This window comes from Crotalus tigris, unplaced genomic scaffold (assembly GCF_016545835.1).
Source record: "Crotalus tigris isolate CLP2741 ecotype Arizona unplaced genomic scaffold, ASM1654583v1 scf7180000024506.7606697, whole genome shotgun sequence".
Taxonomy (NCBI): domain Eukaryota; kingdom Metazoa; phylum Chordata; class Lepidosauria; order Squamata; family Viperidae; genus Crotalus; species Crotalus tigris.
The window spans coordinates 59,207-339,708 of record NW_024100678.1 but is presented as its reverse complement, the minus strand read 5'-3'; the positions used below and the strand labels follow the sequence as shown (position 1 = coordinate 339,708).

The 280,502-nt window shown below is 36.4% G+C and overlaps 8 protein-coding genes across 11 annotated transcripts; 7 read left to right on the top strand and 1 right to left on the bottom strand.

The window, feature by feature from the left end:
* Nucleotides 1-47,965: 47,965 nt before the first annotated feature.
* Nucleotides 47,966-68,648, top strand: SLC30A5 (solute carrier family 30 member 5). Its single transcript, XM_039333535.1, has 16 exons — nucleotides 47,966-48,229; nucleotides 49,792-49,914; nucleotides 50,548-50,614; nucleotides 52,174-52,259; nucleotides 53,389-53,476; nucleotides 53,591-53,678; nucleotides 55,484-55,560; nucleotides 56,400-56,570; nucleotides 57,961-58,249; nucleotides 59,088-59,296; nucleotides 60,706-60,863; nucleotides 62,807-62,936; nucleotides 64,680-64,899; nucleotides 65,603-65,829; nucleotides 65,944-66,072; nucleotides 67,781-68,648. The coding sequence occupies exons 1-16, from the start codon at nucleotides 48,147-48,149 to the stop codon at nucleotides 67,949-67,951; spliced, it is 2,316 nt and encodes a 771-aa protein (XP_039189469.1). The 5' UTR covers nucleotides 47,966-48,146; the 3' UTR covers nucleotides 67,952-68,648.
* Nucleotides 68,649-70,997: 2,349 nt separating this feature from the next.
* On the top strand, nucleotides 70,998-77,954 carry CCNB1 (cyclin B1). The gene is made up of 9 exons (XM_039333711.1): nucleotides 70,998-71,152; nucleotides 71,628-71,783; nucleotides 71,885-71,998; nucleotides 73,074-73,256; nucleotides 73,711-73,869; nucleotides 74,941-75,177; nucleotides 75,442-75,582; nucleotides 76,067-76,177; nucleotides 77,744-77,954. The coding sequence occupies exons 1-9, from the start codon at nucleotides 71,132-71,134 to the stop codon at nucleotides 77,846-77,848; spliced, it is 1,227 nt and encodes a 408-aa protein (XP_039189645.1). The 5' UTR covers nucleotides 70,998-71,131; the 3' UTR covers nucleotides 77,849-77,954.
* Nucleotides 77,955-81,603: 3,649 nt separating this feature from the next.
* Nucleotides 81,604-90,169, top strand: CENPH (centromere protein H). Its single transcript, XM_039333718.1, has 9 exons — nucleotides 81,604-81,901; nucleotides 82,770-82,825; nucleotides 83,032-83,083; nucleotides 83,798-83,872; nucleotides 86,368-86,424; nucleotides 87,672-87,735; nucleotides 87,904-87,955; nucleotides 88,154-88,317; nucleotides 89,450-90,169. Exons 1-9 carry the CDS (start codon nucleotides 81,753-81,755, stop codon nucleotides 89,540-89,542), a joined length of 762 nt encoding a protein of 253 aa, XP_039189652.1. The 5' UTR covers nucleotides 81,604-81,752; the 3' UTR covers nucleotides 89,543-90,169.
* A 1,774-nt stretch (nucleotides 90,170-91,943) lies between these two features.
* On the top strand, nucleotides 91,944-103,226 carry MRPS36 (mitochondrial ribosomal protein S36). Its single transcript, XM_039333719.1, has 4 exons — nucleotides 91,944-92,092; nucleotides 95,809-95,872; nucleotides 96,842-97,044; nucleotides 101,667-103,226. Exons 1-4 carry the CDS (start codon nucleotides 92,054-92,056, stop codon nucleotides 101,682-101,684), a joined length of 324 nt encoding a protein of 107 aa, XP_039189653.1. The 5' UTR covers nucleotides 91,944-92,053; the 3' UTR covers nucleotides 101,685-103,226.
* A 975-nt stretch (nucleotides 103,227-104,201) lies between these two features.
* Nucleotides 104,202-133,880, top strand: CDK7 (cyclin dependent kinase 7). 3 transcript variants are annotated; one of them, XM_039333715.1, is made up of 12 exons: nucleotides 104,202-106,119; nucleotides 107,770-107,829; nucleotides 109,681-109,714; nucleotides 111,802-111,869; nucleotides 113,825-113,893; nucleotides 115,492-115,602; nucleotides 116,273-116,391; nucleotides 121,443-121,542; nucleotides 122,449-122,535; nucleotides 122,642-122,791; nucleotides 131,643-131,790; nucleotides 133,308-133,880. In XM_039333715.1, the coding sequence occupies exons 1-12, from the start codon at nucleotides 106,060-106,062 to the stop codon at nucleotides 133,331-133,333; spliced, it is 1,032 nt and encodes a 343-aa protein (XP_039189649.1). In that variant the 5' UTR covers nucleotides 104,202-106,059; the 3' UTR covers nucleotides 133,334-133,880. The 3 variants fall into 3 exon arrangements, with proteins under 3 accessions (XP_039189649.1, XP_039189650.1, XP_039189651.1); XM_039333716.1 differs by lacking the exon at nucleotides 104,202-106,119 and having other exon boundaries at nucleotides 107,790-107,829; nucleotides 113,721-113,893; XM_039333717.1 differs by lacking the exons at nucleotides 104,202-106,119; nucleotides 107,770-107,829 and having other exon boundaries at nucleotides 113,718-113,893.
* Nucleotides 133,881-135,273: 1,393 nt separating this feature from the next.
* On the top strand, nucleotides 135,274-178,111 carry SERINC5 (serine incorporator 5). Its single transcript, XM_039333714.1, has 12 exons — nucleotides 135,274-136,910; nucleotides 151,470-151,637; nucleotides 154,937-155,115; nucleotides 155,308-155,390; nucleotides 164,076-164,169; nucleotides 165,208-165,419; nucleotides 167,780-167,875; nucleotides 168,447-168,573; nucleotides 169,755-169,821; nucleotides 173,034-173,073; nucleotides 175,135-175,282; nucleotides 176,373-178,111. Exons 1-12 carry the CDS (start codon nucleotides 136,884-136,886, stop codon nucleotides 176,518-176,520), a joined length of 1,389 nt encoding a protein of 462 aa, XP_039189648.1. The 5' UTR covers nucleotides 135,274-136,883; the 3' UTR covers nucleotides 176,521-178,111.
* Nucleotides 178,112-184,883: 6,772 nt separating this feature from the next.
* Nucleotides 184,884-225,268, bottom strand: THBS4 (thrombospondin 4). The gene is made up of 22 exons (XM_039333546.1): nucleotides 225,000-225,268; nucleotides 222,700-222,903; nucleotides 212,904-213,151; nucleotides 212,511-212,616; nucleotides 210,669-210,751; nucleotides 209,702-209,753; nucleotides 209,155-209,327; nucleotides 208,093-208,230; nucleotides 206,655-206,732; nucleotides 204,689-204,841; nucleotides 203,955-204,059; nucleotides 203,616-203,723; nucleotides 199,737-199,896; nucleotides 197,793-197,911; nucleotides 196,088-196,140; nucleotides 192,738-192,931; nucleotides 191,996-192,174; nucleotides 188,864-188,912; nucleotides 188,008-188,204; nucleotides 187,637-187,809; nucleotides 186,200-186,339; nucleotides 184,884-185,060 (listed from the first exon to the last, which is right to left on the bottom strand). The coding sequence occupies exons 1-22, from the start codon at nucleotides 225,088-225,090 to the stop codon at nucleotides 184,999-185,001; spliced, it is 2,865 nt and encodes a 954-aa protein (XP_039189480.1). The 5' UTR covers nucleotides 225,091-225,268; the 3' UTR covers nucleotides 184,884-184,998.
* An 11,128-nt stretch (nucleotides 225,269-236,396) lies between these two features.
* Nucleotides 236,397-263,888, top strand: MTX3 (metaxin 3). 2 transcript variants are annotated; one of them, XR_005555536.1, is made up of 10 exons: nucleotides 236,397-236,531; nucleotides 238,748-238,817; nucleotides 240,258-240,334; nucleotides 245,181-245,273; nucleotides 251,285-251,467; nucleotides 253,642-253,718; nucleotides 255,923-256,080; nucleotides 256,341-256,429; nucleotides 260,008-260,166; nucleotides 261,784-263,888. XR_005555536.1 is itself a non-coding variant. In XM_039333579.1 (9 exons), the coding sequence occupies exons 1-9, from the start codon at nucleotides 236,451-236,453 to the stop codon at nucleotides 261,895-261,897; spliced, it is 942 nt and encodes a 313-aa protein (XP_039189513.1). In that variant the 5' UTR covers nucleotides 236,397-236,450; the 3' UTR covers nucleotides 261,898-263,888. The 2 variants fall into 2 exon arrangements, 1 of the variants encoding a protein (XP_039189513.1); XM_039333579.1 differs by lacking the exon at nucleotides 260,008-260,166.
* The last annotated feature ends 16,614 nt before the right edge of the window (nucleotides 263,889-280,502 follow it).

Genomic DNA, 280,502 nt, shown 5'->3' with positions numbered 1-280,502 from the left:
CACCTTATTTCTTATGAAAGGACATTTTATCAAGGCACCCAAAGTCATTTACTTTCTACTTGTGTATAATCATTTATAATCATTCATTCCATTTCCACATCAAAGGTCTTTCTTACCTTCATAATTTTCAGAACCATTCTCTGTGCTGCATCTGACAATCTATTTTAATATTAATTTTTATTGAAATTTAAACATCCACATTTAAAAAACCAATCTGGTTAAAGAAATTTGCAGACAGGATGAAAGGCAATGACATTTTTAAAATTCCAGAATTGGGAGAAGTGTAACATAGAAATCTCTCTCCTTACTTTGCTGCATCTACAGTATTTTGATACAAATTTTATACATTTCTTGTACATTGGTAAAGTTTAAATCAATAGAGCAATATAAATAAAGCAGGAATCCCCAAGCCCAGAGCCACATCCTGGTCCTGGGCCGTGGCGTGTTGGGAACCAGGCCATGCAGGTAGTGGGCAAGTACATGAGCGTACAAAGCTCCATTTGCACAAGCGGCAGGCACACACACAAACCATCCCCTCTCCGCTTACATTAACAGAGGGATAAAATCAAGATCACATGAAGTATTAATACCACTTTACAATGCCTTGGTAAGGCCACACTTGGAATACTGCATCCAGTTTTGGTCACCACAATGTAAAAAAGATGTTGAGATTCTAGAAAAAGTACAGAGAAGAGCAACCAAGATGATTAGGGGACTGGACGCTAAAACTTACAAGGAATAGTTGCTGGAATTGGGTATGTCTAGTTTAATGAAGAGAAGGACGAGGGGGGACATGATAGCAGTGTTCTAATATCTCAGGGATTGCCACAAAGAAGAGGGAGTCAAGCTATTCTCCAAAGCGCCTGAAGGCAGGACAAGAAGCAAGGGATGGAAACTAACTAAAGAGAGAAGCAACCTAGAACTAAGGAGAAACTTCCTGACAGTTAGAACAATTAATCAGTGGAACAACCTGTCTCCAGAAGCTGTGAATGCTCCAACACTGGAAGTTTTTAAGAAGAAATTGGACAGCCATTTGTCGGAAATGGTATAGGGTTTCCTGCCTGAGCAGGGGGTTGGACTAGATGACCTCCAAGGTCCCTTCCAACTTTATTATTATTATTACTACTACTACTACTACAACTACTACTACTACTATTATTATTATTATTATTATTATTATTATTATTATTATTATTATTATTATTATTATTATTATTACCACTGCTACTACCCCCACCGCTGCTATTGCCAATCACAGAACCAGAAAGATTGGGAACTGCTGAAATAAAGAAAGGATATCACAGAAAAAGTGAAGGAAGGAACCTTTTGGTGGGTTTTGGCAGTCTAGAGCTTGAGCTATTAATAACAATCAGGGACAGGGTGAGATACAGGTAGTCCTCAACTTACCACCGGTCAGTTAGCGACCAATTGAAATTAGGACAGATTTCCCCTGGACTACTTACAACCTAGATTCAAAGTTCCAACAGCTTGAGGCCCCCACAGTCATGTGATCATATTTTGGGTGCTTGGCAACCAGCCTGCATTTACAGCAGTTTGCAGCATTCCATAGTCACAGGGCCATGAATGATGATTTTTTTTCCAGAAGCCAGTGTTTACTTCCAGTCTTCCACAAAAAATTCCTATTGTGGATGATGGATTTACTTAACAACCATTTTGTCAAGGTAATAATTTAATAGCTAAACAGCTTATGTAATTATGTAATGTAACTTAAGGTGGATGATGCAATGATAGGAACGACTCAGCAGGAGTCTGTGTCCCTTTAAGAGTATAAAAGGGAAGGCTTTTGCTGGAGTATTTCTCTCTCATCCGTTTTCCTGCTGTAACTGCTGTGTGTTGGAGTTTGCTGTATTACCACATGTATGTATATTGTTCCTGGTGTATATTGTAGACAGTGTAATATAAACCACCATTTAATATAGAGCACTGTTTACTGTGTTTACTCCTGGATTATCTCAGCACAATAAGACTGTGCATGCTCTGACACATTCATTTAATAACTATCATGTTCACTTAACTGCAAAAAGGTTATACAATTAGGCATGGTCACATGGTAACCTACTTAACTGGCACAACTTATGACCATCATTCCAGACTTGATTATTGTCACAAGTTAAGGTATTAGTGTACCTTGTACAATATTTGCAGTTCTTATTGAGAGATTGGCACTTAACAAAAGTCTTCAAACAATGTATGCTTGTTATCAGTTCAGATTCGGTTGCAGTTCTGCAAGAAGTTGCTAGGGCTTCAGTTAGAGATTATGGCAGAAAATACTAATGCTCACATGGTGGGAATTTTTATAGGTCACATACTCAACTTCCAGCTTACCACTTTGCTGTTATAAAATATGAATTGTGTAGCATAGAAATCAATTGTACCGTATATGCCGGCGTACAAGGCGACTCAGTGTATAAGACGACCCCCGTCTTTGTCACCGAGTCGCATTCCTAAAACGTCATCTTATACGCTGGAAACTACCAGTATTTCCGGAGTATAAGACGACTCGGCGTATAAGACGACCCCCGTCTTTGGCGCTGACTTTAACGCTTGCGGAAGTCGCCTTATACGCTGGCATATACGGTAATTTATTGTAGTTCTTGTATTTTTATGCAAAGAGTCCCTGAGACTTGAAAAATATTTTAAGGGTTCCTCCAGCATAAAAAGACTTAGAAAGGCTGTTCTAGATATTTTAAAGCATGGGTCCCTAAATCATATATTTTTCACTGATGCCATTTTTTTAGCACATCAGCAAATTTCAGTCTTCTTCTGTCATGGATGGTGAAAACTGGAACACAAGTCACACACTTTATCAGGACAATGATCATTGGGTTCCAACAGTGGTGGGATTCAAATATGTGAACAACCAGTTCTCTGTGTGGATGCTGCTTCCAAAAGTCCATTCTGGGCCTGGACAACAAAAAATTAGCTACCGGTTCTGCTGAAGTGGTGCGAACCAGATGAATCCCACCACTGGATTCCAATTTACAGAAGAAGAGGAACAGATAAGAATAGAAAGATAAGATTTTACCAGAACTTTGATTTATAGAACAGGAAATTCTAGAGCTGTGATTAGTTCTGATTTTAGGATCGTGAAGTAAAATCAGTAAGTTTATTATGTAAGCAGAACTGTTTTATTGTTAAGGAAAACTGCACTTTTTAGAAGTGACAACTGGAATAGCCACGGTCTCTTCTTAAGGAGTGGAGGAATGTTGAAGGGGTTAGGCGAGTACCCTTGATTGACTGTGAAATCTCTGCCATTTTGCTCAATTACGTGGCTGGCTCTTCTTTATCAGGTTTTGTTTACCATACGAAGAGCTGTGATGGCGCAGTTCAGCAGTTCGATTCTCACCAGCTCAAGGTTGACTTAGCCTTCCATCCTTCCGAGGTCAGTAAAATTGTTGGGGGCAATATGCTGACTGTAAACCGCTTAGAGAGGGCTGTAATGCACTGTGAAGAGGCATATAAGTCTAAGTGCTATCGCTATTGCTTATACCAGGGTTTCTTAAACATTTTCTTCTCAGGATCCTTTTCCACATTTAAAAATTAAGGAGAACTACAAAGAATTTTTGTTTGTATGTGTTATATTTATTGATATTTACCATTTTAAAAATTAAAATTCACATTCCTATCACTACTGCTTTTCACAACTATTTGGTGAGATTTTAATATTGAATTATTTTTCAGCATAGGCTTACAAATAATTTTCATTTCACACACACCTAAGAAGGTCTTGGAGAACCCCAGCTATCCTTGGACTAAACGTTGACAAAAAATGTCTTAAACAATTCAATGAAGCTGAATCTCCACTGCTTCTAGTCCATTTCATTCTACCCCTGCCAAGCTAAGCAACTTTATTTCTTTTCAGCAAAGAAAGAATGGTAGGGAGAAGGGAATAGTTTTCTTAAATAGATGGGATTATAGAAATGGGGAAAATGAACCTGTCATAGAAGGAGTAATCCCAAAATAATTTCTCTTTTTATTTCAACCATAACACATCTTTCCCTTCATGATCCTCTTCCATGACTAAAAAGTACTTCCATGGATGAAAGTATTATCTGAGTCCACAGAATCTTGAGCTTCCTTCTGAGATTTTGAGGTTTGTGGTGAATCTGTTTTTCACAGTGGTAAGTACTGTTAATTTCTTTTTAAAGTTTGATGATTCTATGCACACTTCTACAATTGGGCAGGAATATCATCTTTATTTTGAAATAAACATTATACACAACAGTCATAAGTCATAAAATAATATTTCTGCTGTAAGAGAGAATCACACCACAATTTCTTTTTTCTTTTTCCAGTCTAGTAATTTCAAGCAAATCAGTACAATTCATTAGGAAAGTAGGTTTTAAAATAAGGATTGCATGGTTTTTATAGTTATGCACTGGAAAATATCGCCCAGAGCAAAAAAGGAAATAAACATGGTCAGCTGGCTTTCTTCCCTCCTCTCATACAAATTAAATCTGCCATTTGCCAGGTGTCTATACCAAGCAAGGCCCCGTAAATACATGGTTTTACAAGTAAGTGCTTCATACTGCCACATGGCTAAGGAACTCAAATAGAATTTATAGTCCTCAATTTACAACCATTTAGCAACCAGTCAAAGTTGCAATGAACACCCCCTCCCAAGCTACTAATGACTCAGTTTGAAGTTCCAATACCCCCATTGTGGTCACATTTTAAGCGCTTAGCAACTGCCATGCATTTATGGCCATTTGTATCATTCTGTGGTCACATGATCTCAATTTACATTTTTTTTACCAGAAACAGATGTTTACATCCAGTTATTCAGTAAAAAATAGTCATTGGGTACAATAGGTCACATTCCTTTAATACCCACAGTATGTATGTATGTATGTATGTATGTATGTATGTATGTATGTATGTAAAAATGTACTGGCTCCCCATCTTACCACAAGGTAATTCTAGGAGGCTTAATGTTGAATTAGAAGAAATTGAAATTGCTGGAAAAAATGTCAGCAACCTTAGATATGCTGATGCTATATCTTGGATGGTTAGCAGTGAGGAATGCTGTAGAAATTTCTTGTTGAGATTAAGGAATCTGTTCCAGTCAATGTAACTGAAAATATGACACTGTGAACAAACAGAGAAATTCCACCCACACCTCATATACATAACGCTGTATCTTTGCTCTGAGAGCTGAAGGGAAAATGGTCTATCTATCTATCTATCTATCTATCTATCTATCTATCTATCTATCTATCTATCTATCTATCATTCTGGTAGCTTATACTGTATATACTGTATCTCCAACTGACACCACTGAGCTTCTAATGATACTGCACTGCATACAGTCATCTAAAGCGCAAAGGTCTGTGAATACAATTCCAGGTAGATCGTTTGAAGTACACGGAATAAAATCTGGCTGCCCATCCCCCTCCCTTTCTGATGAGTTCCAAAATAATGAAACTGATCACATCATACCTCCTGGTGGTCAAGTTTACCTTCACCTCTCTAGTGAAGATAAAAAAGTATAAAAACAAAACTGTTGCTAAAGTTATGTCAATAGCTAATGCAGATTTAGATATTTGACATATGGTTTCTAGGACTTAAAAGAAACTAACAACAATCATTAATAGTCAGTAAAGCATAAACATTTAAATTGAAAGTATTGGTTCAGGAGACAAATGGAAGTAACAGGAGAATGTGTTACTAGTATATTCTCTCATGCTTTTTTAAAATATACATAGTAGTTATTCCTTTGTCTATATTATTTTTTCATACTTTTCTTTGTATACTATTATTTAACATTTTTTAAAAATAAATATATTAGAAAAAAGTGCAATACCAGGCCAGAACAAATTGGCAGAAAACAACAGTTTGCCTTCTTAAGCTTTATATATTATATTATATTACACTACACTACATTACATTATATTTATTATACTATACTGTACTGTACTGTACTGTACTATACTATACTATTGTAATAAATCAAACCAGCATATAATAAATCAAGAAACAGATATTAAAGCAAAATAAACAAGTGACTGTAGCCATGAATTACAGTCATCTGCTATTTTGGGAAAAAATTATGTCAGAAATGAAACATCACACTGACCAAAAAAAAATGTATTACAGGGCCAAGGTGTTCCCAGTTGTAGCTTATCACTGTGAAAGCTGGACCATCAGAAAGCCTGAAATAAATGCCTCTGCTGAAGAAAACTGTTCATAACTTAAACCACAAGAACAAGAAAAAAATGATATTAGGGTAAGTAAAACTAAATGGGCAAATCAGAAACTTGCCTGAACAAGGCCCAATCACAACTCAGCTTCTCAGACCAACCAATCAGAACCTAGCACAAACCAAAAACCATTCTGGAATCTAACACTCCAAAAATGACTAATCAGAAGCAAGCATGAACAAAGGATCAATCAGGAATCAATGCCACCAAAATGACCAATCAGTGTTAGGCACAAAGAACTAGTCAGAGATGAGTACTCATAAACTTGGACCAATACAGAGGAAGAAGTTACTCGAGAAAACTCCAATGCTAGGGAAAATGAGAGACAATAAAAAAGCCAATTTACTGTAAGTCAGGTTGGCAAGAGATTATCACTGATGACATAATTGGCTCAAAAGAACTCAAAAGAAGGAGGTTTGGCAGACAAACCTGGCAAAATGATGTCCACTGAGTACTAAAGAATTAAGCAACTAACCCACAATATATATATATATATATATATATATATATATATATATATATATATATATATATATATATATATATATATATATATATATATATATTTGTTTTCTGAGGTTTTCGCGGGTGTTTGTATGTAGGTCTTTGGTTGTTCGGGTTTTCTCCCGCGTAAAATTGGAAGTGTCTTGGCGACGTTTCGACGAAGTCCCATTCGTCATCTTCAGGCTGGTGTTTTCAGCTTCGTGCTTCGAGCAGCAATGTGTGGTCTTAGCTGTTTCTTCCTTTTAACTGCCAGTGGGGGTATGAACTGATTGGGTGGGAGCTTGGCTGTGTTCTGATTGGGTGGAGGTGTGTTCTGATTGGTGGGGGGTTGGCTGTGCTCTGATTGGCTGGGGGGTTGGCTGTGCTCTGATTGGCTGGGGGAGTGTTCTGTTTGGTTGTGCTCAGGTTAGTCTGAGTTGCAGAGGGGTTTAAGATTTTGGGCTGCCTTGCTATTTTTTGGCTTCGCGTTTGTGGTCGTGCCTCATTTTCATGGAGGGTGTCAGTTTGCTTCATGTATGGATTGGAGGGCTTTAAAGTGGCTAATGATGCAGCTCTGGTCTGGCTTCTGGTTTGTGGTCGTGCCTCATCATCGGTGTGGCTTTGGGTTTGCTTTTTGCGTGGATGTGTGGTGGTGACATCCTGTGTGGTTTTTGTGAGTGTGGGTCTGGTATCATTTTTTGTGTTAGGGAGTCGTTTGTCAATAAGGGCGGGTTTCCAAATGGCTGGTAGGCGGGAGGTATCATCTCGCTTGTTCATGCTGTGTGGGCGTTTTTCTATCTCGATGGCTTCTCTGATTATTCTGTTATTAAAATGTTCACTTTTGGCAATGGTTCTGGTATTTTTAAAGTCAATTTCATGTCCTGTGGCTTTAAGGTGTTGGACCAGGGAAGATGTTGGTTCCTCTTTTTTGACTGAGTTCTTATGTTCTTCAATGCGTGCACTTATTCTTCTGTTGGTTTGTCCGATGTATGTGGTGGGACAAGTGGTGCATGGGATTTCGTATACTCCTTGATTTTCTAATTCAATTTTATCTTTGGGGTTTCTAAGGATGGTGGATATTTTTCTGTTTGTGCAGAATGCTGTTTTGATGTTGTGTTTATGGAGGATCTTACTGATTCTGTCTGTGGTGCCTTTTATGTATGGGAGGAGGGCTTTGCCGTTTTCTTGTTCTTTGTCTTGGATTTTAGTGGGGGTTTCTTTTTGGATTAGGTTTGTAATCTTATTTCTTGGAATCCATTGGATGTTAGTACATTGGTGAGAGTGTGTAGTTCGGTTTTTAGGTGTTGTTCGTCAGCTAAGCGTTTTGTTCTGGAGATGAGTGTCTTGGCTACAGAGTTGATCTGTGCTGGGTGGTGGTGTGAGAGAGCGTGCAGATATATATATGTAGGTCTTTGGTTGTTCGGGTTTTCTCCCGCGTAAAATTGGAAGTGTCTTGGCGACGTTTCGACGAAGTCCCATTCGTCATCTTCAGGCTGGTGTTTTCAGCTTCGTGCTTCGAGCAGCAATGTGTGGTCTTAGCTGTTTCTTCCTTTTAACTGCCAGTGGGGGTATGAACTGATTGGGTGGGAGCTTGGCTGTGTTCTGATTGGGTGGAGGTGTGTTCTGATTGGTTAGGGGCTTGGCTGTGCTCTGATTGGCTGGGGGGTTGGCTGTGCTCTGATTGGCTGGGGGAGTGTTCTGTTTGGTTGTGCTCAGGTTAGTCTGAGTTGCAGAGGGGTTTAAGATTTTGGGCTGCCTTGCTATTTTTTGGCTTCGCGTTCGTGGTCGTGCCTCCTCTTCATGGAGGGTGTCAGTTTGTTTCATGTATGGATTGGAGGGGTTTAAAGTGGCTAATGAAGCACGAAGCACGAAGCTGAAAACACCAGCCTGAAGATGACGAATGGGACTTTGTCGAAACGTCGCCAAGACACTTCCAATTTTACGCGGGAGAAAACCCGAACAACCAAAGACCTACATACAAACACCCGCGAAAATATATATATATATATATATATATATATATATATATATATATATATATATATATATACTACTCATACTACTCATACATCTCATACTACTATAATAAAGATCTGGGACATTAAAAATGGACATCATAGCATGCCATGATCCACTATGATTATTTTGTTATATTTTGGTCAGGAATGAGAAATGTACAGTCCTCCAAGGCTACTATGTTATATTTCCCAACATCCATTATTTTATATGTTGACTAGAGTTATTAGGAATTTATAATAGCTTTTCCCCAAAGAAAGCCCTCTTGAAGTGCTGGGCTGCAATTTTTGAGTTCAAGATGGAAAAAGCCAGTTCAGGACTAAAATGTGCACTGTATCCCTAGATATCAGAAAAGTATCTTTAGAGGTCACTGTGTTCTCCTACAAACCATCAAGCTCTATAAGCCCTCTTGGGCTAATTACTATTTTCAGGCTTACCTATCTCACAGTTGCTCTGCAGATAAGAAGGATGGACTATAAGCTCCTACAGCAGCCTCTTCTAACCTATCCAATATGTAGATGATTGAAGCTAAAACCTTCAGATTCCCAATGGCTACGAATACTTAGAGTTGCTGCTCTGAGTGAAGGGCACCAGGTTGAGGAAGCCAAGAAACTAGGAAATCAGAATCTAACAAATATTTGAAAATTTTTAAATTATTTTCCAGAGCACTCCCATTTGATTCATTGCCAATAATGCAATCGTCAATTATTTTAAATTCTAGCCTTTGAATTAATTTGAACCTTTTCTGTTTTAAATAAAACCATAAATTTCTTGTCCAAGGCTTTTTCTTTCTTCCTTTGTTTCCTGATTCTTTCCAATCTCCTCCTTCATATGGATCAAACTGTTGTGTTAAGCAGCTACTTAAAGTTCACAATAACAAATCATAGAGGCAATGCAATAATCTTATTAATTGGGTTACGATTTTCCCATTCCATATTAACAATAATTTATCTTCACCTGGACACTACTCTGCAATACATTTGAAGTTTTTCATTTTAAAAAGTGACTGTTTTCTTACATATAGAAACTTCTTCTGAAATAGTAAAAAAACAGATATCCAAGCACACTAGAGACAGAATAAAGACTGTGAATATAATTGTAAATACATATACAATTTGTGAAATCGTTTCAAGAACAGCATCATCAATTTGGTATAAAATGATTGCATTCTGTCAAGAGCTAGTAAATGGAATAAGAAGGGGAAAACCTTGTTTCTTAGGTTCTGATTCTTTCCAACAAATGCAGATAGGAAAAAAACATACAGAAAATATTATTTATTGCCCAATCTGAAACTTTTCTTTCCCTTCTGATTTTTTTGCTATTCTCTCTCTGTGTCTCTATCATCTATCATCTATCTCTCTATCTCTATTTTTCTTTATCTCTGTCTCTCTGAAGAAGTCCTCATATTACTAAGTTGTTTTTAAGAGATAAAAACCTTCTATTTAAAGACTTTTTTAATGAAAATATTCATATAGAGGATGAAAAGACTGTAATGACATTAAAATCACTTTATTATGACAATATGCATTTCAGTCTAATCTATCATTTCCTATAATTCAAAAGCAAATCATTTGATTGGTGGGGTGGAGGAGAGATATATCAGGGTACAGCCTACAATCAAGGCATGAAACTTTAAGAGAGAGCTTTCCTTCTAATAGAAGGAAATCAATAAAATAAACAAGATCACAGCAATTCTAACAAAAACAGCAACCATTATTGCTCCATTCAGCTTTTCAAGTGATCCATGTACATCACAATTTCATTCATCACCAGGTCAGTGAGAAAGTATTTAAGCCAACAGTAACTAGGATAGACAAGGGTTTCTAAATCAGTAATCAGTACAGGTAGTCCTCAACATATGTACGACCACAATTGAGCCTAAAATTTATTTTGTTAAGTAAGACATTTGTTAAGTGAATTTTGCCCCATATCACAACCTTTCTTGCCACAGTTGTTAAGTGAATCACTGCAGTTGTTAAGTTTGTAACCTGGTAGTTAAGTGAATCTGGCTTGCCCATTGACTTTGCTTGTGAAAAGTTTGCAAAAAATGATCACATGACTTTGGGACACAGCAAATATGAACCAGTTGCTAAGCATCTGAACATATGATCATGGGGATGCTGCAAAGGTTGCACCTGTGAAAAATGGTCATAAGTCACATTTTTCCAATGCCATTGTAACTTTGAATGGTCACTAAATGAACTGTTGTAAGTCGAGGACTACCTATAGTATATACACTGCTGTTAGGACGTAAAAATAATTGGGGGTAGGGGTGGACTCTGGGATGGCAAGCTGACACAGTAAAAATGGAAAAGAATATCTGGCAAACAGGAGGACCTTTCTTCTTCCAGCCTACTGATTGCTTTGTTTCTTTCTGTCTGCAAAACTTTGAGTCTCATTTTTTTCCCAAGCAGCTGTTATAACAAGGTAAGCCCCTGTGAAAAATTTGTTTACACTAATGCACTAAAGGAATCTTCCCCAACTTGGCACTTCCAGGTGTGTTGTGCTTTAATACTATACACATTTTGATAATACCAAGGCAATTAAATCTGAATTAACATAAACATATCCTTCAAAAAAAAAGAACAATATTCAGACAAGCTTACTGCAACCATGATAATAGCCTGTTTGTGAATCTAACAAAAGTCAGCATCCAATATTATCAACAGATAATTTAAGTGAGGGCATTTCCATGCCACCAGCATTTCCAGTGCTCCAAACTTCCTAAAACACAGTTTGTGATTGTTCTCACTTTTGCTGACCTTGAAAAGTAGAACATGTGCAAAGAACACAAACTATCCATTTTTCTTTTGATAACCAACAGAGTAAAGCTAAGACCACCATTTATTTAGTATCCTGTTTCCTAAATGGAAATGGGGTGACAAAAATTGCCTCATCCTTCTATAGGGTTACCAGAAATATGAAGTGACAAAGAACATAGTCAACTGGAAAAGAAAATAAACCTTCTTGGTATCTGCGACAAAAATTACAGCAAAAAAGCTTTAAAAAATCTTAAGCCTATATTTATAGCAAATTACGTTTTACAGCATCAGAAAGACTGGTATTTAAATTGCAATATTTTTCTTACAAATTTTTATTTTCAAAAATATATGCTAGCAATCGTCTAAAATTGACGAAGATGCACTTTACAAATTTCACCATAGAATGTATGACAAGTCATGTGATCTACAGACTGTAGTGATCATAGATTTGAAGGACATGGACTGAAGCCAATTGCTGAACTCATCCAGTTGTAAATCGAGGCTGTCAGGTCATTTTCACAGTAACTCTATACTGTAGTTGTGTATTGTTATAGTAGTTGAACTGGGGAGAGGAAAATCAGTTTTTATCCTGTATACAGGAAGATATAATGTCCATGAACCTAAAATTGAATTTCTGGGATAGATAAAAGCACTGGCCCAGAGTCACGAGATGTGGATGAGATACAAACCTTGTAAATAAAATAAAATGTATTTGAAATAGTGGCTGGATTGAGCCCAGGAAGCAGGGCATGGCAAAATTTCCCACCAAAATGAAATTTAACATTGTAAGTTCTGCAGAGCTGTAATAATTCAAAGAAAAATACCAGCTTTGTTTCTGTTTCCAGTAAACTGGAGCATTCAGAAATAAACTGATTCAGATAGCAAAAACAGATGTCATGAGATCAATCTGTCATTACTCAATCCCAAAGTAGTACAAGGCATTGATATGGAGATGCCTTAAGCCTATATAATATACATACATACATTCTTAGAGCATTCAATTGGAATATATTCATAAAACACATTCATCCAAATGAGCTCAAGACATTTTTAAAGTATAGTGACAATTTTTTCCAAGCCCTGACCAGTGGCATTGTTGACATGGCAATAGATACTAATGCAAGAATGTAAATGTAGCATTTGCACAATCACATCATCCGGCGTGTTATAATTTGCCCCCATGCATTCTCCTGCAGGTGCACATAGCCCTTTGTTGTTCATCCATCGATTTCGATGAGGACCTTGACATCTTGTAGATTATGGGCCATCAATGATGTGTCCGTAGGTGGCTGATAAGACAGATGTTAGCACGGAATGTTCTACCACATACTGAACAAAGAAATGTAGACACTGTTACTTCAGCATTTACAGCTCTAGCTTTGCGGAGTGCTCGCTTCTCTTGTGCCAAGATTGTCCTTCTGTGTTCATATGTCTAGCAACCCTGGTACACCAAGGTGCGCCATGTCGGTCGATCATGCGCCAGAAGTTCCCAAGAGATGATGTTAATATCCAGGGACTTGATATTTGGAGCCCTACCTCCAAATGAAGGTACAGAACATGCATGGTCAAACTATTTTGGCATCTGAAGAATATATTTCCTTGGGAGGGGGGAACCTTCCTTTTCCTACTGGTAGTACTATACTCTAATATCTGATGCTGTCCATATTTCATATTTTTTTTTCTTCTCCCTTCCTCCAGTTATAGGCAGACTCTGAATTTTCAAAATACTCCTTCCTTCCCTTTTCCTTCTCATCCTACAGGGCCAATCCTGGGAGGATGGGGAGACAGGCATTTGAAGATTTTTTTTTCACATTTTCAGCACTTACCATTAAAAAAAATCCATTTTAATCGATTAGAATTTTCACAAAATTTAGGGGTCTATTTTATTTGCTTTTCACAAATAAAATAGACTCCAAACAATTTGAGTGGTAAAACAACAGCAGTTGTGAGATCTATAGCTGGATCTTGGGTAAGAATGAATTCTTGGCCTACTACCCATAAACTGAAAAATGAATAAAAAGCTCAATTGACATTGAGATATACTTTGCAACAAAATAAGTTGCATGGGCCTCCCTAGCATGCCAAAAAGGAAAAGCTTCTCTTTAGTAATTAATTACTTTGTTCCTAATGTTGACTTTAAAGCAGCTCTGTCAGAATGACTGATGCGCTGCTTTCTATTGATTTCTGCGGAATAAATCCCCATCGTGATCAAAATTAACAGCAGGGATGTTGAGGTCACCATTAAGTCCCACTATTCCCAGTGCCTCCAAGATTTCTTCTTTGAAAATAAAGCAAAGTGTAAGCTTAGACTGTAAAAGAATGAGCACAGTTGCCCCCCCCCCCAAACTGCCACTCCCCAGCTTTAACAGGCAACAATCCACATTTATTATTTGCCCCATGAATCCTTCTCCCCAATCCATCGTATTTGTTCTCCTTCCTTTCCATCCTCCTCAGATTTACACACAAATGTGAGTATTGAAAACGGTTTTGAAAGCTTGTCATCAGATGCCCCCTATTATCCATTTACTACAACACAACAATAAACCTTTTTGTCAATGCCACTGCCCTGCTTCGTCTTACACAATTAGCCTGGTGACCCTACCAAGTTCACAGGTTAACCAAGGAAGAATAAGTAAGACAGTGTGTTCTATATAATACTTAACACAGTGCTGCAGCTGCAGGGTGACTGTTCAGGTCAGGCTCCATTGAAAGTTGTGGAGGGCTTTATGAATACACCTACATTCTTAATACTGGGTAGTGTCTTTGACTCTGCACCTGTCTTCTATTAATGGGAAAAAGCTGTAAACTTAGTATTTAATTTTGCATTCTGCTGATAGGCTCATTTCTCAATTCTATCCCACCAGAACTAAGTGGAGAAAATATAATTGCTAACATTTTTCAGTGTTTCAATTACAGTAATTAAATTATTTTAATTTAATTTATTTTAAATCATTTTAATTTAATTTGCGAAGAATAATTTCCAGGCATTCAAGTACACAACCCTCTAGTATATTTCTAATGAAAGCTTGTTGGTGGTTTGATTTTCTTGGCTAGCAAATATTGAGTTCTCCCACAAAAGAGTCCATTCTTTCTCTCAGCCAGAACTTGTTACAGACAGTCCTCTACTTACAACTTTTGAGTTACACACTTTTGCTGATATAAAAACAAACCTGTCCACAACTCCAACCTAGAAGGTCCTGGAAAGGTGGGAAAGGGTTAGTTTATGGCATGCTGCACACATATGCTTGTCAGCAGCATCACATGTTGAGAGGCTGAGCATATACCATTTTGGATGCTATCTCTTCTTATCTGTAGCTAGTCCCATGATGTTTAGTTTGTGGTGTTCTTCCTTTATGTAAAGAATCCCTGCGAATTTTACTCCACTAATTGTTGCCAACTATAGGGGGCGGTGTTCACCTCCGTTTCAAGACCATTGAGCCAGCACTGTCTGAAGACATTTCTCTGGCCATGTGGCAGCATGACATCACAGACCACTTTATTTTCCCATCAAAATGATACCTATTTATCTACTTGCATTTGCATGCCTTCAAACTATTAGGTTGGCAGGAACTGGGGCAAAGATGGTCTTGAACCTGGGTTACTGATTTTCCAGCTTTCCCACAAGACCAGCATATTAACCACTGACCCAGCACACTATGACTATGAATTATAGTATGTCTGGAATTAAATAAGTTAAGAACAGTACTGTACCTGTTTTTAAATACTTGGTTGGACATATGAACAAAACTGACTTATGAACAGACTTTTGGAGAGTAACCTGTCTATAAGTAGAAGATTGTTTGTATGAGTCTGAACTACATTTTTTTTAATTGTGTATCTGATTGTCTAAAAAAACTAAACAAGCAAACAAAATACCCTGGAGGCCATACTGTATGTCAGCCATCAAAACAGAGGAGGTTTATTGGGAGCATGTGCATGCATTAAAAAAAACATACATGTTTATTTCCCAGGATTTTACACTATTATGTTAATTTTTAAAATCAATTATTAGAAAAATAAAATCATTTTTCCACTTCCTTCACTTTAAAAAGCTCCCACATTAACTCATGCACATATAAACAATACCTGCCTTATTGTTAGAAGAACCCCTCCATTTCTCTATACATACAAACTTATATATCTGTGAATCTGCATGCCTATAAATGCATCACCAGGAGAAAATATAAAATATATTTTAAGTGAAGTGAACAGAAGTATTTTATCATTTAATTTTCCACACAAAAGTGGTTAAGAATTACATTTTCCATAAGAGTTGTTCAGTCGCTAAGTCGTGTCTGACTCTTTGTGACGCCATGGACCAGAGCAAATCAGGCCCTGCCTGGCCTCCACTGTTTCCCAGAGTTTGCCCAAATTCACATGCATTGCGTTAATGATGCTATATAACTATCTCATCCTCTGCCATCCCTTTCTCCTTTTGCCTTCAATCCTTTCCAACATCAGGGTCTATTCCAATGAGTCCTCTCTTCTCATTTGGTGGTAAAAATATTTAAGCTTTAGTTTCAGTATCTGTCCTTCCAAAGAACAGTCAGGATTAATTCCCTTTAGGATTGATTGACTTTATATCCTTGAAGTCCAAGGGACTCTCAAGAGTCTTCTCCAACACCACAGTTTGAAAACATCGATTTGTTGGCACTCAGCCTTCCTCATGGTGCAATCCTCATAGACATACGTTACTACTGGGAAAATGTGATGCAAAGAACATTGCTTCCTGATTAATGACAGTTGAAACAGTAGTTGCCCGCTCAGTTTTGGAGTTGACATTTTGTCAAGCATACAATCTGAAGTCTCCCTTGAGTATAACACAACATAGAATGGACCAATAAGGCTTCCCATAATGGTCATAGGGAGACAGGATAAGCTCCAAATAATGTAGTTTTAAAAAGAAAAGAGAACACAATAAATAAATAGTTGTAATGATCTCAAGATCCTGGGTAGAGGTATTCCATAAATTTTGGTTTCTTCCAAATCATCAAATAAAATTAATTTTTTCAAGATAAATTAATAAATGGAGAATTTAAGCAAGGGAAACTGTATCCATCAGACTACATTAACCCCACATGGTGAAAGCAAACATATTGCTCTAGAAGGCAACCCAGTGTTTACACTGCTTCAAAATAGCTAAAGCAATGATTCTCAACCTCTTGTATCTGAAGTCCCATTAATCCCTTTATCAAAAACCTGAATTATATCAAGAAAAAACAAAAAGCCTTTTTATGAGCAGATGTATTTATAGACATTCACTTATTATATTTAGAACATTATATTTAAGTTTTAGGGACATAAGTATAAGAAATTATTGAAAATACTGCTATAACTGTAAAAAAATAGTAAAAATTACATAGAGACAAAGTAGTGTTTGCCCTGAGTGGTATAGAGGAATATGGAGATCACTTTGATCAACAGGCATGTGGGAGCTATTAAAAGAGGAAAAAAAGCAATGCAGTCTTGGAGAAGGAATGAAACTAAACTCAAAAAAAACTACCTTGATTCTGTTTGGTATACTTGGGACAAGTGAAATTCTGGCAGTTCTTCAAAATTCTGTTACTATATTCTACAGTATAGTAGCATTTCTGTAACCTTTGCATATTTGTTTTCTGCCCTGGCCTACCCTGAAGATCTGATGGGCAAGAGCAGCTTTCCCTTAAGTTCAAACCTAAAATTATACAAAGAACAAAAGCCAAATCTCCAAACCCAGATCTCTCAGAGACTGTTCCAGCTAGGAATCCCAAAAAACATAAGTTCCAAGCCAAGTCCTTTAAATGTTCCATTGTGATGTATCCGAACTGCAGAATATCCAATGTATCTAATTTATTCCAGCTAGGGTTTGAACATTTCCAGTTATTCCAGTTAGAACAGGAAATGACAATAAGGATCAAGGCAGAGATATCAGTTACATCAATAACTAAAAGTCACACAGTTCAAGGCACAAAATGTAGGAGGAAAAAAAACCATCAGAAGTACATATATATGTGGGGGCAGTCCTGCCTCAAAGATATATGGAGCCTCTAAGTCAGAGAAGCAGGACAAGAAAAGTACTGACACTTCTAAACTTTGGTGTTGGAGAAGGTTCCTGAGAATACTGTGGAAAGCCAAGAAATCAAACCAATGGATCATTGAATAAATCAACTCAGAGTTCTCACCACAGGCACAGATGATTAGATTCAAATGATCCTACCTTGGACAATTATGCAAAGACCTAACTCTCTTAAAAATATTCTAATGCTGGGAAAGTTAGAAAGAAAGAGAAGAAGAGGGTGCCCAGCAGGGAGGTGGATGGACTACACCATTAGAAAACGTGAAAGAATAGTATGAGGACAGATTGTCATGGAAAAAATCTATGTGGTTGCTAAGGAATCAAAAATGACTAGATGACACATAATCAAGTCACAGTGACTGATGGTGCCACCTTCTCCAAACAGACGTTTGCATTTCTAGAATTATTCAAAAGAAGATCAGCACCACCTAAACTTTTGCACTCTTGGTCAGTGCCTACTCAGCCAAAAGCTGGCTCTGTGTATGGGGACAGTATGTTTAAAAAAGAATTGCATCTTCCTGGTGACAAAGGACAATCCACTGTTATAATAATTTCCTTTTAGTATGCGATCAGGATTCTTATCTAGCTGCACCAAATCGTGCATCAGACAGCCTAGAGCCGTACTAAACAAAGTGCCCAGGCAATGTTGCTCAGGTCTTGCCAGTGAATCTGACAGTTATGCCACAGAGTTACCACAGATATTAGTCCCATTTGTAATTAACTGTGAAGTCATTTCCACACAATGTTGTCTTTTTTTCAGCAGACTTTGTATCACAGCATTATTTAAATAATCATTTCAGCAATGCTGTTTTGGCAGTCTTAAAAGTCAAAATGGTTGCCAAACGAATTTTGGCATACAGGCAAGTTGAGGTTATTGTGCAGTTTATCACTTCAGCATTTGTTATTGATTACATCAATTATAGTCCACATTTGTTTAATGGCACTTTGTGGCATATCTGAAATATACAATCCATTTTCTCCAACTTATATAACATTTGCTGGACTAGAGTAACCTACAGTATATTTTAAAATCACTTGCAAGTGGTGAATGGCAAATAACCTATATCCCCCAAACCTGTGGAAATATAACTTATAGGACATATTAATTTGCTGTAGTATATGGAAGGCTAGGAAGAAAAAGATCAAATAATAGAGAATCATTTATTGAAAATGTATGATCCTATACAACAAGATGTCCTGCCAATAAAATACATAGATTGTGATGAAATACAATAGAAGACAGCAGACAGCAAATGTAAAGAAGCAAAGTTTTAAAACTAGAGATGCATCAACTCTTCTGGTTCTGGAATAAAAATCCAATTTAAAACAGGATTTGTAAAGGTTGGATATTGGAAAACAAGGCATAAAGAACATGGAATTTTCAGAAATATGAAGTGGGACTAAGAAATGTATGCATCTCAGTTACAAATAATAAATTTCAAACATTTCTATAGCTTGATAGCACCTGCTCCTTTTTTGGTAGTTGTAGAGGGAAAAGTGAATGGCCTTGAGGAACAGGAATGACCTTGCTACCACCAAAGCAATGATAAAAGAGATTAGAATGTGGAGCAAGAATGTATCATGAATAAACTATTTAGACAGGTCCTAAGTTCATAAGTTCTTTTGAAATTAAAGGAAGGAAAGAAGCACGTTCAAATTTGCAAGATTCTATTGTTATAGGTTACATGACTGAAATCTACATGGCTTTAATCTCTTAGCCTAGTCTACATTGAAAAACTGACATTAATGTGAGATAACTATATGTTGTAGCTTAATATAAAAGAGACCTCCAAAATCCTCCAAAACTGAATAATAAATATTTTAAATGTAAAAAATGATACAGATATGGAGAAAGGGAAGAACTGCACTTTATCTCTTTAAATAATGTGACAGACATTGTCAAGTAGGGACCTATTTCTTTAATCACATTTCCACATTAATCATGGTAGTAGTAAATATTTTTTGTAACATAAAAAACACATTTTACAATAAGAAAATATTTTTGCCAGTCAGAGTTTGAGGAGAATGCAACATCTATAAAACATATGGGCAGACAATGGGCAAACATATAGATTATATACAAGAAGCATTCAATAATTATATGGGGAAACTCCCAAAGTTCATATACCTGTTATAGATATGTAAGTATGTATTCATTCTCTTTCTTCCAAATTTTGAAATGAAAGTGAAGCAGAAGTACAGATTTGTATATGAATTGGTAAATTAATATATAAGATGGAATAAAATTTGATAAAGCTTCAGTGACTTTACAAGTTCCCTGGTAGTTTCCATCATCTCCTTTCAACAACCTAAGTGGGTTGCCTTGCCATTCTTGCCTTGAGAACCAAACAAGAAAAAATTTAACATTCTGTACCAGCTGGTGGAAGCTGGTAAAACATTTACAATAGCCTGTAATAAGCAAAGGTTGATTATGTCCCATCAAAATTCATATTACTGTGCAAACATAGGAAATTTCTGGTAGAAACCTTATCTGTGTGATATTTGCTTAACAAAAGAGAAGTCAAACAATCTGTGATTTCACTTTGGAAACCAAGGCTGCTCCCTGAGTAGAAGGGAGTACTTTTTAAAAGGACCTATTTTTAGGCACAGAAATTATATTTTTATCTATTATATACTCTTGCCTCATTATTGACTATCACTGTCATAAATCCCTCAGGATGAATGATCTGCATACATCAGAACATTAACATCAGTAATCCCTCTGTGGAAGCCTAAGACCTCAGAAATCCTTGGTAAATAAATGCTATATGTGAGTATCCAAGAAGCCTCTTATCAGATAATTTATGTGCAGCAAAGAAAGACTTGATAGTTTACATAAACTCTGTAAGGTGAAGAATAGGGACTTTAACTACAATCCAGACATAATTAAATGCTGTTAATTTCAAGGACAGTTACACATAAGCTTAACTCTACTCTTGGTATCAGTGAGATTTCAGAATGCTTAACCCAGCTGGATTTTATTATTTTATATATTTATTACATGTAATAGAACATTCCTGTCATTATTTACCTTTTTAAATAGAAATTAACCTTACCTTTAAGGAACTCATAACTTGTCCACCTTTATAACTTTACTCGGAACATCCCTTACAAGTAGGTCAATAGGTTGGGGGGAAAAAGGTTTTCTATTATTAAATTATTTATTAGACGTTAAAACTGCTCAGCTTCAAAAATATTCTTGGCATCTTACAAAATATCACATGTACAAGTAAAACACAGTTTAAAACGTAGTTGCCCAGAAAAGACAATAGTCAAAAAAATATGACAGGGCTCCAGAAGCATTCTAAATCCAGGATTTAAACTCTAAACCCTGGAGCAAAGCCAAGCTAAGACTAAGTGGGGATTTGAACCAAGGGAATCTCCATTCCTAATCTAGCTCTAATCTGGATTCCACATTGGTTTAGTGCAGGGTTTTCAACCTCAGGAACTTTAAGGACTGTGAACATCAACTCCCAAAATTCCCAGCCAGCATGGGAAATTCTGGAAGTTGAAGTTTACATATTAGATGGCTAAGCCCATCTATACACAGGCCTTCTCTCTTTCCTCCCCCTCCCACTTTCAAGAGCCCTGGGCCTTCTCCCTGCCCCACCAGACTTGGGTCCCCTTACCTTTCCCTTTCCCTGCAGTTGGTGACAGGCATTCCCAGACAATGCAAGGCCCAGCTAGAAAGCTAGCAAAGGCAATTTTCCTCAAGCCTAGGCAGGCAATCTTTCTCAAGGCTGGCCAGAAACAGGAACTTTGCTATTGCATATGCACACTCACACTCACACACAGAAACACAAATCCCCCCCCCCCGCCCCAATGGTGGTACAACTTCAACACCATAATTTCAAATTTGAAATGCCAGGAGTCTACAGAGGGTTAGGTTAGGTTAACTTGTATATAGGCATGATGCTCTGACATATCCAATATGTCAGCTTGAGTTAAAATCATGATCTTACTATTAGTAAACAAATTCATGATATAAGATATGAAAACTCTCTAATCAGAAACATACAGCAGAAACATACAGAAGTATTTCTGTCTGATTCTGTAATAGCTTTGTTCCCTATGCAATCTGTCTGGTAAACTCGCAAGATTCGTTTTTCTCACCATGTAAATGTATACATAATCCAAACTAGACTGTCTTGTTTCTCTGTGTCATATAGTATATGTGGATATATGCATAATTCTGTATTTATTTATTTTTGTCATATTTATGTAGCGTATATTGGAGGTAGTGACCTTTTGAGAACTGTACGCAATGAAATTTCATTTTAATGTATGTGATTAGTGTACATTCAAAGTGACAATAAAGTTATTATTCTATTCTATTCTATTCTATTCTATTCTATTCTATTCTATTCTATTCTATTCTAATGGAGTTGGTTTAAGTCCTGCCTAATGCTTATAAAATACCATATAACCCGTAACTATTGTATCATTGTTTCAGAGATATTTATCTAAACAGAAAAACAGAATGACCACAGGCAGGCAAAAAGCAATAGGAGCGGGAGAAACTTTTGACTTCCTGCCAGTTTTCTCATTGACTTTCCTTGCAGAAAGCTGGCAGAGCACATTGGAAATGACAATCAAAAGATCATGACTGATAGTGGCAATGCAGTGAACACAGATTTGCCAACTTTCAGTCTCACGGGTCCTGGATTTTAGACAATTCTGTAAGCTAGTCCATTTAAGGTATTTTAATTCAAAAATAGTTGCCTTATTATATATTGTTTTGCCCAATTGAAGGTTACAAACAATCACATAGATATGAGAATATGTAGATGGGTGTAAAATGTGGCAGGTCATCAGATCGCAGTTTCCCCATTTGTAAAATCATGATCTTGCTTTTGCACCATGAGGGGTACCTTTTAATTGCCCGTTCATGTTCATGGACCCTAGTCCTGAGCCTTTTGTCTGTTTCCCCTTTTGGCAATTAAAAGGCAGGAGCAGCGCTCACAAGTGTGGACCCACATGGCCAACCTGGACCATACATTCGATCTGGAAAATGCACAGGCCATATCTCGTGAGACCATCAAGGGTGGCCGCCTTTTTAAAGAAGCCTGGCTTTTGGATGAAAACTCCATCAACCGGCACATAGACCTCCTACCGGCATACCAGACCCTTAGAAAGTGGGAGAGTCAACATTGCAATCCACAGAATAGATGGCCACCTCTCACGGTGCAAAAACAAGATCATGATTTTACAAATGGGGAAACTGTGATCCTTAGGGAAGACAACGAACCGGAAAAAGGAGAGGGGGGCCAGGGAATATTACAACGAGATAACAACAGGCAAGACTGGAGTGACAGGGCTATGGGTGAGGTAGTAACAGCTGCTATGGGAGGGGACGAGGAACTATGATGTGTCAAGATCAGGTGTGGAAAACAGATGCATGGAAGATGCTCGGAAGGAGAGACAAAAGGGAGGGAGAATAGTGAGCAGGAAGATCTTAACAGCTGCTCCTTGCAGGATTGGGGAGAAAGAGCTACGGGTAAGACAACGGCGGCCGGAGGGGAAGATGACAGCCCTACAGGGCATTTGAAATGCAGATTGAGAGATCGCTCCAAAATGAGAGATGGGGGGGCAGAGACAGCTTGACAGCCATCCCCCAAGCGCTTGCACACGCGCTAGAAAAATAATGGAGGATCTGGACATAACCACCAGGTCCACCAACAGGCTGCCGGATGTGAATCAACTTAGCACGTTGCAGATTAATACAACTAATCGGCCGATTACGCGCTCGAGAAGCCAGGTGCAGAGACAGGTAGCTATATAGGCAAGCTTCCTAATCACCTAGCATTCCAACCCTGATGACGTCAGCAGTCGGGCCGATGAAAGCTTGGTAACTCTTTTACTTACAAACTTGTTTGTGTTAAACTGGTTGTTTTATTTTTATCCTGGTGTTCGTTTTTTCTATATTTTATATTTTATATATTTTATTGATATATATATATATATATATATATATATATATATATATATATATATCAATAGGATCCTATACGTTTGTGTTCCCTTTATTTTTTTGAGCAGTGTATATATATATATATATATATATATATATATATATATATATATATATATATATATATAATAAAATATAGAAAAAACGAACACCAGGATAAAAATAAAACAAACCTGTTTAATACAAACAAGTTTGTAAGTAAAATCTTAAATGAATGTATTATTGTACATCTGCAGTTTTTGTTTTATCTACTAATTTTGACAACTCCAGTAGTTCTCAGTAACCTTTAAGAAACTCTAACCTGAAAACATAACCAGCATTTGCACTAAAATACAGGACATTGGAAGATATGACAGAAATGATGTAATGTTAGCATTTTAATACACATGCACTCCAGTTCTTCTTCACAGAAATGATTTATTATATTTTGTCAATCTGGTTCTTATGAGCCCATATCATTTTTAACATCATTTTTCTTCTGGACATCTTTACATTTTTACAAAAGCACATGAAGATAGCATCATAATAAGAGGCCAGGCAGTGAAGTTGGCAGTTTACAAATAATGTTGCCAATATATAAATATAACATAGAAAGGAAACAAATGTTGGATATGTGAAAGAATAGCTATATGGTTAGAGGCCCCATGGCTTTCCTCCTACCCAGCTGACTCATACAATACATGTGGCGAGTTAGAATTATCTTACTTTCAAGGGAGGCTGAACATCTGATAATGCCCATGGTTAAGGAAGAAAAGGCTGCTAGAACTTATGCTGGTAAGTGCTGGGTAGCAGAAGAAGAGACTGAAGAGGGCCCAGACATCTTGAAGTACTCCATATTACAGTTGACAAGTTAACCCGTGGCAATGCAGAGGCAGTAGACGAGGTCAATACAGGATCAAGCAACCCAGCAATTCTGGTTGCAGCCACCATCTTGAATTTTTTTCATTCCCTCCCTGCAGACACAAAGTTGGCTGAGGAATCAGTTAGCAGCAAGAGGAACCAGAGCAGAGGCATTCAGAAATTAACCAGATACTTGCTGGAAGTGGTTGAACCCATCTGGAAGGAGCAAAACTCCAACTAGAAAAGGGCAAAAGCCCAGGAAAACTCCAGCTGAAGCAGGAAAAAACTCCATCTACAAACTGAAGCAGTACTGAGGGCAGCAAATCACACAGATCAGGAGCAACAAAGTCTTTCCATTCAGAAACTATCCTAGCCAAGGGTAGTTAATCTCCCCAGCATTAATTCCATTTTGAGAACTCCAGTAGTTCTCAATAACCTTTAAGAAACTCTAACCCGATAGCATAACCAGAAAGGAAACCAGAGAAAATGGAGAAAGTGATTAATAAACATGGGATTTATGGGTTCTTCTGGATGGACAGCTCTGATGCCATCCAATAAAAGAGAAAATTGAATGGCAGAGAAAGACAGGCAGCACCCCAAAAATTCCTTCAATAAGACAAGATGTTTGTGCAGTGAAGAGCTCATCTAGAACTACCCAAACTTTCAGAATCAGCATAAATAGGTGCACACAACTGCCTACATTAGATGGATGGCTAGAGCTTTATCAAATGGACCAATCGAAAGGAAGGAAAAAAATAGTACTAATAAAAAACAGTAAGATAGCTGTGGTAACTATCAGACCCAACATCATCTAATGCAAGTAAGTGTGAAACTACAAGAAGACATAGATCTAATAGTCACAAATATTAATATATAATTATTTATAAATAAGATTACAGCTGTAACACTTTACTCAATATTTCACCCACTTGTTCTCCGTTTTAAAATGTTTTATTGTTGTACTGCTTGATCTGTTACTGTGTTGTTATTTAATTCTATTATGATGACAGTTCTGATTTATCCATCTTTGGCTCTACATTGTAAACCTGTTAAAATAGAGAGCTTTTTTTATTAGATGACCTAAAGTTGACCAAAGAAAAACTAAGCAACTTTTCTCCAGCATGTTATTATCTACTGATCTATTTTATTTATACTGGCATAAATGGGAGTTTCATTATCTTTTCAGATTAAAATCAGGATGCAAATTAGAATTTTATTTTGCATGGAGGAACAACGGTATATAGGTCTGAATCTTTCTTGATTACAATCTTCCATCATTTTGATTTTATAATTACTGAATGACATTCTGAAAGGAATCAATCAGCTTTCAATTGTTACCTTGGTGAAAGATTAAAACATCGTTACTTGTCATACATATTTCACACTTTAGCATATTTTAATAAAGTGAATGCATGAGGAATGGTTGTGGGATGCTAATGACATTTCTATTGATTTTAATTCATATTTGTTGGTCAGAGTTACTCAGATCCAAGCAAGGCATGGTGTCCTATAATTATTGCTAACAAATGAAGACCACAGAACACTGAAGCAGCTAAAATGAAATCATTAATCAAAAATAATATAAAATAATTGCCTACAAGCTAGGGAAATATCATCTTCCTAATGATCATCTTTTATGGCATATTGATCAGTTCTTAATGTGTACATCTTAGTGATTTCTCTACTAGAATATTAAATAGATTATTATTTTTTAAAATGGGCACCTTGGGTACAGAAAGGAGAGATACCACTATCAATCTAGTAGGTATGTATGATTTCATACACAGAGAGAGGGGGGGCGTATATACCTGTATACATATAAATTTCTCCTTTGAATTTTAAATTCAAATACTATTGAAGTTACTGAACACTAAATTTATGGATTTCCAAGTTAATATATCTAAAGCAGCGGTTCTCAACCTATGGGTCGCGACCCCATTTGGGGTCGATCGACCATTTCACAGGGGTCGCCAAGCAAGGCTGTCCATCATTTTTTCCCCTTTTCCGGTGGGTGCCTTACCTCCCTTGGGCTGGGCCAGCTGGTGGCCCAGCCGGTGGTCAGCCTGTTCCATTTCTGCCGCTTGCCAGCTACGCCTCGACCGGCGCAGGGGGCAGCACCACGCATGCGCAGCACTCCTGGGCAGGGAAAATCCTCGACTTACGACCGGTTGGGTAGTCATCGACTTACAACTGGTTTAGTCTTCAACTTACGACTGGTTTAGTCCTCGACTTACAACCGGTTGGGGGTCACGGCATTAAAAAGGTTGAGAACCACTGATCTAAAGATTCAAATCTTTGAAATCCCAGGTACTATGCAGAAGTCAATTTTGATATACAAATTTACAAAATTCTCTAGGCAAAAAATAAAAATATGTGAACTTCAGATTATAGGAGGGAACATTCTGATCTCAATTTCTGAAATCAATTTATCTACTATTTGGACTAATTTGTAAACATAATATCTGAGGCATGTCATTTTCATGGGAAAATAATGTTCACAGCCAACGAATACATAATAAAATTAAAAATAATTAAAAATGAACAAATCTTATACGATGTTGTATAATTTACTTACTGATGTTTCATTAGATTTCAATGTTCCTACATGAGATCACATTAGATCTTGGGGTGAGATTGCTGAAATATTGTGAAACTTTACTATTTTCAGCCATTTCAAAAAAAAAAAAATGAGCAGGGGAGGAGCTTTCAATCGTGGCATGAGATCATGCAACAGAGCCCAAGGACTGAAAAAAAATATCTTAACTTTGTATAGCTCAACCAATGTTTTATAGCATTTAATGGCAATATACATTCATATCTGGAGCTGTTCCTGGCTTCATTAATTATACAGTACTGTGCCTTGTATTTCAGTGGCTATATAAACTGAAATAATATATTTTATTCTGCTTAATCTTGATGGTTACTGCTCTTTTGCATTCTTTTTTCAGAGCATATCATTCTGGATGTATTTCTGAAGCAGTGCAACTATATTTTTTACGCTAAAATTGCAGCATCTATGATTCTGAAGATGACAGTTATATCTTTGGCTTATTTAAAAATGAAAACTGGAAATGCCAGGTGAAATGGACCAATAACTTATGGTGAGATAGGGCTGCTTTCCATGTCCCTAATAATCTGAATACATGTGGTTTCAGTATCTTTCTCCTGGATTCCACACTCCTTTTTTTTGAAGATGAAATTCTGCCTTATGTTAATTTAGACAAACAATTTATTTTTTTCAGAGAAGGAGTTATTTGGCAAAAGAATTCAGTAAATTCTGTCATTCATGTTTCTTTTAATGTGCCTTCTTTTAATAAACAGCTTGTGCATTTAATTAAGCCACGATAACCTGAACATTTACTCTTTTCATTTTGATTTTTTTTTCAGAATTATGATAATCTTTGTCTCTTTATCTATTAATTTACTTATTGATTTTGTATGTAGCTATAATCACCAGGCTACCAGAAATGAACACCAAGAAAACATACAACCATAATCCTTGATAGCACCATTCTCATCCTGAAACCCCTGCAAGAGCATCTTTTTTACAGAAAGTAAAATCCTTAAATTGGGCACCAAATTGGCCTCAAGGTAGAGTTTATTCCATTAAACAGGGGCCATCCGTGAATTAACATGTTGGGCCCTCTAACCTAAAATGGGTTTATTCTGTTTGGAGAAGGTGGTTCTATAAATTCCTAGGAGCCAATCCATATCAACCTCTCTAGTTAAAACTATCGTGGATCACACCTGGAAACCTACTATCAACTTAACAGCCCATAATAGGAAACCCTCTAGAGTATAAACAATGTAATACTCAATGGGCAAAAGTGATTAACTATGTACAATTTGCCTTAAATAGCTTTCTTGCTCTCTGCTGTGCACTGAACCAAAAGGGTTGGAATGCATTGTGTTGCATAGCCAGAGAAGCCAGGACTACAGTCTCACTTACTGTAGGTAAGAAAAAAAAAGAATTACTGTAGTGTTAGTTTATCAATATTCAGCCTGCAAGGAAAGATCAAGGTAACCTTGTGAAGGGAGTTCTTCAAACCAAATATACCACTCTGGAGCCCACAGATGAATTCCAATGCCCCATATATTTGGGTAACATTTTATAGATTGATCATACTAAGATTAAATAACCCAAAACCATGCTTCTTATTTTCAATCACTTGAAAACTAATCATTTATTCTTCCTAATGATGAGATTTAAATTTACTTGCAAGTGAAATAATACAATCATGTTAATCATGGGATAATATCTTCCATAAAATTTCTTCTTACTACAGAAATTAGTGCAGCATCCAAAATATCAGTGTTATATGACTATGGCAATCCTAAATTGTCAATAAGAAGCCACTGTATACTGCACCAAGTGCAGTTTTTGAGTAGTTTTCAGTGGAAGCTCTATGTAAGTGCATTGCAATTGTCCAATTACTAAATAAATTGGCCTCTTTTTTTATCAGTGCCAAGTTCAAGCACTAATGTGGGCTATGCACACATGAAGTATTTTTATTTAAAATGCATTTAAACAAAACTTTTATTTTACTTCCAGATAATTTTGGAAAAGTAATGTCTCCAGAGCAGTGAAATATTATACTATGTGTATAAATATACTATCAAATTAAAAAATAAATATTCCAAAAGTAGTATCAGAGTCTGCAACTCTTTTATGTGAACAAGAGATCATTATTATTCTTTATTCATGCATGTTAAATGTCAGAGTGGACTATAGTTACAAAATGAAGTATGAGAGCTTGTCCTCAAAACTCTGAAATAAGGAATGGATTAAAAGATTAGTGCAGCTTGTCTGGTTTGTTATGCTTTACGGTATTTATTTTTTTGTTAAAAATACATTTCGCCAGGTACAGTGTATATATCTTATGATTCATTCTAGCCAGCACAATGGAGCTTAAAATGCATAATAAACTTGTCAACTCTAATTCAAATCTGCTGCATTAACACAACAAAATATATTTCTATTTAAACTCTATTAACAAGAAGTCAGGAATCTATATTATCAAAATAAAAGTTTTTACCTTATAAAGAAAGCTAAGAATATTTAAAAAACTATAAGATACTTAAATATAGAATGCCTCTAGAACTGCTTGCAAACTGTGTTCCAAAGATGTGTCCTACAATTACTAGTAATTAAAGTGCAGAGCTCATAGAAAGGAAAGACCCTGATTCAAAAGATTGCCAGATATACAGGAACATTATATCTGTTCTGCTGTGCTCAGAGTTCTTTTATATCAGACAATCAGAAGATGATATTCTGGATGCAAAACTGAAAAAGAGGACTGAGTCTATCAAAGTGCAGATCCAACAAATCATGTGTTACACACAATGTCTTACCTAGCTTTGTACTTGCACAAAGATTTTATCCATCCAGAATTATCTCAATATTTCAACAGTGGGGGTATTCCAGATAGTCCTCAACTTATGACCAATCACTTAACCATTTGAAATGACAATGGACACCACCAAAAAGTACACACACACACACACACACACACACCTGTGGTCATTTAATTGGGTCACTTGGCAACCAGCTCACCTTTACAGCCATGTACAATCATATGACTGCAATATGCTATATTATTTGCTAGTTTCTGGCTTTTAGTTCTGGTTTCATGCAAAATGGTTTCTCCACCATTTTTGCTATTATTACATGTTCTTTCATTTCAACTTCTTTTTTATTCTTATCCCCTTCCTTTAACCAAGCTGCTGCATTCTTATTAGATTTCTTAGAGTTATCTGTATCTGTACTCAGACCTGCACTTTCTTCCTTGGCAGGTATTGACTCATTCACTGTAGTGTCTCCATTGATGGATTGGTAGAAATGCTTCTGATTGGACTGAAATTGAAGATTCTGCCTATAATTTGCAATTCAGCCTTCATATCTTTTACTCTTTTTGGCTGTAGCTGTTATTTATTTATTATTTCCTTGATCTTCCTTGCTTCTAGATGATATTTCTTGATCAGATATTCTTGGGTCTACTTGTTCTTCAGCTTTTCTTTCATCTGTTCTAGTTGGCTTGCATTTAATCTCAGCTTGCTGATCTTATTTTCCAACCTGATCTTCCATTTTGGTGATGCACTGTTTGGTTATTTTTTCTTTGTTGATTTTGCATCCCAAGTATTCAATCATAACTGCAGCTATGCTGTATATTAGTTAGTTTGTTTCTTGCAGTGACAGGTGGTTATATTTGATATTGCAGTACTGGCATATTTTCATGTTTGTGCTAGCTGTTTCTTTGGAACAAGCTTCAACACAGGCAACCTTATTCTGTTATTTTTGTGCAGTTTTACACTCTCAGTAACTCTTTGGTCCAATTCTTCTACTTTTTAGTTAGAGGGCTTTGTTCTTTCTGAGGCAGAAGAGAGGGTACCTGGTTTTGGAATGAAAACAATTCAATAGTTATCCTGGCTTCCCTACTGCCAACTCCTCCTGGTTTGCCTCCACAATCTGAGTTACTTCTGACAAGGCTTTGATTTCTTTGCCCTAGATCAGACATGTCAAACACAAGGCCCGGGGGCCGGATGCGGCCCGTGAAGTGGTTTCATGTGGCCCATGAAGCCATCCTGGAAACAGTGAGGGAACGGCCCCCACTGCCATGGCCCTGGCCCAGGCCAGCTGGGAGCCAATGTACACTTTTGTGGTGGCTATCTATGCTGAAACACATTCAGTCTTAGCTCCATAAGCTCCCCCCCCCACATGGCCTGAGAGGAACAGTGAGGCTCCTCCAGTGGACCATGCCTTGGCACTTGCCCTGATCCCACCCCCTTCTGCCAGAGACCCACAGATCTATCCCACTCCTGCCCAGGCCCCCACAGGCACCCTTGACGCAAACAATGTAGAGCTGGCCACACCCACCCAGTAAGCCACACCCACTCCATCCACGCCACCCAGTAAGCCGCACACACCCTGGCCACACCCACTCAGCCCCCTGTGGGCAACCACAATGCTGATGTGGCACTCAATGAAATTGAGTTTGACACCCCTGCCCTAGATAGACCTTTGCAATTCTTCCAATTCTGCTTCTGTGAATATTTTATTTTGCATTATAGGGACTGGTGTTCTCTGCATTATAGACTCTGTTCTATTTTTTCTGAATCTGAGTGCATTCTTTTCAAATATCCTCTTCTTGCTAGACTCAATCTGTAATAAATCATTGTTGCTTTGTTTTCTATCTTTGTATATTTGCCACAGGTAACCTTTCCTTCCAGTAGTTCTGCAGCTGCTAGCCCTGGTTACTCAGCCAACAGTCCTGAATCCTATAACCCATTTTTCACCAAATGTCCAGGAAATTCAACCCCTAGCACAGTCCTTATAGACCCAGGAGACAACTGACCTGGAATGAGTTTCTATAATTTATGTCTCACCATATTTTTTTATGGGAGATATACTCTTTGTCTGCACACTGGCAGACCATGGCATAGTTCTCATCATCTTCAAAACACACAAGCCCCATGACCATGACATCAAGGTAGTGCCTCACTGGAAGTTTATTATTATTATTGCTTTCAAGTGAGTGCTGATTCCTGGTGACTGCTTGGACAAGTCCCTGCAGTTTTCTTGGCAAGGTTTTTCAGAAGTGGTTTGCTATTGCCTGCTTTCTAGAGTTCAGATAAAGCAGCGGTTCTCAACCTATGGGTCGCGACCCCATTTGGGGTCGATCGACCATTTTATGGGGGTCGCCAAACAATGCGATCCACCATTTTCCCCCCTTAGGGGGCGGCGCCGCGCATGCGCGCCGCGCATGGGGGCAACGCCACGCATGCGCACCGCGCATGGGGGCGACGCCACACATGGGTGCCACACATGGGGGTGGCGCCACGCATGCGCGGCACGTTCGTGTGACGGGGTCTCCGTCACACAAACGTTGAGAAACGCTGAGATAAAGTGACTGGCCCAAGGTTACACAACTAGCTTCATGTCTAAGACAGGACAAGTTTCTAGTCTGATGTCTTAATCATTATACCAAACTGCCTCTTCAATTAATACTGCGTAAATACCACTGTAACAAAACAATATATTAATACACAAACATAATAAAAAAGAAACAAAATCCCATTATAGAACCCAGCGTAACATTTCAAAAACCATATAAATATAACAACATTGGGAATAAACAAACTCAAGTGCAAACATCCTAAATTTCATTTACACAAATAACTATATGTTTATTATGGAATTCCTAGACTAATCACTCTGCTGAACACCTAATTCCCACAGTATGTCTCATGTTTAAGGATATTTATCCATGTAGTATGTAGTACTATTATCTTTTCTACTATCTTCTATTGGTATCTTATGACTATATTACTTTGTTGTTTGTATGTACACTGAGAGCTTATGCACCAAAGACAAATTCCTTGTGTGTCCAATCACACTTGGCCAATAAAATATTCTATTCTATTCTACTGTTGGATTGGAAAAAAAAATAAAACAAGGTTTAAAGGATTAATCCTGGAAAGCATAACACTTATTATTGTTCCAAACTCAACTATAAAAATGGACAAATCTGAGTTGAAAATAAATAACATCTCAGCAGCCATAAGCATTAAAGGATTGCTAAAACTGATTTCCTGATTGATTTCAGCTCTCTCAGCAATAGATTCATAATGACATTTATCAAAATGCTTTCCAGGTAGCACAAAGAACAAATATGTCATGTTTACAGTAAATAAATCTGACAAGAAGTATGACCATTCCTTTTTTTTTTAGATCATACAGCCTATCCTTTGCCCTAAAGCCTTAGTTTCTGTAACATAATGATGTTCTGAGTACAAATACAGGATAACACCAAATGATAGCAAAGAACATGATTAAAACATAAGAATACGTGATTATGTCCTTGAGTAGCAGTAAAAATGTTTCCTTAATGGACAATCATTTAGCTGACATCATCAAGGAAGCAGAATACTGTTTTGACTAATACATGTTTTTTACAAAATAAAATATTGCCACTCATGATCTTGAAGCCACTTCTGAATTGGTTCTGGAGTTGCTCATTCCCATGATGCTGGCTGGTTTCAGCATCTGAATCATATCTTTGTGGTTCTGTGGTGATATATGTGGAACTAGAGGAGAGCTGGAACTTTCTCTTTTTTTTGCAGCAGCAGCAGCAGCTTATGGACAACCTGTTTCCTGGTAGTAAATACTGTAAACTATTGACCCAGGTTCTGCTACAATCTAAGCCATGCTAGGAAAAGGGAAGGGATAGATTAAAAAAAGGTCAAGCTGAATGAACAGATAACCCCCCCCCCCAAAAAAAAGCATCAGCTGTGAGGGATAAAGCAGAAACTGCGGGAGTCACTTGGCTGGAATGCGTGCTCTAGAAATTGAATAAATAAATAAATAAAATCGCACCAGGTAAGCATCTTTTCATCCCACTTTGTGTCACAAATGACAGTTTAAGAGTGAAGGCTTTAGAAGTGAGTGATGCCAAATGCACATCACACACTTATTATTTCACCCTTATAACTCTCACGCTATGGAGACAGAAAGTAATATAAATAGTTAGTGTCCTCTCACCTATCAAATGACCAGAGCAATGCACACATATACAGAAAATGTGAATGGAAGGATCAACATTTTCTCTTGCCGTGGACTTCCCCTGAGAGATTATTGTTACATAGCAGCTGCAGTGGCTCAGAAAGGCTAAATGATATTGGGGAAGGGAGGGGGGAGGGAAATAGGTGTCAATAGAACATGAAAAGTGAGGCAATGTATATATCATGCTGCCACAACACTAACCCCTAGCTTATAGATTTTTTCAAGAATTTGGATGTAACTACATAAGGGCCAAGTTTGTATCCTGATTGCTCAGTGTAATAGTTTTCCATCATTTACTTTAAATAAAGGAAGATTCTGGATCAATAAAATGAATACTCCCATGCCCAAACTATAATTAAACTATACAACTGCTGTCATCCGGTATTTGGCACATTAGATGGTTTTAGAAAAGAATAGAATAATTCATCACGTAAATAACTATCAATAGCTATAAGTGTTAGTGGTTATACAGTACCTCCCAGATTCCCCGATGTCAGCCGATGTTCAGATTGAATTTGGCATTTTTATCCACCTATACTGAGTCCTTCCCAAGGACCTGGGATAGGTAGATGTTGTTGTTTGAGGGTATTGAACTGTAAGCTGTTCACAACAACGCTTGCTTTTGAAACTGACTGATGGCGATTTTGCCAATGCTGATGATGTTCAGATAATGCTCCAGAGGTTTTGAGATTGCATCCAAGATGCCTGTTATTACTGGTACTCTCTGTGCTTTCTTACTTCTATTTGCAAGTCTTTGTATTTTATGATTTTCTCTAGTTTTTTTCTCTTCTATTCTTCTGTCTCCAGGATTGCAGTGTCAAGTATTGATATTTTTTTGTCTTTCTTATCAATAATTATTAAGTCTGGGGTTTTTTGTGACAGATGTCTGTCTGTTTGAATTCTAAAGCTCTTTAGCTTGTTCATTTTCTATTACTTTATCTATTTTGTAGTCCCACCAGTTCTTGCTTGCAGGGAAGTGGTACTTCTTACAGATATTTCAATGCATAGTTGCTACTTTGTCGTGTCGCTAAGTTACTGAAATTGCTTATACTTGTCTGGAGGGGACAGAGTCATCTTTTATGTATCATTATTTTTATTCTCTTACTTTTTTGTACTTCTCTTTTTTCTTTTTCATATTTTTATGTTAATACTAGTTTTTTTTATTTTTATATTTGAAGCATTAATAAAAAAAATTCCCAAAAAAAGAATAGCACCTGAAAACCAAATGGTAATCAGTGTAGCTTGTGTAACATTGCATGGCATAATGCCCAACTCTGCCTGCACTGCTGCATTTAGAGCCAGCTGTAACTTCTAAGTGGTCTTTAAGGAGTCATGAGGTGACTAGGACAGGAGTAACCATCTGAAAGGCCTCCCAATATAGGAATGGGTGTAACTAACACACTAGACAAATCTGTGTGAGAGCCCTCTTGTCAGCAGCTCACCATCTGCAACTCTGAAACCACCTCTGCACTGCAAACCAGACTTCATTGGGGAAATACAGACTAAAAATGGAAAGTCTACAGGACCAAAGAGTCCATTTAACCACATTCACTCTTTGGTAGGATTGAGCCTGACTCTGTTCCTCTCATCTAGAACTGTACAATTTCTAGATTCTGGGGAAAGAACGTGACATCACTTGATTGGCCAAGGGCTAAGATGTACAGTTAGCCCTAATTCTGAACTGATGATAACCTTGGATAATGTTTATATCTATCTCCTCAATGGACATATGCCAATGTAACCTTAGTTAAGAATTCCTGTGGATAGATATTTCCCATTAGCTACATAGTTCAAAAATCCCTGGAGCGTTTCAATAAATGAGATTGCAAAATATTTGAATATGCATTGAAAATCTTATCTTTATAGCATAGCCACTTATAATATAACCATACTTTTCAATAATTTTATGTCTAGGATGTGACAAGTACAACTCTCATAATAAACAAAGGGAGGGTAATGCATGTCAGGTTTCATTATTACTGACTTTTAAATGAGTGGGCATGATTTTGGAATTCAACATTATGCAAGCACAAGCAATACAACATAGTCAAACTAGAGTCTTGGACTTTAAGAGAGCTAATTTCAACAAACTTAGAGAGAACTTGGGAAGGATTCCATGGATAAGAATCCTCAAGGGGAAAACAACTCAAGAAGCTTGGGAAATTTTGAAAAGTGATATTATAAAAGCCCAGTCTAGCACAATACCAATGAAGAAGAAAAATAACAGCTCTCAAAAGAAACCATCATGGCTGCATAAAGAACTCTCTGATAAATTGAAAGACAAAAAGGACAAGTATAAAAAGTGGAAAGAGGGGTATATAAGTAAGGCAGAATATCAACAAATAGCCTGAGCCTGCAAAGATGAAGTGAGTAAAGCTAAGGCTCAAAATGAACTAAGGCTTGCAACAAAAGTCAAAAATAACCAAAAAAAAAAAAAAAGCTTCTTTCAACATGTAAAAAAACAAGAAAAAAATTAAAGAAATGATTGGACCATTAGTGGAAGAAAGTGGCAAGAAGGTAACAAGCAACAGTGAGAAAGCAGAACTACTTAACTTGTTTTTTGCATCTGTCTTTACACAAAGGGAAAAAACAATCCAACCTATCAAAAATATCATAATAAACAGATTAGAAACACAAGTTAAGATAGGCAAGAAAATGGTAAGTGAGCATCTGTCCACCCTAGACGAATTCAAATCACCAGGACCAGATGGATTTCACCCCAAGGTTCTGAAGGAATTGGCAGATGTGATCTCAGAACCACTGAACTATATTTTTCAAAGATCATGGAGCACTGGGGAACTACCAGAGGACTGGAAAAGACCTGATGTAGTTCCCATCTTCAAAAAAGGAAAAAAATGGATCCAGAAACTACAGACCTATCAGCCTGACCTCAATACCTGGGAAGATTCTGGAAAAGATAATCAAGCAATGAATCAGTGAACACCTAGAGCAGTGGTTCTCAACCTGTGGGTCGGGACCCCATTTGGGGTCGAACGACCATTTCACGGGGGTCGCCAAACAACGCAGTCCACCATTTTTCCCCCCTTTTCCTTAGCTGTGCTACTCCCTTTTATTCTATTGGCTTTTGAAAGCCAATAGAATAGACTCTCTTGAATAGAGTCTAATTCTATTGGCTTTCAAAAGCCAATAGGAATTGTCCAGGCTGTCTCTGCCCTGCTGAGCCCGCCAAAAGTCCCATTCTGCAAACGGTGCTGCACCAGTTGAGTAGTCCTCGACTTACGACCGGTTGAGTAGTCCTCAACTTACAACCGGTTGGGGGTTCGCGGCATTAAAAAGGTTGAGAACCACTGACCTAGAGGCAAACAAAATCATTACCAAAAACCAACATGGGTTTGTCAAAAACAAATCATGCTAGACATTCTACATTCTATGTTCTACATTTAGGCAAGAAAAACCAAATGCACAGGTACAGTATAGGTAATACCTTGCTCAACAGTAATAACTCAGAGCCCTAGTGGACAATCACTTAAATATGAGCCAGCAGTGTGCTGTAGCTGCCAAAAAAGCCAAAACCGTGCTAGACGGCATTAATAGAGGGATAGAATCAAGATCACATGAAACGTTAATACCTCTTTACAATGCCTTGGTAAGGCCAGACTTGGAATACTGCATCAGGTTTTGGTCACCATGATGTAAAAAAGATGTTGAGACTCTAGAAAGAGTACAGAGAAGAGCAACCAAGATGATTAGGGGACTGGACGCTAAAACATATAAGGAATGGTTGCTGGAATTGGGTATGTCTAGTTTAATGAAGAGATGGATGAGGGGGGACATGATAGCATGTTCCAGTATCTCAGGGGTTGCTACAAAGAAGACGGAGTCAAGCTATTCTTCAAAGCACCTGAAGGCAGGACAAGAAGGAATGGATGGAAACTAATCAAAGTGAGAAGCAATCTAGAACTAAGAAGAAATTTCCTGACAGTTAGAACAATTAATCAGTGAAACAATCTGCCTCCAGAAGTTGTGAATGATCCAACACTGGAAGTTTTTAAGAAGAGACTGGACAGCCATTTGTCTGAAATAGTATAGGGTTTCCTGCCTGAGCAGGGGTTGGATTAGATGACCTCCAACGTCCCTTCCAACATTATTATTATTATTATTATTATTATTATTATTATTGTTGTTGTTGTTGTTGTTGTTGTTGTTGCTGCTGCTGCTGCTATCATTATTATTATCGTTATTATCATTATTATTATTGTTATCATATCCATATCTAAGATAGCCAACTCAACACATGACTTTTTAGACTTCATTTTCCTGTAGGAAATAAAGCAAATAACATGTTCCCTGAAATCTTCCTTTTCAAATGTATAGAGACATACAGATACACATACAGAGGCATTATGCCATTTAAAATCACCTTCTCCATCACACAAACCCACACAAACACACAATCACAGCTACTTTCTGAAGGAAAATGAACTAGGAAAGGAGAGTCAGGGACCAATTAGCCTTCTCACCCTACCAAAGTCAAAAGATAGAATGTCAGGAAATAATGACCTTCCCTCCTTTAAACTCTGTTTCTAAACTGGACTGGGGAAATAAACAATGATCAATTATCTTCTGCCTCAAAAAGGTGATTTTTTTTCTCAATTCAGAAGAAAACAGAAAGAAAGGAATTCTTCCCAGCAATGTTTTAGATTGCTGAAGGAGATAGTCTAAGAAAGAAGAAGTTGTAGAGTGAGTACAGAACCATTGCAAGGGCTTCCTATATAAAATAAATAAAACTACCAAATCATGTTTCATCTTAATTTCAGCTAATAAAGATTAGTCGAATATTTAACACATTTTAAAATTTGTTCCTTTTCAGCCACCAAACTCTTGGATGGTCTTTTTTAATTAGCTGTGGCTAATTAAAAAGAAGGAAGTAAAATGTTTCTTATAACTCTGTTCAATATTCTCAAATAGTATCTGGGAATGACCTTGGCAAACAAGAGGAAGGTCATTCCCACATACTGCTGTATAACAGTAGGCCTCTTCTATTCAGATCCATATATATGGTGTTACTAGTAATCCTCACTTAACAACACTAATTAGGATTGGAATTTCCATTACTAAACAACGTGGTCATAAAGCACATCATGTGCCTGCATTGCTTGTGGCTCATAAAATTGTAGGTTGTTAAGAAAGGATCTTATGTGATTGTGATTTGCAAAACATGAAGATCTTGTATTTCATATAATAAGGTACTAATTCAGAAGTTCTCCAATGTCCATGGAGAGATATATTGATCCAATTAATGATGCCATAAGACCTTTCAATCAGTCCTTTCCTCAAGAAAGTGGTGAGATATGCCCTCCGTAAGGACTGTATCAGTTGGTCATTTAATTGACCTGCATACTTGCATTAGCCAATAGCTAGTAAGTTATAATTTAAACTGCAAATATCTTATTAAATCTGAATTCTTTAAATATCATTCATTCCAGAATATGATGTGTTCAATAAAATTATATTACTGGAATATATTATGACTTTGGAAATGAACAAAGAGAAAAAAGAATATTTTGGCTATAATAAAAAGTCCACTTCAAAGAAATATGCTCTGTGTTGGACACCATCATAGAGAGAGAGATAATTTGTGTAGTTATGATAAATGTTCTGAGCTCAAGTATAAAAAAAGCTAGCAACTGTTTCAAAGGAATGTAAGATTAAGCACATTTCAGCACTTATCGAAGGACCTGTCTTGTTGGCCATGTACTGTCTTGTTTTCACTATGCAGTACATAGAAATGCTTCTGACATTTATGTACTGAAGAGCAGTGGTATTTCTGAGAATTTAAAAAACAAAAAGAAAATAAAACCTAACCAGGCATTCTTCTAAGAACTATTTTTGCTCAGGTAGAAAAAAAAATCAACACAAGCCAACTTGTCTAGTCACTGCTTGCTAAAGCCCTGTGTTAATACACGTGAGTAGGGAGCAGTTTGCTTTCTTGAACAGAGCTTCATTTGTTTGCAGAAAGAATTCTTTCACAGAAATAGTTTTAAATCTCTACCTCACCATTACCTTATTTTATTACAAAGGCACTTTAAACTTGGACGTTCAAAGAAAAATATAATATTGATACAAATGTTACATACAGTAAATGTTGTTTCATTTTAAAGAAGATAGCTTTATAAGTTCTAACCTATGCAGAGTTCTAGTGCAAACATAATGTGACCTCTGCAAAAAAGCAAAGCACAGAATCCTACAGTTTATAGAAGGCCAAATTGAGAAAAACTCTTCATTTACTAAATCAGTCTTTCCCAGTTAAACAGTTGCTTGGTGTGTTGGGATTGAAATTGCCCAAAATTTCCGCAACTATATTGGAATCTTTGAAGCTGCATCCTACTTCATCCAGAGGACACCAGGTCACAAAATGTGATAATAACAAGTAATAATAACAGGGCTGGATAATGTATCTGGACAAAGTCTGTTATTTCTATAACTACTTAATTCCTGGGCTTGACAACCTGCCCTTTCTCTGTACATTGGCAGGAAATCCCATCCAGGTTACTTAGTTCTTTCTTTAATTCCACACAATCCAAATAAGATCTTAAAAGAAAAGAAGAAGAAAAACGTTAAGTTCTCCTTGGTAAAGTGGAAATTAACATTAATTCAATACCCATTCTCTTTCTTAGACTACAGAGGGGGCCATCACTTTATTTTAGCTTTAGCAAGATTTGTTTTCCTATCAGCAAATGCCAGAGTTAGAATTCTCCCCTTCTCACAGGGGATCCTGTTACTTAGTGGTGGTATTAAGAAACTGGACTAAAGGGCCATGGAATGCAGCCGTCTGCATGCTTCCTTGAAACCACTGGCTCTTCCACTCTCATATTTTTGTATTTGAAAACCTCCCATGCAAAGTGCAGCCACAGACAGCAGAACAGGGGAACCAAAAATACAAAGCCAAGCCTTAACACATGTCAGAGCCTCTCAGGCAAAAGCATGCAGTGATAGGGTGGGAAAAGGCACAGACATATACAAGCCTCCTCCTCACACTCAGTCAATTTGTTATTCAGCTGTCTTTCCTTCAATTGTCCTTCTGAAGGAAGGTTATTACTTGATAAACCCAAGGCCATGAGGGTAAAATTGTGCACTAAATATGAATAAAATCCTAGATGAATACTTGTGCATGGGTTAATTTTCAGTTTCAACTATTACTCATCAATTGATGCACTGAAGGAAGTTTTAGAATAAGACACAGGACCAATGGTGGGATTCAGCCGGTTCTCACCAGTTCAGCAGAACTGGTAGCTAATTTTTTGTTGCCCAAGCCCAGAACAGACTTCCGGAAGCAGCATCCACACAGAGAATTGGTTGTTCACATATTTGAATCCCACCATTGCCCAGGACTATTTCTATGAGACTTGTTTATTTATAGATAATTGCTTACATTTTTTACAAAGATGTGATCATGGGGGATTCCTGGTAAAATACTGGTAGCATTTATCAACTTGGTATTTGTTTCCTGATTGTTTCCAATTCTATATGTGTGTTTTTCTGTCTTTTTGTTTGTTTGCAGAATCTCCTTTCTTTTTCTGATATTCCTAAATGTTTCTTCTTCTTTTGTAATAAACACCTTCTCTATAATAAAAAATGTTAACACCAAAATAACTTGTCATTTTGAGGTCATCCTAAAACCATAAAACAAAATACCTAAACAAGAAACAATTAAAATGAAAAAGCAAATAGTTCTCAATAATAGCAATTTACATATCTCCAGCATATTCACATCCCACAGTGTCAGAATATTTATAAAAGATGAAATAATCCTATTTCTGGATAAACAAATGTATCATCAGCAGTAACTAATTTATTCATTACTATGCATAAATACAGGCCTTTCTGTGAGAACAAGCTTTTGATTTTCTTTTCTTTTTTTAAAATTCTGTTTTCAGAATTTACTTTAAATTCTAAGGAGACATCGGTATCTCAAAGCCCAGGTGAAATGCAAATCTGTAATAAGATCACAATGTATGCCACTGAAATGGAGGGAAATGTATATTCTAAGCTGCTTTTTGAGACTGTGACAGAAGTGTTGCCCAAAGTCAGCAATGCTGCCTTCATATTGCATATCACAGAAGCCACCTGGAGACAGTAAGATGGAGAGCATAGAAATGTGCTGAATAAATAAATAAATAAATATTTTGGGATCTGGACTATTAACAGTTTTTACTCTGATATAGCCATCTATTTGTACAAAATAGTCATGAAAGCCATTGTTGTTGCCTGCAGCCAAAATTTAAGAACTTTGCTTTTTTTTCTCTATTACTAGTGGGTGTCTTCTGGAGGTCACATTTTCTGGACTGTTAAATATTCATTCTCTGTTTGGCAACATCTCCCCCTTCTGGATATAAAATATATACTATTATACTATATACCAGGACTTTTTTTGTCATAGAACGCCCAGAACGGAGTTCCGGCACCTTTTTTGGATGGAACCTTGTAGGGTAGGCAAGGTGGGTTGTATGAAATGTGTGAGTTCTGGCACCTTTTTTTTTTTTTTTTTTTTTTACAAAAAAGCACTGCTATGTACTATTAAAATCCATCAATGGTTAATATCAGGAAAGGGAAAATTCAGTAATCTCAGCAAGAAACTGAAGTTCCAGATGGAATTTTATCACAGAATGAAACCCTAAAACTGAAATTTTCAGGTTAGATAGCGGATAGCTCTTTAATTCATTTATTTGTCATAAGTAAAGGCATTAGAGTTTCATGAATGAAAGACCTCTGACTTACAAAAGATTATTTGATGCTGTAAATAGTATAGCATTTGCATGGATAAGTTTCAAGTGGACAAGGCTGACAAATACAACATAGCCACTACACTTTCTCCTTGATCTTACTATTGAAAACCAAATAACAGAAATACATACTATATTCCAAGCAGCTTGAATCTATGCTATGAATCACTGGAAAATCAGCTGCTGCAAACTGTCTTTGAAACCCCAAACCCTCCCAGAGTAGATTTTGTGCAAGAGAAAAAAACATTTATTTCTATGTTTATTATGTTTATATCTGCCTATCATTCAGAAATTCAGGGCAGTATACATAATGTTTCCTCCTGCTTTTTCCACAAGAATGACCCTGTAAGATAAGTTGAGCTCGAGAGAGATTGAGCTTTTAGAACTAGAGATGGATCTGAACCTCTTTTGAGTCCATCAACATAACTAATACACCACATTGATTTAAGTTATGTTGATGAGTCCATCAACATAACTAATACACCACTTTGATTTAAGGCAAAGCCTCAACATAGTTGTAAGTCCTTCTGAACATCCTAAATAGTTTTGGAAAAGTTTTAAGTCTCTTCAAGGCTTAAAGGATTAATTTCATTGCTGAAAAGCCATTGCAAGCCTTCAAAATGGGGATAAACAGCTTCATAATTATAGCCTTATTCCATACAGCTATATCCCAACTTTATTAGTCATGCTGAATGCCCTCTCCAGCCCTCAGGCAGAATAAGAGGAAAACATGCAACTCCCCTGTTGAAAAGATTGTTTATCTTTAACATAAATAAGGGGACATTTATAGTATCCGAAAGCAGGAGTGATTAAGGGATGCAATTTCAAAATAATAGAGGTATTTCATAGCTGCATCCAAAACTTTTGATGGTTCTATGTTGCCTTAGGCACTCCATTTGTACACCTCTGAGTTACAGCATTGCTTAGAGTAGACTTAGGTGTCTTCCCTCTCCTCTGAAGACATGCCAGTAAAAGTACATTATGAGATAATCAATCTGAATGAAGTAATGTTGGAACAGAAGGATGTTCTGATACATAGATTTTGCCCATATATAATCAAATTAGCTTGCTGTGATATACTCGTGGAAGAAAGTGCATTGAAAGCAGAGAAGTATGTACCCAAAGGTTGGGTGAGTTGTCTGCCTTATTGGGGTCAGATATGGTCAGCTCCAGTCTCACTTTTCACTTGGGCTTTCTAGCAAAAAAATTCAGACAGTACACAAGTGACAAGCAGACAGATGTAAATACCCTGGCCAAGACATCAGAGAGTGAAATTGAATTTAGGGTCACAAATTGAAGCTCCATTGCCTGGATGGCAAGGTATGAAATTACACTCCTTCCTCAATATGGTGTGCCAGAAATCACACGGCATCTGATAAATTAAGAAGAGACTCTTGCCCTGTAGTCATAAGTGGAACACTTGATCCAGTAATATAAATCTTGTTGGGTTCAATCTGAATGGAGCTTATTTCTGAGAAAGCTTCTTATAGGAGACTTTAAGTTGCAATCCAATGTAGTTATTCCACTAAGTCTTTGGAACTTGCTTCTGAGTCATTATTAGACTACAACTTTGTACCTTATTTTATCTGAGAATTCTAAATGAATCCAATGAATTCTTGGGAGAAGCCACAGCCCACAGCAGGACAAGTATTTTCCCACTGGAAAGCTTCTAATTCAAGTGCAGACTATCTTGTTAGAAAGATGGTGTTTAAAGGATTATTTTGCTTTAAATATGTATAAGGGGACTTCAATATCAATGGTATGGGATGCAGGTAAAGCATTCATGCGTGGGATCCTGATAAAAATGAATAATTTTCATAGGCAAAAGCAGACTCAGAAACGTAAAGAATTGGAAGATGAAATTAAATTAAAAGAAAAGTCTTTGATTTTAAATCCCTCAGATGAAAGGATTAAAGAATCTATAAAGTTATTAAGAACACAATTTAATATGTTGATGGCGGATCAATCCGCAACTAATTTATTGTTTATGAAACAAAATACATTTTGTAATGCTAATAAACCAGGGAGATGGTTGGCCTATCAATTAAGAAAGAAACAGAGACAGAGAATAATAGACAAAATAAACTATAAGGGCAAATTAGTGTTTCAGAAGGAATTGATTAAGAAATCTTTTTTAGATTACTATCAGAAATTATATAAATCTACGAATGTGCAAATCTTAGATATAAATAAATATTTAAGCGAGGCCAGCCTTCCCAAACTGACAGATGACCAGAAACAGGAAATTAATGGTTTAATTACTAATGAGGAAATTGCGACAGCAATTAAACAATTGAAACCAGGGAAAGCACCGGGTACGGATGGGTTGACATCTGTTTATTATAAAGCTTTAATGGAAGAGATGATCCAACCATTAGGTGATCTTTTTAATGACATTTTACAGGGTTCAGAGATTCCTCCCTCATGGCGTAGTGCTTTTATATCTTTGATTCCAAAAGAAGATCAAGATCTTACTTTACCAAAGAATTATAGACCTATATCTCTTTTAAATGTTGATTATAAGATATTTGCAAAAATTTTAGTAAATAGGCTTATGAGGGTTGTGCATCATCTTGTGCATAAAGACCAATCTGGGTTTATAACTGGTAGGTATATGAAAAATAATGCTAGACAAATCATTAATTTATTAGAATATCTAGACAAGAATAACCAAGTTTCTGCAGGGCTGATATTTTTAGATGCTGAAAAAGCTTTTGATCAATTGAATTGGCATTTTATGTTAAGAGTAATTGAAGAGATGAATTTTGGTGAAAAGATATTACAAGCTCTTACGGTAATATACCAAAAACAAACGGCACAACTTATTGTTAATGGAGGTTTGTCAGAGGTTTTTACAATAGAGAAAGGTACTAGACAGGGATGTCCATTATCACCGTTGTTGTTTGTTTTAACACTGGAAATATTGTTGATTAAAATTCGAGAGTCGCAGGAAATAAAAGGAATAGAAGTTAACAAAAAAGAGTATAAGTTAAGAGCTTTTGCGGACGACTTGGTGGTTACTTTGTCGCAACCTAACTACTCTGTAGTAAAGTTATTGCAGTTGATTTATCATTATGGCTCGGTTTCGGGTTTTAAGATTAATGTTAATAAGACTAAAATCCTACCTAAAAATATGACTATTCGGGAGAAGCAGATTTTGGCTAACCTGACGGGTTTTGAAATTGTCAACAAGGTAAAATATTTGGGGGTGATGTTATCTGTTTCTAATGCAAAATTGTTTAAAAATAATTATGAAAGGTTGTGGGTCAGTGTACAGAAAGACTTGAGGAATTGGGAGAAGTTGCAATTATCTCTCATGGGAAGAATTGCAGTGATAAAAATGAATATTCTACCCAAGTTTCTTTTTTTGTTTCAAATGTTACCGATTTTGAAAAATGAGATTAACTTAAGTGAATGGCAGAAAGGAATCAATAAATTCATTTGGGCAGGGAAAAAGCCAAGGGTTAAGTTTAAAATCATGCAAGACTTCCGTGAGAGAGGTGGACTCAAGGTACCGAATTTGAAATTATACTATGATGCGGTGGTTTTAACATCAATCAGTGATTGGGTAAATTTAACAAACCTTGAGATACTCCATTTGGAGGGATGGGACTTACTTTTTGGCTGGCATGCCTATTTAATATTTAATAAAAAAGTGGATCGGGCTTTTAAATCTCATATCATAAGAATTTCTTTACTTAGGGTTTGGAGAAAATATTATAAAAGTGATTTTAAAGTACCACTATGGGCTATACCTTGGCATGCGATAGAAGGAATAAAAAGAGGGGTTAAAATGGACATGGTGTCTTATACACAGTTACTTAGATGGGATGGACAAAATTGGCAGTTAAAACTACTGGAAGAGTTAGTACATGAAAACATTACTTATTCTTGGTTTCAATATAGGCAATTAGTAGATAGATGGAAGATGGATCGTAAGGTGGGTTTTCTCAGAGAAGATGAAAATCTTATTAAGCAAGTGAAGGACCAAAGACTAACTCATATTAAGAGAATTTATGGGGTTCTAGTGGAATTGGATTCAGAAACAGAATTAATTAAAGATTGTATGATCAGATGGGCGCAAAATTTTGGTGAACCAGTCCTACTGGATACCTGGGAAACCATTTGGGTGAGAAATGTTAAATTTACACAAGCACAGAATTTAAGGGAGAATTTTTACAAAATGTTTTATAGATGGCACCTTGACCCACAAAAAATGTCTTTTATGTACCCTGACCTACAGCCTAAATGTTGGAGATGTGGTTGTTTGGATGCCACCTACTATCACATCTGGTGGTCGTGTAGAAATATAAAAGCCTTTTGGATTAAGATATGGTGGAATATTCAGAGAATTTTTAGAAGGAGGGTAAAATTTACTCCACAATTATTTTTGTTAGGTATAGTTACTGATTGTGACACAAAGGAGGTTATATTGATGTTAAACTTGATTACAGCCGCAAGGCTGTTAGTAGGACAATATTGGAAGAAGGAATCTTTGCCTACTCTGCAGGAATGGTTTCTTAAAGTGTCTTATTTGGCGGAAATGGCAAAGATTTCGGCTTTTTTAAAAGAACAATCGCAAGAGAAATTTTTTGCTGTTTGGGATAAATGGATAAAGTTTATACAATTTAAATTGGATATAAAAAATATTATTTAGCTTTTTTATAACTTTTATTTTTATATACATACATATATCTTAGTTATACTCTCTTTTTTCATATAACTTTTTAATTTTTTTTTAATTAAGCCTATATTCTGCTCTGGGAAGCTCTGGGGGGGGAGGGAGTGGGTGTTTTGGGGGGGGTAGGGAAAGGGTTGTTTTGTTTTGTTTTGTTTCTTGTCTATGTTGTTGTTGTATTGTTATTCTTCTGTTTTTTTGTTAAAATTTATAAAAATTTTCAATAAAAAAAAAAAAGAAAGATAGGAACCACTGGCCAAGGCAGTTGCAGATTATGGGAACTGTGATATGTCAATATTTGAAGGCCACAGATTTCCACTCTGAATCTAAGCCCATATAGCCAACTAAATAATACCGGATTACAAGGAGCAACAATATGACATGACCGTGTTTGAAGAACTCAGAAAGAATCTGCTCCAGAGAAAATGGACATAAATATTGTAATGTAAGCATCATTCCAGGAAGAAAACGATGCAGACATAGGCCAATAGATGGCGCTGCTTCATACCATTTCCTAAAGCCCTGATGGGCGAATCCATTCAGTACGGAACGGGGGAAGAGATGGGAAGTTGAGCAGCTAGCGTCTCTTATGTTCCGGTCCCCGCTTTCCCCTTTCCGCTTCTCTGCAGTTCCGGCGGCTACTGAGGACGTGGCTTTTGGCTCACCGGCCTCTTCCTCTTCCGCAGCGGGCTGAAGCCTGCTGCGGGCCGTCATTCACCTTTCGCTCATCCGGCTGAGTCCGTGGAGGATGAGGAGGCCCCACGGCGGCGGAGGTGGCGACGGTGGCGGCTGAGGAGGCCGGGCGTGAGAGCCGGCAATGGAAGAAAAGTTCAGCGGGAGCAGCAGCGAGGCCCTGGCCAGAGGCGGGCGGCTGGGGCCTGTGGATGTGCCCAGCGCCCGGTAACTGACCGTCCTGGGAGCGCTTAGCCGAGGGGGCGAGGGGATCCAGGCGGAGCCTGCGAGGAGGGTTCTTATTTCTTTGGGAGGGAATAAAGGCCCTTTGGTGAGACGCCGCCTGCAGCCGGGCTAACGTGCTATCGTCTCCACTGTAGAGCAATCAAAGGCTTTGAGCCAGATCTGTCTATGGAAGACTCTGCTACAAAAGTGGAAGCCACGTTAGACTTTTGCATTTAGGCGCTCCGTATCCTCCTCAGAGGTTCTTTGTTCCTTACGGTGAAAGCCACAGAGATAAGCAGCTGTTCTTTCCCACCTGTGGTTTCGTTATGTTAACCTACACCTGCTGGATTTCTTCTCCGCAAAACTATTAAAGATTGTGTATGAGAGAGACAGAGAAAGCTATGCAGTTTTCTAGGCGATATTTTCGAAAATAGTTAACCATGGTCTTCTTGCTGGGGCTAAGAGAAGCTTCCCAGATGGCTTCGTACCTAACGCTGGATCCAGAGGCTTCCTTTTTCTAGCCTGATGCCTTAATCACTACACCAAACTGGCTCCCCAGTTAAAGATATAGATGCACAATTTCCTTTAATCGTACATCACTGTTCATCTAGAATAGCAACAGTCCTTTTACACTAAAGCCTACACTGTACCAGATTCATACTTCAATTTTAATATATTTTCATTTGTCGAAACCAATTTTATTTATCCTAGGCCCCAATAAAACCCTAGCAGATAGTCTATGACTGATAAGCAGGTAAAATTTACCAATTTTTATTATAGTGTAATCACCCCACTCCTTGGATACTTCCTTGGGTTTTTTTCCCCCAAAATCCCCATAGAAGGCTTTTTTTTTCTGTCCTAAAATCAGTGTATTATCTATCAGATGGTAACCTGGACAGACCTTAATTTCCCATACTTGAACATGCTGAATTTTAGACACTGAATCAGTATCTCATTTTTATCTGTCACTTTAGCCTATATTGTAGAAGTCAACTGGCTCCTTACAATTTTGAGTGTCTTGGTTTTATATAACTTATTCATGCATATTAAATTGTTGTATTGGACTATAAAGCCATAAATATACAAGCGGGATATTACTTGCTAATAGTAAATGTTTGCTATTAGCACTGCTGCACTGGACCAATCCAGCATGCATCTTTTGTTTTAAATAACTTACAGTAAAAAGGGGATAGTATTTTGAGCAACAAATGCCTCATGAATAGTACAATTATGCTTAATTCATATAATTCCAGAGTATAAATAAAACCTTAGGCACATTTAGTTCTCTTAGCATTTTACACCTTAAATGTTTAATTAGCCATTGGGCATTATAGATCAGAATCAATTTCATGCAATCCATTAAAATATATATTCAAGTTAAGTAATTAAGTTTTTAAATTGGCTTACTTTTGATTTTCCATTAGGAGTAAAAAATGTTTATGACCTTACAGTAGTTTCTGTTCTAGAATTGATACATTGAAAATTAACTTATCTAAAATATGTTTATATAATTGTATTGCCTTGCTTGAAAAGTTAGCATTTAACATTTTTTTTCTTCTTTTCAGCCTGACTAAATATATAGTGTTACTATGTTTAACTAAATTTTTGAAGGCTCTAGGATTGTTTGAATCCTATGATCTCTTGAAAGTAGTTCATCTTGTACAATTTATCTTCATTGTAAAACTTGGGTGAGTCGACTTTTGATTATTTTTTTCAGCACTTGTTATTATCATTTGTATCTAAACATTTTTCCTGGGGGAGGTGGTCATCATCATAAACTGTTGAGATCAAAGAACTGTTTGAAAATTGATGGTCCCCTGTAACCAAGCATACTTCCTAATTCTAATTCTTTTTCATAGCCATCTCTAGTCACTGTTTGAGTCAATCAAGTCATTGTAATTAAATTATTTTATTTTGTCACTAAAAGTCTGCAACAGTAGTTTGCTAAAATAATTAGCATCAGTTTAGAGTTGAGACCATTGTCAAAAGAAATATGTTTGCAAATTGCTTTTGACTAATTGGCTAGTGAAAATGTTGCGGATGTATTTATTATTTCTACATATCTTTTAAATATGTAAAAATAAATGCATAAATAAAGCAGGAATGCTGTTTTTCTGTAGCTTTCTATAAATCCATATTAATTCCTATATGAAATAAGATTTGCTGGGTTCCAGATTAGAAACGATGGATTTGTCTTATTCTGTGAAATGAATGCTTTAAAATGACATAGCCAAATTTACAGGATATATAAATGTAATGTAGGCACTGATTTTTTTTTCTAAAGTGCAATCATTGACTGACAGGATTTTGTATTTGTACAGATCTGCATTTTTTATGATTTTGATTCAAAAACCATTTTCTTCTGGAAAACCAGTAACTAAGCATCAGGTGTGTAAGACTTTTGGTTACAGAGATCATGTTTATATGAACTTGTTTAAAGGAATTATTAAAGCATCTAGACAAGCTGTGCCATATGTATAGATCAGAACATAGCATTTGGAATTACAATGATATAATGCTTATTTCAATTGGAAATTAATTGTAGTATTCAGAAACTGTTCCGAAGTTGTATTAAATCATATGAAAGATTCAAGATATTTTTCATGATTTGCATGGGAAAATGCATTTTGGAAAGCTTAAAAATATTGCGTCTTACATATTTCTGTCTCTGCATAGTTTATAAAAGTTAAGAATTGATAATCAGGTTGCCTATTGAAATACATTGAAAACAAAATATTAGTTCTCTACATTATTTATACTTTGTTACATTTGCAATCCAAGACCAAATGCCATTCTCTTCAGTAACACAAGCTCAATTGTCAGGTCAAGAAATTATATATTAGCTGCCATTACAGGTAGTCCTCGACTTACAACAGTTCATTTAGTGCCTGTTCAAAGATACGACACTGAAAAAAGTGACTTATGACCATTTTTCACACATGACCATTACAGCCTCCCCATGGTCACATGATCAAAATTCAGACACTTGGAAACTGATTCATATTTATGATGATTGCAGTATCCAGGGGTCATGTGATCACTTTTTGTGACCTTTTGACAAGCAAAGTCAATGGGGAAGCCAGATTCACTTAACAACCATGTTACTAATTTAAGAACTGAGTGAGTCACTTAACAACTGTGACAGGAAAAGTTGTAAAATGGGGCAAAAGTCACAACAAATGTTTCATTTAGCATAACAATTTGGGGTTCAATTGTTGTAAGTCAAGGACTATCTGTATTTCAGGTAGAGGTGTCCTTTATTTTCATGCATTTTTTAAAGTGCCACAACTTTGGGTGGCTCACAACAATAAAACAAAAATAACAACAACAAACAGTAAAAGCAGTACATCACCAAATACCCGGTTCTAACCTCACCCTTTCCCAATGCTTGGGGGAAGAGCCAGCTTTTTAAAGCCTTTCTGAAAGCTAAAATATTGGGGTCCTTCTAGGAAGAAGTTTTATGCAGTATTTTGTGAGAAAATTTAGCAACAAGTATTCTGAGTTTAATTGCTATATATTAATTCATTCAATCTAGAATTGGGGGTATAGTATTTTGGTAGTGAAATTATTTTGTTAAGTGAGATAAGGACTGGAATTCTCCAGCTCTTTTGGGGGGGGGGGATTTTGGAGTTTTTCACTATTTATAAACAATGTTAATAGTTCAACAGTGAAAGATTAACATGATTTTATATATTTTTCTCAGGATGGTAAAGTTTGGTGTCACAGTCCTATAGAGCTTTCGATACTGCAGAGAAAAGAAATTAGTAGGCATCAAATGGTCTCCAAAGTTCTATATTTCTGCAATTGTATTAAAAACTGTTTCAATATGAATTATTGAATTGTATATTTCAGGATGAACTAACAAAACATTGAGTGTACTTTTTAACACAATGATTTGGATTCAGAATTGAGTATAAGAATTTTCATGCATTTTTCTTCTCTTCCAGTGGATCAAAATAATTAAACATGCTGTTGTTGGTTGTATAATATCATTCTTGTGGTTTTTTGGCCTCACTCTGTGTGGACCACTAAGGTAAATATATTGTGGGTTTATCCATGAAAAATGTGATGTGCAAATCACATTTATATAGGTTGGCCTTCTCCAATCCTACATAAGCATTAAAACAAAATTTCCATCCCAACCAGCTCAAATTAGCAGTATTTGAACCCAGTCACAGTAACAGGCTAAACTAAAAGGTTACAATACAATATCTTAAAACAGCCTGAGATACCCAAAATGTCCTTGATTGTGACATCAACTTCCTAGACTATTAATTAATTCTCCAAGTTCATTAATGCATTTGGAGAAGCTTTAACATTTTTTCTTACAGTAGTTTGAAACCAGTATACTAGGTCTAGAATTCATAACTTTATGCTAGCCGAAACAAAAATTATGTTAGCTTAGACCAGTGGTTCTCAACCTTTTTAATGCCACGACCCCCCAACCGGTCGTAAATCAAGGACTACTCAACAGGTCGTAAGTCGAGGACTACTCAACTGGTGCATCACCATTTGCAGAATGGGACTTTTGGCGGGCTCAGCAGGGCAGAGACAGCCTGGACAATTCTATTGGCTTTTGAAAGCCAATAGAATTAGACTCTATTCAAGAGAGTTTATTCTATTGGCTTTCAAAAGCCAATAGAATAAAAAGGAGTAGCATAGCTAAGGAAAAGGGGAAAAAAATGACGGACTGCGTTGTTTGGCGACCCCTGTGAAATGGTCGTTCGACCCCAAATGGGGTCCCGACCCACAGGTTGAGAACCACTGGCTTAGACCCATCCCTTCAATACAATCCCATACCTCTCTGTTCAGAAATTGATCCATTTAGTGATGGAGAAGGAGGTCCTTCAAGGGTAGGACTTGCATTATTCTGTACAAGATTACTTAAAAGTATTATTGAGAAAATATAGATGAAATTATTAATATGTAGTTCATCATTGAACCAGAGAGAGAGGCAGAATTTTATTTCTGTTGTGCCTTGCAGAACTGCAGGGGAAGTACTGTATCCCCCAACTATAGACAGATGAGAAGAATGAGACGGTACTGCAACAACTGTTCTGATTAAGTTGGTAGGAAGAATTCCAGAATGTTGTTTGAGTGTTGGGCCTCAGGTTTTTGAATTACTGTCTTACAAAATTATATGCTATGTTCTTCTTTTGCAGAACTGTGTTGATTTTTGAACATAGTGATATAGTTGTCATTACATTACTCAGTGTCCTGTTCACTAGTTCCAAAGGAGGGCCAACAAAGGTATCATTTGTTTTTCAAAAAACTTTATGTAATAAAAGTTTTCATATTACCTGTTAGTTTGTTAGTTAGAGTATTTGTCTCCTTTTATAACCAACTTCTCCATTTTTTCCCCAGACTAGAGGTGTGGCATTTTTTATAATTGCTGTGGTCTGCCTACTGCTTTTTGATAATGATGATCTCATGGCTAAAATTGCAGAACACCGTATCCTTTCTGATTTTATAATAGAAAATTTTCTACTAACTTCTTAATTTTAACATGAGACTGTTAACGTATTGCAAAAAATGAAGTACTTATTCTGTTAGAAATTGTGCCCAATTCAATTATTATTTCTGAAATAAACTTGCTAATAGGTAATAGCAATAGGTAATAGGTAATCTCCTAGCCACTCAGTATTGCCTTCTGATTACCAGCAATGGTTGGAAATTCAACATCACAGTTCCTCCTAAGGGTGGTCATGCAGGGTGGTCAAAAGAATGCTGTGGTCAGTCCAGAAAGCTACTGAGACATTTAGGAAAATCAGCAGCAGATAAGCATGATAACACCAATTAAGCATTAGGTCAAAGGTGGCAACCTACCTTCCCAGGGCTCCATGCAGCTTGTGAAACCAGCTGTTACAGTGATCATAACTCTTTCTCACCACAGTTGCTGAAAGCACAGTTTTCCAGCATCTTGTGATAGGTAACACCTGAAAAAAGTAATGAAGTAAGTATAGAAGTAGTCCTCACAGCGATTGTTCAAAGTTATGGCACTTTTGGACAAATGGTAATTATGCCTGGTCCTCAAAGTTATGGCCATTGCTGCACACCTGTAGTCATATGATCAAAATTTGGGTGCTTGGCAACCTGCCTGCATTGAGGACTGCAAGGGTGCTTCAAAAGGGACCAAGCCAAGACTTGCTTGGATCTGAGTGGATCCTTGCCTAGTGACTGATGAGATTTGGTTAATAACAACAATAGGGATTGCTATTGCTAAACGATGTGGTCACATAACATCCCACTTTATGACCACAGCACTTGGTGATGGAAATTTCAATCCCAATTACTGTCATAACTGAAGGTTTATCTAAATCAGTTTTTTTAATAAAAAAAAATCCTGCAAACACCCAGAAAATATTGGTGCCCACTTGTATGCTACCCTGTTACTTTATGAACCTCGGCCTCTCAAAAATGTTAAGGAAGCAAAATTGTAGGCCTGTAATTTTATGACCAGGAATGTAAAATTAGATTCTAAATGACACTTTCTTCACATTGGAAAATTCTCAAGTTGGTCCCATAAATAATTACTACAATACTGCCCCTTTAAGAACATAAAGCACACAACTCTCCTTCAGAGGCTATTAAGTATCTGCAGTATAACGATCCAGCTTTCTTAATAAATCAAGATTCAGGTTTTTGGCATGTCTACAGATTAGGTTGTTAATAGGTATGCATTTTGCTTGAAGTCATGGAACATTACCTTTGGTAAGAATAAAAAATAAGGAACAAGAAGGAATTGATAGTGTTAGACTATTCCATAAGATTACAGTCTAAAGGTTATAACTCAACTTTGAAAAATTTCCCATTAGATTGAAAATGGTTATTTATATTTTAGCATATACCTTCTAATAATGTTTCCATTGTGTGTTCGATGATCTGGGTTTTTTAATAGCTATCAACCAAATAGTTATAAACAGTTAACAAAATAAAATAACATCAACACTTACAAGACCAAAGAAAATTACACCATGAACAAAAGAATTCCAAAATATTTGCCCAGATTGTTAAAAAGTTCTCTTACTTGTTCCTTTGTTTTTTATCTTTAAGGCAATCATCTGTGATTGAGTATTGCTCAGCTTATCCTCCAAAAATCATACGAAACTCATTTTTTTCACTATAGGGATTATTTTTCATTTAATTTCTGCAATAAAGTAATTAATATAAATCAGAATGTAGTTCATGTTACGTATGCCTGAATTAGTGAGGGATAAGGTCCTATTGCAGAATTTTCCTAAACTTCAAATTTTTTAGCTGAAGGACATCATGACAGTGCTCTAACCCATATGCTTTATACAGTCATCACTTTCTTAGGAGTTGCAGATCATAAGGTAAATGCTAAATGAACTATTGAAAAGTTAATAAGCTTATTTAATTCTTTTAATTGGTTACGTTATCAAACATATTTTTAAAAGTACTATTAATATACTTTTAATTAATTCTGTTAAAATAATCCTGCTGAATTATTTCAATTTTTATATATATATATATATATATACACAGTAAGTATCTTTGTAGATGAAGGAGGTTTTTCAATCACCTTTTACCTGGAGGAAAGCCCCTTTATACTTAGGATAGCTTACTTCATAGTAGAAAGATTGTACATTGCATTATCCCAAAGGTGGTTTTTATGAGGCAACTGGTTTTCTTGTTTTTCTTTGAAAGCAGAGCTGAAGAAGCTTCTTGTCTGAGAAGCAAAACGTCTTCAAAAAAAAACAAGAAAGTCCAGTTGCCACGTAAAAAGCACCTTTGGGATAACTGCCATATGACCTGGATTACTGAGAATCTCCGTAGACATTTACAGTTGCTGTATATTGCAACAGCATTGACAAATAATTTTTGATTTAATGGCCTCCAATTTGCAGTCATTTTTATGTACTTGTATCATAATGGCAGTATGTTAGGAAGCAGAGGACTTGGATTTAGGAAACTGGAAACTTGGATATCACTAGGTACAGCTGTAGGCATTGATTTTATCAATTGTTTACAAATTTGGGGGGCTGTCAAGAATTTTATATGCATCTTTTCCTCTGCTTTCTGAGAAACATATAAAGTATGTGCTGTTTATTCATGGAGATACACTTAAAGAAATATTGAGCATTTGGTTTTTAGAGTGCTAATTGTAGTCTGCCTTTTTCTTTCTTTCTGTTTTTTTTTTTTCTTTTGGTAGGGTGGAGTAATCTTGCTTGTATTAGCATTGTGTTGTAAAGTTGGATTTCATACAGCTTCCCGAAAACTCTCAGTAGATATTGGTGGAGCCAAACGCCTTCAATCATTATCACATCTTGTTTCAGTTCTCCTTCTGTGCCCTTGGGTGATTGTTTTGTCTCTGACAACAGAGGTAATTAGCATCACTTGATTATTAAAGAGAAAGCAACATTCTGATGTCAAAGTGTTATATCTAAGTCAGGGGTGTCAAACTGCCGCTCGCAGGCTGATTGTATCATGTGGAGGCTGCGCCCACCCCAGCTCCCGCAATGCAAAACAAGTCGCAATACATCACGACACGTCATATGATGTGGTGAGTTTGTCACCCGTGATCTAAGTCATCTTTTGTTAATGCAGTCAGTACCTTCAAGCTGTGACTCTTGGGTAGGCAGTTTTGTCTGCTCCATGCCTTTCCCAAAAGACGGGGGATGCCAGGATTGAAACTTCTGCAGTTCTATCTTGAAACATATTCTCTAGAAGAAGTGGCTTTTTGCACTTCTCTCATTTCCCAAAGAAAAAGGGAACAAAATGGATAAAATAAAAACACCCTCCTGGTATGACTATCCCACCTTTATCATTTCCTTCAGCATAAAAGTAGGAAGGGGGCAATCAAAGCAGAACCAGATTGACACATCCTGTTCAGGGTAAGGGAAAGAGGTTTTGAAGGAGCAGATTCTGCAGTATGTTACAGCTTGACACAGAAAATACTATAGTAATCATTAGATGAAATTATGAAGACATGGGTGAATACTAAGTATGCTTTGTCAGAAATGCAACTATAGCCCACTTTTTTTTCTGAAACTGATATCAAAATTCCAGCAGATTTTTACCACTCTAAATTTCACTTTCATTTTTTAATAACTCTTCAATTTAATCCAATTTCTTGCTATCTATAAGAACATTGCCTTTATAATTTTACGAATTTTGCTAATTTTTCCTTAAATATTTTTATAAATCTAATAGGCTATAATTGGAAAATGTTGGGGTACCTTTGAGTCATTCTTGACTTCTGGGAATTGCCTGGAAAAGTCCCTGCAGTTTTCTTGTTAAGGTTTTTTGGAAGTGGTTTGCTGTTGCCTCATTCCTAGAGCTGAGAAAGGCTTAAGGTCAGAAAGCTGATTTTGTGTCTAAAGCAGGACTAGAACTCATGACCTGGTTTCTAGCCTGGTACCTTAACCAAACTGGCTTTCTGATTGGAAAGTTGATCAGTTAAGATTCTGGATTTACTACGGAGCATAGTAGAGATTGCTAGAGTAAATTCTTGGAGATTTGTCATGAATGTTGTACTCAGGAATTTTAATTTGATCTTACAAAATATTTCTTTACAATGTATATTTATTTCTCTTAATATACTGTAGGTTCCTGAACTGTTAAGAGATTCTGAGTACACAATATTGTTTTCAAATCATAAAATGCTAATTTCTGTTGTTTCAAAAGTAAAAAAAAACACATTTGTTCAATAATATATAACAACATTTAAATATTACTGCCTGTATTTACATATTTGCATATTTTGATTGCAGAACAAAGTAGAATCATGGCCTTCCCTTATCATGCCATTTTTAAGTATAATCTTTTTCGTCATAATTTTGGACTTCTATGTAGAATCTGTGTGTTTTGTCAAGATGGAAGTATCAAAATGTGCCCGTTACGGATCCTTTCCCATTTTCATTAGTGCTTTAATTTTTGGTAATTTTTGGACACATCCAATAACAAACCAGCTTCGTGCTATGAACAAACCAGCACACCAGGAAACTACAGAGCATGTCATATCTGGAGGAGTGGTGGTCAGTGCCATTTTCTTTATATTATGTAAGTATGACTTTTTTGAAAAAAATGTGAAATGTTATTCAAGACATTTGCATGCATTGATAAAAGACCTTGATATCACAAAATACATAAATGCAGTCACTTGCGTTATTTTTCACAAATACTGTGGTGAAATTTCTAGCTGTAAATCATCACTATTGCTTCTATAGAGATTTGGTTTACAGAGTACTGCATTGTTAATTTTAAAGTAATAAGTTACACTAAGTGTCCTGAACTTAAACTTGTATACACATGCACAAAGCCATTCCCTGCTGGTTATTCTGTTGCAATATGAAGACAAGGTTATTAGGTTTACCGTTTCTAGATCTTCTTCGAAAGAAATTTCTTACGTCATTTTTTATAACATAACCTGTCAAATTGCATGAATTATATCATTTGAAAATCTTGCTTGGTTAACATGTCCATAGGCTAAATTGCAGAAATAGACTAGTTTTTTGAATTTGAAGTTTCTCACTAGATGAGTGATTAGTTATTGTTTAATTTTAAAAAAAAAAAACTAGTGCTCAGGCCCATTTCCCAGCCTCGCTAATTATGTTTTTCTCAGCTGCTATGATTTTAATTTTTGTATATGTTTTTGTTTCACCTTTTTAATATTGTTCACCACCCTGACTCATTTGTTGAGATGGTGGCCATATACATTAATTAATTCAGTATCATCATGAGGCTTAATTTGAAGCACAAAGAAACAATATCATCCTGTGCATTGTAATTAAGTGATATAAAACTGAACTAATATTGAATAGTCTTGAGTCTCTGAAAAAAAACTTTTAAAAATTTGTTTGTATTTCATGTGAGATATAAGTTTTTGTTTTTTTTTCAGCTGCCAATATTCTTTCGTCCCCAACACGGAAAGGGCAGAAAGGCACTCTTATTGGTTATTCACCAGAAGGAATACCGCTATACAATTTTATGGGCGATGCTTTACAACACAGCTCTCAGTCCTTGCCTCGATTTATTAAAGAATCATTGAAGCAAATTCTTGAGGAGTCTGATTCAAGGCAGATCTTTTATTTTCTATGCCTAAATCTGGTAAGCTTATCTTTAAAATAGTTAACCCTGTGTAAGTATGAGAGAGAGAGAATAAAACAGAAGCCTCTATTTAATGTAAATCTCTCTGGAAGGGCCTGCGCTGGTCATATAGTCCAGCCTTACAACTTTAAATAAAACACTGCATCTTAATGGAAGCTTCTCAAGGAAACCCGTTTCTCCATAGATAACTTGATAAAACAGTTTTGTGTTATTGGCATTGCATTTTTTAGAAGTTTCCTAGCAGTCAGAGACTAATTTTATTTCTCTGCATTTTCGTATGAATGTTAACTTCACAAAAATGTATATATCCTTAAAGACTTCAATTGTCCATTTAGTCAGAAGTAAAACTAATGACAGTGTTTTACAGAACCATATAAATGACTTGTGAACTCATTTGAAGGGCAACTGTTTTTGAAACTGATGACAAAAAAGCATTCAGTGATATGGCATTTGAGAATGTTCATAGGTTATAAAATGGGTGTGGGCAGGAAACACTAAAGAGTGTTTGATTCCTTTCCACTATTTTTATATGTTTTATATTATAGGTTCCTGGATAATATCAGTCAGCTTCATCCAAGCTTTGTCCAAAATATCTTGTCCTACCCAAAAATTGCAACTGCCAAAACTGTATAAAAAGGAGCTCCATCCCATTGTGTAGACTTGATTGACTTGGCGTTAGCATTTACTTTGTTTCCTCTTGAAAATAGGGTGGTATTTTGTTCTCTTAGCTGTTCTCTTGGCCACATTACCCAACCATCGTTAAAAGCGTTGTTAAAAACTTTTTTGATCCTGTCTTACACTGTGCATTTTAAATGTTTAGGCATAAAATTGTCACGGTGAAAAGAAATAATGGATCAGTGGATTGTTTTACTCTTATCAAAGCTAGATAAATTACTAAAAGGCAAAAGACAATAGCAATAGCACTTAGATTTATATACCACTTCATAGTGCTTTACAGCACTCTATGAGAAGTTTACAAATGTCAGCATATTGCCCCCAACAATCTGGGTCTTCGTTTTACCAACCTCGGAAGGATGGAAAGCTGAGTCATCCTTCAGCCAGTCAGGATCACACTCTTGGCTGTGGGCAGAATTAGCCTGCAATACTGCATTCTAACCACTGCACCATCACAGCTCAAAAGACAAGGACTGAAACCTTTTTCTGCATCCTTGTTTTAACAGTTGTTAACAGAAATCACTCTCTGGTATAATTTTTTCTTTTATAAAAACAAACATTTGAAAAGCTTATTCAGAATATAATTTTCTTCCAGATTATACTTTGTAGAGTAGAACATCTTTTTTTATATATTTTTCCCACTAGGTATGATTTTTTTCTAATTTAGATATGTAACACTAAAATGTGCTTGATTTTCAAAGACAAAATTAAATTTTTACTTTTTTTTTTTTTAGGCTTTTACATTTATAGAATTATTTTATGGTGTATGGACCAATAGTCTAGGATTAATTTCAGATGGGTTTCACATGCTTTTTGACTGTTCAGCTTTAGTTATGGGTCTCTTTGCAGCGCTGATGACTAGATGGAAAGCAACCCGTATATTCTCCTATGGGTATGTATATAGTTAAATTATAAAGATTTTTTAAAGGATGTAAAGACAAGATTGTGAGACTAAAAAGACAGGTAAATTAAACCAAATAAATATAATGGGAAGGCTCAGTTTACACTAAAGTAAACAATGATATATTGTTTTTGAATAATCACAATTTCTGTATTGTTATAATATAATATAATAATAAAGTTGGAAGGGACCTTGGAGGTCATCGAGTCCAACCCCCTGCTCAGGCAGGAAACCCTACACCATTTTGGACAAATGGCTGTCCAGTCTCTTCTTAAAAACCTCCAGTGTTGGAGCCTTCACCGCTTCTGGAGGCAGGTTGTTCCACTGGTTAATTGTTCTAACTGTCAGGAAGTTTCTCCTTAGTTCGTTTTTTTTAAGCCAAGGTTTACAAACCAGGAGGAGAGACATACTACTCCCAACACTTAATTTTCCACAAAGTGTTAAATACTTGGTTCCTATCCAAAGCCTTGAGTTAGGACAGCGTTTGAGCCTCTTTTTAATTTTTAGTTCTGTCTTCTAGTCAACTGCATTTGTGTGTGTGTGTGTGTGTGTGTGTGTGTGTGTGTGTGTGTGTGTTATTTCCTTTTAAATATTTTATTTCAAGCTGCCCAGAATTGCTATGGAGTAGAACAGCTTTGAAACTGAAATAATAAATAAAAATAATAACTCAGTACAGGGTTAGAGTGAAATTTTCCTTCTGGTTCCTAAGAAAAAAACTTCTCTCAGCTAGCTGTCTTTGATTCAGAAGTTGTTTTAGGAATTTCTATTTCTGTCTCTCTTTTCTCTGATGTGGAGTTTGAAAAACCAGACAGCCACTGGCACTTCAGGAAAAGAGTGCAGGAATGGGATTGCCATCCTCAAACCTCTGTTTTGCACTTGGTTATTTTCCTAGGAATCCAGCTATCAGCTGAGACATTGCCCCTTCAGCTTTCCCAGGTGCTTTTCATTATGGCAGAATTTATGGAAAATGACCCTGGAATGTCTTCAACACAGGGATCTTCAAACTTAGCCCTTTTATGATTTGTGGACTTCAACTCCCAGAATTCCTCAGCCAGGCACGCTGGCTGAGAAATTCTGGGAGTTGAAGTCCACAAGTCATAAAAGGGTCAAGTTTGAAGACCTCTGCTTTAACATATGGGGGCTTCCTCAGATAGCTATGATTGCCACCATTATGAGGAAAGAGAAAAATAGGAATAACCACTTTGCCAACTATTTCTTGAAGTTCCAGTAATCAGGGCACTCAAAGAAAAGTTTTATAAGTAAGCACCATTGCTACTTTTCAAAGTCTTCTTCATCAGATTTCAGTTATACTAGCAAGAGACAATAATACCTGTATCACAGCTCTGGGCATTAAGAAAGAATCCTTCCAGCTTTCTATAGAACATCTGGAACCTGACTGATAATGTCTCAAGTTTGGTTTTGCCATTCTGTTTTACAAAGAAGAAAGTTATCCAGGTTGTTGACAGAGGACTTTGAAGTTTCACTTCGCTGTTGATTTACCTGTTAACTACTTTGTTTTTATGTATAGTATATAGAGGATAGGCCAAGTGGGTTGTAAATAGATGTAGAAATTTATAAATTGTGAGCCTGCTTCACAAGGGGAGAAACTAATATTGTTGCAGTATATTTATCAGTAATCAACCAGGGGAGATAATATATGTATATGTGTTTTTGTCTTTTATCCTTTTTACTGCACATTTTTAAATGTTTTGTCTATTTTTGTTTTCTTTTCTGTTTGTATTTTGAGGGTGGTTGGAATTTGTGTTTTAACTTTTGAAATAAAATAAAAAATCTGTTTAAAAAAATGGTCCCAATTAGCATTGTTAAGCAAGGACTATTTGAAATCTTGGATTCTCAGAATAGTTTGGAATTTCAGCATATTCAGAACATCTCAGTATATTTTGTCTATAGTCTTATTGTTTTCTCAATTACAGGTTTGGCCGTGTGGAAATTCTCTCAGGTTTTATTAACGGCCTTTTTCTCATGGTAATAGCTTTCTTTGTCTTTATTGAGTCGGTGGCCAGACTGGTTGATCCTCCAGATATAGATACAAATATGTTGACAGTAAGTTTGTAACTTTGTTTTCTGTTATCTTTAAAAATACTGCTCTAAAGCATTTTTAAAATTCAGTAGAAACAGGATTCACTTTTCCAAGCATTTCTGAGCCTGTTAAGTTCATAGAAGTTTCCTATGACAATGAAAATAAGTCACATTTAGCTGGCCTCAAAATTTTCAACCTTAAATTTTTTAAAAGGTGCTTTGCCTTCAGAGAAAATGTGGCTAGAAGAGTGTAGAACTCAAGCCAGCAACTCAGAAAGCCTTTATGTGCCAGAGTCACCGCCATCCTACTATTTTTATGTAGCAAACACTGAAGTGTTTGTAAATGGGCATAAAGTGTCATAATTTCATCTGTCTTCATAGCAAAAATGGACAGTGTTATTCTGTTGGTAGTGGCAGAGAAAATGCAGTTGTTTTGCCCTTTTCTCCTCTTGGAGATAAAAACAAAACCTAGTGTCTTGTCATTACCTCAATAAAAGGATTCAGAACTGTGCATTCTCAAGATGAAAGTTGGGAGAGAATTATGTGAATAATAAAAGAAATAATACATGTCTGTTTATGTGTCCGTGACCCACTTAATCTAATTGCCTTCTCTTAATAAAGACTAAGGGGCTATTAATAATCAGACTCTTTCAAGTAATGTATAATAATAAAATAATCTATTATTCTTCATGTATGCAATGGTTGCCCTGCTTAAACAAAAATAAATGTAAAGTATAACTTGATTCCACGTAATCTTTTCTGTCCAGGCTGAACTATATATTATGATAATTACCTCAGGTTTCCCCTGGTTAAAGGATTCTGTATAATAAAAATTAGCAACTGCTTCACAATTTGCTAAATTCCATCTTCTGCTTTGTACTAAAACCTGGAACATAAGGTTAGCAGATGGCACAATGATTCAGTGGTAGATTAAATCTAATCTGCATTTCTCTTATGGCCAGAATTTAAATTACTTCTGAAATAGGAAGCTATTTAGCTGCATCCATCTTTACAGAACGCAAGGAATTTTGTTCAATGACATACAATCAGTGCCAACATTAGGCTTTTATGTCAGCGTCAGGGCAATTTGTGAACTTCTTGAATGGTTGCTATTTAATTTTTTCATATTCTTCAATGTGTTGCTGTTTTTGTATTTAGTCCTATATTGTTTGTTTTGTTTGTTTTAATGATGTTTTTAACCCACCTTAACACTACTTGAGGCATTGTGATTAGGTGGCCATTGTAAATCAAATGACTGAATCAATCAGTCAAGCTTGACTGTTGGTCCACTGTTCTTAAGAGTTCTCAAGGGGTACATTCATATATTATTTAGATAGTTAAAGGGAATTAGCTAGTTCCAAATCATAATTAGCATCAAACTCTGACTAATATTAACAATGAACATATACATGGCTAAGGAATTTCATACATAGCACTACTGTAAACATAACAATCTTGCGCTCATCCACCTGTTTCTTAGTTGTGCAGAGTGAAAGATTGTATGATTCTTTATTCCTGAGAATTACATAACATTGCATTACATGATGCTAAGTTTCATCAGCATCATGATTCTCTGAATACAAAACCTATTATTTATGTTGCAATATATTCATTCTATTTTTATTAAGAATTCTGGAATCTATAGAACCAACTCCAGTGGAGGATAGCAACTTGGGGAAGTTGCTTTAGTCTGGGTTCTTTGTTTTCTTAGGCATAGTTAATGGTATTAAATAAAGTATAAAGATTTCTTTGTTCTCCTTCATGCAGCCTGTTTCAGTTGGAGGACTGATAGTAAACCTTGTTGGTATCTGTGCCTTTAGCCATGCCCATTCCCATGGACCTTCTCGAGGAGGATGCCATGCGCATGAGCACAGTCATTCCCATCACAGCCATGGTCATGGCCATTCACACAATGACTATGGGCACACTCATAATCATGGACACGGGCATGGATCGTTAGGAGGCAACATGAATACCAATATGAGAGGTAAGTAGAAAGCAATGGATTTTTTATGAGTTCAGTTTTTATTTACCATATAATGACATATAACAGGGGTCCCCCCCCGGTCCATGGACCAGCACCAGGCCACAGCATGCCAGAAACTGGGCCAGACAAACAAACAAAGTCCATCCACGGGATGAAAGAAGTACATGAAACCACGCCCCCTCCGGTCCACAGAAAAACCTCTCTCCATGGAACTGGTCCCTTGAGGACCTCTGACATCTAAGATAATATAAGGAAAGGCATCCATCAGGAAGGGCATCCAGCCAGTAAACACTCAGCTCCATTCAGTCTCCCAGTCTCTACTCTGAATTAAGGGATTATAGGGTTGTAAAAGGGGTTTTTTAATCACATATAAGATAAAGACTTTGGCAAACTCCTTTGGATTGTGGAGTTTGTGTTGTTTTTCTTGTTCAGTTCTTGTCATCTTTGCTATTTTTTATTCTTTTTTTTATTTCTTACTGTTTTTTATTTTACTTGTGATCTGCCCATAGTTATTGGGAGTTGAGTGGCATACAAGTGTAATAAATGAAGTTCTTTAAAAATAGATCATGAAAGTATTTTAGGATATTAGGTTTTTAAATCTGATACAAATTGATTCGAGTACTTGATAGGAATACTTATCGGTATTGTTCATATCACTAAACTGCTAAGGGTATTAATGATTTGTGTTTCCTTCCCCCTCCAGGAGTGTTTCTACATGTCTTGGCAGATACTCTTGGCAGTGTTGGTGTTATCATATCAACAATTCTCATTCAACAGTTTGGATGGTTGATAGCTGATCCACTCTGTTCTCTATTTATTGCTACATTGATTTTTCTCAGTGTTATCCCTCTGCTAAAAGATGCTTGCCAGGTACTCTTGTTGAGACTGCCTCAAGAACATGAAAAAGATCTGCACATGGCTTTAGAAAAGGTTAGTAGTAACATTGCCTATAATTTCATACAAATTAATTCTTTGGAGTAGCATAATATTGAACAATATTATAGAATATTAATGGTTATGCTGCATTTTTTTTTTTTTTTACAGATCCAGAACATAGATGGTGTCATCTCCTATAGAGATCCTCACTTCTGGTGTCACTCTGCTAATGTAGTGGCAGGCACAATACATGTACAAGTAATGTCAGAAGTAATGGAACAGAGAATTATACAGCAGGTAGCTTAGTATGTTCATTCTTCATGAATCCTCAGTTCTCACAGCTATGACTTTCTCTAGACTAGTGAAATGTCAGTCACTAATAGTACAACCAAATGGTATATCTAATAAGCTAAAAAACACCTTTGTGATAACATCTTCTGAAAGTTGCTCATTGTCTTCAGTTAGTAGAATGTTTAAACTGGTGGATAATTTTAACATGTCTGGCATATAACTTCCCTATGTTTGCATTGTTGAAAGTAATCTTGGTCTGGGGATTATTCATTTTCAAAGTTATTTCCAAGCCTCCAGAAGTTTCTAACAGATGTAGCAGTGATGACTATTAGATGAGACAGACATGGAACTGTGGAGCACTTTTCCCATTTTATGCATTTTTGAAAAAATAAGTATAATATAACGTCATTTGCTTAATGCACTTATTTTTCTATTCTTACCTCATTAAAAAAATTATGCCGAGATTTATCAGTACAACTTTGCAGACTTCCAATAGGAATGGGGAAATTAAATTAATTTCCCTGTTGCTTTTCCAATTTTGCTTGAAATTGTAGCATCTTGGGCACAATGTGTTTTCACTGTAGGTTTTGTGCATATTATACCAATAGAAAAAGTAGAATCCCAAGTTAGACTTGCTGAGACAAATCATTCCTGTGCTGCCCAGAAAGAAGCTTTTAAAGGAAATATGTTTTTCACTTGCAAAAGATTTACAATGTAGGTGATAGAGTAGTATTTCTTGCCTAAGAACAGTGGTCTTGCTTAGATCTTCAGAGAGAGTTTTTCTGAAAAGTTGTTGTTAGTTGCAAAGTCGTGTCCGACCCATTGCAACCCCATGGACAATGTTGCTCCAGGCCTTCCTGTCCTCTACCATCTTCTGGAGTCCATTTAAGCTCATGCCTACTGCTTCAGTGACTCCATCCAGCTACTTCATTCTCTGTCGTCCCATTCTTCTATTGCCCTCAATTTTTCCCAGCATTAGGTTCTTCTCCAGTAAGTCCTTCCTTCTCATTAGGTGGCCAAAGTATTTGAGTTTCAACTTCAGGATTTGGCCTTCTAAGGAGCAGTCGGGGTTGATCTCTTCTAGGATTGACTGGTTTGAACGCCTTGCAGTCCAAGGGACTCGCAGGAGTCTTCTCCAGCACCATAGTTCAAAGGCCTCAATTCTTTGGCGCACAGCCTTTCTTATGGTCCAACTTTCACAGCCATACATGGCAACTGGGAAAATCAAGGCCTTGACTATATGCACTTTTGTTGGCAGGGTGATGTCTCTGCTTTTTAGTATGCTGTCTAGATTTACCATAGCTTTCCTTCTCAGGAGCAGGCGTCTTTTAATTTCTTGGCTGCAGTCCTCATCTGCGGTGATCTTGGAGCCCAGGAAAATAAAATTTATCATTACCTCTATTTCTTCGCCATCTATTTGCCAGGAATTGAGAGGGCAGATGCCATGATTTTGGTTTTCTTAATGTTGAGTTTCAAGCCAACTTTTGCACTCTCCATCTTCACCCGCATCAAGAGGCACTCTTTAATTCCTCTTCACTTTCTGCCATTAGAGTGGTATCATCTGCATATCTTAGGTTGTTGATATTTCTCCCGGCAATCTTAATTCCAACTTTTGATTCATCTAGCCCTGCCTTTCTCATGATGTGCTGTGCATATAAGTTATGTGATATCTGAAAAGTTAATGTTTGTGTTTTGCTGTTCATTTTTTGTTTAGGTATCAGCTGTTCTCAAAGATGTTGGTGTTAACAATTTGACTATCCAGGTGGAAAAAGAAGCTTATTTTCAGCATATGTCTGGCCTTAGTACAGGGTTCCACGATGTCCTTGCAATGACAAAACAAATGGAATCCATGAAGTACTACAAAGATGGTACTTACATCATGTAATTTGGAGTTCACATCTGTCGATTTCACTATCTTCATTATTTCATCAAGAGAATTTGCACATAGATGGATTTATAATCCATATATATATATGGATTTTAAACAAACTGTTATATACCTTTAAAGCAGATCAAGAGGTTTATAAAAAATGTGGGACATTTAGAACATATTCTGTATATGTGGAAATAATGGCAATGTAAAATATTGTATTTGGTGTCTTATTAAACTGATTTTGGTATATGAATGTGGATGAGCACAAATGTATTGTACACTTTCCCCAAAGAGGAATAATGAAAAATTCTTTCCATTGCAACCTAAAATTGTTTTCATAAGCTTTGAAAAGGAAATTAGCAGACTCCATAAAAAATAGTCTTCAAAATTATTTTGAAGCTTTGCTGCTTTATGTGTATTTTTACACATTAAATGCAAATATTTTTAAGAACATTAAATACAAATGTACATTTTTATATTCCATTTCTGTATACAATCCTGTTTTCTAAGGGTGGCTTTTTTAGATGAAGGAAAATAGATTCTGCTATAGAAATACTGTCAGGTGAATTAATTTTTTTTTAGAAGAAAAAAAACCCTGGTAACCACAAATCAGGGAGGGAAACACTTTTGTGTTTTTTTTTTTGTTTTTGCACTTCTGTGTTCTTTCGTTTGAACCACTGTAAAATAAATACTTTATAATTTTTATAAATATCTAGTGAAATTATTGTATAAGCTACAGGTTTAAAATTAGAAAAAATCAGTGACAATTGAGTTTTCTGCCTTGAGCCATTTGTCTCTGATTATAGTAATCAAGATAGAAAATGATACTGTGAGTTGAATTTTCAGTAGAATTTTAAGGAGCTATAATATAATGTTCCTCTAAAATGGCATAGAATATTTAGACGTTCAATACCTGTTATGGCAACATATATTAAAACAAGCAGAATAGGTGATAGAGAGGTTAGAAAGAGAACATAGGGAAGGATGTGTCTTCATTTCAGATGTAACAAGAATGAGATCATTAAGAGATTAATTTCCCTTAAGTATTATTGATCGTTTTAGTATTTCAAATAATGGAGGCAGTTGTCCATATGTATCAGTTAAAAATTGACCTTAAATATCCCCCTTTTTAAGATAATGCATCACATTTCTGCTTAATATGATGCAGTTTGTCTTCCCTAGTATTCTAAAGCTATGAATGTTGAACAAATACATAGATAACATTATGTCTGTTGAATCTGCTTGTATTGTCAACCTTTGAATGCCAAAAAAAGATAAAGGTATTTAGCACAATCCAGCACTTTTAAGTTCCATTCTGTGTTAAAATGAAGAGTACAAGACTTAAATGGATGTGACAAATGTAAATAAAGTTTCTAAGAGTCCAACACAATATTTTGGTAAGCAAACTGAGTGACTATAAGCCAAGCCATTACAGCAGATGGCACCATCTACCAAACCTGATTCACCACCACCACAGCCATAGCACAGTTGGACCTGAATAAGAAGAAATCCAAGGGCAGTGGACTAGGCTGGAAAATTAAGTGTCTAAAAGCAAGCACTGACAAGCACTTTGATGTTGCTGTTAATAAAACCATATGAATACTTATATAGCATTACTAGAAATCAAACTCAATTTGAAGAAATCTTTTGATCAGCAGGATAAAACTCAATATGATCATTACTTGTTTCTGTTCAAACTGGAGGAAGTGTTTTGTCCCAGTATGATGTCCTTCAACAGTTTTATTATCTAAATTCTGTGAAGATGTTTTTCCTCAGTCAGTTTCTTTTATGTGTTGGTTATAGCTACACAAGACCCATTAAGATTTGATAACAGCCTTAAACAGCCTAACATTCCCCCACAACTACAATTCCTCAGCCAATATAACCATTGCTTATTGGAAACATAAGTAACTGCTTCAATAGCTCCATAAAAGCAGTAGCAGTTTAATGACATCATAAAATCAACAGGTGTCATACATTAACAATATGGCAGATACTACTAAAGACTTTTAACGTTCCTAAATTTTGTATCCTATCTTCACCTGGGAATAAGCCAGCCTGAGGTTTACTTATTAGGAGACATTCCTGGATTGTGCTGTTTGTTACCTGGAGACTTTAAATATCATTACCTTTTAACATTAGGACAAGTAGTTTTTAATCACATAAAGGCACATATATAATAGTGAAGTGATATCAAGATGTTATTGATCAATAAAACCTACAAATATCTTCTATAGATTTTGGTATGAGAGTATTACTGTTTGCCGCTAATTCTTTCACCATTCAAATAAGAAGAGACTTAACTGACCCAACAGCTTATCTCTTGGTTTTACATACACCATTGCTGAGACAGTAAAATTACTGACTTTTCTATATAAGTAACCTTTATGTGAAAATAATAAATATCCATTAATAAGAAATTGGGAGAAACTATCTCTTTTTCATCTACATTTTAACAAGTCTACGACCAGCAAAGTTCAACCGTTGCAGTTGCTCCAGCAGAAACATGCAATCAGATACTATAGGTATTTGTCTGACAATTATACGTATTTAAACATATGGGGACCTAGTCGGGACTTGGGAAAAAGGTATTGGTTGTACTTACGATGATGCACTTCATTGTATTGATTTATTAAAGATACACCAAATTTCAAATTCTGGCACATAAAACAGATATGGTGTTTTAATAATTTTTTAAAAAATATTTTTGTAGGCTGTGATATATTATTTGTATTATAGGAACTGATATTTTCTAAAATTTCTTACAGTTAACATATGCATAAACGTAATTTAAGTTTTCAAAGTAGTCATCGATCCCAATTTCCACCCACAATTGTCCCACCCTTCTAGTAAATAACTTTATTTCCCAGCTGAACACTAAACTGAAGGACATGTAATCCAACCTGCCAATCCTCCTCTCTTAACCACGCCTCCTTTTTCGAACTTTTGGAGGAATCAGCCTCCCGTAGTCGTAGAAACGCATTTAGAATAGAACGCTGCGCGGCCAATGGAAAGAGGCGGAAACTGAAAAGCAGCCAATGAGCGCAGCCTGGTGCGAGTTTTAAACTTGCAGCGGCAGCAAAGGGGATATCGGACTCGTGCGTAGCAGTAATCGGGTGTCTTGGTCCTGGGCGAGAAAGGGAGCGATTCGGAGCAGGCTGGTCGTGAGGATCTAGGAATCCAGCCTAGGTCATGGCTTTGCGGGTCACCCGGGTAGGGAGGAATTTGACGGGGAATCTTTAAGCCGATATTGCACGTTACGTTTTGTAGGCACCTGGCGGCCATTTATGCTGAATTTCTATCTAACTTAACGGGGGGGGGGATACTTTTGAGCATCGTGGGGTTTACTTCTAAATAAATCTGCACAAAGATCAGTTGTGCTAGTTTTGTCAATGATGAAGGTGCAGTAATGGAGCGAATAACAAATATACCTTGTTCATGTCTCTGAGGTGGTTCTCCTATTTCTAATCCTATATTTGAACGGGGAAGTCGAGGTAGCCTGTTGTGGGTGGAAAAAGCGTCATCTCACTTTGTTAAACGTATTTGATTGAATCCTACTCCTAAAACATAACATTTTTCCCTACAACTACTTGAAAAAGTATTATGTAATTTTCCTTCCCAGTTCATCATGCTGGGTAAATATTTCTGAATATTCTGTCACTTAATTTTTTTTTTTTTTTTTTGGTAGAACACAAAGGTCAATGCGGAGAACAAAACCAAACCTGCAATGGCCCTCAGTAAGCGGGGGGTTGCTGCTAGCAAGCCGGCTTTGAGGCCTAGGACTGCTTTGGGAGACATTGGCAACAAAGCTTGTGAGCCACAGTCTAAAGAAGTAGTGAAAAAGGTAATCCTTTCTTTGCCTATTCTTTATCCAATAATACAGTAGGAGTTAGTAATGCCACAGTCCTGCTTATTGCTATCTTTCATTTTTTCCTTCCCATTTAGGAAATGTTGAAGCCTATAGCCGTGGAGAAAGTAACTACTCGGAAAACCACAAAACCTATTGAAAAACTAAATGAACCTGTGAAAGAAGAAAAGCCAATTCCAGAACCTGTTAAGGTTAATTAAATAGCTTGTAAATAAGTGTTTAAAGATCATGGGTAATTAGGAGCAAAGACTTTTATTTAAATTTGTAAATCTATAGTTGTTACTTTTAAGCGGAAGCATGAGTTTTATATTTTTTATAATTTACTTTTAATAGGTTGCAATTTCAAATGACCTCTGGATAGCCTAAAGAAATATGTTAGCCTTATCTAGCTATGACAGGCAAAACATATTTTGGCTAAGATTCTAGGTTTGACTCTGATTTTGGTATTCCTAATTAACAATCTTTTAATATGAATTTTTTTCTGGACTATATAGTGATTTTATGGAAGATTTTACTTTACCTTCTTACATTGTTATGTTACTTGATGCTAATTGAGACAGAATATAAAAATATAAAGTACATCTTAACCTAAAATCAAGAGGTCACTTGATTTGCTCATAATCAAATGCCACATTGTATAGTGAGATGAGTGGCATATATATTTAATAAATTTAAAAATTACAAAGCATACGTAATTACTTTGCTTAGATGTCATCAATACAGCATTTGTTTTAAAAAAATATTCTAATTATACAATATACTTGCAAAGAAACATTTTGTATAGTACATCTAGTCAGAACTGCTGCTTTCTCTGCAACAGTATTACATTTTTAATCCACTGCATAATTAGAGCAGAAACAACTTCAGCATTTCTATCCTTCAATTTCTTGAAGGATTTGCCTTTCAATTTACCTCTGATCTACAACTGTACTTTAGACCCTTCCTTGGTATATAGTCAGGCTTAAATACGTACTATCAATAAAACATAGATAACCAGCAGATCTTTTATAGTTGCATGTTAACAAGCAATATCATTGAATCAGCTAATGAATTTATATCTATAGTCATGCAGCTGGAAGGTGAAACATCCACTGGAAATAACTAACTTCTGTCTATGAAACGCAAACAAATGCATCCTTAGAGACACATGATGTAGCCTTTTCCTGGTACATCATCTGTGGGTGCAAGAAAGATGCTCTGAATTAAGCAAAAACATGCTACATTTTTTCTAATATTGTAGGTTAAGTACTAAATATATTTTTATAGTTGGAGTCTCTATCCCCAAGCCCCATGGAAACATCTGGCTGTGCTCCAGCAGAGGACATATTATGCCAGGCTTTCTCAGATGTACTGCTTGAAGTGAAAGATGTAGATACAGATGATGTTTCTGATCCAAACCTCTGCAGTGAATATGTGAAGGACATCTACAACTACTTGAAAGTTCTTGAGGTTGGTTTAAATTGCTAATGAGATCTGACGTATGGGCCTGGAATTAAAACTACCTTGTAAGGTATTTTCTTACAAATGCTAGATTGCTGTTGGTAATTAGTTTTTATCCTATCTATATCACAATATCTGAAATATCACTAAACATCTAAACTGGGGATATTTTTTAATCTTGGTTTATCTGTAGTTTGAATAAACTACAAGTAGCTATGTTTACATGTGGCTAGGTGTCAAGCAATTAAGCTAATATTAACCATAATAAACCATATGTCTGAGAGCACAAGATGGTAGCTTGTTCTAAAATTCAGGTGATTTAACTAGAGAAAGAAGCTAAGAATCTTCTCCACAATCTAGAGAGCTTCATATTGGGAAATATGTCTAATCAAACTGGACAATGACAACATAATTATAGAGGTGGAAATACATAATTTAACACTGCATGTTTTTGCTCCTCCAGAGCCAGCAATCGGTGAGAGTAAACTACTTGGCAGGTCAGGAAATTACTGGAAATATGCGGGCTATCCTAATTGACTGGCTTGTGCAAGTTCAGATGAAATTCAAACTTTTGCAAGAGACTATGTACATGACTGTTGCCATAATAGATCGGTTTCTGCAGGTAAGGCAAACTGTCAAAGAGCTCATACCAAATTTGAATAAACTGAATAATGAGAACTCTCCACTGAATTTTAGCTTAAGTAATGTAGCTTCTTTAAAATCAAGAAATGAATGTTAATTTAGAGATTTCCATTGTATAAGCCTTTCTCTTGAATAGCAACTGGGCTCTCTAGCAACATTTTTCTTTAATTGCTATTACCAGGAGCTGAACAATACAGTCACTCTAAACTTGTTCTGCAATCAACTTATATATATCTAGCCAATGAGAATGAATAGCCTGACAAATGGATACAGATGGTCCTCAATTTACAACCACAATTGGGAACAGAATTTACATTGCTAAGCAAGATGGCTATTTGAACCCTGCCTGGTTTTACAACCTTTTTTGCCACAGTTATGAAACACTTGTAGGAGTAGGCAGAGCTGGGAGAAGGGAATTAAATGAGTCATCAGCTTAGAGTTGTTACATTCCCAAAGTCTAAATCCAACTGCTTGAATTCTGTTGACTTTTATCTTGCACCAGTTTAGTGTTGAATTTTAGTTTAGATTCTTGTGTATAGGCTTGAGTAAAAAAAAATCTTCTGTACTGCAACCTTAATGTATGGTCCTGATTCTTTGCACCTGATAACACTGCAGTTAAGTGAGTTGCACCTTTTAAGTAAATCTGGCTTCCTCCATTGACTTTGCTTGTCAGAAGCCAGCTGGAAAGGTTTCAGATGGTGATCACATGATACCCAAGATACTGCAAACACCATAAATGCATGTCAATTGCTAAACACCTGAATTTTGATGATATGACTGGGGATGCTGTCCTGGTCATAAGAGTGGGGACAGGTCAGTCTTAATCATTTTTTTTCAATGCCATAGTAACTTTGAATGGTCGCTAAATGAATGAATGTAAGTTGAGGACTTCCTATACATATACTCTAAATTTGCTCTGCAATTAACCTAGATGTATTTATCCAATGACAATGAGTGGCCTGATCAACAAATACCATATTGGGAGAGCATAAGGATTGTTTTTCAATATTTCAGAACGTTTTAAAAATAACTGATGGGAATTCTCTTGTAGAATAACAAAGTAGCCAAGAGGATGCTACAACTGGTTGGTGTAACAGCCATGTTCATTGCTAGCAAATATGAAGAAATGTTTCCACCAGAAATTGGTGACTTTGCCTATGTGACAGATCATACTTATACCAACCTACAAATCAGGCAAATGGAAATGAAAATCTTAAGATCCCTGGATTTTAACCTTGGTCGCCCTCTTCCACTGCATTTCCTAAGGAGGGCATCGAAAATTGGAGAGGTAATGCTCGTTTAAATGTTGAAACTGGAAAATATCTTCTTCCTAATAAACTGCCTAATTCTAATTGTAAAAGCAGAGTTAACACAATGTTGTCATATAGTGATGGCTGCTGTGAAAGGAAATTTAAAGGCTTTTGGTTTGTTTCTTTTTACATATATGCAATTAGAGAAAATAACTTGATGCTTTAATCTTATGCAATGTGTAACAAAAGACAATGAGATTTGTAGGACAATGAGGATAACATCTTTATTCTGATTATTTTAGGCAGATATAAATCAGCATTCATTGGCAAAATACCTGATGGAACTTGCACTGGTGGATTATGAAATGGTACATTATCCTCCCTCCCAGATTGCTGCTGCAGCGTTTTGCTTGTCTACTAAAGTTCTGGAAGAGGGAGAGTGGGTAAGTCACAGAACCCTAACTTAACAAAGGAAGTTTCAGATAGTCCTTATTTAGCGACTGACTGTTTTAGTAACCTTCACAGTTATGATGGTGACAAGAAAGTAACTTTATGATCAGTCCTCAGATTTATGACCTTTATAGGTCTGTAAAACTGAAGTAAGATAAATGGTTTCACTTAACGACCAAGCTGCTGGTCCCAACTAGTGCTTGAAGTAATGTCTGTTGTTCAGTAATTACTGAAGCAGATTAGCATGATGGAGAAATTTAATTGGAAAGGTACAGCTCACTTTTTCTCTGCTATAAATCCAATTCAGATCTGTAAGCAAATGATTACTTGGTCCTGAATATACCAATCATGTACTGAATACTAAAATTTCCAGTTTGCTATTAAAGGGCTCTCAAAAAAAAATCATGGAAGGCAGCTCTTTGGAAAACCAAAAGATCTTCAAAATCTTTAATTTATAAATTTACCCTTTGCCTTTAGACACCAATTCTTCAACACTACATGTATTATACTGAAGACACTCTTATTCCTGTGATGCAGCATATGGCAAAGAATGTGATGTTGGTAAATCGGGGCCTTGTAAAGCACATGGTAAATATATCCATTTGCTTACTTGTACTTACCCATACTTAAAAAGCACAAATCTCAATCTTCAGGAATAAATCCTAGGAAGGGCTGTGAATTAAAGTCTCTTGGGGCTGGGAGATGCCTTTAGAGCATCAGGTCTAATCACTTGCTCAATGGAAGAATCAAAATCAAAACTCCATTATATGGCTGCCTATCCTTTGCCTGAGGGGTAAGAAGGGGAACTGGCCATCTCTGCTTAATTCCACTATCCTCTACTAAGAAAGCTTTTGTCAAAGTACGTTAGCTAATTGGAAAGTAATTGTCACTTTGTAATTTATAGCAACTACTGCAGTTCTATAAGGTTGGGAAATGTACCATTATGCCATAAACACCAATTTATCTGTAGACAACTTTCCCTGGAACCCTCAAGTTCCTTGTCACTCACAATATCTTTATTTGCAAGAATCTATGGCTTCATAGGCATTCTGAGAAAATAAAAGTATTTTATTATTTGAAAATGCCCCATTTGAACAGAAAACAGATACAATGGGCAGAGGGGAAGTGTGCAGAAAACATTTTTTCCCAAACCACCAGGCTTCAGAGGACCAATGGGACATTAGAACAAAATCCCAGAGTGCTTTGGTTATTCTGTATTTTAGACAACAACAACCAAATAGAATGAGTAGAGCAAGACTGGTATGTAATAACAGCTGTGGTGGCGCAGTGGTTAGAATACAGTACTGCAGGCTAACTCACTGCTCACCCCAAGAGTTCGATTCTGAGCAGCTCAGGTTGACTCAGCCTTCCATTCTTCCAAGGTTGGTAAAATGAGGACCCAGATTGTTGGGTATGTAGACCACTTAGAGAGGGATGTAAAGCACCGTGAAGCGGTATATAAGTCTTATTGCTATTGCTCCCTCAGTGGCATCCAGGGTAGCTATTTCTCAACTATTTTTCACAGCACATTTCCTCTTCCTTTGATCATCATTGCTATCACTGCCAAAGAATCCACCTTGGCATATCCCATTGTGTCTGCCCACATTGTCCCTGCATTTATCTTCCTCCTTTGCTGCTGATAATGCTTTTGCCCTTTCTCCCGCTCTTCTGTGCCCAGCTCCCAAATCACTTCTGCCTGGAGGAACCACACGTCCCAAGCTTGGCCAAAATGTCCCAGGACATGTGTATTTTCTTTCAAGCATGGACTATCCCAAAATAGCTCCCTGGTGAGAAAACAAGTAATGGACTATCTTTTTCCCTCTGGAAAATGAACATTAAGTCCTTTTGCTTTTGGCAGCCATTTTGTACATAAGTTATTATGGTTATCTTTTCATAACTACTCATAATACATCTGCAGGATTTTCAATTGTGTTCTTGGCTTCCTATGACTTTTTTGTATAATATAGCAATACAGTTTTATCGAACATTTAAGTAATGCTGATTATGTAGCTCATATGGCTGTTATATATTCCTCAATAGAGATGGTTTAACATGTTTGATAAATGGGCTGCCTTAGAAATTCAGTAAAAATACGTTAATGACATTTTGCTCTAAAACAGAATATTCCATAATGAATCACATCTTTCTCCCTAGACGATCAAAAACAAATATGCCAGCAGCAAGCACGCCAAGATTAGCACCCTTCCAGCACTGAATTCTGCAGTCATACAGGATCTGGCTAAACCATTATTGAAATAAATATAATTTAACTGTTTGGACAAAGTTGACACCATGTGTCACTGTTGTGTGTGTATGTAATATATTCCCTTAAAGTTTTTAATAAACTTCCTTACTTTTACTTCAACTGTTGTCATGGTCTACTTTAATTTAAACAATTCTTTTGTCAGATGTTAAGCCTAAAATAAAACTAGGATATTGGAAGCTCATGCTTATATAATCTGTTGAATGAAGACCAGCAAACAGGAAAAAGATCTTGTTTATTTTCTCAGAGGAATTTTTCATTATCTGTATTCTGAAGTAATAAAAATTACAACAGCCATTCCTAATTACTTGTTTTAATAAATACATAAAATGGATAAGATATTAAATGTTCTGTGTTTAGGAGTACACCAACATCAAGAAATAAATTGTCATATGAAACTTGTCATAATATAGGCAAAATTTGCAGAAGGAATTAATTTGTTTGATTTCAATATGACAACTACTAAAAATAGTGAATGTATCTCAGATTCAGTAAATAATGTATCATATTCTTACTGTAAGCTATATTTTGCATTTATATATAGCATATTTTATAAGGAAATTTATTTTTACTATGAAGAAATTTAATGATATACAGCATTTTAAATGTAAGAAAAAATAGTTTCAAAATATTTTCTGTTATTTAATAAACTTTGTAGGTAATCAGGACATCTGAAGGGTTTTTTCCTAGGCAATCAAAGCTTTCACTTTTAAAATGGACATTTTTATTTCTGATTAATCATAGCTGCAAATAAACTTTTTCCACAGCTTTTTTTTATTTGCAGTATATGCTGCTATGATACTTTGTAGCTTGTTCATAAATTTGATATAATGTAATGTAGAACATTAAATATATATCAGAACCAAGTATGTAGGTTTTTGCTTTCAATTAAGTTTAAACTATGTTCCAAATAAACCAGATTTAGGCAAGTTGAGTTAAATATCAATAATTTAAATATAATTGATTTTATTTAATATCAGGAACACAAGAAAGCATTCCCTCTTAGTTCCCACAAATAAGAGAAGAAGCTGGGTTTGAGAAGTTTCATGGCTGAAAGTAGATTTGAACTTCTATCTCCAATTCATTACATTACACCAGGCCTAGTTCCAGCAATGTAATTCTTAGGCTTTCGGATCACATTTAATGCATTGCTATGTTTTGAGTAGGCATATCTCCCATGCTCATATTTTTCACATTGGTTTTCTGAAAATTCAAATTGTAGCTTGATGTTTCTTTTTTTTTTGCAGGAAAAGGATGCCCAATCAGGCCATTATCAAAAAAAGTAAAGTTATTAGCTTTGCTTGCATTAAAAAAAAAAAATCTGGATATCCACAGAGCAATATGGAGTGCAGGTTTGTCTATTTCAAGGCTTTCCAACCAGTGGTACGGATACCACCTGTGGTACATTGGCACCTGGCAGGTGATACGCAACCATCCTAGAAAAGTGGTAGCGGGGAGGGAGGGGAATGAGCTGAACCCGTGGCAGCACCACACAAGCTTGAGAGAGATGCCTGGAGCTGCAGGGCTGTCAGGGCTTAGCAGAAGCGCCAGGATCAGTGCTTCTTCAGGGCTGTCAGGGCTCAGTGGAAACACCAGGATCAGGGCCAGGCTCCAGCTGGAGCTCGGCGCTGATCCTGACGCTTCTCCGTTGATCAACTGGAATGTTGCAGCATCTCCAGGGTCTTGTGATTTACATTCAGATGCTTGGCAACTGATTCATATTTATGACGGTCACAGTGTCCAAGGGTTATGTGAAGTGACCAAAACCTGCTGCAATCACCCAGCAGACGGGGGGGGGGGGGAATAAAAATCAAACATCCCCACCCCCACTGCCAATCCTTAACAGAAATGCTCACAACAATGAAAACCTCGGACAGGAGAAAGAGTGCCACCGGGTGGGCAGGCGTCTTGCTCGGCTGTGGCTCGGGGGGCACTTTTTTCAGTGCCATTGTGACTTCGAACAGTCACTAAGTGAACTGTTGTAAGTCGAGGACTATGTGTATTTCATCACCTTTTTTCCTTTTTTTGTCATCAGGTTTTTGACACCTTGCTAGGCGACTGGTGGTACTTGGATATTGCCATATTCTAAAAGTGGTACAGTGGGTGAAAAGGTTGAAAAGCCCTGGTCTATTTAACCTATCAGACACTTTAGTATCTCCTTCAGACCAAAACTGATGCTTTCCAAACTATGATTTTAAAGTCTCTTGAAAGGTTGGCTTATTAAATTTGTGTAGCTACCATACTAAGCACCTAACTCTTGGTGACTTAACTATACAAAACAATAAAACACATGAATACAAATAGCAAGTGCTATAATGCCAAAGCCAAGGTATCTCGCACAATCTTCAATCACAAATTTACAAGTCTTGGGTTCCCCTAAATCTGGTCCTAATTCCTGGGGGGAAAGCCAGATTTGTGGTCCTGAGTTGGCTGTTTCCTTGCAGATGTTTTGTTATCCAATTAGTGCAAGCAGGACCAGCTTCATTCATTTGGGAGCTGTTCCATTGAGGAGGAGATACACAACAGTGAAGGCATATTTGGGCCCTTCAAGATAGCAGTTTCACTGGGATGATCCTCAGCATGCCCACCCTCCTAGAACTGTGGTGTGGAGTGATAATAGAGGAAATTTGCAGTTGGTTGTTTACAAAACAGTCTCTTGTTGGGGAACCAACTATTCCATTAGTGATGCTGTTATGTGTATTATTAACCTCTGAAAGAAGCTCACATAGTGTTAATCTCCACACAGCAATGGCTCTAGAACTGTGTTAAAACTATTTACTCTTCCACTCTGAAAAATTACATAGGACCCCAAAGAGCTTTTTGTTTGCGCAAGTTATATTTATTAATGTTTACCATGTTAAAAATTAAAATGTTGATGCATTTGTAGAATATTAAATCAGGTGAAAATAGATATTTCATGAAAATATCTTAATATAATGAGTGACATTGTTTAAAATATTTGCACGTCTTCAATGTCCGCTAAACGGTTTTGATTTTGTAGACCCCCACAGGCCCCTTTCAAGACCTAGATTCAACACCTTCCCCAAATACAATATCACTTTCTGTAGAAAACATGAGTTTAATATTTAAGAAATCTAAACCATCTAATTCGGATGCTATGAAATGCAATCAACGTGGCACTCTTGTCGAAAGCACCCAGGCTCTTCCAGGTCGAAAGGATTAGCCGTTGACATCGCCATTGCTCGAGGGACGCCAGTTAAGAGCTCCTTTCACGTCTCCATTAATGTGTCCACCGAAGTGGTTTCCCTATCTACTCACGAACGCACACTTTCGAATTACTAAGTTCCACAAGAGCGTGAGCGAACGAGCGGAGTCACCCCGATCCAAGGCAATACTCGGTCTGGACCGCGGGCTTGCTGCCTGCCAACCATCGTCCTAAGCACGTGAGCCTCCGTGCTCTTTACTAAAGCGATATAAATTTTCTCCAAGTGAGATGTTTAGATTTCAGCCCTGCCTAAAAAAAGTTTCCTTAACTTATTCCTGCTCTCCTTTGGTGCTCTGTGCCCGCTTTCCTTTGGGGAAACCAAGAACCGCAAATGACGCTCCCTGGACAGAAATGCCTCATTCAAAACAATACCGCTTGCGTGTCCCCAGCCAATGGAATGGCTTCCTTAAGCTATACACAGGAGCCGCTGGGACTGGCGACAGTATTTTTGTGCGCTTCTTCTCGCGAGGTCTGAGTAAACGGCGCCGCTGTTTCCCTTTCGACCGAGAGCAGAGGCCACTTAGAAACCAGAGCAATTCATCGTCGATCTGACGTCACTCCTCTCACGCAACGTGGAGTCGGTCGGCGGGCTATTTGAAAGAGCGGTCCTTGGAGCCGCGGTAGAGCGCTCGGGTAATTGGTGGGAAGAAAGAGGTCTGGGCGCCGTCGCCGGGATGGAAGCGCAGGACGTAGCGGGCTGCTCGGAGGTAGGAGACAAGGTGGCGGCTTTCGGCAAGCCCACGGAAGGAGTGATGGAGGAAGGAGCCCGTTTGCTCTCCAACGAAGAGAAAGAGAAGACGCCGGACTTGCTCAAGCTCCATCGGTCAGTCGTTTGTCGGATTTACAGCCCCTTGATGGCTTCTTCCCTCAGGAAACCATTCTAGCGGCAGCAAAACTTCGGAGGACCATCGAGATGGAGATTTTTAAAAAAAACTCTCTTGGCTCTTGGCTTTCATCTAATGGTGGTCCGGAGTTTTGCAGTCCTGGTCGGCAACTCCACAGGAGTAAGTACCGCACTAAGGATTTCCCTTGACAGCTGGGGAAATCCCGCAAGGGCTAGTTGTAAAGATGGAGATATCTAGTCGCGGGCCAGAACGCGAAGCCAGGTAAAAGCTGGTCGGTCAGGACAGCACCAGTTGTGCGGACATATTTTTCCATTGATTCAGGAAACCGAGGAAGGCTGAAATGCAGGTTGTTTTAGCTATGAGGAGGAATATTGCTGAAGGTAAGCCTAGAGGGCCAGAAATATTGTTTCCCTCCAAAGCGACTGTTCTGAACTTAGGGAGGTAGAAGTACTAGCAAGATAAGTTTTATGTATCAAAATGTTTCTAGTGCTTCAGTTAGGCAATGCTCACAAGTCTCTAATAAAAGTTGATCCTGAGATCTCTAAAAACTGATGGCCTGCAAAGTGGGTTGCAACAACAAAAATCTACAAAAGGAAAAACTTAAAGTTGTGAATAGTTGTGTAAATGGAAGAAATTGTATTCATGTTGTGATGGTTTTATAATTTGTTCTAATTTAAATTTAGATTTCAAATATTTAAATGCACATAAGCTGAGTTTATGAATTTAAAGTCTTCAGTGAACACTAATGCAATTTAGTTTTGCAGTAACTGCTACAATTGCATTTTATTTTTCTAATTTTCTTGTGAAGTGTACACTTTTCTTGTGAAGTGTTTTTTCTTTTTTTAGAATCAAAGAACAAATAAGTCAGCATCTTATGGAATATAATACAATAATCAATTCAAGTAAGTGGATCATAAAAACTCAAACTTTGTTATATTAGAATGTGAAAGTAAATATTTAAAAATTAGGTTAAAGTTTTCTGTAAGATTAAAATGTCAAGTCTTTTGACCATCTTTTCTCTGTAGCATAGGAGTTTTGTATGCCATATTTGTGTTGAGAGATGAAAGGATGTTCAGCTATCTTTTATAAATATGTCTTTTTTGTTGAGCAACTGCAGAAAAGATTCCGGATCAAGATAGAAATGAAAAAATATTAGAAGGGTATGTTTTCAAAACTTGTTATCATATATAAAATAATATTTCAGTGTCTCATACATCTGAAAATTAGAATTGATTAAATTTTTCTTTATATTTAAACCTGGTATTTTAAAGATTTTAATATATTCACTTTCTTGTGTTTTACTTGAAAACACACCACATTTACCTGACTGGATTTTCTTTCTTTAAAAATGTATCTCAGAGTAATGCATGCTGAATTTGCGGGGGTGGGTGGGGGTCCTTCATATACAGTAACTACTATGGCTGATGTGTGGTATATGCCTTTTCTGGTCAAACTTCTTGCATTCATGCCTTATGTCTGTTCACTAGTTATATTGCTGAATCCCATCATATTTTCATAGTTTAAGGAATCAAAACATGTTTATGCTTTTTCAGTATGCCAATAACAAATCATAAGCTTATATCCTTTTCCTATTCTGTTGTAATGGAAATTCTATTAAAAAGGAAAATTATTTCTGAATGAATGCATTACTCTTAAATATGTTAGCACTACATTTCGGTTTGCTGTTTTACATTGTGTTGATAATGAAAACGTGAAAAAAATCCAGATCTAGTATCAAAACACAACCATCTTCTAGTCACTCTATCAAACAGCAAACCCCTTTTAGATCTGATAGGAAACAAATGATCTGTCTTAACATTAATTTATGAGAGAATACAAATTATTAGTTATTAAAGAAAGTTCACTGTTTTTAGTTCTATAGAAGAATTGGAAAGAGACTTGGAAGAGATGAGGGTATCGTATCAAAACAAAACTTTAGCATTACAAAGGTAAAGATTCTGTATTGTTTTGCTTTATTTATTGCATTTCTGTATAATATCTACAAAATGTGTCCAGTGAAGCTAATTAAAAATATAATTCTAGCAAGAAACCATTATTTTTAAAATAAAATATATAATTCATATATTCAGTGACTGTTCAAAATTATGACGGTGCTGAATGAATGGTAGTTATGATTAGTCCTCAAAGTTCCAACTAGCCAGCATCCCTGCAGTACTTGTAATTATAATCTGAGCATATGGCAACTAGCTCACATTTATGACCAGTTGTAGCACCACATAATCAAGTGTTCACCATTTGTAACCTTCCCTGCTGGCTTCCCCAGTCAATAGGGAAGTTGACAGGAAAGGTTGCAAGTCACTACAATAAATCTCTCATTCCTGCATCCTCCTCTAATCCCCTTATACCTTTGCACCCCTCCTTGACCTTTACCATGTATCTCTTTGGTCTCATTCAGACCCTTGCTGTGCATCCTGCATACCCACACATACCTTTCTTAACCCTTGCCATACCTCCCCTCACTCTTTGCCATCTGATAGTTCCCAGTTATCTGCCTCTGGCCTGCCTGCAAACTTACTGAAACTTGCAGCTTCCTGCCAACTTCTCCACTGAGTTAGATGTGGGAAGACAACAGGAAGTTGTCTCACTTACTGACCATGGGATTTGGTTAACAATGACAAGAGGGACTGTAGGGATTGCTGTCAGTAAGTGAGGAAGTTGTGCTTTACAACTGTATCACTTAGTGAAATTCCAATCCTAATTATCATCATAAATTGAGCTCTACATGGTACATTTATATTGCCATGCATTTAATTTATGTTCTAATTTCCCTATATACTAAAAATAGTCTAAGTAAGTCTTCTGTATTTAAAAATCTCCATGTATGTCTGTTTTACTTAAGGTAGAATTCTGAAATTGTTATAACCCTGTGTGTGTGTGTGTGTGTGCGTGTGTGCGCGCACGCATGCACACAATCAGTATTAAGGGGATTGTCCTTGCTATGCCTGGACAGGCTGGTTGTCAGAGAGAAGGCTAGCACAGTCTGATAATATTCAGCTGCAGTATTCTATTTCTATGGGGTTTCAGACAAAGTATGTTGGTTCCACTTCCTTTGTTAGTTCCATTTGACTGGCTGATTGATATAGTTTTTGCAGCTGCCCACTGTTCTGGCTCTGAGTAGGAAAAGGTTTTAATATGGGGAAGTTACATGGAAAGACAGCAGCATGTGAAAAACACATGAAATAAGAGGGAGACACACCATTATTTCTTGCAGCTTAGAGACAGGAAGAAGAAGGGGTAGAAACCCTATTCACCCGCTGGGGATGAATAGGGGTGGAAGAGGTATAACAGACAGAGAAGAACAATATGAGAGACCAGACAAGAACCATCAGTTCTCAGAAAAGACATATTAATTCTTTCAGCAGCTAACATTCATTCAGCTTTAAGGCCTTCAGGTGCAGATTAGGAAGCCTAACAGAATTATGAAAAAGACAGTAAAAAAGCAGTAGATTTAAACAAGGCATTGTAATAACGTTTTTTATTTAGCAGTGTCATGTCAAATAACAGATTTCAGCCAAGTCCAGGTTCAGCACCCTCATGTGCACAGTCAGGGTTTTGTGATTTATATCTGAATCCTGGATCAAATAGCCTGATTAAGGTTAGTAAATTGATTTTCTACCAATTCTCCAGTTTGGGCAAGGGGAAAAGTAAGTAAAATCCCACTACTGAAAACCAGTCATATTGTCATTGAATTTCAGAGCAGGATTTGAGATGCTGGAAAGCTATAAATGGAGTGATCAAAAGGCTATCTGTGATTGCAGGCTTGCCCATTTCTGTCTATTAGATAGTGGTATCTAGCCAATCTTGGCTGATCTCATGAAGTTAAACAGGGCTGATCCTGATTAGTGCTTAAATGGGAAGACCACCTAGTCATCCTTCTGATGTAGAAATCTCTGAAAAAGTCCTTTTCTTGTTTTGTTGCCAAATTACATGAATTGCCATGAGAACACCTGGAGTTAAGATTTTCTCAAAGGTGACTATTGTTTTTTTCTAATATTGTGTTGGTTCTCTTCTAAGTTATCACTGTGAACTAATTGATTAAAATATGCTAAATTCTCCAAATCTAATATCTCTAACTAATGAAAAAGTTCAGCTGCAAATTGAAATAAGCTTTAGAGAAATATTAAAATCTGCTAAAAGAATTCAAGCTTACACTTAAAATCAAAACTTGTTTACTTTTGTCTTTGACATACATTACTTAGTTTTATATGAAATTTTATATATATATATATATATATATATATATATATATATATATAGAGAGAGAGAGAGAGAGAGAGAGAGAGAGAGAGAGAGAGAGAGAGAGAGAGAGAGAGAGAGAATAAAATATATTGGTATTCAAATCTATTCTTGTATTATAAAAGCTCTAAATACACTGTTACATGTATCAGAACAATCTTATATCTATTTTCTCTTTGTTTTATAGGATCCAAATAACTGATGCCCTTAGAACCAAACTGAAAAATGAAGATGATGATTCAAAGTAAGCTTTGAAATCATGAAGGGAATGCATTTTTAAAATATCTACAGTATATTTAAGAACAATCTTTGCTTGGCCAGCCATACAAATACAGCCATCTATTCTCAGGATTGAACTTTAACTGAAAAAAATCCAAATAGTCTGTTTCCTCTAGGTTGTAGCTGTATCTCAACTACAGTCATCATAATCTAGAACACAATTTTGGAACAAATGGAGGTTATTCTGATGTGACAGTTAAACCACTGACAGAATCATCAATAGACCTCATGAGCAGTGAGCACTATGAGATTGATCAAAAAGTTTGCACTGCAATTCTTAATCATAAATATTTTCAGACACAATAGATAAGAGTACAGCAGGCATCTTCTTCACTTTGAAAAAGAGTAGTTTTGATCATTGACTTTACAGGTTGTGCGAATCTAGATAACAGTCTTGTAGGATCCCTGGAATACTGAAGTGCTCAATTCCAAATCAGCTTCCAGTTAGATCACACACCTGAGATTCTGCCATCCTTTCTAACATTTTAGGAAACATTTTTTGCATTTCCAAAGTAGCCCCACTTTGGAAAGAAAGCATTTTTGTGTTAGCTGACCTTACTTAAAGAGAAAGATGTCAAATGAGAAACTGTAATACATTCCATATGTAGAATGAAAATAGCAAGCTGAGTGCAAATCCATTACGTATTACTACTTCAGACTACAAATGATTTTTGCCAATTATAATTTGAGTTCACTTTGTTTATAATACATTTTTATCTAAACGGCTTTCAAATGGCAACATTAAAAAAATTACTAGCTTGGGCACTTGAGGACTAGACTTTTCCCATCCAATTATGTTGGAAAGTATGTAACTGAGTTCTGGGAAAGTTTTTACAACTAATGATCTTTAGAGCTTCCCGGCATGTTGTATAGGGAAAAATAATGGAACACACAGGAAGATTAGCAGTGTACACCATTTGGATACAAATACTATAGTGCATGAAAAGTATGTGTTAGCTAAACCTGTTATGGCCAATGTTTTCCCATTTTATAAGTCAGTCTTGAAATGTATTTATAGCTCTTTTGTCTGTTTCTTCTCTTGCATTTAATGTTGCCAGTTAAAGTATTTTTGTAAGAAGCCATGGACAGAAAGGCATACTGTAGCTTGAGAAAAAATTAAGCAAGATACTCCAGTGTTTTAAATCTATCTAACATGTGATTTGGTTTCACGTATTAATAGATCCTGTTGATTTTTCTGCATTTTCTTCTTAGGTTTATCTGGGATACCATTAAACATATCATGATGCTTAGTACAGCAATACTTACATCAAAGCAGGTGAGTATCCTTTATATGAAAATGTTAATGATTATTTGTCTATAAAAGCAACATTTGAAACTAATGGAGTAATATATTTGAAAAGTTAATCTTTGTAGTTGTATTAATCTGGATGTATGGATACTTTTAATATATACACATATTTATATAAATTACTTGGTTTTGCAGCAATCCCGTGAACTGGAAAAAAAATTGAATGAGGTTAAGAAGAGCAGACTAGGTAAGTTATAATTGGTTGTGATAAATTCAATATGATAAATTAATTTGAAACAACACAAATTTAATTTAATTTCAAATGTTAATTTCATTAGTTTAATCCACAAGTATAGTGAATGCAAGGCATGTTCCTGAACTCATTTTTTTAAATTAGCTAGCTTTACTATCTTCCATCTTCCTCCTCCCTCCAATACTTCAATAGAATTAAAGCGAGCTGGAGAATGTAAACTGGCACAAATATATGATATGAAGAGAAAACAAAAAGAGGATTTTGAAAATATGGAGGTTTGCGAAATGTTGAAGAAAGTTCGTAAAAATTTACAAAAGGAAATTCAGATGACTACATTGATTCAAAACATTTTCCAGGTAACTTGTATTTGTATAGATAGAAAAATGTCTTACTTGGTAGGATGAATTAGTTTCTACTAGATATGAAACATGAAAATTAAAATGTTGATATCAAATACAGATAGTTCTTGGTTAACTATGGCAACTGGGATTGGAATTTCCATTGCTAAGTGACTTAAAGCATGATGTCATGTGGCCACACTGCCTAGCAATGAAAGTTCCAGCACTTCCAGTTGCCATTGTTAAGTGAACCAGATATCATGCTGTCAGCATTTGTGACTTTCTGTCAACTTCCCTATTGACTGTGGGAAGCCGGCAAAAGTCACAAATGGTGATTGTGACTGAGATATGTGCCAGGCACATATGATTGTGACTGTGAGATCTTAATCCCAGTTGCAGAGATGCTGTGAACAACGTAAGTACAAGGACCGGTTGTAACTACTACTTCTCTTGTAGGTTTGAGTGGTCCTTAAACAAGGACCACCTCTAGACATTGAATGTTTTAATGTTTATTGGTAGATGAATATTGTACTTTGAAATTATTACCACCATAATTACCATTATAGCTACAGGTATAACTTGCACAGGTTAGTATAATGTAGAACAAAGCTCTGTATGCAACATATTTTTATCCCTTTTTATTCATATTACAGGTAGTCCTCAACTTATGACTCACATTTATGACTGGTTGCAGTGTCCTGTGGTCATACAACAACTATTTGTATTGTTTTTGCAGGTTTCCAGCAAAAATGCCCTTTCTGGAGGATGTATTCAGATTTATGACTGCATGATTCACTTAACAACCATGTGATTTAGACTTATGACTATGTGATTCACGTAATGATAAAAATGGTAAAATTCAGTCCCAATTGCAGTCATAAATCAAGAACTGCCTGTATAAATGAAATATATTAAATATTCATATTCTAAGAATAAATCTTATGTAGAAAAATATTTGAAAAAACTTCCTTGTAGAAGCACAATATAATTTACAAATTATACAACCTAGCAATAATTGATTGCTTATTTTGTTGTGGAACTTGTATTTATTTGCATATTAAAACAATATAATTGAGAACAAAAAATCCTATTTATTCAATTATATTTAAATTAATTAGTTAATTTTATATTTAAATAATATTTATTGCAGAACCTTATTACTGGAAGTGGAGTCAATTGGGCAAACGATCCAGCTTTGAAGGAAATTGTTCTACAACTGGAGAAAAATGTGACTGGCATCTGAAACAACATTTAAGTTAAATACTGTATTTTCTTTCTGTGATTTCCAAACTCAGAGACAAAAGGGTAATCTATCAGGTTTTTGTAATATATTAATCATATTCTAAGAGTTATGTATTTGTACAAGAATATATTACACTTAAATACAACTGACATAGCAACAAAAGGGAAATTCTGTTACAGTCATTGTAAATATATCCAAGAAGCTATTACAGGAGAGTCATTTAGCTGTAAAATAATTCACTTCGCCTTCTCTTAATTTCACATAAGTTACCAACTGCTGATTCCAGTAACAACAGAGCACTAGGCCTTCTGAAAAAGCAGGTGTTTATTTACATAGGCAGCCATTTCATTCTCTCATCACAATTTAGACTGCTTTGTCTCCATGTTATGTGTGATATGTATGATGCACCTTTTTTTTTTGCTAAACTCTCTTATTACAGTTCCTTATGTCTAATTTCAATGGGTTTTTAATGAATCATCAGTAGTTCAAATATTCATAGTTGACATTGCCAAATATTATTCAATAGTATTTTCTTCCTGGGCCATTCTTGTAAGATACTTGTTCTATTTCTGTGTATTTGCTGTAGTTTTTCATAGCCGATGAATAAATAATATAGTAAAACCAAAAGTAGATTCCGCAGTATAGTATATAAATAGGAGGCCATCTCCTAAATGTTGATTTTTTTTTTCAGAAATATTATACTGTAATTGTTCTATATTGTTGGTTGTGTCTTATTTCTATTTCCAGACAAAAATAAATATTTTGAGCCAAAACGCACAAGGATCCATACAAAATGGCAGTAGGATCTTGCTCTCTTAACAACACTAGATATATACAATTCCCACTGCTGCTATTATTTCATGTGCACTGTACTTAGGTAAAAATCTGAAAGAGCTTCTCTTTTAAAATAGCCTCTTAAGAAGCATCACAGAAGAAAAAGGCGGATAATTCATAATGTAGTGCAATGGTTCTCAACCTGTGGGTCGGGACCCCATTTGGGGTCGAACGACCATTTCACGGGGGTCGCCAAACAACGCAGTCCGCCATTTTTTCCCCTTTTCCTTAGCTGTGCTACTCCCTTTTATTCTATTGGCTTTTGAAAGCCAATAGAATAGACTCTCTTGAATAGAGTCTAATTCTATTGGCTTTCAAAAGCCAATAGGAATTGTCCAGGCTGTCTCTGCCCTGCTGAGCCCGCCAAAAGTCCCATTCTGCAAACGGTGCTGCACCAGTTGAGTAATCCTCGACTTACGACCGGTTGAGTAGTCCTCGACTTATGACCGGTTGGCGGTCACGGCATTAAAAAGGTTGAGAATCACTGATGTAGTGTTATAACTGAAGTTCATGTTATCATTTACACTTCTAGAGACAACAGTTTGAGAAGGATACCAAACTGGTTATGTCCAGAGGCAATGGCAAAAATTGTATGAGATCCGGAAATTCCTTAAATGGTTGAAGCTGAGTATTCTAGGGGGAAATATATTTTAAGATAATAAAAGCTGCCACACAAAAAACAAAGCAGGTTTGGGTTTTTTTGTTACTAGAAAGGCCCAATTGAGAAGTTGAAAATACAAAAAGGTTTGTGAAACATAAGAATTTGTTAAATACTGTGCAGCTTGCTTTCGGAGATAATAGACTGACTTTGCCAGAGATGTTTAATAAGAGTAGGATGGTTAATAGTCAAATTAATTGTCCAGTGGTGGGGGTGTGAATTTTATACAATATACAATTTAGTAAATATAGATACTTTAGTTGAACAATATTGTTTTGAAAGCCAAAAATAAGAATTTATTGAACCATTTATTAATGGTTCAATAAATGTGCTTGCAATTAAAAAAATACCTTGTGTAGTCTAGTGATCTGAGATGAAAGCAGTATTTTCCTAATTAGTGTAACTAGAGATTACACTAATCTTTTCTCCCTTTTGAAGGTCACAGAGAAGATAGCTAAGTATCACCCACAGATGAAGAGAAAAGTCAATGCTTTGAGATGACTTAATTCTGTCTGACTGGATATTTTGTTGTAGGCTAAAGTCCATCATACAAATATCCATATGTGCAGATATTCTAAAAAATCAGCCTGTATTTGCCATGCAATTTTTGTGCAAATATGAGAAGGTGGTAAGCAAACAAATTTGCATTGTAAAAACATTTATTGTTTGCTACATGGTAAATATGCCAATCAGTTTTAAACGAGGGATAACTAATCATTAATTTAGTTTGGGTAGGTCAACTAGTTTTAGTGAAATTAAACAGGTATTTTTAAATTGTAAGCAGCCCAAAATCCTTGATTAAGATGGGCAATTATAGATGTTGGATAAATAAATCAGTTAATTAAAATAAATATTGGCTATTCACCAATCCCCTATTCAATCCCCCATTGCATATATCAGCTGTTCCGTTGGGTTCGAAGCCGTGCCCCTCGTGGAGGGCGGAGCTTAGCTAGACGCCGCCTTACAGCTCCCACAACGCTTTGTGCCGGCGCGCTCTTTTGCCCGAGCGGGGAATCATCATGGGCAGCAAAATGGCGGCGGCCAGTAGGGTCGTTCAGGTAAGTCCTTCAAATCGTGTATCTTGACGGAAGCTTTGGGTGCACTTGGAAACTGTCTGCAGCTGCAGTTCTATGCAAGGTTTCCGGGGCTTGCAGGTTGGGACCCGAATCCTTGGTGCGAAGCTGCACCAACCGGTGCCGATGTCCTTGAGTGGGAAGGAGAAGGAACGCCTGTCCTGGAAAGTGGATTTGATCTACCCGGGTATCTTTAACTCGGCTGCGGTCGGGGTCTTGGCCATCAATCTCACAGACGTCCCTGGCAGATTTCATGTGAAAACAGCAGACGTTCTGGAGACTTTTCTTAGCGGTCTTCTACACGTTAAAACCTTGAGTTTCCTCTCCGCAGTAAATCGGTAGGGCCGATTTCTCCGCGCGTGTTATTCGTTTTGTTGGACTGCAACTCCCGGACCTCCAAGTAGAGGCACACCAACTTGTGGGAAGGGCTGACACGAGTATCTTGACAAAAGCTTTGAGTGCGCCTGGGAACCGTCTGCAGTTGCAGTTCTATTCAAGGTTTCCGAAGCCCAAACAAGAGGCCTTGTAGACGTTGCTTTAAAGGAGGGCGGTTGGAGATTTATTCTATAAATGCTTGCCAAGATATTTAAAAAAAAACGTTTCCCATATTGGAAACTAGGCTAAATGTGAATCAGGATTTTATGCTGTTGCATCAAATATCAGTTTTGACAGAATATTGCCCTCCATTCAAATATTTGTTTGACATCAAAAAAAAGTTGGGCTCCTTTATAATTGAATTGTATGGTTTGTTATTTGAGCAGCTTTGCAAAAATGTAGAACCATCCATGTTACAAAGTCAAGCATTTAGAGGTATTGGGTGGACAGTGCATGATCCTATAGTTGTTGGTAAACTAGTTTTAAGCATCTCTTACAATACTTGGTTATGTATTCAAGATGGACAGTGATTAATATTTGTTATTTATATGTAAGGGTGAAAGTTTGTACATATATTGTATATAGCATATTTAAATGTGTGTTATGTATGTGTGCACTTTTGAGAGCAAGCAACTACATTTCATTTTTAATGGGTGCTCACATTTTTAATGGGTGCTCACAATCTCTTCCTACTGATCTTATTGGCTGGATTTGTTGAAAACTGAGGTGCAGAGTGCCTGTGGGGGGAATCTGTGGGCAATAGAAGAAGGGGACGACAGAGAATGAGATGGGTGGATGGAGTCACTGAAGCAGTAGGTGTGAATTTAAATGGACTCCAGAAGATGGTAGAGGACAGGAAGACCTGGAGGAACGTTGTCCATGGGGTCGCGATGGGTCGGACACGACTTCGCAATTAACACAACAACATATAAAATGTATTGGCTGGGATATATCTCCTTTTTCTCACATCTATTCTCCCATTCTCTGCCTACTAAACATGCTGCCTTTATTGGCTATTTTGAATATGATGGACTCGACCATTGGAAGTATTCAAGCAGGGTCTTGATAGATATTTATCTGGGATGCTTCTGCACTAAGCAGAAGATTAGTATCAGCAGTTTAAATGGCCTATGATTCTCCTTCAATTTTTATGGGTGATCCTCATTTCTATTATGGGGGAGTGGTTTTTAAAATTTAAAAATGTGAGTCGTGAACTAATATTAAGACTGGTGATAGTTTTTTTTCTGTTGCATGTATCTTTCCTCCTTCCTCCCTCATATGCTGACTTTTCCATTCATTTTCTTCTCTCCACCTACTCAATTGTTAGATTTACCTCTGAGCTTTATAGCAGTTTAACAATTATTGTGGATCCACTGAATAATGTGTACTTCATTCTAAAATAGTTTTTTTGTTTCTGTAACTCTAATGGTAATATGAAGTCTGTTCATGCTTCGACTGTGCAAATAACAAGATAACTTGGATCAAAAATAAAAATAGGTATTTTTGTTGATGTTGGTGTTCATAAAATGGGGAAAATGGTTTTTGAATCTGGAACAAACTTTCACATTTCACGGGTTCTGTTGACCCATTTCAGATCCGACATGATTCTGTAAAATCCCAAACTCAAAATGTTTCAGATTTTATATGAAAAAATCTGAATAAGGAAAAAGGGCAAAGCTAGCACATACTGTCCGTGCATTCCTTTCCATTCCTTGTGCAGAATAGTTACCAGTCTGCCTTCTTCCTTAACATTTTTCTTCTCTACCCACAGTCACCGTTGTTAATGTCAGTGATACCCTTCAGCCAGCAAGGATGCCAAATATCCCAGAATCTTCCCTCCTCTGTCCTCCACTACTGTCCCAATACACCCCCCCATCTTCCTCCCATTAGCCACTGCCTGTTCCAATAAGGATAGCTCTTCCCTTCCCACCTTCTGATTGCCTTCTATCCTTCAGTCATGAATGTCCAAATACATATCTTATTAGCCTGCTCACCCTTCCCCCAATTTTCCTTTTCCTTTCTTTCTCTTGGTTCCCCATAACTGAGGACATTGGTTCCCCTTTGCCCTTCCCCAGCCATGTCTCTTAGACTAAAAGATTGGATTAGAGGAATGTTTAATAAAATCCAGTAGGATTGTTCTTTAAATTCTTAACCCAAATATATTGGTATTTGAGCTTTACTTTGCCTGATAAAATAAGATTCATATATATTTACTAATAACAGATTTTCCATCAAATTGTGGCAAGGAGAGACAAGAGAAGGGATTTTCTTGTTTTGTATCAAATATAATGTGCTCAGAGATCCTTTTTGGCTTGTGTGGCAGAATAAAAATGCTATAAATAATTGTCAAATTCACAGGATTCCTTAAGGAAATAGGGTAATATATTCCTTGATCATTCCATATATTTATGCATGTATGAACCTAGTCATATATATCATATATATATCATCTGAGTGCAAATTAATATGCAAGTAGTATGCCTAGAATTAATAAGATAGATTTAGCACTGGAATGAGTCCAACTTTTTAAAATTGCAAAAGTAAAGCAGTTTTGTAAAAGTAGATATAATCCAGTCCTAAATTATTAAGTTCTGGTTTCCCTGCCTCAGTTCCTCTACCAAGAAAGCAGAACTCTTGAAACTGGCATCATTTCAAAAGGAACTTTTATTTGCAGATGCAGAATGCAGGAAAGCGAGGCAGGATCCGAGGGCTTCCCGCCCAAATCAATAGGTTAAATCTGCGAAGTAATAACCCCACCCCAACTGTCCATCCGGTCAGTTCAAACAGGCCAATCCACAGGTGCTAAGGCAGATGGCCCCGAGGCAGTCCTTTCACACCCCATAGTGAAGACATCAAAGCAAATAGAGGAAATGTACTACATGCACTACAAGCCCCTGCTCTCACTCCCCTTCCCCCAGGAGAATAGAACCTGAACAGTGGAAGCCCAGATGATTAATAACCAGTAATTAATAATGGAGGATTCTGACAGGTTCAGTTGATTCTATATGAGCTTCCACTTAATGTCCATTGAAACATTACATCATCGTTATTATTATACCTCATCTTTGTTTTCTACAAATCAAGGCAATGTGCATAACGCTCTTACCTTTTTTCCTCACAGCAATGTTGTTGTAGGTTGTGTTGAAAGAATAACCTTTTATGCCTAAGGAAGGACTAGAATTCACAAGCTTCTGGTTTCCTAATCCAGCATCTTTACTACATCAGCTTGGCTCTCAGTCTAAAAGGAGATATAAATTTTATCCTTTCTTGGCAGAACTGCACGCATATATAAATGTATATACTGACTTGCTTTTTCATTTCTTTAGGTAGTCAAACCACATACGCCACTGATTAAGTTTCCAGACAGAAAAAGTACTCCAAAACCTAAAAGTAAGTATGTCTTTACTAAATGCACATGGTGCCATGCCATGTCTTGCCATAATTTATGCTCAAGAAATTTAAATTGCAATTCATTGTTTATAATTCACATTATAGGTTAGCATGATATATGAACCCAATATAATGTTTTCTAACTATAACCCCTAATTTATAACAGTATTGCTCTGTGAGGGAGATGGGCAGTTTGGTCTTGTGCAGGGGTAGGCAACCTAAGCTCTTTTATAAAACATGGACTTCAACTCCCAGAATTCCTGAGTCAGCATAGCTGACTCAGGAATTCTGTGAGTTGAAGTCCATGAGTCATAAAAGAGCCAAGGTTGCCTACCTCTGGTCTAGTGGTTAAGTCACAGGGCTAGAAAGCAAGAGACCATTAGTTCAAGTCCCCCCTTAGCTATGAAAGCCAGCTGGGTTACCTTGGGCCAGTTACTGTCTTAGCCCAACTCACCTCACAGGGTTGTTGTTATGGGGAAAAGAGGAGGAAGGTGTGTTGGATATGTTTGCTGCCTGAATTATTTGTAAAAATTGTAAAAGTGGGAAATAAATAAAAAAAATGATATATAAAATATTTTTTCACATCACTAAGATGCTGACAGTATTCACTGTTATGCACAAATGTAACTGTTTCTTCTGGGTACTTCTAAGCTTTAATTAAAGTCTCACTGTCAGTTAATTCTTTTTTGAATTAACCATTTAACTTCAGTGGTTTACATGATACACCAACCTTCCTTAATCCTTGATTCTCCATATGTGCTAAATTACAATCCTCTCATCATATTTGCATGACCAATGATCAGGACCTGATTGACATTGTCAGCCCATAGAGGTAGGCCAGATCAGGAAACTCTATTGAGCCTTTGAGGTAGCTGCAGTGTTTTGCTGCAATGGACCAACATGGTTAGTCATGATGTAGGGCATCCAGAGATTTTTTGGCTAATATAATTTAGTTTCTTATTGTTCCAGTGCAGGAGTCTCTACATTCAAGAGTGCCTCCGCTTCATGGGACAGCCTCACAATTTTCTGCAGAAAACAAAGTACCATCTTTTCAAAATACTTTATTTACTGGTAGAACGCAAGGTATACCTGACACAGCAGAATTAATAAGAACTTTACCTCAGAAATTCAGGAGGAAACCCATGTCAGTTGAAGAGATGGAATACATTCAAGTAAGTTCTCATTTTTAAAAAATTAAAATATTAGTGTTCTTTTCAAACCCTTACTTTTTAAAAAAAATCAAATGATTAAATAAAAATTTAGACTATGTGTGGTTTGCTTTTTGTGATGAGAAACCAGTTCTTTAGGTGTATATGGTGCTACAGAAGCAGAACAATAAAATCATAGAAGGTTGAAACTAGGCTTTAGTCATACTAATATTTAGCATTGTATTTTATTTTATTTCACACTATGGATTTCTAATGATTAGCTGATGAATTTCAGTTGGAATAATCTCTAGATCCTCCCAAAAAATATTAAGAGGCTTGATTTAAATCAGGAATGGACTGCCTATTGCAAAACAAAGTGCTTGTCGATATGAATCCATCTTTTCAGCACCATAATATGGTTAAAACAATTAAAAATTCTAACTCTCTCAATAGCATATCAGCCAAACTGAAACCACAGATGAAGAACCAAATAAATTCAGTGGAAAAATACTTCATAATTAAACTTTGGTATGAAACGTTAGTATGAAAACTACTAAATAAATTGATTGAATTATATAGCCAACTATTTCACTTGCATCTTAATTGTTTATAGGAACTAGCTTATGGGAAATTCTGTGCTATCTCAGTTATCAAACAAGTTCAGATGACTGCAAATAGAATTGTATGAAACCCTAATCATAATCTATCAGCTCCCATGGATAAGTTTATTCTTCCTAAATAAAGCAGCAGCTTGCATTGATTGCCTAAAATGCTGTTAAGAAACCCAACAATACAAATCCAGGGGAGCCCAATTAATAAATCTATTCTACAAGCATGAGTATAATTCCATAAAGTACAAGTCTTAAGTCAGTTCTACTTATCTTTTAAGTCAGTTCTACTTATCATAGTCAACAACACTCCATCCTTTTCATTACTTTATATCAGTGGTACTCAACCTTCCTAATGCCGTGACCCTTTAATACAGTTCCTCATGTTGTGACCATCAACCCCCCATCCAGCTGGCCGGAGGGGGGTATCAAAAACTTGACCCCCCCAAAAAAAGGAAAAAATGGGAAAGTATAGGTAGTCCTCGACTTACAACAATTTGCTTAGTGACTGTTAGAAGTTACAACAGCACTGAAAAAGCGAATTATGGTCATTTTTCACGCTTATGATTGTTGCAGCATCCCCAGGGTCATGTGATTTACATTCAGATGCTTGACAACTGATTCATACTTATGACATTCACAGTGTCCCAGGGTCACGTGATCAATGGCCTGGGGGCATGGCCAGCTGATCACTCAGGTTGCAGAGTGCCTGTGGGGGGAATCTGTGGGTATCTAGGATGGGACTGGGGTGGGTGCCTGCCTTCCTTCCCTCCCCTTGTCCCTTCCTTTCTTCTTTTCTTCCTTTCCTTCACCTCCCTTAGTCTCTTCCTCCTTCCCTCCCTCTCTCCCATTGTCCCTTCCTTCTTTCCTTCCTTTCCTTCACCTCCTTCTTAGTCTCTTCCTCCTTCCCACCCTCTCCCATTGTCCCTTCTTTCCTTCCCTTCCTTCCCCTCCCTTAGTCTCTTCCTCCTTCCCTCCCTCTCCCATTGTCCCTTCCTTCCTTTCCTTCACCTCCTGCTTAGTCTATTCCTCCTTCCCTCCCTCTCTCCCATTGTCCCTTCCTTTCCTTTCCTTCACCTTTCTTAGTCTCTTCCTCCTTCCCTCCCTCTCCCATTGTTCCTTCTTTCCTTTCCTTCACCTCCTTCTTAGTCTCTTCCTCCTTCCCTCCCTCTTCCATTCTCCCTTCCTTCCCTTCCTTTCCTTCACCTCCCTTAGTGTCTTCCTCCTTCCCTCCCTTTTCCATTGTCCCTTCCTTCCTTTCCTTCACCTCGATCTTAGTCTCTTCCTCCTTCTCTCCCTCTCTCCCATTGTCCCTTCCTTCCTTCCCTTCCCCTCCCTCTTAGTCTCTTTCTCCTTCCCTCCCTCTCTCCCGTTGAACCTTCCTTCCTTCCTTCCTTCCTTCCTTCCCTCTCTCATTGTCCCTTACTTCCCTCCCTCTTCGTCCCTTCCTTCCTCCCCCCCTCTGTGCCCAGGAAGGGATAAGGGGAAGGGCTGCCAGAGGCAGAGGAGAGCTCTGCCCAAGTCACTTGCTCAGCTTCGCCAAAAGACATGCTACTTGCTAAGGTAGCAGAAGCTCCAGGATCAGTGCCGGGCTACAGCTGATTCGCACTTCTGCTAAATTAGCAAGCGGCATGTTTTCTAGCAAAGCTCGAGCAAGTTTGCTGGGCAGGAGCCAAGGAGAGCAGCTACAGCTGCAGAAGCGCGGATCAGCTGTAGAGGCTCGCCTGATCCTGAGCAAGAGGGAAGGAAGGAAGGATGGAAGGGACAAGAGGAAAGAGGGAGGGAGGAGGACAAAGAGGGAGGAGGAAGGAAGGAAGGAAGGAAGGAAGGGACAAGGGGAAGAGAGAGGCGAAGGGAAGGAAGGAAGGAAGGAAGGAAGGAAGGAAGGAAGGAAGGAAGGAAGGAAGGAAGGAAGGAAGGAAGGAAGGAAGGGACAATGGGAGAGGGAGGGAAGGAGGAAGAGACCAAGAGGGAGGGAAGGAAAGGAAGTTCCAGCCAGGAGAGGCTTGCCAGCCCGGCTGCCGAGGAACAGAAGAGTGGAAAGCCAAGGAAAAGGTGGCGGTTTCCTCCCAAAGGGGGCTCCTTTTCTCCACCCCTTCCCTGGGTTTGTGGGGAGTTTCTCATCACCAATGCTGACAGGTGCTCCTTCGAGCCCGCTGTGAGCTTTCTCGACCCCTTTGCTTCCCCCCCCCCCCGCTTTCATGAGGATTGTGGCGCCCTTGGGAAGCCGATCAGGCTTAGGGGAGGAGGAGGGGTCCCTTCCTCCTTCCCTCCCTCTCTCCCTGTCAAGCCCCGGCGGGCTTGACATGAACGGGCAGAGGAGTCGAGGATGGGTGGGGTGGCAAAGGAGACCGGCGGCCATCGCCAGACCTCCCGGCTGACGGGCGCAGGAGTTGGGTGCTGCGGCAGCCTCCCCTTCGCTGACCTGCATGCATGAGAAGAAGTCAATCCGGTTGCTGCACAATGAGTCTCTGGGGAGGGCAGGGGCTTGCTCTGCGCCTGCGCTCTTCATGCATCCCCTGCAGGGTACATTTGGTAAAGTTCGTGCAGACTGCCGCCAAGCAGCATATTTTCCACAAACAAGTGAGGTGGAGCGGAAGGGGGGGAGGGAGAGAAGGCGATTGACAAGCCCTGCCTAAGACCATCGGAAATATGTGTTTTTCGATGGTCTTAGGTGACCCCTATGAAAGGCTCGTGCGACCCCCAAAAGGGTTGCGACCCACAGGTTGAGAACCGCTGCTTTATATCATTCACCTATTGGTGATTGTTCTTTCCAAATTCTGAATAGTTTTACCAATAGTTTGCTGTTGATATGATTTAGGAACCTCATAGTATAAATGTATAGTACAGAGGAAAATTTTCTCAGTCCTGTCTTTTGAAGAATGCATCTAGGTGAGAATTTAGTCATTTTCTCCCAAAGATCCCCTACAAAAATAAGCAAGACAAACAATATTCAGTAGTTTTAAAATATATAATCTTGAATTTGACACAACTGATTTAGATAACCTGGTACCCTCCAATATAGCTTGGCATATTGTCGAGCTGGTGGGAGGCTGGAATATTTGACTGAAGCAGTCTGAGTCTGAAATATTGAAGCTGTATACCTCTATCGGCTTGTGATAAGCAATATGATTGGTTATCCTTGTTTTAAAACATTCAGAACACCAGACCTTGTCCCAGGGTATGGATTGTGATAAATGAAACAGTTATAATGCTGAATCAGATTTGCTAAAATCTCAACTGCTCTCTCCTTACAAAACATCTAATTTTTATTTATGCTATTTCAGACACTCAGGAGGTGGTTAGTAGGAAAACTGCAAGAAATCAAGTGTAGAAAAAATATTGCAGGATCAGCATTGCAAAAACATTTCTACAGCATTGCAGTGGCTTGAAATTACTCCAAATGTTATTTTTTAAAATTTAGAAATCTTCTGAAATTAAGAAATTTCAGGAGATTTCTAAATGGAATTAGAAAGCTTCTGATTTCTAATTCTCATGTTCTGTGTCTACTGTATTTTATCATTCTTTAATTTTACATTTTTGTTCTTCCAAAATCATTCAATTGCGTATTTAATTTCTCTCCTAAAATTTAGCTAAGAGGGCAGCATTTGGGAAAGGGTTTGTTACAGTTTTCCAGTTGGCACTCAGAGGTCATTTGGCTTGTGCCCAAAATAATCAAATGGAACATGCTATTGGGTGAAGGAGCTGAAACAGTCACGTGGAAGAAAGAATGTCTGTCACTATGTATGATAGCAGTAGAAACTGCTATCATAATAGTTGAGGTATTGGAATAGGAATGAGGAAAACAGGTTCTAGTCCCCTCATTTATAGCTCACTGGATGAGTTTGTGCCAGTTCTTTTAGTTCAGCCCACCTCACAAGATTGCTGTTATGGTGTCAAATAGGAGGAGGGGGCATTACGTATATCAACCTGAGTTCCTATAGGAACAGCAGTAAATGAGTAGTAATATCATTCTAATCAGCAATGTTGCAAAAATTAATTTTTGTTTCTGCTAAAAGATAATATTTTATTTTACAGCGTGGAGGCCCAGAATAAGGTGGAGCATTGTGCAGTTTGTAACTGCTGAATAACAAACCATTGTACTTACAATAAAGTCCTTCTTCACTTTCTCTCTCTCTCTGGATATTAAAGGAGGTCAAAGGAAAGGTTTTTTGCCAAAATGCTTTTGTGAGAGACTAAAAGGTAATCGCTTTAGAAAGTGGTTATGTCTCATTCAGAGATAATTCTGTTTCAGGTAACCAGAAGCATCGACTTTAATTGCCTGATGAAATTTATTTTTTCATTCTATTCACTATAGTTTCCTTATCTCTTATAGTTGCTGTTGATACACTTAAGAATTAAAAATAGCTACTAATAAAATGACCATAATAGCCTGAAGACAACCATGTTGTTTTCAAAGTTTGAACAATGCAGGATCCTTCTAGCAAATAATATGTCCTTCCAAAGAACTCTGAGAAATAAACTTAAGTTAGCCATATCAAAATTTGACAAATTTTGTTAGTGAACTCATTGTACAATGTAATCTACAAATATGCAGAATATTCCTTCAGAAAAAGAAATAATCAAGCTCTTTCCTGAGTGCTATACTACCTCAACTTACACAGTTGTTAAATTTGGTTCAGAATAAGCAGGAATTTATTTTCATGTGTCTGTCTTTAAATAATCCTAGTGACTACATTGTAATAAGAAATTAAATATTAGTAATATTTTCTTGTCAATCAAAGCTAATACCAATATTCTCAGATGGACTCAGATGAGTTCTAGAAATTTCCATGAATTGCAGTGTGTAAGATTCTCTTGTGTACATTTACTTTGCTCCATCAAAATGCCTGTTTCTTGTAGGGAGCTCATCACTTGCACATCAAAACATCTCCATGATTGGGTTGTTTGAGTTACTGAATCAAGGAGCTGGAAGAACTTGTGCTGATTGATGTGGGTAACACTTATTTTTACACTACTAATTTATAAATCAAGAATGATATGAAGTATAATTTATAGTATTTAATACTTAGTACATGATTATAATACACATCATATTGAATTATATTGAAGCACATACAAAATTTATTTCTATGGAGCAGCACTGAAACTGCAAATGGATATATTCATAGATCGTGTGATCAGTACTTGATTTCATTTTTAACATGTACCTGCTATAACATGTATGTTTTTATGACAGGAAAGAGGAACTAACAATTAGTAGAGAAATGTTATTTGAAACAACTGTTTTTGATTACACAAACTTGAGAAGAATTTTCATCTGTTCGGTTTTAAGTAGGGAAAGGATTCAAGTTTATAATGCAAATGTGTATGCAAGATTTTACTGAATCAATAGGTAAAGGATTAAGCTATTCATCTTTTATTGTAAAAATACTTTTGTTATGATACTGAATGTACTGTTTGCATTTCTATTATTGTTTGATATATTCTTCATATGTATTTTAAGATTTGTTATATATTAGCATTTGCACAAAACCCAAACAAATTCTAATTGCCAATTATAGATGGGTGTACAACAAATAATACAAATATTGCAAACACCTCTGGAGAATTGGCTAATAAAAAACACAATATGGATCAGCAGTCTTGAATGCACCTCCTTAACAGAATGTACATTTCAGTGCTGCCTGCCTTTTCTGAAACATATGTGCTTTGATTAGCTTTTCCCATTATTTACACTTCTATGGAAAAAGTATTTGCCCTTTTTTAGATTTTCTGAATTTTTGCAAACACTAAACATTTCTGTGGGTCCTAGAGAAATATAACCCATGTAAATAACACTAATATTTGTCATTCATTTCATTTCATAAAGTCTCCCAACATATAATATGCTGCTAATGAAAAAATAAATCACTAATTTCTTTTTAATGTATGGAATTGTTAAAGGAGAACAAAGGACAGTTGTTCTAATCTAAAACTTAACAATGAGGTCCTGCAAGATGCAAATCTGACAAATACTTTCAATAGACAATGAGATTCTCATCACTTAGGTTTTAAAAGTATACAATCTCTGTAAAAATTCTTACAGAAATGCCTGTCAATATAAAAAAAAGTACAAAACATTTCAAAATCTCTTAAGCACAGATATAGCCATACTTTGCAGATGATTCTCTAGACTTCTGGAGGAATGTTCAATAAATGATGAGTCAAAAGTCAAATTTTTCAGGCTATATGGACATTATTGTATCTGAAAGAAATTAAACAGTGCATTTCACAACAAAAACATTCTGTCTCTGAAGCATACAGGTAATGTCACGATTTGGGAGTGACCTAGACTTGCCATCATCTGGTGTTTTATGTGTATCAGAATTTTGCAGGAGACTACTGAGCCATTTGCCCATCAGCTGAAGTGTAAGCAAGTAATGCAGCCAGACAATAATCCCAAACATACAACCAAACTTACCGTATATGCCGGCGTATTAGGCGACCCGGCGTATAAGACGACCCCCGTCTTTATCACCAAGTCGCCTTCCTAGAACGTTGTCTTATATGCCGGAAACTACCAGTATTTTCGGCATATAAGGCGACTCGGCGTATAAGACGACCCCTGTCTTTGGCGCCAAGTTTAGCGCTTCCGGAAGTCTTATACGCCGGCATATACGGTACAAAAAACTGAATGCAAAGCAACTTCTGTTTTTGAAATGGCAAAAGCTGTATGAACGATGAATATTGCCAGGGAGGGAATGTGGATATTCTTAGTGGAATTACAAGACATGCCTAGTGAAAACACCTAGTTCAGGGATGTTAAACTGCCGGCCCATGGGCTGGACACATCACGAAACCACGCCCACCTTATTGCCAGCAATGGGGAAAAAGTTCCACTATGTCGCGAGTTTGACATGCCTGACCTAGTTGCATCTGCTACAGGTACTCAACTTACAAGCACAATTGGAACCAGAAAATTTATCATTAAGCTGCACAGTAATTAAATCAGGCATTATGTGACTGCACCTGATTTTATGACCTTTTATGACCATAGTCATTAAGTGAATCACCACTGCCATTAAATAAATACAACTTTCCCCATTGAGTGCTTCTCAGATACTGGCTAGAAGGATTGCAAACAGATCACATGACCACAGGATGCTGCAAGTGTTGTCAGTGAGTCAGTTGCCAATGACTCAAATCATGAACACCTGACCATTGGGGTTGAAGTAACATTCGTAACTTCAAGGATAAGTTGTAACTTACTTTTTTCAGTGCTATCATAACTTTGAATCGTTGTTAAATGAATGAAGACAAGTCGAGGGCTACCTATATTGCTAGTGTTCAATAATCAGCCCCACAACTGGAAAAGAGCTGTCTGAACATTATGCTATTAAATCTCAAAAAAAATCACCATTAGGTCCATTTACAATACTGTTTTATTCAAGGTTTGGCCAGTCAAACTGCAGCAAATTGGAGGTGAAATTTAAGGAAGAGAAAGCAAATCAACTTTGAAATATATTTCATCAAAACAATTTACTGCCTACAAACTCTACTCATAGACGAAGATTTCAGATTGTAATTGAAGAATGATTTGAATCTGGCAAGATTTTAATACACCACAACTCTATGTGTAAGCTTCAGCTGGAAGTTACCTTTCCTCTGAATAAAAAACACCGATATAACCGTCAAAAGTATTGGCAGGGAATTTAGAGTCTCCCCAACAGATACTATTTGAATAGCAGACATGACAGGGATAAATTGGTCATAGTTATCTTCTCCGACATAATGTGATTGTGTTTTAATTATGATTCTAGAGCTATGTATACATACCAATTAGCAAATAGATTTAATCGTCAGTGGGATATTTCCTCAATTCTATAGTTGGCCACTTAACCAAACTGTAATTGTTGCATGCTTCAGGTCACCTTACTGGCATAAGCAGAACAGTTTTAAGAGATTTATAAAGTGCTGCTTCTCTTTCCACCCCACCTCAAAATGTTCAGTGTACCATGACCACTTACAAGGGTAACGCAATGGTTAAAACGTATTACAAACCGGGCGCAAAGCATTTAAGGACAAAACGTGGCAGATTACGTTATTTAAAAACTGAAAATTGCTGTATCGCGTTTTCACTCATAGAAAGTATGCACCTCCTTCCAATGCCAAGTTTTGGAAGGGAACACTGCCGCCGCTGCTATTCAGTCAAGCTAAGCGCGTTATCCAATTTTCGCACCCGTTCCCTTGACTGCCGAGTCCCAGCAATGGCTGTTGTGCATTCTTCCTCTTCGCGTTGGACGCCGTTACCCGGCCTGCAGAAGCGTCTTTGGTCAACGTGCGGCGCATGCGCAAGCATAGAGTGCTGCACCGGAAGCCGGAAGCGGCGGAGAAGAATTGCAGTTTGAGGTTTTGGAGTTTTAAAGATCGTTTTTAGCTACGGTGCGTTTTAAATCGCTTTTCCAGTCTTCCCTGGCCCCGGGTCGCCATGGATGCTCGAGCGCGAGCCAAACGCTACGAAAAATTGGACTTTCTGGGTGAGGGGCAGGTAAGTAATAGCGGCCTCATCTGCCTTTTAATGTGCTTTTATCTGTAATTCTGGTCTGTAACTATAATAATTATTATTTTTATATAGAGGGGAATAGCCCGAAAATATTCTTTTTTTCTTGAGGTTATTCTGATCTACATCTTGCCTATTTTTAGAAGGGAATCTAGGAAGATCTTCTTTCTGTGTTCCCAACAGCCTTGCGAGGTAGAGTGGCTAAGTGAAAGCGTGGCTGTCTGAATTAGGAGTACATTATATTTGGCGGAAAACTTAACTCGGTGAACGGTATGCGTCATGCCAACATACCGTAGTTGCTGCCTCACTTCGCTTTTGTGCTTTGATTATTTTTAATATAAAGAAGCAAAACCAACACGCGAAAAAAATGATTTTTGCCTTTGTCATCTCGTCCTCAGGATATTTGTGCAATTTTTTTTTTAATGCCATAGGGCCTGCAAAAGAGGCATCTTATCTCCCCTAATTAGACACTTTTTTCTCTCAGCATTTTCTTTTATTCTAGGCCACATTTTTTTCAAGGAAAGAAATACATGGCATTTCTGGCTTCAAAGTTTAAGTAATCTTACTCATCCCTAATTTGGAATCAAATTGCATTAATCTCTGATTTTTAATTGTGAGAAAACATGCTTTGGATGGATATTGGTGTAACATAGTAAGTTGTAACTGTTTTGGACGCTACCAGAGAAAACTGAGTTATCTCAGTCAATAAGCATGTAACGCAAATGCAGCTTCTAAGTTTGCTTTCTTCAGAAGTACATTTGAAAGCCTGTAATTTCCCTTAGATACTGATATTGACTAGTTTAAAGAATAGAAATGTATTAGATTTTATTAAAAGACTTATTTTAAAAATTATTTATTTTTATTGCCTATGTTATATTTTTATCAATTATGTCATGGAACAATAGGAAGGCTAAACATTAAAACTATGCAAAGCATTTGAAAACAATATTTCACAAAGTACAATGATGCTAAAAAAGCTCCATCTCTCAAAACCTTAGCCTTATCGTCTGCATGCATATTTATGTACCATTGCTTCTTTGCAACTGCCAGTAAAAGTGTTGCTGGTGCATAAACCACATAAGCTGACATCTCAAGATTTCTGAAGAACACCTTGCTTTCATAGTCTAGGATGAATGTTTTGCTTATATGCTGCATTTTATTGAATGTTTTGCATAATCTTACTACATATTTCCTAGACATGGAGCGAAGAACAGTTCTTCAAGAGCCATGATGGTGCAGTGGTTAGAATGCAGTATTGCAGGCTAACTCTACCCATTGTCAGGAGTTCAGTCCTGACCAGCTCAAGGTTGATTCAGCTTTCCATCCTTCCTAGGTTGGCAAATGAAGACCCAGATTGTTGGAGGCAATATTTGACATTGTAAACCACTCAAGAGTATTGTAGAGCAGTATATAAGTCTTAATTGCTACTGCTATTGTTTCTCAGAAATTACTGAACTACAATTTATACTTCCAAAGTATAAATAACGTATACTTATTTATACTTTAAAATTGTATTTTCAGGATCTGAGGAACAGGTTTCCTCTCTTTGTGTTCCAAGTAAATAAAACTGGGTAATGATGTTGGTTTAACTTTGGAAAATTGAAATTTTAACATTCAGGGTATTTTCTCTCTTTTTAGTTTGCTACTGTTTATAAAGCAAGAGACAAGAACACAAATCAAATTGTTGCTATTAAAAAAGTAAGTCTTATTTTGGCTGTATTTTATATCTCCTCAGATCATCCTTTGTTCTAACCATAATTTAAAATGCAGCAATGTTTTTAGATTTAAACTATCATTTAGTTTATATATTCTGAAGTTGTTTTTCAATACTCCTCCTGATTTTCAAATGTACTTCTTATGGATATGTTGGTAATGTTGGCATCATAAACAATATGAATTTAGTATTATGGACATCAGTTAATAAGGAGGCTTATCGCTATGTGTAAATCAGGCCAACTGATGACCATGATGGATAAATCTAAACATTAGAACTGCATGAAAATATGGATTTGAGAAAGCATAATTAAAAATGTTGGCTTACTTGTATATGAAGTTTTCTTAACCATAGCTTGATATGGTATCTTAACTGAGCCAATTTTGTTCACTTCTTAGTGATTGTAATATTACAGTAAATATGTATAAAGTAGAATGAAACTTTAGATCTGTGATTTTCAAATTGTTTCTGAAGAACTGTAGTATTCCTTGAGAGCTTACCAAAAAAAATTGAGAGAAATCATTGACAATAGCAGGCAGTGTTTCCTGAAATTATTTTCCCACTACCACTGATTTTCTGCTGTAATTTTCAGATAAAAAAGTATTTAGTGTGTTCTAGGCTACACTATGAGTTCAAAGGAAGCAGTATTTAGATACAGCAAGTCTGACCAATACCTTATGTACATAAAAGGAATATATTTGAAAAAAACAAAAATTCTCCTTAGAAGATAATGGATTCCTCTGCAAACATAAATTGGAAAAATCATTTAATTAAAGTAAAAAAGAAATCACTACAAAAATAGCCTGTTTCTTGTATATCAAAACATAAAAATTCGTCTTATTTTCCTGAAAATTAAGAGTTTTTCTCAAATTTATTTAATTTATAATTTATCTTAAATGTGCTATAAATAATGAAGTAATGAGGAAAGATTTTTTTTCCCTAAACTGCAGTCTTGAAACCAACAGACATTAATCTTCTGTTAATTTTTTTTAGCCTGCTGATTCTCACCTGGAATGAAATTAACAAAGCAATCGTGTTATTTGAGACTGATGTAATCTGTAGTACTCATTCCTGTCTCCCAGTATCTATACTCTGCTAGATAGTCATTCAACATTAACTCTTTTATGATATTAAAATTAGGACAATAAGTTTATGGAGGTAGTCAGTAGCCAATATAGATAGATATAGATATATTGTCTTTGAATTGACACTGCAGCAATGAAGTTTCTTTACTGGTGCATTGATGATAACTAGTAGACAGTGTCTTATCACTGGATCCCATTCTGGCATTAAAGTCTCCTCCAATTATTACATAAGCAGTAGGGAAGTTTTAGTCTTCAAAGTAGTTTTTTAGTTTGTCATAATTACTTTTAAATGAAGAATTGGACCATAGGGATGGTAGATAAACATTATTAACTAAGACTCTTTGGATCCCTGAATTTAAATTTAAATTTGGCATATGAATCATGACTTTCACTATGCATAAGTGTAAACTATGTATAGACTTTCTTGGTTGTTAATGGTATTTGTGAATACAATTAATCTCAATATATAGATCCATAGGTTTTTTTATATCATGCCTTCTAAACAGATTCCTGGTTTATTGTAACATCTAATTAAGTTTGGCAAACTGTGTAATTCTACAAAACATAAGCACCAAACACTTGAAATATTTGAAGTAATAAAATATAGTAGCTATGTATAGTTTTTATGTATAAGTAAACATGTATATTTATTTATATGCATAGGATATAGTTATTTGTCTTTTAAAGCTGTTATTGAATTATTGCAATTTCTGACCTGCATATGTTAAAAAGAAATATTCTGTATTCTAGATAAAACTTGGACATAGATCAGAAGCTAAAGATGGTAAGTATCTGAAATATCTAATTTAAAAAACACTGCTTGGTTAGGTAGTTTCTGAAAGATGAAATAAGGGACTCTCAGCAGTTCAAAATATGTATCAAAACTATATCATAAAACATCCCCAATAAAGCAGAGAAAATAAAACAATAAACCAATCCTGACAAATTTAAAATTCTTGGTGTCAACTCCTATCACAAAATTCTGAGAGAATCTCTGTTTTAATTGCTTCTGGAAAGCCAACAATATAGGATTGATCTAATTTCTAAGGGGAGGCAATTCCAAAATACAGCAATACTGACAAAAAAAAATATGCATTTGCAATCCTCTAATCCAGAGGTCCCCAACCTATTGGGCACCGGGGACCGGTGCCATGGATAAACAATTTTTCATGGACCAGAGGGTGTGGTTTTGATACTGACTGCATTCTGAGGATGGAACTTTGCTTGTTTGTGCAGCTTGCTTGCTGGCAAGCTGTAGACTAGTGCCGGTCCAGAGACCGGGAGTTGAGGATCCCTGCTCTAATCCTTTCACTACATGAAAGTGGGGAATCACCATCAGTTTCTCCTGGGATATCTGTATTGAGAAAAACCAGGTGGCTACCAGAAACCTTTTGGATACATAAATAGAGTAGACTATCCAAAACGTTTGTTTGCTCTGCAGGATTTTTAGTAGCTGCCATATCATCTGGACCAGAAAGGGATCTGATCGCAACAAAGGGCAGGTTTAATTTCCTTCCGTATCCAAATCATAATATCTACTCAGACAAAACAAGCCCAACTGCTTGTATGTTATGACAAATTACATGGGACAAGCCCATACTTGCCACAGAGGCTATGAGCTCCCAAACTCTTTCCTAACACCTCTAAGACTTCAGTGGAAATTGTAGTCACCCAACACCAAAAACTGAGCAGATTTTAACACCAGCCTTGATACCAGATCAAATAGATAGATACCCAAAACCTAGGAGTGAGAAATCTCTTGACTGCTTGACTTTGTTGCCTTTGCCCATCCAGGTGTCAGTAATATACAGTATACTGCATTCACATAAACATCTACAAAGAATTTGTAAAGAGTAAGAACTTAATAAACGTGGACCTCAGATGACATCAACAAAATTATTTAAGTTGATCACCTGATACACAAGCAGGTTGAATGAACAACATGGCCTTTGAAATTAATCTTAAAGATTTACTGCATATTAAGGGCAGCTGATATCTGAAGCAGATTACTTCAGGCTGTTTGCATGCTGTTGAGTTTGCAATTATTAAGGAGTTAGTGCAGTGATATTGTGGATACAGATAATACAGGCTCATGTAATTACTGTACTCTGATTAATGATAATTAGGAAATTTAAGATTTTAAAGTGTATCAGTATAGATATGGGCACCTAATTTACTACCCCATAGAAAATAAGCTCTTATCTTATTCCCCTTTTCCCCCATTACAATCTACTATAGAAACAATGAATTTTGGAGGAAATGTGACATCATAGAATATATGCATAGGGACCTAGCCTTTTCTAGAAACAGTCTTTCCCTCATCACTCAGAATATAGAGAATGTAAAATATAATTCTATTCTTTTTTTTCTGTAATATTTGAGTGAATCTCGGATATAAGTGGAAATGTTTAAGAGTGCTGTGTTTGTGTAAATTTTATGAGGAAAGTTCATGCTGTACTTAATGTGTTCATCGTTAAACTGCTTTAAGATGCTATTAAACTAGTTCCTGTAATTCACCATTGTATATGAAGATAGGAAATGGTAGGAATCTCTCTGAAACTTGCTTTCTTTTTAATTGGAAATTCTAGTATTAAATCAGAAACATAAGCAATTCCTGTACAACTCTTACTTGGGGAATTTTCTTCTAAGGTCTTCTAAGATTCAGAACAGGAGTCTGGTCCTTCTAAGAGGGCTGATCACTTCAAATAGATTCTGGATTTCTAGAGTTGAAGCATATGGGCATAGCACTATTACAAATGTGAACCTAAATCATTAAGATAGAAGTATCAGCATTGAGCACTCCTTATCAATGCAGTCTTTGAAACGCCAAGGTACCTCAAAGTCTTTTAATTTTTTGTTCTTTCAAATAAGGTATAAATAGAACAGCGCTTAGAGAAATAAAACTGCTGCAGGAGCTTAGCCATCCAAATATTATTGGAGTAAGTATGAAGTATTATATAAAAAAATCTTTGTTATGTTGTTACCTTGCTGTCAATATAATTGGCTAGAACTTGCTACTTCTATGTAAGAATTCCCAGAAAAATCTATCTTCTAAAATTGATAGGAAAAAAATTGACTTGGAAAAGCCATTTGTATATTAGGCTTATTTCATTACATTCTTATATAAGCTATTTACCTATGGCACCTTTCTGTTCACTGAAGTACTCCATGTATATTAGGATGATATGAAAGAGGCAAATGGCATGGTTCAGTTTCAGGTAAATCTTGATTATGTTAAAGTGGGAAGAAACCATATATATTGCAAGAAAAGAATGTAATTTCTAATAGCAATGAACTCCTTGGTTTCAGATATTAAGGACCCTGGTTGTTGGGGGCAATATGCTGACATTGTAAACCATCCAGAGAGTGCTATAAAACACTACGGGGCAGTATATGAGTCTAACTGCTATTGCTATTGCAAAGTGCTATTAATTATGAACCCATGTGCTGAATTTTTGGAGTATGGTTACTTGCTGAGAAAGCCTTTGCTAACTATTATGCTATATTTGAATAGTTTCCCAAAGGAACTCAAGACATTGAAAACATATTCTTCAGTCAAAAAAGTTTTGCAAGCTCCAATCTCTAAATCTCTACATCTACCCCATGTTACAGTATGAATAAGTATATGGCCAGGAACTAGTAACAATATGCAACAGTAATGATCAAAATTAAAAGGAAAACAGTTTGGAGTATGATTCAAAGAATAAAGCTTATTATTTAGAGAACAGTAAAATCTTTAGAATACTGCTTGTTGCATAATGATTACTGTAATGTTTCTCTCTTGCCTCTCTCCCTGCTCCAGAATCTAAAAATTAAGGACAGTCCTAAGTATAGGAAATAGTTTAGAGCTTAGTTTATAGCTTTGCAATGAAACCTGACTGCAGGAATGTGGTTTTAATCTTTTGCCTTGGTTATTTTACTCAGATAAGTAGGACCTTTTGCAGTTGTAAATGTGCTTAGTTATTTCATATTTAGATCAACAGAAATCATTCCTATGACCCAGGGCTTTATTGTCCAGCATTATCTCACCACTATGGTCCTGTTATACAACTTATTAACATTTGCAAGTTAAGCAGGTTAAAGAAAAACAGCTCATCTTCGCTGCTGTAATATATATACAAGGCCTCTTACATTGGTTTATTTCTGCTAACTTTTTGGCTTGAGATAGAATGAATAGAGCTTTTCATCATATTATTGTTTTTGCTATGTGGGATTTAGAAAATTATAACATATTCAAGATGCCAAAGATAAGAGCAAACAGCTGCAAAGATGGAGCAGAAACATTAACTATGTTTTATTTATTGAAGTAGAATGCTAGCACATATTTTAACATTCCTTTCTATAGTCTTTTATTTACGTTGAGCCAGCATACCAAGAAGTCAAAAATGCTGTTTCGAGTTTGTGTATTATTTATTTAAATTTATCCTGCCTTTCAGTATATACATAGTAACAAGGTGGGTTATAGACAACATTAACAAGCATTAATAAAATCATAATAAAATAATGAGATAATTCTATTTAAGAATCAAACACCCTTTCAGATTAGTATTCTACTATTAATATTCCCTACATATGGCAGAACCATCACACTATTTGATATCTTTAAGAAGTTGTCAGACAGTGTAGAAAAGATGTTAGTTTCCTCATTTTAAAAAAAATTCCAGTTAGCACTCCTGGACACAGCAGGTAGCTTCAGGACACCATAGAAAGGTAAAAGTAGCTAGAGCAATCACCTGATAGCTTGGTGTGCCTCCCAGCTAACTAACACTGCTTGTGAATTGACCAAGCAGGAAGAAGACACCGCAGGTTATTTTCCTCAGGATTTCTTTAAACCTGGACCCATTTCCGTTTATGAAACAAGAACTACAAACATCTAGATGTCTTTTTCTTCCAGCTTCTTGATGCATTTGGACATAAATCAAACATCAGTCTAGTGTTTGATTTTATGGAAACTGATCTAGAGGTAAGACTGCTTAAACCATTTTCTACTGGTTTAACTTTGCATGTAGAGGCAAGTTTCACTCTTTATACATACTCATTAATCCTAATCACTCTTTGTGCATAACCAAAGCTCATAGGAAGAAGTCACAAAGTTTCAGGAAGAACTAGATAAAAGAATAGAAAAGTAGAATGTGTCACTTGATTTATTAAATAGTCTAATGAATTGATTTATATCTGAAAATATATCTCATAAGTTTTTTCAGGTATCATTTATTACTTCCTTCAACTTTAACTTGTCATTGAACCCTTTTGAGGTATCTTATATTGCTTTTAAGTCTAAGAAAGTGTCTGTCCCTAATTCTATTTTCTTCTATTAGAGCAGATATGTCAGACTCACAACATCACATGACATCGCGCAATGTATTGGGACAGTTTTGCCATTGCCGGCAATGGGGTGGGCGCAGCTTCCGCGTGATGTGTCCGGCCCATGGGCCAGCAGTTTGACAAACCTGTAATAGAGGAATAGCAGTTTTTATCCTCTAAGTCATATACTAATATTGTGCATTATTCTGAAGGCAAGTAACATAATTGAGTCATACTGCAAAACAACCTATTTGATATAGTCCAAGAAAGTAAGTTCATGAAACAGAGGGCTGAAGATAGTACTGCTTTTATCAAAGAGAGTAAATTGCTTAAGGAGATATTCATTTAAATTAGACCTAAAACATTCTAATGAAGTGTCTCTCAGATAACTTTTTGTCAAATAGAAACTGTGGGTCAGCTTAATCATGTTTGGCAGAGAGCCATAGAAATCAGTGAGACTAAGTTAAGACAAACTGATGCCCTATGATTTAATAATTCTGAACTTTGTAGCTCAGTTCATACCACTTACTAAGCCAAAACCAAGTCACATTATGGTTTAACATAAAGTGAGATACCAACCATTGGAGTTTGTAAACTACAGGGTATAGCTTAGTTATCTTGTGGGAGCACCATCAAGATTTCACAAAAATATATAATCTTTAGTAGCCTTGTCACTCAATAAAGTCACATTACTAATATTATTGAAGAATTCATCTTCTGTAAGTCTGCGGTGAAAAGTATTCATTATTCTGGAAACCATGTTTGCTGTTCCTCATTATTATTGACATGAAGCTTTGTACCATCTGCATTGGTCTGTTCTATATTTGAATACAGACATTTGTGTAAACTTAGTTATTAAGTGGTTGGAGTTTATAAAATAATAAACTCTTTATTATCAAAGTATAACATATATACAGTGAAATTGACTGAGCCTCCCTCTGTGCCCCCCTTCACCACAAACTTGCGTTGACTACAATATATATAAGAGCCGAGGTGGCGCAGCAATTAGAGTGCAGTACTGCAGGCCACTTTAGCTGACTGTGTTCAGCAGGTCAGCAGTTCAAATCTCACCGGCTCAAGGTTGACTCAGCCTTCTATCCTTCCGGGGTAAGTAAAATGAGGACCCAGATTGTTGGGGGCAATGTAAATATATATATACATTGCTTACTGGTGTACACCGCTTAGAGAGTGCTTGCACTTAAAGCGGTATATAAGTCTCATAAATAAATAAATAAATAAATAAATATTGCTTTACAGGTTATAATAAAGGACACTAGTCTTGTTTTGACACCTTCCCACATCAAAGCATATATGCTGATGACACTTCAGGGATTAGAATATTTACACGAACACTGGATACTTCATAGGGTAAGTAAGCCTAGAGACAAAATGAATGGACCTCCAGCCAACAGTGGTCTTCTTTAAACAGGAGTTGGGGGACTAGAATGATGGAACTCTTTGTAAATTCCTTGTCTTGTCCTTAATGAAATCTGAAGTGTTAATATCTAAATAAAATTTCATTTATTTGTCTAAATAATTTACAGTCATGTTGCTATTTTTGTCCTAATAGCGAAATGTAGAAATGGTGATCTTTCTGAATGACACCTCTCACAAAGCCAATACTTTCAAATAATATATCATTTGGATTTATGGTATGTTTTAGTAATTTGCTCAGAATGCTTTCAATGGTGGAAAAACAAATTGTGTCGCCAACACAAAGAGACATAACAGACTGATCATTTGGGTAAAATTATTTGTCTTAACTTTTTTTTTGTTTCTAATAAGTTATGGACCTTCACATATCCTTGGAGACAGAAATAAGCATAAAGTTTAGGTATTATTGTTTCTGTTTGGTTGTGTAATCGTATATGTGTGTAATTGTAAACATCTGCTTCCTATAAACCTATTTCTCATTAAGTACATGTTTTGATAGCTTAACTTATATCTTTTATGAGTGGTAAAAGTTACTCCTTTTCTAAATGTATTTTCATTTGAATATAATATACTCCTATCATTTTTCTCAATCTCTCTTTTCAAGGACCTTAAGCCAAATAATTTGTTGCTGGATGAAAATGGAGTTTTAAAACTAGCTGATTTTGGTTTGGCAAAATCTTTTGGAAGTCCAAACAGAGTTTATACACATCAAGTAGTAACAAGGTAAGAAAGAAAATTTCAGTGCACACAAATAGGCTAATCACTTTGTCTGCTTGTCTAGTGACAACTTAGGGAAGGAGGGAAAATTAAATAAGATGGACACTGGGGCAGAATGGATGGACTAGACCTGGAGTAGAATAAAAAAAGATCTGTGTTCAGCTCTGGAGTTTTTTTTTAGTAATGTTTTACTAATATTTTACAATCCAAAAAACTGTTAGTAACTACTGTTTTTTTCTGAAGCACAAATAAAAAAGCATTTGAAATTTATAGAAAATACTTTTAATGCTTTTTTTGTTTTAGGATTTTCTGAATTCTTTTACAGCATCTTCCTTGAATAAAGACATTGAACACAGACATAATGTTATATCTTTTAATCAGACAAATCTAAGATTACAGCCAGAAAAAAAAATACATCCATAAAGATAGCTTCTTATTCCATTGGCTTGTGATACTGAAAAGCAGTATGGCTGTGACTATTACTTCAATGCCTTATGCTCTTGGTAATCAAAATGTATCTTGAACTGTACCTAAATAAAAATATTAGATAGTTCATATCTTATATACAGCTTCTAATCGCCACTCCATAGACTTGGTTATGTGAAGATGTTTCAGATAATTTTGATGTTTAAAGATGCCGTTAATCCACTTTGGTCCACAAAATATTATAATGCCAGCAAAGTCAAGAGCCATTTTGGTGTTGTGGTTAAAAGCACCACACTAGAACCTGAAGAATGTGAGTTCTAGCCCCACTTTATGCAAGAAACTAATCAAATGACTTTGTATCAATCATTCACTCTCAACCCTAGGAAGAAGGGAATGGTATATCACTTCCAAATATCTTGCCAAAAAAAGTGACTCCAGCAATTACCAGGTGTCAACACTGACTCAAAGGCATGCACATGCACCCACACACAAAATCAGAATAGTAGTTTTAATTAGATTTATATAATAAGACAAGATGCATTAATCCAGTAGACATAATCAAGGTTATGGTTGTTATAATATTTTGAGTGCAATAATGGCTTTTCTTTCATTCAATGAATTAGCCAATGATAGTAGGATACATAGCACCAACTGGACAAAAGAGGAATTTGCTAGTCCAGTGCTAATGAAAAGAAGTGATTTTGAATCATTTTTGACAATGATAAATAATATACACAAGCAGAAGATTCAACATCCCATAATACCCAAGTTTATTCTATATAAATGAGACTAAACAAGAAAAGTAGAAATCTTCATCTCACACAATCTTGTGTGCTTACAAAGACATGCTGGTTGGAGTGTGATTACAGAGAGGGAAGGAGGGAATGCAGCAATTCTCCCTTCCAACTCAGAAAATGTTAAATATTGCTGGAGCGTCAGGACTGAACTGTAATATAGTTAATGGGGGGATCTCTTACTTTGGGGGAAAGGAAAAAGATGATATATATGTAAAGCATTTTAGAAGAACAGACACTGAAGATGTTTCTGGTACTTATTTAGTTTAATACTAAACACTAATTTTCACATTAGCTGAATACAGTAAATTACATAATGGTACATTAATAACAGAGCTTAATTTATAGTATAATATTAAATATATTTTCAGATCCTGGGATAGATGAACATTTTAATCATTATTTCCTCTCCATCTCATCATATATAATGATACTGAATTGGAAGATTAGATTCCCGCCAGATTAATTTTAAACAGTGATTAAGATCTTTTTATAAATTTAAAATTGTTTAAAAGTCAGTTTTTCATAGGTTTGCTGTTATTGTTGTTCAGTTATTTCATCTTTATGTGGGATGTAATTACTTTTTCATATGACTATACCTGGTAGGAAATGGACAACAGTATCTTGGCTTGCAAGATAGTCTCTGCAATAAAGATCCTAGCTTGCAGAAAATAATGTGAGCATGCTGGAAATAAACCTTGTACCAGATTTGATTGTGCCTGTGACATACTGGGTAAAATGCACCAAAAATGACTTCTCCCTAAACTTAGAAAGGTGTTACAGGTAGCACGGGTATAACTGTGACTGATAACTAGATTATACCTTCTCTGTCTTACAAATAATGCTGTGTAAAAGTCTTCAAGAACCAAAGCCATGTTGAATAGTGATGGTGGTAGTCAATATTTATAAGCCCATCTGATTATGCCCATGGCATATGGAAGATTGTGTCTTGAAATGTAAGAAGAATAAATAATACAAAGCATGCATTAATAACTGAAAGAAAGAATAGGTGCATTGTGTTTCAGTGCAGGTAAGAGAAAGAGGATGGATTTAACAAAAGTTGGCTATTCTTGGAGAATGTAGTTAATAATTACATGTAGGATTTAATTATGAATGAAAGACTAAAATATATCTCTAAAAGTATGAATTGGAATAATCTAATCTGTTATATGTATGAAAGTAGGAATCTATAGATTGTTGTTATATTATTATAGTGACATATTCCACTGAACAGTGATAAAAATGAATTTTGTATAAAATCATGCAACATTTTAAATGAATACAAATGAGGAAGAAATTGTTTTGTTAAATTATAAAAAACAAATGGGAGGAGCACGACAGGAAAGTATGGAAAAAACTATTGGTCTATGAGGTGACTTAAAAATGAATTAGAAGGGCAGATGGTGAGAATTAGTTAGAAAACTAATTCTGTTTTGAATATGTGGTTAAGCATAAATGTATTCATATACACTTGGCAAAGAAAGTACAAATCTAAAAATATGATTAATGTGATTGCGTTGAAGTATTGAGAGAATTAGTGAAGAATACAAGGGTGGTGAGTAGTTTTGAATGTGGGAAAGATCATTTTTGGATCTTGGGGGGAAAATGGACATGGAAGGATGTCAGAGCATGCACAGTCTTATTGCGCTGAGGTAACCTAGGAATAAATACAGTAAACAGTGGTTTGTATTAAATGGTTTATATTACAATATCTACAAATATACTAGACACAAAATACATACACGTGGTGATAATTCAGCAAACTCCAATACATAGCAGGAAACGGACAAGAGAGAACACAGCATTAAAAGCTTTCCCTTTTATACTCAGGCTCTTAAAGGGATACACACACCTGCTGAGTCATTCTTATTATTGTATCATCCACCTTACATTGCATTATATCATTACATAAGCTGTTTAGCTATTAAATTATTATCCTGACACTCCTCCCATTTAAAGCTAAACAGCTGTTAACCCAAATGCTTTTACATTTACATTTGCCTGCATTTAAAACAAGGGTGTCAAACTGCCAGCCCACGGGCTGGATGCGTCATGCTGAAACTCTGCTCACCCCAGCTCCGGCAATGGGGAAAAAGTCGTGACATGTCACGTGACATGGCGAGTTTGACACCCCTGATTTAAAACCTAGTCAACATATCAGCTTGAATAATTGAATAATTTTTCTCTGTGTACATTCCTGCCTTATACTGCAGTTAATTATTGTGTCCTTCCATTTATCCTTTTCTCCTTGAGGTAATGATAACATTTCTTGATAATCACGGGGTTCATACATTACGCTATATGCTCTAACCCCACTTGCTGTGAATCGATCAGGAGGTACACCTTTATTACTAAGTTCAGACCTCCTTGGGATCACTTGTTCTTGTGTTTCTGCAACTTCTCTCTTTATCTCAGGTCTATTCTTATCTATCCCTATTATTTCTGACCTGCTGTCCTGTTCGTCCTTCATTAGGTTTTGTGTAGCCTCTCCTTCCTGAGAACTAACGCTACTTGTTGGCATGAACACTTCAGTGTTAGTGTATACCCTGTTCCAATTATTTTGTTCTGCAAAACTAGCAGAACTTTCTTAGTTCCATCTGAAAATCTATATCCTTTGGAACCTGACTCATATACCACAAACCTAAGTTTCCTGGCCTTTTTCTGTCCTTTCCTTCTGGTGCCTTTGGGGATATGCACCTAGGCGTAACTGCCAAATGTCCTTAGATGAGCCAATGAAGGTTTCCTGCCATACAACATTTAATATGGAGTTTCACTGATAGCAACACTCCATACCCTGTTCACTAAATAGTTGGCTGTTTTTATAGCTTCTCCCCAGTATGTGTTACTCATTCCTGCATCTGCCAGCAGTGAGTCTTTATGGTCTGCAATATATACCATTTCTCCTTTCAGCCACTCCATTTTCTGCTGGTGTGTAAGGGTTTGTGCATCTATGCCTTATGCCTAAATTTCTCAGCTACCTTTGGAAATTATCAGACATGAACTCTGTTCCCCTGTCTGTTTGCAACTGGCATACTTTGTGACTATACCTTTTCTCTACACCCTTGTTTAAACAGTTTTGTTCTTTAATAAGTAGCAGAACCCATACCTGGTGTTATTGTTGTTAGTTGCAAAGTCATGTCCGCCCCATCGCGACTCCATAGACAACGTTCCTCCAGGCCTTCCTGTCCTCTACCATCTTCTAATTATGCATCTTTTCCATATAATTATTACTTACCAATAACTTTACTTTCTTCTAAGAACTTTCAGTGCATGTGTTACTTCAGAATTGGCCATTTTTTTTATCTTGGTAATTACAGTTAGGACTCATTCAACCTAATGGTTAATTTAAGCTGAATTAAAACCATGAGGTTTTTTAGAAACTCTGTTTTTGAAGGTTTGATATTAATGGTATTAATTATATTGTTCATTACTTTTTCTTCAACTTTTTTCATATTTTTTTCAAGCTAAGTTTAAGGTACGTATCTGTAGGGAAGGTCTGTCTACTTAAATAAATATTTTCATCCTTTAAAAAGTGAAGAAGTGTGTAGTTTCTCTCTCTCTTTCCATATAGCTTGATTGTGAAAAAGGTATAAAATATCTCATACCATGGTAAGCTTTTAAAGATGTACTAGAATATATTACTCATACATGATTTTTTAAAGATTTGTTGATTACCCACCCATATTTTATTGTTTATATTTGATTTCTTATCTGCATTTCTTCTTTATATTGTTTTAAACTTGTACTTTGAAAAAAAAAATTGACAAGTTTGTACCTTGTCTTCCATATGCCTTTTCAGTGAAGACAATGTAATCTGATTGTTAACCTGTTTTACAGGTGGTATCGAGCACCTGAACTATTGTTTGGAGCTAGAATGTATGGAGTGGGTGTGGATATGTGGGCAGTAGGCTGCATCTTGGCTGAATTGCTTCTAAGGGTAAGAATGGGGGACAGGGCTTGACTGAAAATGCACGACAGATTAAATTTCACTTCTTGCGCCATCATTCAGTCTGTTGGTGTTAACAAAGAAGAGAGAACTAGGGAGAGCCTTGACTGAGAGATTTTCTTAGGTTACAGTTCTGCCCCTAACTCGGATTCCTTTTATCTAACCATTGTCTTGGTAGAGGCTGTTCCTGAAGGTTATTCCTTCTGCCATAACAAATACAAGTATCTTACTTATTTAGCTATATTTATAGATGAGCCCAACCTAACTGACTGTGTAGAGTACAAAGCAGGGCAGAGCGTCCTCATTACTAAAAGAGAAAATCAGTTGTCATACTCATCATAGTGGGGGGAAAAAAAAAGAAAAAACCAAAGCCAGATGAGCCCTGCAAATTATTCCAGGCTCCAGCAGCCCATTGAAATAGAGCTGCTTTGAAGGGAAGGGTCAGTCACACTTCAGAGGGTGAGTAGGGGAGGAAGACTACTCTATAATCATCTTTGGTATCTCCATGAAACCTAAGAAGTTCCTTCTGTTTAGGCTTGCTTTTCTTCAATTGATACTAATAATGGGTGGCATCTGAGCCACATTGGAGTGGGACACTCTGTTTTTCGTTTTGCCAATCCCTTTCTCATGTCCCTCTTGATGAGGCAGTGAACAGATTGCTTGGAGAAGCCTTTTCTCTACTCTTTCATCACTTCAGTCATTCCAGGGTTTCTCTCCATCCTAGTCCTCCCTCTCATCTGTAAGAAATTAAATCATTCTCCAGTCATTGCAAAAAACCAGAATCTTGCAATGTAGAGAATTTATTGCCATGGCTTGAATTTATTGCTCAGAAACCCTGAGACTTGTAAAGCCAAATAATTAAACATTTTGAATGTCAGTATATTCATCTTACTATAGGTTCCATTTTTGCCAGGAGATTCTGATCTGGATCAGCTCACCAAGATTTTTGAAACTCTTGGTACGCCAACAGAGGAGCAATGGCCTGTAAGTTGATTGGCTGAAGAATTAAATTGTATTTATAGATGGGGGACTATCATTCCATGGGTAGCTAAGCTTTTCTTCTTATATTTTTTTTCTTTTCTTCCAATAGGGTATGACAAATCTTCCAGATTATGTTACTTTTAAAAGTTTCCCTGGAATGCATTTTCAGCACATCTTCAGTGCTGCTGGTGATGATTTGTTGGAATTACTGCAAGGCTTATTTCGGTTTGATCCTTGTACTAGGTTCACAGCTACTCAGGTATTTAATTTACCCTATAAATTACTGTTAGTGTATTCAAATATTTTTTGTTGGCAAAATTTGTTGTAAAAAAAAAACCTACATCTTCCATGCCTATTGTACTTTTTGGGCCATTTTCTTGGCAATGAGCTTGTTTCTGATGTTATCGGTAAGTTAATAACATTTCAGTTTGCCTTCTGACAACCAGTTCTCAAGGTACAGGTAAGATGGTAGGAAAAAGGCCAATTTGAATCAGGCTGGTGGCTAAACTGTGATTCAGCCAAAGCAGGACTTCTTCAGCCAAAGTCTAGGGCCGCAAACTCAAGCAATCAGTCAGGTAAAGCAGCTACGCTATGGAGAAGAGAGAGAAGGGAGCAAGGTTTGTGTCTTGCTAATGGAAAGGAGAAGCATGCCTGACCTCTCAGCACTTAGTGGTAAAGCAATTTATCCCTTGGCTCAAGCTGCAGAGAAGAAGAATGGGCACTGAACCAATAACTTCCCTTTCTCTGAGGCCCCACAAGTAGCTAGAGTGCTTGCAACAGAATTTATAATAAGAAGATGCAAGTATCACTGAATTTAGAGACTTATTCCCATATTGTATTTGTAATTGAAAGCATGTGTTTTAAAATCTTGGTTTGGTGTACTTTTTAATCAACACTAGCAAAATGTTTCAGACCTTTTTCTTTTCTTTTCTTTTTTAACAATATTTTATTGAGTTTATATACATAAGGAAAAAATAGGAACAATACGGATACGGTAAGAAAAGGGGATGGGGGGAAGGGAATAGAGGATTTAGGATAAAATAAGGATAGATACAGTCACATATTTTAACAAACAAGCTACTGTCCGGATCATAATAATGAGTAACTATCATACTCAACCATTTTTAAAATAAGCTTAACTACAGCCATATTACTAACAATTAATAATAAATTCATCTGTTTAAATAAACATGAATAATAAAATCTCAAAAAGTCCTGACTATCAAGATTTACAGATAAAAATCACTAAAAATAAAAATGTCATCAACTTTTTTTTTTATTGAAAATTTTTATTTTTTAAAACATACAATCATTTATAAAAATACAATAAAATTTTAAAATAGAGAACCCCCCCCTTACCCTCCCTCCCACCCCCACCCCCCCTCCCTTCACTTCCCAGAGCAGAATACAGGGTTAAGAAAAAAAAAGAAAAAGAAAATTATAATAATTAAAAAAAAGAAAAAAAAGAGAAAGAAAAAAAAATATCATAATTAACCTTTAACTCCATAACTTATAAAACAATTCTCTATAATATTTGATATTCATTCATAAAATAAATAAAACTTTTTAATTCCATATTTTTTCTGAATATAATCTATCCACCTTCCCCATACAGTAATATATCTTTCTTGTGTATGATCCTTTAAATAAGCAGAAATTTTTGCCATTTCTGCAAAACTAGATACTTTAAATATCCATTCTTCTAAAGTAGGCAAAGAATCTTTCTTCCAATATAGACCTACTAGTAACCTTGCTGCAGTTAATAAATTCAACATCAAAGTAGTTTCTTTTTCATTTAAGTCAACAAAAATACCAAGTAAAAATAGTTGAGGAGTAAACTTTATCTTCTTTCTAAAAATCTTTTGAATGTTCCACCAAATCATAATCCAAAAAGCCTTTACTTTTTTACAATTCCACCAAATATGAAAGTATGTCGCATCATTATTGCCACATCTCCAACATTTGGGCTGTATGTTGGAATACATACAAGATAATTTTTTAGGATCTAAATGCCATCTATAAAACATTTTATAAAAATTTTCTCTCAAATTTTGAGCTTGTGTAAATTTAACATTTCTTATCCAAATTATCTCCCATAAATCCAATGAGATCGGCTCCTGTATATTCTGAGCCCATTTAATCATACAATCTTTAACCAATTCTGTTTCCGAATCTAACTCTAATAAAACATTATATATTCTTTTTATATGAGCCGGACCTTGGTTTTTAATCTGAATAACCAATTGTCTATCTTCTAGTGTTATTCCCTCTTTCTTTTTTTTTTTTTTTTTATTGAAAGTTTTATAAATTTTACAAAAAGACAAAAACAATACAAAACAAAAAACAACATATACACAAAAAAAAATAAAAAACTAAACATTACATATAAACCCCCCCCCCATCCCCCACCCCTCACAAACACCCTCCCTTCCCCCCCCCTGAGCTTCCCAGAGCAGAATATAGGCTTAATTAAAAATTAACAAATAAAGATAAAAATTAAATTAAAAAATTTATATTTATATATATATATAAAAATATCTATATATAACATTCTCTATATATAAAAATAAAACTTATGAAAAAACTATGTGATATTTTTTTATACCCAGTCTAAATTGTATAAATTTTATCCATTTATCCCAAACGGCAAGAAACTTCTCTTGCGTTTGTTGCTTTAAGAAAGCCGAAATCTTTGCCATTTCCGCCAAATAGGACACTTTAAGAAACCATTCCTGCAGTGTAGGCAAAGATTCCTTCTTCCAATATTGTCCAACTAACAGCCTCGCGGCTGTAATCAAATTTAACATCAATACAACCTCCTTTGTATCACAATCTGTAACAATGCCCAACAAAAATAATTGCGGAGTAAATTTTACCCTCCTTCTAAAAATTCTCTGGATATTCCACCATATTTTAATCCAAAATGCTTTTATCTCTCTGCATGACCACCAAATATGATAATAGGAAGCATCCGTATAACCACATCTCCAACATTTGGGTTGTACGTCAGGGTACATAAAAGACATTTTTTGTGGATCAAGGTGCCATCTATAAAACATTTTATAAAAATTCTCCCTAAGGTTCTGTGCTTGTGTAAATTTGACATTTCTCACCCAAATGGTTTCCCAGATGTCCAATGAGACTGGGACACCAAAATTCTGCGCCCATTTAATCATACAGTCTTTAATTAATTCCGTTTCTGAGTCCATTTCAACTAATACCCCGTAGATTCTCTTGATGTGGGTTTGTCTTTGATCCTTAACTTGTTTAATAAGATTTCCATCTTCTCTAAGAAAACCCAATTTACAATCCACCTTCCATTTATCTACTAGTTGCCTATATTGGAACCAAGAATAAATAATATTTTCTTGCGCTAAATCTTCCCGTAATCTTAACTGCCAGTTTTGCCCATCCCATCTAAGTAGCTGACTATAAGACACCATATCCATTTTTACACCCCTTTTTATTCCTTCTATCGCATGCCAAGGTATGGCCCATAATGGAACTTTAAAATCACTTTTATAATATTTTCTCCAAGTCCTAAGTAAAGAGATTCTTAAAATATGAGATTTAAAGACCCAATCCATTTTTTTATTAAATATTAAATAGGCATGCCACCCATAAAGTAAATCCCATCCCTCTAAATGAAGTATCTCAGGATTTGTCAAATTTACCCAATCACTAATTAGTGTTAAAACCACCGCATCGTAATATAATTTCAAATTTGGTACCTTGAGTCCACCCCTCTCACGGAAGTCTTGCATAATTTTAAACTTAACCCTTGGCTTTTTCCCTGCCCAAATAAATTTATTAAGACCCTTCTGCCACTCACTTAAGTTAATCTCATTTTTCAAAATCGGTAACATTTGAAACAAAAAAAGAAACTTGGGTAGAATATTCATTTTTATCACTGCAATTCTTCCCATGAGGGATAATTGCAACTTCTCCCAATTCTTCAAGTCCTTCTGTACCCTGACCCACAACCTTTCATAGTTGTTTTTAAATAATTTTACATTAGAAACAGACAACATCACCCCCAAATATTTTACCTTATTAACAATCTCAAAACCCGTCAAGTTAGCCAAAATCTGCTTCTCCTGACTAGACATATTTTTAGGTAAAATTTTAGTCTTATTTACATTAATCTTAAAACCCGAAACCAAACCATAATGATGAATCAACTGTAATAAGTTTACTACAGAGTGATCAGGTTGCGACAAAGTAACAACCAAGTCGTCCGCAAAAGCTCTCAACTTATATTCTTTTTTGTTAACTTCTATTCCTTTAATTTCCTGAGACTCTCGAATTTTAATCAATAATATTTCCAATGTTAAAACAAACAACAATGGCGATAAAGGGCACCCCTGTCTAGTACCTTTCTCTATTGTAAAAACCTCCGACAAACCTCCATTAACAATAAGTTGTGCCGTTTGTTTTTGATATATTACCGTAAGGGCGTTATTCCCTCTTTCTTGTCTACAGTCCATCTATCCATTATTTGTAAATATTGAAACCATGACTGTAGAATATTTTGCTGCCTTAATACATCTAGGGATTTCAAATGCCAATTCGAACCAGAACAAATTAACAATTCTTTATATGAAATTTTATCAAAATTTGTCCCCTTAGAGGTTCCCTCAATTGCATGTCTGGGAATCCCCCAGATAGGTATTTTATAATTTAATCTATAATAATACTTCTTCCAAACACGAAGTAAGGCATTCCTCAAAATATGTGATTTAAAAGTCCGATCAACTTTCTTATTAAAAATTAAATATGCATGCCAACCATATATTAAATCCCAACCTTCCAAAAAAAGAATATCCATATTTGTTAAATTAAGCCAATCACTTAACCAAGTTAGGGCGGCTGCATCATAATATAATTTCAAATTGGGTGCCTTAAGTCCCCCTCTTTCTCGAGCATCCTGTAATATCTTAAATTTAACCCTTGGTTTCTTCCCGGCCCATATAAAATTATTGATACCCTTTTGCCATTCCTCCACCTCCATTTTTTGCCTCTTTTTTAAGAATAGGTATCATCTGAAACAAAAAAAGAAACTTTGGTAGAACATTCATTTTTACAGCTGAAATTCTCCCCAACAATGACAATTGCAATTTTTTCCAATCTATTAAATCCTTTTGGACTTTTGCCCATAGTGGTTCATAATTGTTCTTGTACAATTTTCCATTTGAAGCAGTTAGATATACTCCCAAGTATTTAACCTTTTTTACCATCTGAAAACCTGTGGCTTTAATCAAACTTTCCCTTTCTTTAACTGACATATTCTTAGATAATATCTTAGTCTTATAATTATTAACTTTAAAACCAGAAACATTCCCATACTGTGTTATAAGTTCTAATAAACCATCAATCGCCTGATTCGGCTGTTCCAAAATTAAAACCAAATCATCCGCAAATGCCCGCAATTTATACTCATTCTTCCTTATCTTTACACCCTTAACTAACTTCGATTCCCGAATCTGAATCAATAAAATTTCCAATGTTAAAACAAATAACAATGGGGATAATGGACATCCTTGTCTTGTCCCTTTTTGAATATTGAAATTCTCAGTCAATCCCCCATTTACAACAATTTGTGCAGATTGCTGCTGATATATAGCTTTAAGTGCATGTAAAAAATTATCCCCAAAATTCATTTTCTCTACCAAAGAAAATAAAAATTGCCAGTCCAATTGATCAAAAGCTTTTTCAGCGTCCAAAAAGATAAAAGCCACAGGAATCTGATTATTCTTATCCAAGTACTCAATTAAGTTAATAATTTGTCTAACATTATGTTTCATATATCTCCCTGTTATAAATCCTGCTTGATCACTATGAATCAAGTCTTTCATAACCTGCATTAATCTATTTGCCAAAATTTTTGTAAAGATCTTATAATCAACATTCAATAATGAAATTGGCCTATAATTCTTAGGCTCTGTAAGATCCTGATCTTCCTTCGGAATCAGTGATATAAAAGCTCTTTTCCAAGAAGGAGGAACTTGCATACCCAACAAAATACTATTAAAGAGTTCCTTTAGTGGCTCTATCATTTCTTCAGATAAAATCTTATAATACCTAGAAGTCAGTCCATCTGTTCCAGGAGACTTTCCAACCTTTAACTGCTTAATAGCTAAGCCAATTTCCTCCACAGTAATTAAACTATTCATCCCATTTTGTTGTTCCTCTGAAAGTCTAGGAAAATGTACTGATTGTAAATCAACTTATTAATTAAAACTCAGTTAAAAATTAATCATCTATTCTAAAATATTAAGTCCTTTTCAGATTCTAACGTGTCTCTAACCATTGATAACATTTTTCCCAAGTTATAAAATAAACTGAGTCATCTTTTTCTTTCATCTCCAATGTTAATCTATCCATTTCTGCACACTCTAAGATTTTAGTAATTATAGCCTGGTCAGTTGGTAGATTCTCATTTTTCCAAAATTGGACAAATACTATCCTCACGGCTGTTAAAACATGCAGTATCAAATAATCATTCTTTTTATCATAATTAGGTCTTGATATTCCTAACAAAAATAATTCTGGTTTAAATTCTATCTGTATTTTCATCATCTTTTCCAACCATCTATGAATCTTAGACCAATATTTCTTAGCATTAGGACATATCCACCAGGCATGGTAATAAGTACCTGGCTGTTTACATTTCCAGCAAGTATCCGAAACATTTTTAAACATTTTTGCTAAGTGAACTGGTGTCATATGCCATCTGTAAAACCTCTTATATAAATTTTCTTTATATGCTACCACTTTTGTAAGCTTGATATTTTTATCCCAAAGTTTTTGCCAGTCTTCCAAATCTATAGAATATCCAAAGTTCTTTGCCCATACTATCATTGTTTCTTTTACTTGTTCTTCTTTCATCTTCCAATTTAAAAGAAATTTATAAAGTTTCTTAATCAAATTCTCATCTGTTTTTAACAAAATTTTATCTAATGGAGTCTGTTCTTTATAAAATCCTGTTGGTTTTATATCTTTTTCGTATCTTGTTTGGATTTGCAAATAGGACCACCATGTTTCAGATCTTTTTCTTAAACCCCTTCTTGAGAACCCCGTATGAACAAATGTTTCCAGATAGATCTACCTTTATTTTATTTTATTTTATTGAAGATTGGGAACATCTAGTTATGTGCTGCAGCTGTTCTTGTGGTCTTCATTTTTTCTCAGGTCACACCAAAAGTTTTTCCTGGCATAGATACTTAGAAATGTATTTCAGTCCTATAGGTCCAAACAGAAAATATGAGGTGTAAAATTGCAAGTGGAATGGGATGTTTAGGCACCAACCCTTGGCTATACCTCCTTCGCCCCAGCCGCTCGCCTCAGCCAATTTACAGCCAGCCTTCCTCCTCTCCTGGTCCCCCCACAGCCATTCTCCACGGCTAATGGCCTCCTGATACTCTGGAGTCACCCAGTTGGTCAGAAAGCTCAGCCCCTTTTTAAAAAACTTGCAGAGCAGCTCCGGCGCTTTTTTTAAAATAAAAAATGCATTGCACACTGCCCATCCTACAGCCCTGCGATTGCCCATTGCCAATTGCACGCTGCCCCGCAGCACCATTGCTTCTGCCTGCCACCTGGTTGACTGGGGGCTATTTGTTCCATATAGCAAAATGCCTGGATCAAATGGTATCTGGGTGCAGGACCAGGGGCGCAGGGACAGGGGCCATTGGCTGTGGAGAATGGCCAGGGGAGGACCAGCGGAGGAGGAAAACTGGCTGTAAATCAGCTGAGGTGGGTGGCTGGGGTCAAAGGGGGCACGGCCAAGGACTGGTGCATAAAATCCTAGTCCCACTGAGTGTGCAAGCCTTCTCTACAGGTCTTTCTCGATTTACAACCATTCATTTAGTGACTGTTCAAAGTTACAATGGCACTGAAAAAAGTGACTTATGACCATTTTTCACACAACTATTGCAGCATCCCCATAGTCACATGATCAAAACTCAGATGCTTGGCAATTGACTCTTATTTCTGACCATTGTTGTGTCCCAGGGTCATGTGATCACCTTTTGCAATCTTCTGTCCAGCAAACTCAATGGGGAAGCCAGATTAACTTAACCATGTTACTAACTTAACTGCTGTGATTTACTTAACAACTGTGGCAAGAAAGGTTTTAAAATGAGGCAAAATTCATTTAACAACTGCCTTGCTTAGCAACACAAATGTTGGTCTCAATTGTGGTTGTAAGTCGAGGAGTACCGTCCTATACTTTATTCAAAGGTACTCCATACCCCATCCTTGCAGTCATTCAGCATCCTGTGCCCCCTTAGCTTTTTCAGTCCTCTTTGGATGTTTTTGTTTAGGGGTGAGGAATAAAATATTTTGTAACTTATACAAATCTGTTCACATCCTCATTCTTTCTTAAGAGCTGTTGGTTGTATAAAGAATAGCACTCAAGGGAGCTTCTGTTTTATTTCATAGCATAAAGGGTCTCCTGCTCGAGTAGGGGGTATCTTAACCCCCCTATGAGCCTATATCTATGCATTGGCACATATCAGTAACCTAACTTATTTATAATTAATTAGCTTACCTACCTATTTCTACTTTCCTGAGAATGATCAGGCTTTGATCTGCCTGTTCAGCCCTATATTTTATCAAGATGAAAGTATCAGCACAATATTAACAAGTTACCTGGATATTAAAGAGCTGATATCCAGTGTATCTGGAAGGCACAAAGTTGCTGGAAGCTAAGTTAGTATGATAAATCTTTGTTCCTAGCTGGTCCCAAACAAGTCCAGACTTTCCAGGTCTGACTGCAGCACATGTTGACAACATGTTCTTAAGTGTACCAAAGCTACCAGTATTAACTTGCTACTAACATTGGACTTCTCACTGACTTTTTCTTACTTTACAGTGACACAATTTTCTAATCCTGTACCACTTCTCAGTTCTAAATGGAATATATAGAACTGTGGCAATACTCTCTCTTATTACCATTATATTTCTTCCCAACTCCTGCAAAAACTTCTTAATTAACCAAACAAAAGTTCATACAACCACTATACATGTTGTATAATGAAAACTAAGTAAAGCTTGTATAGAGAAAACTATTGCTTGAAAGATGCAGCTTATTCTGTTCTTTTGTCTTTCAGGCACTGAAACATGAGTATTTTAATAATCGACCAGCACCAACACCTGGAAGTCAGTTGCCAAGACCCAACTGTCCTGCAGAAGCTTTGAAAGAGCAACAAAATCCCGTTTCTAATTTAAAAAGGAAAAGGATGGATGGAAAAGATCAAGGTAAAATTATGATCAGTTGTTTCTTAGATTTTGTTTTAATTAATATAATTTATATTGTGCTTTTTCTCCCAGAAATTAATGGTTTTTATATGGAGATCTTATTAAATTTTATTTCTATAAGAGCCCTGTGGGTTGTGCTAAGAGGGGTGACTGGCCCAAAGTCAGGGACTGGGTCTCCGTGTCTGAACTTAAACCTGAAACCTCTCAGTACTAGTCAGATGCCTTAACTGCTATATCCAGGGGAGTTTATGAAAGTCATAATTGCAGCTTATTTTTTTATGTATGCTCCATGCCTTGGTAAGGCCACACTTGGAATACTGCATCCAGTTTTGGTCACCACGATGTAAAAAAGATGTTGAGACTCTAGAAAGAGTACAGAGAAGAGCAACAAAGATGATTAGAGGACTGGAGGCTAAAACATATAAGGAACGGTTGCTAGAATTGGGTAGGTCTAGTTTAACGAAGAGAAGGACAAGGGGGGACATGATAGCAGTATTCCAATACCTCAGGGGCTGCCATAAAGAAGAGGGAATTAAGCTATTTTCCAAAGCACCTGAAGGCAGGACAAGAAGCAACGGTGGAAACTAATCAAGGAGAGAAGCAACCTAGAACTAAGGAGAAACTTCCTGACAGTGAGAACAATTAATCAGTGGAACAGCTTGCCTCCAGAAGCAGTAAATGCTCCAACACTGGAAGTTTTCAAGAAGAGACTGGACAGCCATTTGTCCTAAATGGTGTAGGGTTTCCTGCCCGAGCAGGGGGTTGGACTAGATGACCTCCAAGGTCCCTTCCAACTTTACTACTACTATTATTATTATTATTATATTCCATAAATAGGGACAGAGCTTTGATCACACAGTCATCTTTACTTTTCATACACACGTATAAATATGCACAAAGGAGTATTTGACTACATCATTCTAATGTTTAAAATAAACATATATTGCATTTTGCTCAAAGTAAGGGAGGAGAAAGTGGGTTTGTCATTCCAGGTTTAATAGTTTAATTAGTGTTGTCATTATTTAAAATGTTTTATTTAAATATTTCTAGACTGCCTTTTAGCAGAAAAACCTAAAAGACTTAGTTTGATTTGTATGAGATTATATTAGACAAATTTAGCCATGCTCTGCTTGAATGTGATTCAGTTTTGATGAGTTATGTTTCACAAATGGAAAAAATCCAGATAACAGTCCTAAAACTGGAAACTATTTACTGGAATTATTCAAACAGCTTATGAATTTTATCACTTTGAAGCAACCTATCTTAAATTTCACGAGGGTACAGATATAAAGCAAGAGAGTATTTGCATTTGTTGAATATAGTTTTTTATTTAAAGATCAGAAGAGAAATTCTTCATCCTCACAGTTCCCACATTTAGATTGGAAATGGATAGTAAAACCTGTATTTTATATATTCCTAGCAACACATAAATATAATAAAATTTTGAGAAAGATCAGGACATAGTAATTTGCTAAACTGATATGCAAAAATTTGTTATGTGTATATTTTCCATCCAGGGTTACCCAAAAAACTGGTTTTTTGACAGCTATGGAAATGAGGATCTTGAACATTTCTGCTGCTATGATATCTGAAAAGACCAAACGTGAGAACTGGGAGATGTTAATTAAAAATGAGTGAAAGCTGTGTTTGTAAATGTTTGTAATATGTATGTAGTATTTCAATACATAATAACCATGTATTTTATTGGCTTTTTTTTTAAAAAAAGAAAAGAAAAGAAAAAGAAAAATACAAAAAATGATTTGGTGAGTAAAATATTTTAAGTGTGAATACATGAACAGTCAGCTGAATGAACTGGAAAATTATAAATTGCAAATGCAAAGATTAGAAATGAAACTTTTTTTTCCAAATATCCTTGTTAGGCAGAGAGAAGGCCAAAATATTTTTGTTCTGAAAATATGCTTCAGTATATAGGATAAAGCTGCTTGCTCCTTGAGAAACCAGATTACCAAGCAGAAACTCAGATACTTTGAAGACATAATGTTGAGCAGATGTTGAATTAAAAAGTATGTTGGATTAAAAAATGGATTGAAATAAAGACATATAACAATGGATAATATAGATGAACTAAATCAGAGAGATTACTGGAATGTCCCTGGAAAAAAACTGTGGATTTATTTATTCCATAATAATTTTTATGTTTCCCATTCAAGACAAAGAACAAAAACTCTTATAGTTGCAATAGGCGCATATCTCATTTTGGGTCACTGGGTCTTCAAGCATTCTTAAAAGCCAGCAGATTCAGGAATTTACAATGGGGGGGAGGGTCAGGTTCTGTGGGAAAAAGAGCATGGTAACTGGAGGTAGATGGTTCCACAAACATCCTGAAGTTATTAATGATGTTAGGTGAGGATACTTAGGTGGACTAACTGCAGCTTCTGAGTAATTTGCAAAGGCTGTCCCAGGTAGAGTACAATGCAGTAGTATAGGTGAGAAGTAAGACATGAGTGATTGAATAGCAATCCCAAATTCAGGAATGTGAAAAGTTGGGACATAACTTCTGATCACCTTTTGCAACTTTCTGACAAGCAATGTCAATGGGGAAGCCAGATTCACTTAACAACAGTGATACTAACTTAACTGCAATGATTTTCTTAGCAACTGTGGCAAGAAGGGTCATAAAATGGGTCAAAACTCAATTGGCTCATTTAGCAACAGAAAGTTGGGACTCAGTTGTGGTTGTAAGTCAAGGAATATCTGCATTACTTCTGAAAATCCTTGCATTTATTTTTAACTCATTCTAATAATATGAAATTCTAATATTATTCTAATATTTCTATTATTCTATCATCTATTTCAGTGGTTCTCAACCTGTGGATCAGGACCCCATTTGGGGTCAAATGACCATTTCATGGGGGTCGCCAAACAACGCAGTCCACCATTTTTTCCCCTTTTCCTTACCTGTGCTACTCCCTTTTATTCTATTGGCTTTTGAAAGCCAATAGAATAGACTCTCTTGAATAGAGTCTAATTCTATTGGCTTTCAAAAGCCAATAGGAATTGTCCAGCTGTCTCTGCCCTGCTGAGCCCGCCAAAAGTCCCATTCTGCAAACGGTGCTGCACCAGTTGAGTAGTCCTCGACTTACGACCGGTTGGGGGTCGCGGCATTAGAAAGGTTGAGAACCACTGATCTATTTCCTTACTTGCTGTCTAGTCTGAGCTGAACACTAGTTTCCTCTCTAACAGGATCTTTCAAATGCTTCTGCTACATTTCTTAAGTCTATAAAACGCTTTTATAGTTACTCTTTAGACAGAGCATTCTTTTTCAAACTTGGTAACTAGACTAGTTGGGAAATTCTGGGAGAATTCTTAAAAGTTGCCAAGTTTGAAAAACACTGCGTTAGAGCAGAGGTCCCCAACTTTTTGGGCACCAGGGACCAGTTTGTTGGAGAGAGGTTTTTCCACAGACTGGAGGGTGCATGGTTTTGTGTGCTGCCTGCATCTCACAGATGGGACTTTGCTTATTTCTGCGGACCGATTGCTGGCATGCCGCAGCCCGGTACTGGTCCACGGACCGGGGGTTGGGGACCCCTGCTTTAGAGTAACAAACTATAGAGTTACCATGTCTTCAGTGTGTTCCTGCCTTCTCTCAAAGTGCTGAATGATTATGTTCCACAATTTCATGTACTTTTTGAACAGCGTATAGGAAAACAGAACATTGTGGGCTTCCATAGCCAACAACTGAGGTGTCAAACAGGATAAGTTCATATTCTGAGTGAGTTCCAATAAGAAGAACCAATAACACTGCCAAATATTTATTGCTCCTAAAGCCTAATCTCACGAAGGCAATGTTCTAGTACAGTGTTTTTCGATCTTAACAATTTTAACATCTGTAGACTTCAATTCCCAGAACATGTGGACTTCAACTCCTAAAATTGCAAAGATCGAGAAACACTGCTCTAGGCACAGATTCTGAAAGCTGTTGAGATCCAGGAATATAAGAATATCAGGTCTTATAATCAATGCCTTATAATGCTCAGAATTCCCTTTGTATCTTTTATCATTCACAGAATTTTCATTTTTCTAAAACTAGACTGACATTTTCACATCCACTTTGATACGATGTTTTTTTTTTTTTTTAATTTAGTCATTAAGATGAGAACCAACAGAATTGCACCACCAAACACTGGACAGCGAAAAGAAGGAAAATTGGTACTGTATTGTAGCTGAATCTTTGCATTGTAGCTACCTCTTTGTCAACGGGTTTAAAAAAATGACATGCTTATTACATCGTAAAGTATGAGCAGAATACACAATACATGCAAAAACATTATAAAACGTACGTAAAAGCAACTGCAAAGAGATAGGCTCTGTAAAAAGATGGGGAAGCACCCACGCTGCTTGAACAATTGAAAAGCTCTGAATCTTTTCTTGCCAAAATTTTTTTTAAAAATGGACCGCGACAACCGAGCTCCAGTCTCATCCAGCAGAAAGGCGCTTTCAGATGCAAAATAAAATGCAAGGAGTAAGCGAGTCGCCTTAATAGCGGAGTCCACTAGGCATTTTCTCCCTGAAAACGACTGCTGCCCTGACCTCACGAGTTACCCTTCTTCAGAGCGCTAACCGCGGCAGACGCTTCTCTTCCTTCTCGTAAACAAGCGCGGTCGTCCGTCTCCAACTCCTCCTTCTCCCCCCTTCTCTCCCGGGAAGCCCAAGCCGCCTGGCTTCGCGCCTGCGCTTCATCTTCGAGCCCACCAGGGTCCCTGGGCGTGTGAACGCGGACAGGTGGCCTACTGCTGGGTTTACCCGATCCTCTTCCTTCTCCCTCTCTGCTAACACAGCCCCCGCACCGGAAAGCCATCTAGCTCCTTAGAGGCGAGCTGACGACAGCGGAAGCCTAATCCCACTGTTTGGGCTGGGCTGGAGCTAGCTGTCTCTCCGCCCTGAGGGTTGCACCCAAGAGGTGGGTCAGTCTCTGGACAGCTGGGCGCCGGGGCCACACCGCAGCAGGCTGCGCTCGGCGTTTTCTGCGCCGGAGGGGACCCCGCAGCTGTCCGCCGACTTGCCGGGAGAGGCCACCGGGCGCCTGAAGAGTGCGGGCAGGTGCGGGGAGAGAGCGTCACGCGGCGGCGACCATGTCTGCGCGCTGCTGCGCCGGCCAGGTAAGGCGCGCGCGAACGCAGACCGCGGGATTTCTGTCCCGGGTAGGGAGCGTTGCTAAACGGCTCCACCCTAGCTTCGTGGCAGGCAAGTGTCCGTGGGGGCTGCGCCAGCGCTTCTTTTCGCTGGACAATGCCGTTCAAGCCGCGCCTTCGCGTTGGGCAGGAGATGCGCTGGCAGTTGCGCTTCTCCGGCAGAAGCCTAGCTCCTGACCAGATCCTTCAGCCATTTAGGCGATCCTGGGCTCGAATTAGGATCTAGCTGAGCGCTTCATCTGATTTCCCAGCTGCAAATTGCTTTCTCTGTCGGTTGAATGGGCGTCGGGAATCGCTTGCCGTTTTCACAGCTTTGCTTTAGTTGTTTAACCGGAAATCAGGGCCAATCTGATGATTGCAGACTTGGATTAAGATACTGCTTTGTTTTTCTCTGGGTCAGTTTGCTATATCTTTTATAAAGTCCTGCTTTATTACCGGGGGCTGTCAAAGGAATTTAGCAAAACAATAAAAAAGACTCACTAAAGAAGACGCTGCTAACATATGTATGTTTTGATAAAATAATAATTATATTATTTAGTTACAGTCATGTCCACGGTTGTCATCATGCAACCCAATCCCAATTTAAGTTGGTTAGAATTTGTCTAAATAAAGTGGTATGCATTTTTATAACGTTTATGTCTGTATTTGTTTATCCTAAGAAAATTAATGTTTCTACTGTGTGGTGGAGTTTATAACTTTCTGAGCTATGATTTAATGAATAAAGCATAGTTGCTTTAAATAAAGCATGAATAAAATTATTAGTGCAGCATGTGAACTAGGTTACTATAATAACTTGATGAAGGAAATCATATATAAATGTGCTGCCTCCAAACTTTCCCTTGTACTGTTAAAAATGTATACCCTCTTCCAAACAAGCATTGAACAAGAAAACTGATGGTTTTCAGTTAGGAACAGCAGATCTCTAGAAAAAAAAAAGATGCACATACTTTCTATGCAATAATTAACATGGAGTTGTTCTGGAAATGAAGGAAATTGACCCCTTCCTCCTATATAATTTTGCATTCTGCCTGCAGAATAAGAAACAAGAGTTGGGATTCTAAATTCTAGATCCAATTCTACCTATTTTCATAAGTCATAACATAAAGGAATGTATAAGTGTTCTCTAACTGTGCATGTGAAATATGTTAATATATGAAAGAGTGGTTGAAATTTGATAGCATCTTAACTCACAACTGGTGACCATGTGTGGTAACAGTTTCTATAGAATTTGGAGTCCAGTTGACAATCTAGCCGTGTGCATTTTTTTACCTTGTATATTTCATATCCAGTGAGTGTCTACTGAAGTTTTAACCCTATGAATAGATTTCTTATTTCTTTTTTGGTAATACAGTAATTTTATTAAAGATTATACCATAGTTACAACAGTAAAAATTAATATGAACTTTAAAAAATAGAATAAAAGGTGCAGAAATATAAAGAAAAAATAAGAAAAAATTAAGAATATAGTGAAGTAAAAGTCATATATACATAAGTTATTTCTCACTATGACAACTATAAACAATTTTACTAATGCATCACCTCTTCTTAAATGCAACAAATAATCTCTTCTTCCTCTATCCCATCTTTTATCTATGCCAATTCAAAAAACATGTCATTTCAGTCCTGGTGTCAGCAAAAGTCCTTTAGAGTCATCAGAAATAACATTTTAACCTTGGTCAAATAAACTATATTCATTCCTTTTAATTCTTCTAATCTTAATCTTTAGTCCATTTAAATGTCATAAAACCTAAAATTTTTTCATTTTTTTCTGTCCCTTCCCATGAGATTCTTTCAAACTTTAACAAGCCTCTTATAAATCCAAAATTATCCATCTCACTCTCTTAGTTTACTGTTTATATATCCCTTTTAATTATTAAGTAATCAACCAGTTTCTTTTTATGTTCACATCTTTTTCCATGGCATTCTTGTAGCATGTAATTTGTAAATCCAGTTTCAATTCAATCTCAATTTTTGTCAAGTAAACTTGTTCCTCTTCCAGAACATATTTTGGCACAGTTTCCCCATAGAGGCAGATGTCTCTGTTGAGACTATTAAAATTAATATTTTAGTCCATTAATCAAAAATATCCTGTTTCTGTAATTGTAAGTCATTACAAATTTTTGTAGTTTCTGTTCTCTTTTAATTGTAATCTTTAGTTCTCTATAGTGTCCAGTTTTCAAAATCTTGCGTTTATTTAAAAAACTCAAAAGAATTTTCCCATGGGAAGGATTCTTTATAATTAATTCCAAAATCTTATTTCAAATCTATCTGTACTCTTAGTCTGTTTGTAACTGTCTAAAATTAAAGTTTTAATCATTTTGATGTGTCTCTTCAAGGTGCTTTTCCAAAAGGCAACTGGACTTTCTTGTTCAGTGGTTTTTATTTTATTTACTTATTTATTTATTTGGATGAGAAGCAAAATGTTTTCAAATGAAAAAACAAACAAGAAAGTACAATTGTCTTTTAGAAAAGCACCTTTGGACCAACCATGAACTGGATGACTGACAATCTCCATAGAAATTCTTTTTAAAAAGTTCTTGCAGTTAAAATTCATTTCACTGAAGATTGAAGGAACTTACCTGGTGCTGTCAAACTTGTCCTAATAGCTGAAAAGCATCTAACAAGCAATAAATGGTTAGTAAAAATGATAGTGATCTTGTAAAAGTAATTAGAAAATTACTAATTACTTGTGTAAATTTAGTGGTCTTTCAAAGGTATAGATGGCTGTTCCATGTCTCCCAAAGTTCTAATTCACCAGAGACCACTGTTTTGCAATTTCATGAAGAGCAACTGTCTGGTGCACTTGTGGGTGATCTCAAGTCTGTCCTTGTCTGAACAGAAATTGCAAAGAGCTGATCCACATGTGGGCTTTTCATTCTGCTATGGTTGTCAGTGCTGCATTTCAGAGCCATCTTTAGTCTGTCATTTCTTAATCTGGAAGTCCCCCAATCAACATTTTCTTACATTCCACAGAAATATTTTTGCACATCTTTAAAACCATTTACAACAGAATGAAAAGCTAACAAAAAGCAGGAACCATGTAAAATTAGGGTGACTGCGTGTTTTGTAAGATAAAACTTTTGATCAAACATCTCTGTCATGACAGACAGTTTTTGTTAGTACTCAGGATAAATAAACTGCTAAGGCAAGCATCCCTCTTAGTGACTTCATGGATACACACATATAGCTTTTAAGGCAGTAGTATCAAAATGGTTGCCATTGGCTTCTTCCCAGTTTTTTAAAAACTTCACACTCTAGCCCAGGGGTGTCAAACTGCCGGCCTATGGGCCGGAAGCATCACACAGAAGCCGTGCCCACCCCATTGCTGGCAATAGTAAAACTGTCCCGATACGTTGCGCAACATCATGTGACGTCGCGGGTTTGACATGTCTGGTCTAGCCTATAGAGCAGCGATTCCCAACCTTTTCTATACCCCGCGCCTCTAGAACGCTTCTGATATATTCTCGTACCCCTTACAAAAGTTCGAAATAACAGCAACGAATTATGCATATACACTATAATTTTGAAACTTCTAAACCCAATTTTTTGCATCTCCTGGAATATCATCTCACACCCCCAGGGGGTGCAAGTACCCCCGGTTGGGAGCCCCTGCTACAGAACCATGATTTCCTTGTGGTCTCCCATTCAAATACTCCCCAGGTTCAACTCTTTTCATTTTGAGTCAGCTACTTTATGCTAGTTGGATTGTGAGCTGTATTTAGTGATGAAGCTGACAACTGTTTTGTGACTATCATACTGCCACTTGCTGACAAAAATAACAAATACATTATTTTTCTACCATATGATGACAGAGAACAATTTATAGCTAGCTCATCTTTTTGGCTACACACACTGAGCTAAGCTTGGTTTGTTTACCAAACATTCATGAATAACCCAGTATTGGATTCAGCCATTGTGCTAAATCAGACAAACCATAATGTGGTTTTAGGTGTTATTTTCAGTGACAGAGATCACATGTCTGCTGTCCAGTTGGAGTGAACTGAATTCCTAGATTAAGAAAGAAATATTTTTTCCTCCTTTGAAAGAGAAATAACTGCCCTATTACTTGCACAGCGGTGATTTGTTTTTGCTTATATTTCACAGGAAACAGGATTTTATATGTGGCTTTTCTATAGAGCGTCTCTTGAGACTAGAAGTTGACCTCTGTCTTAAATAAAGCAGCTGCAGTGGAAAACTTTAGTTAATTTTTTTCAGGATTCATTGTATATACATGTAATGTAGACACAAGGTTGGCTATGTGACTATACTTTTATTTACATTGCACCTTGATATACATATTTTTAAACTATAAGCTTGCTAGCTTTGAGGTCCTATTTAATTAGTAAGAAATTAGAATTAACACTTTCTGATAAAATTAAGGGCCATTTTTTTAGCAGAAACTTGCAGAGGAAAATTTCTGTGGTGAGTTTTAGTCAGGAAATTTTATTATAAATTTATATTACATGAAGAGAAATAGTTCAGTTTCTTTTTTTAGTTCTGAACATGCCACATAATTTTTAAGAAATATTCTTGCAAAAGCAAATAAAATTTATTGTCCTCTCCATTTTTGTGGTTTTCTATGTTCTATAGTTCATAGCATTGTTTATACTCTTAAATTAACTACTCTATAGTTTTCTCCAATCTTGACCAAAACAAAAAAATCTCCCCCAAGTTAAGCATTCCAAAAGTACTGGCACCACAAGTTTTAGAATTCCATGGCATCATGAGAATTGACTAAATTGGAGAAATACTAGGTTGAAGAAGAATGGCTTAAAGGCAGAGTGTCAATCTGTAGTATTAAGAAGTTAGCCAACTAAAAGTTTAGACAGATGTTAGTACTCAAAATATGTAGTGCTCCTATCTTAATAAATTGTAGTTAAATATTTTAGGGCTTGCTGCTGTTTGACAAGAAAATGGGTTCTGGATAGTATAGACTGGCTGTTGTTTAAAAGTTTGTATATATTGTTTTGCTTTTTTTATTGATCCTATGAATAAATAAACTGACTAGCTTGGTAGCAACACCTAGCCAATTTTGGGTGATCTAGAACAGTGGTTCTTAACCTTTCTAATGCCGTGACCCCATAATACAGTTCCCATGTTGTGGTGACCCCCAAGTGGGTGTGGCCGCCAATAAGAGGGAGTAGGTCAGCTAGGGAAAAGGGAAAAAAATGGTGGACAACGTGGTTTGGCGACCCCCATGAAATGGTCGTTCGACCCCAAATGGGGTCCCGACCCACAGGTTGAGAACCACTGATCTAGAAGGAAAAAAGTGACTTACGACTGGTCCTCGTAATTATAATTTTAATAGAATCCCTATATTAGAATCATAAAATCATAAGTCTGGAAGGAGCCTTGGAGGTCTTCTAGTCTAACCCCTCCCTACCCAAAGCAGGAGACCTTATTGCATCCCAGACAAATGGCTGTGCAATCTTTTCTTGAAGACCTCCAGTAATGGACACCCAGAACTCCAGGAAGCAAGCTGTTCCATTGATTAATTGTTCTTACGGTCAGGAATTTTCTCTTTAATTCTAGATTGAATCTCTCTTTAACAAGCTTCCATCCATTACTTCTTGTCCTGCCACCAGGTGCTTTGGAGAATAAGTTGACCTCTCCTTCCAGTGACAACCCCACAAGTATTGGAAGACAGCTACCATGTATTATCACTTCTTATGATCCTGAGGCTATCGCTCTGTTAATGCAGGATTGCATTGACTTTTTAGGTAGCTGCAGCACACTGCTAATTCATACTTAAGTGGTTTTAACTAGGTCATCTAGATCCCTCTCAGTTTCTTCTGTTGAACCAAGTAGTGCCTATTCTATACCTAGATAGAATGGGAACTCATCAAATTTGCAGACAACATCAAACTTAGGGGAATTGCCAACACTTTGGAAGATAGATTCAAGATTCAGAAGGATCTTGACAGACATTGGGACCAATCCAGCAAGATACAGTTCAGTGATGAGAAAAGCAGGGTCTTGTACTTAGGCAGAAATATACCTATTGCCAGATCACCTGTTGTAAAAAGAATCTCCAAGTAGCCCTTTGGTCAAAATCTTGTAAATTTAAAGTAATTCTCAATCATAAAATTAATTTTTGTTTGGTAGATTTTGACAAATTAATCTATAATGTGCAACTATGTGGGTTCCTTAAACTGTACTAGCATAGGATTGAGAATCTGGCCTTTTAGCAGCCTCAGTTACTTAGCAAGGGTGATGAATATTGGAAATTGTGATTTTATAGACTCTAGAGCTCCCCAGGCCTGCCTAGAACTTCAAGAATCACTATGAGAAACTAATAGATTGGTTCTAGTTCTATTGCACTTAAAAGTACTCAACAGTATCCACAAAAATTAATGCCTGTCAACATCTTGAATCTAAGAATACTAAGGCATCTGTATGAGGGAAAGGATGGAGGCTGGAGGATGTATGAGAAGCTGAGCCCCTCCCCCCCAGGCACAAGTGCTCAGCTGGCTGTGTGACCTTATTTACTGTAACGGAACATATTGTAAGAAAGGTACTGAAAGTCACAGATGGTGTAAGATAATATCCTTATAGAGAAATGTAGTATGATAGCCAATAATATAAACGTCTCCTTTTCCCCACTCCTGCTATAGCTGATAAGGGTAACGCCTCAGGCAGGGCTGGGATTGCAAAAGGGATAAAACTAATGCCCTGGGAGTAGCCCGGGGTTCATAATTTGTCATGCTAATGCTCTGAACCTTTGTGCAAATAAAACTGTTTCTCCAACCCTTCGTGGTCTTGTCTTCTGAATACATATCAAGGATTACTACTACAGTGGGACTAGAAAGTGATCATGGTCTCCCAGTTTCTACCCTGGTGCCTTAACCATTACAACATGCTGATTTTCTTTTCATGCATTTATATTAGGATTTACTCTACATTTATTGTATAGTTAGAGTCTCAAAATGGTGATACTGTTTATTAGGAATTGCAATCAGGAAGTTCCTAGAAAAGGAAATGGAGTCAACATGCAACCTAAAGCTGAGTTTCCTACCTCTGCCATAAGCAGTTAACATAGACATTCTCAGGAATTTGGCCAGGAGACAATTATATTTTAATGGATGACAAAAAGAATCCTTGAACTTTCTGGATCACAGCTCATTTATTTGACTGATAAAAGTATTGACTATAATTCTACCTTTCCCCTGGGAGTTGAAGGTGGTGTATATAGCACTCTCCTCCAGTTTTTTCTCTCTCTACAACAATCCTGTATCTATCTGATAGTGGCTGTGACAGGAAATCCAGTGAAAGCAATTTATTAGTCTGGTTCAAAAATTTGACTGTGAAAGTTGTGTAGGTATACCTTAATGCTGTTGGACAACTAATTGATTTCTGCTTCTTGTATTATATATTGGCCCCTTCAGAAATTAATTTACATCTCTGAAATATATAACATTCTAAGCAAAGTGTTTGTGGAGGTGAGATGCATGGTGCTCAAATAGACTGCCAACAAAAATAACGTAGAACAACCATATTGGATAGGGGCAGAAATTTGGCATTGAGAATAATAACTACTGTACGCATCTCATCAGTTGCTCCTAATATCAATACCCAAAATATATTGGAAATTTTATTCTTAATACAAGATTGTTCAGAAATAATAGAAAACCACAACGTTACATTCCATAGTGATTTGGACTATATTAGATATGACTCATCCCAGCAAGCCATGTTTCACTCCAGTACATACCCCATGGAAAAATACATCAATGTCTCATTTACAGCATGAAATACTGACAAAATTACATTAAATGTGAAGTAACAAATATAACACATTTCAGTTCAATTAAGTGTACTTTTCAGAAGGTAGTGTTCCAACATTGACTATTCAGTCTAGCTATGTACAATATATTGCACCAAATGTTAATGTTAATTATTTTTTTGTTTAGCACATTATGTGAATACAGATTATCAGACTTTATAAAGCATGGTTTGCTGATTACTCTGTTGTCACAACCATTTAATTGTGATCTATACAATAAGCATTCAGCATATATTTAATTTGTTTAGTAGCTGAAGCATGTTTTATTGATTTGCTTAATTTTTAGGCTGTTGGGCATATCATAGCTTAGCACTGTGTGTGGGCTCAATTATTTAATGGATTTTCATAGTAATACGCCAATCTTATATTGAATAAAGACACACTGAATTAGTGGAATTTAATTTTGAGTTGACATACATGCTTATGTTTAAAAAAAGAAACCCAGTAAGGAAAGAATTTTAAATGTTTCTGAATTCATCATTTGAACATGTTTTAAATAGTTATGCTTCATATGTAAACCTAAACTAGCTTTTGATTTTGTTTTATTTTAATCTGAAACCTCATATTTTAGACTGTTATATGTACATTCCTCTCTATGGAGTTCAGAGTTGTTTTTTTACTTCTGATGTTAACAAAAATTGTGTTTTCTAACTCTGTTTTTATACAACAGTGTTTCCCAAACTTGACAATTTTAAGGCATGAGGACTTCAACTCCCAGAATTCCACAGCCAGCAACGCTGGCTGTGGAATTCTGGGAGTTGAAGTCCACATGCCTTAAAATTGTCAAGTTTGGGAAACACTGTTATACAAGAATACAACCATAATGCCTCCTTAAGGAATGTCAGACATCTTCAGATGGTTATTTTATTACTCTATTAATTTTCGCCTATCTACTATATTATTTCCATTTTTGATGTCTCGTTTATTTTTGTAATTTTCATATATTGAAAGTCACAATCCAAAAGAATGAGTGTTGCTAAAGCAACAGGATAAGCAGATGCTTCTAGAGCAGCTCATACTTTGCCCTGGCTTTAGTGCTTCTTTGAAAAACAACTGGACAAGTTAGTATTCATTAGAAAGTAATGTATGCAGTTAGAAATGGAGCCCAAAAAGAAGTGTGTCTTTTGCTACATAAGGGTCTTGCTTAAATTTACCTTAATTAAAATGTGGATAAATGTCTTGGCTCAACTGATGAATAAATATCAATATTTGAAAGCAGTAAACCAGCTTTCTATTATGAGAGAAGAGAGCAGTCTGTTCTCCCCTTGTTCTGATATTCTAGAGGTGAGAAATATTGCTTTATTTTACAGCCTTTTCTTTTTGAAAGCCTCTGATCAACCTTGAGTAGTGTATCCTTTCTTCATGAGCAGACATACAGTACATAGTACAATACTATATAGGCAAGATTCCATAAACTCTCATTGAACACTAAATTAGCAGAGATGCATTTGGGATAGAAAAAGGCTACAAGGTATTGTATTGTTTTTGCTACCAGTGATGTGAAAAAAACAGTATTTTTATTCTTCACTGAAAATGTAAGATGGGATGACAGAAAAGAAACCATATCTGTTCATTCTAGTACAAATAAAACAGACTTAAATTGCTATATGCTTGCTGTATAGTTTAGTTTCTTTTGCTTGAGAAAAAATATTTAAGATTTACATTTCTCCTAGTCAACATTGTGTGCACATTGTACAACATTGTATATATTAGTGTGCACACATGCGTATGAGTGTGAGATCATTACAAGATTGCCTTTGTGCATATGAGAGGCAAGTTTGCAGGTAGTTAAATCATACTTTAGCAGGTGTAGCTCCCACATGTGAGTTTTGTTTTTTTTTTGAAAATAATGTTTTATAAAAGAAATGTCTATTTAATATTTAGATATTGAAACAACCTGAAAGATTCAGCTTTAATAAGAAAAAAAAGAGGTTGAATCAATACAGATTACAAGTAGCAAACTGTGGATTAGCAAATCAAGGTTCAGATTTTTCAGCAGACAAGAATTTATTCAGCTTCAGCAAAACTTGCAATAACCTGCTCTTGAAAGAGTGGTTGAGAAACCCGGGAGCAGAATCCCAGTTTCTGTAGGCATTTAAGAAAAAAAGATTGTAGGGTGTGACTTTCTTCTTAATCTGTATTTTAATATCCAGTTTGCCTCTCCTGTGCCACTGGTTATGTAGATTGTGTTTCTCTCACTCAGTATGGATTCATATGTTATGTTGAGCCAAAAATACACAACTCTATTGCTGTGGTTCATCTTGCCCAGGATTTTATCACTACTCTACTGGGTGCCAAGTGAGATGTGAAGTTATTTACATGAACAATTTAAGAGTACTATTTTTCATGTTTACCTGTTAAAAAACATAATACTATATACTGCAGTGAAAAAAAAAACATTCAAAAGGGTAATTAATCAATTGCTGCTTGGTTTTAGATGTTTAGCAGAAAGGGCAAACTGACTTTTATATGATACAATAGTCAAAACCTTGATGGAATTTTCTGAGTCATAAATACAAAGCAGCATTTACACAAATAAAGCCTTAGCCTATAGCATTGTCAGATAGAGGATGGAATTAATAGACTGAAACTAAGTGTTTTGCCTTTCTATGATGTGGTAGGAGGTAGCAGAAGTCTATAAAGGACTTCATGCAAGGAGCACTGTGAAAATAATTTTATTTTTATTAAACACATTAGAAGAACTTTTGCACCATAACAAATTCTGACTTTTCTAGAAGTTATTAAAACAATTATTTTTCACTTCCAATTCATTCATAGGCAGGTGAAAATTACTACCATCCCACCTCAGGAATGTATTTTTTTTCTTTCTTGACTATTGCCAGTTCTCCCTACAAATAGCAGACTAGGTGGATTTCTGTCCTCTTTTCTTGTACAGAGAGTCTGAGAAGCTGCAAAAGTTGCTAAGGGGATGAGCAAAGCATAACTTAGCCCAGGAGGTAACTAATTTACTATTTCTGTAATGGTATGTGAGAAAGACCTTGGGAGACAGGATGAAAAAGATAGCACATAGAATAGGGTTGGGAGGGACCTTGGAGGTCTTTTAGTCCAACTCCCTGTCAAGCAGGAGACTCTATACCAGGCATGTTAAACTGCCGGCCCGCGGGCTGGATGCATCATACTGAAACCACGCCCACCCCATTGCCGGCAATGGGGGAAAAGTCGCAAGTTTGACATGCCTGCTCTATACCAGTCTGGGCAAATGGCTGTCAAGTCTGTTCTTGAAAACCTCCAGTGATAGAGCACTCACAGCTTTTCGAGGCAAACGATTCCACTGATTAATTGTTCTCACTATTGGGAAATATCTCATCAGTTCTAAGTTGGATCTCTCTTTAATCTTCCATCTGTTACTTCTTGTCCTGCCCTCAAGTGCTTTGGAGAATAGGTCAACCCCCTCTTCTTTGTGGCAACCCCTCAAGTTCTTCTCTTTGTTAGATTATACCTATTTCCTCAATCATTGATCATATGATTTAGCTCCAGACCTCTTATCATCTTTGTTACTCTTCTCTAAATGCTTTCCAGGGTCTCAGCATCTTTTTTATATTACGGCAACCAGAACTATAGTATTTGAAATGTGACCTCACTAGTGCAGTATAAAGTGGTATTATAACTTCTTGTGATCTAGATGTTATTCTGCTGTTGATCCAACCCAGGACTGCATTAGCTTTTTTGGCAACTGCAGCACACTGCTGGTTCATATGTAAGTTATGGTCCTCTAGAACCCTCTCACAGTTGCTATTGTGAGCTATTCTATACCTGTGCGTTTGGTTTTTCCTGCCTATTATTGGATTTTATTTTTCTCATTACTGAGTTGCATTTTTTTGAATAAATCACAGTGTTCATGTCTGTCAAGATTCTTCTGAATCTTCTTATAAAATTTTAGCTACCGTAAATGCCGGCATACAAGGCGACCCGGCGTATAAGACGACCCCCGTCTTTATCGCCGAGCCGCATTCCTAGAACGTCATCTTATACGCTGGAAACTACCAGTATTTCTGGCATATAAGACAACTCGGCGTAGAAGACGACCCCCGTCTTTGGCGCCGATTTTAGCGCTCGCGGAAGTCGCCTTATATGCCGGCATATACGGTATTCCTCCCAACTTGGTGTCACTTGCAAATTTAGTGAGTTCTACTTCTATACCCTCACCTAGATGATATATGAAGATGTTGAAGACAGAACCTAAGGTACTTGAGACAGAACTTCGAGGTACCCCACTTCATGCTTCCATCTATATAGATGATAACAACAACAACAATAATAAAAAGTTGGAAGGGACCTTGGAGGTCATCTAGTCCAACCTCCTGCTTAGGCAGGAAACCCTATACCATTTCAGACAAATGGCTGTCCAGTCTCTTCTTAAAAACTTCCAGTGTTGGAGCATTCACTGCTTCTGGAGGCAGGTTGTTCCATTGGTTAATTGTTCTAACTGTCAGGAAGTTACTCCTTAGTTCTAGGTTGCTTCTCTCCTTGATTAGTTTCCATCCATTGCTTCTTGTCCTGCCTTCAGGCGCCTTGGAGAATAGCTTGACTCCCTCTTCTTTGTGGCAGCCCCTGAGATATTGGAACACTGCTATCATGTCACTCCTCGTCCTTCTCTTCATTAAACTAGATATACCTAATTCCAGCAACCATTCCTTATATGTTTTAGCCTCCAGTCCCCTAATCATCTTTGTTGCTCTTCTCTGTACTCTTTCTAGAGTCTCAACATCTTTTTTACATCATGGTAACGATGTAGTTCCATTGAGAACTACCTGCTGAGTGTGGTTGGTCAGGCAATTGCAAATCCATCTGGTGGTGGGACTGTCTTTCCCACATTGTTCTGTCATACCAAGAAGTAAACTGTAATCTACTTTGTCAGATGCCTTACTGAAGTCTAAATAAATTATGTCCACAGCATTTCCTGTATCCAGTTATTTAGTCACTGTCAAAGAAGGCAATAAGTTTTGTCTGGCATGATTTGGCTTCTAGTAATTGTCTTGTTCGTTTCTAGGTACTCACAAATGTGTGCTTGATTATATTTTCCAATATTTTCCCAGATATTAATTTCAGGCTGATTGATCTGTAGTTTCCCAGATCCACTTTTCCCCCGTTTTTGTAGTTTGGAACCACATCAACTCTTCCAATCCTTGGTAATTCCCCCTTGTGCCAGGAGCTTTGAAAGATTTTGTTTAGTACTTCCGAGATCATGACTGCCAGGTCCTTCCGAACCTGGGATGTAATCCATCTGGTCCTTAGAAATGCTGCTTAGATTAGATAAGGGCTAGCACAGTCTGCATAGTGGGCAGGGCAAGACACTCAGAAGGAGCCCTTACTAAGTTCTCGGGATGTAATTTACATTTCTTGGGAAAACTCTGTTGACTAGCATTGTGCTGGAAGTGAGAATTTATTAAAGCACGGGTTGGCAACTTATAGCCTATGGGTCAGATCTGACTTACCATCCAAAATACAACATAGAATAACAGAGTTGGAAGGGTCTTTGGAGGTGGTCTAGTCAAACCCTCTGCTCAAGCAGGAGACCCTATACCAGTGATGGCGAACCTTTTAGAGGCCGAGTACCCCAAAACCGCCCCGGCCCACCCCTGCTTTGCCCCGTACTCCGCCCCCGCAGGGCCACTCACCACATATTGCAGCTTTGCAGCGCTATGGTGGCCACGCCCTCCACCCGAACCCCATACCATCATCTGCATATGGGGCACGAGTGCGGAGTCTTGCCCCTGTTGCCCGGCTGCCATGTGCTTGGCTGCACTGCTCCACGTGGGCCACACCTGGAGGAGACTTTCCTTCAGGCAGGCTGCTGGCGAGGAGGGGGTTGTGGGGGGAGGCAGGGCTGGGGCAACAGCTCGCGTGTCCACAGAGAGGGCTCCGAGTGCCACCTCTGGTACGCGTGCCATAGGTTCACCACCACTGCCCTATACCATTCTAGACAAATGGCTATCCAATTTCTTCTTATAAGCCTCCAGTGATGGAGCACCCACAACTTCTTAAAGCAAACCATTCCACTGATTAATTGTTCTCACCATTAGAAAATTTCTCCTTAGTTCTAGGTTGCTTCTCTCCTTGATTAGTTTCCATTCATTGTTTCTTGTCTTGCCTTCAGGTGCTTTGGAGAAGAGGTTGACCCCCTCTTCTTTGTGTCAGCCTTTCAGATATTGAAACACCGCTATTATGTCACCCCTAGTTCTTCTTTTCACAAGACTAGACATACCCAATTCCTGCAACCGCTCTTCATATGTTTTAGCCACCTAATCATCTTTGTTGCTTTTCTCTGCTCTCTTTCCAATGTCTCAACAATATAGTCTGTAATTCCAAAAACAAACTTTATATAGCCAAAGATGGGTCAAAACAAGAATACAAGTTTGTAATTCTATCTCAGCCTGATATAGAACTATACTATTTTAATAAAATGTAACAATTTGGATGGTATTATGAGCCCATATATAAATATACTGTTTGCCCTTCTAAGACATTCTATTTTTTAAAAAAAAATGTTCATTTAGGGTTTTCTTTCACCAAAAAAGATACCAAAACATTACAATTTTTAATTCTCAGGATATTTTTATTAACGGTTTTTGAGAAAAGGGAAACGAAAATAAGAGAAGAGAAATAAAACAATGAATAAATAGAAGTTACAAATGGATATATTGGGAGGTGGAACAGATTTTGCTGTTATTTTGCCATGTCAAAATAAAATTATGTTTTTCCTTTATTTTTTACTTCTATAGTTGGCCTGTTGCTGTGGTACTGCTGCATGTTCCCTCTGCTGCCGTTGTTGCCCAAAGATAAAACAATCAACCAGCACCCGCTTTATGTATGCCTTGTACTTCATCTTGGTGGCTCTCATCTGTTGCATCATGATGTCAGAAACTGTAGCAAAACAAATGAAAGAACATGTAAGTAAAAGCATTTAATTCTTGGGGATCCAAGGAGAAAAAAGGGAGAGATGCTAGAATAATTTCTTTAATGAAAAGAAGATATTTTTGAAATTTACAGAATAAAGCACATTATATTAGACTTTTGTAAAATTTTGGAAAGCGTAATGATGGATACTGGACTGTTCTCATAATTTGTCATACTTTAGCATTTACAACATAGGTGTGTGTGTATGTGTGTGTGTGTGTGTGTGTGTGTGTGTGTGTGTGTGTGTGTGAACATATATTCATATGCAATTATAATAAACTGTTTCAAACATTTTGAAAGACCCCAAACTGTGTGTGGTTCAGCAGTGCCAAATGTTTCATCCTGTGTTTCACTTTGAAAGTTGAAGAGTAGGAAGAGCCATACACTGGATAACTATTTCCTCAGACAAAAAATTATTACTCTCTGAAATTTGAGCACTTAGCTGCTTTGAATGAGAGGATGCAAATTAATCCTTTTTTGGAACTCTTGCCTGTTTTCCATTCCTCTAAGATTGTAGTAATTTAGTTTCTACTCAGCTAATTATTTTTTGAAGTAGTCTTCTTCAAGTCAAGCTCTATTGCTTTATTTATTTAAAACATTTATATAGTTGCCCATCTTATATCAAAGTCCCAATCCGCTCCCAATCAACAATTAAAATAACATCAGTACAGATAGTCCTCATCTTACAAACAGTTCCTTAGCAACTGGTCAACATTATGGCAGTCACCCCGCCCCCAAGCTACTTATGTCCCAGTTCCAAGGTTATAGCCACTGTAATTCCTCCCACCCCCTTCCTGCAGTTGTTCACCTTTACAACTGACCACAAATGCTACACCATCTGCCTCAATCCTCCACCAGGTCCCTGTAGGAGGGTTCTGCCTTAGCTACGGGGAAGTGAATGTTCAAAGATTTGTATGGCCTTAGATTTTCCTACAGTCAGTATCTATTAAAATTGCCGCATTTTTCTGTTAAAAAATGTGAGCCAAGTTGACCAGACTGTTCAAACAGTCTTGTCTGTAAATGTTGCTGGTGAAGCAGTGTGCTATTGATTTCTCATGATGAGTAGCATAGCTTGCTAGTGCTTGTCTTTTTTTATAATTTTACTGTGTTGATTTTGAATGTTTGGTTTACTGCTGTCTTCATATGCTTCATACCCAGCACTCGGGGTGGGGGGAGAACATTTAATAATATATTTTTATAGTTAATATATTTTCTCAGTTTAGTGCTGAGAAGTACACTTTGCAGCATTAGAGGCTGTATGTAGCCAGGATTTTCAAAACACCTCTGGCAAGTCTTCCTGGTGGCTTATTGGGCAGAGAGTTTAAGCAAAGAAGGGTGTGTGAATGGTAGGGGCAAGTGCAGAATAAGCTAAAATAGGTTTCAGTCTTCTCCTTTGTCCTACTCATGAGAGAACTGAGTTTTGGCAGGAAAAAGAATTTTACTCCTGATCAATTAAATGCAGTATTACCGTGGTATGATTCTATATCTGAAAAAAGTAAAGCATTAGCTATGTTCCTGGTTTATTATGCTGAAAAAAATGTTTCCAGACATTATTAAAACAGTTTGGAGCGGCGTACTTTCTCAAATTCATAAGTTGCTAACATTAGCTAAGATAAGTGGAAATGCATCTAGACTTTGCCTTTCCATCCAGTCTTTTTAAAATGTTCATCCCTTAAAATTTTCTTCATTATGTTCTTTAATGTTGTAATTACTTTAAGACTTACCATGAAATCATTTGGCCTATGAGAGGCACACATAATTTTGATAATTGTGAATTAAAGTACCCATAATTTTGTTTCTCTCTTTAATAAAGCATGGTGACTGAGGAATTCTGGAAGTTAAAGTCAATATATCTTCAGATTGTTAAGTTTCAGAAACACTGGTCTAAACTTACCCATTGAGCCTCATGATTGAATGTGTTCTCTCACCCTCATTTAACACATTATGATTAACCATTACAATTTGTTGTGCTGGCTTTCTGCTCACAGAACTCCTTTTTCATTGGGGGAGGGAGGAGGTGGAGTCAAAATTTGCATCTGCTGTCGTATATAAAAAAAAACTAAGTAGTAAAGTACTTCCGTTTTAGAACATTTCATTTCATTCTATCATGAACTCTGTATAACAGCTTCTATATTTTCTTAGTTTAAGTTAAATTTATGTTCTACGTTATTTTTCTCTAGACCCTCTCAGGTTTTTCTGCAAACTGAGTTTAAACATGGAAAAATGTTTTGAACTTGGAATGGTTGTCTATAGCCAAAAAAGAAAGGGAAGGAAAAAACCGAGCTACATTAATGTTCAATTTGGTTGCTACTTTCAGAACTCCATACCTATGAGGATATAGAGAAGTTTTTATTTAACTGTAAATGGGTGTGGGTGAATGTATATCTGCATATTTATATGTCAGTGCATCTATTTATAGACCGTTCCATTTGTGAGAGGGTAGGTACAAATTTTCATAGGAGGCACGGCCCTAGGATGTAACCAAGGACATAGAAATATGCTTTTAAGATGATTTCTGGGTGTAGCTGAAAATTGTGTGGTGAGCTTGAGCCAAAATGGGTTACTTGTTGATCTTTTTCTGTGCAATAAAGTATGGCCTCAAAAGCAAATATTTAAGCAAATGAGGAGAGGGCTGGAATTTTCCCACTTTTCTGCTGTTTTACTTCTGCAATGTTTTAAAAAGCTTCTAAGCATTCAAAGAACATCAAGAAATAATGCTTTGCAACTAGTCCTTAATTAACAAAAGTAATTGGGACTGGAATTTCTATTGCTGAAGAATGCAGTTGCAAAGCACATCATCATATAACTATGCCACTTAGCAAAAGCATTTCTCCCAGTTCCTGGTTCCTGTAATTAAGTGTGGGTTGTTAAATGATGAACATCATGTGATTGCACTGCAACAGCCAGAACTTTGAGGACCGGTCATAAGTTGCACCCATTCAGCACATTGTAAATCCAAACCATCACTGAAGGAGTGGCTGTTAAACAAGGACCACCTGCACAGCAGAGGTTGGCAACTTGAACCCCAAAAGATATGTTTTGCCTTCCTGTTTTCCCGTGCTGTTGTGCAAACTACACAATTGCTGATGAAAAAGCATGTTGAATGAATCAGAAATGAATTGGTAGGAAATGCAAATGAAGAAGCAGCATGGTTTCTAAATTTTGTATATAAATAAAATAAAGATGACTTGATTAATTTGAAAGTAACAGTTATCTCCAAACTGCTTAATACAGTTGTCATCATACACAGTTAACATGCATCTTATCTACAGTACTTCATTGTTCATTTCAGATTTATTTTTATGAAACAATATGTCAACATATTCAAGCAGGTGACTCCTGTGAGAAGCTGGTGGGCTACTCTGCAGTTTATCGAGTATGTTTTGGAATGGCGTGTTTCTTTTTTATCATCTTTTTGCTCACAATTAAAATCAACAATAGCAAAAGCTGTCGTGCCTACATCCACAATGGGTAAGCTAGATGGATTTTTTCATTAAAGTTTTGACTGGGTACTCAGTACTATAAACAATTGCATTTCTTCACCAACGTAATGACATAGTTTATCTCTTACTTATATCTATTGTCCACATTTTTTCCTTTGGTCAGATATTAAAGTAATTCTATTTTTCTTTTTTTCTTTTCCTATTTTTTTTTCTTTTCCAGATTTTGGTTTATTAAACTTCTCATCTTGGCAGCAATGTGCTCAGGAGCCTTTTTCATTCCAGATCAGGATACCTTTCTTAAAGGTAGACATTTTTAAAAAAGAACTGTTGTGTGTTTTTCTCTATGGTTGAATATATACAAGTATCATTTTACAGGTGATATATTGTAGGAAAAGAGCTGGAAGTGTTCTTTGGCACTTGTAAAAGTGACAGTTTTGGAAAATCCAAATTTTTAACAGCGCTACTAAGCAAGAGATTGCCTCATTCACATACATCAAAAGATTTAGGCAATCTCAGAAAACTTCTACCAACATACAACTAACATATTGTTATTGTTGTTGTTGTTAATTGATAAGGTACTCATAATCTATCTCACATATAATTTGCTTGTACATAACCAACCTGCTTTCCCCTTTTTCTCCTCCCTCTCTACTTTACCCTAACTAAAATGGTACTTCAGTCTAGCTACTATATGCAGCAGATAAAAGTGAGCTACAGCTTACCAAAGGATACGTGTTTAACAGGCCATACAGGTATGCTACATTCGATACAAATTCAGTCTTTCACAACCATTGTAGCTGTTGAGAGAAACAGCCATAGAATGGTGCCTTTTTATACCAGTCCGGTTTCTTTCTGGAAAAATGAACAGAAGTGGGCATCTGTACTCTAGACAAAGACATAGCATAGGGGTGATAGGATTGTAGAAGGATGTAGATTAAATCAAACTTGCACACTATTATGTACAGTTAAAGTTATACAAAAACTGCCTTGGAATTGTTATTTTTTTAAATTTTTTATTCATAATACAATTAAAACAAGAATGGACAAACATGACATTCCAGAATGAATTTTCCTAACAGCTTGTTTCTCATGGTACAAAAACTTAATACATCATTCTTAACCTCTATATAAGCCTCATCCTTCTATACAATACAATTATATATACAATTATATGTACAGTTATATATATCTTTTCATTCTAACATTACTTTGAAGTCCGAGCAGTTCTCCTTAATTCAAATCAACGGTAAAATTTGTCCCAGATTTCGAAGTATTCGTGTTCTGTCTTGTCTTTCATAATCATTGTAAGCCTGTCCATCTCAGCACATGATAAAATTTTATGCATGATAAAATTTTATGCAGGATCTCTTCTTCCGTTGGAGTTCCCTTATTCCTCCAATTTTGACAAAAACCAGTCTGGAAGCCGTTAAAATGTGTAACATTAAATAAAGTACACCTTTGTCATGCTTTTGCGTAGTTAAACCTTATAGAAAGAGTTCTGGTTTTGGTTCTACCACTCACTCTAATATTTCTTCCAACCATACTTTAATCCTGTTCCAAAAATCACAAGCTCGTGTGCATTCCCACCACATATGATAGTATGTTCCACTTGTCAGATTACATTTCCAACATTTAGGGGAGACATTGGTACACATTTTAGCCAATCTTGTGGGTGGGAAATGCCATCTATAAAACATTTTGTAGAGGTTCTCTTTGTAAGAGGTGGCCAAAGTAAGCTTCTTGTTTCTTGCCCATAGTTCTTGCCAGATGTGCAGATCAAAATTAAGACCAAAGTCCTTGCTCTAATTCAACATAGTCACTTTTACTTGTTTCTCATACATTGCCTGATCTAACAAATAGTGGTATAATTTTTTAATCATTTTATCCTCCAACCCCAATATTATTTTATCCAATTCTATTGGTTCTAATTTAATGCCTAACTCTTTTTTATCTTTCTGATATCTCGCCTGCAGTTGCAGGTATGCCCAGCATTCTAATTCTATCCCTTCATCCTGGAGGGTTTTCCTGGATTTCAATTCCCCTCTTTCATCTAAGATGTTTTTATATGTTATGGTCTTGTCTAATTGGGTAAATTTTGGGTGTACATATATTTCTAACGGTGAGATTCAACTAGATACTTGGGTATAATTTGGTTGCCAAATTTTTGTCCATACATCAATAAGAGCTTGCCTAATATAGTGTCTTCGAAAATATTTATGTACTTTATGATCCCATAATATGGCATGCCATCCTATTTGTAGGTCATGGCCCTCCAGACATAATAGTCTCCTGTTCTTTGGTAATATCCAATCTCTTACCCATATTAATGCTGTAGCCTGGTAATATTTCTCCAAGTCTGGAAGACCAAATCCCCCCCTTTCCTTTGAGTCCTGCAATAATTATAATTTAATCCTTGCTCTTTTTCCTTGCCAGATGAATTTACACATCATTTTATTCAAATTTTGAAAAAATTTCTTGTCTAATTTTATAGGTATACATTGGAACAAGAATAAGATTTTTGGCAACACATTCATTTTAATCACCGCAATTCTGCCCATAAGAGAGAGCTGTAGGTTATTCCAAATATCAAAGTCTTTTTGAATCTGTTCTATTAACTTATCATAGTTATCCCTTTTAAGTGTAGCACACCTGGCAGTCAATTATATCCCTAAATATCTAATTTTATTTGTGATTTGAACACCTATTCTGTCAACCAATTCATTTTTCTGTATTTTAGTCATATTTTTGATGAGCATTTTAGTTTTTTATTTATTTATCTTTAAACCTGCTATTTCCCCATATCTACTCAGTGTTTCCATCAGTCTTGTCCCTGATTGTAATGGTTCTTCAATGGTTCTTCAATTATAAAAACTAAATCATCTGCAAAGGCTTGTATTTTAAATGTCTCTTTCTTGATCTCCAAACCTTGAATCTGTTCATCTTGCTGGATTACTCTAGTTAATACCTCAAGAGATGATTGTTATTTTTTAATGGTGTGTTGTTATTTTTGCAGATGTTGTGCAGCTGTTTCCCCATGTTCAGCTCATTTTAGTTAGAAAGTAATTGTGAAAGACTCAGATACAAGAATTTTACAGATCTATGTTGATTGTGTATACTGTTTGGATTGTACTTTGTTGTTTAGACCATGAAAAATAGCTATGTAGAAACATTATTAAAGTCTGAGAGCACACAGTAAATTAATCTTCCTCCTCCTCCAGATAATGGTTCAGATGATAGTGCTTCTTCTTAAGCATGTTAAATGTGGAAATATAAATCTGATGAATATAAATAATTCCAGCTGCAGAAATATAGCCTCATACTTTATTATGGGCCAAACACCCCAGAAAATGCTGGATGCTGTAGTTAACAATACAGTGTAGCATTGTCCACAAACTCAAGAAAACAAAGCAGATGTAAAGCTCTCTTTTATTTCATAATTTTGTCTTACCTAATTAAGCAGTTCTTAGTTTAAAATAACTCTTCTACAATAGCACATCACTTTTTGTTTCTAAATTGTTTTTCGATAACAAATCTTGCACAATTCAAATGAGGCTGTACAATAAAAGGCCAACTGTGCAAGAAATTAAAAGCCAGCTTCTTGTTTGCATTGGGAAAGACATGGGGAGTGAAGGAGAGGCAGAAAAGAAGATGTTGCAGAAGGAAGATAAGGCAAAGAATGTTGAAGGGAAAGTTGATCTTTCTCAGCTTAAATTCTTTCCCCTTTCCAAAAATGTGCCCTACCTTAGCAAGGAAGCTGCAGTCACCACAGCTTCTCTGTCTGGGAAAGAGTATTTTAAAGTTCAGATGTTCCTCAAATGTTACCACAATGCTCATTGTGTAGCTGAACTATATAGCTTGCAGAAATTAAACTTTCAATTAGTTCCTGATGTATAACAGTTGAAGCAAACTGCATTTGCTCTTCTATTGGGGTAGGCCAGCAGCCACTGCACTTAAACGTTCCTGCAGTTTAATTAGCCTTCAGTTTGATTACATTTACTATGCAAAATGAGATTTCTTGCAGAGCTTCCATTTTATTACTAAAATAATCTTTCTCGGTAGTAATATCTGATAACAGTTCCAATTAATAAAGGCAATTTGTTAGTCACAAATGCTTGAAGATGGCAGAGTCCAAACTCTGGAGGAAAAAGAAAATAGAGTGCTCAAGGACATGTGCAGCACAATCTTGATTTTTGAATTTTATTTATCAAATTTGTATAGCCACTCAATTCACAAATAGTGACCCTGAGTGACATACTACATTTGACAGTGTTTTTTAATCCATTTAACATGATATTTATGATCAGAAACCTTTTTCAAACCATTTCCACTTTTAAGCTGAATAACTGACAGAAGTTGCAAGATATTATCCTCGTACTAAGGCATTTCTTCAAAAAGAGCAGCTTTTTTCAAATCTGAGACTTGTAGCTCTTTGAACACCGAATTAACTAGTTCATTCCTTTACTCATTCAATTCATTGCCCAGCATCTGGAGAGCAAGCCCGATACTAGCATAGCATAAAATATCAGCCTTCATTATGAATACTCACTGCAGAAAGCTTTCTCTTGTTTATCTAAAATTATAGGTCATAATGTCCTCTAGCTAAATGCAACCAGCAGTATAACCACTCCCTGCATTCAGTTGCTTCTGTAATTGTACTGGCACTTCTTGAATTCTTTTCGGGTGTGACATAATGTGCATTGCCAATAGCTGATGCAAATTTTATCTGTGAACAGGAGCTGCTTTAATTGTAGAGTAGCTTTCCAGTACTTGGTCTGTCCAAATATATTGAAGGCAACCTCCAATAATTCTCTGCCAGTGTGGCCCAAACCCAAAATATCTTAGAGGCAAAAAAGAAGGCTATTACAGATTGTCTGTTTCTCTTTTTTCCCCTGTGAATAAACTATGAGAGTAGACATTCATTATGAAGATAGAAATATATACAGGATGATTTGAGGGTTTCATAAAACAATAAATGCTTTATTTCTGTTGTTTGGATGGCAGTCGCTATATGTTGGAAAATTTATCAAATTTTAATCCTACGCTATAATTTGAAATGTATTTATATAAAGACTTTTTAGGACTCATGTATTTTTTTAACCGTTTGTTTTAAGTATAAATTGCCTAAAGTATTTTTTTTAATTTTCTGCAGTTTTGCAAAATAATTTAATTTGCTATAGGTGTCTTTTTGTGTGTGTGTGTGTGTGTGTGTGTGTGTGTGTGTGTGTGTGCCTGTGTATTCCTTTGATGTTATCCCAAAGATGCTTTTTCATGAGACAACTGAACTTTCTTGTTTTTCTTTGAAGACCTTTTGATTCTTCAGCTTCTTGGATGAGAAGCGGAACATCTTCAAGGAAAAACAAAGTCCAGTTGCCTCGTGAAAAAGCATCTTTGGGATAACTATGACCTGGATGACTGAAAATCTCCATAGACGTAGTCCTTTAATGTTATGTGTGCAGTCTTTAGTTTTTAATATTCATGCATTATATAATGGGAACCTGTTTTTAAAATTTAATAATAATAATTATTACCCTGTGTTTCTCAATACTGAGTAATAATTTCAGTCCATAATAATAGAAGTAGTTGCTAGAAAGGAGCGTGATTTTGTGAAATATTTTTGAGCAAATATATATATATATTTATCTGGTGAATGTATGTAAAGAGTATCCTCCTTGTTGTTGTTAATTGCGAAGTCGTGTCCGACCCATCGCGACCCCATGGACAACGTTCCTCCAGGCCTTCCTGTCCTCTACCATCTTCTGGAGTCCATTTAAATTCACACCTACTGCTTCAGTGACTCCATCCAGCCATCTCATTCTCTGTCGTCCCCTTCTTCTATTGCCCTCAATCTTTCCCAGCATTAGGCTCTTCTCCAGTGAATCCTTCCTTCTCATTAGGTGGCCAAAGTACTTGAGTTTCAACTTCAGGATCTGGCCTTCTAAAGAGCAGTCGGGGTTGATCTCTTCTAGGACCGACCGGTTTGAACGCCTTGCAGTCCAAGGGACTCGCAGGAGTCTTCTCCAGCACCACAGTTCAAAGGCCTCAATTCTTTTGCGCTCAGCCTTTCTTATGGTCCAACTTTCACAGCCATACATTGCAACTGGGAAAACCATGGCCTGGACTATACGCACTTTTGTTGGCAGGGTGATGTCTCTGCTTTTTAGAATGCTGTCTAGATTTGCCATAGCTTTCCTCCCCAGGAGCGTCTTTTAATTTCTTGGCTGCAGTCCCCATCTGAGGTGATCTTGGAGCCCAGAAAAATAAAATCTGTCACTACCTCCATTTCTTCCCCATCTATTTGCCAGGAATTGAGAGGGCCGGATGCCATGATTTTGGTTTTCTTAATGTTGAGTTTCAAGCCAACTTTTGCACTCTCCTTCTTCACCCGCATCAAGAGGCTCTTTAGTTCCTCTTCACTTTCTGCCATTAGAGTGGTATCATCTGCATATCTTAGGTTGTTGATATTTCTCCCGGCAATCTTAATTCCAACTTTTGATTCATCTAGCCCTGCCTTTCTCATGATGTGCTCTGCATATAAGTTAAATAGGCAGGGCGACAGTATACAGCCTTGCCGGACTCCTTTTCCAATTTTGAACCAATCAGTGGTTCCGTGTTCGGTTCTCACTGTTGCTTCTTGACCCGCATATAGGTTTCTCAAGAGACAAATGAGATGGTCTGGTACTCCCATCTCTTTAAGAACTTGCCACAATTTGTTGTGATCCACACAATCAAAGGCTTTTGCATAGTCAATGAAGCAGAAGTAGATGTTTTTCTGGAACTCCCTAGCTTTCTCCATGATCCAGCGTATGTTGGCAATTTGATCTCTAGTTCCTCTGCCTCTTCGAAATCCTGCCTGTACTTCTGGTAGTTCTCGATCCACATACTGCTGGAGTCTAGCTTGTAGGATTTTAAGCATAACTTTACTAGCATGTGAAATGAGTGCAATGGTGCGATAGTTTGAACATTCTTTGGCATTGCCTTTCTTTGGAATTGGAATGTAAACTGACCTTTTCCAATCCTGTGGCCACTGTTGAGTTTTCCAAATTTGCTGGCAAATTGAGTGTAGCACTTTTACTGCATCGTCTTTTAAGATTTTGAATAGCTCAGCTGGAATACTGTCACCTCCACTAGCTTTGTTGTTGCTCAGATTTTCTAAGGCCCATTTCACTTCACATTCTAGGATGTCTGGTTCGAGGTCAGTGACCATCTCATTGTGGTTATCTGGGATGTTAAGCTCATTCTTGTATAGTTCTTCTGTGTAGTTTTGCCATCTCTTCTTAATCTCTTCTGCCTCTGTTAGGTCTCTGCCATTTTGGTCCTTTATCATGCCCATCTTTGCATGAAACGTTCCCTTCATATCTCCAATTTTCTTGAAGAGATCTCTGGTCCTCCCTATTCTGTTGTTTTCTTCTATTTCTTTGCACTGTTCATTTAAGAAGGCATTCTTATCTCTTCTAGCTACTCTCTGGAATTCTGCATTCAATTGGGTGTATCTTTCTCTTTCTCCTTTGCCTTTCGCTTCCCTTCTTTCCTCAGCTATTTGCAAAGCTTCCTGAGACAGCCATTTTGCTTTCTTGCATTTCTTTTTCTTTGGGATGGTTTTAGTTGCTACCTCTTGTACAATGTTGCGAACTTCCATCCATAGTTCTTCAGGCACTCTGTCTATCAGATCCAGTTCCTTAAATCTATTTGTCACCTCTACTGTATATTCATCAGGAATATGATTTAGTTCATACCTGAGTGGCCTAGTGCTTTTCCCTACTTTTTTCAATTTAAGCCTAAATTTTGCAACGAGAAGCTCATGATCTGAGCCACAGTCAGCTCCTGGTCTTGTTTTTACTGACTGTATAGAGCTTCTCCATCTTTGGCTGCAGAGCACATAGTCAATCTGATTTCTATGTTGACCGTCTGGTGATGTCCATGTGTAGAGCCGTCTCTTGGGTTGTTGGAAAAGAGTGTTTGTTATGACCATCGTATTCTCTTGACAAAATTCTATTAGCCTGTGCCCTGCTTCATTTTGTTCTCCAAGGCCAAACTTGCCTGTTATTCCGGTTATCTTTTGGCTTCCTACCTTAGCATTCCAATCCCCCATGATGATAAGGACATCATTTTTTGGTGTTAATTCTATAAGGTGCTGTAGGGCTTCATAGAACCGGTCAATTTCATCCTCTTCAGCACCAGTGGTTGGGGCATAGATTTGGACTATTGTGATATTGAATGGTTTGCCTTGGATTCGAATTGAGATCATTCTGTCATTTTGGGGATTGTATCCCAGTATTGCTTTTCCTATTCTTTTATTGACTATGAAGGCTACTCCATTTCTTCTGAGGGATTCTTGCCCACAGTAGTATACCTGATGGTCATCTGAGTTAAATTCACCCATTCCTGTCCATTTTAGTTCGCTGATTCCTAAGATGTCGATGTTCAGTCTTGTCATCTCTTTTTTGACTACGTCTAGCTTGCCTTGATTCATGGATCTTACATTCCAGGTTCCTATGGAGAAAAAATCTTTACAGCATCGGACTTTCCTTTCACCACCAGATATATCCACAGCTGAGCGTCCTTTCGGCTTTGGCCCAGTCGCTTCATTCTTTCTGGCGCTACTAGTACTAGCCCTCTGCTCTTCCCCAGTAGCATATTGGACACCTTCCGACCTGAGGGGCTCATCTTCCAGCGTCATATCTTTTTGCCTTTTAGTACTGTCCATGGGGTTTTCATGGCAAAGATACTGGAGTGGTTTGCCATTTCCTTCTCCAGTGGATCACATTTTGTCAGAACTCTCTGCTATAACCTGTCCGTCTTGGGTGACCCTGCACGGCATAGCTTATAGCTTCATTGAGTTACGCAAGCCCCTTCGCCACGACAAGGCAGTAATCCATAAAGGGGGTAACCTCCTTACCATAATTTAATTGCTTTATAAATGTAATGAATAAAATTGGTATTTTTCTTTATGAGTCATAATCAACAAAGCAATTTTTATGTTTTCTGCAGCATGGCGTTATGTTGGTGCTACAGGAGGCTTCCTCTTCATCATCATTCAGCTTATCCTCCTTGTAGAATTTGCACACAAATGGAATAAAAACTGGTAGGTTTCTTTCATGCCTGCATATAAGAGGAAGTGTCCTTTTAGCTGAATTCTATTTTTAAAATTTTAAAAAAATCAAAATCACAGTTGATCTGTTTTAAAGTTTTATAGCAGGCATTCTCGTTCAGTTTCTCTCGTCAGTTGTTTCTTTGTTTTTAACCATCAAGCTTCCTTTGTTTGTAGCTTTATAAATATCTTACTTCCTATTTATTGCCTGTTGTACTTTTCACTTGGCCAAACAAGCTTGCTACAATATTTCCTCAGCTGGTTATCTTAGTTTCGTTTTTAAAAAATGTGTGACATTCATAAGAGAGCTAAAATCTTAATCTACAGATAAAATCTAAATCTTTATGGGGTTTAACAATTACTGAAATGTCCTAACTTCCTTATATACACATTTTTCAAGGTTCTTAGATCTTGTTATTGTAATCTCTAAATTTAGAAGAAATAGCTTTAGTCTTTCCAAATACATCCTGAAGTAAACTTTTGATTGTCTTAAATCAATCATTTCAATTTTCATAAAACAAAGCAGTGTCATTTTTAGCCTTGAGAGTTTCACCAAATTGATTACAAATTAATCTGTGTACATATCCCACATACGTTCCTTTAAATATTAAAGAAATAATATCTTTTTAGAAATATGCGTCTTTTAAGCGGAGCTGGGAAGTCACTGATCTGTCCCCAAGTTTTACTTCCCATCTCCCCAGCAAATTTCAAGAGAAACCTAACTTTAGGCTGATCATAAGATACATGAGACCATGCTCTTAAAGAGTGAAATAATTTAAATATTACTCAATATATTGCTGGTATAACTAGACACAGTACAAACTATTAAAATGCATTAATCTGAATATCCTATAAATTTAAAATAATAATTGAACACCCGTTCTAAAGAACAATATCTTTCTGTATAAAGAATTAATTCTTTATCCACTTCACATAGGCCTAATGAACTAATCTCCTTTGTGGGCTTCTAAATGCTTAATATCATTTGTTTTCTTTGAGCTTAATGCATAATTCCTTTTCTTTCCCAAACAGGACATCTGGCACAAAGCACAATCAACTTTGGTATGGCTCCTTAGCTCTTGTGACTCTCATATTGTATTCCGTTGCTGTTGGAGCTCTAATTGTGATGGCTGTCTTTTATACCCGTGCTGATGGCTGTACATTTAACAAGATCCTGCTTGGCATCAATGGCGGCTTGTGCTTGCTTGTTTCAATGGTAGCCATTTCACCTTGTGTCCAATACCGTAAGCAAGCTTTCTTTTACTGTCACTCTAGACTTGGTTGCTTGGAATTGGAGATCATTTCCTAGCCATATTCAGTCCCTTAGTTTATCACAAATCATAGTCTGGGAAAAAATAAAAAGACTGCTCAAAAAAGGTCAGGTCATGAGACCAGTAGTAGAAAAAAAGGCCTCATATTCAGTCTGGAGCAAAGTGAGCCTGCAAACTAAATATTGTTTTGTTTATAAAAGACAGTAGTTATAAGGCATGGTAGGCAAGATTGATTTTACTGCCTTAATTTTAAAAATCATTTTCTGCGATAATATAGTATTTATTCTGAAGTAATGGAGAGACCACTATAAGACCTAAATCTGGAATTACTAATTGCCCTATTGCCTGACTTTCAGTAACTCGGTTTAATTTCAAGATTATTTGGTCTGTCAGCCATGATCTCTGGCATATTAGCTGAAACCTTTGTGGAAGGGAATCGATTTATATCCACTGCTATTTTTGTCAGTCCACTCATGTAAGGTTCCCCAGGAGAGTCAAGTTACATCATTGTGGTAACTCAGTGAGAGAGAGCATGTTTTCCATGAAGCTAATCCCAAGTTCAATTCCTGGCTTTCGACTCTTAAACTAAACAGAAAATCATGTAAAATGCTTCCTCTAGAGATGTAGACCACAGCTAGTCAAAGTATACTCAATTCAAGGCGATTTCTTACATCCTATTCCTAAGGGAATGTTTGCATTATTATTTACTACAGAGATAACCCCATGAGGACCCAGATTGTTGGGGGCAATGTAAATATATATATATATATATATATATATATATATATATATATATATATATATATATATATATATATATACATACATACATACATACATACATACATTGCTTACTGGTATACACCGCTTAGAGAAAGCGGTATATAAGTCTCATAAATAAATAAATAAATGATGCACTAAAATTAAAATCACTTATAAAATTCAATATGTAATTAGAGTTCTATTGTTATCTATATTGTGGAAAGGAGATATTTATTATTGGACTTGGAAATTTATAGCCTAGGACCTCAGATTTTTTATTAAATGAGTACTAGCAAGAACTAAAGATTGTTTCAGGAATTGAGAAATGGTGAAGAAACAACTTTTTCTTTTCTTTTTTTTACATTTCTGTTTATGATTACTCCCCATTATTTAATCATTTCCTGTGGGTCACATTAAAAACTTCAATCTTATGTCAATATCTGAAGGGATTCTGCGGTATCTTCTAAGATCTGGAAGGAATACCCATCCCTAAAGAACTCCTTTTGAAATGAAAGGGACTTCTGTTAGTCAGAACTTCTTTATGTTCTTTGATTTCAGGGAGGTTGCTCTAAATACGACTAAATCTATATCTAAACCATTAGTGCTTGGTATGTGCTTGGTTTCCCCAACACCCTTTCCCCTCAATGTGGTTATTCCAGGGAAATGAAAGTACATTTTTGTGTGTTAAATTGAGATTTAGATTTCGGGTTTAATTTGACTTTTCTCAGCTGTTTGTATTTTCTCAAGATTCATTTTATCCTCTTGAACTTTTGATATACTTTGATGACAGAAAACATCATTCAGGAATTGAATTATTTGTCCCTCTTTTGATGGACTAGCAGAATAGCAGAGAGAAGTAATGTGAAGGATTTGTTATAATTTTCAGAGAGATCTAATCCTCATACATTCTCCAGCACTGGAGATGGAGAATCCACCAATGGGTTGAGACTGTATTCCTGCCCAATCAGATCAGTCAGCCAAAGTTGCCATGCCCGTCCTGGGCCACAAGATCCCAATCTTGATTGATCTCGCCCACTGGACAGACATGCAAGTTTGGCTCTTAGGCAAGTACAGTCTACCATTGGTGGATTTCATTTCCAGTAGCTTAGTTAATTGGATTATTTATTTGAATTAGATCATTGCAAATTCTGAAATTTCCATTCCAAAGAAAGGCTAGAGATACCTAAATTCCTTCACTGGGGAGGTATCAGGCCTCGTTGGGGACGGGGTCCTATCCCCTTCCACATACCCCCTCCCATTACCCCAAGAAGGGACCTGAACTATCAGCGGCTTGGACTAACGGCTGTTAGTCCAGCCAACAGTAACGCGTTTGTGAGCGGAGCTTGCAGCTGCAGCTCCGCTGGAGAGTTCAGGCGTAGGGAAAGCCCCAACTCACTCAGCGGCTGTTTGGTGGGCCGCTCCGGATCCACAAAGCCATTTCGGTGAGGGGTGCCTTTCGGAGGGGTATTAATTAATTAAAGATTCAAGGTCCATGAACTCAACATTATTTACAGTATGAACCTTTTTGCCAAAGAAAAGTCTACAGATGTATCCCTGTTTTAAAATTACAGGTCAGCCTCATTCTGGCTTGTTGCAGTCAGGCATTATCAGCTGCTATGTCATGTACCTCACCTTCTCATCTCTGTCAAGCAAACCTCCAGAAATCAGTAAGTTACCTTGAATTAGAAATTAACAGATACATGTGCACTGATTATCTATGTAAAATAATCCTTCTCCCAAAGTCACACTTTCCAATTTATGTTGCTTGTGCTAATTGGCAATTCTGAATGTCCAGCACACACTTTGAAATCACCATACTGGAAACTCCCAGTCACCCTACCAAAAAAGTATTGTGTAAGAGATACTATAATCAATTAATACATCTAGTTAAAGAGAAGGGAATAGCAAGGAGCAACTTTATCTTGTAAGTTCTCTCTTCAGATGTTTATCCCAATCAGTTGCAATAATATTTTTCCTATTTAAAAGTAATTTGTAAAGATGAATAATCTCCATCTTTAAAATCAAAGGAGGGAGTCAAACCTTCCTCCTCCAGCAGGCCTCATATAGTTCAGAAATCATCTGCACAGACTTAGAAGATCTTCCGCTAATTAAGAGATGCAGGAAATTCGAGGGAATTGGAAAAAAGGGAACACATCATTATCCAGGGTAAAGCATATGTAGATAATTGGATACAGGAAATATAAAATTAATTGAGCTAATTGTGGGTTCTTTTTCAAGTCCTAGATGAGAATCAAAATAATATAACAATCTGTGTGCCTGACTTTGGCCAAGGGCTGCAAACAGATGAAAACTTGGTGACCGGGCTGGGAACTACTATTTTGTTCTGTTGCATTTTATATTCCTGGTAAGTCTTCATTTCAGCTGTAATAAAATTTTATGCAGATAGACAGATACTTGTTTACCTCTCAGAGGGGAGTAAGTATTTGACATCTTTCTTCCATAGCTTGTTATCTATCAAATTTAAAAATATGTAACATTTTTATTTAAGGAATTGGAAAATGACTTAATTGAAAACTACAGGTAGTCCTTGACTTGTGACCACAGTTGGGATCAAAAGTTTGGTTGCTGAGCAATGCAGCCTTTAAAAGACTTCATATGACCCGATCTGATTTTATGACCATTCTTATTGAGGCTGTTAAGTGAATCACACAGTTATTAAGCAAATCCAGTTTCCCCAATTGATTTTTCCTGTTGGAAGCTGGCTGGGAAGTTCGCACCAACTTTAGCAAGTATGAGCTGATATCCAAGAACTAGGGTAATGCGACGGGTTGTAACCTTTTCTGAGACTCTTCTAAATTCGAACTATCATCAAACAGTGGTAGATCAAGGGCTACCTTTACTATACAAGGCACAGGTAGTCTTCAACGTAAAACCAAAATTGGGCCCAAAATTTTCATTGCTAAGCATGGCAGTTGTTAAGTGAATCGTGAAGGGTGCCTTTTTTGCCAGGGTTGTTAAGCAAATCACTCCAGTTGTTAAAAGTGAATCGTGTGGTTCTTAAGCGAAACCAGCTTCCCCCATTTACTTTGCCTGTCGGAAATCAGCTAGGATGGTCACAGATGGTAGTCATGACCCCAGGACATCGCAACATAAATGCCTGCCTTATTCAGTCTCCAAGAATCAGATATGATTGAACAGGAGGAAAAAAAACTAGAATAGACCATTTTTATCAAGTTTTTACTTGCTTTCCATGGTAGAGGCAGCTTACATGAATCAAGGCTCTTTGAACTTGAAAGCGTCTATATCAGGGATTCTCAACCTTGGCAACTTTAAGACTTGTGGACTTCAACTCCCAGAATTCCTCAGCCAGCAAAGCAAAGCTGGCTGAGGAATTCTGGGAGTTGAAGTCCACAAGTCTTAAAGTTACCAAGGTTGAGAACCCCTGGTCTATATTAAATTTAATGGCATAGGAACTAGCATCTTGTTGAAACTGTTTTATATGTTGTTAGGAAAATAAAATATCCCTCCTACATCAATATACAGTATTATTGCAGAACCATCTTTCCTTTCTGTTTTTTTCTCTAGTTTGACCTCAACAACACGAGCAAGCTCCGAAGCACTCAGAGGGATATATGCAACACCTGAAACAGAAGTGAGTCAGCATTGTCACACAACCCATTGCTCTAGCCCAGAGATGTCCAACCTTGGCAACTTTTAAGACTTGTGGACTTCCAACTCCCAGAATTCCCCAGCCAGAAGGAAGTATGGCTGATTGGGGAATTCTGAAAGTTGAAGTTCACAAGTCTTAAAGTTGCCAAGGTTGGACATCCCTGCTTTAGCTGAAAACGGATGGCTTCATGATGAGACATCCACACCTACAGTAGACATTCCTCTCTTTCCCTTTAACCTTTTCTCCATTTTCTGATTAGCTTTTAAAAGATGCCCAAGTCAAATCAGAACAGATTCTTCTCTCATTCCAAAGTTGAAGGCTATTGAATTGCCACCTTAATATAGACGCTTCAACAAACAAGGTAGGCTGAGGTTAACTGTAAAAAAGTGTCTCTTCTGATTAGATGGTCCTTTTCTTAAGTCTTGTTGTCTTATTGGCATGATGCCCTCTTCTCTCTCCCCTGGTGAAACAGAAGTCTGCATAGTGAAGCTTTCATATTAGAGCAAGTCTACAAACGCAAACATGTAGTTTGGCCAGATTTCATGGTTAGTTATTCTAAAAGTGATCCCTACCTTGATGTATAGTAGCAAATAACTATAAGATACGATTATAGTGTTGTATTCTTTCAGGAGAAAGATTTGGATTCAGAGATTATAACAATGTAAGAAATTATCACACAGAGTTGCATATTTTCATGTTTTATTATTATAGTTCTTAAATATTTTGTTTATTTGCTATATTACTATCTATTGAAGCTCATCTAGCAATTCAACATAGTTTCATATTATGAAAACTAGAGAGTTTTTGCTGAGGAAGATTCTAACTATTGTGGATGCAGGCTATTTGCTTAGAAGACAAAACAATAGAATTTAGAGAGGTGGTAAATGTATTTTAAACTAGGGTGGATATGTAGATACTAATTCTATTATGGTCCACAGTCCCTTCTATGTTATGTGGAGAAGGGAAAAAAAATGCAGCATTATAATTTCAAGGAGATCAAGCCACAATATTCAGTGTCCTAATATCATACCTGTGATGCCTTATATTTCCAGGGCAAGTCCACATACCAACTATCTTCACCTTGATTTGGCTTGTATAAACACAATCAAATATAAACACAATTCAGTTTTTAGTATCTGTGGCTGCCAATTTGTTTTAATTAACAGAAGATCTAAAACCAGTTTTTATGTTAATATCCTACCAGTTGGTACTTTTTTCAGGTGCTACTGAAATGTTAGCATTCAAAGAGATATTTCAAAAAGGCCTCAATGTCTTGTCTGGGACATTGGATATTAATCTATTTTAATGCCTTCTATAATGTTGCTGTCATTGTTATCCTTTCCATTTTGTTTGGACTAGCAGCAGTGTCAAAGTTGCGACATGTGGTATCACATGCTTGCCACTTCAGACAGTGCTATTAGAAAACAGTGTTCTTGTGCTAAGCAAGAGCCAGCACAGATGGATGCTGTCTAGGACAATAGTCCAGGCTGCATGGGAGAGCTCAGAAATGTAGTACTGGAGTATACCATAATAGTGTTATTTTTAGATCATTTGCTCTTAAAGAGCACTACAAGAACTATTGTAGGGGAAACATAAAGAGAAGACTAGCAGCAGGCAACTAATTGTAGGTCTCATTCTTCCCTGTGACAGAAGCTCTTTTGTCTCCTGATTAGAAATGTAAACATAATTCTCCAGCTGCTTCTTTTAAATAGAGAGGCTTTCTTGCATCTGAACTTGACTGTTAGTCACATTGTGAAGGACTCTTTATATGCATGGCAACATTGCTAACTGCATCTTGCAAGGATTTACGAGACCAGAATATCTGCTAAACATAACTTTTTACATTGCTATTTTGGTGTTCATAGTTATTTGGAAGAACATAATTAGAGATTGTCAAAATGAAACATGCCTTTACAGAATGTACTTTCTTGCTGTAATAACATTTATCAAAATTGAGGCATATTCCTTTGCTTTTAAAAATACTTTATACAGATTTTTTTTTAAAAAAATTAATTTATCTTTAAAATCCTATTTATTAATATGCATATTAATATGATCACAAAATTATATAGCTAACTAACTACAGGTAGTCCTTGCTGACTGACCACTTGTTCAACAACCATTCACAGTTACAACAGCACTGAGTAAGTGGGACTTAACATTTCAAGAACTTGAAATTGTGCCCATTGCAGTGTCCATGCAGTCAAGTGATCATGATTCAGGCACTTGGCAACTGGCTTGCACTTAACAACAGTTGCAATATCCCATGGTTATATCATTATTTGTGGCCTTCCCTGCTGGCTTCCCACGAAGTCAGTGGGGAAACTGGCAGGAAAGATTGTAAGTTGCTCCTGCTCCCACCACTTTCTATCCCAAGGAGTCCCTGGGCAGCAGGGTGAGCAGGTGACTAGCTGCACTCACAGATGACATACACACACACCCAGCCCAGCTATATTCAAGCTGTGCACCCCTAGCCCCACCACCCTTGCACCATATGCACACAAGTCCATTGCAGTCGCACACCACAGAGCTGTGCACTCCTCAGCCTTGCCACACGCATGCTCTGTAGCCTGAATCAAAGAGGGAGTGCTGCACTCACACTGCACTGCAGTCCTGCATCACACCATTCCCTCCACCACTCAGCCACACTCCATAGCACTCACCTGCCTGCCAGCCTCCTTGCTAGCCACCGAAGGAAAAGCTTTTGACAGGGACTTACAACTTCCTGCTGGCTTCACCATTGATTTTCCTTGTTGAAAGCCAGAAGGAAGTCACAAGTTTCAGTTCTGTAAGATGGAACAGAGACTCGTGCAAGCATGTGGTGTCTCGCTTTATGACCACATTGCTTAGCAATGGAAATTGCAGTCTCAATTACTATCATTAAGCAAGGAGTACCACCTATATATTGCTATTATAAAAAAAAACAATCTCTGCCTTAAAAGAGAAAAATCTAAGAGCAAAATCCATTCTTTTCAGGCATATATTTCTTTTTCTTTTGTTTTTAATGTAAGCTATTGACAAAAGAAAAAGTTGCCAGTATAAAAATCATGGTACCATGGTCCTTTGAACGAAAATGGAAATGTGTGTCCTTTTACTAATAATGTTTCATTGCAATATTTTGAAGAGTATCAGTGCTAACTTACTTGTTTCTGAATTAGTGGAAAAAACCTTTTGGTTTTGTGTCTCTGTTGTAGGTAGCTCGCTGTTGCTTCTGCTGTACTCCTGATGGAGACGGTAAGAATTTCATTTTTTCTTCTGTGCAAATTTATATTTTTTAAAACAGAGAAAGCGGGAGATTGTGAGTTCAAGTCCCACCTTAGGCATGAAAGCCAGCTGGGTGAATTTGGGCCAGTCACTCTGTCTCAGCTCAACCTATCTCACTGGGAAGGTGTGTTGGATATGTTAGCTGTCTTGAATTATTTCTAAAAATAATAAAGGCAGGATATAAATATTTATTTATTTAGCTTATGGCATATAGCAATCTACAAACACTAGACACAATGCAGTCCTGACAGCCTACATTGCTAGTTCATTCTGTTCAACACTTGTGTGCTTATCCTTGGTGCACCACGGGGAGCAAACTAGCTTACACCAGCTGACTAGCGGCACTTGGTTTGCTGGTTCTTCCCGGCTCCCCCTCTGGTCTCCCCTTGCCTCATGTTGCATTGCCTCACATCCAGCCAGGTCCAGCACTGGCTTCCGCTCTCCGCATATATGAACGCAGCTATGTTTTTCCCACCAAAGTGGTATCCATTTATCTACTTGCAATATTTCATGCTTTAGAACTGCTGGGTGGGCAGGAGCCGGGGAGCAAGCAGCGGGAACTCACCCCATCTCACAGAGTTGGGCTTGAACTGCTGGAATACAGACTATTTCTGGGTGGCAGTTCCAGCATTATTAAGCTGCTGCGCCATCGCATCCCCTCAGGATATAAATAAATAAACATGAGAATTGTCATGCTACATTTCTAATTCTAATTACCTTTGAATTTGATTGGTTTGTAGATTTCATAAGTGCGATCAACTTCACAAAAGTGTTTCATCATTTTTTAAACTATTCCCACAGACACAGAAATAGATTCTTTTTAAATCTGCAGTTAATAAATTATGATTACTAACAGAAGTACTATGATATATTTTTTGGGTTAGTTTTTAATTTTCAGCTACCAGTTATTTGCCTTCACCCATAGGAATTGAGATTTAAAGGCTACATGGGATACTAGTTTATCACATATTTGGGATGGGAGAGAGCCTGTTTGACATATGGCAGCATTTTCAGAAACTTCAAATGCATATAGAGTCTTTTAAAACTTGAATACATGTGTATTAAAAAGATTCTCTTGAAAGGTTATTTTTGTCATCTTAAAGCACTGCAGTTTTTCTTTTTTAGATTTGCTTCTGTGTGTGGAGAAAAACCATATAACCACACAAGAAGCTTAAAACTTAAAATATATGTTATAACCACAAGCATGTTGATTACAGACATAGCTTTAAAAAGAACATATCTGTGGACAGAAAACAGTATTTTTATCCCATGTGTTAGCGGAATATATTTTCTTTTGGAATTAATTATAATAGATTGCCATTAAATTGAGAAGAAAATTCTCAACAATGAGAAGAGTTGTAGTTCAGTAGTAAAGTTTGTATTTGTGTGTCCTCCCACAAGTGGGAAGGATATCAAGGCCAGGGAGAAATGGATGTGAAATTTCACATCAAACAGAAGAATAGCCACTGCAGAAAACATCCTTTGGCTCTCTTCCAGGCCACATTCTTGACACTTACTAATAATTGCTCAAGGGCAGAAGTCCTAAACTTCAGCTCACAATGACTTGACCAAAGACCAGCAACTATCAATTTAAGCAAAAATATTCGTAAAGGAAGATAAGTGTGAAAGGGGACTAATTAATATGGTTAGTTTGGCATAACACTTTAAGAATGGATTCTCCCCCTTCCCAATCTTTTTAATTGAGTTTCAGCCAAGGCAATCCTAGCTGGGTTAACTCAAAAATAATCCCATCTCATTCATTAGGGTTTTTTTCCCAGGTAATGTGTATATATGGGTTTTCAAAATGTTTCAGAATTGAAATGACCCTGTTCAAATGCAAAATGGCTGTATCATTTTTTTTTTCAGAAATGTTTTGAGGTTAAAACAGCTGTTGCAGGGCCATTCTATGCTTAAAACAGCTGTTTCAGACTCAACACAGGGTTATTTTGCATTGTTAACTTTATTCTGAGTATATGTTACTGATTTAGATCTAAAGTATATCATATTTCTCTTTCTATTTATTTTACCCAGCTGAGGTTGAAGAGCATATTGGGACAGAAAGCGGTCAGAGAGTAATTTATGACGAAAAGAAAGGAACTGTATACAGCTATGCTTATTTCCACTTTGTATTCTTCCTGGCGTCTCTTTATGTGATGATGACTGTTACCCATTGGTTCCAGTAAGTCCCTCAAAACAAATGTACAGTTTGATTTTATGTAGCGGGAACCCCTCTGGTCCTCTTTCTCGAGTCAGCCCCTTCATAACCACTCTAAGACTGTCTAGCCTCCTGGGGAAGAATTTGGGAGGACTGCATGGAACTTAATACGGTAGAAATGAAATTACCACTCCTAACTGGATTAATATATAAAATGCCAAATATAAACTGGCAATTGTGCACATAACAAAGCCACAAGGGGACTTCCACTCCACTGGCCCCCTAACGCCTAAGAGTCAGACCTTGACAGTTTCCTAAAGGTGAGAAAAGTTGGGGCTTGGGGGAAGGGGAGGGAGATCATTCTAGGTACCATAAGATGACAAAAAGTAAAAGACGCATGTTCTGGCAGCATGTGAGTAGGCAGATGTTCTTGGAAAAAGGTGGTCCCTCAAGAAACCTAGCCCTCTGCCAGGTGATGCTTACGGTAACAGGAGCTTCTGAATTAAATTTCACCTTTTACACAAACTATTTGATGGCTTTAGGCAACTCATTATTCCTTCAATCTAAGCCTCATTCCCTATAAAATCAGATAAATAATTGTGGCCAGTTATATAAAGATTACTGAGATGATGCAATTAGATATTTTAAGCACACAACATTATAACTATAGTACAACTTAAGTACAAATCCATCTTTGTGTTTCTGGAAATAGGGTACATCAAATAGAAGTTTCAGAAGAAAATGTTTTAGATTTAACAGTTGCATTGCAAATTAATAATAGTGGATGATGGCTGGCATTTACAGAACTGTAATCTGAATTGGTTTATTGCATTTCTTATCACAGGTTTACAAGAAATGTAATAAAAATCAAATTCCTGATGTCTGGCCTGCACAAATTAGTTGAAAGCAGACTGCTATGCATGGGTTATCTTATCTGGGAGAAAGTAGCACTGAACGGGTTTGAATAAACAAACATTTCTTGCTAGTGAGGAAACAGGATCCAGGGAAGTTCACTACAGTTTCTTTGAAATAAGTCCTCATAGAATTGCACCATCCTTCTAGAATTGATTTGTGTATCAGCAAATTAGGTAACCTCCACTCCCTTTCATCGTAGTTATGAAAATGCTGCAATTGAAAAATTCTTCGTTGGAACCTGGTCCATTTTCTGGATTAAAATGGCTTCTTGTTGGGTGTGTATCCTTCTCTACCTGTGGACTCTTCTAGCACCTTTCTGCTGCCCAACCAGAGGATTTTATGTTTGAAACTGCTTCTGCTACAGCTCCATTTGTTTAATAAATCATAAAATTATCTGTATAATCATTTTCCTGACATTGATGGTTAGGATAATGCTTCTCTCATGGAACACTTACATTTTGAGACAGATTTTTTAAATATTTTTTTTCACTATCTGAATTTAAAGAACACTCAAGAAACTCACCTAGTTCAATGTGGCAAGGCAGTTGGATTTTGAATATATGTGCATATGTGTTTGGTGTTCCATAATAAGTAATACACCTGAACCCTTTTATTTAGATAGATGAAAAAGAGTTTAACACTTCACTGGATGAGATGTCATATTCAGTGGAAGAGTATGAGGCCAAGAAAGTTTTTATTCTGCAATAGATCTCATAGTAAATTATTACAAATCTGGATTGTGAATGAGAAAGAATTGTGGGTATAAAAATATTTATATTAATGAAAAGCACCTTTTATGAATCATTGGGTGACATAACATGGAACCTGAAAATTTGACTGGGATGTGCAACACTGTAAATGTTGGTGCAATTAATTAACTATTATGAGCCACTGTGGGACTAGATGCATCTATCAAACTATTCGGTTAGGAATAGTAGACAATAAAATAAGAATTCTGTCTTATCAAAGTATTTTTAATATAATTTTTATTAAATTGTCTTTATCTTTCTTGTATCTCTTCAGTTTCATCCTTAAATATATTTTGATGCACTCATATTTAAATTCAATAGTAGATAAATTAGGGAAAAACCAATTTAATTCAAAGTAATTTTAATAGCACAGTTTGAACTACTTCTTCAGTGGTAATAAACATTTTTTATTTCCTATTTCTTATTTGGCATAAGATCTCTTTCCCATGCCTGTCAAATTTCATTTGGAGAATCCAGTCCAAACATGCTTCTTTATTAGGAAGTAAGAACCATGAAATACACCAGAACTAGATTCAGATTAAACATATTTAGGATTACACTGCAATCATAAATTTAAGAATTAGCTTGCTAGGAAACGGGCATTACTGCTTTCTTTTTATTTATCTGTGGAAGCTCAATTGCCATGTGCTGGAAAAATTACACTAGAATTAGTAGAATGATGCTGTCATGCTTTGGTTTCTGAGAATTATATTACAACAGCTGCTTCCATGTAATATTTCTGATAAATGGAAACCAACCACCTCTTGATGATACAGAAGTGCCTGTTTTCAAAGCTAAGCAGATTGATAAAGCTGCAATATTTTAATTTCAGAAATTAATAATTTGCTTTACTATTTTTATTTACTGCAGTTTCATCTTGGGATAGTTCTTCATATGCAATTCTTTTTTAACTTTTTTTTAAACTTTTGATACAGTGTTGACCTTTTGTAAATATCCAGGGATTTTATTCAGAATTATACCTAAAACATTACAGTTTTTACTTGCATAAAATGTAAGGCTATATTGGGGGAAGTTAATGGTTGAAACTTTGAGATGAATCCATAGTACAAGTCAAGCAACTTGTGTTTTTAAAGTATTTTGTTGGAGTTTTCAAGAATAACTTCATATTCAAAAAGTATTATAGTTGTAATTCCTTGAACAATAAACTTGAGTTTGTTAAAAATTTCAATTACTGGTATGTCATATATTCATTGCCACATCCATTTATTTGTATCTTTTAGTTCAATTATCTCTTGGTAGCTTTTTTAGAAAAAAAATGGAAAATTTTAATCAAACCATTTCCAGTAGGGGAGCAAATATTTTACTGGGAAGGGGATATGTATTTTCTCATCATTTTTCAGCATAGCTTTTCCATTGTATATTTAGACTTCTGAATCTTTTTCAACTTTTGATATATTTAATAATAATGAATTATATGTATATATAAATAAAGTATCAGCAAGAGTTTTATTCATATGGTGATTGATATAACAGGATACTATATCTTTGTTGGTCTGCATTAATTGATTTCTAACGAATACAGGTAGTCCTCGTTTAGCAATTGCCTCATTTAGTGATCGTTCACAGTTGTAACAGTAATAATAAAAAAATAACTTTGCAACCAGTCCTTGTATTTACGTCTTTCACAGATCTGTAAAACAAAGAATAGCTGTAGTAGGGTCATAAGGTTTGGCGACAGTTGAGAGGCTTCCAAAAGATGTATGGCAAACTGAAGATGTCTCCTCCAAATCAGTGCCAGTAACTTGACAAAGATCAAGGAATCAGCAATGTAGGTCATGCCACAGCCATATTATATGGGCCATCCAAGGAGCCTGTATAGCTCTGAAGGGTAGCCCTATGTAGAGTGTATTATTGCAGTATGTGACCAGATTATAAATGACAGAATACAGTAAAGCAAACCATCAAACTATAGAAAAGTAGAAAAAAAAACTAAAACCACAAAGTATAAACAATAATACGAAGGCTATTTAGTTTGTGCTTTACAACACCATGATGTCTAACTCGGAAGTTGCATCACACAATTTTTCATCCATGATTCCAATGTGATCTAACCCTAACCCTAGCCCTAGTTTCATTTTCATTGTCAGTGAGATTTTCCTATGTATTTCAGTGCAGCTCAAAAATGACTGAGAATGAAAAGCTGTCATCTTTCCTTTGAGAACCTCCTAGAATCTACCCCTAACACTCTTTTTCACCTGACTCAAAAGTAATCTAACACTAACCCATTTCATTTCCATTGTCAATTGGATTTTCCCATGTATTTCACTGCGTTCCACAAAACAGTCCGAACAAAAACTGTTACGTTCTTTCCTTTGAGAACCTCCAAGATTCTAGCCCTCACACATTTTTTCATCCATGAGTCCAAAGTGATCTAACCCTAACCGTAGCTCCATTTTAATTGTCCATGCGATTTTCCCATGTATTTCACTGTGGACCCCAGAGTCCCAATAAAAAGCTTTTATGTTCTCTTTCCATTCAGAAATTTTTATAATCTAGTCCTCACATCAGTTTTCAGCCCAGATGCCAAAGTGATCTAAATCTATACCTAGGCATAGCCTTAATCCTAGTTTCATTTTCATTGTTAATGGGATTTTCCTATGTATTTTACTGTGAATTACAAACAAGGAAAACAAAAAGCTTTTATGTTCTCTTTCCTTTGAGAAGCTCCTAGAATCTAGCCCTCACACCATTTTTCATCCAAAGAGATGTAACCCTAAACCGAACCCTAACTGTAGTTTCATTTTAATTGTCCATGCAGGTTTTCCATGTATTTCACTGTGGACTACAAAAGAGTCCAAATGAAAAGCTGGTATGTTCTCTTTCTGTTGAGAAACTCCTATCTAGCCTTCACACCATTATTAGCCCTTACTCCAAAGAGATCTAACTCTAACCCTACCCCTAGCCATAACCCAATTTTCATTTTGATTGTAAATGGAATTTTTCCATGTATTTCACTGCAGTCCACCAAAAGAGTACAAAAGAGAAGCTGTTGTGTTCTCTTTCCAAGGACAACCTCCTACAATCCACCCCATCATCCATTTTCATCCATGACTGAAAAGTAATCTAACCGTAACCCTAGTATTAACCCTAACCCTAGTTTCCTTTTAATTGTCAAAGAAATGTTCCCATGTATTTCACTGTTGACCACAAAAGAGCCCAAACAAAAAGCTGTTATGTTCTCTTCCCAATGAAAACCTCCTATAATGTATCACTTACAACAATTTTCAGCCCCGACTCCAAAGCAGTCTAATACTAACGGTAACCCTAACCGTAGTTTCATTTTCATTGTCAATGTGATTTTCCCATGTATTTCATTGCGACCCAAAAAGGACTCAGAACAAAAAACTGTTCTGTTGTCTTTCCTCTGAGAACTTCCTGTAATCTACCCCAACACCCTTTTTCTGCCCTGACTGTAAAGTGATCTAACCATAATCCTAACCCTAGCTCTCTAACCCTAGTTTCATTTTTGTTGTTAATGGGATTTTCCATGTATATCACTGCGGCCCACAGAAGAGTCGAAATGAAAACCTATTATGTTCTCTTTCCTTGGAGAACCTCCTAGAATCTTTTGGGCCGCAGTGAAATACATGGGAAAATCACATGCACAATTAAATGAAACTAAGGCTAGGGCTAGAGTCAGGGTTAGATCACTTGGATTCATGGATGAAAAATGGTGTGAGGACAAAATTTTAGGAGGTTCTCAAAGGAAAGAGAACATAACTAACATAATTTCGAGTCTTCTTCTTAACAGAAGCACAGGGATACCTTTATTTATTTTGATTTAAAGTCTAGTTCTTCCATTGATAAAATTTGATCTCTTACCAGTCAAATCTAGCTCTCCCCTAATTGGCCTCTCCTAGCTCTCTCTTTTCTAGTTGGTGCCTATTAGAAGTGTTGGAATGGGTACATAGAGAATTCCAAATAAGAATTCTGAAAGCTGAACCAATGCATATAGAGTGTCAGATTAGTGAATGATTGTTGCACTATCCCTATAGACGCTTGATCAAAATTTGGGTGCTTGGCAATTGGAACATCTTTAAAATGGTGGCAGCATCCTAGGGTTACATGAAACCATTTGCAACTATGCTGTTATGAATAATTGTGACCATTGTAGTCTTGTGGAATCTAGATAATCTGACTTTTAAACACTGAAGAAAGTTCTTTAGAATGCCATGCTCATGGATAATTTATTATATGTCATATATTCAATAATATATACAAAGAGATTGAAATTAATGACAGTGGACATTCTTGTGAGCAGTTCTATAATATGGGATAGACACAAGGAAAGGTAAACTTTTATATCATGAGGTACTGAGTACAGGTAGTCCTTGACATATGACCACAATTGTGCTCAAAATTTCTGTTGTTAAGTGAGTTTTGCCCCATTTTACAACCTTTCTTGCCATAATAGTTAAGCGAATTACTGCAGTTGATAAATTAGTAACCTGGTTGTAAAGTAAATCTGCCTTCCCTATTGACTTTGCTTGTCAGAAGGTCGCAAAAGGTAATCACCTGACCTTGAGACACAACAAAGGTCATAAATAAGAACCAGTTGCCAAGCATCTGAATTTTAATCACGATTGTGGGGATGCTGCAAAGATTGTAAATATGAAAAACGGACATAAGTCACTTTTTCAGTGCTATTGCACTAAATGAACTGTTGTAAGTCAAGAACTACCTGTAATATTTTCTGCCTCTTTTTACCTGGTTTAAGTTTTTTATGTTGAAAACTTTTTTTTCCTACATTGTAGGAAATCTTAGCCACTAGCTCATACTATTTAAAACAATAAACTTTATCCACTATGAACGCAACAGTGATTTTTCTTTGTAATCCTGTCCTTGCATAAGTGGATGGGAGATTCAGACAATTGGAGCTGTGAAATCAATAGGATGAAATGATACACAAAGAACAGCCCACATTTTCCAGCTTCATTGAGATTAATATGCAAGATGTATCATTTAATATCTTTTCCAGCTGTTATGCAAAGCTTGTAATAACCCAGAGAGAAGTGTCTGTGGCATGTGTGTATTCATACCCACAGGTGTCTGTTGAAATATAAACATCCTCCAACACACGCACACGTATATAAACACTCCAACAGACACCCTTGTGTGTCTCACTGTGCACTGTACAGAACGAGGGTGGGGGAGGAGGACTCTTAGGCCATTAAATGAATGCCTCTGCTTAGCAGCTATTTCAGCAGTCAGCAGCTTGGCTAACTTCATGTGAAAAGAAGCCTTGGCTACTTTTCACATCTTTGAAACCAGCAGGGACTGGAAGAAGCCCAGCAGGGACTGGAGAAAAGATAAAGGGATGGGGGAGAAGCAGAAGCACTGATGTTTCAGCCCCAAGACAGTCCAGTGAACAGTAGATCACTTGCAAGCTAAATGTTTAACTGAAGAACAGTATGTGAAAACTGCAGGGGCACATAGTTCTTGCCTTCAGCCCTCTCTTTTAAAGGACAGGTGATAAAATCTTTCCTATCCTTTCAGATAGCTGGTTGCTATGATTCCAGCATCCTTTAACAGGGTTACAACCTCCTACTCTTGGATATATGTGGCCAATTGTGGGCACAACGTCTGTTTTGTATGCCCAGCTGCCGAACAGTTGGTAACATGCTCCTCATTATTTGCTACATGCTTGCATGGGGAAGCTTCCTATGTGCATTTCTAAATGTGTGCATTAAAAGCTATTACATTTTTGCCTTGGTATATTTTTCTCTCATATTGGGAGCTAATTAATTAATTCAATCTATACCACAGAGTTTAATAAATGAAAATAGGTCTGTATAATCTGTTGCAAGAGTGCTAGTTTCTGATTTCTGTTTTCTCCAATAAATGTGACAGTACAACACAATTAAGGCACCTCGATGAACATGGCCTGTTGTACTTATTTCAGCAAGCTACATTTAAAGAATCTGTGGCTTACTACCAAGTGTGAATTAAACTGACATGTTATATACAGGCGGTTATTCTGGCAGGAAGGGCTTTAGAGACGAGAAATGATAGTAGGAATGAAGTTAGTGATACATTTGCAAGGTCAGTGTGGGACTGAATTGCCATAGAGCAGTGTTTCTCAACTTTAGTCATTTTAAGATGTGTGGACTTCAATCCCCAGAATTCTCCAGCTTTGCATTGGTAAAGATTGAAAAAGACACTGTGAAGGCAGAGTTGCCCAGAGGTTATTATACCAAGAAAATACATTAAGAACTTCATCTAATATTGCCTCTCAAAGAAGTTTCTTTTTTAATAAATGCAATGTTGGAGCATTATTTCAGAGTCATTTTAGGTGTGTCAGCCCCATTAGGCAGACCAGACCGAGACATAAATTCCATAGAAAGGCCATAATAATGGGATCTTGCAAATCTGATTTTGCTATACCTCCTCCTCCTCTTTGTAGTTCAGAATTAGGGAGAAGTCAGTTTGAAACACATCCAAATGTTATCTCACTATTCTGGACTTTAAAATGCTTCAGCTCCTTAACCTGCGTATCTCCATCAAGATCATTTTTCTTAATAGCCACTGTGAGTTAAAAGATCTAAGGGCGGAAAGAAGCACAAGTATTGTGTTTAAGTGAGAGCTGGCATTTAGCACTCAAGGATTGTTGCAATCTCAAAATTCTAGGTTGGGAAAATGTCTGGGCGTCTTCCTGATGACGATTTTCACTTCCGCTCTTCACTGTTGTCACCTACTGATATAGATAAACCACATTTACACACCATTCAAAAGAGACAATGCTGCTCAGATTCATGTTTAGTGAGATGGGTGGCTATAAAAATTTGCTAAATAAATAATTTTAAAAACTGGCAGGACAAGCTACCAGCAAACTCCATATTTACCTACACTGACAATGCCACATAAATGGGTACTGAAATGTCTACAACTAAATAACCAAGCTCAGAGAGCACTATGGACTCCACAGTTCTACCTTGGGCTACAGATATTTTCTATTGAAACCTTAGAAATTATCATAGGATAATAACCTCCAAAGATCTTGAGGAGTCCTGCTGTGCATCTAAGCTCAATTTCAAGATTTCTGCTACATAGAATGCACCTTGGATTTGGACTCGGATGCTTCCAGCAAGTTTACAGAACACAACTTGAGAGGGAAAAGAAACCAATGAGATATTTAGCAAGGTTTAATCATGTTGGAACACAAATGTTAGGATCGCTTCCCCTCCTCTCTCTAAACATTTCTTGACTTTGTCTTCATGTTTATTCTTGTCCTAGCAAGGATTCCAGGTGGTGAAGCAGCCACTGATTTTCCTCAGAGGGCTGAAGTAAGTGGGCTGAGCAGCCAGGTGGGACCATCCAGAGTTGATTATATTAGGAGGCCAGAATGATAACATAAACATGAAAATATGTTTGATCAGAAGAAGCTGTGTTAGCTAATGTAGTGGTCTAAAGTCTGCTTCATCTGCTGCAGGGCAGTTGGATAATGTCTTGCTCTTCCATCTCTCTTCTGATTATTTGCCATTTGGATGGGACTTTAAAGAAGTCATTAAAAAAGAAATCCTACAATCCACCCTTCTTGTGTATGCTTTTAGGACTAATCAGAACCATTGTAAATACTAAAATTGAAGAGGAACATGAGATTTGGTGTGATTTATTACTGGGGGTGTCAGTTAACTGAAAAAATGGTCTTACATGGCAATTTCTATGGGAAATTAATCTGCTAGGCCTTCCTTGTGTGAAATTCAGATTAATTATTGCATTTAGGTCTGGATTTGAATCAATATATACATTAGCAAGCAAAATTATTTCCATATCTGTGTCTTATAAATATCAAATCATTTACATATATAGCCTCTCATTGTGTTTTTGTGTAACACATTATTAGTCTTTGTCTGTTATTGCCTACAAAATCATACTGGGGATTAAATTTTACATTACCTTAAAATAAATGAAAACAAAAAGAAACCCTAATCTACTTTATCTTTTTATTTATCAATCATAGCAAATGAACTGGGCATTTATACACAAACAACTGTATAAGAATTAAAAATGTGCTGCACTGTTAGTCACCATAATATCTTGCATTCTTGATTCTCCTTAAATACCTCCAACTCCATACTTCTGAGCTTGAAATTCTTGGAAATTTTCTGGGATTGTATCTGAAATCAAAAAAGGAGATAGAATCACTGTCCACTGTAGTTATGGAACTGGTGAGTTTTTTTATTTTTAAATTGCAGGTAAGGAAATGGTAGATATAGCTATAAAACTTTTTTAAAAATCATATTTAAAAATTTTAAATATGAATGTAAGCATGTCACTTCTTATCTTCCAAATTATTCTGCTAAAAAAGAGAGAGCAAGCTTCAGTTGGAAGCCGTGGAAACTGTCCCCAAGGCTACACTGATGATTTCTCAGATTAGAAAAAAAAATAGTGAAAACCTCCCTGTACCTATTCTATAATCCCAATGAAAATTAAGGGCAGAGATGCACCTCCAATTAAATACTAATTTGAAAAAAGAATTAAATCAACAGAATAATACTTTATTGCACTTGTATTCTGCCTTTTTCTTTTCCCTGAGCAGTTAAACTTTCCCTTAATTTTATCCTCCAGTTTGTTTGGGCTGAGAAAACAATTGACCCAAAGTCACTTCATCTTCCACAATGGTCAACTAAGATTTGAACTTTGATTTTCCTGATGCATCTTCAGCACTTGAACCACTCTGGTTTACCAGTGACAAATCTGGTGAATGACAGACTTAGTCTAAGCATCCAGCACATCATTTAGTGGCTATTTCAGCTTCCACACTATATACCCATTTCAAGGAAAGGCCAATGAGAAACACAGCTTGCAAAGGTTGTGCTTTGAAGCTATGTGGAAAACTTTGAACCAATAATGACCCATCTGACTTTCTCTTTCTAAGCAAAGAAAGACACTGTTGCTTGGCCTGTTTGCTGCCAAAGAATCACAACTTTGGAGCTGAGGAGATATGCAATATCGCTATGCAACTGTAAGCTTGATCTGCTGCTTCAGCACTGGAAAGTGTTTTTTAAAGTGTTTTTAAAATAAGTGTTTTTATTTTAATTAAAATAAAGCATCATGTTTTAAAATAAGGAAACTTCCTGGGACTCGCAATGGCAATATACATTCTTATAATGAAAAATAGTGAGTTGGTGCAGTCCAGTGTTTATATAAAAGGGTGACTAAAGATATAGTTATTCCTGTAACCATACTAAAGGAGTTAGCCTTTATTCACTTGGTTTTTGATTATGCAAGAAAACAGATGGAAGAAAAATGCTACCGTTACAACGATATTTCAGATTGGACCAAATAATATTTTCCTGAGAGAAGCAGAAAACACCAAGTCTTCCTCCACGCATGGTTGTGTCTATGGTTACTCCAGAATCTGCTACCAGTTCAGATCCTTCATAAAATCTTGCCCTTTTGAAATAGAAACAAAATTAAGTTAAAAATGTCAGTTACTTCATTCTCTGTGTCATTATAGCAATAGCCCTTAAACTTATATACTACTCCGTAATGCTTTACAGCACTCTCTGAGCGGTTTACAAATGTCAGTGTATTGCTCCCAGTAATCTGAATCCTCATTTTACTAACCTCATTCGTTATGCTCAATGAAGCTTAATGCACAGGACATTGTATCTAAAATTTAATTTATTGTTATCATTTTTTGTTATTATATTTATCAAATGGTGTAAATCAAGCACAATTCAAGCTTAATATCAGCTTGATCCAAAAGTTTAGTTGAATCCCTTCAACTTTGTAATTTGCTTCAAAATATTGAATTGATTTACTTCTGGGGAGGAATCTATGGTGGACAAAATGTCCCTGAAGGAGCAGGGATAGCATTGTGGCAGAGACAGATGGCCAGATGGCAAATTCTGGCTGGCACAGTCTTTCTGGATAAGGAGAGATCACGGGATCACTCACTTGCATTTTGGACTACTGTTCCTTGTGAGGAGACAGCAGGAACTGAGGTTTTTAGGTTGACTCATGGATTCAGCTGGGAGTCGATAGAATTCAATCAAGCTCACAGCTACAATGCAATCTATATGAACATAAAGTTGCAACTGTCTCGTTTTTAAAATATTTTCCAATGTAATCAATTTAAGCTAAAGAGAGATTTTCTGAGCATTAGAATAAGAGAAGTTCACTTTATAAATCAATATTCTTTCTAGATTCTAGAAAAAAAATGAAGATATAGTATATGGTTTTGATGATCACAGGATAGATTATAGAAAGAAGTGAGTTATGGTATAACTTCAAAGTAACAGATAAACTTATAATTGTACATATAACTGCTGCAAAGAAGAATGGAAGTCACCTCTTTGTATCTTCTTTCTTTTCTATTTTTCTTTTTCTTTATTTGTTGAACTTTAAAGATTTCTCTTTGATTTTTTTTCTTCCATATTTTATATTAGCTTATTTTTGGTTTTTACCTCTGTTTTAAAAACTTTTAATAAAATTACAAAAAAATCCTAAAATATTGAACTGATTCAAATCTTTCAAACTTTGAAGATTAGATTTGATTAAAGTGTATGCAAGCATGTGCAAAAGATCCCCTCGCCTACCAGTTTAATAGTATGAAGATATATATTCAATTCAGCAAGTCTAATTCAGTTGTTGATATGTGTGTATGAGTATAAATATATATACATGTTAGTCAATACCATGAAAATGGATATAAAACTATAAGGCTCTTCTTGCCTCAAAGCTTTACCTAATATATCCAACCTGAGGTCTGTGTTGTAGGAACCAGCGATAGGAAACTTTATCTTTCCAGCCAACATTTCGTGGATCTTTCCAGAGCAATCGGACTTGATCATTAGTGTCTCCAGTGTGCCAAAGTGAATTTCTGAGGTGTTCTCCAGGCCCAGTCTTTGACTTAACAGCCTACACACAGACATGTTAAAAAGAAGAAATATCCATCAACATTTTTTCTTCGACATTCTAAGGAATGCTGAAATCTGTAAAGATCTTTCCAGTCTGTAAAACATCCCAACAAAGTAATGTTACACAATACAGATGTCAGCAATTCTCTCCAAGCATATTGTTAGATGAAAGCCTTTATCCTTTTGCCTAAACCAGTACCTTCAGCTGAATCCCAGGCTCTGCAACAGCTCGAAATGGAGTGGCTTGCCAATAGGTCTGCTCAGTCTGTTTCCACATTACCACATAAAAGCTGGAGCTGTCTTGATAACCAAAAATGAAGCCTGCATAGTCATCATCTGTTACTGTATTCACATGGAAAGTGCCTTCAAAATCAACTCCATTGAAAGCTGTATAACCTATCCAATAGATGTAAACAGATGCATGAAATCCAAACCATCTGCAATTATAGAATCTGATTCACTGATAAGATTTTCCCCAACCTGGAGTTTTCCACATGCCTTGGGACAATTCCCAAAATTGTTCGTTGGTGTGGATGAAAGCTGGAAAACTTTGGGAATTATGATTCTAAACATATGAAGAACATGCCCACTGGAAATATCATTGCAAGGGATTGCTGAGTCTTTTGGATCCAACAGCCCCAATCCACCAGCACCAGGAAGACTTATCAACAAATACCAACTGTTTTAGGCTGAGTCTCATGGTTGGCAATCAAACCCACCACTGTCTACTTTTATTGACAATAGCATTTCAAGGTGCAAATAAGGATTTTTCAAAGTTCTGGTTCACTTAATTAAGTCAGGAAGGAAGTTTGCCCTTTATATATACTTTACAAAAGACTGGTGCTCCTACAGCTTATTCATTCTTCACTAGACTTTCTGTGATGAGCAGTTCCTATTAAGTAGAATGATGAAGGATTGGAAGCAATGAACGCTCCTATGGTAACTTCAGCTGGCTGAAGAATGGGGAATGAATTGCATTGTTTAAATTGATCATCCCCAAACATTTTTGTGTGTATGGATTTCCTGTAAATGTCTTCATAGAAATGGGTACATACCTACAGCAAGTCCAGGATCACTGTTCATAGTTTGCACAATCTCCATACCCTGCAAAATGTAGGTAACACAATTAGTGAACCAAAGAGTAGAAGAATTTAGATTTTGCTTCCTACAGTAAAATACAAAAATATCAAACCAATGATTCAGGAAGGTCTCTTTTGTAAATGTATAACATACTTTTGTATGTGCGCCTTCTACACCATTTTTGATTCCTGACAAGTCCCCTGGAGTTTTCTTGACAAGATTTTCAGAATTGGTTTGCCATTGCCTTCTTCCTTTGGCTGACAGAGAATGACCAACCCAAGGTCACATGCCTAAGACCTAGTTTCCTGATTTCTAGCCTGGTGCTTAACTACTACACAAAATTGGCTCTTTACACACATACATGTCTATCATTTCTGAAAATGAGTTACCAAGCTCAGTGTCCTTTTAAAGCAGTGGTTCTCAACCTGGGGTCAATTTGGGGTCAAACGACCATTTCACGGAGGTCGCCAAACAACGCAGTCTGCCATTTTTTTCCCCTTTTCCTTAGCTGTGCTACTCCCTTTTATTCTACTGGCTTTTGAAAGCCAATAGAATAGACTCTCTTGAATAGAGTCTAATTCTATTGGCTTTCAAAAGCCAATAGGAATTGCCCAGGCTGTCTCTGCCCTGCTGAGCCTGCCAAAAGTCCCATTCTGCAAACGGTGCTGCACCAGTTGAGTAGTCCTCGACTTACAACCGGTTGAGTAGTCCTCGACTTACGACCGGTTGGGGGTCGCAGCATTAAAAAGGTTGAGAACCACTGTTTTAAAGGATCAAAGTTGAGACCATGATGGTTCCTTTCACTTCCTTGCAGTCAAATCTGCTAGTAATTGATATCCTATGGTCTCCTTATAAGAAACAGATATCCAGAGCACAAGTCGGCAATTTCCCATCATGTCCTTATCCAGACAGATTACATGGGACTGGCATATTTACTGGTCCTTTGATCTTATTCACAGTCATTGTTTCCACTCAGAGATGTTCTAGCTCACCATTCCTCACTTGGAAACTCTGGAAAACTATATTCTCTATTATATTTCAATCCTTGTTTATTTGTATTTTATTCTTTTATCTTTCATATTTCATAAACACTGTCAAGGTGAAAATAAGAATGGTGTGCAAAGACAGAAAAGTCTGGAGAGGTTGGTATAAACTAGTCTTGGCACTGAATAGCATTGGTATAAGATAGCATAGTGTTTGTGTAAACTAAATTGAATTAGAATTCAATTTTTTCTCTTATATTTTGCCTTGATTTTGTCTACTTCTTCTATTTTTCCTGTGCTTTGCATAATATAACAACCCAAAAGGGAATAATGTGATAAATCTTGTGTATACTGTATATGTATGAATGTAAAATCAGGTATTCCAATGTTATTTGGTCATTTTTCCTCATTTTTCTCATTTTTTTCCTCTACTACTAATTCCTCAACCAAGTCTTTTCTACAGAATATTATCAAGTCAAAGACAGTTGATCCTCTTGAACTTCCTTACATTCTCTAAAGAAAAAGTTATTACCAAGGCAAGTTAGAAATGGAAAATCCAGGATAGAATTTATCTCCCAAAAGATGTATGGTAATTAAAGTCTCTTACTATATCACTATGATTCCGTGCCTCTTTGAAAGAGATGCATTTTTAGAAGACATCGTTTGCTTTTTCTGTTTGATCAGTTTGGCAATAGCAGACACTTACAGCAATACTGCTTTTATTTGTTCTTCTCTTTTTTTTCTTAAGCCAGATGCTTCTACAGCATTAGCAAGTTCATTCATTTAAATTTATGATCAAGAATGCATATTTTAACAATGTGATTTCTCCCTCCTTTTCAATGGCTTCTATCTCATTTATATAAACTGTACCCTTTAGTTGCTATATAGGAAGCATTCCAGGAGATCTCCATTATATCAGTGAAATCATATTTTTTTTATTTTGTACTATGAGTTGAAGGTCATCTTTATTTCTCATGTTCTAAGCATTAGTGATAACAAAGATCAGACACTTTGTAAGCCAGTGTTTTGATGTTATTTTTTTATGGCTTAAGGATCTCACTGTAGTATTTTGGGCTCCAACATTGTTTTTTCCTCCCCTCTGCCCTTTAGGAATCCACCACCTGGCAAAGTTAGAAAAAACACCTGACATCAAAATGGATTGTTATCGTAACAAAGGCTAGATGCCAACTGTTACTCTTGTCCCAAGAAATTCTTAGTCTGTAATATAATGCTGGCAGTAGAAAGAGGCACACAAACGTAAACTTGCTTTTGCAATAAATATGGCCTGCATTTTATTCTTGGCAGTTGTTAGATTTGTTCTTCAATGGCTTTTCTAGTGCTTGCAATAAACAGAATCTATCATCTGTTCTGAATCACTGACTTTCAGTATTGGCTAGGTAAAGCCTGACACATCCTGCAGTTTATTTATCCTGTCCTGGCCACTCCTGTTTTATCTGTAAAGCTTGAAAATTGTTTTTGGGTTCCTGGAAGGCACAATGTTTTCTAACTCTCTTCTTTCTGATTATGATTCCCAGCCACTGGGTCTGTTCTTCTATCATTCCATAGAGTTGCTTCTAAAGTCAATTTTTCTACTGTGCCTTTTTTGAACTTTGTCATCAGCTGAACCATGGCCATTGGCTATTTAAACCTTTTAACTTTTTCAAAGACATCCATGAGCTTGGTTTTGCTACAGACATATGTCTGTTGTTTCTTGGCAGGAAAAGAAACACGGCATAAGCATTCTATGTTACAGCTGCAGACTCTTGTACATTGATTCGGACTTTTCAGTCTTATTAGAGCACCCTGAGTAGAATGGCTCTTATTGCTTTCCCTTTAAGTTTCTTATGTTAACCAAGTACTATCTCTTGACTTAGGAAGCAAATTTATTAGGGGCTCCCTCCTAATTCTTAAAGCAAATTTCTGCTCAGGTGATTCACCTCTAGCTTGTTTGTAGACAACTCTGCGGTTCTTTGCTAAACAAAGGAAGTGATTATTTTTCTCTGAGAATACCCCAACTCATTTCACTGCTAAAGACATAATCAGATTAATCATCTTTGGAGAAGTGTTTAGTTTTCACTGCAACTGTCCGTTCCTGACTGCTTTTAGATTTCAAAAATTATTTACCTGATTCAAAACCACCCAGTTTGGATCAATCTGAGCATCACCTTCTGGATCCAGGACAACAGTCTGATAAGCTCTGAAATCAGTCAGGGTAACCTCTGCATTCTCAGGGCAAACATCAATCTGGTCAATAACTGTATCTTGATCATAGTCTGATTCACAAATGTCACCAATTCCATCACCTGCAAACCAAAATTCAGTTTAAGTGGTGTCATTTGATAGCTGAAGTTTAAACCGATACTTGAAATAGTTTATTTGCCAAAGCATAGATGCAAAGTGATATACAAAAATAACTGATATGGGAATGGAATATTTCAGAAAATCCAGAATGATTCCTTTATTCCTGGTCCTGCTGAACCTTCTCCAAGCCAAAGCATTTGAAGGTGCCCCAGACATGACAATCTGGATAAAACAGATTGTTTCAGAGCTAGACTACCACTGGGAATATCTATTTCAAGGATATACTGCCCAAATGATTGAACTGCCCCGGAACTATAGAGTATAGAGGAGATTTGGCATGATCTTGGAGGGGACACAAGTTGGTGAGTTTTGCACCTTCCTCATGTAAAGGAATTGGATGAGAAAATTATGACAAGGACTTATTTTTAATGCCCCCTACAGTAAAGAAGAAGACTAGAGAAACCCAAGAAAGTCAGAAAAGTTCAGGGGAATGAAGCCTTAGGTCAGTAATAATAAATTCAAACACAAAATCAGTAGTGAGGACTGAAAAGAAAGATGGTCGTACTGTTCTCATCTTCCTGTCCTGGATTAGGAACCAGCCGGCAATTATCAGGCCCTGGAGGGACGTGGTCAGGAATTCCATCGTCGTCATCATCATCATCACATTCATCCCCCAAGCCATCTTTATCAGTGTCAAGCTGGGAGCTGTTAATAACTGTGGGGCAGTTATCAGTGCTGTCTTGGTGTCCATCCCCATCACTAGGGTATAGCAAGGTAGAAAAAAATCCACATAAACAATATGCTAATTTCTGTATGTTCCTAAGCAATCTTTTCCAACTCTTTTTCTCCCGATTTATTTATTCTCTATCTATTTATTTATCTATTTGCTTGTATCCCACCATCCTTACCAAATTCCAAGGCAGTTGAGATAATACTCCATCCAACTACTTTGTGAGGCAGATGAACTAAGAGAGAGTGATTGGCTTAAAGTCCCCCATACATTCTTCCCTGACTGAAGAAGGCCTGAACCTAGTGTTCAGTCCTAGTTCAACACCTTAATTACTATACTGCATTAGCTCTTAAACATAACTGGACTACAATTTCCATCATTCCAGCCAGCACAATTAATATTGAAGCTGAGTGAAGCTAATAGTGAAGATAAGTCAGATGCAAGTTACATTCTATCTATCACCAGATGGGGGAAGTCTATCCCCGAGTGTAAGAATGTGGCTTATATTTTTATATGAATAAAGAGCATGGAATTGTGTCATCTCACAGAGTGCTAGAAAAATCTCCATTCATAGTATGCTTGATGATATAGACAGCAGGGGGAATGGCCCTGAAGGACAAAAGGGAGAGCCACTTCCAAGGCAACAGATAGATAAATAGGAACTGAATCCAAAACAAGAAAGTAATGTGAGTAAATATTGTAAATAAGCTCCTTAGTTCACACAAAGATAAAGGGAGAGAAGGACATTCAGACTTGCAAAATTCTGTTACATAGCTCTACAATAAAAGTAGAACAGAGCCACATGGCATTGATTTCCTGGTGCGGTCTACCTTAAAGGGCTGACAGATGTCAGTACTAATTGAAGCTAAAGATGAATTGCCAGTAAAGTTTAAAAAGGGTAGGATTAAATTATTGTTGCCATGGTCTTCATTTTTTTAACATCCTCCATAAATCACCTTGCTAATTACATCATTATAAATGACCCAAAGATGCTTTTTCATGAGGCAACTGGACTTTCTTGTTGTTTTTTTTGAAGACGTTTCGCTTCTCATCCAAGAAGCTTCTTCACTTCTGACTGGATGGTGGGGAATAGAAAGATTTATACTCCTGCAGACAGCTGTTCATTTGCATTCTTTTAGCCAGTCGATGTTAAAGCTAAAAGAGGCTTATTTGTGTTTTCAGGGTCACCTGAGTAGTGCAAATGGATGTGGAGCCTTCTTGGAGCTGTTGAAAGGACTATGTTGTAGACTGAAGATAGATGGTGTCAGATTCCTTCCCCTCTGTTGAGAGAAGGCTATCCAATTTTGACATAGATGGCCTCTTTGACCCCTCTTTCAAACCAGCGATCCTCTCTGTCCAAAATGTGGACTTCGCTGTCTTTGAAAAAGTGGCCTTTGTTTTTTAAATGCAGATGGACTGCTGACGGGTTTGTTCTCCTGTGCTGTGCCATACGTTTATGAAGTTGTGTTTCATTCCCCCAATGTACAGATCTGCACATGGCTCACTGCATTGTACTGCATATACCACATTTTGTGTCTGGGTGTTTTATCCTTGGGGTGTTTGTGTCAGTTTGTGTCTGGGTGTTTTATCCTTGGGGTGGACAAGCTTCTGCCTTAGTGTATTCTTAAGTTTGAAGTGTGCATGTATTTTGTGTTGGCTGAGCTTTCCCTGATATTCCAGCAACGTATGGAATGACTACGTTGCTTAATTTATTGTTTTCTTTGTCTGTTACAGAGGAGCTTCTGCTAAGTCTTTTTTGAGATTTGATGAAGGCCCACTTGGAACAGCCACACGTTCTGAGGGCTTCCTTGATGTGTTTTATTTCTTTTTCTTTTCCTTCTTTGCTGGTAGACAGGCTATCAGCTCTGTAGTGTAGGATTCTGATAATTCCCATTTTATGCTCCAGTGGGTCGTGTAACTCAAAATGTAAATATTGATCTGTGTAAGTGGGTTTTCTGTAAATTTCACTGTTAAAGCTTCTGTCTTCCTTAATGTATACAGCACAGTCCAGGAAGGTGAGACTATTTTTTTTAACATCTTCACATGTGAATGTGATCTGTCCACCAGTTGATATGTTTGGTGAATGCGTCCAAATCCTGTGTTTTGATCTTGACCTAAGCTTACCTTGAAGGGCTGACACACAACAAGCCAAGATTCTGCCCAGCTCCACCTATTACATACTTGTGTGCAACATAACACAAGTACAAAAGAGGCAGTGTTTACACAATAACATGGTGATGCACATTTCATTATCTGCTCCTGTGCTATCTCAGATGCTCATGACTTTAATATCCTTTTTCATTTTTTTGCACAAAACTAAATCAGAGAGGTTTTCATTATGCTTCCTTTGGGGGGGGGGGACAACTTCTTAGTTGGTGATTCTGTTTTCTACACGAAGCAGAACAAATGGTATGCTTCTTCCACTGGAAAAATACTGAAAATGTCTGTTGCTCTGTTCTGAGCCCTAAGAAGCTTCCATTATGAATTCAGAATCCGCTTTCCTGAATCAAAATTCTGCATTGTATATTCTGTGATGAGGGGAAAAAATCCCTAAAGTACTACCTTATCCTTCAGTAGGTTTCCTGCAAAGCTAAACACATCCTTCTATTTCCCTGTAGAATTTAATTTCCAGTCCCTGATCACCCCAAATGTCCTACACTGAGCCCTTTTCAGTTTTTTAAAATGTAGTCAAGTAAATAAGAGACATGCCTTAGGGTGTGGTCTGATCAATGCTAAATAGAGCAGAAATGTTACTTCTTGTGATTGTAATTATACTTGAATATTTGTCCCATTGGAACACCTTTCAAAAAAAAATCAAACAGATAACAATTCCAATCGTGGATTTGGACTATTTCATTTCATTTGGTCAAAGACAAACATTTTGTAGGAAAAAAAGGTTAATGTACATGGCAAGAACAGTTCATACAAGACAACCAATTAGACAAACATACAGCGGATGTCTCTTTGCTGGATTTGTTCAAATGGAAACCAGGCAGCTATCTTCTGGAAATTTTAATTTGGTTTCCTGCTCTGAGTGAAGTAGATTCAGTTATTTGCATGGCTTCTTCCAATTCTCTGATTTTGTGATTCAAAATTGGGATTCTGGGATTTGAAATTTACACATATAAAGTTGTTAAGGTTGAGAAACACAATATTAAAGCATATTACAATAAACTTTACCTTACCTGTCTTGGTTGGTGTCACAGGAATCTCCAACCAGATCATTGTCAGTGTCTGACTGTAAAACCCAATAATAATAATAATTAATTACATTATATATGATGAAAGGTTATGAATACTATATACTATCTTATAGAAAAAACTGCCATGTACTTTGCACTGAAAAACCAATTATCTACACCAGCTTTTTCAAACTGGCATTTTGCAGAAAATTCTAGAGAGAATACCATTTAAAGATACTTGGGGGAAATTGTCTGGTTGAAACTTTTCACAATGGGCTTTTCTTCCTTTCTGAATATTTGTGGTCAAATGAAACCATCACCATTACCTTAGTAATAACATTCTGGGAGCTTATAAAAGCCTTCCTTTTTAGAAAACATTCAGGCAGTCATTTGATTAGCTATTAAAAACTGTTCTGATTTGGTACAGGTAATCCTCGACTTACAACCATTCCTTTAGAGACCACTCAAAGTTAAAATGGCACTGAAAAAAGTAACTTATGACTATTTTTTCACACTTACAACCATTGCAGCATCCCCATGGTCACATGATCAAAATCTGGATGCTTGGTAACTGGTTCATATTTATGATGGATGCAGTGTCCCAGGGTAATAGTAATAGTAGTAAAGTTGGAAGGGACCTTGGAGGTCATCTAGTCCAACCCCCTGCTCAGGCAGGAAACCCTACACCATTTTGGACAAATGGCTGTCCAGTCTCTTCTTAAAAACTTCCAGTGTTGGAGCATTTAATGCTTCTGGAGGCAGGCTGTTCCACTGATTAATTGTTCTCACTGTCAGGAAGTTTCTCCTTAGTTCTAGGTTGCTTCTCTCCTTGATTAGTTTCCACCCGTTGCTTCTTGTCCTGCCTTCAGGTGCTTTGGAAAATAGCTTAATTCCCTCTTCTTTATGGCAGCCCCTGAGATATTGGAATACTGCTATCATGTCCCCCCTTGTCCTTCTCTTCGTTAAACTAGACATACCCAATTCTAGCAACCGTTCCTTATATGTTTTAGCCTCCAGTCCCCTAATCATCTTTGTTGCTCTTCTCTGTACTCTTTCTAGAGTCTCAACATCTTTTTTACATCGTGGTGACCAAAACTGGATGCAGTATTCCAAGTGTGACCTTACCAAGGCATTGTAGAGTGGTATTAATACTTCACGTGATCTTGATTCTATCCCTCTGTTAATGCAGCCTAGCACTGTGTTGGTCTTTTTGGCAGCTGCAGCACACTGCTGGCTCATATTTAGGTGATTGTCTACTAGGACTCCGAGGTCCCTCTCACAGTTACTACTATTGAGCATGGTGCCATCTATGCTGTACTTGTGCATTTGGTTTTTCTTGCCTAAATGTCATGTGATCAATGGGAAAGCCAGATTCACTTAATTGTTTTATTAATTTACTTAACAACTATGTCAAGAAAGGTCATAAAATGAGGCAAAGCTCACTTAAAGATTGTCTCACTTAGTAACAGAAATTTGGGGCTTAATTGTCATAAGTCAAAGACTACCTATATTAATTCAATTATTCTTGACTTTGCTCAAATTTATGAATGTAAGATGAAACAGCAATGGCTTTGAATACATCTTGTAAAATACTTTTTATAAGCCTGAAGTAAGACTAATACACTTGCAACTTTATAGCAATTTGCATTCTCATTTTTAATTCCACTGAAGACCAATGCCTTTGCAGATACACCAGCTATCTGCTCACCTGATTGGGATTGCTGATATCAGGGCAGCTGTCGCATGCATCACCAACACCATCAGTGTCTCTATCTTTCTGCTCCCAGTTGGCTATTCTCTGACAGTTGTCCAAAAGATTCTTAATCCCTGAATAAAATTGCACACATATTTAATGTAACCTCATATTCACCAAAACACCAGGATGGGGAAAAATGTGTCCAAATAAATTCACAGACCAGATCTCAGAAATTCAAGCACAATGACCAATTTTTGGTATCACAACTTTAGCTCAGGGTTTCTTTTTCCCGTTGGGGGAAGGGCAAAAATGAGGAAAGGGTTTCTTAAATCACTGCTGAAAGTACTATTTGAATCCATCCATGTAAAAAGAAAAAGGCTGACATTTTTTCAGTTTCTGACATGGATTAATCTTCCCATGGCTGAAAAAAAAAGGAAAAATAAATATTGGACCTAGCCATAAAAAGATTGTTCACCACTGCTCTACCTCATCTTAATTCTTAGGGTAGCCTGTTAGATAGAATGTAGAATGAGTTGACTGGGCAGATGTCTTTCAAATTATTACTTGGTTCATTTTTTATATGTTTATATGCAATATTATTTTAAACAGAGCGATGGAAAGATATCACTTGTGGATTAGCCTTGGTAGGATCGGGATGAAGGTGTTATATCCATCCTGGCCCTACTCAGTTTTTGTTACCATCCTTAACAAGACGAAATAGTCATAGGTTTTAGGACCTTCTAGAATGAGACCTTCCATTGTTGATTCTGGATGCAATGGCAATTCCCCAAATGGATCCTCATAGCATAATCATCTGGACCGCCATTTGTCTGAAATGGTATAGGGTTAGCTACCTGAGTAGGGGGTTGACCTCCAAGGTCCCTTCCAACATCATCATCATCATCATCATCATCATCATCATTACCTACTCCTTGAGCAGGAATTAAGAATCTAGGACTCCCAAGTTGTGCATGTGTTGTGTGTGAGAGCATCAATCTATCTATGCTTCATATGTCAAAGTGTGTGCCTGACCAGTGGTGGGATTCAAATATGGGAACAACTGGTTCTCTGTCTTGATGCCACTTCCAGAAGTCCATTCTGGGCCTAGGCAACAAAAAATTAGCTACCGATTCTGCCGAAGCGGTGTGAACTGGCTGAATCCCAGCACTGTGCCTGACTCAAAGTATATAATAAACCAATATTTAAAATATAAGACAATATAAAAATAAAAATCAATAAAACACATTTCCTACAAACGTATAATTCTGGGAAGATATTTCAGGGATCACAGGATAATTTAGAATGCACTTTCTGAAATAAAAATAAGGTACATCAACTAGAAATCTGATGCCAAAAATCCCCTGCTGCACATTGACACTGTTTCCAGACATCTGTTCAATATCAAGACATAGGAAAATAGAAACATGATGGGGTTTAGGTGAAGGTGTGCTAGAAAAGAGTTTGAATCCAAAGCCTTGCCAACCCTCAATCATGGATCCAGCCCACGGTGAAGGCAATTGAACAGGAATGCTTGCAAGCATCAGGAAGATTTTTTGTTGTTGTTAGTTAAATGAGTATCCTGGGGGGGGGGAGGATCTGTCATCTGTGCACCTTCAGTTTTGTGCTGCTATTCTGTCACAGACATGATTTTAGAAATTTCAGTGCCTCCAATATCAGAGCAAAGAATGAACATAAATGTTCTGTCTGGGTCTGCCTAATTTTCAATCTAAGGCTACGTTCTCATCTCCTGCCCATGATATGGCAATGAGGTCACTGCTTATCTGATTCCAAAGTAGCTTTCTGATAAACTGATATAAGAAATCAGGTCTGAAATATTTCAAAGCATGTACAGTTGCCTAAATGTGATTGTTGATATGCAAACTACAAAGCCCTAAATGCTACACATAGTTGCCTACATGATTTTTCAATATGTCTCAGAAATGAAGATTGACCCACCATCTCCATCCATATCTTCATCACAGGCATCTCCTTTGCCGTCTCCATCAGTGTCCCGCTGGTCATTGTTTAATACCATGCGACAGTTATCACAAACATCACCAAAGATATCTTGGTCACTATTCTTCTGGTTAACATTAGGAGACAAGACACAGTTGTCCTGAAATAGAAAGTTAGATAAATCTAACTAGATAAATAGATAAATTTAGATAAATTTAGAAGTCTAGCCTTAGATATTGCTTTGTGCAGAGTTTTACCCTCTCGCCTCTCCCACTTAATCTCTGTTTGAAGCCACTGGCTGAGGTCATCTAATGGCCCAGGATTAGCTATCATCAGTCTTTACTCCAGGCCAATGAAGTGTTGTTAAATGAAACAGTTGCTAAGTAAAATTGTGACTTGCTTGTGATCTTACTTCATAAAGCAGAACATCCAGATTCAGTCACATTTATTCCATACAGTATTAACCTTGTGAACTCTCAAGCTTCCTCTTTCCACTATGTATTCAAGATGGACAGTGATTAATATTTATATGTATTTACAGTATATGTAAGGGTGCAGGTATATACATTTGTTGTATACAGCATGTTTTCATGTTTGTTATGTATGTGTACACTTTTGAGACTAGGCAACAGAATTTCATTTTTAATGTGTGCCAATGTGCCCACAGTAAAAAATGACAATAAAGGTTATCTTATCAATCTTATCTGTGAAAGTTGTAATTCCAGATACAATTCAAAGTGCTGATTGTCACCTTTAAAGCCTTCATGAGAAAGGGTCAGATTATTTGGAGGACTGTCTAACCCCAATTATTTCTGTCCCTCCCATGGAATCCAATAGGAAGGATATACTCTGGGTCCCCTTGATTAAATAAGGTCATCTAATGTGACCTAGGACGTATTCTTTGTCACTGCCCATCAGATGACCCTGACAGATGGCATTAAAACATGGTGGTTCTTTGCAACCTGTAAAGATTTGCAAATATCTATGCATATTTATGCTCACTACATACTCCTATCTGAATAGATAAGAAAATAACCAAATAATCTGCATCAATTTTGGGTATAGTTGGGAGATAGGATATTGGTCATCTAAATACAAAAATTATACAAAGAGATAAATGGATAAGGGAAACACACTAAAAAGATGCCATATTTGTAGGCATCCAGTAGATCCATGACATAACATCATGCAAATGCTGTGAATTATAATTGTTTGTGATCGATGCATATTGCATAATTTGTACAGCAATATAATAAGGTATGTGACATCACTTGTCCCCTTAGCTTTCCCATATCAGAGTTTCTCCTTTATTTGACAAAACAAGACTAAATATCAAGAGCATTAACTGTTACCCAGAGCACAGACAGCTGCAGAAGCCTTTACAATTACTGGAAAGTCAAATCTAACACATGTAAATCCTTCCCAGCTTATAGCCATTGAAGATTTTGCATAGCAAGATTAACAGTAAGAGGATAGGCCTACTGAGAATCACTCACTTAATTTAGTAAGAGTCTTGTGGCCCAATTTTTGTAGTTGGGGTACCCCACAAAATAAAAAGTAACATTTAGTTTAAAAAAAATACATTGTGATTTCAGAGTAGAAATGTCCTTTTCAGGACTTCCGGTTTTGTGCAGTAGTGCAGCAGCCGAGGGATCACAGGGCTCCGCACCCTATGGCTGATTTTTTTTTTATGTTTGGGGACCCTAAATGGTCTTAAATTCGCCCCAAAGAGGCGACAAAGAAGGACGGGTGCCCATTGACCATGGTGGTCGATCCATTCATCTGGGGAAAGCCATCCAGAAACTAGCAGAAGAAAGACTAACTTCATGCCAGAATCTAGCCCAAGCTACAAGCAGCCAAAGCCAAAAAGCACTAATTTAAGCTTGATCATATTATTGATGAAAACAGAAGGCAATTGCCTGTTTTGAAAACTGCTATAATAAAAGCTATAATAAAGGAAAGAAAACATTTTGGGCTATCTGTAAAGTGAAAACCATAAAACTTAGGGGGAAAAAATGACCTTCTTGGATTAGAAAGACTTATTGAACTGTGACTCTAAAGTTGTTTTCAGAGAAAGGAAAACTTTGATTTTTGGCTATCATGGAACATCAGAGATCTACAGAAAAAACATACCAAGAAAAAACAAATACTTTCCAGGAGGAAATGTATGCTATGTTGCAACTAATACAAATGACAATGACTTCAAAGAACAAGGAAATTAAAAACAACTTTGAAAATATAAATGAACACATTTTCAATTTAACCTCACAAAAAAAACTTTCAGAAAATAAAAAGAGAGAGCAATTAGATAAAGCAGACAACTGAATATAAAGAGAAAAGAGATTTAAAGATGGAGAAAAGAGATTTAAAGATGGAGCCCAACAATGGAAGGAATTATGACTCAATCCAGACATGGAAAAGATAACCTACACTTCAAGACTGCAAAATAAATCTGAGGACAAGAAAAAAGATTTAACAAAATGGCTCATAGACCTGTTAGGAGAACTATGAGAACTTGAGAGACAAAAAATGATAAGAGAAATTAAGAGAGAAAGAAAGAAAAAGATATTCAATGAATATGAAGGGGTGAAACATTCCCGCAAACACATCTTACTTGACTTGTCTCTTGTACCTACAACAACATCTACAAGACTATGGGAAGACCCTTTGGTCCAGTGGAGCATACTGATTAGGAAAGATGTTTGGCAAAAAAAGGGCTAAAGTTAGAATTAAGAAACTAGATGATGGGATTTATCAGATGGAATATCTAAACATCTGTTGGAATATGGTTAAAGAAATAGAAAATTTTTGGATATAAATGAATTTTAGTTTAAGAGGGATGGATCCCTCAAGTACATAGTATTTTTTTATGATATGAGAAATATAAAAATGTTGGGATGGTTTATATGAGGGAAATGTTTTAGATACTTAAATGAATTGATTTTTATAAAACTTCAATTGATAAGAATGTTTTGAATAGATTTAAAAAATTAGACGATTGGATTTATTAGATGGAATATTTAAAGATTAAACATTTGCTTGAATATGATTAAAAAGAATAGAACATTTTTGGATATAAATGTATTTTAGCTTAAGAGGGACATGTTTCTCAAGTAGTATACTATTTCCTTCTTTTTTTCTTTTCTCTTTTTTTAAGATATGAGAAATGTAAAATTGTTGGGATGGCTTGTATGAGGAAAAAGATTTAAATACTTAAGTGTAATTAACTCTGAGGAAATCTTAACTGGTAAGAATGTTTTGAACATTGTAGGAAAAACAACTCTAAATAAGAACTTTGAAAACAGGATCTGTGACAAGGTAATTAGAAAAGATGTGGTTGTTACTTATAGAAATACTAGAAAAATGTTTAAATTCAATTGTTATCTATCAAAATACTAAGAAATGTACTAATTCAAGGTTGATAAAAGAGAATATTATTGGAAGACGAGAAAATCAAGGAAAGCTACTATGTGGATTATGGAATTATAAAAATTAATTGTTATTGATTGTTTTTAAATATAAACCCAGACAACACGCTGTTTACCAAACATTAAAGTGATGATTAAAAATTTAATAAAATATATTTAAAAAAAAAAAAAGAAATGTCCTTTTCAAACTTCTTTTTTTTTAATTGCAACTTTGGGAGAACAAAATGCTCGCCCATCTACAATTACTCTTACCATGTTTACTAGCTGATATGGCCTCTTTATACTATTACATAAAATGCATTTTTAACCTCTAGAAGTGCCAAAAGTGCTGGTACATGATGATAAAAATCAATATAGAGATTTATTCCTTTTTTTATATAATGCCCTCTGTTGTCCAGACTGGTAGCAGCATTGCTTAATTATAGAAAACACACCAATTCCTAACCAGTACCTGATCATTAGGAATACCATCCCCATCTGCATCATCATCACACGCATCTCCCACACCATCTCCATCAGCATCTTCTTGTCCAGAGTTTGGAACAAACATGCAGTTGTCCTACAAAATAAGCACAATAGAGCATTCTTTTCCAACCAGTGCCATCAGATGAAACGGATTGCAGTATTGGTAATCACCAACTAGCATCAATAGGAGGAATACATATGGTATTTCACTATATCTCTAGGACACAAAAGGTTTTCAGTTCTCTTTTTTTAGCAGTTCTTTGATAAAATTTTGAAACATGAAACATACTCATCTTGTCACTCAGGCCTCTGTCAAACTGCTAACCTTTTTGCAGCTGTCAGCTGAGCATGGAAGTTTTTCATCTGGGTAGCCATCAATATCAACATCTTTTCCACACAGAAAGCCATCACCAGCCCAGCCAATGCCACACTGTGAGCAAAAGTATAACAAAATGAAAGCAACATTGGAGATGTCTTTGTGGGCACAGTCCTTCCCATTCTTTCTTTTTCAACTAAAATTCAGCAAGAATTTGATTCCTGTCCTTGTATGTCAGCCTTCGCTATCTGATGTCTTCTGAATGAGTTTGTGGGCCCTTGAATTTCCATGTGCATAGCCAATGAATTTCAGGAGCTATCTTCCCATAATATCTAAGGATACTAAATTGGGCAAAGCTGTAGTATGTCATAATAGTATCACATTTAGAACATATTCTAAGCCTTCTATATAGCTTTCTCAGTTCTGAGTTACTTACAATAAATATCTGCAACTTCCAAAATTCTTAGGCAGGCTGATATTCTGCAGTCCCAACACACCCAAAAGGTATCAAATTGGGAAAGGTAGGCATACTAAGACAATTTTTAAAAATGTATTAATGTAGAAATCTTTTGGTAAAAATCAAAATTCCAAACAAAACATGGATACAAATTTGCTTCCAAAAGCTACTATAGCATATTTTGTCTTGTATGTTTTTCTTCTGTTTGCTTTTCTTTTCTTCTTAATCCTTGCCCTAGATTAAGTTTTATACATATTTAATAATGATGGGAAGAGCATTGACTTACAACACACAAGATGTCCCCTTGTTTTATTTCTGAACAATCGGCATGGATACTGCAAGGGTTCAGAACACGATTTCTACAGCTTCGTTCAGCTCTGCACCCTCTGACTTGGTCTCCAGTAAATCCTGGCTTGCAAGCACCACAGTGGTAAGAACCCTTGGGAAAAGCAGATAAATCCATAAACTAAAGATTGTGACAAAAAACAACCACTGTCTAGGTAAGTGGTTCTATTGCTGACTTGCTATATTTTTTAATGCCCAGTTGGAATCTGTCTTCCTCTAACTTAGAATCATTAATTTGTTGTTATCCAGCCCACCCTTATTAACTTGATAATCAGAAATTCACAGGACCCTTTTTTCAGTTGCTTTGTTGAAATCCATATATATTAGAGCTATAGCATTTCCACAATTTATCACAGAAGATATCTAACAAAAAAAATGAGATTACATTTGGGAAGACTTGCTGTTTGCCAGATCCATGCTGACTTCTAATTATTATATTGAGTTCAAGATATTGAGTTCAAGATATTGAGTTCAAGATATTGAACGGTTGCTGGAATTGGGTATATCTAGTTTAATGAAGAGAAGGATGAGGGGAGACATGATAGCAGTGTTCCAATATCTCAGTGTCTGCCACAAAGAAGAGGGAGTCAAGCTATTTTCCAAAGCATCTGAGGACAGGACAAGAAGCAACGGATGGAAACTAACCAAAGAGAGAAGCAATCTAGCACTAAGGAGAAACTTCCTGACAGTTAGAACAATTAACTAGTGGAACAACCTGCCTCCAGAAGCGGTGAATGCTCCAACACTGGAAGTTTTTAAGAAGAAACTGGACAGCCATTTGTCCGAAATGGTATAGGGTTACCTGCCTGAGCAGGAGGTTGGACTAGATGACCTCCAAGGTGCCTTCCAACTATTATTATTATTATTATTATTATTATTATTATTATTATTATTATTATTACTATTATTTTAACAGATCAAGCTTTTTATGGTCTGTTTTAGAATTTTATGGACATTTCTGTCAGACTAAGTGCTCTATAGTTCTCTGGATTTTCCTTTTATTCCTTTTTGAAAATTAGGTTCAACATTTGTTCTTCAATCATTTGGCATTTTATCCATTTATCTAAGAAGTCTTAAAGATAATACCTATACATTCAGTTAAACCAGTGTTTCTCAACCTTGGCAAATTTAAGATGGGTGAACTTCAACACCCAGAATTCCTCAGCCAGCCATCTTAAACTTGCCAAAGTTGAGAAACATTGAGTTAAACTGTCAGCAACTTCTTTTGATATCTTGTAATTCTCAGCATCTGTAGCAAGCCATTATGAAGTAAAACGATACTGTATACCACCCAGAGTCCCTTCTTGATGGAGATGGGTGGTCTAGAAATGCAAAATATAAATAAATATATCTATAAATAAATGCACACATGTTTGTTTCATAATGCAAATTCTAGCCTTATACATACCGTACAGGCATTCCAACATCTGATGTAAATATAGAACTCCTGGGATTTTTATCATGATGATGCACATCATCATTTAACACTCCTCCCTACTCATTCATGCCTTGGATGCATTTCTCTAGCCTTGGAGAGCAAAACCTATTCAAAGTAAGGACGTCATGCTTCCAACAATATCAAACTTAGTAATAAGTCTATTATATAAGAACCATGATGGCTTAGAATACAGGATTGCAGACTAATTCTGCCGAATGCCAGCAGTTTGATTCTCACTGGGTCAAGGTTGACTCAGCCTTCCATCCTTCTGAGGTCAGTAAAATGAGGATCCAGATTATAAACCGCTTAGAGAGGGCTGTGAATCAGTATATAAGTGCTATTGCTATTGCTATAATTAATGTGCTTATGTCTTCTATTCACAGCAAAAAAGTCATCAGCAAGACAACTTTAGTGTTATTTCTGAAACATAAAGAATGAGTAAATTCAGACAATTGTAAGTAATGCTTACCATGGTGTTTATACACTGGGAATTTGGGACACAACGTCCATTTGCTATACGCTGACATTCATCAATGTCCAAACAAGCCTAATATAATAAAAAAAAATAAGTTGACTCTAACAGCCATACTATTTAAGAATAAAATGGTTATAGCAAGGAATATATTTTAAATATAGAAAATGGAATATTTTTAAAGAATTATATTATTAAATCATAATTGAGTTTTTATATAGAAGAAAATGTCAAATCATTCCACTGCAGCAGGTGTATTCAGTCTGTACAATATAAATGAATATATATTTCAAAGACTGGATGATGTTGGATGGGGAGATATAAGAGAGGAAGTTTAGTTATTAAACTAACTGGGGGACAAATGAAATCAGTTATTGCAAATAAGCAAAACATTTCACACATAACTCACATTAAGTCTATATTTGCTCTTTGTGGAAAGTCTTTATTTTGAGCTGCTGATTCTTGTAGATAAAGATTATAGGCATTTATTTTCTTAACTTAAAAATTATAAGATACATTTTTTTTAAACAACAACAACAATCTTCTGAAATCAGCGTAAGTCCCAAGATAATGAGTGATTTTTAGAACGCTTCATGAGGCAAGACAATAAACAAAGCAAAATACAGACAATAAAAAAGAAAGTAAAGTTTAAATCACAATGTTTCCATTTGGTTATAATCTGATAACAGAACATCAGAGAAAATTGCTGGGTTTTGCACTAGGTCTAGAAAAAAGAAGGAGCAACTTGAAAGCTCAGGGACACCAGCAGATATCAAATCTCCTTTTTGCAGCACTCACAGCCTTTTCTGGTCATAAATGCTGAATGGTCATGAATGCAAGCCTTTGAAGTGAGAAGCAGATGGAAATTAAATTACAGGTAATTCTTGACTTACAACCACAACTGGAACTGGAATCTCGGTTGTAGAGTGAACGGTCATTAAGCAAGCTGCCATGTGACTGCTTCACAATGACTGCAATCCCAGCATTTCCAGTTGTAGCATTAAGCGATCTTACAAGATGTTAAAAGGACAGAATCTCAGGTAAAGACCTGGGGGTCCTTAGAAGAAGTGGGAGAGACCCTGGAAAGCTCCATTCAAGAAAGGACAAGGGTGTAATGTGTCATGATAGTATCACATTTCAACAAATTCAACTAGGAAGAACCTAAGGATATGTGTGTTGGACCAGACACAAAACAATGACAAAATAAATTTAAAATGTTACAAAGCCCTTGGAGACCCTAAAATGACTGGGCTATCAACTGAAAGCCTATTAACAATATAAATCACATTTTGCTGTATATACAGAAATGATGCAGGCATTTGTACAGAAATTACTAATTGGATTTTGAAGAAAGATTACTTCATCTATATGAAGTAAAATATTTATAGGAACCAGGCTGCTTTTGATTGCAAAGAACAGTAATGAGATGACAAACCTGTTTGTTACTTTTGGCAAAGTTTATTCCCATTCCTTGGATGATCTGCCCAATATATCCTGGTGGGCAGGCTTCACATCTGAAACCTGGAGCCATGTTTACACATTGCACTCCTGGGAAGCATGGTTTATATTGGCACTGAAAGAGAAAGGCCCAGTTTTTACTACATACTAATTATTAGGCCAACCATCCAGCCAACCAAGTTAAACATGCAGATATTTGTTAGATGCTCTATTTGACTCACATTCTGAATCCCTAATTCTAATGTTAGAATTAAAAAGGAACCCCACAATTTTTCTTTTTGAAATATGGCTGCTCTAGACATTGAGAAGCTATTCTTAGCCAGAGAATAAGACATCTTAGATTGCATTGGTCCTCAGTACTGCATGTTTTTGCCTATGTAGGACTAATCATACCATTAGGTAGAGCGACACACCTTCAGGTAATCCTTGACTTTTCAAAGTTATGATGGACCTCTTACAACCGGGATTCAAAGTTCTAACAACCAGGTTCCCCTTACCTATGTGGTCATATTACCGTGATTTATGATGTTTTTGCCAGAAACTGGCATTTACTTTTAGCTACCAGAAGTAAAAAAAAAATCCCATAGCAAACAATGAGTTCATTTAACAACCACTTTGTTTGTTTAATGACCAGAGCATTCACTTTACAACCATTACATTTGCTTAACAATCACCACATAAAAGATAAAAATTTCAGGCATGGTCACATGGCAACTCACTTAACCATCATCACAATTTATGACCAAATTGTGGCTTCAATTACAGTGATAAGTTATGGACTATCTGTATCATAAGGAACAAATGCATAGATGTAAATGTAGTATTTCTCCTCTGTTTTTCTCCCTCAGAGAACAAAGCTGTTTATGCCCTGTTGCCTGCAACTTTTAAACTCTGCTGCCTTTGGATATGCTAGAAAACCTGATTCTCTTCTAAGTTAGTTTCAGTTTTTGCTATCGCCACCTATGTCTTGGGTAGCAAAATACTGTACCTCAGACTAGCCCTGGGGTTCCTTCTGAAAAGCACTTAAAGAATAACTCACCTCGTCAATATCTGTGCAAATAATTCCATCTCCAGTGAAGCCCTCAGGACAAGGACCACACTGGTACCCATCTGTCGTGTCTATGCAGTGCACCCCTGGGAAACAAGTATTGGCTTCACATTTGGGTTTCGGGGGATGTGGGGAAGGAGTGGGGAAACTTCCGATTCCCAATCCTATGATGATAAAATATAGCATTTTAAGTAAATCTTGAGAGAGCCAATGAGAATATCCCTCAGTAAGCCAGCAGGTCATTTCTCCTGCTGAATCAGAGTAGTTCATTTCTGCACTTATTATGTGAACAGCAGCATGCATAACACAATTACTGAGTTAGCATGCATAGAGTCAGGCTATTAAATTAATTGCTATAGTAATCACTTAAGGCTATATGCATAATTCCACCATTATTTAAGGAAGCTCCATAAAAATCAATCATCTCTCATGCAACCTAAGTATATAGTTAGCAACTAAGCATAATAACAAGTTTCTTGTGATTTAATTGTAAAGTTTATAAAATCCTACTTAAACCCAGAAGATCAAAAGGACCTACCACATGCCTGGCATTCAGCTATAGTATTCCTCAAAAATGCTGTTTCCTTAACCTTAGTTGGACAAATAAAATGTATTAAACAGAGCCTCAAATTATTCTGACTTCATTACTTTTTGTCCATAAAAGGCACGTTATACAATTAATGCTATAGCATAGCTTAGGTTTGCAAATCCACAATATGAGATTGATACCAGCATATTTATTCATGCTGAACGTATGACAAGTCTGTTCCAAGTAAACAGCCACCCTTTCATATTTTAGCTCTCTGATGAATTTAGTAGAAGTACATAGAGTAGCTAATACTTAAGTCTAAGCTTTGAAACCTACATCTTTCAAGCCAAAGTATTAATTTAAAATTTACACCTTATCATTTTCATGAATGTCAATTTTATTGCATGTTCAGCTTGATTGTTGAATTAAAATTCTGCTCCAGTGGGGAACTAAATCTAGTGGGGAACTAGATTCCTACTCAGGTGATCAGGCAGTTCAATACTTTTGGAGCAGGGGTGTCAAGCTCACGGGCTGGATACATCATGCATAGGCCACGCCCACTCCAGCTCCGCAAAAGCAAAAAACATTGCAAAAATCGTGATATGTCACGTGACGCTATCGAGTGTGACATCTGTGCTTTGGAGTGTGGCCTTAACTATGACACACATTTCTTGCATTATTTTCTTGCTCTCACCCTAAATAGTCCTAGTGGTCATAATTTTGGCAGGTCTAAAAGTGTTTGCAGGAATGGGCTCTTTGCTGACAAATAATAAAATTAGGCACATCTTCCTGTTCTGAGATACCATTTTCGATTTTGGAAACAGAAATCCAGCAAATGAAAGAAGAGTACTAAGTTGGATAAGATTAAACTATCTTTTTTGCATTTGAACACAATCAGTTCTTTTCCTAAAATAATATTATTGTATATATTTCTTAGCGCAAAACAAAGAAGCTGTAACAAAAAGCTCAGAGATACCTGCTGTCTGAGGAGATCTTTCACTTCACCTAGTATCTGGTTCATTTGCAACATGTGACTTAATAATTGCCTGTTAAAGTCACCTGTAGAGACATGTATGAGAATCAAGCAACTAATAGAAAATACAGTAGGATCAGAAATCTTAGCAATACCAGCAGTGATACAGTCCTTTTAAACACTAAGTGTTTCATATAGTTATCCAGTTGAACTTGAGTGAAATTCTCATTTAACTATAAGATACTTAGGCATCCCACTTTACAGGGAATTGTTCTTTATTGAAAAGAGATTCCAACCCAAGCATGGTTTAAAAATAAAGCAAGGGGAGCATGCTTTGGCTTGGGGGCCAAAAGACTCCAACTTCACTTTTACAGGGCTCAGGCCATGATTGCTGAATGCTGGCAGCAGTTTCCATTAATTAATTAATTAATTAATTACAATTTATTATGGCCACCCACTCTAGGAGACTGGGTGGCTTATAAAATTCAAACACACAGTTAAAAGAGTTTTTAAAAAATTAAAAAACATTAAAATAGCCTAAATTAAAAAAAAAAAACCATAACAAGCACAAGAGCACTACAAACACATTAATTCTAGACCTGGAAGCAAAGCCAGATATTATGGGCTTCCCGGAACCCTTGGAGAGAGGGGGCTGTCTGTATCTAGGGGGAGCTGAAGCTGAAAAAAACAAGGCATATTTCCTGGGTCCCATAAGATGACATTTAATAGAGGGGATCCAGAGCACATCCTCTCCACCCAGGTAGACAGAAACAATTGGAAATAGATATCCCTCAAATTAAAAAAGACGACTCACTAAATTTCCCCAACCAAGCCTCACCTGTATGTTTAATTATGGCCCCACACACTTGGTAGTATTCAACTATCAAGGACCATCCTAATGTTGCCCACCACTGAAATAAAAGAAATGTAAGAAGAGACGTTTCCAAGATCTGGAGAACAAGAGTAGTAAGCAAACAAGTCACAGTGGGAGATGTATTGTTTGCTACCTAATTTTTAGTGATTATTTTCAAATTTGCACTTAAGCATATAAACTGATATTTTTCAAAAACAGTATTTATGAAAGACCTGTTTTTTTATATTTTACATAATACAGCTATGAAGAATACTTTACACAGTTATTTCTATTTTTCAATTTATCCCGGAAACCTTTGTTTATAGAGAATTATGGCATCTGACTTCTATCTAAGTAATATATGCAGAAGATATCAGTCATGTAAAAAACAGACCAGTTCTAATTTAGGTACTGTATAGATTCTCTACAGTATTGAGAACCTGTTTGGTCTAGTAATTAAGGCACCAGGTTAGAAACAGAGAGACTTTGAATTCTAATCCCATTTTTTGGCATGAAAGCTGTCTGGGTGGCTTTGGGCTAGTCTTTGACATGAGTTAGTCAGCCTAACTCATCTCTCAAGGTCATTGCTAGGCAGGATATAAATAAATAAATAAAATATAATTGTACTATACCTATTTATCATTAATTCCAATTAATACACAAAATATACTATTCTTATGCATCCATATTCTTTTAGGTTTCATTTGCTAATGAAATTGTTAAAATTATTTTTGGTTGTTAAGACTTGCTAAGAAAAGAAATATTAGAAACATGTCCACTAAGCAAATAAATTTCTAAGAATATGAACATCTAATGTTAAAGAACTTGAGTGTAAAGTGAATGCTCTGGTGCTGTGAAAGTGCATTCAGCATATGGTGAGCAGATGACTTGGAGTCCAAGGTAAAAAATACAGCTGTATGAAGGTTTAGGCTTTAAAAAACAGTTTTGTGAAGGATTGTTTAATTTACTTACAGACAAGATATCAACATTACCTGAATACTGAACTGGTGGCTCTGTTTGTGGGAGAAAACAGTCTTGTAGAGTTTCCACTTGGGACAAAGACCCCCTCACAATCAGCTTCAAATCATCTAAAGTCACCTGGACAATAAAAATAGGGGGCAAAGGAAGGACAGTTCTATTGCCTTGCTTTTATTGTTTTGATTTATACCTTGATTTTCTAAGTATGCTAGGATAAAGATGGCTTCACACATCTTTGATTTATTAAAACTCTGAAAATCATACTACTAAAAATGGCCATGTTGCTACCAGATTTCAGTGATGAATTTTAGGAGATTCCAGGCATGCAAATATGGGTCAGGAGTATATTAGCTCATGGACCATAAGCCCTTCCTACACAAACATTTTTTCCCTCCTTCAGTACTCACCTGTGATTTCTTCTGGAGTGTTCGTAATTCTATAGATCCTGAGCCTTGCAGCAGCCCAGAAAAAATTTTAGGTAAAATTTGAACAGAATCCACCTGCTCACAGTCCACATACAATTCAACTTTACTGTTGCCATGCTGCAATCCACTTAACCGAAGGAGGACTGTATGGCGCGTTCCATCAGCCAAATGCACATTGGTGAAGATCACAGCATTTAATTTTCCATCATTCCTCAAATATCGGAGAGAAACTAACAGAAAATAACATCATTAGAAAATGTGAATACAATAAAATTCACAACTTACAGTAGAAATCTTAGTCTGTTTGAGAAAGGGAATAGAAAATTATAGCAACTCTTTGCCTACACAGCTTTTCTTAGGTGAAAATCCTCCGTTATAGCAATATAGTCCTCTACCTGACTTTGCAACTATATCTATATCTATATCTACATGTTATGGTCACTTCCCAGGTGGACTAAAGTAATGTGCTCTACATAGGGCCATCCTTAAGGATATCCAAAAGCTTCAGCTGGTACAGAATGTGGTAGCACAGGCAGTTATGTATGCCTCTAGAGTGGGGTACATGAGTTGCACAGGTTGTCAATTTGCTTCTATATTCAATTCAAGGTGCCAATTCTGATCTTTAAATTGTTTCATAGCATGGAGCTGGGTGTAGGAGAGAGGCTGGCCGGGTTGGGGGAAGGAGTCAAATGGGGACTTAGTCTAGAATCCCTACATGGGCACAAAGGGGAGGGGAGGGTATCAGTGATCTCATGAGGCATCATTGTTGAGAATATCTGACACTCTTAGCATTTTGATAATATTTTATACTTTTTATGCTTTTAAAATTATTTGTATGGTCTGTTGTCATGCGAGATGGATAGCCACATAAATACAATAAATAAATAAATATCTAGTTGTATATTCTTTCATTATCCACATGGATGGATGGACATGATAAATAACCTAAATATCACATGGAATGCAGCTTTCCTCCAACCTAATGCCCTCCTATGAAATAATCCAACATATCTAGAGGATCTTAGTTAGGAAAAGCTGACCTAAGCCTGATTCATACACTATAGTAAACTATGTCTTGTAAATTTTATTTATTAAACTGGAATGAGTTTGTGTCACACCAAAGAAACCACTTTTTTTCTTAACACAAGTTTATTTAGAAATCAGTATTTTCTTAGATATTGCTAAAGAAACAGTAGTGTAAAGTTGTATCCAGATTGTTGGACTTGAATCTGAAGTCAAAGAGCTACTGGGTAGCCTTGAACTTAGCCACAAATATAATTTCTATTTCCTAACTAGTTCCGCAGAAATAGAAGTAGAGCATGATTTGTTTAAGATATTTTACTGTCTGACAAAGAACATTCAGATAACCTTGTCCCTTGTCCATGCTCAATACATAATACTATATTAATCCATTTTTCCCTTTTCACGTTAGTCCAAATGTAGCACCTTAGGATCAAACTAGACATAATATGAGAGACAATACATCTAAACTGCATTTTATTCCTCAAAACTAAGGTTAATTCTGAATATTCAAAATATCATATAATTTTCAGTCAAAGAAGATAAATTAAATATATTAAACTTCTCTTTTTATTTTTTAAATGAACAAAACAAAAAAGCCACTTAATGGCAAGATGGGCAGCATATGGAAGGAAGGAAGGAAGGAAGGAAGGAAGGAAGGAAGGAAGGAAGGAAGGAAGGAAGGAAGGAAGGAAGGAAGGAAGGAAAATGACCTCAGAATTATCTTAAACAGAGATGAAGTTATGAGTAAAACTGCTCCTCAGCTTTCTTGGACTTCAGATTCTTTATGGCCTTTGGGGGTATGATGGGGTTACAAGACTGGTGGGAAGAAATGAATAGAAGAAACTGTTTTCTCTCTCATTGCATTGCAACTTTAGATAGATGAACAAATGCTGCCCTTTGAATCTGGCAGGTCTCCTGCATACGTAAGATCTGGATCAGAACTACACAGAAAGTCAGTGAGCAAGAAAAAAACAGAAAAAGGTAGAAGAGCCCAGAGATGGCAAAGGACCAAGAGACTGGAAAGCCTGAAGGCAGCAAGATTGGATGGAAGATCAAGGCTCATCTGAGGGGGAGGAATCTTGTTTTTGGAGAGAGCTGGAGGGAAATGCTGTCTAGGACCAAAGGCATAATTATATTTAAAACATCTGTGTTCCTGTCCTTTTGTGCTACAAAAAAAAAGTTTGAATTACTGGTGCCAATAGACAATGAAGTTGTTTTCATTGTGAGGAACCCAAAAGTCCCTGTTCTGTTTCTGAAAAACAGTGTCATTTGTACAAAATGTAAGATACCAGAGATCTCATTAAACAATGGATTGGATTTCAAAGCATTGTGTTTAACTGAAGTTACATCATTTGTAATAGACAGTTTTTAAAAATGAGCCATTTTGTCTCACCAAGAAGCTACAGATGGTAGTGATATTGAATGGATGGGAAGCATCTGAAGATATTGCAGCCTACCCAAAAGGGAGCCTTTCAATTCACAGATGCTTCTGTGATTATTTGGTTCATTTCTAGAAAATACGTTTTTATTGTTTTAATCCAGTCAGCTTTTAAGATCCAAAGAAAATGAAATAAGAATTTTAACACAATCTGCATTTCTCAATCAATTAGATGTTTAACCTATCCCACTTAAATCAATGTAATTTTTTAATGATGTTCAAAATATGTTGTATTCTGTACGTAACACCTCTAAAGAACAAGGATTTCACTATGACAATAAAGATACAGTCCATGATTTATCTCTAACGACTACAGTAGATAATGCAGCCTAACCCAATCTTAGGATTATATGGGTGAATTCTGTATCAATATGAGGGCGTTATTGACATTCAGCTTCATTAATTAATAATGCAGGTACAGGTAAAGGAAAAGGTAAAGGGTTTTACCTTTACCTTTTAAATAACGAGTGTTATTTAAAAACACTTCCGTGTTTTTTCCGAAGGTAACAGCACACGGAATCCTGTTACCTTCTTACTGAAATGGTACCTATTTATCTACTTGCATTTGCATGCTTTCAAAATGCTAGGTGGGCAGGAGCTGGGGCAAATAATGGGAGCTCAACCCATCATGCAGCACTCTGGTCTCAAACCTGGGTTGTCAGCTTTCCAGTTGACAAGTTCAGGTATAACAGCAATCAATTCCCTAACTATTGTCGCTCCTTTTATTAGTCAAATGAGCAATGAAATAAATCAGTGGCAGCTTTCTGCCTCTTGAAGCATTCTTTTAAGAAAAAAAAGCTTTTTTAAAAAAAATAGAAAGACATCAACATCTTCTTAAAAAAGAATGTTATGTCAAAGTCAAACAGATCAGATTATAAGCAAGTTCTGCTTCATTTAAATTCATTTAAAACATACAGAACATACAAACAGGAAATTTTCTAGACTGGCCAAAATAAAAGAAACAAAAATCTCCTCCTGCAACTATTATTGTAAAGTAACTATGTTCATGTGAACTGTCTCATCCAGGTATAGACTGTTTGTTTAGAATATATGTCAGAAATTAAATTTTACTTTCAATAAAATTTAGAAAAATACAAGGGCTGACAAATTCCAAAATTCTAGACAAATCTTCATTACATAATTACCTTGCCTCATAAACATTATGAAAGATAAGGATTGTCATCTGCCACCTATATTTATTTATTATTTTATTTATTTATTAAATTTATATGCTGCCTATCAGTTTGAGGCAATTCTGGCAGCTATAGCTTTTTGCGTATTCCCACTTCTTTTTTATTTGAAAATAAAATGTATCAAGACAGAAAAGACTGATGAGTTATAAGACTTTGATTGGTAGCATTAAGATAGCATCTCAAAATATGAAGTTTCTAGAATATGTTTTAAACTATTAATAACCTATAATTATTTGCTTAAAGCAGCACAATTCCAAGATAACTTATATAAAAATATTTTTTCAATATTTTGAAACTATCTATCTATCCATCCATCCATGCATGCATGCATCTATCTATTTATTTACATCACCTTTCTGGTGCTTACATGATTTGATATAGTTTACAACACTTTGTAAACTATATAAATTCCATAAAAATATCAATGATATAACTGAGATACATTTGGAACACTGTAAAGACATCATCTAAAATTATTAATCTAAGAAAACTAATTCAGAAAGGAATAAAAATTGCTTGCCAATATGAAAAGAGCAAATATACATTTATAAAAAATATGTTTTGTTGTTATTTTTTTTCCTTTTATGATTAACTAGATCTTTTTCCTAAATCAACAGTCTGAAAGATCTAGTGTCAGATTATATTGCTAAATGTTATTTATTACTGTTCCCTTTTAAATATTTGTATTATAGATTTTTTGTAATGATTTACCTATTTTTTTAGTCTAATAAAAAATTAAATTAAAAGCAAATGCTAATTTAGTTTCACATATGCTCCCCTCATTAGTTCTTTGATCATGATTACTAAGAAGTTGTTCCTTTTTCTGATCAAACAGCCTCTCTCATAATCAGATACCTGAATTTTAACTAAGTTATAGTTGTATGACTGGTATGATAATAGTAATACGAGTTATCTTGCATTCAAGATGACTGAATCATATTTAAAAAATGATTGGTTACAAGTGCATCTATTTCAAAGCAGGTATAAAATCATTTAATAAGTGAACACCCGCTACCATGTTCACTACTACTTTTAGATCAAGTGAAGATTCAAAAGATTTTTCCAAGATAGTCCCATGTAGAGCAAATTACAATAATCCAATCTAGAAAGATTTATATGGTTGATAACCAGGGATATTGAGGGAGGAGGGATGTCAAAAAATAAAGTCAAAATAATGGCTACAGTTGCATGATCAAAGTCCTGTTTCCTTTATATGTGTAGTGCCCAGGGCTTTCATCACAATCATGATTACAACATACTCTAAAAATAATGAATAAACATTTCCCATAATTCAGTTGAGGAATGGTATTGCCTAGTGTGGGTAATGAAACAAAGAAAACAACCAAAGTCAAAGAGCACCAAGGATGCCTCATTTCAACCCTGAGCTACAAATATTCTCCTTAATTGGTAAAATGTATCTCTCTGTGTGCACAAATGGCCAAGGCTTTGTGTTAGAGTTCATTGATTCCACTTTGAGAAGGACTTCCATTCTGATCAAAGGAGGCCATTAAAGAAGCTTTCCTCCAATATTAAGGTAGATCAAAAGCAAAGATGGATCAAAAGGTGTCTTCACTGAATCCTTGTTAAATCTCAGGATCTGAGGATTTACAGTAACACAGTAATATTCCCAGGGTTTTGATTCTTCTTTGTTCTGTGGTTATAAGAGATCATGATTTCCCTAGGGATCCTATAAATGTTTTCACAGATTTTAGAAGCAGGTGCTATGTTTTCATCACTCCCTGAAACCAGACCACTTCATGCCTCTGTCTGATCAAAGCCAGGAAACTGGAAAATATGAAGACATAAATGATGGGGAAAATATACTGATGGTGGAGATGGGCACAAACAAATTAAAAGATGTAAAATAGAAGAGGGAATGGAAGAGGAGGAAAAAAAGACTAAATGAAAGGGACCAAAAGAGAAAAAAATTGTGAGGAAATAGAATGAAGTGGGCAGGAAGATACAATAGAAAAATGAATTAGGTGTAGTTCAAGCTAGAAAAAGAATCAGAAAGAAGAAAGGGAAATTCATAGGGAAAGAGACAAGGAAATTGGCCAGGAAAGCTGTAGATCAAAGGACTCCAAGAAATGCTTTCAGGATATATAAAAAGAAGCAGCAGTCGGTTTCAAGGCTGGAGGAAAATAAGCTTAGAAAGCCAATTATACTGCCAAACCAATCTCTGGAAGAAAAAACTGGAGTACAGAAAACATTTCTCTGGAAAATCTTAGACACAACCGAAAAGGACAGAAGAGGATTGGAAATATGTTCCTCCAATCACATCCTTATGAGGAAAACTGAAAGAATACCACTGAAAAATCAAGCCAGAACTAAAAAGGTTATTCTAATTTATTATTAGTTTATCAAACTATAAAATACAAAGAAAAATGAAGAGAGCGGCAGAGTAGGGGAGGAAAAAGGAAAGAGAAAAAGGATAGGGGGAAAGGAAAAAAGAAAGAAAAGCATTGACTTTACCATAGTAGAATAAGATATTATTATATAGCCTCAACAATGTACTTTTACTTAGTAATTTATATTAGTTATTTCTAGAACAACAAACATATCTAATTAGCAAAACCCAAAGTTTTCATTTTTTTTTCATCTCAAGCACAACATCCAGAAGCAGTTTCCAATTGGTAACAAAGTTAGTTGTATTCTTTTATTTGACTAAGGCAATCAATTTAGCCTTCTCTGCTTATTCCATCAGTTTTTCCAGTCAGTCATCCATTGTGGGAATTAAAGTATCTTTCTACCTTTGTGCACAAAGCATTTTTGCTGCTGTCAGCATAGTGAACAAGAAAGTTCCAAATTTAAAACTGTTATTATATAATTAAATCCCAGCAACTAAGGAAAAGGACATTTAAGTTCCAAAAGTAGCCTGGTGCCTGAATGAAATAAGTCTATATGCAATTGTAAAAAGACAGTTATGAAGTCTATAAATGATACAACCAAATGATGTCTAATCTGGCCTTTTTACTTTAATGCCTTTAGTCCAGCCTTTTTGGCATCAAGGACTGGGTTTGTGAAAGACAATTTTTCCACAGACTAGAGCAGTGGCGGCGAACCTATGGCACAGGTGCCAGAGGCGGCACTCAGAGCCCTCTCTGTGGGCACATGCGCCATCACCCCAGTCCTAGGCCTTCAGCTGGGTTTTACAAAACCTTTTCGCTTTAGGCCTCTGCTGCAGTGTGCAAAAAAAAAAAAAAAAAAAAAAGGTTCTATCAGTCAATTTCAACTTCTCGTGGAAAAAAAAGATCTTGCAAAGTTGGAATTGATTGATTGAACTTTTTAGTCCCACCCAGTCTGCCATTACCACCGCAGCCATGCCCACCCAATGGGCCACGCCCATCCAATGGGCCACACCCAGCCAATGGGCCACACCCACCCAGCACTCGATGATACATAAGTGGGTTTTGGGTTGCAGTTTGGGCACTCGGTCTCTAAAAGATTCGCCATCACTGGACTAGAGGATGGTTTTGGTTTTGCTTGCTCACTGGTCACCTCCAGCAGTGCAGTACAGTTTCAAACAGGACCAGGGGTTGGAGACCCCTGCTTTAGTCCGTAGCTAGACTCCCAATGGAAATTAATATCACGCTTTAGATCTGTTCTCATAACTTTCAAAAAGTGAGCAGGTCACCTGAGTGGCAATACCTTCTTGTTTTCTCTGAAAGATTTTTTTTTTCATTATCATCATTGAATAAAATAGATCCAAATGGCTGTCATGAAGTTTATTATATATATATTGTTTGCTTAATTTAATTTGGCTAAAATAGATTAAACATTTTCTTATTTCATTTTTAAAGCAAAAGTCAGAACAGGACTAATTTGAAACATTTAAACTGTACCTTCCATACCACTCTAAAATTCCAGTTTTTGAGTCATATGTTCTTATTTTGAAGAAACAGCACACTAGTAATCCACACAATTCACACATGAATTCTTTATTCTATCACAGACATGCCTACAATTTTGTTTCATACCAAAACACCTGCATATGCCCATTCAACACACAAAGCTCTTAATCCCAAGATGTTTTTTTTTCTCCTTTAAATTTACTACTTTGTAATATGTTAAAATTGCAGGGGCTGGTTACAAACGTCAAGCAACCCCCCCCCCCTATTCTTTAGTCTTATATATGTTCAACTCATCAAATCAAGCGTTATTCTAGTGAAGGCATTCTCTCCTGTTGAGAGAAAGGGCCTTTTTAAAAATGGTGGGTCATACTTGCATTTTTTATTAGTTTGTATTCAAAGGAATAGTATAGGATTAACATACTGAGTTAATTGCATCTAATCCTCAGTGAAGATTATAATTTACATACTCATAAATCTAATCAAGGCATGTTTTCTTGAATGAGGCTTACTTCTGAATATGTGGACACATAAAACAGCACTGAAAATACATCTCAACAATTATTCTTTAAAAGTTAACTAATTTATTAAATGTTGTGGGATGGATTTAAGTGCAGTTAAATGAAGCAGTCAGCTTGATTGCAATATGAAAGAAAGTTGATGCACATTCCTTATTCACTTTTCTCTGGATAATAACTTTGCACTTTTTCATGTCGTCCATTCAATTTCCATATTGTGATATAGACTTATATATATACAAGAAGTTACTTATTCACAAAGCAATTAACCTGTGGAATTATTATAGGAGATGGTGACTAGGGTGGCTTTAAAATGGGAGAATACTATCTAGGATTATTAATCTTGATTCGAGGTTACATCTGGTGGTAGTGTGCCTTTAAGCGCCAGTTATAAGAAACAATGGTGATAGAGGGGTATGGTTCCATTTCCTGTTTGTAAGCAACCTGGGAGCATCAGATTTACAAAAAAACTGCTAGGCTGAGATAGGTCTTGTCTGATCCAATTGGGGTGTACTTATGTTTCAGATCTGGCCACAGCCCTAAACCACAGGTGTAAAACTCGATCGTGTCACATGACATATCATGACATATTGTAACATTTTTTGCCTTTGCAGAGCCAGGGTGGGTTGGCCTGCACGTGACGCATCTGGCCCACGGGCTTCTAGTTTGACACCCCTGCTCTAAACATTCAGCTTAATAAAGCATCCCCTTGCTCAAGCATCTGATTGTACAAAGCATCTGCACTTGGAATATTTAGCTTTTTCAGTCAGAGCTAAACTCTAGGATTAACTAAATCAATTCCTTTTCTTTCATATGAAGAATTCAGCACGTGAATGTATGTATCAAATTCTTCAGTAATTTGAAAAGATTTTTTAAGGGGAAAAAAGAAAAGGTTTACACTTTTTCTCTACTTAATCCCTCTAATTTTAACTTTTTCTATATTTAAAATTGTTTTTATGGTTAGAGTCACTCTGGATAATGAGATGGGCAGCATATATATTTAATAAATAAACACATTTTTAAAAATCACTTAGCTACTTCATTGTTTGGGATACCTTCCTGGCAAAGAAAAGAAATGAACACTGATGAAGATTGTGTAACTATAGAAACAAGATTTTGCCATAAGCTAATACTCACATTTCCTTGAAAGTAAAAAAGCAAGAAGTATCATAGTGAACAATTTAATAAAATTAAAAAGAATTGTGTTTAGATGCCTTGTTTCCTAATCTTAGCCCTCTTAAAATGTCTTTAGCAGTATTGTAATAACCCCTATTGATGTCGCTGTTCAAAAAGAATGTCACTATATCTGAAAATATTAAGAAAAGCTCTAAGGAGCTAACAAAATCAACCAGACATCAAGTAATCAATTTGTTTTTGTTTTTTTTATTGTTCTCAGACTACTTTGGGAATGAAACACTTTTTTCCCCTCTCTTTTTTTCCAGGTCTGAGATGCTGACATACGAATATGAAAAAAATATATCTCAGAAGTGATGTTGGGCTAATCACTATTTCAACCTCTGTTCAGATGAGCAGGCTCCTACAGTCAAAGTAAGGATAAAATTGAGAAGAATAGAAAACCTTGCAGGTAGCCCCCTCCACAGAACATCTAAATGTTCTAAACGTCTAAATGAATTGCATTAATTTTCTTACCGGAAAACTTGCTAAGCTATATCCTACATTTGTAGAAGGGGTTTCAAATTAATTAGCAGATATAAAATACATAAAATATATAAAATGTTTTCATTGCATACAACTTACTTTTATTTACTCGTCCCATTACTATGAACTCAAAATATTTTATGTTTTCATTGGAGGAATATAAGCCAAATATAAGGGCTGTACTTTTTGGTTGTAGTCTGAATGTTGAGAGCACATATATTTCATTGACAGTAGGGTCAGACAATGATTGCTGTAAGTAGGTCTTTATTAGTTTCTGATTGGGTATTGAGAGGAGATCCAATACTATAAAGAAAGAAAAAGAAATTTAAATAATTGGTCATTACAATTTCCAAAAGGAACCTCCATGCGACTCATGAAAAATGGCTTACATGCAATTGTAGTGTCATCTCAACTTATTTCACACACAGTTGCACATGGCCACTCATGACTCACAATTAAACTTTTAAGACCTCAAAGTTACATTTAACATTTAAATGGCATCCTGGCAAGTCATCTTCAAAAACAAACGTTTTTGGAAACCTAGAAAAAAATTAAATTTGATTAATTACATTTAAATGTAAATAAAAGTTAAAGATGACTACCTTCTAGTTATATATTTAATTATTTTATCCTCTCCCATAAACATAATTGGGTCACAACATTTGGAAAAATATTTAAACTTTTGTTTTTAATACACCTAGGAAATCTCAATGGATTATGCCTAAATGTATTTCAAACTGTTCTTCTTTCAATAATAAATTCCACTGGCTTTTATTAAGCTATGTGAGACCATTCTAACTATTTAATATATCTTTCAAAAATCCTCATCAATAACAGAGGACTCTGGTCATTGTCTCTCAATGTGAATCATCAGATTTAATCCAAAGTTGAGCTTTTTCAGTTGACTTTAGCAGTCTTCCTCCACTTGGTGACTATATGTCTACCTCTACAGAATACAGTCCTCCAAAAAGCACCTTTTGTTTGAAGGAATACCGGGTTAAAAATGAAGAACTAGGGGAAGAAATGAGGACTTGGAACTGCCCTTCAACTTCATCAGCAGCAGACTGAGTAGACTCATAAATTATTTGATCTTGCCCACTAACAGGAAACATATTAGATTTCAGGCTATGTTATAGTAATTTAGAGCATAAACAAATCTCTACCCGTTTTTGCCATTCATTCTTTTCTCTTTTTTTCCATATGTTTCCTCTTTTTAGGTGATGTCTGGGAGAAGCAGTGAGAGGTTTTCTAGCAGACTTAAGATTCTATATAATTTTTGGCACTGGAAATACCTATTTTCTTAAGTGGTCTTTTAGAAAATATGAAACTGATTTTGTTGAACCCTGTTGGATTTTGTCCCTCTCTTTATTTCTACTTTTTTACTTCTTTATTATTTTACCTCTTTGACTTTCATTGTTTTGTAATTCTAGCTAAGTGAGGTCTTATTACTTTCTTTGTTTTGTTTTTTTAATAACAGATGGCAGGATATGATTTTGAATAAACAAATCAATTTGGGATAAGCAATATTCTTTACATTTACCCAGAAGAAGATCGTATTGTGATTAACAAGAGTTTTCCTTAGTTAATAAATAATTATTTTTCTAACACTGCTTTTCACAGCATATTTACATGGGATTAAGTCTCATTAAGTCAGCTTTTACATAGGATGTACCCTTTCACAGGATTGTGTAATAACATAAACCTTTTAATTTTTTTCTTAGCAATAATCTAAACATACTACTTGGAATAAAAAAAGACACATTTATACTAATGGCATTCAAATGAGAGATCCTTGATCTTTAAAATATAATTTTGTTAATGTTGTTGGCTATTAACAAAAGAGAGAAGAAGATGCAGAGATTGACCAAAGACAAACAAGTGTGTATGTCTATCTCAAAGTGCCCAACTGTGACAAATTGTGGCAACCCACGCCCAAGGAACAGAGATCAACAAACCAATGGAAATGATTATTTACGGTTTTTATTTAAAGAGAATTCTTTTTAAAAACTAATGTAAGAGAAAAGGGAGTATCAAAATCTGGATTCAAAAAAGAAATTTCAATAACAACACAGTTTGAATCCCCCTTTCCCAAGAAGTACTACTTTAAAACAGCATCTTTGGCACTGGTGATCTTTAAATTAAAATTCTTCCACATTTCGGCAGTACAGAGAGAAAGGAAGGGAAATTATTTAGAAGGGATTTTTTTGAGGATCCTGTAGCTGTCATGTATTGCCCATCAAACTGCCTGCTCAGCAGGAACTTAGGAGCCCACCTGGTGACCTACTCTGGCTCATACTTCTCTTTTCTAAAGTGCAGCTGCAGTAAAGAGGGGCAAAAAACGAAAACTTTTTTCCCCTGTCTATCCCCGTCCCTCAAGTCTTCCAGAGGGACCGCCGTACCTTGAGGGACGAGCTGAGCGCGAAAAGCGGGAGAAAAGTGCAGCAGAGTCTGCAGCAGGAGAAGGAAAGGGCCCGTCCGCTGACTCCTCATCCCGCCCACAGCCCGCTTGCCGGCTCAGTTGCTTCGCTCTCCTTGAGGCTCCGCTAGTCTCTGCCTGCACACGTGCGTGGAATGGGAAGGCGAAGCGACTTTTTCCCCCTTAAGAAAGAGACGGAGGGAGGAAGCTACCTGAGGCCAGGCCCCTCCTTCCGTGAACGGCGGCAGCCTCCGCGCCCCCCCCCCCCGGGCAAGAACTGGAGAATCGATTTAGCAAAAGGGACCGAGGCTGGGCTCCAGTGGCCAAATCGTGAGCTTCCGCCGCCAACTACTGGAGGAATTTCCAGACGGGATCTGGAAGCTCGAGCTCCGGATCATCAATAAGTGCGAGTGAAATGAGGAATGAAAACTGCCCCTAATTTTAGCATGTGTTATTGTAAAGCTGCCAGAGCAGTGGTGATAACTTTACCTTGATATTGTTGCTGGTTTTAAATCTCAATTAAAACATGAAGCTAACCAGCTGTTGTCCCAACTTGGCATTCTCCTCATATGATGGGCTTTGATTCCCATTTCTGAAAGGCATATGCATCTAGAAGATGGGACCAGGATGAATGGATAGATTTCATAAACAACACAGAGTACACAAAAAAGCAGGTTTTTTTTATAATTTGTAATTTATGAGGATGTTCAGTGCAGATTTTGAACAATCTATTTTGACTGCGAAATGGTGCAATCCTATGCAAACATAGGATTGCACATATTCTGGAGTAAGTTTCATTGAATTCAACAGGATTGTTTCTTAAATAAGCAGAGGATTTGGCATTAGATTTATTAGTTTTTAATTCTTGTTGGAAATTATTTTGTATGTTTATGTGTGAGCTTTGTTATTAAATAACCAGCTCAGCACTTTGAGTGATGTGTCTTAGTGCGTTGAGGTCTATTATTTCTGTCTGAAAATGCAATTAGAAATCCATCACTGTCTTTTGTCACCTGTCAATAACATTCAGCACTCATAGAAAGCATCCGTGTAGTTTTCATAAAATACTAACAGCTTTAATTTTTGTACACAAATCATTTCCTTTTTAACATTTAATAGTGAGACTGGTAGTGGGATACCATAGGATAAGTAGCAGGTTTCAAAAGTTATCCAATAATTATGACTTTGTAAGAGCTTTTTGAAGTTCAAAATTAAAGAATATGTGTGGCCCATAACTCAGAGAAACTATTTCCTCATTTAGTGGGACCATTAGCTACATTATCAGAGCAACAGTATCTATATTTTAGGAAAGGTTTCTAATTGAGTTAATGTATAGGTAAGCAAGTATTATCTGCTAGAACAGGGGTCCCCAACATCCAGTTCATGAACTGGCACCAGTTCGCAGCATGCTAGAAACTGGTCCGTGCAAACAAGCGAAGCCCCATCCGCAGGATGCAGGCAGCATGCAAAGCCATGCCCCTTCCGGTCCATGAAAAAACCTCTGTCTATGGAACTGGTCCCTGTGCCCTAAAGATTGGGGACCTCTGTGCTAGAAAATGCTACATGCTATTCATTCTTTGCCTGTTCAGAATTCCAGCCAATCATTTCCTACAATGAGTATAATTCCATTCTCATTACCTATTTTTTCCTGTATTTTTCTCCAAGCTATCGTTCTAAATTTTGGGGCTACTGAGTACAGTGCTTTGGTTTTTTGAGGGTTTGTGGGAGGGTTGCCCCTTTGGCTGATCTCAAATCCACTAAATTAAGCCAATTTAGGATTTGGATAGGAGACCATCAGAAAATCCAGGGTATACTGAGATTTAAGGAAAAGAAGGAGAAGACAATGATTTAAAAGGAATCCAGAATGTAACATTGTACATACTGTTATTAGTAATTTTATATCTATTTATAAATGTATATTTATTTATGCTGTCATATAATTATGATATAAAGGAAACAAAACAAATGTCAGTTTATACATGAGTTAAACTTGTGTTAATATCTTAAAATATGAAATTCCACATTTGTGTAAATTTGCACTTTTATGTCATTTTAATAACTTTTAGATATTCCTTTTACTAATAAGAGGGTTATCTGTTTTGAAAAGAGTGTTTTAGACCTTGGACAACTACAAGCATAGCATTATTTCCAATTCATTTACCTAAACTTGACTATTTTTTAAGGTTTTGCTTGATCCTGAAAAAAAAAGTGCCCTTACTTTAAGAGCCACATGAACTAAAAAGAGTTTCTTAAAGCAGAGAAATATGTAAAAAAAAGAATTTATGGTAGAGATGCTGTGCTGGGCTACTTTAATTTATGGCAGAGATGCTGTTCTTATGTGAAGTCTACAGTACTTATTTCATCTGGTTTTAGAAGTATGCATAACCCTAATGTCTACTATTTTATTTAACAAAGCTAAATTCTTGACACTTTAATCTGTTAAATTATGAAACTGCCAAAACTGAAGACAGATTGCTATGACTTATTAGCATGAGGAACATATTTAAATTCATGCACATTTGTACACATTCCATTACCTCAATGAAAATTCCCAAAATACTTTGGTTGCAATTGATTTTAGGTATAGGTCAGGGGTAGGCAACCGTGGCTCTTTTATGACTCGTGGACTTCAACTCCCAGAATTCCTGAGTCAGCACAGCTGGCTTAGGAATTCTGGGAGTTGAAGTCCACGAGTCATAAAAGAGCCACGGTTGCCTACCCCTGGTATAGGTAATCCCTGATTTACATCAGTTCATTTAGTGACTGTTTGAAGTTACAATGACACTGAAAAAAATGACTTATGACTTCTTTTCACACTTAGGACAGTTGCAGCATCCCCATGGTCATGTAATCAAAATTCAGATGCTTGGCAACTGGTTCATATTTACAATGGTTGCAATGTCCCAAGGTCATGTAAATCACCTTTTGCAAACTTCTGACATGCAAAGTCAATGGGGAAGTCACTTAACAACTGTGTTACTGACTTAACAACTGCAGTGATTCACTTAACAACTGTGGCAAGAAAAGTCATAAATGGAGCAAAACCCAGTTAACAAGTGTCTCACTTAGCAACAGAAATTTTTGGCTCAATTGCGGTTGGAAGTCGAGAACTATCTATTTTATTTATTTTATTTTTATTTCATATTTAACCACCCATTTCCTGCAGAGAGGTTTTTGCTATTCTTAAATCCTCATTGTTGCTTTGTTCTATATAAAGGGATTGTTGCTATTGAACTGATTCATGTTAACATATACTGTATTGATAGTCAGTAGCAGGGCTAGGTTTTATATATAAGATTCCAAATGGTATTTAAAGCTAAAAGGGGAATAAATTGGTTCTCAGCGATTTCATGGCTGGACATTAGAGCAGAGTTTTCTTTTTTTTAATATAAATATTTTATTAATTTTCTAGTTTTGCAATCATAAGTACTTAACAAACAATGTGTTGTCTGGCTCCATTAGTAATTCAGTGGTACATATTAACTTCCTCAATCTAGATCCAATACTACACCATCCAGTGCTTCCTCTCTTCTTCCGGTGGTATACATTTTTCCACACTAGGCAAATACAATTCTTATTGCTGTTAATACATATACAATTGAATATCAACATGTTTATCACATTTTTCTAATATTATACATAATAAATAGTGTCAGTTTAAAATATATTTTCTAACCAAAACATATCTCAATTGCATTTGCACTTAAAATTCATTTGTTCAATCAATATCCTGTTTTTCCCGCTTTTTTTAAATTTTGATTTCCCATCAATGTTCAAAGCGTCTCTATTGCTTATAGTTTTCTCATAATAAATTATATTTGGGTAACCAAAAGCTTCTCTTATTCAAACCCTCTTAGCATTTTCGTATTTCCCTTCTCATACCAAAATACAGTATTCTAGTTGCAGATACTATCTTTCTAGTTATCATAATACTTTTATTTCTAATAATTATCTATTATCTTAGCCATATTCAAACATCTGTTTAATAATATATTCCATCTAAGGGCCAAAATCACTATTTTCTTCAATCTTACTCTAGCTTTCTTCCTTTGCCAACTAACTTTTCAAATCAATGCATTTGAATCATCAAGTAGTTCTTCCTCTGTTTTTGTGTATATTGTTTGTAATAAGAAAGACAATTTGATTAAAGTATTTTTAGAAGAACACTCAGTCCATTTATATTCATTAAACATCCTCTCTCCTTTTCCAATTCTCCTAACACTTTATTTTCCATTCGATCAGTTCTTCTTCCTTATCCTCAAATGTGTTCTGAGATCTTAACAAATAAGATATCTTTTCTATTTCCAGTATTATCGTTATGTCTTCTAATTTTTCGTTTGTCTGAGTCTGTCTGTTGATTCCTTCCTTTAGGTCCTCCATCTTTGGATCCACTTTCTCTAATTTTCCTTCTATTTTTCTGGTTCCTAGTTCCTTCTTTGTAGTCATTTTCAGAATTTGTAGGTTTAGATTAGAAAATTGTTCTTTTATCTCCTTTGTGTTATTTTTAGTCTCATCATGAGCTAAGGCAATTGTCTCTTGTATTGATTTCAACATAGAAAGAATTTCTTTCTAGATTCATCAACATTTTCTTGTTGGTATGTCAAGCTGGGGGCTTTGAAGACAAGTGTTAGGGATGGTTTTTACCATTTAAGGCTAAGTGTGGAACATCCATTTTGTTTTTGTATGTGGTCTTTATAGTCCAATCTATTTAGGGATTTTAAAAGTTTCAGTCAATTGTCATTTGAGCCTATCAGTCTATCCCTAAGCCTCCCCTAAAGAAATATAAGCAAAATTCAAGTTTTTCTGTCCAATGAAAAACATATCCTTTCTGTACAGAGAGAAAAAAGCAATTAAAAGTTGTTCATCAATCAAAGATTTATAATCCAAAGTATTCCATCATCTCAATCAGTAATGCATGTTTCTTCTACAGGGAAATAGTTCCACGACACAGCTCCAAAAGTCAGTATTTGTATTCTTAATCCAGGGAGGCCAGTTTCAAAATAGTTTATCATCTCTGCCACACAGATAAGCAGCCCAAGAGGTTCCCCCCCCTTTTCCCAGCTGCAGTCTTCAAAAGTGAAAGTTTCCAAGAATAACAAAAATCTTATCAGAATCTGAGCTTCAAACCATGTTATCTTTAAGCATAATAGATTGTAGTGCCGTGGCTTACCATTAGATGTCGTTGACACCGTCTTCCAGTTTTTTAAATCCAAACTTATATTGCAAGATTTTCAAGTCTCTTTTCTAACAAGGTCTCAAAAGCACTTTTAGTCCCCAAATTTCAAAGCTATATATCTGTACTGATTCCAAATTAATCTTGTAATTTTCTCTGTTTTCCCCAAATTAGTTTACCGCTTTACTTTTCCTGAGGGAAAAGACATTCCCTGGGGCAGACATTCCCCTTCCCTCTCTCATCGGAGAGGATTCTTTGCCTTGGGCGGTTTTTTCCAGAAAAATGTTTTAAAGTCATAAAGAGAGGATAAAGTCTCACCCAGTTCCATCCACATTGCTTAAAACTTGCTCGTTAGTACTTATTTTCTTCAGTTGTCAGCAGCTTCTTTCCCCTGCCAGTTTGGAGGGCTTTCTCAGATCAAAATAAAGTGCCACCACCCCTCCACGATCAACGAGAGTCCCCTCCTTCTTTGTCACCTCTCTGGGGTGACTTTTGACCATTTTTAGGGTCCCCAGGGGGCAAAATCGAACATGGCAGAGCCCTGTCTTCCTGTGTCTGTCATACTGTGATGCCTAACCAGAAGCCTAGAGCAGAGTTTTTCAACTCCTCAGAACTTGGAGATTCCTCAAGGGATATGGGCCAAAAAAATCCCACTAAATGTATCCCTCAAGCAGCTGATTTTCTATCACTAGATGCTGGCTGGGAAATTCTAGGAACTGAAGTTCACCCATCTTAAAGTTGCTAAGGTTGAGAATCACTGAAGTAGAGCTTTACCTCTTGACTAAAAAAGTAATAGATTCCACAGCCTGAAAATGTTTAAAAATCTGCACTAGACAAATAGTCTTGAATAGTTACTAGGACAAGAAAATGTTTATTGTATTTTAAATCTTTAGCTTCTGCATATGAGCTAAAATATGAGTTTCAACTCAACCTTTATAATGTTTCTTTCCCTTCTGTGTATATAATCACACATTTCTATGTACATCTTTGGCACATAGAAAATTGATCTGTTATGCTGGTTTTATTTAAGAAAATGTCAGTGCTATGAGAAATGAATAGATTAAGACAAGTTCTAAAACTGATTCCTAGAATAGAACAAAAGAACCTTTATCTTTTCTTAAAAATGGTTCCGAGAAAAGTAGGCATGTTATTCTCAAATTGCTTATTCTGGATCATATCCCGAGGAGCTTAATTTAATCTGTATAAATGCAAGAAGATACAGATCATTGTGACTTCATGCTTATGGACTATTGTTGAAGTCATGGCATCTGAAACCAGTTCCTGCTGAATCAGACCATTGCTTCAGCCCAGGGCAGGTGTGGGCAATTTAGGGCTCTCCAGTTAATTTCATGCATTCCTTGGCCTAATTTCAATCCCATCCATCCCCACCTCCCACTCCCACTAAGTTAGGCTTTTGGTAAGAGCTACTTGGCTCTTTACTGAAGGAGGGAACAGGATGTCAGAAAGAGCAAAAAAATAAGCAGCAGAAGTAAGATACTTTGTGTTTTGCCTCTATTCACTTCTTGTTGTAGGCTCACTGTTTTCAGGTCCTGCCTAGGTAAATGAGAATTGTGGGAAAAAGTTTGTAAGGGAGCTAATTGTAAATCCCCAACATCTTCAGGAATCGATTTCTGCATTACAAGTTAAATTTTGCTTATTCTTTATTCAGTATGTGCCAAAATAGATAGTCTGGGACCCAACATACATAAATTCTACTATTTTTCTGTAACTATTATGTGTTCAATAGTCACGTGAATAAGCTCCAAATTTTTGATTCTGAAGAATGGTATTACTATGGCTTTTGTTTTTAAATGATATCACTTACAACTGTTTAGCCAATTAGTAACTTAGGATCTAGGAATTACACCAAATACAGAAGTAATTGAGTTCCTATGCCATTATAGTTATAGAGTTACCATTATGGTAATCTGAAAATCCTTGTGTCCAGAAGAGTACCACTCACGAAATTTCATTGGAGTTGCCAGAATTTACTTTTGAGGGAAGAAAATAAGAAAACAGTTGCGCAAGCCATAATAAGGATAATTTAATACTAAATTAAATAAATTTAAATAAATAACTTTTCTCCAAAGATGGAAAATCCATTTGCATCCCTACTTATTTATCATCTGCCCACTCATTGCATTTCCTACTCCTCAAAAATCTTGAATGAAGCCTCTGGCCATAAAAACATTTCTCACTGTTGATCTCTAGCAAAAGTGAGGAGCTTGCAATCTCCAGATAAGGCTAAAGTAAACTTCCAATAATCCCAACCACCCAGGGCAACAGTGACAGAGGTTGAAAGTGCTATATCACCTCTATCTGGAATGCCAGATCTATAGCTTATCTCCCTCTCTATTTCTTCTAGTAATACTAATAAATGTATATGCCAATAGCAGAGAATATATTTAGCTCAGGGCTGAACTGTCTTTGGTGCTGAGGTAAAACGGATGGATGAGTCTATATCTTTCTATCTATCTATCTATCTATCTATCTATCTATCTATCTATCTATCTATCTGCAGCTTGTTAATGTGCTAAAATCAAGAAGAATCCAAATTTAACTTCATCTTCAAACATGGAAGCTCATTGGATGACTTTGAACCAAATACTGTTTCTCATCTCCATTGACTCATTCATTGTGGTGGGCAGAGAGTGCTCTGTGTATTGCTTTGACTTCCTGAAGGAAAGGCAAGTTACACATCTAGTGAACCGATCAATTCTTACATCAAATTTGTTGTTAAAGTAAAACATTTAAAAAAAAGACATTGAAAAAGAGAAAATAGAGATTGATAACTTCTTGGACATTAGTGATGACAAATTAATAATGGATGTTTGACAAAAAGGAAAATAGCAAATGGGAGAACAAAGGGTAAAGTAAATGAAAGCAGAGTCTTATGCAGGCATAAAAACAATAAACATGTAATTAAAACAGCAAGCTAACATATCCAGCTGACTTTAAAAGAATTTATTCCTAAATAAAGGAGCATAGGTTTACCTAAAAGGTAGAATTTGTATCTGAAATACCAAGGAGATAAGTCAAAAAGAATTATATAGAAAGGTGATATTAGGAATAAAGATTCACAAAATCAATCCTCTGTTTTAGGTGCCCTACTTTGTGGTAATAGTGTAAGGTTGGGCTATCAGAGGGACATTTTACTTGACAACAGTCTTCACAAAAGTATTTTGTTGCCTTGTTTGCGACTTTGTATAATTCATATGTTTATTTGAAAGAATGGTTACTATGTAAATACTGTACTTATATAAAACCTTATTTACCCATTAATTTAACCAGATACACAACACACAGATGTTACCATTGATGCCTTGTTAACTGTTCTGCTTATAAGACCTAGTTTCTGCCTTACCAAATAATTACTTCACAATCCAATTGATTTAATGGACATATAATTCTTTCGCTTTGTTTTAATTCCCTTCACTAGAAGTTTCTCACTTATATCTTCAGATGCACCCTGAAAAATGATCCACAAAATATATGCAAAGGTTAACTTGTAATTTTTAAACATGTGCACATTTAATTCACCAGAAATGTGGAAAACAGCCAAATGGTTTTGCATATTCTTTACTTGCTTTACTACTGAGATTATGAATTTCTGTATCCATGGTGGAAAAAGTATAAACTGAAAAATAGCTCCAGGAACAGAGGGTTTACTGAAACCACAAAATATTTTAAGTCATTCTGCATAGACTGTAAACTTTCCATAAAACTTTTAACAATTAGTAACACTGATTCAATAGGACAACTTGCAAAGAATACTGTATGTGTGCCTTAGAATAGTTATTTTTCTTGTATCCCCAGGCGTACCAGATATTTTCCTCAAGATCTTCTTTTAAAGTTGCAGAACATTTTCTTTGAAGGACTGCTTTTTTAAAACAATAGATCTTGAAAACTTTACATGTTCATGTAGCATACTACAGAACTTTTGACTATGGATGGTATTCTAAAATTTGGGGTGCATACATCATCCTCACTCTAATGTGCTTTTGGCTTAGTTGTACAATCCAGGATATTATAGTTTATAATATGTGAAACAAATTGTGTTTTTTCAACAACCCATGTTTAAACACTGAACATTTAAAACAATAATGGCTTAAAGATTGAGATATGATCTGCAAATTTTGAAAACCCAAGTTCATTTTCCTTCAGTTACAAAGCCATAAGCCTTGTGATGATCACTCTATGTAAAAAATTCCACAGATAAAATTGGGAGAGAGGAAGAGAAAGATGGAGTTATGTTTAAGCACTGCACTGACATTGGGAAGAACTAGGGTCTTATTCATCCTAAAATAAGAAGTGGACCAAGCATTATCTCATAGTCTAATCCAATATTTCTCAAAGCTGGTTAGGGAATTATGGGAGTGGAAGCCCATCCATCTTAAAGCCTAAACATTTAACCTATCTGAGGATAAAATTGAAAGAGGAAACAATATACTAACTTCAATGCCTGGAAGAAAGGCAGGATATAAACCTAATAGTCACCTATTTATCTTAGCATAAATTAATAAAAAACAATGACATTCTTTAAAGCCAAATAAGATTTGCAATTAAAGGTTCTGTTTCAGCGACATATGTTATATTAAAGTGACCAACCGTCCTCCTTTACGGAGTTCTGTCCTCCCTCGAAAAGTGTCCTTCTACATGTCCTCCTTTTCGATATTTGAAGACTAATCTGCAGAGCTTTTTTTTTTCTCATAAAACACTCAGAACGGCGTTCTGGCACCTTTTTGGATGTTTTTTTCAACTTTTGCATGAGCTGTGCTACTCCCCCTATTGGCTTTCAAAAGCCAATAGGAATTGCTGCTGAGCACACCAAAACACCTGGCCGGCAAACTTTGCACATATAAGTTGTCTGCAGCGAGGGCGAATTGGCAGAAACTTTGCATCCCTCCCTGCTACCCAACTACACCATCTCCTAGTTAATCCTGAAGATACCTGGAGGAGACTGGAGCGGTGATGCCACAGTAACTTTCTCTTGATCTTCGGCCCTGCTAGGGCAATAATGGCTGTGGGCGCAAGAGTCAGGGGTGTCGGGGTTGCTGTGGGCAGGGGTATGAGGGGTGGCAGTGGCCGGCTGCCCCCCATGCTGTGGGATCCGCGGGGCCTGCTCTACATGGGGCTGTGCAGGGTAGGCAGTGGTGCTGGTGGGGCGGCTGCAGGTGGGGTGTGTCGACGGTGGGCTGCCCTTGGGGCCGGAGCCAGCACAGCTGGTGCTTTAGGAGCCACAGGGCCCACTCTACACTGCGAGGCAGCAGTGCTGGCGGGGTGGCTGCGGGCAGGGGTGCAGCATGTAAGCATAATTACAATATAAAATGTTATTGTTACAAATGTTTTTATTATGCATTTATCATATTATAGTGTATTCTGTATTATTGTTGCAATGAATAAAATGTTTCTTTTATTTACGATATTTTTTTCTTCAATTTATTTGTGTCCTCCTTTTCATTGTAAAAAAGTTAGTCACCTTAGTTATATATATATATATTTAGAGGATAAAGAGACATCTGTAGTCCTGTTTCTTGTGAGAAAGCTGTAAGTGATCGTGAATAAGTTAATTCAGTGGGGGGTTGTGTTTTTTTTTTTAGAAAACCCTCTGAATATTTTGCTGAGCATTGTTCCTCCTTAATTGTAGAAAATTGAAAATGGGAATGTTTACACATAACCGAGATGACCTTAGCTGGAAGTGTGTTGCCAATCTGTATATGCTACAAAAGTGAACATTGTTTTGTACGTGAAATATGAATTTGTCGAAAATGTCTTCCGCACAGCAATCTCAACAGCGCCAATAGCCAACCCAGACTAGAGAACTATAAGACCAGCTTTCCCCACCAAGTACTTGTCACGTTTGTTGAACTTGAACATCTCATCATTCCCCGAAAGGAGATGCTGGCTGGGGAGAAGATAAAGCCAGCCTATTTCAGCGCTATCTGATTTCGGAGAGCCAAGAAATCAGGTGATATGGGAGCAAAAGATTCAAAACGCGACCTCACTGCTCCTATTTGTGGTCGCTCATATTTTGCACCCCAGAATTTAACGAGGAACACCAGGTTAGAAAAGGCGCCTGTCTCTTTAGAACGGCTGATAGAGAGATGGCGCGCGCGCTCAAGTTGTTGTGTCGTGCACGCGCTTCATTGGTTCCCGAGACCAACGATCATACGGGCGAACGGCAGCCTCAGCGCCCGGCCTACGGGGAGGCGAAGACAACTCACGGGGCGGGGCTTTGCAAGGCCAAAGGTGAACAGTGTCAACATGGCGTCTTCAATGGAGCTGAGTTGCTGGGGCGGCGACTGGGGATTGCCGTCGGTGCACGCCGAGTGTCTCGTTGTCATGGTAACGGGGAACTAGCCAGGTCACGCGAGCGAAAGCCTTTTGTGGGGAGGAGAAACGAAAACTGATGCTAGAGGGCGAAACGGGAGGGCTGTCCGGTTCTGGCTATCGCAGAACCGGCCCAGCGGGCACGGTGGCCATCCCTGGAGTAGAACTGGGGAAATGGAACTTAAGCATTTCCAGGGCCGTTGTTGGGCTGGCTTCCCCAGAAAGTTGCAACGAGCCTGTATAAATGGGGCATCAGTTTTGGAGGGAAATAAAACTGGATTAAGTATTGCGGCCGTTAGTTTTCGGGATCTATAGCTTAGTGCATTACAGGGACGGGTTATAATATCTCCCAGATTAAGTAATTAGGAATTGCCTTTATTGCCGGTCTTAATTTAATCCGACTACTATGCTTGACAATGATGATGGATACTACAATTCAACACATTTGGAAAGCATGGACTTGAAAAAAATGGTGTAATCTCATACTTGCAGCCTATATTTACTGAGTTAGTATATCTGTGCTTTCCATCTTCAGAAGGCAAACTTCCTCTGACCTTATTTCTACAATATTTTAATTTATTGTTTCCATTTTTATGCAATCATGGAATTTGCATTGTTTTTCTTCAGGAAATCAACATAGTTTTTTTTAGATGCTAATTTTAAAAAATCCATTTTTTGGCAGATGTATCTGAAGTACACTGTATATATAATAAAAAGATTAATGATCAATCTGACCTTTGAGCAAATATGCATGGTGCTAAACTGAAAAAGATATCTGGTCTCTGAAAACATAACAGAGTAACAGAGTTGAAGGGACCTTGGAGGTCTTCTAATCCAATTCCCTACTCAAGCAGGAGACCCTATACCAGAGGTCCCCAATCGTTTGGGCACCAACAAACCAAAAGGTTTTTCCACGGATTGGAGAGTGCATGGTTTTGTGTGCTGTCTGCATCCCATGGATGGGCTATGCTTACTTGTGCAGACTGGTTGCTGGCATGCTGCAGCCCAGTACCAGTCTACGGCCCAAGGGTTGGGGATCCCTGCCCTATACCATTTCAGAAAAATGGCTGCCCAATCTCTTCTTAAAAGCTACCAGTCTTGGAGTACCTACAACTTCTGAAGGCAAGCTGTTCCATTGGTTAATTGTTCTGTAAGAAAATTTCTCTTTAGTTCAAGGTTGGTTCTCTCCTTGATTAATTTCTATGCATTACTTCTTGTCTTGCCTTCTGATGCTTTGGAAAATAGGATGACCCATTTTCTCTCTGGCAGTTCTCAAATATGTCTCAAATATATCTACTCAAATATGCCTCTAGGCACATCACAGAAGCTCCATAGGAATTACTGTTGACTATAACCGCCTTTCCCAAAATTGTGCCCTTCAAATACTTGCATTACAGCTCTTAATATGCTGTAAAACTTTGAGCTTTCTGAATGAGATTAATAAGATTTGAAAAAGTAATGTATTCAAAGACATTGGATTGGGGAAAGTTGTGTTTCATTTGGAAGTCCGGACTTCTTTCAAGACTGATTCTGAGGCTTTAGGATAGCAAAATAATGATTTGAAAAAATATGTCAGCATTTGTGATTCCTATATTGTTTGTCTTAACATAAACTAGCTTCATATGTGAAAAATCAAACATGGACATTTTCCATTTCCAAATCTATTTACAATTAGGAAGTGAAATTCTATCTGTCCGTCCGTCCGTCCATCCATCCATCCATTATTTTATAAATACCTCTAAGCAATGAATATACCTAATAGTCCTTCCTCCTTCTACTTTCCCCACAATAACAACCCTGTGAGGTGAGTTGGCTGACAGAGAATGAGTGACTGGACCAGTCACCTAGCCAGCTTTCATGCCTAAGGTGAGACTAGAACTCATAGTCTCCTGGTTTCTAGAGCAGTACCTTAATCACTAGACTAAACTGGATTCAACTTTGGGTGTGAAGTGGATTTGTTTTTCTAAATATTAGTAAATGTATTTAAAAAGCAATTCTTTAAATTTAGCTCTCTTCTAGTGGACAATTAATTTCCCACTAAAATTCATAGAATTAATTGATAATTTCCTATTGGTTATTTTGGCCTTGATGTTTACTATGCCAAAAGCATAATGCAAGCATGAACCTTAAAGAAGTAGCTGCAGTTTTTCCAAGCTAAGTAGTCATTTTCACTTTCAAAAAATTTCTGAATGGTACATTATTCAATTGTGTTTTTTTAACTTTTATTACAGACTTATGCCAGGTTTTCAGGCGCACCATTGAAAATCAGTGTAATAGATAATGAATGGAAAGCACAAAGAGGTATTACTTTAATATTTTAAAAGTGTTATGGCACATTTATGTCAGACCTGAGCATTTCATGTCCTAAGCATTATATCTGGCCCTTTGACTGTCTGTGTCTGGTCCATGGCAGTGGTGGGTGGGGGAGGCAACAAGGGGTAGGTAGTGGTAGGAACTCACAGGGGGGTGCTGGTGGCGCCAACCCTCCACAACTGTCCCAATTTCTCATAGGCTCCCTTGGAAAATTAATTGCCCACTTCTGTTTCAAGTAAAGATTGTATATATACTTAGAACTGTCTAAATAAGAAATTGGTTTGACTTGGCTTATATTCCAGTCTTGAAATACAAAACGAACAGTGGATAGACTCAAAATAAAGTTTGTTTTATACCTGCACTATGTTGCAAGATAAGTGCAGCACAATATTGAACAAATTGCTTTGATGTGGTTCTGTTGTTTAAAAACAGTGGTCCCCAACCTTTCTGGCACCAGGAATGGATTTTAGAAGAAAAATTGATTTCCACAGACCCCGGGGGAGGATGATTTTGCACGTAACATAGATCCCGTGCATGCACAGATGGAGCTTTGCTCACTTGCCTGCTGCTGGCATGGCCCAGTTCCTAACAGCCATGGGGACCTCTGGTTTAAAACATAATTGTACTATGCAAGCTATGTGTGAATCATATAAAAGGAATTAGGTAGGATAATAGATTGCCAACATTTAGAGCTATGATATATATCTAGTAACAGAATCAAGACCCATCACAGTATTGAATAACTGCAGGCTCTATAAATGTTTATAGAAGTATATACCGAGAAGGTTAGATAAATAGAAATATTAATCTTATTGTATATAATACAGATAGGGAAATTTGGAGAGAGGAGTTGCTCGGAATTGTATCTGAAGAGGGATGAAGAAAGGAGAGGAGAGAGAAAAGAGTAAAGGAGGGGAGAAGGAAGTAGGAAGGTTGGAGGAAGAGGAAAGGGGAGGAGAGTGGTGAAGAAGAGGAGAGGAAGAAGAAGGAAGTAGGGAAGAGAAGAAAGGGAGAAAGAAAGTAAAGAAGAAGGAGTGTGGATATGGTGAAAGGGGAAATGGGCAAGCAACACCAAAGTTATGTGTATGTATTTATTTCATTTTGTTAAAAGTATCTGTATGTGAGTGGAGGGAATGTATGCTAATATCTGATAAGTATTACGGTATATGTATGGGGGAGAGTTTGGAAAAATAAAAAATTATTTAAAAAAAAAAAGAATCAAGACCCATCACATCTACAAAATGTAAGCATTTTACAAAGATATTACTTGTCTAAAGATTAAATGACAAATAAGATAGATTACAATCTGATACAACTCAGACTCTAAATACTGAACTAATCGGTATCTGATATAATAAAACTTTAGGGTCTGTTGAGTTATCAATGCAGTTCTGTTTGTATGATCTTATCTGATTTAATCTTTTTTAGGGAGTATACCATTATTATTATCAGATGATATTGCTATTTCTGAGCCAGCAAAAATATTAAACTTTTTAAGAAAACAGGTAGGTTTTATATTTAATATTGCCTATTTCAGTATGTTTAAAGACTAAGGATGATATACTCTAGGCTTGTTTTATATTTGTTAGTACTGTATATAGTTTTGTCACAGGAATACTGGAGGAACTGGTGCCATTTAATTTAATTTTCTATATTAAATGGACAATATCGGTAGTAAACTATTTGTACTTTCTCTGACATAGTTATATCAGGTTTGGACTACTACAAACTGTAGCTGTATTAGTGGTATAATAGAGAAGTGGAATTTTTGAAACTGAAGATATAGCACATCCATTAGTTAGTGTTGATACCAGCTACATAGTACAGATCCTTTTGCTTTGGTGATTGTAGGATATAGGATTGCAGTGTCACTATCTTTGTTCTTTGTATTGCTATCTGCTTAAATTAAGAAGTAATCTTAATTTTTCTTTGAGTGAGGGGGTTATTCCTTTACTTCTTAAGGGGGCCCTGCTTCACTTCCTTCTCAAGAAGCCATTGCTGGATCCCTTCGGACTGGGATGGTGGGATACTTTCATCCAGTATCTAACTTTCCTTTTTTGCAGAAGGAGATTGAGAAGGTAGTTGCATAACAGATTCAGAGGACATTGGAAGAAATAAATTATCTGGATCTCTTTCAGGCACTTTTCAGGCCTCAAATGGCATTGGTCATGTTTTCCTATGTTCTGTGGTAAGGGTGGATGGGGTTGTACATCCATCCTTGTTTTACTTGAGCTCTCTGCAGCCTTCAGCACCGTTGGCAATGCTTTTCTTCCATCTTGGCTTAGAGGATTGGGTTACACAGTGTTGTGCTGGTTTGCCGCCTTCTCCAGAGTCAATTCCAGTTGGTGGTGATTTGGGAGGAGAGATCCTGCCCTCAGCCTTTACCATGTGAGGTGCTGCAGAGTTCGGTGCTTTCTTCTCTCCTATTCAACATCTACATGAAACCGTGTGAATGAACTTATTCCTCACCCTGATAATATCATTGGTACACTGATGATACCCAATCATATATCTCAATCTGTAAGAAATTAAGTGACACTATAAGCCTCTTATCCCAGTGCCCAGTGAGGTATTAGATGGGGAACAACAGCTTCTGCTGAACCCTGGACAAACTGAGTAGCTTTGGGTTTGCGGATTTACCAGTTCTACGACTCTGCCATCTTTGGTGCTAGATGGGGTCACACTTCCCAGTTAGATCCATTGTGTAATTTGGAGGTCTTCTGAATACATAACTCTTGCTCAAGTAGCAAGTGGCAGTTGCGGCTAGAAGGGCCATTACACAGCTGCATGTGGGGACCAGTTGCACCCATTCTTAGATTGGGAGGCTCTGCTCATGTCCTAATCACCTCCAGGTTGGATTTCTGTAATGGGGCTGTTCTTGAAGAGTATTCAGAAGCTTCAGTTAGTGCAGAATGCAGTGGCATTGGCAGTTATCTCCTACTACACCACACCTCTGCTCCAGGAGTTGCATTGGGTTGCTTCCAGGTACTTTTTGTTCCATATAGCATCAACCTTGTGAACTCTCAAGTTTCCTCTTTCCGTTATGTATTCAAAATGGACAGTGTATGTATGTATGTATATACAATGTGTATATATTATGTCTGTGTATGGTTAGATATATACTTTCTTTTGAGAGCAGCAACAGAATTTTTAATGTGGGCCAGTTTTTTTTTTTTTTTTAAACTTGGCTCGAGATGTTTCAGCAAATGTGTTCTTTTTCAAGGGCACTCCTGAACAAATTGACATAGTCAGTTCATGGATATTCTAGAAGTGTCTTTGAAAAAGAACACATTTTCTGAAATGCATCAGGGCAAATAAAAACCATGTTTTATTGGCACTTAGAATTCCTCTTCCTCTTTTTTTTTTTTTGTTTAACTCTTCTCTTAACAGAAACTGCTTACAAAAGAGCTGGAGGAGAGTGAGTTATCTTGCTCAAATCACAGGTTTCTGCTTAAAGTAAAACTCATGAATGGTGAAGCAGTTAAGAATGGCTGCAGCTTGATTTATAGTATAGCATCTGGTCAGCAAAGAGAATTATATTTTATTCTCTTGGGGAACAACTTGAAACTGGATGTTGGTATGCACATTCACTGTAGAGCTGAATTGTATCTCCTAAATCCATAATTTCATCAGAATGTTCTGATGTAATGCAATTTGAAATATTTCTAGAAATCAACTGCTTTCTTCCTTTTTTTTGTTATAGACTCATGCAAATAATAGTTCATTCTGTTATATACTATAGTATATGCTATATACTATGCCAAGAGCATACCTTTATAAAAGATATACTTCAAAGGTTTCCATTAAGCAACACTTAAACATACCTTTTGCAGGCTATCTAGACAGCCCTGGAACTAGACCACTGAAGAGCTAAAAAGGATAGAATCTCTTCAGCATAGTTTATAAATAATGCAACAGAAAAAATATACTTTTCTGCAAGTGACATTGAGGATTCCAAGACTCAGAAGGAACATTTTATATTTATTATTGTTGAGAAAATGTATATCAAACTAGTGCCATTAAGAATTCTGGGCAATCTATAAGTAACACAATAACAACACAATTAGCATCCATTTTGAAAATAACCAGTTAATAAAAGTTTGAAAGTTAAATAATTTGATAACAGGTAGATCTCAACGTGTGACCACAATTGGGACTGGAATCTCTGTTGTGGAACAAAGTGGTCATTAAGCAATCAATCTGTTCATTAAGTGGATGGAGTGAAAGAATTGCCATGGAGCTAAATCCTCTTGGGAGGCACTTCTTTGAGAGCAAAAGGCCTGCCAGTTGGAAGGTTTTAAGTTTACACCGGGCTGAAATCCTCCTGGCAAGCAGCCCTTTTGCTCTGGAGTGTTTCTGCAGTCCACCAAAAGATTTCAGCTCCCCTTTGTGTATGGAGGGGAAATTCTTTGTGAGGCTGCAGAAACAGAACTGAATCCTGAAGATTTCAGCTCTGTTCCTGTAGTTTGCTAAAGGGTTTCCCCTCATTTCATGCAAAGAGGGAAAATCCTTCATGAGGCTACAGGAGTAGAGCTGGAATCTTTAGGATTTCAGCTTTGATCCTGCAGCCCACCATGCAGAGAGAGGAAATCCTTTGTGGGGCTGCACGAACAGAGCTGCTCCTGAAATGCAAACATAACTGTGCAGGGCAGTATGGCATTGATGATGGCCAGAAGTGCTTCACAGACCATAAGGCACATTTTCCAAGGTTATTGTAATTTTAAATGGTTGTTAAATAAGTTGAGGACTACCTGTAAAACAGCTGACAAAATATAATTTAATCTGCTTCCTTAACTGTAGTTCAAAGCAAGCTTGTTTCAGCTTCAGTAATTTATTGGATTCGTTTCAAAACTATGCAGCCCACTACCAGAGAGAACTAAATTGTTTATTGATAACAAATGTATCCATAATGAAACTTGCTGAAGAGGCCTCACTGATGTTTTAAGAAGTAGGAAGGACTGAATGAGAGTAGATGATTCCGTTAGTTGCTTGGATCTGACAGCCTGCCTTCAAATTCAACAGACAGACAGTGTAACATTGTTTCATGCATTTAATAGTCTGAAAAGAGAGCAGCATAGCAACATAATTTAAGATGCATATGCACAGTATACACTTTGGTCTTTTGTAACCTGCCTGAAAGATAAAACACATAAAGACTCCATAGGAACAATAGCATTATGTTGCAGTCCATGCAGTTTTAACTTCCTCAAAGCAAAAAACAAAACCCTAAACACAACAGTTATCAGCAGAGAGCATTCATGGTTAACTGATTTTCCCTCACCCCATGTCATGTTCCCAAGACTAAGAAAGACCTAGAGTGATTCTTCCAAGCAGATTTCTGTATTGTTCCACACCTATAGACAAAATCTTGCCAAACTGAAACAGGCTACTACCTACACAAAGATATACTCTGGGAACTATTAGGGAGGGGCCGTCTTCATCCTCTCACACAAATTATCTGAACTCAATTGTCTCTTCTCAGGAATACACTCCCTCCCTCCCAGATTATATCCCATCATAACTCACCTCTCTTCATTTAGCTCTATCCAGTGGTAATAGGGATGAAACCTTCTATTTTCCAATGCATTCTCTAGGTCAGTGGTTCTCAACCTTTCTAATGGCCCCATAATACAGTTCCCCATGTTGTGGTGACCCCCAACAACTTATACATCACCTGGTGCCAGGGGCGTGGCCAAAGAAAAGGGGAAAAAAATGGCGGACAGCCTTGTTTGGCGACCCCCGTGAAATGGTCGTTTGACCCCAAATGGGGTCCCGACCCACAGGTTGAGAACCACTGCTCTAGATCTTTTTAGCTTAAAGATTTTTTTAATAACAAACACAAACCAATTGTAGACATCAGAACCCTCAAAAAGCTCCATTGATTCCTGTTTCAAAGCAAAAACTGAAAACAGAATTTTCCATGTTCAGAACATTTCAAACAGGCATTTCAAGTATGTAGTCATGCTATCTATATTTTAAAATACTTAAATCAATTTCAAAAAAAAGATAGAAATGTTATTTTTATTATTCCATGTGTTCAGTGAAATATAAAATGTGTAACTAACTTCAGTTGTTACATCTAGTTCAGTGATTCTCAACCTTTCTAATGCCGTGACCCCATAATACAGTTCCCCATGTTGTGGTGACCCCCAAGTGGGTGTGGCCACCAATAAGAGGGAGTAGGACAGCTAGGGAAAAGGGGAAAAAAATGGCGGACAGCATGGTTTGGTGCCCCCCGTGAAATGGTCATTCAACCCCAAATGGGGTCCCGACCCACAGGTTGAGAACCACTGATCTAGTTTCTTTTTAGAAAGTTTCATATAGCTCTCTGCTGCCTTTTTTTTTTGGCAGAAATATAATGCTGATTACGAATTGTCTTCAAAGGAAGGAGCTGACACACTGGCATACATTGCACTGCTTGAAGAAAAACTACATCCTGCTATGGTAAGAACCAAATGGTCTCTCAAAGTGCATTTAACCACAGCATAGTTATTTCCATTCCATCCTCAAATTATGGCCTTCATCTTCTCCCTGGCCCACAGTTGTTACTGACAGACTTAAATTGTACATAGCTGTATAATGTTAAAATGACATGTATATTGGAGGTGAAGTCAGGTGATTAGCAGTGGGCCAATTGGATGTTCTACCTGATGTGGTCATATCTCTGCCTATTGGCTCGTAATAAGCCTCTTCTGTCACCGTTCTGTTATTCATTTCCTATTGAGCTTGAGAGACTTATTTAAATCAATTCATCACTTGATGATGATGTAAATATATCTATAAGGATGGGTGCTTATGGTCAAATATTGATGTAAATATATCTATAAGGATGGGTGCTTATGGTCAAACTCAGCCTAAAAGTAGCTTTGTGGTTTCATTGGAAGTACACCTGATGCTACACAAGGAACTTGCAGGTGAGTCAGAAGTTGGTGGATTTGCATTACGGCACTAAAAGGTTTAGTTCATGTTTTTGTTAATACTTTTTCTACTGTACCTACTAATTTCCTCAAGGCTGTAGTAACATGACAGTGAAATGAAAGACCAGGAATCATTCTCAGGAAAAACAGCATGGGAATGAATTGACACTTTACAAATATGTTATGCCAGAATGGTTTGTTGAAACAACAGCACACAAACTGGCCGAAAGCCATCCAACAGAGCCTAATGTTGTACTTGTTCCATTTCTGCTGCAGAAACGTGATTGGCAGATGTTTCTTCTGATTTTCTAACAGGAAAAATGAGGGCAGCAAAGCAATAGTACTTAGCCAATCTTTTATCCAGCATGCACTGCAGATACATAACACTGAATTTATTAATGATTTAGAAAAACCAGGATAATGTTAGGCAATGGGCAGTAAAATTCATGTTTATATAGGTTTGCACTAAGATGATCAGTAGATAATACTTTTAAAAATAGGCATATGTGCCGAAGTTTTATCGTTTTCTCATTGAAATTATGTGCCATCAAGTTAGAGTCAACTCTTCACCATTACATTGATTTATTTTCTCTATGACAATCTGCCCCTAAATTGGTCCTTCAAGTGATGCATCAGTCTTACAGCTAGTAACCCCTTTCTTCTCTTTCCTCCATTTTTTTTCTTAGCATTAGCTCCTCCAGAGTTAGGACTTCATATAATGTGTTTGAAGTAGCATAATTTGAGCCTGGTCATTTATGTCTTGAGAGAGAACTCTGGGTTGATTTCTTCAGTGATCCATTTGTTTGTTTTCTTGGCAGTGCATGGTATTCTCGGGACACTTCTCCAATCCCAGAATTCAAAATTGTCAATACTGTTCCTATCCTGCTTCCATAAAGTGGCACAGGGAATACTACTGCTAGCACTATTCCAATCTTTGTAGTATAAACACATCATGGCATCTTTTTTAAAGGCCTTCTTAGCTGTTCTACCAAATGCTAATCTGTAGTGTACTTCTTGACTACTTGTTTTTTTACTATGGATGGTTGATCCTAAAAAGCAGAAGCTATCTATTAGTTCAATATCTTCATTGTCAATTCTAAGCCTTGTTTTTATACCTGATGTCATTAATTTGGTTTTCTTTTCATTTAATTTTAATTTTCACTACACTCTTTGCAGATTCATTTCATTTTCAGCTATCAAGAATAATATCATTGTAATGCAGGTTACTGATGTTTCTTTCTCCAGTTTTAAAATCATATTCATCTCTTTCATCCCAGCTTCCCATAATGTACATCCAGCAAATAAGTTAAATAAATGAAAGGATACATCCGTGTCTCACTTCTTTGCCAATCTGGAGCCAATCTGTTTTGCCATGTTCTGTCCATACTGTCACTTCTTGACCCTGTATATAGGTTTTACATTAGAACAATAAGATACTCTGGAATCTCTGTTTTTCTAAGCGCATTTCATAGTTGATATGATTAATACAATCAAATACCTTTCTATAACCAATGGATCACATACTACAACTTCTTTTTGGTATTCTGTAGCTTTCTTAATTATCCATCATGCATCAGCAATAATGTCTCATGTTCCTTGGCCTTTTCTAAAGCCAGCTTCGATATCAAGTGTTTCTTTTTTCATTTGGGCTTTTCCATGTTTGATGATCTGAAGTATTATTTTACTAGCATGTGAAATTAGGGATATTGTATGAGGAGGTTATTAAGTTATACAATCAAATTCAATTTAAAACTAACAGAACATGAAAGCAAAACCTGCTGCTTGTAATTGGACACTGGATTGCCAAAGTTGGAAATATTAAGGAAAATGTTATACTGCATTATTTTACTAGCATGTGAAATTAAGGATATTGTATGATAGGTGTGTGCACATAGTTAAATTTCCTATTTTTGGTATTGGATTGACCGCTTTACAGAATATTCTTAAAGTGAATATAAAGATAAAACCAAAAACTTTTCTTTTGGGCTTAATGGAAAAAGACTTGGAAAAAAAATTGGAACTTTAATCTTATCTATGTTGATGGCAGCAAGACTACGCACAAAAATGGAAGGACATTTTGATTTCCACCATGGATGAATGGCTACAAAAGTTGATGGAGTTAGCAGAGATGGGTAAATTAACCGTTTTGAAAAAGTGCAAAGAAGAGCAACTAAGATGATTAAATGCCTAGAGACTAAAACATATGAAGAATGGTTGCAGAATTTGGGAATGGCCAGCCTAGAGCATGTGAAATGGCCAGCCTAGAGAAAAGAAGGACTGGGGGGACATGATAGCAGTATTCCAGTATTTGAGAGGCTGCCACAAGGAGGAAGGGTCAATTTATTTTCCAAAGCACCAGAAGGCAAGACAAGAAACAATAGTTGGAAACTGATCAAAGAGAGAAGCAACCTGGAATTAAGGAGAAACTTCTTGACAGCGAGGTCAATTAACCAGTGGAACAGCTTGCTTTCAGACGTTGTGGGTGCTTCATCACTAGAGGTTTTTAAGAAGAGACTGGACAGCCACTTGTCTGAAATTATATAGGGCAGTGGTTCTCAACCTTTTTATAGCCGCGACCCGGGTCGTAAGTCGAGGACTACCGGCCCGGGAGTACCGCGCATGCATGGTGCCGCCCCTTGTGCCGGCTGAGGCATAGCCGGCAAGGGGCGGCGGCAGGCAGGCCCAGACACTCCCAGGCGGCCACAGCAGGCAGGGCGACCACCGGCTGGGCCACCAGCTGGCCCAGCCCAAGGCAGGTAAGGCACCTGCCAGGCCCTACGCGCGTCAGCAACCCTCCCTGCGCCCGCCACTGCCCTGCTAGGCTTACCTTGGCCGCCGCCCATTTGGGGCGGTGGCAGGCAGGCCCAGGCGCTCCTGGGCGGCCGTGGCGGCGCAGGGCGACCACCGGCTGGGCCACCAGCTGGCCCAGCCCAAGACAGGTAAGGCACCTGCCGGGCCCCACGCGCGCCAGCAACCCTCCCTGCGCCCACCGGCCTCCCACCTCCCACCCCCGGCCCTCTTTTACTTACTTTTTAGTTGCTCAGCAGGGAGGGAAGCTCTGCAGACTGTTCCCCTTGCAGCACCGTTTGCAGACTGGGGCTTTTGGTGGGCTCAGCAGGGCAGAGACAGCCCTGGACAATTCCTATTGGCTTTTGAAAGCCAATAGAATTAGACTCTGTTCAAGAGAGTCTATTCTATTGGCTTTCGAAAGCCAATAGAATAAGGGAGTAGCAGAGCTAAGGAAAAGGGGGAAAATGGCGGAAAAAATGGCAGATCGCGTTGTTTTGCGACCCACGTGAAATGGTCGTTCAACCCCAAATGGGGTCGCAACCCACAGGTTGAGAACTGCTGATATAGGGTGTCCTGCTTGAGCAGGGGGCTGGACTAGAAGATCTCCAAGGTCCCTTCCAGCTCAATTTTGATTCTGATTCTGATCAAAGAAAAGAATATAAATACTTTTGTTTCTACTTGGAAACTTCTGGACTTTGTGCTTGAGGTGGAAAAAATGAAACTTTGATTTTGGGTTTTATTGATTAGATTGATTTGCTGTTACAGAAATGGCTAGTTTATACAGTGATGGAAAAGTAAAAAGTTGAGGTTCAATGTTAATGCCTTATTCTACCACAAGAGAGGGAGTCAGAAGTCAACCCCTTTTTTTTCTTTTCTCCCTTTCTCCCACACTTTTCTCTTTACCTTCTCCTCCCCTTTGTTTCCCTCTACTTGATTTTGTATTTTTGTATTTTATACTATAAGCTAGTAAAAATAAAAAATAAATAAAAATAATTTAAAAATGAAAAAAGAAAAGAAAATTTTAAAAAAGGAATGTAGATTGATCTCTTCAAATCTGTTGGCCATTATGTCATTTTCCAGATTTGCTGGCATAGCTTGGATAGAACTTTTATTGATTTTTCTTTCGTTTGCCATATTTCTGTGAGTATTCTATCAGTTCCTATAGCCTTCTGACTTGATAATAACCAGGATGCTGATCTACTGTAATTTTATCTTCTAGTACTAAGAATTGTGTAAATAGGGAATGTGTTTTAAGGCACCCTGGATGTTGGCATATCTACTATGTAATATTTTAGTATGCCCCTTTAATTTTTGAAATTCTACTATATGTCCATCAAGTTCCTTGCTGAGGTTTTTACCTTTCTTGGCTTTGGCTTCTCTTCTTGGCAATTTTGATGTTTTTTTCCTGACACCCAGTTTGCTTTCTTCTTTTTCTTCATCTTTGGCAGTCTCTTTTCACTTTCCTCTTTAACCAGTTCCTCTGGTTCTGTCTCAATGACCTCAGAACTTCAAAGTGATTCCTGATGTTCTCCGTGAAATGGTAGATATATATTCATGTTATGGAAACTGTATGTCTTTCTTGTTCTTCTTTAGTCTAATTTAGAACTTGCATGTGAGTATTATAGTTTCTAATCTCTTCCAAGCCAGCACTTGGCTTTCTGTTTGATACTTTAAGTGAACTCATCTAACCTGTTTTAGCAATAGTAGAGTCAATTTGATTTCTGTCTACTCCATTTGGCACTTCCATGGATATAGGTATCATTTTGGTTGTTTGAAGATAGTGTTAGCTATAAAGAAATCATAGATTGGCAGAAATTGATATTTTGATGTTCTCCTTAAACCACGCAGTATAACATTTTCCTTAATATTTCCAACTTTGGCAATCCAGTGCCCAATTACAAGCAGCAGGTTTTGCTTTTATGTTGTTAGTTTTAAATTGAATTTGATTGTATAACTTAATAACCTCCTTATATTTCTATCACTGAAATTAATGGAACTTAATTTGGGACTAGTGTTTGTATGAATTTACTATAAAACACTTAAGGAGGTATCTGTTTAAAATCAACATTTAAATTTATAATTGAAAATGAGATTAATTTAACTAAACAGAAAGCTTAATCAGCTTTATAAGTTATACTTGTGTGGCCTACCTCTTAAAAACAATGGTTCAACCTAAGCCTTGAGTGTGTTACTTCACACTGTGAATGGAGATTTGATTAAAATCTTTCAACAGAAAACTAGAAGGTGAAAAGGGTGTATGATTTATTTTATTAAAATATTTATATGTTTTCTGTAGATGGGTCATATAAAACATAGAATTGCAAATGCAGAAAAGCAAATGAAATTAATCAAGCAGCAGTAATATGCAATCATTGATTATTAGTTTTCAAAATAAGTGGACTTTATATTTATATTGCAAAGTGACATAAAGCAAACAAACTTACAAATGTTCTTTATATTTTTATTATATAGGCTTCTGCCTGTATTAGTTACACAAATGATATTTCAGGAAGAATATGCCCTTAGAGGAAGAAAAACATTATTTCTAGTCATTTCATTATAATAAATATGCTGAATTTCCCTAGTCATAAATCTGGGCTATGTATATGTATAAACTCTTAGATTTTGAACTGAAAAGCTTCAGTAAAAAAATCTGAATTTAGTTTTTAAGAATTAAAAGAATATTGTGGTCTTTATAGAATGTATCCTCATTCTTGAATATTAACATTCTTTATCTTCATGATACAGCTGTATACTTTTTGGATTGAAGCTGATAATTACTATAATTTGACAAAACCATGGTTTGCTTCAAGGATTCCATTTCCATTGAGTTGGTATCTACCTAGAAAGATGTCCAGGGAAGCTCTGAATAGGATCTTGCTGACAAAGGGAGGGCCTCCTCTCTATAGTATCACTGAAGTAGAAGTTCAGGTAAATTTTCTTAATCAGTTAAAATTGATGCAGATATACTAAAACAGCACGATATTGTTTACTATTCTACTTTATATGAGGGCAAATGTTTAATCTTCAGAATGAAGTGGTGTCTTGTTTTGTTTGATATTATTTACAGAATATTTATCTTTCTATCAGAACAAAATATATAGTTTTTTCTTATATTTATATATAGTATATATTTTTTTGAGAAGGAGCCTAATTTTGTGAGAGAACATCTTTATTTTTGCTAGAATATTACAGAAAGATTCATTTGCCTTTTAAACCAAATTCTTCCTCCGTGCACGTTATTATTAGCATTAAAAAAAAAGATTGACCTAACATGATGCTATACAAACTAAGAAAAAATGTAGCTTTGAAGACATTCCAGACAAGTACTTTGTTTATACTTATATAAATTCCAAAGCATTATTTTGGAATCAAATCTAAAGCCCTGCACAAGCTTTTTTTTTTCCAAAAAAGAAATTAAAACAAAAAGTGAAAACAATTGTTTACCATATAGGAACATTTTCCAGAGCATTTACATAACTTTCTTTGTAACCTTTGCAATCAGTATGAGAGATTTCTCAGCACAAAAGTAGTGCTCAAAAAGTGTCCACTGTTGTGAAAGCACTCCACTGTTTTATCTGTGTTGCTATAATTGCTATAATTCCTGCTGCTTTCTTGAAACCTATGAGCAGTATTTCCTCTGATATGTTCCATTTATTGGAAACTAATATGAATTAGAGTGTCCCTTTAAATAAGAGATGGCCTGAATTTAATTTTCTTTGGGGTTTTGTTTTTCTATTCTATACTTTTAAAAAATTAACTCCTATAGCACTTCAGCATGATACACAAAGCAATAATGTTGCTATTATAATGAGTTATAATACATACAATATACACTGCTAATAGTAGAGATGGGCAGCCCATGAGTTATACTCAAACCCCAGTGTATCTGTGGGTCTCAGAGCAACATCTTGGATTTTTTTTTATTTTTTGTGTGAATAGAAAGTTTAAGAGGTAGTATGGACAATTTCTCCCCAGAAACATCCTGAAGAACTAGGTAGTTTAGTCAAAATTGGCACATTTATAAAATGGCACTCTAATTTTAGCACTAGTGCTTTGAAATGCGCTAATACATTAGATAACTTGTTTGAGTGGAAAAATACATTCAAGATATACATTTTACTGCATTTTGTATTAACTGAAGCATTACAAAATTCAGGGGTAGCTTGATAAATTAGGTTATTAAGAATGAACAAATTTTTGGTGGCAGAGGGTTGCACAACATTTTTGGGGAGCTCGAACATTGTAGGTGGAACAGAAATACAACACCGAGCTAACTTTTTTCATTAGTTTTTGAAGGATTCTTAATTTTGTAAATTGTGATAAGGTTGTGATAACACATTCACTCCAATTTTATTATATTTCTTGTATTGAAATACAGGCTCCCTACTCTTGATTTGTAGGAATAATATGATAACAAAATGAATCAGCCACAGAGAAAAATAGCAGTAACACATTTGTATACCATCCCATAGTGCTTTACAGCACTCTCTGGGCAGTTTACGATGTCAGTATATTGCCCCCAACAATCTGGTTCCTCATTTTACCAACCTCTGAAGGATGGAAGACTGAGTCAGCTTGAGCTCCATCAGCACTGAACTGCAGGCTATGGGCAGAGTTTGCTTGCAATATTGCATTCTAACCATTATGCCATCAGGGCTCCTGTAAAATCCTGTAAAAACAGAAAATGGGCTAATATATACAGTAATGGAGTAAGTAGAGCTGTGGTGTTTTGTATGCTTCCACAAACAAGAGTCAAGTTCTCAGAACTGTTTTAAGATTAATAAAAATATTCTGTAACTGTTGCATGAGGAATCAAATTGCAGCATGTTATGCAAATATTGCAACTTATGCAGTTGTGTTAAATATTAAGACACAAGAGTATGCTAATAGCATTTACTTGATGACATCATCACATACATGTTATTTTGGCAACATTATGTTTGACTGCAAATGGTTGTGTCTGTAATGGCACATTTTTCAACATTGTGATATAGGATAGGCAATGTCAAAGTTAATACTTTACTGTCTATTATGAAGATACTATATCGATTTGAAATAAGTACTGGAAAAGTTTTGTGCAAATGAACTTTTCTCCATCTTAGATCTACAGAGATGCAAAAGAATGTCTGAATCTTCTGTCAAATAGACTAGGCTCAGCTCCATTTTTCTTTGGAAATAAGTAAGTACAGAATATTTATGGTATTTGCAAGGCATTTTAATGCTACTACATTTTGTATTTAAAACTATGTTTAGACTTTGTTTGATTTGCCAGCTTTAATATCAACACTTGTTCAATTGTTGATCACCATAAACTAAATGAAAACTAAATAAAAAGAATTTTTAAAAGAATTCAAGAACAGCTTCTTCCAGATTCTATATAAAATGACACACATGTACCTTGAATATCAGTGGCATAATTTTCCACAATTTTGAGTAAAAAAAGCAAGAAAGCTACAGCATAAATTCTAAAAGAGGCTTAACAATTATTTTTAAATGCCAGGTTAATCACCAAGATCCATATACGTACCGTAGTTACTACACACCATGTTTGCTGCATGTTTTTTTTTTTTTTTATCACCAACAGGTTACTTATGGCTAATGTGGCCATTTCTTCCCTCTTTCAAGCAGGCAATTGCTTCATTGATTACCAATTTAAAACTAAATTTCTAGAACCCATTCCAGTTTGTGGATTTTTGTATAGCATTCAGGATGCTGTTGTTTTTTATCATGGAAAATCATCTTTTTTATAATTATATTGATGTGGAGAAAAAAAAAACACATTAACATATTTGAATCAGTGATATGGCCATGGAAGAGATTTATGTAACTTGTCTAAGTCATGTGGGTTCTAATTCAGGTTTTCTAGGGCAACATGATAAAGATTTATCCTGAAGAACACTTTCATCTGTTTATATAGGAGTTAGACTTGAGTTTGATGCCTGCTGATAAAATGTAGATTATATTCCAAATATCAAAATCTGACTTAAAGCTATTCATTTATCAATTCCTTTGTATGAGGACCATCTGACATTGACAGCTGATATTACTGATAACAGGCTTTACGCTTCAGAAAAACTGCTGCTTTAGATGTACAGCCTGCAGCTAATTGCAACTGCTTAGTTGACTGTTGTAACTATTTGGTTTAAACCCATTTGGTGAAGACAAATCTTGACTGATCCTTCATATTTAGAGAACATCTTGAAGTAATTGGACAGAAATTGAAAACAAGGAACAACTTGATTAGGAAAATTGCAGGAATAGGGTGGGGAGCATAAGCATAAACACTGCGAACAATGGTACAATCATTAGTTTACTCTGTCGCTGAATACTGCACACTTGTATGGGGAAGAAGTTGTCGTACCAACAAGATTGAAGTTTATCTTAATGATACAATGAGAATAACATCTGGAACCCTCAAATCTACACCACTATTCTGGTTCCATGTTCTTTCTAACATTGCCCCCCCCCCTATCTCAGTCAACAACAGACAGTCCAAGAGTAAATAGTCCATGTACTCTTAGAGATCTATAAGTACATAAAATATTAGATTCTGTATCTTGCACCAGGCTTAAGTCTAGGAAACCAATTTGGAATAACATGCCACAGTCTTACAATCTAGATGAAGAATGGCGATCAAAATGGATGAGCCTTAATAACTATAACCAAACTGATCATATAGCTCCAATAAAACCACTTCTAGGAATGCAGCTGCCCTGGAAAAAATGGAGCCATCTGAATAGAATCAGGACAGGCCATGTCAGAATTAGGACAAAGTTCTTCAAGTGGGGAATGGCCAAAATCCTGCAATGTGAGTGTGGTGCATTGGAACAGATGATAATACACATAGTTCAAGAAAGTCTCTTCAGGAAGTTTCAGGCACCTGGGATGATCTCATCACAGCAACAGTAGAAGCAGTTAGATGGGTTACTTCCTTAGATATTGAACTATAGGATCTATCCTATTGTGATTTTGTGGTGCCATATGGTAGCGATTTTATCATGGTTTTATCCTAATTCAATATTTTATTTATCTACATATTGTTCACACACTTTACCTACATGTATTTGCTGATGCTTTATTCAAATATTTGTGTTTGTATGTATAATGTGGTTTATTAGTGTTGTATATCAATGATTGCATGATCTCTGTGGATGCCATACGCTAAATAAATAATGAAGAGAAATTAGTCATTTTCAGAAAATACAGTCTTGTTAGATTATTAAACTACCATGAAATAATGACACAATTTCTCGACTATTTCTATAGTCGAGCATGTTACATTTTTATGAATTCAAAATTTTCAAACATAACATTTTACTTAAATATTTCTGAAAGTTTTAAAAGGGGTTTGAGATAATAATGTCATGTATTTATTATATCTAGACCTACAACTCTTGATGCCTTCGTATTTGGTTTTCTTGCACCTCTTTATAAAGCACCATTCCTTAAAGTCCAGTTACAAGAGCATCTTAAGCAGCTTCCCAACTTATGTCGCTTCTGTGATGATATTCTGAGTTGCTACTTTAGACGAAACCTCTCAGGTAAATGATACACTTGTCCCTACACATATACATCTTGAAATCTACAAATGCTTGTTTGCACTAAGTCTATACTGGAAATAAATTCTTCACCAGAAACCTTGGAATCTGCCTTATAAATTTACAAAAGCTTTAAAAATGGTAAAGGCTTAGGACTCTATTAGCATACATTATATGATTCTTTCTCTGTGAAAATTCTTGAAATGTTTTGCAAAGAGCTTGGTTGTTTCTAACTTTGTCTTCTCTCTATCTTGCCTGTTTAGGGACTTCTCCGGAGGGACAAGATACAGTTGATGCAAATCTCCAGAAACTTACACAGCTTGTGAACAAGGAATCTAATTTGATTGAAAAGGTTCTTGTTCATTCTGATTTTCTAACTGATAGATAGGGATCAGATAGTACACTTGGCTTTAATCAGCTAGAAAGAGAATGAGAACCAGTATTAGAAAAGAGCACAAGGAGAGCAGAATCCATCTCAGGTTTTGGGATGCTTCCTACCGCAGTTGGTTTCAGTTGCTTTTATGTTTTCCAAACTCTGATGTCTGTAGTGTAGTTTTCATTGCAGAAAACCATATGAGATGATAGGCTGCGGAAGGAAAAAACAAGAATGGTTCTGCATTTATCATCTTTATCAAACTCGATCGCGTTACGTGACATATTGTAGTGTATTGCAACTTTTTTGTCTTTGCAGAGCTGGGGTGGGTGTGGGCTGCACATGATGCATCCGGCCCGCGGGCCACCAGTTTGACACCCCTCTTCTTTATGTTGCTTTTTCTTTTAATAGTGTCTCATTCTTTAGCTTTAGCCCATTTTTCTGCCTTACTGTGGCAGTTCTATTGCACAAATATATGAAACTACCATTGTTCTGGATAACTGAACTCTAAATTATTTGTGTATCAATAATGTAGGTTTTGAAATGACTATTTGATAATATTCAGTATTACATTATGTACAAATATTCTTCTTTATTGGTTGATTATATTTAAAAAATCAGCATTGGCACTTGATTTAAAAAAGAGGGAGTAGGCAGGATTTGAGTTGATTGTATTTTCTTCCATAGTAAGTAAATATATAAGTTGGGTACAGTATGGACAATTGACATAATACCACTATAAAATTCTTGAATATATAAAAATATGTAAGAGACTTAAAGGAGCAGGCAGATTTGTTGTAATCTTTGGGTGGGTTTTATTTAATTAGCACTTAGAATTTCTACCTAACAAATAATAACTGATGTTTATTTGATAAAGGAAAGAAAAAAGTCATCTGAACATTAAGGAAGATATCAAATAGGCCTTATGTATATTTCTATACACAAATGCAATATGGGAAAATGTAGCCAATAATTTAAGCAGTTCCAGAGTCAGAAGGATAGATGTGATTCAAAGGAATATTATTAAATCTAACAAAGCAAGTGGCCAGGCATTAGAACATGCCATAGAAAATGCTTTTCAGTGTTTGGGGATAGTAAAATTATAAAAGTCTGTGATTTAGCCTCCAACATTTGAAACATTTGGATATGTTTAAATTATTTTGATGTTCTACAAAGGACTCATTAGCTCTTTCATAGACAATAGATAGTAGGAATTCTGGCAAAAGGCATGAAAACAGATTCCCTAAAGAGACCGTCATCCAACTCAACTAAAAATTAACAGTAAATACTAAAAGAACTAGCTGAACTATGAGACATTTTAATCAGTAATTAAACTTGGACTCAAAAACTGTGTTCAACTGTCCTCAGCAATATCATTTTAAGTATAGCTTCTATGAATTTATACACATTTACTGTATATAGTTATTACCTAGCAACTCTGAATGGTTCAGAATAAAAATATCCAAGATAATTTAAATACATGAAGGTCTATGTCTTTTCAGGCAAAATTAATGTATTAATATGAAAATATAAAGTTTTGGTGCTAATATATAAGCTTTGTTCCCTATGAACTGCTTAATGTTTTTTTTATACCAAATATGGACACTGCTAGCTAATCAAGCCATAAATCAACAAGACTAACTGCCATGCTTATGACATAGTGACTAAACATAGGCCAAACTGCAGTAATTACCTTTACTCCAGAGTAGCCAGTTTTTTTAACTGAAGTCACTGACCGGCAAAGTTAAAAAAAGCTTTCAGTAACAATGACCAGATATATCAAAGTCAATATTACTATATAAAAATATAAAATTAAGACTTAAAATCAGTGAAGGAAGAAATTGAATAAATTATAATAAAACAATATAAAACACAAGAGAAATGCAATACTTATTGCAAAGTCGCTTGATAGTAAGGCAGCATATAAACTTAATACATAATATAAAAGACTTCATGATGTCATCAATCCAAGGTTGTATGACTTCTTATGGAAATAATTGAAAATAGTAACTTAGCCACCATATTGGTGATGGTATGGTTTCAATCTGCTGATAGAAAATGGATTACCTCTCCCTCATACAAGATTGCAGTTTTGTTATGGCATGGTGAAGATATGTCTGCACATAATTTAGTATAGTGTAGTGAAAAAATACCCAACAGAGAGCCAGTTTGGTATAATTAAGGTGCTGGTCTGGAAACCAGAAGACTAAGAGTTCTAGTTTTCCCTTAGGGATAAAAGCCAGCTGAGTAACTGGGCCAGTCATTTTCTGTCAGCCCAACCCAGGTCATAGAGATATTGTTGTACAGAAAATAGGCAAGATTGATTATTAGATGTGTTTGCTGTCTTCAGTTATATAGCTGTCCTCAGTTTATGATTGCAATTGGTTCTGGAATTGATATTGCTAAATAATACAGTTGTGAAGTGTGGCATCATGTGACCGCATTGCTTGGTGACAGCAGTTCTGGTGGTCCAGGTTGCTTTTGTTAAGCAAGAACCATGTGGGCCTTTAAGCAAGGTCCTTCCAACTTCCTCTTGGCTTTCCCATTGACTTTGCTTGAGGAAAGCTGGCATGGAACATTGGAAATCTTGATCATATGTCCACCATTTGTAATTGCAAGCTGAGCACCAAATTAATATATGACTGTGGGGATGCTGTTATGGCCAGAATTCCAAGTACCCATTGTAAGTCCTCATTCACTGCCATCATAAATTCAGGGGTGTCAAACTCACAATGTCATGTGATGTGTCGCAACATATTGTGACTTTTTTTCCATTGCCGGCAATGGGGTGGGCGTGGTTTCATTATGATGCATCCGGCCCTTGGGCCAGCAGTTTGACACCCCTGATAAATTGAACAACTAGTATTAACATGAGGATTACTTGTACATGCATAATTTAAAAGGTGTGATCAAAATATAATAATAATAATATTACAGTAATAATAGGGTTTCAAGTTCATTCCAACTACAACATCTTTCGTTGAACGGATCTTACTGTACTTTCCATCTAGTATTCCTGGGGTAAAGTGCTGAAATGAGGGTTTCAAGTTCATTCCAACTACAACATCTTTCGTTGAACAGATCTTACTGTACTTTCCATCTAGTATTCCTGGGGTAAAGTGCTGAAATGAGCCAAAAATAAGACTCTAAAGTGTACCAATCAAACAAGGTTGAATAAGTAGTTTGTAGATACAAAAAGTTTCAATTTGAAACTCACAGCTGAACGTTGAGTATAGCATCCATCTGCCTGTCATATGACTGACAGATTTTAGCTTTAGCTGTCTCTTAAACTAGAGGAAGCACAAATTAGATAGATAAGCCTCAGTCAGTTCAACTAAGATGCTTTTCTTTTCACCTTAATGGTGTCCATCTGAAATCTATTTTCTTTAAATTTGTTGTTTTTTATCCTGTTTTCTAAACAACTGAATATTTTTGCCCCATTTTCAATGTGAAAGCCCTTCAGATACTTGAAGATAATTATCACATTTCCCTACAGCTTTCTCCAGGCAAAACATGTAGAAATCCTATAATTATTCCTCCTACATTTTTCCTTCCAGACCCCTTATCAGCTTGGTTGCATTCCTCTGTACATCCTCAAGTTTATCAATGCCATTCCTAAAATGCAGTACCAATAAAGGAAAAGATAAAGGAGAAAATGCAGTACCTGGAAAGAACTCAACACAGTGTTCTAGGTGCAGTAGGAAAAATGAACTCAGGTGATTAGGGTTAAATTTCCTTTTGGGCATTTTAATCACCCCATATAATTCTATATACAGGCGGCTATAATTTAATACTAGGAAATTAGCAATGTACTCTATATCTCCACAAATGTTTGATCTCTGCATATATAAATTAATGAGCATTTATTGAAGTGTTTAAGCTTCAGTAGCATTGTGAGCATGAAAGAGTATCTTAAGAACATGAACTTGAAATTAACAGCTCTAAACTACCCCTGGGATTCATTAGGGGAGTATAATTCAAATATGACAGCTAACTACTAGTATGTTTTCTCAAGTATTTAAGTAAATTATAAAAGAATGATAAGTAAATCATTCAGTAATATTCCATGTGATAAAGGAGTGGTTCCATAAATACAATGACTATCAATCAAAATTATTAGAAGCAGTTATTTTCTAACAGAAGTTGTCAGATTATAATGAAAATTAAAGTGTTAATAGAGGGAGACACACTTGCTCAGTCTTGGTTTCATTTTGGTTATTTATTCCAATCAAGTGATGTATTTTCCCTAAAGAGTCTTTTGTTAGAACGAGCTGAGATAGATAATCAGAAAGAGCAACAGAGAGCAAAAAGTACTATTATTTTGGTAAATTAAGATAAATTAAATTATCTAGCCATTTGATGTCAGTACCCCTCCACCTGTTAATTATCTGTAGTTTGGTTTTGTGGGGAGGAAGTTGGCAACTAACATAGAGCAGTCAACCTTTGAGTATTTATTTCTCTTTGCAGACACAAATTCTTTTTAAGCATAACTTTAGACAGAAGATTTGTAGCTTCCTGTTTGGCAGAAGCCAGAATTCTGTTTGCTTTAACAGTAGATATTCGGTGGTTTGTCAGAATCAGTGGAGGGCCAAACTTTTTAAACGATTGGGCAGTGCTCAAAATCGCTGTCTGACTCTAATTTTCTTGTTAAATAAATATTTAACAAGCTCATTTCCTGTTTTGTTGTTGGCAGGTATTTTAACTTTATTAGTAGTACTTTTCGCTCTCCATTGTTTGATCTTAAGAAAATAGTGGTAATTAACTCTGAATGGTCAAGAATATTATGTCTCATTTTTCCACTTCTAAACTGCTTTCTTATCTGATGGGAAGCTGCATGGTTTTATACTTAACTCTCTCTGAGAGGTGAAAAGAAATTTGTACAGATAAATTGGAAAGCATGTTGTCAATCAGGTGATGATATTATAAAATGAAGCATGCAACAATGTTTGGTCAGATCAACTGAATGAATCAGGCACACATGGTGAAAAAGAGGGATGAATTACAGAGAATTGGATAGGAAGTGCTTTAAAGTATATCTCATACATAGATAAAATAATCTTTAAAGGACCACATCTCTGTTTCTTTTAATGGATAAATAAGAAACAACATACTTACTAATTGGAGTTAAGCTGTTGAAGTATAAAAAATATGCATGACATTAATAAGGTAATTCATTAAACTCCTTAGTTAATCTGTTGTTCTTGAACTCAAGAAAATTGCACTATTACGTCTATAATTACCTTTTAAAATAAATGATTGAACTTTGCAATGTGAACAATATTGAAAGTAATTTTATTCAACTATCCAAATTGGCCTTTATGTTGCTTTTACAGATGGATGATAATCTTCGCAAGAGCCCTCAGCATCCTCCTCGTAAGCTGACAACTGTCAAACTTTCTACAGCCGAGGAAGGAAATAATTCACTGAATCGATTGTCACCCTTATAGTTTTTAATTTCATTTTTATATATGCGTTCTGAGAAACTGTTCATCTGTAATCAATTTTTGCACTAAACTGTGTCTTTATGAATCTGTGGCAAAAGATAATTTGACATGGGTGCAGGCCCATTCATTTAACCAATTTATTCTATGGTCATGTTAAAAATACTACACCTAAGTTAACATAGGAAAGATCACTAGGTAATTGTAAAATATGCTGTTTCATGTCACCTTTAATGCTGCATAATGCTTGCCTGTTCAGGTCAATATGTCTTTTGACCAAAAGCTATTTTTTGGGAATTCATTAGATTAAGATTTCAGTTTTGACTGCGATCATGTTAAACCTCAACTTTTTGTTTATCAGAATAGGTACTTGATCCCCACTTTTAGCATTTCTGTAGTTTTCTACAATAGCTCAAATACTGAAATTAAAATATCAGAACAATGAATAGTGAATGGTTTTTGCCACTTTGGAACATTTTGTGCAAGCAGTGGTGAATATATGCAATATATGCTATTTTTAAAAGAATATAGATTATTTTAAAAACTAGTCTTGCTGCCATTGGCATCTTGTTTCATATTTAAATGTTTATTCAGATCTAGTTTTACAAAGAGCAGGCCTTGGCAAGCTGTCTAAAAGCATGTTGCATACAAATTGTAACCATTTTTACTGAGTTCTTTTTTTCCCTACTTTGGTCTCTCTTACTCATTGAAACCTTTTTCATGTTTCTTTGGAATAGGGGAAAACAAGATGAAGTGGAGAGAATCTCCTTAAAACTCCATTTCCGAGTTTTAGTCTAGTATTCATGCAATTGGTTTTTGCTTTAAGGCAATTCATCAACACCAACCTGAATAATCTATCCTTTTCTCTGGGTTAGAATGTTTCAGTTAATGAACTGACAGGATATTGAGGGTGTGCAGTATATTGATCTTTGCAGATGGATTTCCTGATGAGCATGGGCTTTCCCAAGTACTTGAATCAAGAATGGTAGGTAATGCACCACTCAGAACTGCTATACATAGAGCTCTGTCTTTTACACTTTCTTGTTATAGTTTATTTATTTTACAGGATCTAAAGGTCTAAAGCACACATGGCAATATAATAAAAACAGCAGCAGAGAGAAATATAATGCCAAAGCAGTGCACATAAAATTCAGTATAGGGATAGAACTTGGCATTTCCTGAAAGCTTCTAAATCAAGCTCATATCTGTCTAAAATGGTACTGAAAAACATTTCAGCTTAGCAGTTTTGCCACAATTAATGTAACAACATTAATAGTCCAAATAAAAATGGATAGTTGTTAATAGGAGAAACTGGATTGTTTAAAAGTCAGATGGTTAGAGATTGGCTTGCAAAAGGAAGGAATAAAATAAATTGTATAAAAAGGGGATATTGAAATATTTAAGCCTTAAGATCTTTGAATAGTATGGACTTTTGAAAGCACATTTTACAAAGATGTACTATGAACCTTTTTGTACCTGTTTGAAGTAGCTCCCTGAGCCCCTATTTTTAACCAAGCTAGTGCCACAAAATAACAGGGCACACTACCGTGGAAATCTGTAAAACATCAATGAAATAAAGTATGGAAGGTTGCATAAATTTGGGGTGTGGTCTAGGCAAGGACTTTCATTGACTCTCAAAATTTAATTCTGAATTAAATCAACAGAATATTTTTCAGAAAAGGACTTAACCAAAATGGCATCTTCTTTTAATCAACTGATTTTTTTTTATATTTTTCATATGTAAACAAACAACTTTCTTTTTGTTTAACTTTATTTTGCCAAATCAAACAAATTTACTTTTCTCTAAATTACTTAGAGTATTCTGTGAATGTAGAGACATATAGTAGTTATCTGAATAAGTTTGTAAATTTTGTATATAAATGTACTTACAGAATATTACTTTATAAAATAAGGAATGTAGCAATCTCTTCATGTAACTTGTATTTATAATACTATTTTGGGATGTCTAACAAGAATAAAATTAAACTTTCATGTTATTTCTGTAGGCGTTTCATTTGTTATCTGAATCTGCAGATACCTATGCAAAAAATACCTGTGAAAGGAAGTGTTAACTTTTTTTTCTTGATAAGGTTTTTGAAACAAGGTAGGGCTTCTCCCCGCCCCCAAGTGTTCATAATACAACTTGACAAAAGCAATCAGGTTGCCTATGAAAAATTCCAAAATCCACATAGAAACAAATGGAAATGTACAGCTTCTGATTTTAAGCTCTTTGACATGCCTGTTGCTCTACTAAATTTGATTTTGCTTCTTCTACTAAAAATAATAAATTTGCTATGATTACTCATCAGAAAGAATTTAATGTTTTCCTTATATAACATTTGGAGGTCCCTGAGGTTTTTAAGATTGCATGTGCCCCTGGGGCCTCAGGTTATACACCTCTGCTATATTCACACAGGTTAAGATTTACAAAATAGAGGTTCCTTTCAAGGCTGTGGAAACTCTTAATCTAGAGAAAAAAGAGCAAGTGAATGCTACTAGCTAGCTGATCTAAATAGGCCACACTGCATTTTTTTTATTAAATTATCAATATTCTAGGTTTCTAGAAAAGTAGTCAAATGTGCTATAGCAATTCATTTTAGAAGTTGGATCTGAGAAAAGTTCAGTTCTAAGATGGCGGTGCCTGGATCGGCTGTGGCTGCATTGGCTCTTGAAGGTGAAAAGTTTTGGGTGGGATATTAAGGAATATGGGCTACGTGATCAGGAAGGTTTTGATGTGTTTGAGCAATGTGGTGGAACTAAGGTAACATACAACTGACAATCATTGCTGGCATGATGAGTTTCTAGCTGTTTCAGAACTGTTGTTTGAAATTGTTCTGCCAGCAGCAAGATCTGACTGCTGGCCCAGCGATGGATTCTATTGCAAATCAGGGCTGTTTCCAAAGGAGGCAGAGGTCCTGGGGCTTACAGAGTGAAGGAACTGGATGAGGCTGTCGGCAGGCCCAGAGGAAGAGAGAGAGGCTTTTGGAGGAGTTGGTGACAGTGGCAGCGTGCTCCAGGGACGAAAAGAAGCAAGGCCTCTTTAAGGAAAAAGGTGGAAGAGACAAGATCAGAAAAAGGAAAGGAGGCAAGGTTGTCGTGCAGGAATACAAGCTAAGTTGAGGGCTAATCCACATGGAGCTCCGTTTCCATCTGTCCTGTTTGCCATCATTCGCTCCCTAGAGACTAAAATGGACGATCTGAAACTTGAGCTGGCCACGAATAAGGAGTGTATATCAGAGGTGAGAGCTGTATGCAACGAAATTTCATTTTGATGTATGCCAATTGGTGTACATTCAAAGTGACAATAAAGTTGTTGTTATTATTATTATTATTATTATTATTATTATTATTATTATTATTATTATGGATCATCGTACAGTCAGCCAGATGTTCAGACTGGATTTGGCATTTTGTCTACCTATCGAGTCCTTACCCAGGACCTGGGATAGGCAGATGTGGATGTTTGATGGTATTACAGGTATCGTCGCAGGATGGAAGCAGTTCCTAGTAAGGCCGCCTTTTGCAATTGACTAATAGCGAATTTGTCAATGCCAATGGTGTTCAAGTGGTGCTCCAGTTGTTTTGGGATTGCACCCAAGGAGCCTATGACTATTGGTACTACCCTTGCTTGCTTTTGCCACAGTCTTTCTATTTCTATTTGTAGGTCTTTGTATTTTGTTATCTTCTCCAGCTCTTTCTCGTCTATTCTGCTGTCTCCAGGCACTGCCACATCCACTATCCAGACTTTTTTGTCTTTCTTATCGACAATTGTTAAGTCTGGGGTGTTATGTTGCAGGTGCTTGTCTGTTTGAATTCTGAAGTCCCAGAGCAGTTTAATTTTATCATTTTCTATGACTTTCTCTATTTTATGATCCCACCAGTTTTTGCTTACAGGCAAATGATATTTTTTGCAGATCTTCCAATGCACCATTGTTGCTACTTTGTCATGCCGCTGCTTGTAGTCAGTCTGTGCAATCTTCTTGCAACAGCTTACCAGGTGGTCCACTGTTTCTTCAGCTTCTTTGCATCGGCGGCACTTACTGTCTGTTGCTGTCTTCTCTATTATTATTATTATTATTATTATTAATTTCTGTCATGAATTTTTTAAGTTGGATGTTTTGTATTATAACTTTTTTGTTGTTACTCTATTGTTATAATAAAGAAAGCAAGCCATGGAATCAACTATATTGGTACATTTTCTTCAGAGACTAATATCTCTAGCAGTGTGATGGTGGTGGTGGTGATGACAGCAACTATAACTACATTTTCACAATGTAGTTTATTGAGCTTTTTTTGTCTTTTAAATAGAATTGTTCAGTTCAGATATACACTCAATCAAGCTTAGACTCAAACGTACAGCTTAGATGATATGCATGTTGTATGAACTCAATGTGGCCTCTATAATTTAATAGGATATGTGAACCAATGTATTTACTGTACCTTGCCTTTTATCTCTCTCATTCTTACAGATAGTTCTATAGGGTGCATTTTGGAATCAGATTGTAAAATCATGACTGATAACCCCAACATTCAGGAATGTAATTACGGTTCTGTAAGCAATTTTCACTTTGTGTTATAATTCTTCCATATCTTACTATTTGCTACTGAGTGATAAGTCTAAAAAGCAGTTTGGGGGAAGTCAAAGATTAATGATATCATTAACTGGCTAAGCCTGTACATCTGCTTAAAAATAAATTCCATGCATTTTGGTGGTACTTAATTCTTATAGAATTAGAATTCCATCCTAACAGAAGTTACAATCATTTTTATGGTCAGGTTTTGGAGTTTAAATGTTGAGCAATAGTGAAAATAAATTGCAGTTTTTACAACTGCTCTCTTGCCAGAGGAAAAACTGCTCTCTTGAGAAAAAAAATCCCTGAGGCACACAAAAAAGGGTTTTTTTTAGAGCAATGTTTGCTATTTTCTTATACAAATTAAATTTCCATGTTTAAAAAAGTATATTGTCATGCCCTTTGGCATACTTTAGAAATCAGAGCTTTTTATTATTATTCTAAATGACACTATTTGTAAAAAGCAATACAAATGGTTATCAGTATCTAATTTACAGTTTTCCTGTAAATCATATTTTTTATGCCAGACATGTTTTATTTTGCTATTGTTACATACCCATTAATGTTAATGCTATTCCTCTTCCATTTTTCCAGACCAAGTTCTCTTGTGCTACAACAGCTGGAGAAAATAAAGTATTTATGTCCTGGCTTCATTCAACTGGAAACATAGATGGATGGCAGAGAACATTAGCTAGCCAGCTGATACTGTACATACAGTACTGAAAACTGTATCTGGGTCTCTTGTTATATGTGTATGCTGAGCTTAGAGAATGGGAGCTTTAACAAGCCAACATTTCAGCATTACTTCTCAAAATGACTAATATCAAACTATTGCACAAAGAAAGCTTTCTGGATACTGAAATTTTGATAAGCTCTTATTTGCTGGCTCTTGCTCTTTGTTCTGTGAGGGGCAAAATAATTAAGCAACATCCTATGATATTCAATAAATAAAGACTAGAAATGGTCAGGTCTGTTGTGTGGAATCCAAAATGATATCTTTGGGCCACAGAATAATTTCAATGAAGAAAGTTATGCCAGACTATAGTGCAGAAGGAAAGAAATAATTTCTGCTTCTAGTGACAATTCCAGAGCACCTTGTTTGGAGGAACAAAGGGGTATGTTACCATGCTATAAAGACAGCAAGGATTTGAGTGCCTGTTAAATACTTATGCAAATAAGCTTTCAAATATTATTTCCATAATTTATGAAGTTAAATACTGTTCTTGCTCCAGGAAGCAAGATTCTCTACAGTTTTTTTCAAATCAAGAAATCATAACTTTTTAATAAAAAAAATCAGACAAGTTCCTTAACAAGTAATTTGGATGTGACTGTGTTGAAATATAAATTTAATATAAATTTCCAAGTGGATGTGGAAGTGAAGTAAGGAATAATAATTATTTGGGAAGAACTACACTTTATCCCTTGTTCCTTACAGCAAGGATACAAACTAGTTTGGGGGGGGTATATGAGTTGTCAGCTCTTTCTGCAATAGCAAGAGCTTAATGGGCGAGGCAGGGATCAAAGTGTATGTGTCATATCACACACGAAGGAGAGATTAGATTCCTTTTTTTTCTGAGTTTGGGAAATTTTGTGATTATTTGCTTTAAACAATACAGAATATCTCTTAGGGTTTACAGTAGGTATACCTAGACTTTTTGTTCTTTCTATTAGCTTTTATGTTTTTCCGTTCCTTACCTCAAAAACACAGGAAATGAACTTAGCAAATTTTGGCAACTGTATTTGGAGGCATTGGGTCACAGAAGAAAAACAATGGAGGTAATAGATAAACTATTGAAATAATAAAGAACCTATGGAGAACTTTTTCACACTGTAAGGTCTATATGCTTGGAATTACCATTTATTTATTGAATCAGTTGCTTCAGTGTTAAAGCAACTCTAGATACAGACAGTAATAAATGATTAAAACGAGAAACAAAGAGTCCTCAGTGCTCTCTGAGCTTGGTTATTTTTTTTGCAGACATTTCATTACCCAAACTCAATTATATTATCAGTGATGTAGAGAGTGGGGTTTGCTCTGATTTTATATTCTAATGTCTTGCCCTGTCAGTATTGTTAGGAGTGATCTTGATGGTTCTTTGATTAGCCTGTTTATTGTTAGCTTGTTTTGTGGTTCCTTGATTGGGGTTTCAAGGTTCCGAGTGATAGAAGTGAATAAATCAGAACTCCAAGGCACGAGATTTATTGGATACATAATGTCGGCACGCTCAAATGTGAAACCAAATCTAAAATCTCCCCCAAGGATTCATTCAATGTAATAATTCCCACCTCCCTATTTAGCTATAAATCACATTCTCCAATAGAACTATTTGATGGGCTCTCTAACAGAACGTCCCTCCTTCTCCATTACAGTATGGGAATGATCTTGGTTCCCACGGAATCTACTTATGTTTAGACTAGCAGAAATACCTCGTCCTCCTTCCCTTCTTTGTGGCAACCTAGAATGACAAAAATGGCTGCAGCTAGGTTTGTTGTAGAATTGAAAGGGTATTGTTTACTTAATTGTTGATCTGATGTTAATCTGGGTGTTAAACTCTACTCATCTGGGTATTTTGGCTTTTTATTCCTTTTGAGGATCATTGCCCTGACTATTGCAAGAAAAAAATTGTCAGCATAATGATGCTTTATCCAGACCCACTTGACTAACTTATGTGTTTTGTGATACAGAAATTAACTGTCTTATGGAAAAGAGAGTGAAATAGCTTGCTGGAAATCCCAGAAATTCTGTACATAATTAGTACTATTCAGCACATGGAATAGGATAATGTTTGACAGAAGTGGAGTGTTGGACGTGGGAGTAAAGAGGAGGTGATTTAGCTGGGCTTGCTAGCTCCCATCCATCTGAATCATTTCAGATGATTTGGATGACAACCCCTATTATCTAACTGTAATAAGAACCATAGTAACTGGTAGGGATGACAGTTGTAGTCCAATATATCTTGTCATGGGTCATCACACATCTTAAAGGTACCAGCTTGCAGGTGTTGATCTGTTTGGGAGCAGCATCCTATTACATTCTGACCAGTGGATTTCATGAAGCACTGGACAACACCATTGAACCATGTGTAGAATTTATATGAGATATATAATTTTTTTAAAATGTAGTTATATCTAGAGCAATGTAAGTAAAATCCCAGCCAGCTATAAAGGCCACCCATTTTACAAAATAATTCAGATAACTGTGCCACAATATAAAAATATGTCATTTTTCCATGTTTTCATATTTATCTCCAACAGAAACACTCATATATACATGCACCCCATTTGCCTTAATGTTCTGTCAAGAAGAAAAACTAGCTGTACTTTGGGTTAGTTTTTGGATAGGAAGCTTTAATGTTGCTTAAAATTGGGAGTATACTATAAAATAGCCAATTTCACAATTTCTATCTTAACCAGACAGCTGTAGATATATATGCATTAATTAAGCCAGAGCGTGTTGTTTTCAACTACTGTAACATCTAAAGCCTCTGATCTAACATATATATGTTACATAAATCTATCTTTTAAGTTCTCTAAAACATGTTTAATAGATTAAATAACATTTATGGTCAATGTTTTGGTAAAGTAAGATATAGGCTAAAAAGAAAACATGGCAGTGATACATGCGTTTCCCCAGTTTCCAAGAGTTGATTCATCAAAACCAGGAACACTTATGTCAAAGGGCTAGATCCTCCTAGGTTTCTAGACTTTAAAATGAAGATTAGACAGGCAGATAACTTTGAGCAGTTAGAACATGGGTGTCAAACTGCCAGCCCATGGGCCGGTTGCATCATACAGAGGCCAGGCCCACCCCAGCTCTGGCAGTGCAAAAAAAGTTGCGATACGTCGCAACACATCACGTGACATGGCGGGTTTGACACCTGTGAATTAGAAGGTGTATTGATTCATGAGAGAGAAAAATAATAATGCAATAAACTGTAAATAACTGCAATAATAGTGCATAACTGTTTCATTGGAACCAGCAGAAGGAACATAAAAGGATGTACAAGATTTTGAGTCCTTGAAAAATACTTCATCTGGTAAAATGCTAAAAAGAAATGAGATAGAGAAAAAGCAGAGAAGTCCAAAATTTAGCAGAGGTTTAAGCTATGAGGTCAAAAGAAGTTTGTTGGTTGAATGTAGTCAGGTATTGTTGTCTCTGTGCAAGTATTTGTGTATTACACATCATAGTATGGTAATTGTGCAACTAGATTTTTTGCCAGTTTACCTGTAAAGGCACTCTATGCTTTACTAGAGGAGTTAACTGAACTGAAGTTTGGAATTGCATTTTTCATACTGGAGCTTTTAGATTAACTGTAGTTTCCTCTTATATATCATTCATATAATAGCAAACTCACACAATTATAGAATTGTGGAGTTGGAAAGAATCACAAATATTATTTAGTCTAATTTTAATCTTTATTATGCAGGAAAATCAAAATATGCACAATACTGATCTTTGTAAGTATAAACACATCATACTTACATCTTTTCCAAAGCTTTCATTGCTACCCTACTAAGTGCCACTTTGTAGCATATTTCTTGACTGCTAGTTCCTTTGGTTTGACAGTTGATTCTAAGAAGCAGAAATCCACACTGCTGTTCTCTTTAGGAAAACTGATGTTGGTATTGGTTCTGTGCTTGACTTGCTCAATGTTATTCAATTTTTTTCAAATAAGTCCACAGTCTTTTTTGGCTCTTTGGGATCTGATGGACATCATTTTGCCAGTACTGTCAGTAACTGCTTGAAGTTATTGTGAATTTACACTGATAGCATCAATGATGTTTTTCTCTGTTCAGTTTCTTTTTCGATTGACTTTCATTTTTCCAAGCATTGGAGTCATCTCCATTAACTCTTGCTTTCGCATTATGTGTCCCAAATAACAAAGTTTTAGTTTTTTTATTAGGGTTCTCAGTTAGCATAATGAAATATATTTCTTGCAAGCCACTGTATTCTCAACAATTTTCTTTAGCAACACAATTCAAAGTCATCATTTTTTTTTCATTCAATGTTCCTGACTTTTTACAGGCTTATGTTACAATTGGAACAATCATCGCCTTGAGAAAAACATACTTGTCAGTGTGTTGTCTCTGTGCTAATGATCCTGCATTGCAGAATTGATCAACCTGGTCTAGGTAGAGCAGGCGTGTCATGCATCATAGTGAAACTGCACCCACCCCATTGCCGGTAATGGCAAAAAAATTGCGATACATCATGACACATCATGTGACATTGCGGATTTGACACCCCTGAGGTAGAGGGTTAAGTTCTGTTAAGCAGAACTATGCATTAACTAACTGGGTTATAATTCTGTGCACAATAATAGTGAGTTGCAATGGCAGCCACTACAACAATGGCAAAAGCTCCTCAAAAAGCTCTAATGGGACTGCTGGTCTCCAGTGCTTGCTTAAGAGTGCCACATTGTTCATGCAAATAATATTTAGCTTTTCATGTGTGCTTTAATATGTGAAGGTTTTTTGGAGCTACATTCCCTGGTTGCTATTGAATATCCACTAGCTGATCCACTAACTCATAAGAATACCACATCATTCATCCTCTTTATCAGGCCAAGTAATTTAACAAGAGTATTGCTATTTTTTGCTAAGATTCCTTGAGTATTCAGCAGAGCAGTAGCTAAGGGGGGGGGGGGAGGGAAGCATGTTTTTGTAAGTATGGTCCAGCTGTGAGCTGGATTAGCTGATATAAAGTCTTCTGATCATGACCAGCTGTCTGTAAAGTACAAATTGTGGTTGGCATTTAAATATGAAAAACACTGAATGAAGATGAAGGAAGGAATAGTGTATAAAATAGATTCCCCCCCCCTTAATGTTATGTAAGAGGCCATTTCTATGTGGTATTTATCTGCTTTAATGAGAAGGCTACTTCCCATTTTAATAAGCCCATTGTAGTTCCAGTGTTATATCTTTAAAAAATAAAGTACATTTTAAAATAAATCAATGTAATTCAAATTTTATGCTGTTCTAATCACCCCACACTGCAGCAATAGTGATAATCTAATGGCAGAGATTAGAAATTGGCATGCTGCAAAGCAGTAGCAATCTCTAACAACATTTCCAAGAAAGATTTTGGGTCCACTATGCATTCTTGCAAAATAAAGACAGAAGCCCAAACCTTTAGCTGTAGATCAAGCTAAATTTTGAAGAGAACATCCCAAAGGATGTGGGGGGAGGGGACAGGGAACAGCGTCCCAATTTGCTTTCTGTCAAATGGATGGCTCAGCTTGTCATAGGAACCATTTTGTTAGAGTGACCATGCCAAGTTTTCAGTAATATCCCAATTAATTCAAAATGATAGGATCTGGTTAACATTGAAATAGATAAATAATATATTGTGCTACAGTCATGTATCATATCAATAATTCTTTCTATGCAAACTGCTTTTCCAAAAGGGCACTTGGGAGTCAGATTCAGGCAGAGGAAAAAATCCTGCCATCCTTTCTTTCTACTTAGTCCAACTGCTAAACAATTCATTTATCTCTGGGTGGATAGTGGTCAAGGAGATTTGTTAATAAAATTATAAAAAAGGAAAAGAGACGTTAAAGCAGTTATTTAACCCTAAATAACATCTATTGCTTAATAATAATAATAAATTTTGTGGTAGTAAAAGGAGAAGAACATACTCCAATCTATGATAACTTAATTACAGTTTGAATTTGCTAATTAATACAGGGAAATAACCCAAGTATTTTTGCTTAAAGCAAAAGGTAAGATGCTTGCTTTTTCCATCTTCCTTTTATAAACCAGTTCATTATGTAGAATGAAAAAAAAGTTCTTATAAGCTTGCATATTTTTATAATGTAACTTATTCATATTATCTTCAAAGCAGAATAGATGTTTTATTTCTCTTAAAATCATGATAATTGATTCAAATAACAAAAAACTAGAAACATAATTATTTAAAACAAGCAATTGGATATTATTTGCTTTTGTTTATAGATTTATTAGTGCTCACATATTCCTCATGGATACTCTTCTTGTACTTGTCCAAAGCCACAATATATTGATGTTGAATTAGCATTTAATTAAATATACCATAGTCCTTAAAATGTACAATAATAAATTGTATTTAACATGCCATAATTTATTGTGTTTGCAGTTTTAGAGTGCTACACTGGCTTATTTGGGATGATTCTTGCAGTGTAGATACAGTTAGATTAGCCAAAATGTCTTAAGGCAGCTCTGAAACTGCTGTTCAAATAGCCGTAATTACTATGAGTATAGCTGTGTTAGGCTGAAATATTTTCACTGGTTTTTCTTTAAAAGACTAAATTATTTTTAATCTATAAGATCAATTGATTCAAATTTAATTTCTTCAGCTTCAGATACTATACACATATTTATTACGCGCAAACACCAAGATACAGATTCACCCAGAACTGTTGCAGAGGACAGCAAGAGAGGAAGGGGGAAAAACAATGAATGGAGAGAGTAGGATTGTCAATGAGTAACTATCTTTAACAGCCAAGAATCCTCTAGTATCTTAAGAACTAACAGGCATATTATTGAACAAGCTTTTATGGGTTACAGCTGTGGCTTAGTTAAGTTTCCTTCCTCAGAAACAGCCTTCAAAGATGCAATGAGGTGGATGACATGCTAACCTCAGGCAACATATCTGAAATTCTAATTGGCACAGCATGGCCCTTAGGTTTCTTCAGGACACATTTTATTTCTGTCATTATGCCATGATGAAATTGGAGGAAGGCATATAATAAAATTCATTTTCTCTACCCCTGGTTCATCTATTACAAATGGGAAAAGCAGATTTGAAAACAAAGAATTACAGCATGTTCCTTTTGAGGTAGTCCTTAAATTTGTGCCTGTCCTTATTTCCAGATTGATTTCAAGAATGTATGAAATGCAGAAACAATATCTCTGTGTTGACTTTGTAGACCCCTGGGCAACTTATAAAACTTTGACTTGTCTGTTAATATCCTTACGGCATCTGTGAAAATGACAACTCTTCATACAGTACTTAAAAATCATTTATAATTTATCCCCATCCTTGCACTTTTGAGACATTTGAATCTGAGTTCCATAATCCCCAGTTAGACATGTTGGCTTCATTTCCTTTGACTAATATTGTTAGGAATCTTAGGAATTGAAAACTATACATCTGTAGGCCAGCAACCTGAGAAAGCTACTTGAATTGTTCTTATTATTGGCATAGGCTAAAGAGCAAACCATATGATATTGCCATAAATAGGTTTCATCCAGATTGCAACTGTGAAAGTCAAGACTCATTTATGACATTTAATAACCAACAACGATTTCAAATCCGCCCCTACATACTATATGGGCTAGAGTAGCACTACAAAATGAGGAATGCTCATAGGAATTCTGAACCAAAAGATAAAGATGTATTTAGAAAGAAAATATTGGATTCAAAAATTGCAGTACAGTAAAATCCTAGCCAAAAAATGACCTGTTGGTCAACAAATTAGCAAATGGGGGGGGGAGCAGTTGCTGACCTGAAAATCCCATCTGCTCAAAATGGTTGAAAGCGCTTTCTCAGGAATGGGAAAATGGAGGTAACCACCATAGTCTCTTTCATATCGTTGCTTGCCTGGAGCCTGTTTTACTACTACCACTCTACTCATAAGGTTCCACATTTCTCTGGGCCTCATGCTGCAATCCCCTGAAACTGGCTCTGATGAGGAGAAGGTTTTATCTTTTCTTCCTTATCCATATACCCACTTTCACTTTTGCCCCATTCCCCAAAGCTATTTTGCAGATGGTGGAAAAACATAGGTAACAGATGAGGTCATATCAAATATGAAACAGAGACTCAACAGTGACCGACTATATGTGTTTGGTGCAGGCAAGACAAAAGTAGCCATTGGAATTATTCAACTGAGGACTTAACGTGTTTATTGTTTTTCACTAAGACAAACAAGAATTTCTTACCCAATATCTACTATATCAGCAATGAGGGATTAGACAGGATGAAACAAGTTGAAATTGAATTCTAACAAATGAGTTGCTCTTTGTCTAGAAGCTTCTGTATTTGATAATGGCACAACCCTGGCAGTGAACAAGGTTGGATATTTGAAAGAGCTGGACTTATTTGATCAACAAATCATTCTGACAAAAGCAACTTCCCAAAGCCATTCTTACTTCCACAATATCCATACACAGCTTTCTTCATTGTCTTTTGTTCTTTAACCTTTTCTCTCTTTTTGAAAATGTCATCAACTCTCTCTTCAGTCATACATTGGTTATACAGTTCAATTCCCACTGACTCCTACAAGCAAATCTCAAAGTACATCTACTGTATACAAGCCACAATCATTCAATATACATTCACATTTGTTTTTCCCTTATTTTAGCATATATACCTCTTAAGTAAGCCAGGCACCATTTAATCTGGTTTTGCTGATATATCTAACTTTCAGTTCTATATAATATAGGGACACAATTATTTTTACGCAGCCATTTTCTTTTAACATTCATTTTTTTGCAACAGACCAGATATATCCATTATATTTCTACAGCAATTGTACATCTTCAAGTTTCTCCATCCTTTTTCCAATGTTAAGTTAAGGTAATACCAATGGAAACATATTCTTCGACCTGCTCTTGATTTTTCACTTCTTACAGTATATACAACTTGCAATTTATTTTCTCTGGCAAGGACAACTATATTGATACATTAATTTTTAGTTGAAATACCTCATTGCAATATGTAATCTATTCAATGTTCACCGCAAATAATGTGGCCTGGTCAATAAACCCAATATCACTGACATACAAAATCATGCATTCCTTCACATTCCCAATCAATGTACCTCTAGCACCATCACAAATGCATCATACATCACACATTGTTTGTGTATATTGTGTTCTGTATGTTGTATTTCTTCATGCATTGTTTTTCTCACCTAAATATCTAACCTTCAACTCTAAATCTGTCATCAATTTTATCAATGTTTTTTCCAAATCAGCAAACATACAAAACTCTTTCAAATTCATTCATTTCTGAATAATTTGTTAAATCCCCTAATGTGCTCATTTTCAACTCCTGAATCCTTTCTCTCATGTGTTGCTCTGTGTGTGTGTGTGTGTGTGTGTGTGTGCGTGCATGCGTGCGCGTGCACATACGTGCGCACATGGTAATGGGTGTGAAAGAGAGAGAGGGGGGAACAGCCCCCCTCCCAGGCTTCCCAGAGGCAACTTTTATTGTTTTGAATTTTCACCTGCTATATAAAAACACTTTGAATTGGGTTGCAGACTGTCCCTGCACTCCTCAGAGCCTAACAAATATACATCCATGCTTTCCATCTGAATTTTGACAAACAACATCCCAGGCACATTTAATTGCCCTAGTTTTTGCTGTCAGTTACTGCTGCTATCTTTCCAGTTATAAAGGAAAACAATAACAACCTACTTCCTGTTGTCATGTACAGCTGCAGCTTTCACACCTGCATTTAAAAAGCTGTTCAGCTACTCCATGAGCAAACCACTTTCATATTGTTCCAGTTGTATTATCAACACATGCAGCCTTCCCATTTATCAATATATCAAACATGACTATCATTCATTTTTTTCTGCAATGTAAACATTTATGGCAGGTATTTCTGATCTATTCTTTGATACATCACTATTATCTCCATACAAATCTGTAGCATTTCATTTCATTATTTCATGACTTCATTACATGATTTTTATGTTTAATTTCATTGACTCTGCTGGGCTCTTTTGTTTAGCTGATTTCCACCCATTTTCAAACAGTTTTTATTTACATCAAAATCACTCTGCATTTTCTTTTTCTCTTTTCAACTTAAACTCTTCTTTCCTCTTGTTGACTATTTTAATATTTGTATTAGTTAAAGAAAATTAAACTCTTTTAGTAGCATATGTACACTATGTGCAATATCTTTCTCTCATCCTCAAATGTTGCAACACTTGTTCTCTTAAATGCATTTTTCTACTACAACCTCTTTCATTTCATCATTCCACTAAGTGTCCTTTATTATATTTTTGCTAGAGTAACGCCACGTAACTTCTGTGGCAATCTACCAGAATGGGGAGACAGAGTATGTTACAGGTCCCTTCTCTTAAGGGGGTCTATCTAGTGGGACCAAGAAGAAAAGCCTTCTCCATGGTGCCTCTCTCCCAGTGGAACATCATCTCTGCATATTCTTCTGAAAGATCCTGAAGACAAGATTTGCCAGCAGGCCTGGGGACCTCGGAGAGATACGAAGCCCATCACGTGGTCTGTTTGATTGTTAGCACCAGAGGGGCTGGGGGTTATTTGGTTTGTTATTTAGGACTTTATTTCTGTAAGCTGTCCAGAGTGTGAGTGAATGGTCATATACATTTATTGAATAAAATAAATAACATTATTTTCACTCTTTTCTAAGCAGTTTTCATGTCCTGTTTTGTTAGAATCTTATTTCATTAATTGTGGACTTTTTTTTTTTTTTGCAAAGTGTACTATTTTTTAAAGGAGTTGTTCTACTTTAATTTTTGCTTCTTTAATTCTTTCCTTTTTCCCATGTGCACCTATGCTCAGAACGTCTCATTTTCTTTATATCCTTCATTAATCCTTTTAATCTTTCATCAAAAGCAATCAAATTAATCATTCTTCAAGATTCATATAAACCTAATTCTTTGTAGTGCATATGTATGAATAAATATACTCTGAAAAACTGTTTTTGGAATAAACACATCTTTTTCTAAACTCATCAGCCATTCATTTTATTCCTGTGTCTCTGAATGGCTCAGTTACTTTTTCTGTATTCTCTCATCTCATTCTCATCTTTCCATTCATGTTGCCTACTGAAAATTTTTTACTGCTGGCTCACATTCATTCAGAATGTTGTACAATTTTTACCAAAAGTTGTCTCTGATTCTTCCATTATCACCATTCACTGGAGCATAAAATGCAGCTGCCACCAGCCTCAGGGTTCCTTTTTCATGCTCATTCACAACAACCTTGATAATACAAATCCATTCTAACATATATTTTAGCTTTTTTGTTTATAAATAAACCTATAATTTCACTTCCCATTCCACTCAAAAAAAACAGATCACCTTTATTTTGATTTATCACAACCCTCTGCTTCATTTTAGTATCCATAGATACTGCTTTACTAACTTTAATTTTCATTAATAATTCATGTTCTTTAGTCTTCTTACATTCCAAATTACAATGCTCCATATGTTATGATTCGCAACATTAAGAAAACCAAGGTCATGGCATCCGCCCTCTCAATTCCTGGAAAATAGATGGGGAAGAAATGGAGATAGGGAGAGATTTTATCTTCCTGGGCTCCAAGATCACCACAGATGGGGACTGGAGCCAAGAAATTAAAAGACTTCTGGGGAGGAAAGCTATGGCAAATCTAGACAGCATAGTAAAAAGCAGAGACATCACCCTGCCAACAAAAGTACGTATAGTCAAGGCCATGGTTTTCCCAGTTGCAATGTATAGCTGTGAAAGTTGGACCATAAGAAAGGCTGAGCACAAAAGAATTGAGGACTTTGAACTATGGTGCTGAAGAAGACTCCTGTGAGTCCCCTGGTCTGCAAGGCGATCAAACCGGTCAGTTCTAGAAGAGATCAACCCTGACTGCTCTTTAGAAGGCCAGATCCTGAAATTGAAACTCAAGTACTTTGGCTACCTAATGAGAAGGAAGGACTCACTGGAGAAGAGCCTAATGCTGGGAAAGATTGAGGGCAATAGAAGAAGGGTACGACAGAGAATGAGGTGGCTGGATGGAGTCACTGAAACAGTAGGCGTGAGCTTAAATGGACTCCAGAAGATGGTAGAGGACAGGAAGGCCTGGAGGAACGTTGTCCATGGGCTCATAATAGCTTGGACACGACTTCGCAACTAACAACAACAACATATGTTATAGTAATCACCCATTGGACCCAAAGAAACTGATCTCCACAAGCCATCATGGTTGTTGTTAGCTAATGTTTCTTAACAAAATGTTTCTTAACAAAATCTTTAGTAAGAAAGTCTATGCTCGGCCATTAGCTTTAATTATTCCACTTTACATGCAGGATTATCCAATTATTGTAAGATCAATATTAGCTAGTTTTAGTACCTTTTTACTTTTACGCCACAAGTGTAACCAAAGTCCCTAAGGATACTTATGCTCTTCTATGAAAACTTGGATAACTAATATAGACCTTACTTTCCAAACCAACATTATTTGCATTCCACCAATTAGGAGGTATATTTATATATTGGTACACTCTAGATGCAATAGATAATTTAAAAGAAAAGCAGAAGAAAATTGAATATAGGGCAGACATTTCAAAAATGGGAGCTCTTTTTCATTATATTCTTAGTGGGTTAATTGAAAATTATAAATTATTAATCATTCTTCAATTAAATTACTTGGAAAAGATTTAGTCTTAAGTGTATGCATTTAGGATTCTGATTTAACACAGCAAGCTTATTTTGTCTGCCTGCAACTAAGAGTTACTGGCCTTGCTTTCGTGAAGAAAGAATACCCACCACCATTTTAATCCAGTCATTTTCTGTAATGTATTGAGGTCTGCATGATATGACAGTTGAACCAAACATATGTTTTAAGAGTATATGTATATGTATATGTATGTTCTTTCAGACTTTAAAGTGGCATACTGTTGGCTTATTGTCTATCATTTCATGAAGTTGCTTATGTGCCAACCTCTATTTATTTTATAATAATATACCTGCAGTTCTACGCAATTAAAATGACCAATTAAATTTTTGTCTATAGCACCGCCACCTGACCATGGAAGAATAAAATTCTTATCGAAATTCACAAAAGTAGTATGATAGATACCACTAAAAAGAATGATGTTGCCTTAATATATTACATTAAATTATGATTTCTTATATTCATGTGATGTACTATATCAATTTGATAAAGAGAAGCAAATGTTATTGTAGTAGAACAAAAGCCTATGCATTTTGATCCAATTTCAGTAACTTTGTAAATTGAGAATAGCTTTGACTCCTAAATAGCATTCATAGTTTTGATTAGCTTTGTAAATATCATCAATGACAGTCAATATATATTA

Excerpts from the sequence above, each read along its gene's own strand:
- SLC30A5 (XM_039333535.1), top strand. The coding sequence starts at position 48,147 with ATGGAAGAAAAGTTCAGCGGGAGCAGCAGCGAGGCCCTGGCCAGAGGC. Across the intron at positions 52,260-53,388 it reads ACTCTGTGTGGACCACTAAG|AACTGTGTTGATTTTTGAAC; the intron begins GTAAATATATTG and ends CTTCTTTTGCAG. Across the intron at positions 64,900-65,602 it reads CATGAATACCAATATGAGAG|GAGTGTTTCTACATGTCTTG; the intron begins GTAAGTAGAAAG and ends TTCCCCCTCCAG.
- CCNB1 (XM_039333711.1), top strand. The coding sequence starts at position 71,132 with ATGGCTTTGCGGGTCACCCGG. Across the intron at positions 73,870-74,940 it reads TAATAGATCGGTTTCTGCAG|AATAACAAAGTAGCCAAGAG; the intron begins GTAAGGCAAACT and ends ATTCTCTTGTAG. Across the intron at positions 76,178-77,743 it reads GGGGCCTTGTAAAGCACATG|ACGATCAAAAACAAATATGC; the intron begins GTAAATATATCC and ends CTTTCTCCCTAG.
- CENPH (XM_039333718.1), top strand. The coding sequence starts at position 81,753 with ATGGAAGCGCAGGACGTAGCGGGCTGCTCGGAGGTAGGAGACAAGGTG. Across the intron at positions 82,826-83,031 it reads TAATACAATAATCAATTCAA|CAACTGCAGAAAAGATTCCG; the intron begins GTAAGTGGATCA and ends TTTTTTGTTGAG. Across the intron at positions 86,425-87,671 it reads AATGAAGATGATGATTCAAA|GTTTATCTGGGATACCATTA; the intron begins GTAAGCTTTGAA and ends TTTTCTTCTTAG.
- MRPS36 (XM_039333719.1), top strand. The coding sequence starts at position 92,054 with ATGGGCAGCAAAATGGCGGCGGCCAGTAGGGTCGTTCAG. Across the intron at positions 92,093-95,808 it reads CGGCCAGTAGGGTCGTTCAG|GTAGTCAAACCACATACGCC; the intron begins GTAAGTCCTTCA and ends TCATTTCTTTAG. Across the intron at positions 95,873-96,841 it reads AAGTACTCCAAAACCTAAAA|TGCAGGAGTCTCTACATTCA; the intron begins GTAAGTATGTCT and ends TTATTGTTCCAG.
- CDK7 (XM_039333715.1), top strand. The coding sequence starts at position 106,060 with ATGGATGCTCGAGCGCGAGCCAAACGCTACGAAAAATTGGACTTTCTG. Across the intron at positions 121,543-122,448 it reads TGGCTGAATTGCTTCTAAGG|GTTCCATTTTTGCCAGGAGA; the intron begins GTAAGAATGGGG and ends ATCTTACTATAG. Across the intron at positions 131,791-133,307 it reads GATGGATGGAAAAGATCAAG|GGTTACCCAAAAAACTGGTT; the intron begins GTAAAATTATGA and ends TTTTCCATCCAG.
- SERINC5 (XM_039333714.1), top strand. The coding sequence starts at position 136,884 with ATGTCTGCGCGCTGCTGCGCCGGCCAG. Across the intron at positions 151,638-154,936 it reads CAAAACAAATGAAAGAACAT|ATTTATTTTTATGAAACAAT; the intron begins GTAAGTAAAAGC and ends TGTTCATTTCAG. Across the intron at positions 169,822-173,033 it reads ATGCAACACCTGAAACAGAA|GTAGCTCGCTGTTGCTTCTG; the intron begins GTGAGTCAGCAT and ends TCTCTGTTGTAG.
- THBS4 (XM_039333546.1), bottom strand. The coding sequence starts at position 225,090 with ATGAGGAGTCAGCGGACGGGCCCTTTCCTTCTCCTGCTGCAGACTCTG. Across the intron at positions 210,752-212,510 it reads GCCACCAGTTCAGTATTCAG|GTGACTTTAACAGGCAATTA; the intron begins GTAATGTTGATA and ends ATGTCTCTACAG. Across the intron at positions 197,912-199,736 it reads TGAAGATATGGATGGAGATG|GGATTAAGAATCTTTTGGAC; the intron begins GTGGGTCAATCT and ends AATTTTATTCAG.
- MTX3 (XM_039333579.1), top strand. The coding sequence starts at position 236,451 with ATGGCGTCTTCAATGGAGCTGAGTTGCTGGGGCGGCGACTGGGGATTG. Across the intron at positions 236,532-238,747 it reads CCGAGTGTCTCGTTGTCATG|ACTTATGCCAGGTTTTCAGG; the intron begins GTAACGGGGAAC and ends CTTTTATTACAG. Across the intron at positions 256,081-256,340 it reads CTTTAGACGAAACCTCTCAG|GGACTTCTCCGGAGGGACAA; the intron begins GTAAATGATACA and ends TTGCCTGTTTAG.